This window comes from Amblyomma maculatum, chromosome 2, assembly GCF_055883805.1.
Source record: "Amblyomma maculatum isolate TAMU_Amacu chromosome 2, ASM5588380v1, whole genome shotgun sequence".
Taxonomy (NCBI): domain Eukaryota; kingdom Metazoa; phylum Arthropoda; class Arachnida; order Ixodida; family Ixodidae; genus Amblyomma; species Amblyomma maculatum.
Window position 1 is genome coordinate 204,203,501 of NC_139345.1, and position 288,358 is coordinate 204,491,858.

Sequence of the window (288,358 nt, forward strand, 5' to 3'; positions counted from 1 at the left end):
TCGAAATTACTCCGTGGCCCTCCACTACGGCTTATCCACTTCCGCTCCCATATTCCTCCTTTCCCTCAAGGCGCGGTTCAGGTGTCCACAGAAACAAGTGTGACAGATACTGCGCCTTTCCCTTCCTGTGAACCAATTATTATTAGGGGATTTGCGGCCACGAATTGGCGCCGCTAATCTGTGCCATTCCTGTTCTAGCGCTCCAAACTCGTTGACCTTTGCCTTCCTGCTAGACCAATCGCCATCGGCAGTTCATCGCAAGGAGTACATCGGGGCCTGCAATTTATCGGGCATCTACAGCGTGCTGACACACTGCGAAGCAGCCAGTGTCGGCACTCTGGGAAACAGCGCCACCGTGTCCTACTTAAAGGATCCCCCGCCACCTTAGCAAAAAAATCCAATAGAAAACTAATAGCCTATCAGATTATTGATATTGGTTTTGTAGGTCTGCCAGAGTATTGGTCGTATGGGTATCCTAGCCCATTGGTTTTACAGGTCTGCTGGAGTGTTGATTTTATAGGTCTTGTTTATTGGTTGTATAGGTTATGGTTTTATTGGTCCTATGGCATCTGGTAAAACAGATAGGTCTGTAATACCAGTACGTCCATAGCTGTCAATTATTTGATAGACCTACAAAACCAGTAAGCTTCCTACTGGTTTTGCAGGTCTTATTGAACATTGGTCTCATCGAGTACCTGCGTGTGTTTACCTCTCCGGACACCTGAAGGGAGAGGACAGCTATGTTACATTTTCTGGGGATGAGTTACGCAGCAGGTGCATGTACGCACATTTTATTCCACAATGACAGCGGCAACGCATACTGGCACATAATCCAAACATTAACTGCATCCAGGTAGCCCTCGATTCCAAGATTGCGGACTTCGGCCCGATGATGTAGTCTCTCAAATACTAAGGCACCTGAAAGAAGTAAAAAATTGCGTTACAGCTTGTAAAATAAGCAATTCTGCGCGACAGCACCACGACTTCAAGAAATCGGCGCAAATATATACCGGCAACAGCGATTGCGCGCGTATTCATGCGGAGGCAGTTAGGGGAGGCGCCGCCATTATTGAAAGCCGAGGTAACCGCTGAATCAACATTCCGTCTTGCGCCTCACCACAGGAAACACAGTGCGCACGACATTCGAAAACAGATTAACGCTAAAAAGTTCCATCAATACTTTCAAGAAATCGTGCAGACAACTTTCAAACTTGGCGCTGGGTTATATCACACCGCGCGATTCAAATTCCTTTGTTGGCGCGCAGGCAACGGCATTCTGCAACGCAAAGCCACACCATACACTGACAGAGCCCGTGCACACACACCTGATCAAAAGCTGAACGTGCGCTGGAACGTAGATATCCTCGAGAAGCACCCCGAAAAACGGCGAAAACTTACACAGTGCACCAAAGTGACCGAACTGCCGCCGGCCCGATCGGCGATCGCGCGCGCCAGCGCTAATGCCTCTACTTTATTTTTTTTTAGGAAGGGAAAGGCGCGGTAACTGTCTCACTTGTTTTCTGTGGACACCGCAACCGCGCCGTAAGGGAAGGGAGGAAGGTGGGAGTGAAAGTGGAAAGAGGAGCCGTAGTGGAGGGCTACGGAGTAATTTCGACCACCTGGGGATCTTTAACGTGCGCTGACATCGCACAGCACACGGACGCCTCTTCGTTTCGCCTCCATCGAAACGCAGCCGCCGAGGTCGGGTTCGAACCCGGGTACTCCGGCACAGTGGTCGGGCGTCTTACCACTGCACCACCCCGGCGGGGCAAGCCTCTACTGAGTTGCGCATGCGCGCCCAAGGGAGAGGTGGAAAGGAAAATGAGAGAGGCCTGCACGAAAACGCTTGAGCGGGAGTAGGAGTGAGGGAGATGGAAACCTACCTCTCCGCTGCGAAGCACCGCCGGCATCGCGCTCGGCAGCTCGAGCCGTTCTCTTCGGCAGCAGGTGCAGTTGCTTGGACTCGCGCCTCTCAATCCATTTCAACGCCCTGCTCTGCACATGTAGGTGATTGTGACTCAGCTGGGCCCCGACAGAACCGTGCTATAACCGTGATTTCCCCTCTTCATTCAGTGATTCAGTCGCAGCAGCAGCAGCGGCGCCAGCCGTACGTAGTTTGTTGAGACCGCGCGCAGAATTAAGTGAGAATATTTTCTGTGTCGCGGCCACGTGGTCGCGGCGTTCTCAATTGTTATTGCGGTTAACACTGTACGTTACGGCAACGTTCAATAAACGGGATGAATGCGCGACTTTTGGGGATGTGTCCGAAATGGAAAAGTAAGCAATATCCTAAAATCTCCAACTTACTGATGCTGCATGTAAGACCCATAAACAAAGGCATACTGATGTAACAGACACATGAACCAATATGTACTGGTCTACAAGACAAGCATGTATCAGCCTATGAGATGTATGGGCTTCTGTACTGGTCTGATACTTTTCTTATACAACCCTCAGAAAAATCTATGAAACCAATGCTATTGCCTATAGGACAAATATGTATCAGCCTATAAGATTTATGAGTTTCTACATAAGTCCTATAGAAATGCAGATACAACACATAGAATACCTACAGAACCAATACAGATTTTTATTGAACGCTCCCTATTGGTCGTTTTTGCTAGGGCACTGTGTTCTTGGGATTTGCGGCCACGAATTGCCAACGCTAAGCTGTGCCATTCCTGTTCTAGGTAGTATATATCTTATTTTTGTTTTTTTACTTCATTCACCCGTGTCTGCTTATCCCCCCGAGGTTTTATGCGACTTCCTAGAACAAGCAGTGTATCGACTTCTGCACCTACCGGTTGCGCATTGGCACATTTTTTGTATGCCGAGGGACGGGAATTAGCAAAGCCGATCATTTTGGCCCAATTCCGGGATTCATCCGGTGTCTTTTCCCTAGACTATGTCTTATATGCCTGTCGTCATGCTTTGCTCTCCTTCTGCTATGCTGAGATGATATTGAATCAAATCCTGGTGGCCCTAAGATTGATGACGTTCTCGCGCTAGTGAAGGAATGTCATGAAGAGACTTATGCCCTAGCTGACATTAAAAGGGATATCGTGGACATTAAGTCAAGACTAATTTCCTTGGAACAAAGCATTGGTAGCATGTTTGATGTGAAAAACAATGTCGGTGCTGTCAATGAATCGCTACAACAGGTGAAGTCCGGTATATCAAAAACGAATGAAGAAATCGTGGATGTTGTGGACGATATCAACAACCGAATGCGAAGAAACAATATCCTAATAAAAGGTTTCCCAGAAAAAGAAAATGAATATGAGCTAGAATCAGAAAAAATTGAGGGAATTCTTCTCCGCTCATCTTCAGATAAATGCTGGCGACATTGAGCGCGCCCATCGAGTAGGGCAGCGCCGAGACAACATTCACCGCCCTTTAAATCAAAGGCTGAGGCACTGCGTAACGCTTACAAACTTAAAGACCTCGATACTCCTAAGGTTTGGCTGGAGGAGGATTTCTCCCCCAGGGTACATTATGCCCGAAAGATGCTGCGTGACTATGCTAAAGCGAACCGTTACGAGAAGGAGCGCTTTAGTGTTCGATTCAACAAGCTTCACCTACGCGGCTGTATCTATGAGTACAATTCATCTATAGGCAGAGTAGAGCTGATCACACATATGACTCCCTCCGCTGACTGCCTCCTTCGCGTCAACCTCAAGCCACTCGTGTATCAGCAATTTTAATTCTTCTAGCTAACTTCCATAGCATTCTTTCAAAGTTTGATGTTTTAAAAACCTTTTTTGCACACATGCTCCGTTGACATAATTATCGGCACAGAAACGTGGTTGGTTACCTGACGAAGTTTCCAACAGCGAGCTTGCGCTTCCAAGTTCTTTTTTTTTTTTTTTTTCCAAGTTCTGTTCCAAGTTCTTTGGTGATCCTCCGCGAAGACAGAGATAACTACCGAGGTGGCGGAGTTATGATCGCAGGTAAAGATGATTATCAACCGTCTCTTGTGCAGATGGACACACCTCTCGAGTTGATTTGGGTGTCTGCTTGCTTTCAGCACATCAAATGCATTTTTTGGGGCTTGCTATCGTCCCCCTGATAGCAGATCTGATTTTTCTGAACTCCTGAACGACGCTCTCGAACACATTACAACAAAGTTTCCAAAGTGTATTATTGTTTTAGGTGGCGATTTCAATTATCCCTCTATCGATTGCTTGTCTTCTTCTATCTGTTCTCAGAATAATCGCTCTGAATGCGTTCGCTTTTTCCACATTGCTTCAGCTGCATCACCTTTCACAGCTGGTACAGCAAACCACGCGCGGCAGTCATATCTTACACTTGCTTTTAACTAATCATCCCGAACAAGCTACAACGCGCGTCCTAGAGGAGATTAGCGATCATAGGCTGGTTCACTGCTCCTTAATGATGCCTCGGACTAACAAAATAAAAGAAAAGAAAACAATGGGCGACTACGCTCATGAAGATATGCAGAAAATTAATCATATATTTTCTAGTTTTTCCGCCTGGTTTGCAAACACCCTTGAAATGCGATCCGCAAACGAGAATTGGCGCCTATTGCGTAATAAGCTCAAAGAAACTGAAAATACTTGTATTCCACAATTCACGATCGGAGCAGTATCGAATGACCCCTGGTTCACAGCCCAAGTGAACTGAAGCCTGAACAGAAAAAAAAAGAGAGTCACTGCTTGACTGGGAGAGATACCATAACCTTCCAAATGTAACTACAGCTGCAATCCTGGAAGCTAAGGAAAACTATTTTAGCCCTGTTATACCACACTCTACACATCAGCTCTACCAGTATTTCTTGCTTGCTATTTCCTGGTTGACATAATCTTTTTTTTTTTTTTTCATTTCTGTTGTGAATGCTACTTCACACTGCGCACATCAAATTTTTTGCTTTAAGTTTGTCACATGATACGTGGTTTGCATCTGTTTTCACGCGTTCTGTCATATCTTATCTATAAAGGTTACAACCGACTGTACATACATGATATATATGCAATTCTGGCTCGTTAATTTATATTACAGTTTACATTTTTTTCCATGTTCTACTGCACTATATATTAAAACATAATTTGCATTGAACATAAAAAAATAAAACGGAAATGACACGTTCATAAGAGAAATGCAGGGGCGGCGCTGGAGACAAATTAAAATGTCAAGAAAAAAAAAAATTTCAGTGGTGTTTCCAACGTCATGCAGTGTACTTATTTCGTTATGAACGCTTCTTTTCAGCTGTTTTTTTTTTTTTCAGTTACCATGCATCAACTGGATCAACAAGCTACGCTTTTCGCATCGTCTTCGGTTTTGCTGTCTTTACTGACTGCTAGGATGAGGTTGATAGCTTCTTTACATACTTGTCTGCAGCAGCAATAACCTTTAAGCCTCTAGCATTTATTTTTACAATAGCCTTACGGTTCAGTACCCAATCCAGTCGACAGAAAATTAATTTAGGTATAGCCATAATAATACAGTTTTTGCAAGTAACCCTTTTACGTTCCCCCTTTTTTTTATTTTGGCAGTGAGTGATTTTTTAAAGTCGATTACTCTTATTTTCGATTTAAAATTTTCAAGAAACAGCATCCATAGTTTATGACGACCTCAAATTCACCTTTTGTGTAGGTTCACATGCATACTTCATTAATCAGTAGAGATCACCTTGAATAAAATATAAGAGGAATCGCAGTCGAGCAACCAGTGCGCATGTCTATGGTGCAAGTGAACTTTGCATGCGAGCGAATACATGGACTCTCGGCGAATGGGAGCCCATGAGAAAAACGAAACGATTGAAAAACTTGCGTACCCATTTATGCTATCAACAACAGAGAAGTCTGTTTTTGCAGGCGCCAAGAAAAAAAAAAGGCGCTGTGGCAACGTTCGTATACTGAAGTTCATGCATCATTACTATATACCAGCGTCTGCCTGTAATCATGTAATTGCTCCTTGTAAGCAACGTACAGTCGAACAACTCGCATTTTCACTTTTAAAGGTAAGAAAGCAGACCGACATCAATTTCTGCAAGCACAAAAAAGAGAAACAGCCCGAGCGACGGAAGCGAATCCAACCGCAGGACGCGAGCGGCTGGCATGCGGCCGTCAACAGAGCGACGAATTAAGAAAAAAAGCCATGTGAAAAACAATAAGACAATTTCAACCACCCGCACAGTGCAGCAGAACATGCCGGTGAAAGGATATGTTAAATACTAACAGGGTTTTCCCATCCCACAGCCGCATAAGCTTGGCCACTTGAGGCCGTAAAATTAAGTCAAACAATTACTTATTCGACAATTGGATGTTAAAATGGCCATTAAGAGTGAAATTACTCGCAATGCGATACTGATGAAAATGACAAACTCAAAGCACTCTGAAGCGCCGAAATCAAGAACGGCGCAGTTACGCATGCTAGCGCAGCGGATCCCGTGTGTTTCAATATGGCGACGTCGACGAGGTTGTCTCCACCCTGAACAGCGGCGCTGCATCGAGCCACCCTAAACGGGACACAGAGGCGTCCGTATGCTGTGCGACGTCAGCGCACATTAAAGATCCCCAGGTGGTCGAAATTACATGCGAAGACCTCCACTACGACTCCTATTTCCATCTATCCATTTTCAGTCCCACCTTCCTTCTCTTACGGCACGGTTCAGGTGTCCACAAAAGCAAGTGTGACAGATACTGCGCCTTTCCCTTCCTGTGAACCAAATATTATTATTATTATTATTATTATTATTATTATTATTATTATTATTATTATTATTATTATTATTATTATTATTATTATTATTATTATTATTATTCTGCCATCTAGTGCTCAAAATCGCAATTCAAGAAAAACGCAAATTATGGGATCCGTGCTGCCATCTACAATTTATGCGATGAAGTACCGTTTGACGAGCTGAACTCTCCAAAAGCCCCTTGAAACAATGTGAAAAAACCATGGCGACCTCAGCTCGTCATAAGCAAAAAAGTTCTGATCACTTGTGACGAGCTGAGCTCGTCATAAGCCCTTGTCGGAGCTCAAACGAGAAATAATCAGCTCCAAGAGTGTTCGGGTTCGAACTGCTTCTTTATTGCGCCGCTCGCGCTGAGGCGCCTAGTGCCAACCTCTGTCCAGCACCGTGGCTTGCAATAAGAGCGCGGCACGAGGGGCGCTACAGCCCTCCCCCTCCCCTCCTGTAGAGCGGAAGCCATGGGATCTGCCCATGCAGCGGACGAGTTTGGTGGCAGAGTCGGCAGAGTCGAAGCGAGAGTGTAGGGTTCACGGTTAAAGGCAGGTTTCAGCCTGTCAGCAGATACATCTTCATGACCGTAGATGTCCAGGGTGAATGTATGCGTCGCACTCTGGAGCACACAGAGCGGTCCGTAGTAGGCCGGTGTTAGGAGAGGACGGACGGGATCACGGCGAATGAAAACCTGGCTCACAAACGCAGATTGAGGATGACAATGGGGTGACCGGGATGACCGGAGTGATGTATCGAAATGTGTTCCGGAGGTAGGACAAGCATCATTGATGACCGAAGGGGACGAAGGAGAGAATTCTCCAAGAAGTCGCAGGGGAACACTATATAGCAGCTCAGCAGAAAAGCAGCTATGGTCAGCCTTCAATGCTGAGCAGATGCCCAGAAGGACGAGGGGAATATGGTCGGACCAGCGTTTCCTCGGTTGATAAGTGGTAAGAATAGCCTTGAGTTGGCGATGAAGACGTTCCACCATGCCATTTGCCGAAAGTTGGTAGGCGGTCGTATGAGTGTGACGGACGGCCAGGTTGTTGGCAAGGGCGGTGAACAGGGCCGACTGAAACTGGTGGCCGCGGTCGGTGGTAACCAGTCATGGCAGTATCGAAAATACATGTATCTTCGATACTATCTTAAATACATTTTGTGTATCGGTATTAGGTATCATGTGCTGAAAATGAAAGTATCGGAGTATCGGTATCGAAAATACATTTTTAATGTATCGTGTATTTTAAAGATATCACATTTCCAGATTCCCTTTCTTTGAAACTGAAGGAGGCAATGGTAAGTAGGCGCTCAAAAGGTGCTTTATTTTTGAGCACTGAGTGCGTACCACGAAGCTGCTAAGCCGTTAAGACACCAAGTAGGAACAAAGCAGAAATGCGAGGCGAACACTCAGTAGAGATCACACACACTGCTGTACCCCTAGCCGCTCTTTCCACCCTTTGCCCCCTCCCCCCCCCCCCCCCCCCACACTGTCTCTGCGGTATCTGATTCTCGTCAAGCAGCGTCCTCAGTGTGCTGTCAGACGCAGTAAATTATGCACGACCCTTCCCAAATCCCCTGGGCTCCGCGTGCCAGCTCTACTTAGCGGCAAGAACACAAGCTTCTAAGGCATCAGTCCACCACGATGCAGTCGGCTAACCACCATTCTTGCCGTTATTGCGTTTGACGAAAACAAATCCATTCTTTCTAACTGCACATGGAAGAGGCTTCCACTAGACTTTTTGTTTTAAATATTACGTCTAAATTTTTATGAAATGCACGACATGAAAACTATGAATGCAATTTTCCAGCACAGTTCGAGTAACAAATTATACATTGTCAATTTTTTTGCAAAAAACATTTGAGCGAACCTTGAATAAAACTTGTAAAGATATTTCTTTCTTAAGAAAAACACAACTTTTTGAAATGTGCAAATTGATTAACACCATATTCGCCATTTTCGGTAAAAAATATGTCTATCTTTGATCTACAACCAGCCGTAGTTCTCCAGCGACGCTAGTCAACCTCGAGTTTCCTAACTACCTCCAGGATGCTTGACTCAACGCGGCTATGATTCCCTCTTACACGTTTATAAAAGGCATCATCTAATACAGCATTGCAATGTGCTCGTGTGCATATGTTGAGAGGCTTTTCTCATTTGCGTCACTTTTAGCATGCCCACATCGCGCTCTTTCTAGACTAAAAGCTTTCAGCCATTTTATATTTCTTGTTTTCGTTCTAGCTTCTGACAATCTGCAGAGCTCCAACAGTTTGTTATCGCACTAATGGCAACACAACTGCTCAATTCTCCAAATGCACGCAGGTGGCACCTTTATCAAACAAATTTACGCAGGCGTCACCGAGTAAGTAACGCATAGTATAAAATAAAAAGCAACAGAACAAACTGAAGAAAAAATTCAGATGTATTTATGCATAGCCAAGTTCTCACATGGCGGTTCGCGTGCATTAATTTAAAGAAATATTTCACTAGGTTGCTTGTGGAAGCCTTCATTGCCACCCTGGCTTCAATTCAATGTGAAGTTCTGAAAAGGACAGCTGCCCAAACAGACGAGCTTCGTGCTGGCGTATTCGTTTAAGCCCTTTCAGAAAAACTACGCTATAAGAATACTATAAAGATTCCGGAAAGCACGGTAAAATTTCCTGATGTCGCTAATCATATTTCAGTGATGTATCGAAGCATCGATGATACAGCACCGAGTATCTGTATCGAAACTCGATTTAGATTCTGTATTTTGTATCGGCATCGAAAATACAATTTCCAAGGTGTCGAGTATCGGTATCGAAAATACTTTTTTGAAGTATCTTGCCCAGCCCTGGTGGTGACGACAGACGAGAAGCCGAAACGGGACACCCAGTCGGCCATGAAGGCCGTAGCAACTGTCTCTGCCGTAGTGTCAAAAATGGGTATAACCTCGCGCCAGCGGGTGAATCGATCCACACATGTGCGCAGGTATGAGGCCCCACGTGATGGCGGAAGAGGTCCATCAATGTCTAAGTGGACGTGGAAGAACCTCGCATCAGGAGGCCGAAAAGGTGAGGCAAACGTGACGGTACGCCGTTGAACTTTCACGCACTGACATTGAAGGCAGGTTCGTGCCCAGCGACGGACATCGGCATTCATGCTCGGCCAAATTAAGTGCGATGGAACTAGCTTCTGTGTGACACGAATACCAGGGTGACTCATGTGGTGCAATTTGTCAAATATGGCGCGACGGAAAGTTAAAGGTACGTAGGGGCGTGGAACATCAGTAGATGTCTAACACGTAATCAACGTAGAGGAAAACGGCAGCGGACATAAAGCGAAGGACAGGGACGTGGACAAGGAACGAAGGCAATGCAGCTGTGGGTCGTTGCGATGTGCGGCTGCTAACTCCTCCATGCCCACTTTTGAGTCAGACGGCACCGACATGGGAATGTGCATCAGCAGCAGCATTTTACGTTTCATGGACATGATGGAGATCCACTGTAGACTCTGAGATAAAAGACAATTGGCGAATCTCGCGTTCAGTGTAGGTGCTGTGATTCCGTTGGAAGGCAAACGTCAAGGGCTTATGGTTTGTGATGACGTGAAAGTCCCGACCCTCCAGGAATGGCGGAAATGCTTGATGGCGAGGTACCCCGCGAAGAATTCTAGACCGAAGATGCTGTATTTTTTAGCCTCCGGTGGCTTCACCTTTTGTGAAAAAACCGAGAGGCTGCCAGCTAGAGACGTGCTGCTCAAGTACTGCGCCGACTGCAATCCTAGGTGCATCAGTGACAAGACGCAGGGGAGCATCAGGAACAAGATGTATTAGCAAAGTGGCGTCTGCGAGCACCTTCTTCGCAGCAGCGAATGCAGCCGCAGTGTCGTCAGTCCATTCAAGTGGCGCAGCTGGATTTTTTTTTTTTTTTTGGTAGCTAGAAGGTCGGTTAGAGGCTTCAGGAAATTTGCACATTTTAGGAGAAAACGGCGGTGAAAGTTCAGAAGGACCAATAATTCTCTGAGCTTCTTAACTGATGTAGGGGGTGGAAAATTTTGAACGGCCTTTGCTGTGAAGAGGCATTTTTCCAAATTGATAACGAAGCTGTATTCATCAAGGTATTGGGAAAGGGCGCACAGGTGAGCTACGTGCTCCTCCTCAGAGGAGCTTGCGAAGAGATCATCGATGCAGGCGAAAACGAAGTCGAGGCCTCGCGTAACATCGTTTATAGTTTGCTGAAGTCTGCAGCGTTGCGCAATCCAAAAGGCATCCTCACATACTCAGAGGCCGAATGGTGTGGTAATGACTGTCTTCGGAATATCAGCAGGCTCCACGGGGACCTGATGGTAATCCTTCACTAAGTCAATTTTAGAGAAGATCCTGCAACTAGCCAAATTTGATGAGAAGTCCTGTATGTGAGGAAGTGGATAGCGGCCTGGTACGGTGCGAGCACTGCGGGGGCGCGATAATCTCCACATGGCCTCCAGTCACCCGGATCTTTATTTGGCACCATGTGGTGTGGCGATGCCAGTTGCTAGAGGAAAGGTGCACAATGCTGAGTTCAAGCTTATGTTGAAACTCACGGCGAGCGACAGCGAGACGTTCTCCAGACATGCGGCGAGGGCGAGCAAACACAGGTGGTCCAGAGGTCACGATGTGGTGGGTGATCGAATGTTTCATCGGTGACTCTCTGGTGTGCGGCTTCGTGGTGTTGGGAAAATCGGCAAGGATTTTCCCGTACGGCGAAGCAGGGACGAAAGCTCTAAGACCTGTCGCGGAAGAGGTGGAGAGTACGCCGTTAACGGAGAGTTCATTGCCGAGATCGATGAGACGATGGACCTGCATATCAACAGCGAGGGTGAAGAAGCTGAAGAAATCAGCGCCGAGGACAGTCTGCGAGACATCAGCTATGATGAAAATCCAGCGGAACGTCCGGCGCAATCCGAGGTTAAGTGTAAGAGACCGCTGGCCGCATGTGGTTGGAGGAGCTGTTTATCACTTGGAGCGGGGAGGTAGATTCGTTGCGACGGCTGTCTGCCCAAGCTGCTTGTATTACACTGACCTGTGCTCCAGGGTCAACGAGGAATTGAGCGCCAGAGATCTTGTCCGAAACATAAAATAGGCGATATGTCCATCCACCAGTACCACTTGCCGTTGTCGGTGGCCGGTCGCAGCGTTTACCGACCAGGAGCACGGGTGGGTGCACTTGCGAACAGAGCTGCCGAAAATACGGTGACACCAGCATAAGCCGAGGAGGGTTGGAGTAGCCAGGTACAAGGGCTGTTGGGTCAAAATGGTGGCAGGTTGACTGGTTGAAATGCGGCCAACGAAGCGCCGTTTTGCCCGAGCGTCCTGGGGCGGGTCGCCGGCTGTATGAGGGGTGAAAGAGCCAGCGGAATCTATGTAGGATGCCGGGTCACTAAATATGTCGGAGCTTAGACGAAGAATAACCAGCTCTGACAGCGTTCAGGTTCGAAGAATTTTTTTTTTTTCGTTTTTTTTTTGTTTGTTACTGCGCCGCTCGCGCTGAGGCACCTAGTGCCAACCTCATCTGCCGTGGCTTGCGATATGAGCGCGGCGCGAGGAGCGCTATACCCTTAACGGGTTAAATTACTACCATCTGAACTAGAATGTGTACAAAACCAGGCATCGCGTTATATACTGAACATGTTATTACCATAACTCCAATATTACCGCCATGAAGTCCACCTTATAAATGCTACTTCTTTCGCACTCGCAAAAAATTTCTTGCCCATGCCTGTTTCACGAGATCTACCATAACAATCCATTCTTTAAAAGCTGGCTATGAACTACTAATCTCGGTCCACATCAATTATCCCTAGAGTATCCCTTCATGTCAAACTAAACATTGCCTTTCATTCATCCCCAGCACCTCTGCAGTCGATGATGATGATGATGATGGATTTTAATGGCGCAAGGGCGACTCAGGCCAAAGAGCGCCAAACTCAAGGTTAGCGGTGTACTCAAGTTTATGTAATGTGATAGTTGTGATGTTTCATGAAGGGATAAAAAACAGTGGTGTATAGGGCCTAAAAATGTATTTGCTCTGTAATATCGCTAAAAACGATGGTGTATAGGGCCTAAAATTCATTTGCGATATATAATGGATGTGCGATGTATATGTAGATGTTTTAAAAGATCTCACCCGTCTTCTCAAGGAGGAGCGGGCTGAGACCCCCGTCGATAAGAAATTCCATGTAAAAAGCCTGCATGTGATAAACATTTAAGCACCTGTTTTAAAGGAAACATTGGGTTGTCGTCAATAAAAATGGATGGGTGTGCAGGTATTTGGTGAGTGAACAAGGAGGGAAAATGACGTCTCCTTACTTGTTCCAGTTGTGCACATATAATTAAAACATGGATGACAGTGAGCCGATCACCACATCTCAAACAGTGCGGTGCAGGAGAGTTAGTTAAAAGATATGTATGCGTTGTGTATGTGTGACCAATTCTGAGTCTGCACAGAGCTACTTCTTTAAATCTGTTTTTTTGTGGTGTACCTGCCTATGCTTGGCTTTATTGTGTGCAGTTTATTTTCTGTTGCTGTGTCCCATTCCTCTTGCCATTGTTGCCGAATCATGCTTTTTATGTGTGGCTTGAGGTCATGATAAGTTATCTTATCAATGTCTGTGTCATTTCGAAGGGCAGCTGAGGCAGCAAGCCTATCAGCTGCCTCGTTACCCGGTATACAGCGATGGCCTGGCACCCAACACAGTGTAATTTTAATTTCTAGTTTATGGGCAAACATAAGGGTGTTATAAAGAGAGTTCAGGACTGGGTTCTTATTATGCCATTTCCAAAAGGATAGGGACGTTAAAACACTGAGGGAGTCTATGTAGATGATTCGACGTCTGTATTTTATTTTCTATAATGTGTCTCACAGCTAAAAGGATACCAGGGCATTCAGTGGTAAATATACTAGTATGTCTGTCCAGGGATTTTGACTGTGAAAACTGTGGTCCATGTGCTGCACAGGAGACTTGAGCAGACTTCGAAGCATCAGTGTAATATTCATCACAAGTGTACTTCTCCTGAAGTGACATGAAGTGCTGCTGTATGGCAATGGGGATGCATGTTTGCCCACTTCAAGAAACGACAGGTCACAATTAACAGTGTGCATTTCCCAAGGAGGAATTAATTTTTTTATGGTAGTTGTATGAAGACTGGTAACTGGAACGTCCAGATGTTCAATATGAGTGGCAACTCTGATTGGGTATGGTGGTGTCAGAGATGGTTTTCTTGAGAAAAGTGCAGTGCTAGTTTTGTCAAGCAGGAGCCAGCGACATGGATGATCTAGTTGGCATAGAACCCTCATAGCATAAGTAACACAAGTAAATTCTCTTCTTCATTGCAGTGACCATCGCTTCGCCTCGACATAAAGGTTAGCAATTGGGCTAGTTCGAAAAGCACCCGTGGCGAGGCGAAGGCCGAGGTGGTGCACGGGATCAAGCAATTTTAGAGCAGAGGATGATGTGGATCCATAGACCATCGAGCCATAGTCAATGCGTGATAGAACTACACTATTCAGAAGGCTCAGAAGGCAGTCGCGGTCTGTGCCCCATGAAAGGTGAGAGAGGATTTTTAGCAGATTCATTGCTTTGAGACACTTCAGTCGCAACTGTTTTATGTGGGCAATGAAGGAAAGTTTTTCATCAACAACTACGCCAAGAAATTTGTTCCTTTTTAAGGGCTAGGCTCTGACCATTCAAAGCAATGTTGGGGTCAGGTCTGACGCCACGCTGCTTAGAAAAAAGTACACAAACACTTTTTTCAGAGTTAAATTTAAACCCATTGTCATCGGCCCACCTGGACAATTTGTTAACACCTAGCTGAATCTGTCTTTCACAGATGGCCAAGTTGCAAGATTTGAAGCTTATCTGGATGTCATCAACATATACAGAGCAAGAAATGGTTTTTGGCAACACACTTTTTAAAGAGTTCATTTTGACTATGAAAAGTGTGCAACCGAGAACACCACCTTGAGGGACACCATTTTCCTGTATGTACTGCTTTGAGTATGCATTGCCAACACGAGCTTTGAAGGTTCGTTCAGACAAGTAACTTCGTATTGTATTCAACATGTTCCCTGTGATACCAAGAGAGGAGAGGTCGCGGATGATACCATAGCGCCAAGCGGTATCATATGCTTTTTCAAGATCGAAAAAGACAGATAAACAATGTTGTTTGTGTGCAAAAGCATCCCTTGCATATTATTCAAATGCAATGAGCTGATCAGCTGTTGACCGCCCAGCTCTAAAACCAGCTTGGTTTTGATGAAGAAGACCATTGTATTCAAGGAAATGTAGAAGGCGGCAATTTACCATTTTTTCAAAAAGCTTGCATAAGCAGCTGGTTAGAGCAATAGGCCGATAACTGGCAGCAAGAGTGGGTTCTTTTCCGGGTATTAATATCGGAATAATGATCGCTTCCTTCCATGCTTTACGAAAGCGTCCTGTGGCCCATATTTTATTATACAGGCAGAGTAGGGTGTCAAGCGTGTCCGTATGCAGGTGTTTGAACATTCCATATGTGATCCTGTCAGGACCTGGTGCTGTGTTCCCACATGTGCCAAGTGCAATCTTCAGCTCCTGCATGGTGAAAGGGCTATTGTACCCTCCTGTGCATGGTCTTTTATCACATATAGGCTTCCTCTCCTCAGTTACCTTGTGCCACAAAAACGAATCTGTATAGTGCGCTGAGCTGAATACATATTCGAAGTGTTGCCCTAGTGTGTCTGCTTGGTGTTCAAGAGAGTCACCACTCGTGCTGACAAGAGGTGTTGGGATTGTGCTATATCCTTTGAGTGCTCTTATTCTGTTGTATACTTTGTGAGCATCAGAATAAGAGTTCACAGAAGAAAGGAATGATGACCAGCTTTCTCGCTTGGAGATGCGTCGAACACGTTTGCCATTTGCCTTTGCACGCTTAAATCCTATTAGGTTTTCAGCCGTGGGGTATCGGCGTAACTTCGACCATGCCTTGTTTTGTGTTTCACGGGCAGTCTTACATTCTGCATTCCACCACGGCCTTCGTTTGTTTCATGGCTTACTTGATGTTTGTGGGATGTGTTTTTCTGCGGCATCTATAATGTGCAGCGTGATCAAGAGTTAAGAATCGTCAATGCCTAGGGCAGAGCTGAGTGTTCCCTGAACATCTCCCAGTTGGCCGCATATTCTTTAAATTTCCTGGGACTAGATGCATTTACATTTTTATTGCCTGTGTATTTCACAGAGATGGGAAAACGGTCACTTCCATATAGATTGTCAATAACAACCCACTCTGTAGCTGCCAAGAGCATCGGAGAGCCAATGGCTAAATCAATGGCTGTGTACGTTTTATGAGCCGAGCTGTAGTATGTTGGCTGTTTTGAGTTGAGTAAACATGATCCTGAGGACAACAAAAACTTTTCAATTAGTGCACCTCGGAAGTCCGTTCTTGTACATCCCCATAATGGGTGGTGGGCATTAAAGTCTCCGACCAGCAGCCATGGTTCTGGAAGTTGGTCAATCAGCTTTTCAAAATTTTTGTTGCATAGTCTATGATCTGGCGGAATATACAGTGAACATACCGTTGTTATTTTACCGAATATTAAGGCTTGTATTGCCACTGCCTCTAAGTCTGTGTTAAGCGAGATGTTTCGACAAGCGATTGACTTTTGTGTTACAATGGCAATGCCACCGGAGGGGTGAGTACTGCCTTGCCTATCTTTCCTGAATATGCGATACTGCTTGAGAAAACTTGTGTCTGTTGGTTTCAGATGAGTTTCTTGCAGACAAACTATGTTTGGTTGGTGTTCGGCGAGGATTTCATATACATCATCCAGATTTTTTAGAAGTCCTCGACATTTCCAATAAATGATGCTCTCGGTAGCCATTTTGGTAGGTGTGGAAAGAATATAGAGTAGGGTTAAGACTCGCCGCCCTTATCAGGGGGCTTAACTGGTGTATGTTTTTTTGATTTGAGGCGGTCTAGCAGGCCCCGCCTCTCATTGGCGGACTCCCTACGCGCCGCTGACGCTGCGGAGTCCATGCTCACCTCCATCGCCTCTGGTGAAGGCATGGAGGCAGGAGGTTTTTCAAGAGGAACCAAGTCCCTCTCAGATGTCTTTGGTGTCCCGGACGTCTGGGGGAAAGTGACCTCCGGGATTGCAAAGATTGGTGCCGCCGGTGGCTGCTTAGTGAGGAGCCGTGGTGGGAGCACGTCAGCAGCATTGCACTGCGTGCCCACCATTACTAGACGCGGCCTGGCCCCTCTGCGGGCTGCGTCAGCATAGGGAGCGGAGGAAAGCATTCTGTGCTTTTTTCGCACCTTTCCGTATGTTATCTTCTCAGTTACCTTCATATTGATTACTTCCTTTTCGGCCTGAAAGGCTGCACAGGACCGTGAGTATGCAGGGTGGGTGCCCTCACAGTTCACACATTTGTAGTCAGTTGCACTGCATTTATCGGTTGCATGGTCATGTGCGCTGCATTTTGCACATGTCAGGCGTCCTCGACATGTCTGGCTACCATGCCCGTACCGCTGACACTTGAAGCACCTGCGCGGGCTGGGTATGTACGGGCTAACTTTGCATCGTATGAATTCCACATTGATAAATTCAGGAAGTGTGCTCCGGTTGAAGGTGAGAACAATATGTTTCGTTTTTATTTCTTCATTCTTTCGCCTGATTCGTACTGCTGTTACACCTTGGTTCTGTAGGCCCTCAAGGAGATCTGATTCTGTTTCGTTTAGGAGGTCTCGCTCAGAAACCACTCCCTGGCAGCTGTTAAGACTGCGGTGGGGTGATACTTGAACGTCAAGGTGAGCAAATGTTTTTGTTGTGAGGAGGTTGTCAGACTGACTTTTGTCTGATACCTCTATTAGCAGGTCACCAGATCCTAGTTTTTTCGCTTTATAGTTTGCCCCAATGATGGCCTTCAGAGAGTTGGCAATCAGAAAGACTGACAGTTCATTTACTGGTTTAGATTCGGTTATAGAGCGCAAGACAAGAAATTTTGGAAAGTTCTCAGTTGGTGTCGCGATATTTTGCGTCACTTCGGTGCGACTCCTTTTCGGGGGTCGATCAGGTTTTTTAAAGGTAGTTTTTCCATGCAGTATGGATAGTTTAAGGGGTCCTAATATATGTCGCCTCTGGTTCACTCTTATACGCAGAGGAAGGTCCCAGAGCCCCTCCCTTGGTGGACAGGCGAGGAGCTCATCGGCCGAGACTTGACCATGGCCTCGACCGCCACCGTTCAAGGTTTCTTCCCTCCACCTCTCAACCTATCGCCATGGTACGGATTACAGCTTCGGTATGGGGGCTCAGGGTCCGTGGTGGCACCAAGCACCAACACCTAGTTTACACAAGGTGCCCCTGCGGGGGACCTCTGCAGTCGAACCACCTTCCTAGACAAATACTTTTAGGGTTGCCATACATAATTTCTTTCAAAATACTTCTCCTTGTATCTGCTTTCACTCTTCCTATTTTTAGAATCAAAACATTTGCTTGTTTTTTTGCCCCGCCGTGGTGGTGCTGTGGTTAACCGTTTTATGTTCTTCCGTGATACGAAGGACCCATTCTTACGAACTGTGTGTCAGGTTAGGTTGAACAAAGTGTTACCAAATTTAGTTGTAAGTTCGGCGAGAATGCAAGGGAGGATGTTCAGAATCCTTAAAGAAGTGTACATGTCATGTCGTGTATTACAAGCCTGTTTTTTGTTTGAATATTTATCAACTGTGACGCGAAAGAAACTTCACAAGGACTTGCGTGATGTCTTTCTCCTGATCCCATTGTACAGATCGTTGTAATGTGCAGGTCCATAGAAGACAGTCCTTAAACGAGAAAAAATATGGCTGTACCAGGGGGAGCAAAAACTTTCTTTTTCAAGCTGCATAGCAATACACTAGAAGTTAAGACTTATTTAGAAATGAAGGGTTTTTTTGTACATTGGGGAAATCAGTTTCATATGCCGCAAACCGGAAAGTATTGAACACGCTTTCATAGACTGTTGGGAAGCCTTTTTCTTCTAGGATATTCTACAATAAACAATTAAAAAAGACCTACCTGTGGATGTATTTGGAATTAGATTTTACCAATTGAAGATGATGTTGGGCTACCGCTGGGCATGATCATGTTATTGGGCCTGCACAGTATCTGTCGATCCAGAGTGGCTTTCAGGCATGCAGACATTGATGCGAAGAAAATACGGCAGTATTTTCGCGAAGCCGTTGCGAGTGTTATTGATGTTTTGAAGACACAAGACGAAGTTCCTGAGTGGCTTCCGAGAATGGAAGTGTTGCTGCAAATGCCTGATTTGTAATGGATCACGCAGCTCAAATCGCGTGGTTTTAACCCATGTTGTGTGTTTGTGGTGTAATGGTCTTTATGTGTAAAATCTGATAATAAATTTGGCAATAAAGAAAAAAAAAGTGGTGGTGCTGAGGTTAGAGCGCTTGATTACTGTGCTTAAGGATGCGGGATCGAATCCCGGCTGCGACCGCTTTTTGATGAAGGCGAAAAGCAAGGCGCCCGTATGCTGTACGAGGTCAGTGCATGTTAAATAACCTTCAAAGGTTGAAATTTCCGGAGCCCTCCACTACGGCGTCTCTCATAGCCTGAGTCACTTTGGGACATTAAACCCCATAAGCAAACAATCATTTTTTGCTGCCTCATGCCTAATTTTTTTTTTTTCTCTAGTGCTGTTATGCAATAGATTTCCTCCCATTCCTTAATGCCTTTGGGCTGTAAGGGTACATACTTAATAGATAAGTAAATGTTGAATGCCCTTTTTCTATAGGCTCAGTCTTGGAACTTAATACACAAAGGTTGTATCTAGGCTATCTCTATGCGACAGTCATGTGAGCAAAACAGCACTGAGCAGTTAGAGCCTTGAATTTCAGCACACTACACATCGAAAGAAGTGCAGTTTATGACCAGTGTGTACTCACATTAGATAACAGACTAAATTAGAATGGGAAACAACACAAAGCATTAAGGAACCAGGCTTGTAGCTGCACTCAATGTGCGGGGCTTTATGGAGCTTAGCTGAGCTTTGTCACTTGGCACAAACTGTTCACTGCATCTCCTTTTAGCTTTGTGGCACAAGGCTTTTTTTCAGCTCAGCTTTGTTGGCAAACACGTGGAGCGCAGAGACTAGGGAGGAGCCGGCACATTTTTTTGGTTCAGCAGTCCGAAGTTCTATACTTAGTCTCAGAAACTGTTTGCTGCACTATGAAACATAAGGGGCTAATCAGGATGACATGCGCCACACAACATGACTGGGTTCCTACTCTCCTGTGCTGCCATCAGCAAAAGGAATAGGGGAGAAATCCTGCACTGGGCGCCATCCATTTTGTAAAGCTACAAAAAGCTTGTGAAATAGAGTTTAAGTAGCCAAGAATGGTCGCAAGGAATAACAGAAGCTGGAGCTAATTACTGCAAGAGCTGGGTGTGCCTGATATATTAATGAGCCAGTTTCCCGGCAGCAGCACCGAAGATGAGCAGTCTGTGGGGAAGCATAGAAAAATTGTACTCACAATGAACCAAGTGGATGCTTGAAAACCTCTAGCAAGCTTAAAGAATCATGGACACCTGAACAGCGCCCTAAGGGAAGGGAGGAAGGTGGGAGTGAAAGTGGAAAGAGAAAGAGGAGCTGTAATGGAGGGCTATGAAGTAATTTCGGCCAGATGTACTGTGCGATGTCAGCGCACTTTAAAGATCCCCAGGTGGTCAAAATTACTCCTAGCCCTCCACTAGGGCTCCTCTTTCTTTCCACTTTCATTTCCACCTCCCTCCCTTCCCTTACAGCACGGTTCAGGTGTCCACAGAAGCAAGTATGACAAATACTGTGCCTTTCCCTTCCTGTGAACCAATTATTATTATTATTATTATTATTATTATTATTATTATTATTATTATTATTATTATTATTATTATTATTATTATCAATCCGAATTGAGTTCTCTGAGCAGTAACTTAATGATGTTGGAAAATGCCTGTGTGACAAGGGCAACATGCCAAAGCTACAAGCAGGCTGGCAATGAAGGACACCATAATGGTAGGCTCTAGGTTAATTTCTACCTTGTGGTGTTTTATATGCACTGGCACCGCACAATGCGCACACACACAATCTGGCTCTGGGTTAATTTCTACCTTGTGGTGTTTTATATGCACTGGCACCGCACAATGCACACATACACAATCTAAATGCAGAGGATTAAAGAACACAACCTTGGGCTACACCAAAGCCATTAAGCTGCGGCAGTGATGAGATGAAGGAAGATTGAAAATCAGCCCAGCTAAAGGGAAAGCATGGCATTGCACATGATATTTATGATGCACCTGAAGAAATAAAATGTGCGGTAACCCCCTCACACTCTAGGAACAACTGTGCAGCACCAATAGAAAAATGGCTGAGGGAAGAGAGAGAGAGAAGCGATAAACACAAAAAAATTTGGAAAATAATAAAAGTGTACTAGTCTGCACATGAAACAGAGTTGTCAAATTTTATTATTGCATAAACTGCATACATACTGTGTATCACAACAGTGAAAAGTGGGGCTTGAATTTCTGGCCTGTATGTGAGCAGGCTCATGGCAATGAGTTACAAATGTCAGCGGAAGGCCACAAAGCATGGCACTGAAGAAAAAAAAGAAACAAAAGCAATCTAAACTGCTCTAAAACAGATACAGACACCGCTGTGGTTAGCCATAAAACAATAGAATGAGCTCAATCTGCAGAATGTACAGCCTATCTTCTGTTAAAAGGTGCCTGAAGGCAGTTGGCAGTGCTACGCAAAGGTGTTAGCACTTCAGAGTAAGGTCTTTATACCAGAGACAATGTCTCATACGACCCTAACTGTGCCTTTGACGGAGATGCCAGACACTGCACCTAATTACACACAAGACACCACTGATGACAAGACAGGACATACAAAATCACAGCAGAACTTCAAAGTTTCGACAACCACTCCTTGCACCTCAGGCACAAATCTAGTACACGAACTATACATGAGTGACACCATAAAAATCATGTACACAGGGTGCATAATTTGATTGCTTCAATAGCCTACACACGCTACACAATCTATGAAAACACTAAGTAATTCCTTCTTTCGTTTTGGCTACTGAGGCTAACGATAAGAATGCTTCCGAATAATAATACCAAATAGCTGCCTATATTTTTTCTCTTTTATATTCTTTCATGCTGATCTATCACGATAAGCCATGCCAGCGATATATCCTGGCTGACTTCCCGATTGTGTGAGTTTTACACCCTCTGCGAGTTCAGCGGATACCTTTGTTGAGGGAAGGCTGGCACCAAGTTATCAAAGAGCCATATCCACAGAGAGGGCGCACTGCCAACAAAGAGCACACCTAGTTCACAAGCTGCGTTTCTGGCCTCAGTCTTCTTAAGATGCACTGGGGCACTGCTGATATTCATTGAAGAATGCAAGCCATGAAGTTAATTTCAAGCTACTGTAATCCAGTCACAACAACAATCAATAGAGCATTATAAAAATGGAAAAAAAAACTCCCTGATAAGATTAGGTGACTGGCAAGATCAGAAACAGCAGTGCCTCAGTATGCTGTGCCTTCATGCTGCATAAAACAAATGTGCTTTATGCAGGCAGAAGCTGGCCTGTCCTGACAAACTGCATTCTCTGTACCAGCACATCAAGAAAAACTGGGTTAGAAATAAATGGAACAATGAATAGACATTTAACTTCATTAGGACATCGTCATACATCACCATTTCCTGGCCCTGAATTTCACACAGCATTCACAGTCACAGTCTGGTGGAAGAACAATAATGATAGTACAGTCGATGCTCAATAATAAGAAGTCAAGGCGGACCCAAAATATTGCTTAAGCTATGTAGAAATACAAATTACTGAGAGCTTTCATAACATACTTCATATTAATGGACTCAAAACATAACTAAAAAAAACTGGCCATTCGAGTTCTGAATTTAGCAGTATACTCTATGCAGCAAAATGTCTGTGTAGAGAAAAATGAAAACTTGGGGGCCACTTAAGCTCTACCTTTAAAGCGACCATGAAATGGCTGAAAAGGCCACTGATAAACATGTTAAACGTGTACAACGAATGCTTTTGATCATTCGCCCAAAGTATATACAGCACCTTGGAATGGTGCCAGCGTATTACTAATATAGAAAACTGGGCCAGTTGGATTGGATTCATCTTAAAGCAGCGCGAAACACAGGACAAAAGAACAGCAGTCGTCTGTTCTTTTGTCCTGTTTCGCACTGCTTTAAGATGTATTACTAATCTTTAAAAGAGTGCTTCTTCAAATTCCATATGTAGTGGTGGTTTTCGGAACCATTCTCTCACAATTCATATATGACAACTACGGTGAGTGATAAGAGACTAGAGGATGCCAATCCCTGCAAACATGACATCATGGAAACACTTCCAGTAGCTGGAAAAGTCGTCAGCTCGTGTGCTGCCTCAACCCCTGAGCTTGACGACCTCGGTTCACATCATTAACGAGATTTTGGCGGCGTCTGTGGAGTGAAGGTGTGCGTCGGTACCTGAGTGCAAAAACACACAAGCTGGCCCACTTCAACATCTGCTGGAGATCACACTTCACGAGCAACACAAGATAGCAGTGTCCGATGCCGCTTTTATACAACCTTCAAGTACTAACCTACGGCACAGCAACAGCACACTAGTCCTGTCCCATCTTTGCAGCATTGATTATTGTGCCAAGTGTTGTTCATTAGATGCCAGATAAGGTCTGCCCACAGCTGCATCCCAAGAGTACACAAGTCCGCAACACTCACAGCACCGAATGCCATGAGCTTACTGCACCACTGCTGTTTGCAAATGCTGCAGGCGAAGGCCTCTGGCCATCGCTAGGCCTAGTTTTTTTGCATCGAAGCCACAAAGAACGGTGCTTTGGAACTGGCTAGCATAACAGCAGATAGGCTATCCATGGCACTGGCTCACTGTCAACCGTATTACTTGATAAAATAAAGACATAATTCAGTTCAGTGACACCGCTGCAGCAGAGTAAGCGTACAAGCTGACTGGATGAGCCAAGTCACACTGGCCACGGCTGCTGTGTGGCTGTGGGTAGAAACTTGCTTGCATCTCAGCTGTTACTTATATCAATAACTCTTATACAGCCAAGCGGTTATTATTTACACAAACAACAAATTTTAGCAAGCTTTTCTGATGCCAGCTTGCGAAAGGCCCAGCAGTGAGTGTTGCTGTTGGCTGGCACCTGCGCGCCCCATCCGCCGCACCTGTCGATGGCTTTCTAAACACTGCATTGAGAATAACTACAATATCTTCAAGTGCGGCTTGCTTTGTCGATAATCATACCAGTTCATTTACTGCAACCTAGCTGCTATTGGTTACCATAACTGAGCACTGCAGCAGCCTCTGTAACAACGGTGACCAACAATTCTCGATAACCATATTTAAGTTCAGTAAACACAGTTAAGAATCACCGCAGTTAGGTTGCCTGTGTGACTAGGGTACTGCAGCGCCCGATGCCCATTGTGGCAGTAACTGCCAGCAGCCGCTCTTCGAGCTACGGGTCCATTATAAGTGGCAACAAACATGAGAAGGTAGAAAAAGGTAATGACCAATGAATGCATCATCACCAGCAGCAGCAACAGGACTACACCCACTGCAGGGCAAAGGTCTCTCTCATATTCTTACAATTAATTCGATCCTGTGCTAGCTGCATGTACCCACCTAATTTTCTGCCATCCCCTGCTATGCTTGCCTTCCCTTAAAGTCCAATTTGTTAGCCTTAGTGACCACTGGTTATCCTCTCCTTGCCCTACATGCCCTGCCCATGCCCATTTCTTCTCATTAATTCGAGTTATTCCTCTGACCCAATCTGCAGCTTCCTATCTCTTAACATTAGACCTACCATTTCCCGTTCCATAGCTCTCTGTGTTATCCTCAACTTAAGCAGTACCCTTTTTAATAACCTCCAAGTTTCAGCCCCATGAGGGAGAAAAGTGGTGCTCTGAAAGACGGGCGCGACAACCGGAAGTCTGCAAACCGGACGTCAGCCGATGATGTCTTAAAGGAGTATAGACACCAAGTTTTGATGACATTTTTCTCTCGTTAATGATGCGTAAGACATTCCTGTATGTTGATCTCACCACAGTTTTCCCCTACAGCCGCTAAATAATTTATAATTAAATTTTCTTTTCCCGCCAGTTTCGGTTTCAGCAGCCTGGGGATGGCTGTGACGTCACAATCAAGTCTTGACGCGGCACGAAAAGCAGCGATGTAAATGTGGATTCTTCCCTTGTAGCGATTTCTGTTTCTGAGGTAGGATTGCTCTATCACTGTAGCCAAATCAAACGGCACAAGAATGATCATATCGCTGTTTTTTCATCCCTCACCTGACCAACACGACTTTGACGTCACAGCAATTGAGACTGTTGAAACCGAAACAGGTGAAAAAACGAAATTTGATTATACAGTGAAAGCTCGTTAAATCGAACCTCGATAATTCGAATTTTCGGATAATTCGAACTGCACTACTTGGTCCGGCCAAGCTCCATAGAGATCTGTGCACAAAAAAGCCCGCTAATTCAAACTCAGTCGGTTCCGCAACGGATAATTCGAACTACGCGCCGCCGCATATGGGCGGCTTGACGCACAGCACGTGGCAAAAAAAAATAAAAATAAAATAAAATCCCTCAGAGAAAGAACGGCGTGGTTAGAGGCTGTGCGCTTCCAAAACAGAGACAGATGAAACCAGATAGAACCATGGATGAGTGGGTAAAGCCTAAATGGCGCCATGACCGGCGCGGCGGCGCCGGAGGGTAGGGGTTGGCGGCCGCGGCTGCGTACTCTCTTCCGTACAACATCCGAAACTCGCAATTAAATACTCGTTAATCGAGCCCTGTTAATTCGGAAATGCGCGTAAGCACTGTCGGCGCAGTCCCAGCAAACTCCCACAAGAAGCTATGACTTCGGATGAGCGCTACGGGTTGCGCGCTTTTTTTTTTTTTTTTTTTTCGAGAGTCCTTCACTTTTTCATCGATCGGCCCTCAACGAACACAGGCGGTGGTCGGCGGCGGTCATGACGGCGGCTTTTAGCATCGTCCGCTTCAAGAGGCGTTTGCATCGTCCGCTTCAAGAGGCATTTGCTGCTATCGAATGTGGTAGTAGACAGCGTCCGCCCCGATCGCCTACAGCATGATAACGCGAACGTATTGAAAATGAGGTTTGCACAACCGGACAAGCGCTGGCACCCTGCCAAGTTCGCTCTCTTTCCCCCCTTGCTAGAGCCAACATAAAAAGAAAACATCGCTATGTTATCACTGAGCAGCATCTTGGCGCACTGCCAAGATGTGTTGTGGACCGTGACGACGCGAAACGGAGGGACGCGTTAACGGCTGGAGCCCTTTTTTTTTTCTTTCTTTTCCGTGACGGCGCGGAACAGAGGGATGCGTTAACAACTGACGGCTTTTTTTTTTTTTTTTCGAATTCTAAGGTGAAAATCGCGGGTGAGCGGGTTCATTATGCGAGTGGGTTGTTTACCCAAGTTAATACGGTAAATTTACGGTAATGCAGATGGTTCTTGTCAGTTTTTTTGAGGCCATTCGATAATTCGAACATCGGATAATTCGAACTTTTTTCCCGGTCCCGTGAAGTTCGAATTAACGAGCTTTTACTGTAGTAAATTATTTAGGAGTCATAGGCAAATATGATGTTGTAATCCGTGCACAGTAATGTCCTAGACATCACCACAAAGGATAAAGCCCGAACCCAAAAATTAGGTGTCTATAGTCCTTAAATAGGCGGGGTGCAGTCACCAAGCTGTTGTTTTTTTCCGATATCTTGGAGTGTTGAGTTGACGGGGTAGAGGAGGAGCACCATTTTTATTTGCCAATCTTCGGTGTTATTGGAGTTAGCTCAAATATTCTTGTGATGGGGTGACTAGTGAGGTCCTCTCTTCACTATGTTACTTAATTTCCACTTAGGCATTTCATGGTCCCTTTAAGAGTATGATATGAGAGCATTAGTGGCTCATGTCTGCACCTTTAGCATTAGCATTCTTCATTTCTGCTTCTACTGACCCACACACGCTCATTAGTGCACAGTCATAAATACCACATTATGTGAAAGACCAGTCGATGTGGACATAAATCACGGATTTAAGCCAGCCGTACGAATGTGCCTGCACGGCCTAGGAGCGGTGTGTCTAACCCGAGATCCAAGGGTCCTGGAAGGTGTCTGCAAATTTGGCCGCGTTGTGTGGTCCCATGACATCAACCCCCCCCCCCCCTCCCTCCCCTCCTCGATGACCAATTAGTACACCGTCGTGTCACCATCTAGCTACCATCTGCCAGAGCCATGCCCAAGATTTTTCGTTAGCAACATCGACACCGTATTTTTCGGACTAGACAAGCCAGAGGCATCAAAATCCTTGCGCCTATAGCTTGGTCTTTTTACTCAGGTAACCAGAAAAGCTTTAACAGCTGACTACTTTTTGTCAGGGAGGAATTCTGTGAGGCAGTCACTGCCCACTTGAGTTGTACCCACCTATAGTTGTCTGGCTCGAGCCAGGAGGTGATATCTCGAGGTATACAGACAGAGGCAGCAGGTACTCAGACAGCCAGGCTGCACCCTCAAATTGTTTTCTTGGCACCAGTCTTAATATCCATTGCACTTCTTTGCCGGTCTATTTCTGCACTGCTAGCTTTCGTAACAAGTTCTGTCTGACACAAGTGTCCATTAACAAATGCTGGTACATGGCTAAAACCAGAGCTCTTTAATATTACCAGTTGCAAAACTTATTAGAGGGTCTATGTATCAACAAAGAAGGTACAACTTGCTCAAAATCCGGGTTCACGGATAGTGGCAGCGCCCACAGTCCTTTAAGTGAACTGTGTCCAAGGTGCAAGCTTTGAGATTGTTGATAAATGCAAAATCAATAAACCACAAATATATAAACAAACTAGTGGGCAACAAATAAATAGACAACCAATAAAAAAAAGAATAAACAATCTGGAAAAAATATCAGTTCAGAACATGCAGTAGCAAAAATATTTAGATATATGAGTCATGGAGGTAATTTATATGTAAAAGAAAATCAAAAACTCTTTTCAGAAGGCAATGATGATAATGGCAGATAGCTTTTATTTGTCACTTCTAGATGACACCACAATCCATTTGAGCCCAAAAGGTTCACACTAAAACTAGCCGCTTTTTGAAATAGTTTCCCAACTGGCATGATCAAAGAGCTCTGGGACAAGACATCATGGCTAAGGATGCGAGCAAACCACACTAGCAGAGCGACAGCTGTTGCACATGGCGCAGTGCCTGTCTGATTGATACTACCCGACGGCATCTCCAAAAGGAGATAGAACATTGTCTGGGCTTTCCTCATGAACACATACAGCCTCTGGGTACTTTTAATTTGCCACCACCACCCCTTGTGTCCCCAGCAGAATGGAGGTCACTCCCACTGATCTCCAGTGAACTCTTTTCAAAAACTGCCCTGCTCCCTTTTTCACGGTGCACAATTGCCTCTCCCACTATTACTCAACCCCCCAGGGCTGAGGTAAAACTACTTTAATATTTTTGGGAATAGTCCATGAGCCATGTCCTTGCAGACATCTTGCAGATGTCCCAATCTCATCTGAGCCTACTGCTGCACTACATGTACCCCGAGCTACTACATTTAGTGCGCCTTCACACTGCATGCTCTACTTCTTTGTGATTTCTGCTAGAATATCATTAACTATAGCCGGATACAGGTCAAGAAAAAAGCGGCATCCAGCTATCAAAGGACCCCCCTCCAACCAACAGCTGCCGAGCTATACCATGACGTCATGGCCGACCGCCTTGCACCTACGAGTAGCGCTTGGAACGTGGTTTCTTCGAGTGAGTCAGTGCTGGCAAATAGTTCCTAAATGCTTTGCGAGTTCCAACAAAAATACATAGCTTTACTGAATTGGATCGATACTATAGTCGTTTGCTCATCATGGTGAGTACAACAGGTAAAACGAATTTCACGAAACCGCTTCGTGATTTTGCGCTTCACTGCATCTTTTTTCCGCCAAACAGCCCTACGAGGTGACACCCCTGGCTGCCATAAGAGAGTTTAAGAATAAGAGGACCCAACCTGTTAGGGGAATAGGATATTAGCAAGGCGACAATGCGCATGTTCAGAGGGTTGCGATGAATAGGTGAGGGTGCGGTAATTATACTCTGGGCATGCGCACTAGCACCCTACTATTATCTTTATGCCTATTGATCACAGCCCTCCGCGTATGCGCATTGTCGCCCCGCTATTACCCTATTCCCCTAACCGGTTGGGTCCCCTATTCTAAATCTCGCGAGACCGTGAGTGCGGAAGAACACATTTTTCTATTTGCTTTTTATTCTTTTCCCATGTGTGCCACGATGTCACACATTTGGAGCGATGCCACTGGCTGGAAGGGGGTCCTTTGAGGGCTATTTGCCGCTTTTTTCTTGACCTGTATCTAACTATAGTGCCTGTTCCCTTGCTCCATTTTTATATCCCCCTTGTACCGAACACTGTATCGATCCTTTTCCTTTCCACGGCTTGTTACGTTGTCCAAAATTAGGTTCAAGGCTTTCGCATTATGCTCAAAGTTTCAGCTACTAAATGCCTTCAGTAAATACCATGACAATACCTCGAGTATGAACTGCGCTTTGTACACGTATCAAAATGCATGACTACGAAATGGACAATGCAAGTATGCACCTACACACATGACCGTGGCACTAAAGTGACATGCAACGTCCAACGACACATTGGCATACTTATTTAAGTGGTCAGCTAGGTAGGCAGGAAACCTGTGCAACATTCTGCTCCCTACCCTGCACTACAGATGAGAATGTTTGACAACAGGATGAAGCACATTCGTACTCCAACATGAGCCCCCAAATTGCAAACCCATCAGATGCCATGATGCTACGCTATCCTGGAAGCAACACTATTGCTGAAGGGTCAGCAGCCTTCCTTTGTGAGCAGTACCGGTAGGATAGGCAAGCTAACCAGGCACTACCCAGCGGGAAAACAAAAAAAAAAAAGAATATATATATATATATATATATGGCCTACATCCTGGGCATTAAACACTTACTCCAGCAAATAAACTAAGCAGTTACTAGCTACAGAATACAAGCTAAACTGTAAAGTCTGATATTTAAAGCGGCGCTGCTCAAAGACTATGATGGCGAGAAATGGCCTGAGTTTGATTTCCAATACGAGGCATTAGCACATGGACTGAACGATGCTGATGCACCAGGGCAAATACATAACCATGTGAAATTTTGATGCCTTATTTACTGAAGAATTGTTTCGGGTGGCACTTCTAGGAAGAGAGAAATCGAGCTGAAAACAGTGCCTCTACATCTGATGTTAGAGGCTGGTCTAAAAATAGCAGCTGCTACAATCTTCACCTTCACTTGTTTGTACAGCCTTTTGCTGGTGCTAACTTATTGCGGCCAAATCTTACCAAGTGCTTTTGACACCCTTTCTTTTTTCTGTCCTACTTGCCTTTATCCCATTTCTCTGTATGTTTCATGTATTGCCCTCGTTCCCCTTAATACCTTCCGATGGGGGCCTTTGAGGGCACCGTGAATAAATAAATAAATAAATAAATTGCTTAAATCAGCTTTATAGTGCAGTAACTTCCACATAATTTTTTTGCTATCATTATTGGAGACAAGCTCCTCAAGCGACTCTCCTCCATAAGCGTGACATACTGGGACACACTACCCGTATCATCTTCATTCGCATTTTTCGCATTTTTTAATATGTACTACAAAGCGCTGATAACAAAAAGTAAGACCATATTATTTCGTTGATGGCATCTGCTTAAATTTCAATACAGCCAAGGGGAGAATTCTGGCATCACCCCAATACACAAAGCACACCCCTGGCACAAAGCATATAGTAGCAGCATAAAAATCTCGTAATGAAAAGAAAGACAATAAATGGCCAGAGATTGGATGCCCAAAATACCAAACACCGACTTATCAGTGCAGAGAGCGAGTGTTTGTTCTCGCCCGAGTCATGGGGAACAATACGGTCACTGGCAACAACCTTCTAGTCATCCGTGAAGAAAAGCTCTGGGGCCAAGGACTGCTGCATGTGTTAAATGCTTTGTCGTACACAACAAGGGCATGACACCACCCTATAGGAGTGCACAATATTCCCCCCGGGCTGAAATGAGTACACTACTTCACAGGGGCAGCTAATCTCTATTACAGGTGATGCACCAGACACAGAGGAAAAGAAATGCATTGCTCCGTAAAGTTCAAAACCGGAAGACACTGCGCACCCTTGGCAACAGGCAACCTAAGAGGCAAGCCACGTTCACCTTACGAAGATGGTAACAGTGCTCCTATAGTATGGACAGGGCTATGACACCCGCATGAATAAGTCACCATATCTCTCACTGCCAAAACAGCAACGTTGAGGATTATTCAATACCATCATCACCCCATGCTTTGCGATGTGCGACTGGCACCCTCATGCACTTTCTGGCAGTGCTCACAGCGCCACACGTTTGGAAGGTGTGATGTAACCTTTCACCGGGAACCATTGCTTTGCCTCTAAGACTTACAACATATCCAATCACCCAACCAAACATTAATTAAAAAATAGCCTTCGCAAAGTGACGATCATAAGCCTCCACTTCCTAAGTTAAATGCCTAATTACTCAGTTGAGACAGAACCAGAAGAAACCATCCCACCCTGACACGAGATTCACACCTGAGAGTAGATGCAAAGCCACACGTACCATCACCCCTTTTGAGGATGATGAGGATATGACGGACGCACAGTGTGGAGCAACACAGGCAGCAGGAAAGGGGGTCAGTGTGACCCAATGAGACGGAAGTCCCAGTGGCGGACCACCTTGGGGTCGTCACACATTTCCAGCGTCACATGCTCCCCGGACCGGGCTTCCTTAGCTCCCAAGCACAGGCCGGCGGCCAGGTTGTACAGGGCAGTGCTCTTCTGCACATGCAGGTCACATAGTCACGGTTATAACCTGCTTCACTCGAGGAAGTGCCCTGAACGTCACTTGCAGCTAGAACATCATGAACACAAAATTTGTTCCCCTATCAGTGACACTACCTGCAGAAACTGAAATGCAGAAAAAATAAAATTTGCAGAAACTCCTGCAGCACTTTGGAGAAGGAGAAGGTCGATTGAGGAGCAGTCTGGAGCAATAAAATTTCCCCTCTACACCACTTTGGAGCACTAATTTAGAAGCCTTCTGGAGCATGCAGGTTTTACTTTCAAAGTCTTGTGTATGCTGCCGAGCAATTGCAGAGAAGTGTGAGAGTGATCTAAAGAAGTGCTGTCATTCGAGGTCAGCCTCACAGGCCTTCAATCCTTAATAAAATAAAGGGGGGAAATAGTGTGTGAAATATAACACACTGCGGATCTCAATTATATTGCTAAATCATTCCTATCGCTAAATGATTGCTAGGCCTAATCAGTTGCGCAGTCTGAATCCTGCAGACAACGGGTAGATTCTAAAGACATGCAAGCTTGAGGAGCCCCCCCCCCTCTCAAAGCATGTGCTGCTTTATGAGCAAGAGAGAAATGGGCAGCAGCTTGTAAAACGTGAGCCACACGTGGCATGAAGAACACACCATGGTAGTCCATGTCCATTTTAAATGCAGTGGTAGTGCTACCCGCACCCTCAGATTTCACCAGGATGGCTGTGAAGCCAAGCCACTCTAAAGAAAACCCACCACCAGTGGGTTTAAAACTCAGACCGGGGCAAAGAGATCAGCTCTACTAGCCACTGTGATGAACCAATGCAGCAGTCTTACACGTTCGGATGTTGCCATCACCCTCTCCTTTCCCGTGAGAAAGTAACACTAAAGATCTTAATTATCCCTCCTTCATCCTAATAAAAGCCCAAAATACTCTTTAAGCACTTAACTAAACATGGCAACATGTAGTAAAGCATAGCTAAATGAAGCAATAACTTAGCTAAACAAGTGCTAAATAATGCCTTTGCATGTAATCTGTGCTCAGCAGTCTTTTCAATGCAAACTTCAGGATGTAAGGAATGAGTGCCACATGGAAGTCATACTCGTTATAAAAGAGCTTCAAAAAAGCTTGATATTTCGAAACGGTGGCGACCATTCACACTATTCTTGCTAGAAAATCCGGCTCATGGCACCAACGAATTCGATAGTGGTGAGTTCGGAACAGTTTGGCACGATGGTGCTGCTTACCTTAGTTAGCTACACAAGATTTTATGGTGAAAAAGCAACAATGGCTATCATGCGCCAAGCATAAGGTCAGGATGCTATGCAACAAACGGAACTGCCCAATACCTGTAGTTGTTTGAAATATAGGGTTCTTTGAGAAACTTAAAAACAGCAAACAACAGCTTATCTGTTCTTGTGCAGGATTGGTGTCACTGCACTAGTCATGCTGCTCTCCATCTGCCTCTTGTACATACACTGCGGTCAACAATGCACAGCATTCTTCTCGACCTGTTTCACAATCGGAAAATTTAGACTGACTGAGCCAAAAGACCTAGTCCTGGCTGCGTGAGGCAAGGTGAGGCGACCAGCTACAAAGTGAGCTGTTCGCGATTTGCAGTGGGAGCCTGAACCTGAATCATCCATTAAAATAGAAGTGCAAATTTGTAGAACGAAAGAGCATGCTCCAACTCGCCAACAGGAATGTGCCATTCATGATGCCTTTATCAGAATCCTATGCTAATCGGATATGCTCGAAGCACAGTTGATTTCCAGCTTGCCTCTCAACCTGCCAGTTTCATCTTCTTGAATGATGGCAGGATAAAGTGCTGGAAATTCTAGCAGCTTTGACCAGAAAGACGTGGCTGATCGGGGAATTCAGTACAGGAGTAACTGAGCACACAGTTCTTGACCATGAGGCAAATGCTGTGAGCCTCGCAGGTCAACATGAAAGTGAAGAAAGTTGGGCAGGACATGTGCCAAAACAGCAGCAGCAGCAGCTTTTGTCCATCAGAGATGCACCAATATCAAATCGCATTAATGCGGAGAACCTGACAATTAAAAAGGCTGCCATTGCAACCGACTGACTCCAAAATGACATAAGATAGTATATGTAGTGGAAAGGTGGGGGAAAAAAATTATTACATCTCCGCTTGTTACAGACACTGCAATGTTTTCAGGTGTAATTGGGTTTCAAGCACTGAGAAACTCAAGCCCCACTGCAGGCAAAGGTTTACAGTCAAACCCGAATATAACGAACTCGGATAGAGCGAATTATGTTTTATATCGAACACTCGAATTTCCGCTAGCATTATGCATATAAAATGTATTTTTTATAACGAACTACACATCGGATATAGCGAACTCAGCGCGCGCGATCGGTCGCTAACCGCCTTTGTGCCGGCTCCTAGTTCTCTCCGGGCAGCCCACGCTGCCGGGCCGCAATACTTCTAGCGCATGCCGTTGTCAGATGGGAGGGGGATTGGCGACGGCTCCGTTCCCCAAGGTCTCACACAGCGCATACGTCATCACGCGCCCGCTAGGGTGCTTCTGCTGCTTCTGCGCCGATGCCACGCTTCCGTAAAACGCAGGAGGGGCTCTCTACAGCAGCTTCCACGAGGGACCCTCCTGTACGCATGCGCGGCCGTCGCCCGGAGTAGCGTGAGTAGCCTTTAAAATCCGCGCCATCGGCCAGCCTCTCTTTGCAGCGCTCCTATTCGGCAGCTGCCTACCATGTGATCAAAGACGTTCGAGCAGCTCCGGACCTATTGCGCTTCGAGAAAGAAGCAACACCGGCCAGAACTGGTTTCAAGTTTGGGCGAAGGGAAGGCAGCCTCCGAACAACGAACGCGCCAGTGGCAAACTTTCCCGCATCCTCGGAGCTTTCTTTGTTCGCGTTTGCAAGTCGTGCTGCTGCTATCCTCACGATTCCGGACGTGCCTACGTTGCTGCTGGCTTGCATTCCGGCGCTACATCCTGCAAGATGACGACGAAGCAGCGGCGTGCCCTACCGCTTTCCGACAAGCTGGAGATAATTCGCCGCTTTGGCCGCGGCGAAAAAAAATCTGACGTTGCCGCGCATTTCAAGATTCCGCGGAGCACGTTAAGCACCATTTTGAAAAACCAGTCGGCCATCAGAGGCAATGCACAGGAACGACCAAATGGTGACGGCTTTCGCCACCGCAAGCCGGCTTACGACCAAGTAGAGAAAGCGCTGTACCAATGGTTCTTGGACGTTCGCGCGCGAAATCTGCCGGTCTCTGGCCCCATGCTACAACAGAAGGCAAAAGATTTTGCCTTCGTCCTGGACGTCGAGGGGTTTACAGCGGGCAGTGGTTGGCTCCAGCGATTTAAAGACCGCTACTCCATCACCGGGAAGGTGGTTGCAGGTGAAAGCCAAGCAGTGGACGCTGAGAGTGCTGAAAAGTGGGTGCAAGACGTGTGGCGTGCTGTCACAGAGAGATACGAACCGTGCAATATTTTTAACACCGACGAGACTGCCTTGTTTTGGCAACTGCTGCCGAGCAGAACCTTGGCGCTAAAGAATGAGAAGTGCCATGGCGGCAAATTGAATAAGGCCCGAGTCACCGTTCTTCTCACGACAAACATGGACGGTTCATCAAAGCTGCGGCCGCTTGTCATAGGCAAGTTCAAGTCTCCTATGTGCCTGTGAGGATGCACTTCACTCCCAGTCACATACAACTCAAATTCTAAGGCCTGGATGACCAGAACGTTGTTCGAAGCGTGGCTGCGTGGCTGGGACGAGGAACTTGCAACGAGCGGGCGAAAGATTTGCCTCCTCCTCGATAACTGTTCTGCGCACCACTGCGGCGTCACGCTCAAGAACATCGAGCTTTGTTTCCTGCCACCGAACGCAACAGCGGTTTTGCAGCCCCTCGATCAGGGGATCATCCCCGCTTTCAAGCTGGGCTACAGGAAACGCGTCGTTGAGCGGCTGTTGGTGAAATTGCGGGTTAACGACGAGCTCAAGATTAATTTGCTGGCAGCAATAGAAATGATTAACCGTGCCTGGCAAGACGTGACGCAATCCACAATCCGCAACTGCTTCCACCATGCTGGACTATGTCGAGAGGATGCAGAAGCTGCTAGTGAAGCGCGCACTGTGCAAGATGACAGCGATGTTGCCACGCTGTGGGAAGAACTCGCTGATGTTCCGGACGCTGTGCCCGAAGAAGTTGCCCTGGAGGATTTTCTCACTGTTGACAACAATGTAGCCGGGACAGCAAACCCGTTGGACTCGGAAATTGTTGCCGACATGCTGGCATCTGGTGCGAACGAGGAGACCGAGGAGCCGCCGCCGGAGGACGATCGCCCTCGCCCGACGTTGCACGAAGCCCTCGCTGCTACCGATCTGCCGCGCCGATACTGCTCCGGAATACAGGGAAGCGGACTGGAGTTTGTGGAAATGATGTCGCGTGTGGAAAGTGCGATTCTCGCTGATGGAGTTAAATGCAGTGTTCAGGCGAAGATCACTGCCTACTGCAAATAAGTGAGCATTTATCTGCAATAAATTTCTTTTGTAGATTCATGGTGAGCGGCACGGTTTTTCTTTAGTTAGTGCATTTTCGCTGCGCTGTCTGGACATTGTGTATAACGAATTTGGTACTGAAGTTCGTTACAAACGGGTTTGGTTATAGCGAAATACTTTATATAGTGAACAAATTGCGTTGAATTACGCAGTTCGTTATAACCGGGTTTGACTGTATAAACCTGCCTTGCATCCAGCACACAATTTACCAAATGAGTGGTGGTGTTATTGAAGTTTTATGTCTTTGCGCTTGAAGAAGAATGCATTCATAAACATTGTTCCAAGATCTTCAGAGAAGTTTTTGACCACCTTGTCAGCACAGCTAAATGTGAGCCCATGTGCCAGCGCAACTTCCAACTTGCATCTCTTGCTAAATTTGATTATAGTGAACACCATCCTCTCAATGCCAAACTATCTGTCAACACTGCAGCTAAACACTTAGTGATCAATAATCCTGTGCCAACTCTTGATTCTTCAGCATGGCCTGACAACAGAACCTCATGAACATATGACAGACCGTGCCCAATGTACGATGCATATGACTCATACATCCTTCTAACATCGGCAAGTGTTGTGACACCTAATGCCAAACAGCTCCTACCCAGCTAGGCTAGGCTACCCTCACTTGGCAAGGTTCTCGTTTTGAATGTTACCAGGTTGAGCATCCAATGCTGGACTGTTGATCCAGACACTATCACCAGAAACTCAAGACACTAGAAACTCAAGAATGAGAGTTAACTGGTCCGTTCACCCCGAAAATCATAGCAAATCATGCTACACCAGGTGGTAGCTGCATCTTTGTGGTTCACTCGTTGAACCTTTTCTAGCTGCACTTTTACTAACAGACCCCCAGAGGCCCCTGAAATTGTTAGCCAGGACTACACAGCAAACCACTTTGGTATGGTTTTCTTTCTGTTCTCTTAACCACTGGAAAAATGAGGCAGCTCGGTCTGAGTCACTCCAGAGCCCAAAACAATTTCCAGGCCCGTAAACAATTCAAATAGCACTCCAAGGCACAGACACATCCAGAAATAGACCAGTTTTTGGCTGTGTGATAATTCACAGCTCTCAGCGACCACCCACTGTGTCATGGCTAGTTACAGAGGCACCAAGGGAGGTGCACTCACGTTGCTCGAATGGCGCCAGTCCTGGGTTCCGCCCATCTCGTGGCACTTGGCGAGCCGTGGATACTCATCTCCCCCATCCAGGCAGAGCCGCTGGGCCAGCCGCAGATCATGCCGCACCGTCTCATACCACAACTGCGCCACCCGCCCCAACACAAGACAAGGCGAAGATCAGATGGGAAAGGAGCAGTCTATTAACAAACACCCTGAGCTGAAATGCATTCCCCTAGCAGTGACAATGAGTACAAGTTCGGTTACAACTGGTGACGACATGTTCAGAGCATACATGCAAACAGGACAGAGCAGCATCAATTTCAGAATTCGGCATACAGCAGTAACTGCATAAAGCGATAATCATTGACGATGCATCGTTCGATGATGCCATGTCTGACATTGCCACTGGTGTATAGAGCGTTAAGGACGGGACTCGGCAACACATCAGTGTGATTTCAGCATTGCTCTGTTACCAATGCCTTGTCGCTCAGTCAAGGGGACAGTTATGCTAGTATCTTGTTTCTAACACTAAATAGCATGAAGCACTGATGAAAATTCTTGAAATGCATAAAGTCTCTAAGGGACATAGAGCAGTGGTGCACTACTACACCGCGATGCAAACTTGCATTGCAAGAAGTTACTTTCTCCCACTCCTTTCGAAATTTAACAATATTGTAACAATAACTAGCCACCCTAGCCTTTCTTTACCTTTATCACCCTACCAAGCTTTTACTGAATAGTCTTGATGCACTCATATATACAGTCGAACCCGGATATATCGAACTCGACGGGGATCGCGAAATAGTTTGATATATCAATAATTCGATATACAGAAATCGGCTTGTGACGGCACTTACGATGCGAAAAAACGATACCATTTTTGTTGGGTAATCAGCCCACTCGCGTAATGAACCCACCCTCCACTTTTGCACCCGAGAATTTGAAAAAAAAAAAAATAAATGTGTAAAGGCCAGCTCGCTCACATGCTAGCGATTGAGCGATCTCAGCGACAAGCGGCAGCGACAGAGCGAAAAATTTCAAACTTGTTGGAACTGCGTCCCTCTCGCCGCTCGAGCCGCCACGGCAGTTTAAAACAAGGTTTCTGTGTCGCCGCGGCAGAAATCGGGCAGAAATCGCGAGCGTTTTCGCTTGCATGTCGATGGCGTGCGTCACTCCGTTTCGTGGTCTCATCCACAGCTCATTTCTTGGCAGCGTGCCAAGATGCTGCGCAGCGATAACGTCTGGGCGCGTTTATCTTTTGATAGCTCCTGTGGTGGCCGGGAGCAAACTTGGCAGAGTGCCCGTGATGGCTTGACTGCACACGCCGCGCCTGGGGCGGGCGTCATGATCGCAGCAGCTGAACAAAAAAAAAAAAAAAAAAAAAAAAAAAAGAAACTGGTGCCGTTTAACGTTTGAACAGCACAACACGAAAGTATGACTCTCAAAAAAAAAAAAAAAACAGCAAAGAGAGAGCTGCCGCTTCTTAACGTCCGCAGGCGCCATAGCCACGTCAGCCGCCCCGTGCAGAGGGTTCGCAACACACGCTGGAGAAAGCGTCCGACGTCTGTCTGAAAACTGGCTGAGCTGGCTTGGCGCATGCATAGCGCGTGCTGAAGAAGAGAGATAGCTCGGCAAAAGAATGGGCACACCCACGCACATGGCTTGCAAACGTCATGTGTTGGCGCGCGGGAAACGATAACTGCAGATGCGCGCGCCTTTGGGGAATGGGCGTGGCGCAGCCCAGACCAGCCGTCACCGAACTGTTCCTTCTCATTCCTTCCGCGCATGGCTTGAAAACGTCACGCGGCAAACGACCAAGGGTGATGCGATCGTTTTTGGGGAAGGCACACATTCCAGTGTGTGGTGCAGAGTTCGATATATCGAACGACCGGTGAAATTAAGTTTGATATATGACGCGGCTTTCCTATACTTTTACATGGGATTTTCAAGGGGATATTCCGTGAGTTCGATATAACCAAAATTCGATATAACCGGGTTCGATATCACCGGGTTCGATATAACCGGGTTCGACTGTATATACACGGATCAGGTGAAGTGAGCGTCTGCAGGTTCTTCGCTCAAACTGGACTAGGAAAACAAACTTTACTCACAAAAAAGCCAAAACGGAAGTTGTGTACCTTATCTGCAACTGGCTGCCTCGCGAGCTACTTCCGAGTGACAGACGAAATCTTCTAAAAGCTCAGAACCTGAGTGAGGCGACAAGCAGCCATGCTTTGGCAGCTCTCAACCCACCGCATGACCACGACCACGAATTCTCGCCTCATGCGGTTAGCGCATAATGCAGGAAACAACCAAGGGAATCCTCTCAATAGGAAGAAAAACAGACATGGCGATTGCTGACGCTGCACTGCCATATCACCGCTAATGTGCAACACAAATTACTGGAAGAAGTCATAAATGGTGCACTTCAAGCCCACTCTACTTTTGGGCTGTCACTGCGGTGCTCACCAAAGCTCATACCGATGCTCAGCAATTTAGTGACTGCTCCTAAACTAAGTCTAACATTTGTGGCAGCCGTCATAACCTGCGGCCACAACATTTCACACTAGTTTGCACCTTCTCATGTATACCCATTAGTGTGTGACATTTGTAAGCTTAAATTTGCAATCTGATTTTGTAAGAAACAAAAATGTTGCCTCCTTTCCTGCTGAACAAACATCTTCAGAGGCAGAAAGGACCATAGGATTGATTTTTCACCAAAATCAGGATTTGGGTGCCCTGAGATTGTCCTTTCTTCAATCTGTTCTGTGCACTGCACATTATGCCCAATGTGCTCTGGTGTCAGACAAGAATGCGGCCCAAGGTAAATTGGAAGCGCAGCCAGCAACACCAAGGACCCTGGGTCACAACAGCAGCAGAGCTGCTTCCAGAATAGTGTGCCCACCCACCTGGCGCTTGATGTTGGCACATTCCTTGAGGAGGAACACAGTGCCCTTGGTGGTGACTGCATCTTCAGACTCCACACACAGCTGCGTGCCCGACAGCTGCAGCTGAGAGGAGAGAGAAGAGGCCATCTGTGAGACATTACAGAAAGTTACTGGGCCAGTTGGTACATGATTTAAATGAAAAACAGCGTGCTAAAACTAGACAGGGAACAGAAGACGAGCACACATTCACAGCATTAAATGTGCATGCGTGCCTTCTGCTCTCAGTCTAGTTTTAGCGCACTGTTTGTCGCTGAAACCGTGAGACATCCTGGCATGATGTCTTGGCCGGCAGGGTGGTAGAGGCAATGAGAGTCTCCTTTGGTAAATGAGCACCAGAGGCAGAATAGTTGGAAGCAATGGGACTTAAACACAGTGGGATGGAAAGGCAACATCAGAAAGAGGAGAAACAGAGAAGGTCGAGGCATCTCGAACCGCCTCAAGAACTGACATAGAAATGAATCTTCCAGCTCAGCTCTTCACGCTTGCACTGAACTGAGTGCCAGTTATTGCAAGTGTTGTTGCGTACAAAATTGCTGAGCTAAATGAATTTTCGCATCAGTGATGACTACGAACGAGAAAAACGCTGAAGTCATGACTGCTCTCAATCACTCTAAGCATGTTTGCTTGCAGCTTCATCTTCTTGCATAAAACTATCCCTATTGTACTGATGTGACATCAGCACTGTCACCACTTCCAGTACACGAAGGTTTAGGAAAGACCAATCTGAAGAGAAGAGACAAGCATGTCCACTGACTCTTTCTTGGCATTGCACAGCTGTGAAAGGAAAAGCACAAAGTTTGCAGCAGGCAAGAAAGGTGGAAGAGTGGAAATTAAGAACTTAAACATCATACTTACACGCAAATATTAATGCAACCACAAATAAAATGCAAAAGGGGACTACGAGACCATACAAAAAAGAAAAAAGTTGTAGAGATTCAACTATCCTTGAACCACATTTCACGAGCGTAAGCGATCGAACTCAGCCATAGTTGCTGCTGCCGCTTCAACCTTGGCTCGCTTCAGCACTTGGTAAGCTTCTCGGCAATGGATTAGTGTGGCTTCTCGTTGTTTGGAGGTCTCGGCAGCCTGTCTGGCAAGGCTGCGGTCTCTTCTCTTTAGCAAGAGTGGCTTCCTCTAAGCCATGCCGCCTTTTTTTGTCACGCTGCCAGGCTGATTGGCTCAACACTAGGCTAGCAACCTCACCTGCACTAGAGCAGATGGCATGTACGTATAGTGTATTTAACTAGGTTAAATCAAGGAGCAGCACAGATGGAACCTCATGAAGACAACGAAGTTCACTGCACAGCGCGAGTATGTGTAGCAGATGCAACACGATGAAGACTGTTATGTTTGCTGCATAGCACAAGGGTTCAATGTCAAATGTTCGGAGGTCTGGCATGGATGATTACAACTCATAATGCTGTTTCTATGTCCGTAGTGCCTCTGTCAGGCCATATGGGAGGGATGTGGAGACGCACACCAGCTTCAGTGCAATGCCATTTTTTATTACTGCCACACCCGATGCTGATAACACTTGCACCAGGCTTGTGAATTCCGAAGCCAAAACATCTTGCAACACCCCCTTTTTTTTTAGGGAAGACTGTCACCACATCTCATCACCAGGCTGTTACTACACCACATAATCATTTAGACGCTGCAGCAGCACTCTTTTCCGCACCGGTCAGGGTGTGGACTGCACTGGAGGTTGTTGTGGCCCAACACTGCACTCTTCGACAACATTAGGTGAATTCTTACATTCAAACTCATGTGGTGTGACAGGTACGGTCTTCTGGACTGGTCAGAAACTCTTGTCTGGACTGGTCGGAAACTCTTGAATGTCTATAGAGTCCATCCCTGGCTCTGTGTAATTTAGTTGTGGTGCTAGTTGCAGGTTCACCTTATTTCTTCTCAGTGCGCTGCCATTGACATCGACCGTGTAGGTGGAATCCCAGGTTCCACAACTGTACCCTTTACCAATGGCAACCCTGGAGAAGGTAGTTTTACTCACACCACGTCTCCTTTGCGTAGTGTGGGGAGATTCTGTAAAGTCCTGTTGCAGTACATTTGCATCCGCCTTGTCTTCTTAGTCCACTGTGCTCGCTGGTTCAATGTCATCATCATCATCATCAGCCGGACTATACCCACTGCAGGGCGAAGGCCTCTCCCATACTTCTACAATTAACCCGACCTCTGCGAACTTAACCTCATCCACCCACCTAAAATTCTGCCGCCCCCTGCTAGCGTTCCTTCGCTTGGAATCCAGTTTGTTACCCTAAACGACCTTCGGTCATCCTCTCTTCGCACTACATGTCCTGCCCATGCCCATTTCTTCTTCTTGATTTCCACTAGAACGATTTCCACTAGAATGTCAGTAACTTGAGTTATTTCTCTGACTCACTCTGCACACTTCCTATCTTTTAACCTTACCCCTACCATTTTTTGTTCCATAGCTCTCTGCATTGTTCTCAACTTAAGTAGAACACTTTTCGTTAGCCTCCACGTTTCAGCCCCATAGGTGAGTACAGGTATGATGCAACTGTTGTACACTTTCCTCTTGAGCGATACCGGTAAGCTGCTAGCCATAATCTGCAAGTGCTTGCCAAATGCGGTCCATCCCAATCTTATTCTCCTTGTTATTTCCCTTTAATAGTCCGGATCTGCGTTTACTACCTGTCCTAAGTAGACATATCAGTCTACTACTTCCAGTGCTTCGCTAGCTAACATAAACTGCTGTTCCTTCTCGATGCTGTTGAACATTACCTTAGTCTTCTGCATATTGATTTTCAAGCCTACCTTTCTGCTTTTCCTTTCCAGGTCATCATTATTTGCAGTTCATCCCCCGAGTTGCTTAGCAAGGCAACGTCATCAGCAAATCGCAGATTACTGAGGTATTCTCCATCTACCCTTATCCCTAACTGCTCCCATTCCAAGTCTCTGAATACTTCCTCTAAACAAGCTGTGAATAGTACTGGGAAGATAGTGTCCCCTTGCCTAATACCTTTCTTTATGGGAATTTTGTTACTTTCTTTATGCAGAACTATGGTTGCTGTGCAGCCACTATATATATCTTCCAGCACTTTCATGTACGGCTCGTCTACCCCCTGATTTCGCAATGCCAGCATCACCGCCGAGGTTTCAACTGAGTCAAATGCTTTTTCGTAATCAATGAATGCTATGTATAAGGGCTGGTTATATTCTGAGCATTTTTCTATCACCTGATTGGTATGGATATGATCGATAGTAGAGTACCGTTTCCGAAAACCTGCTTGATCTTTTGCTTGATTGCAGTCTAAGGTTGTCCTGATTCTATTCGCGATTACCTTAGTAAATAGCTTATACGTGTTTCAATGTACGCGGCTTTAAGAGTTCATTTGTCGTTGGAAATGTCGTCAGAGTCCACCTACCCGTCATTAGTTGGGCTGGACTTGCCTTTCTGCTTTGGCATGGCATGTTGCGATGATCTAGGAAAGACAAGTGTAGATCATGGCTTGTTTCTAGAGCCTTCTTCAGCAGGAACTTTGCTGTCCTGACTGACCATTCTGTTTGACCCTGGACTTGATGTGTCATGAACAAACTGTCACTTAGCAGCAAACTTTGCGAATTCCCCGCACAAAAATTGAGGACCACGATCACAAGTACAGCTGGAATGCCATAGCAGGCAAAATGTGCTTTAAGCTCCTTGATAATAGCTGAAGCAGTGGTAGAAGTAAGCTCACCTACTTCCCAAACGTTGCTGTAGTAGTCACCTCGTTAATTCGAACTTCATGGGACCGGGGAAAAAGTTCGAATTATCCGATGTTCGAATTATCGAATAGCCTCAAAAAAACTGACAAGAACCAATTATATTAAAGTAAATGTACCGTATTTAGTCGCGTAACAAACTCGCTCACATAATGAATCCACCCAGCCCCGACTTGTGCCTACGAATCTGAAAAAAAAAAAAAAATAAATAAATAAATAAATAAACGAAGGCGTCAGTCGTTAGCGCGTTCTCTCGCGCCATTACGGTCCACAACACATTTCTTGGCAGTGCGCCAAGATGCTGCGCAGCGATAACGGCGTGTTTATCTGTTGACTTTAGCTCCAGCAAGGGGGGGGGGGGGGGGGTGAAGCGAACTTGGCAAGCCACCGTTCAGTATCAGAACGCGCAATAGCAGCGAGCGGCTTTTGAAGGGAACGATGCTAAAAGCCGGTATTATGATCGCGGCTGACTCGCGTGCTTAAGAATGGATGGCTATCGCAAAAAAAAAAAAAAAGGTTTAACCCATAGCGCCCGTTGAGATCATAGCCTTTCATGGGCGTTGGCTGGGACCGTGCCGACAGTACTTATATCCCTATTTGCAAATTAACAGGGTTGGAATTAACGAGTATTTAGTTGCGAGCTACGGAGGTTACGCAGAAGAGAGAGCAGGAAGCTGCCGCCATGGCCATGCACTGACCTTGCCGCGGCCGCCGTCCCCTCCCTCCAACGCTGCTGGCTGCCACGCCAGTCATGGCGCCATTTAAGTTTTACCCACTTTTCCATCGTTTTACCTGGTTCCATCTTCTGTCCCCGTTTTGGACGTGCGCAGTCTCTAATTATGCCTTCCAATCGCGGAGGTGTTTCTTTAATTTTTTTTTTCCCCCGCTTGATGTGCGCCAAGCCACCCAGACGCGGCGGCGCGCAGTTCAAATTATCCGTAGCGGAACCGACTCCCATTCGAATTAACGGGCTTTTTTATACACAGATCTCTATGGAGCTTGGCCGGACCAAGTAGTGTAGTTGGAATTATCCAAAAATTCTAATTATCGAGGTTCGAATTAACGAGCTTTTCCGGTACTAAGAAATTCCGACCTTTGTACTCCATAAGGCCTGTGCCGACTCTGTCCAACAGATACTTGGGTTCTGATGCGGTACGAAGCTTTCCTTCTGTTGTGCATGGCTGTACTTCTGACACACTTCCCATGACTGGATAAAGTCTTTAATCTCAGGGTTTATTCCAGGCCAGAAAATGCACTCTCTTGCTCTAAGCAAACAGCTTTCAATTCCTAGATGGGAAAAATGAAGAGCCTGCTTCACGTCTGCTTGCATGATCTTCGGTGTCACAACTCGTTGGCCCTTATAGACCAAGCCTTCATCGATTATCAGTTCATCACAGAAGTTGAAGTATGCATATGTTCTTTTATGAGATTTGACCTGTCTTTCGGCCATCCTTCCTGAATCAATCTCATCAGGTTGCACATCACAATGTCAGTCTGTGTGTTTTCCTCGATTACGTCAAGAGTCTGGCGCTGATGCGTTGACGACAAACAACATTGACTTCCTCTGCTGGTGGTCAAAAGCCCGTGTCCTTTAGTATGATCTGGACTTTGCGTCAGCAACAACGAGCTGTCTTCTTTGGCAGTACTCGACTGTGAAGCCATATTATGCACTTGTAGCAACACGCTCCGCAGTCGTTTGGGTACATTGTCAAGGGCTTCTTTCGTGATGCTCTGAAGTGGTTTGGGGTCAAATATGAGTGTGGTGTGCCGGCCAAAGATGTATAGGTGAAATTTGTGCTAGACAAAGCAGATAGCCAACATCTCTTTCTCTATTTGGGCATACCTTGTTACTGTTGCCATCAGAGCTCTGCTGGCATAACAGATAGGAGAACAGTCTTGCAGCATCACAGCACCCAGGCCTTTCTCATTGGCGTTACATTACACTGTGAGTTCTTTGTTTGGATCGCAGAACTTCAGGACAGGCGGTGAGGCCAGTAGTTCCTTCACTCTGTTGAATGCGCTCTGCTGTTCAGTGGTCCAGACCCATTCTCTGTTCTTGGCTGTGAGCCTTTTGATAGGCTCAATAATGTCAGATGTACCTGGTAGAAATCTTGCAAGGTAGTTTACCGTGCCACAGAACCATTAAGCTCCGCTCACATCTTTGGGTGCTTCCATGTTAATGATAGCAGCGATCTTGTCGTGGTCAACTTCCACTCCATGCGACGTGAGCTTGTGGCCCATGAAGGTTATCTGCTCAGCATTCAATTCAAGCTTGACATTGTTGATATGAATGCCCTGGTTCCGACACCTCTCCATGAGTGCGTACAGATTTCTGTCATGATCCTTCTATGCAACTTCCTTGGAGCTGCCCTTTCCATACACTATGATGTCGTATGCGACACACGACTTCTTGTAGGCCATCCAATGTAGTCTGCAATCGCTTTTGGAAGATTTCACAACATACTGATAGATCAAATGGAAGTCGAAGTAACCCGTGCCATCCAAATAATATTTAGAAGGTTGTGAGAATGCTAGAATCATACCCATGCTTGCAATGCCAGTATACATTTCGTAAATCAAGCTTGGAAAGGACTTTTGTCTCTGCTAACAAAGTTAAGACATCCTCCAGGACTGATAAAGGGTGTCGTTCTCTTTTCAGAGCTTTGTTAAGCGTTTGTGGACCAATGCATATATGTAACTCACCATCTTTCTTGGTTGTGACAACTATGCGACAGACCCATTGCGTAGGCTCGTCTACCTTTGCAATGATCTGTTTGGCTGTCAGATTCTTGAGCAGATTTTCTAACTTCAGTTTGATGCTCACGGGCACTCTGCATGCTGCCGACGTCTGAGGTTCTACTTTCGGTCAAATTTCAGTTGTACATGCCCTGGAAAGCATCCTTGCTCATTGCTGAAGAGATCTGGGCACCATGCTAGTAAGTAATCTTGAGGCACTGCTGTCTTCTCAACTGTCGAAACAAGGTCATAGTTGACACTGATTAGCTGCATCCGCTGTTAGGTTTCTCTGCCCAGGAAGGTTGCCTGCAACAACAAACCTGGGTTTATATTCACTCACCCACCTTGATAACCTTGTCGTTTCCCCTGTTCTGCAGGGTAACAAAGATGTCTTTCTGCTTGTGCTCACGCACAGTCAAAACCTCTTCCGAACTGGAGCCATCACTGACTGCTTTGCAAAGTAGTTGCCTCGACCACACTTTGAACGTGTTTTGCCCCAGGCAGCGCAAAGTGTCTTCTTGAATATGTGCACTTTTCCGCAATACCTGCAGCTTCTGTTTGCTTTGGGCGCATGCCTCTCGTTCTGTTTGGTTGCGACATTAATAGCGTCGCTGTCACTGTGTACAATGCCTTCTTGTTAGAACGCCTTCGTGTATGTGGCATACCTTTACAACCATATCAACAATAGATTCTTTTAACCTTAGTGGTTTCATATGCAATTCCTCGCTGGCCATGCCGCAAACTACCTGGTTGCAGGTCATCTTGTCACGTTGATGCGCAAAGTTGCAATCTTTCGATTTTCACTTCAGATCGGTCAGAAAAGTGTCAAACGGTTTGCCTGCTTGCTGCTTTCTAACAGTGAAAAACAGTGCACGTACAACTCGTTACGCTTTGGTGCAAAATATTATTCGAGCTTATGAAGCACTATGGCGAGGTCCTTGTCTGGTGCTGACACCGCTTCGTTTGGGCTGCTGAAGTTAAACGGGTTGTATATCTCAATAACAACTGTCCCGGCAATCGTTAGCAGTAGTGCAACTTTCTGTTCTGAGGACTTCGTGTCTTTGCCGGTTGCGATGAGTAAGAGTTCATAACGCTACTTGAAAAGCTGCTAATTCGCTCACAACTCGCCTGTCAGGCACATGCGTTCTAGCACATCAACAGGAGCTGCCAACACCATGTTGCGGTTAGCTCATCACGCTGCCATGCCCACCTTTGCTTACCGCTGTCACTTGCCCACGTGCTGCCTTCACACTGGTTGCAATCTTAGTATCCCGGCCCAATGCTTTCTGCTTCTGACGCTTCTAACACCATGCTTCAATGTCTGTTGTGCCTCTGTTAGGCCGTACGGGAGAGACGTGGAGGCACACACCGGCTTCACTGCAACGCCGTGCATGTTGGCAATAACACTTGCCCCAGGCTCATGAATTGCGAAACCAAAATATCTTGGAATAAACGCAGTCACAGGCTGTTCAAGTCAGCTATCGCCAAGACGCCCACTGCTTGCAGAAATACCACAGCAAACGATAAGTCAATATTATTTGAGATGTCATGTGTCAGAAAAGCACACGACATCATCGACTGCAGCAAAGCCTTTTACACATTAATACATACAGTCTCCACCGTCATCACCATGGCACCACTGCTATGGCGCTTCATGCTAGTCGGTCTTATGCCCCTTCGCCTTTCTTTCTGTTTCCTACTTTACTTACTTACAGTACCCACCATTTTTCAATGACATGCCCTAGCTTGCTCACATGTTCATAGCCACCCTATACTCGTGCACACTACGAGGCCCCCAAGGTGATTCTCTTAACAGCTCGCAAGCCTGATCATGAAGACCACTGTAGCGAGGTTGAGTAAGAAAAAAGGCTTGTGCTATATTCATACCTTGGTTCCAATATAAAGCGAGTTATATTCTGAAACTGATGAAATAAGACAAAGGACTTGAATTATATTGTGTAAATACAGTCGAACCCGGATATATCGAACTCGAAGGGGATCGCGAAAAAGTTCGATATATCGATAATTCGACATACAGAAATTGGCTTGTGACGGCACTTACGATGCGAAAAAACGATACCGTATTTGCCGCGTAATCAACCCACTCGCATAATGAACCCTCTCTCCACTTTTGCGCCCGAGAATTTGAAAAAAAAAAAAAAAATGCTTTAAGGCCAGCTCGCTCACATGCAAGCGATTGAGCGATCTCAGCGACAAGTGGCAGCGACAGAGCGAAAAATTTCCAACTTGTTGGAACTGCATCCCGCTCGCCGCTCGAGCCACCGCGGCAGCTCAAAACAAGGTTTCTGTGTCGCTGCGGCAGAAAATCACGAGCGTTTTCGCTTGCATGCCGATGGCGCGCGTCACTCCGTTTCGGTCGTCGCATCCACAGCTCATTTCTTGGCAGCGTGCCAAGATGTTGCGCAGCGATAACGTCAGGGCGCGTTTATCTTTTCATAGCTCCTCCGGTGGCAAGGAGTGAACTTGGCAGAGTGCCCGTGATGGCTTGATTGCACAAGTCCGGTTCGATTTATCACGCTGCGCTTGGGGGGGAGCGGGCGTCATGATCGCAGCAGCTGACGGCGTGCTTCGCTTGATTCATACATGCAAAGATAAACCGCTCCCGCCAAAATAAGAAAAAAAAAATACCTGCCGCTTCTTAACGTCCGCAGCCGCCATATCTTACGCTACGTTGCGCGTACAGCACAACGATAAGAAAGAATGAGTCTCGAAAAAAAAAAAAAAAAAAAACAGAGCTGCCGCTTCTTGACGTCCGCAGGCGCCATAGCCACGTCAGCCGCCGCGCGCAGAGGGTTCGCAACACACGCTGGAGAAAGCGTCCCACGTCTGTCTGAAAACGGGCTGAGCTGGCTTGGCGCATGCGTAGCGCATGCTGAAGGAGAGAGCTGGGCAAAAGAATGGGCACACCCACGCACATAGCTTGCAAACGTCATGTGTTGGCGCGCGGGAAACGATAATTACAGATGCGCGCGCCTTTGGCGAATGGGCGCGGCGCTGTCCAGAACTGTCCCTTCTCATTCCTTCCTCGCGTGGCTTGAAAACGTCACGCGGCAAACGGCCAAGAGTGATGCGATCGTCTTTGGGGAAGGCACACTTTCCAGTGCATAGTGCGGAGTTCGATATATCGAACGACTGGCGAAATTGAGTTCGATATATGATGCGGCTTTCCTATACTTTTACATGGGATTTTCAAGAGGATATTCCGTGAGTTCGATATAACCAAAATTCGATATATCCGGGTTCGATATAACCGGGTTCGACTGTATAGTCGAACTCGGATATATCGAACCCGGATCATTAAAATTTTGGCTATATCGAACTCACGGAATATCCCCTTGAAAATCCCATGTAAAAGCATAGGAAAGCTGCGTCGTATATTGAACTCCGATTTAACCGGTCGTTCGATATATCGAACTCCGCACCATGCACTGAAAGGTGCGCCTTCCCCAAAGACGATCGTATTACCCTCGACCCTTTCACGCGTGACGTTTTCAAGCCACGCGCGGAAGCAAAGAGGGCACAGTTCGGCGATGGCTGGTCAAGAGCAGCACCGCGCCCTTTCCCCAAAGGCGCACGCATCTGCGGTGATCGTTCGCCGTGTCGTTTGCCGCGCGCTAGCATGTGACGTTTGCAACAATGTGCGTGAAGGAACGAGAGGGAACCAATGCAGCCGTGGTGTTCCCTCGTCTGCTGAGCTTTATCTCTCCCCTTCTTCTCTCTTTCTCGGTCTTCGTTCGCAGCAGCACGCATTGCGCATGACCGGACAAGCCAGCTCAGCCGTGGAAGACGCTTTCTCCAGTGTGTTGTGAACGCTCTGCTCGCGGCGGCTGACGTGCAATACGCTTCTCGTGTCATCATGCTGAACGCGCGTAAGCTATGGCGGCTGCAGACGCTAGCCAGCGGCAGATATTTCTTTTCTTTTTTTTTTTATTTTTATTTTTTTGAGAGTGTCGTTCATCCTTGCCGTCGTGCTGAACGTGCGGCATTGCTTATGCTATGGTGACTACGAACATTAAGCAGCAATTTTTTTTTTTTTTTTTCAGTGAGCCAACCAACCTCGACGTGCTGAACATGCGGCGTAGCGTATGCTATGGCAGCCTGCGTTAAGAAGCAGCAACTTCTTTTTTTTTTTCCCGAAAGTTGACCATTTTCGTTGCGCTGAACGTGTGGCGTAGCATATGCTATGGCACCTGCGGATGTTAAGAAGCAGCAAATCTTTTTTTTTCTTTTTTGCAAGAGTCGTCCATTCTTGCATCTATGAATCAATGAAAGCATGCGGTAAGATGCGATCATGACCCTAGCTTTTAAAAGCATTGTTCGCTTCAAACAGCATATGCAGCTATCACGCTTTCTAATGATTTTGCGGCAGAGGACTATGCCCTCCCCAAGCGCAGCGTGATAAATCGAACCAGGTTTGTGCAATCAAGCCATCACTGGCACTCTGTCAAGTTCGCTCCCCGGCACCGCAGGATCTATCAAAAGTATAGTCAAACGATAAACGCGCCGTGACTTTATCGCTGCGTAGCATCTTGGTGCGCTGCCACTAAATGAACTGTGGATGCGACGGCCGAAACGAAGGAATGCGGCACCGAACGCTTTTTTTTTTTTTCCAATTACTCGGGGGCAAAAGGGGGGATTGGGTTCATTATGCAAGTGGGTTGATTATGCGACACATACAGTACAGTCAAAGCTCGTTAATTCGAACCTCGATAATTCGAATTTTCGGATAATTCGAACTGCACTACTTGGTCCGGCCAAGCTCCATAGAGATCTGTGCACAAAAAAGCCCGCTAATTCAAACTCAGTCGGTTCCGCAACGAATAATTCGAACTACGCGCCGCCGCATATAGGCGGCTTGACGCACAGCACGTGGCAAAAAAATAAAAATAAAATAAAATCCCTCAGAGAAAGAACGGCGTGGTTAGAGGCTGTGCGCTTCCAAAACAGAGACAGATGAAACCAGATAGAACCATGGATGAGTGGGTAAAGCCTAAATGGCGCCATGACCGGCGCGGCGGCGCCGGAGGGTAGGGGTTGGCGGCCGCGGCTGCCGTACAACATCCGAAACTTGCAATTAAATACTCGTTAATCGAGCCCTGTTAATTCGGAAATGCGCATAAGCACTGTCGGCGCAGTCCCAGCAAACTCCCACAAGAAGCTATGACTTCGGATGGGCGCTACGGGTTGCGCGCTTTTTTTTTTTTTTTTTTTCGAGAGTCGTTCACTTTTTCATCCATCGGCCCTCAACGAGCACAGGCGGTGGTCGGCCGCGGTCATGACGGCGGCTTTTAGCATCGTCCGCTTCAAGAGGCGTTTGCTACTATCGCATGTGGTAGTAGACAGCGCCCGCCCCGATCGCCTACGGCATGATAACGCGAACGTATTGAAAATGAGGTTTGCACAACCGGACAAGCGCTGGCCCCCTGCCAAGTTCGCTCGCTTTCCCCCCTTGCTAGAGCCAACATAAAAAGAAAACATCGCTATGTTATCACTGAGCAGCATCTTGGCGCACTGCCAAGATGTGTTGTGGACCGTGACGACGCGAAACGGAGGGACGCGTTAACGGCTGGAGCCCTTTTTTTTTTCTTTTCCGTGACGGCGCCGAACAGAGGGATGCATTAACAACTGACGGCTTTTTTTTTTTTTTTCGAATTCTAAGGTGAAAATCGCGGGTAAGCGGGTTCATTATACGAGTGGGTTGTTTACCCAAGTTAATACGGTAAATTTACGGTAATGCAGATGGTTCTTGTCAGTTTTTTTGAGGCCATTCGATAATTCGAACATCGGATAATTCGAACTTTTTTTCCCGGTCCCGTGAAGTTCGAATTAACGAGCTTTTACTGTACCATTTTTCATGATCGCAAGTGGCGTCTCAAGCCGATTTCTGTATATCGAATTATCAATACAGTCGAACCCGGACATATCGAACTCGAAGGGGATCGCGAAATAGTTCGGTATATCGATAATGCGATATACAGAAATCGGCTTGGGACGGCACTTACGATGTGAAAAAACGATACCGTATTTGTCGCATAATCAACTCACTCGCATAATGAACCCGCCCTCCAATTTTGCACTCGAGAATTTGAAAAAACAAAAATGAGCGTTAAGGCCAGCTTGCTCCAGCGACGAGCGGCAGCGACAGAGCAAAAAATTTCCAACTTGTTGGAACTGCATCCCTCTGCCGTTCGAGCCACCGCGGCAGCTCAAAACAAGGTTTCTGTGTGGCCGCAGCAGAAATCGCCAGCGTTTTCGCTTGCGTTTCGGTCGTCTCATCCACAGCTTATTTCTTGGCAGCGTGCCAAGATGCTGCGCAGCGATAACGTCGCGGCGTGTTTATCTTCTGATAGCTCCTGCGGCAGCGGGGAGCGAACTTGGCAGACTGCCCGTGATGGCTTGATTGCACAAACCTGGTACGATTTATCAGTCCATTGCCACAAAATCATTGGAAAGCGTGATACAGTAGCTGCAAATGCTGTTCGAAGCGAAAAATGCTAAAAGCCGGTGTCATGATCGCAGCTGACCGCGTGCTTTCGTTGATTCATACATGCAAGAATAAACGACTCCCGCAAAAAAAAAAAAAAAAGAATGCCGCTTCGTAACGCCATATCTTACGCTACGCCGCGCGTACAGCACAACGATAAAAATATACGAATCTCGCAAAAAAAAAAATAAAAAGAAGATCTGCCGCTCCTTAACTTCCCTAGGCGCCATGCCACGTCAGCCGCCGCGCGCAGAGGGTTCGCAACACACGCTGGAGAAAGCGTCCGATGTTCTGTCCGAAAACGGGCTGAGCTGGCTTGGCGCATGCTTAGCGCGTGCTACTGCAAACGAAGGCCGGGAAAGAGGAAGGAGAGAGATAGCTCGGCAAAAGAATGGGCACAGCCTTGCGCATCGCTCTGCCGCGTTTTTCCCCTCTCGTTCCCACCGGTTCTCTCTGGTTCATTCACGCACATGGCTTGCAAACGTCACGTGCTGGCGCGCGGGAAACGATAACCGCAGATGCGCGCGCCTTTGGGGATAGGGCACGGCGCTGCCCTAGTCGAACTGTCCCCTCTCATTACTTCCGCTCGTGGCTTGAAAACGTCACGCGGCAAACGGCCGAGGATGATGCGATCGTCTTTGGGAAAGGCACACTTTCCAGTGCGTGGTGCGGAGTTTGATATATCGAACGACCGATGAAATTGAGTTCAATATATGACGCGGCTTTCCTATACTTTTACATGGGATATTCAAGGGGATATTCTGTGAGTTCGATATAACCAGAATTCGATATTACCGGGTTCGATATATCCGGGTTCGACTGTATATCGAACTATTTCATGATCCCCTTCAAGTTCGATATATCCGGGTCCGACTGTACAGCAAAAAAATGGGGGGGATTCATGAAGGGGAGGGGGGGAAGAGTGAGAGAGGACACTGTGCTTAGTGCGGAAAGATGAAAGAGTGCTTCAGACTCTCGTGGGGAATGGAATATCACGAGAGACAAAGGGATAGCAGCAGCCTACCTGGAAGCGGCCAACAATGGCAGGCACCTTCCGACGCAGCAGGTCAAGGTTCCTGGGTGGAGGAAATTTCTTGCGCTTCTTGGGAGGTGCCAGATCCTCTGGCGTGGGTGGCCGCAACTCTGGGTACACATGGTGCATGTACCAGTCGAACGAGTGGCACCGGAGGCGCTTGCGCAGGGCCAGCCGCGCCGACACATCCCCGAACCACTGGTTGCGGGCATCCTTCCGCGTCTGTAGATAGTACGTCTGGGGTGGAAGGAGATGGGGCAGATGAGGACAGGTACTCAGGACAACACACGGGGCAGAAATAAAGGTAAGGCACAGCAGCACGCAGTCAGATCATGCGTCTTAACAGCTTGAACGATATCAAGGACACTCAGAGGCGACCGTTTGGGACGTGAACGGGGCATGTAACGCAGAGAGGAGGTAACCAATGAGTACCTTAGGATAGCAATGTGAAATCTGAGAAAATGTGCACAATGCAAGTGGCAACAGGCTGAGAAGTGCTTGAAGCATGGTGAATGTTGGTGGCATAGGGCCCGGTTAATCGCAAGAACATGGGAGATGCATTTATCAATGACAATCATGATTATCCCTGGCTTGAAACCAGCGTTGTGTTCCATACCTGGATGAAACTAGCAGGTTCTCGAATACAGTAACCTCGATGTAACGAACTTCAATTTAACGAAATCCCCGATGTAACGAAGTACAGTTGAACCTGGTTGTAACAAACCTCTATGTAACGAATTCCTGAATTTAACTAAGTTTTTAAATTCCCCAATGCCACACCCATTGAAGTCAATGTATTTTTGACCTCTATGCAACGAAGGCATTGCAGCGGTCAACCTTGATGTAACGAACTCAGGAAGCTGATCAGTCATTATCTTTCAAGCTTTTACTGAAAAGTTTGGTGAAGAAATGCATTAATTTAGTGAATATTGAAGCCAGCAGCTACGTGAACACCTGTAATCACAGAAATCAAGCAAAATTGGTGATGATGATGATAGTATTACCTTCTAGCGCCGCTCCGTGGCTAACGCAGCAGCCTCCTCAGGCGTTGGTAGCGTAGTGCAACACCAGGTGGCATTAGTGGCTGCAGTTGATTTCTTTGTAGGTACTGTGCGTGCGTGTAGCACATGCAATTTTCGCGCACGTTGTGCATTCGCCATCTTGTCTGTTGTTCTGCGTTTTGTGCACGTCTCATGTGTCTGCGGATTTGCGGTGTTGGTTCGCCCGACGTGTTTCGGAAGTGCTAGGCCAGCCTTTTTGCCTGTATTCGTGGGGCTCCACTTGTATCTGCGGCGTCAGTTCGTCGTGATAAGTTCAACGGCCAGAAAACGAAAAGTTTTGTCATTTCAAGACAAACTTGCCATTTTAAATGCAAATGTAATGTTGAAACGAGCATTTTAAATGCTCGTTTCAACATCACAGCGAGCACCCTGTCAACAATTTTAAGTGCAGAAGAGAAGATTAGAAGTGCAGTGGAGTCGGGAACAAAGGCTAAGAAAAGATTGAAACTGTCAACATATGATGATGTGGACAAGGCAGTGTTCACGTGGTTTTTGGACATGCGAGCCAGGAATGTGCCCATAAGCGGAGCGATATTACAACAGAAGGCGGAGGATTTTGCGGGCATCTTGGGCCATGATGACTTCAAGGCAAGCAACGGGTGGCTACAAGGTTTCAAGAGCCGACACAATGTCATCGGGAAAGTTATCTGCAGCGAATCGGCCTCTGCAGAGAGCGATGCTGCTGCTTCGTAAGTGGCTGACACGCTTCCTGGAATACTGAGTCACTTCGAAGCGGCTGAAATCTATAATGCCGACGAGACGGCTCTCTTTTATCAGATGCTTCCGGGCCGCACGCTAGCACTTAAAGGAGATGACTGCCACGGCGGAAAGCAGAGCAAGCAAACTCCGCGTAACAGTTCTACTGTGCACCAACCTCGACGGCACTGACAAGTGAGTCCTGCTAGTTGTGGGAAAAAGTGCCCGTCCCAGGTGCTTTAAGGGGACGAAGCGTATGCCTGTGAAATGCACGGCGAACACTAAAGCGTGGATGACTCGGGTAATATTTTCTGAATGGCTGAAAGACTTCAACCAGGACGTCAAGCGGCAAGGTCGTCAAGTTTGCCTACTTCTGGATAATTGCGCTGCGCACCATGTTGAAGGCCTGCAGCTGTCTCACATCGAGCTGCACTACTTCCCGGCTAATTGCACATCACTAATGCAGCCGCTGGACAAAGGAATAATCAACAGTTTTAAATGCTGTTACCGGCGCCAACTGATACAGAAGCTTCTTCTGAACATTCATCTGGAACGGAAGCTGAAGATCGATATTTATCAGTCGGTTGAAATGCTTGCTGCCTCTTGACAAGAAGTCAGGGCAGAAGTTATTAAGAAATGCTTTATGAAGGCAGGGATTACAAAAAACGCACAGGCTGGTGCCGATGACGAGGAAGAAGAGACTTCAGCTTCATCCGATGTGGCCGAAGCGTGGGATGAGCTACGCAGCAAAGATGGTGTCCCCGACGATGTCGACCTGAGCAACTTTTTGTTTGCCGACAACGCCGCCGTAGCTACGGAAGAAATGAATGATGAGGCACTTGACCAAAGCGTGCAAAATCCCAATGTATGTGATGATGGTTCCTGTGAGCCAGATCTGTGTGACGTGCCCACCGCAAAGGAGGTGATGAACGCAATCAAGGTATTGCGCCGTTTTGTCCGCTCGCGCGACGACGAAGGAGCATTACATAATTTAGCTTCATTGGAGCGCCGTGTTGTGCCTTTGCTCGCGCGGAAACAAGTAGAGATTACGCAGTTTTTTACTGTAAAATAAATGCCTGAAGGGTGAGTTCACCTTCACTGATATCTGAAGCCTTTCGGTATCGTTTCTACATCATTCGTGCGAGCCTTCTTACAAAACCTGCATGTAACGAAAACATGTAACGAAAAATTGCGAACTTTTGTCAACTTCGTTACATCCAGGTTCAACTGCAGTTCAGTTTCTGTAACTTCGGGCGCATAGAACACAATGTATTTTTAGCCCCCCTATAACGAAGTAAATTTCGATGAACTTTCAATGTAACGAAATTTAGTTGAAGGCTCAATGCCTGAACAAAGGTGTACCATGAACCTGAGCAGTTGAGAGCAGTGCCCATCAAAACGCACGCAGCTTGAAAACAAGCGTAGCATGGCCAAGGTAGGTCGACCTTGGCGCAGCGACGCAGCAGAGCCGAGCACGCTCAAAAATGTGAAGATGATGACGATACGACGTAGCATACGCTGCGCCATCTGATGTACTAGTGCATGGGAGACGGAAACATGGTGTTGAGCAACTCCACTAGGCGGTATGAGCATCAGCCCAGTTTAGGTGCCGCGGCGCAGCATGCAGGCTCCCTACCCAGTTTATGCCTATTTTTTGCGTAGCGCACGTGGGCGTGCAGCGTGTGTGCATTTGTTGTCGCATTGTCGCGTGACTGATGACCTGTCCCTCGTCGTCGTCATAGTCGACCCACCAACTGCACATCCCTCATCTAGCCGCTCGATCAGGGCATAATTAACAGTTTGAAATGTGCCTATCACCGAAGATTAATTGACAAGCTGCTTCTCGACATTCGGCTGGAACAGTCATGTTTCAAGCGCTCGAGATGCTGTCCGTATCATGGAAAGTAACGCCGAAGACAATCATAAAAAACTGTTTTCGAAAAGCAGGCCTTGGAACAGACGCGTTCGCAGCAGCTCGACCTGAAGGTGGTTAGTCCACGCTTGAAACAATAGAAGCGCAGGCACTTCAGAAGTCTTGGGAGCGCCTTCGCAGCGGTGGTGCTGTGCTAGAGGATGTCGAGATCGACGATTTCGTTCTTGGTGATTCTTGTGTCCTCGCAGCAGAAGAGGTGACCCCGGAATCCATCCTGAACGATGTGGTTCAGGAATTGCAAGGTGAGAGTAACGGCGAAACGGAAAATCAGGACGAATGTGACGATGTCCCCACCTGCCGCGAAGTAGTCGATGCGATTGACGTACTGAGGCGTTTCGCGGGCTCTATAGGGGGTATTCACGTGACGTCACAGCTGACGTCAGTATGCAGTCGATGCCATATTTGTGTCCTGTTCGGACTAGTACTAGTACGGGGCGGCGGTTAGCTTAGCTGTTCGTGCGCGTCCGTTTGCTCTGTCACTCTGCCTCATACCAGCACCGTTATGAAAACTCAATCGGTATTATGAGTAACAGTTTGATTTATCAGCAAAGTGTGCGCGATGCGGACAGAGACCTGTACGAAACAAAACTTTGGTACCTACCCGTGTGCAGTCGATATGCGCAACTGCACGGTAAGTGTCGGCCTGTGCCCACGCATAGATATGTGCGACATTCATGAATTCCTTGTCCTACGGACGAGCTTCATCACAAGAAAACAATCGCAAGCCTACTGACCACTTGAAGAATGCAACTACGTTACAAGCGGCTGGGTTAAGAGCCGCGGTTGAAGCAGACGAACTCGCTCTTTGTGTAATTACGTGCGTGCCGTCCAACGTTTATACCAACTAAACCGCTGAGTTTTTGTAGCTGATATTCTGCATAGAAATGGCATTTGGTAGTCAGTATCTTTTATACAAAGCTTGTTTGGTGTACTTGCCTCAATCGATCAGAAGAAGTCGGATGTTTGCATCGTCTGTGGCGGTAAGGAAGCAATAGAAACCGCTGCCACAGGCCACAGCGATGACACCGGTGGCGCCACCTCGTTGCCTAGCGGGCTCGAAATAACTTTTTGCAACAAAACTCTTGAAATACAGCGCAGTTTTGGCCAAGCTAAACTTGATTTGTTATTAGAGATAAATAAGTTTGTAAAGTTCTCCAAACCTTCTGCAAAACAACTCTGCCCGCCTAGGCTCCTTCGCCGAATCTGCATGCGGTCTGCTTTGATTAGCAGGCGACACAGACGATGCGAACTTCTGATCGAATGAGGCAAGTACGACAAACACAAAGTTTAGCGAGCCCTCTTTGAAGGATTTTATTGCAGCGAAACACGGCGATGAGGTGTTGGCGGCGCGCTGCATGCATGCGCATGACTGGAAGCGATACCGCGCTGCTCTTTTACCGGGAATGAATGTGTCTTCCGAGTGCGTGAAGAACAGTCGTGCACAGATAGTGACAAGAGCTGGCTGCTGGGGCACATCCGGAAGATTCCAGTCCAGCCCATTTTGACATACATTTCTCATATTCCACGATACTTGTGCGGTTGAGCCGTGAGCCATACGTGACGTCGCATCTCGGTGAGGTATCTCGTTCGAGTGGAGTTGTTCGTGTGTACTTCCGGAACCTTAAAATGCCGAGGTTGTTCGAGCAGCTCTTCAGCTTCCTTTGTTTACACTGTGCACGCGTCTATTACAGTCTACGATAGCTCAATAAACAACATATTGCTGCGGATGCCACTGATTGTAGAACCGCACTACAGCACTTGATACGTACGTTCGCCCTGTTCGTTCCGTGGACACAAAAATGGCCGACTGCGCCTCAATTACCCACAATGCACCGCGCACAGCGCGTCAGTGAATACCCCCTATAGGAAAGGAAGAGGCTATGCGGTCGTTTTGGGCCTATGAACGATGCATAATGCCGTTGTTGACTGCAAAGAAGACTGAAAAGAAAGTGACGAACTACTTTACCCACAAATAAAAGCTCTTCCGTGTGTGCTTCACACCAGCAATGCCATTTGAGGATTTTATTTGCATGTTAATAGCCTAATTTCGACGTAAAAAAATTTCAATGTAACAAATTCAAGCGCCGATTTTACCGACTTCATTATATTGAGGTTTAACTGCAGCTGATTCCCACCAAATGACTGCAGCACTACTGCCATCAGCAATGCACATGCATAGACTGTTTGCAGAAGAATCAAAGAGAGATCAACGACGGTCATGACGAGGCTGGAAGTTATGCTATGTACCCTTACCTCTATCACTGTTTAAACACCACTGCCTGCTCATGCAGTCACTAACAATGCACTTTCGGGTGATTCCACGTAAATCGAACAAAGGATGGTCGATCGACCTTCTATATTTATTTCGAAGTTTTATATATATTGTTGCCTGATGACTGGAAAGAAGATATCTGCAACTGGTTTTGCTGCCAAAATTTTTTCGAGGCACAGGGAATTAAGAATGACCAAGAGGTGGAGTGCCACGCTTATCTTGTCTGCTGTTTTGGCCAAATTTGGTTAATAATTACATAAAATATATTAAAGTTAGCTGAAAATTGTATCACTAGATATATGCATGTATTTATTTTTATGCAGTTTATTGTTCACTTTTCTGGGTAGTGTAGATGTTTTTATAAAATTTTTGAAATCAGCCCAGGAAACGAAATTTTACCTACTGCAGGCCTTTATATCAAAAAAGGTTTATGGCAGAGCAGCAATAGTTCCACACTATGTTCTCAGTATAGTTATCTATTAAGCAGCTAAAGCTTATATTTATATAACGTTTCAAAACAGAGATACGATTGTGCTAATTTTCAAGAAAACAGAGAACAATAAAAATTTCTAATGACATTGTGAAAAAAAAAAGCCCATTTTTGATATTCTTTACACTTTGTCCACCTATTCTCCTCTACTTCAGCTTTCAAAATCATTAAAAACAGGCGTTTCAAACATAACGTTTCGCTTCATCGCGCTTTAGTAGTCAAAAGTGCTCCCCAGAATATTTTTTTCTCTATTCTTGCACACTATTACAACTTGGACACAATTTCATGTTTTATTGGGACTGTTTGCGACACTACTTTCACAGCAATTTTGGAACAGCATTCAACTGATTCAATTGGAAGTCATTTCGCCCTTAATAAGGTTAAAAGAGGCAGCACACAAGCTAACTTAGAAGAGCATGAACACACAAGGAGGAAGCTGTGTAAGCAGTGTCTTTCAATGTGGAAAAAACACCAACTTCCAAGGCCAGTCCCCATGCAAGGGTGGCAACAGCAGCCACCTGCTGACTGCTGGCACACATTGGCATTACAGCCTGATGCAGGTGGTCACAAGAGAGAGGGCGCCCACCTTATACTCGTCCATCCACACATGTGCCACCCGCAGTGAGTTCTTGGTGAGCGTGTCCTCCCCACTGGGTGAGCCGTAGGGCCGCCTCCGACGAAACACATGCCCCACCCGGGAACAGGGCAGGATCTCCAGCCGCCCACCGCACATCCAGATCTGAGTGAAGGAGAACAGGCCACTGTCAGCAACCCCCTGAAAGAAAACTCTGCCAGCATGACTGTTTTTTGGGCTAGTTGGTGGAGCTAAGCGCAAAAAAGACTCAACATGAGAGAAACACGGGACAAAGCGCTGAAGCCTGAAGCACAAAAAAGACGCGGTCGTGAGAGAGCGCAAGGGAGACTCGGATGTAATATAGACACAGGACAAGGCGCTCACTCTTACGCCCACATCTCTTTTGCATCATCATGTCTGCCTAAGCGCAGCACACATGTTCGTGATTGTAGCATCACGAACAAGAAGTGGCCTGCTATATTTACTGCCATCACCACCAGCCAAAGTCTACTGGGGACAGAGCCCTCTCCCATACCCAAACAAATGACCTCGTTCTTCCTAACCTCATTCTCTCTCACCTCAACCTTTCAACCCTGCTGTGTTTGCATGTCTTAAAATGCAGTCCATAACCTTTGACCAGTCATTTTACTTTTGCATTAAATGCCCTACCCATTCCTGTTTCTTTTTGAATTTGACTAGGTTGTCATTAACTTGCATTTGTTCCCTGACCCACTGCCTTCTTTAAATCATCACTTATTGCCACAGGCTGCTAGTTAAGACAAACTCAGTTAAAACGAATTCTTGCATAAGATTAATAATGGTTAGACCACTTATTTGGCTTGCCATGGGATTCAGTGTAAAAAAGTTCCCCTGAGACAAACTGTCTCTTGGGCCCTTCAGTTAAGACAAACCATGGCAACCATATGCAGCACCCTTAATGGGACATCCGTGCAGCACTGCTAAAGGGCCTCAGAAACGGTACCTGCTCTAATATTCTAGTGGAAGAAATCGAAAGAGGTGGTCTTTTTGAGTAATCAAGCCAAATTTAAAAGCTTGGCGTGAAGCCGATAATTTACAAATAACTTTTAAAAAGTGCTCCTGGCGACAGCTCGCAACCGATTAGGGTGAAACGTTCTCCAGCACAAACCTCCCATATGATGTAAAGCTACCATGTGACGCCATCGGGGCTTGGTGGGTACGCCCACTCATTGGACGCTCCCAAGCGATGCCGACGGAACGGAGCGGGGTGGGGTGTCACGTTTTCTATTTTTTCTTCTGCACCGTCATGCATTGAGTTGAAGGGGGAAGAGGAGAGTCATTTTTGATCCCCGATATTTTTTATGTTAGTGATGCTAACTTAAACATTTTTGTACTGCAGAAAGGACTGATAGGATAACTATTACTCATGCGTGTTTTCTAGTTTTAATAAAGAACTTTTCATGATCCCTTTAGAGAAATAAATATAATATGCTTGCCATTTATTTATGTTAGTATGTTAAGTATGCTAACTTTAACAACATGACTCTCAGTTGCTAAATGTAACGTCGGGAGTGCCCCAGAGCTCTGTTTTGAGCCCTTCATTTTCATCAACGATCTGCCAGTGTCTCATCTCACAAACACTTGTATGCCGACAAATGCACTGTCTATCATGAGATTAACAATTCCGGTGGCAGGCTGGCCCATCGAATGGACCTAAATAATATCCTTCTATGGTGCAGGAAGTAGTCAATGAAATTAAAAACTAAAAAATGTAAACTAATCAATGTATGAAGACATGCCGGATGCAGGTCCAATTGCGCATCACACAATATCGAACTTGAGTCTGTTTCATTATAACGATACTTAGGTGTACTAGCATCACCCACTTTAAGTCAGAAGCCTCATATTAACCACACAATATGCTAAAACTTCACATTAGGTTACTTGCAATAAAACTTCAGTAAAGCTCCAATTTCACAAAAATTACTGCTTTTCTAGATTACTCAGCATATTAGGCATTCCAAAGATGCCTCATAATGCTCTTGGATTGGTTTAGAATAATGCTGTTCATTTCATTCCATCAAACTATAACCTCAACGTCAGCATTACTAAAATGAAGCCCAGCCTGTCTCTGCCATGTCTATCACTTCGAAGGAAACTGTTTCATCTTTGTCTCTCTTATAAGGTTTATCATCATCACTACTTGCACAGCCCCTTCATATCAGCGTCAACGTATCATATCGTTCTTGACGAGTTAGTCGTCAACACAAAGTTCACGTGAGTCACTGCTACATGGACACTTTTTATTATTTGTTCATGCCACGCATATCAAATGACTGGAACCACTCTCCAGCAGATATTCTGTCAATAACTGATTTTGTTCTTTTTTGCCAGTGAATGTCTGCATTTTAGATTCATGATTTATTTTTGTTCTCAAAGGTTTTCAAATAGCCCATTTTATCTCTTTTTTTTTTTTTTTTTTTGCCGAGAATAGTTTTGCTCATGTTTGTATGGTGTCCTAGTAATTACTCCTCAAATTTCTGTATTGCTTCTATTATGCTATGAACAGTTTTGCTAATGGTTCGTATTGAGTTCTCACTCACTTCTCTCAAATTTTGTATTGTATTCATTTGTTTTGGAAAGTAAAAGTAAAAAGTAAAAAAAATGTTTTGGAAAGTTGGAAAGTAAAAGCACCAAAAAAAAAAAAACTCTAGTATGACGTACCACAGCTATGCCGGTTTCGCTCATAATATTGAAGTTCAAGTAAACATGACGGTTACTGTTACAAAGACAGTATATCCCCCATAACGTTAAGGTCATCGCAGATCGGCCATGTCCAGCAGGAAACTCCTAGCATTCACCACTATCTGATCACCGCATTCCAGACAGCAGTCACTCACTACCGCAAACACCTACACTAATGCTAATCACTGTGCAGGTTACAGTAAGGGGCGATCGCAGCACTCATCAAAACGCATCGGATGGCAATTTACATGCCTTAGAAAACAATTTACGTCTATGGCCCAACAGTGCCACTGATTATGAAATAACGGTTGTTTACGATTGCACATCGAACTCTTTGCAAATGGCCCATATCGGAGATTACAAACACTCTTCGGCTGCAGCGGGTGATGGGTACAATGTGCAGTCATGTCTTCAAACACAAAATTAACACAATCGCAAGGGCTACAGAAGCCTATAGAATCCTTACACCGCACTCTACAGTGCCACACAGCTTCCACTCCTGTGCTTACGCAAGCACTCAAATGCTGGAATCCACTCACAAGGCTCATTTGTCGGCGCAATAACACTTGGGTCACATACTGAGAGATGCCTGGAACCGGGCTTGAATAGCTAAAGCTGCCACAGAGACTCACTATAAGAACACACATGGTTATTAAAAGCAACACACGTCAACCCAGCATTGCAGCCACTTTCGCACTTGCTCTCTGCCCGTGCTTTGTCCTCGACATGAAGTGGTGGCGCCATATCCTGTGCTCACACGCAACTAGAATGATGAGAATGACATTGCGTGCCATATAAATGACCTCATGTGAATAAGCTTTATAGAGCATTTATTGCACTCTGCACGAAGTGAGCTGAAAACAGAGGATGGAACAAGTTTCTACACGAGAGTAACACAGCTCATTTTTTTCTTTCTCTCTCTCGTTTTTCCCACTGCATCACACAGTGGCTGATATTCATGTGCTTTTTCCAACTTCAGAGGTGGCCAGCAAGGTCCCTATGCAGTTGTTATCCTTCTCCTTCTGCACCATAACTGTTACCCTCTTCATGAGCAAGCATACTACATGCTTTTCCATACATTTACCTAAGAATCTGTCTAACAGAGTTCACATTAGCTGGAGTCTAGTACATTTCTATGCAAGCCATGTTTTTATAGTATAATGCTGAAATAGCCTATTTGTATTCATTGTGGTTGATATTTTGAAAAGAAAGAAAAAACCTCAACATTCCCCTATTATGTTCTGAAATTTTTTTTCGTTCTGAACAGATATTAAATTTGCTTTTCAAATACATTTTTTTCTACTTTCGCATTCGAATGGAACGAAAAAATTCCAAATATTCACACACCTTAACCTCGTTTACAATACCAAATGAACATTACATGCCACTTAAGAATACCGCTTTTCCCACAGCTGCATGGGGCTAGGTGTGTTCTTAAGGCACACGTGAAGCAAAAGACACTGCACAAAAGTCGCGTGTAAGTATGGTCAGTTTACAGAGGTCTTCAGCCATAACACGCCTTCATTCCCAAATGCTGTGTCATCCTCAACTGCGGACAAGAACATCCTCAAGAATTCGTGCCCATACCCACTGTTTAGCCCTCATCAGGCAGGTACATGAAGCCGGACTTGCTTCCACTCTCGTGAAGGAGAAAAGAGCTCACCCGAAAGGAGATCTCCAGGTTTTCACCACCCCAGATGTCCATGCCATCATCATACTCGCCCAGTTCATGGAAGTATCGTCGATCCATGGCAAACAGGCCACCTGCCATAGTGGGGGACCTGCACCATGACAGATCAATAGTGGCACCCCCAAGACAGGTGTAATTAATACTTTTGTTTCAGCAAGTTGGTGTATTTCTAACAAGGCAGATACTTGTGTGAAGAGGACAGGACACAATGAGGAAACACATAGGACATGATGTATAGAGCGCAACTCCCAACTGGGTTATACCTATTATAGAAGGCAGCTGCATTTACACCACTGAAGGAAAACACAAGAGTCAATCACATGCACAGTTTATATTTGGTTATACCTATTATAGAAGGCAGCTGCATTTACACCACTGAAGGAAAACACAAGAGTCAATCACATGCACAGTTTATATTTGCCCTCACTGGTATAAGTGCAGCGCCTTCTACAAAATAAACCAGTTGGAAGTTGCGCTCTGTACGTCATGTCATATGTGCTTCCTCATTGTGTCCTGCCTTCTTCGTGCACGTATGTAACAATTTATTAAAGACAGTTTTACAGGCACTGACTGCGAGGAACAAGCAGCGGAATCTGAGCCAGGTTCAGATGAGTACTTTGTGTTTACAATGTCCAAACAACAGACAAGTTGCGCAGTTTGTTCAAACGTCAGAAAATTTTGCACCAGATTAAACCTTGTGTTTAATCATGATATATACTAGTAATGCCAAACAGGGCACTAGGTATGGCTAGCGCAGCAATAAAACAATAAAATAAGTGGGGCAATGCTCAGAATAACTGTCCATGAAAAGCGAATGTCGGAGGACTACACCCTTGCTCATTGTGAAGCCGCTTTCTTGAAGCCGCCTTCAAGTCTTGAAAGCAGTGCTCCCGACCTGTGCATCTCAGTGTCTTAGCAAGTGTCACGGCCCCGTGTGGAGTTGTTAATTATCACCATCCAAAAGCACAAGCAGCAGAAGAATCTCAATCAAATCCTATGGAAGGAGTTGGCTCAGAAGAGAAAAGGATACATTTCCTGTTCTGATGAGCATACAAGTGCACTCCCTTTGAGGTGAACTTGAAAAAGAAAATTTGTTTGCCTTAAAAAGAAGTCTCCATAGAAAAAGATTTGGGAAAATGCAAGGTGTGTCTTACATATATGTTGCATGAAAAAATACCCTTCAAGAGTTAAAATAATTGAAAATGAAAAATGTTTTTTACTATGCACAAAATCAGCAGAAATTTACTTACTTTTATGGAAGTTGCATCATGATCAGTCTTCTTATGGCTACTGTTTTAAGAATATCTCTCTATTAACAACCCACTGTTTGAAGAACATGCACGTAAGTGTTGTTAATGGTCTTAGTTTTTTGATGACACACTTTTGCCGTGTATTGATCTGCTTTGCGCAATGTGCTGTGTACGCACTGCAGCCAAGGGGCCTTGTCAGGCACAACTCTGCCTTCTGTTGCGTCCCCCAAGGCATTTCTGTAAAAAAATGTCCTGAATAAAAGAAAGAAACTGTCATTACACTAATTTTGTTATGCCTAGCCACAGCCCTTTGCAGTCATAGCTCGACTGTCAAGCAGCAGGAAGAGCCTACTGCCCCACAAATGTGCCCCACAGGGAGCTGCTCACGGAATAGGGTCGACAGCGTGCCCTGGTCCTCGCAGCCTGGGCGGTGACTCCCACTTGAAGTGCAGTCCCCAGTTGAAGCCACCACGAACGATGGGTGACGCGCTGTATTCAAAGGTGTCCGCATTGATGATGTCAATGACGGGGCAAGTGACAGTGGTGCGATTAGTCCCGATCCGTGCCAGCAAGGGCTCCAGCCAGCCCACGTTCACCTCGCAGTGGCTGTCCAGGAAGACCAATACCTGCCACAATACAGCAGAGATACTCAAGTCCTTTGAGAGGGGCCACATTGCTGCCTCTACTACCCTCTAGTACATACCGCATTCACTCGCGTAATGAAGCCACATTTTTTTTTCAAGAAAAGCTCACACCAATTCGAGGAAAATGCCCATTAGGCGGAAAAATAAGGCTTCAACAAATTTTAAGGCGAATACCTTTCTTGGTTAATGAGGGGCGTCTGGAGGAATGCGTCAAATGAGACAGGTCCATAGCCAATCCAGCAGTAGCTACATAACAAGCCAACGCTGGCTAAGTTGGCTAAAGCATCTCTAAACGTTGGGTAATCAATAGCCAGGAGTCATTTTAAAAAAAAATGAAAAAATACAATAAAATATAAAAAAAAAAAATAATGTGGGGAATAAAGAATTATTTTCTTTTAAGTAAGAAAAATAAAAAGATACAGAAAAAGGATTTTGCCTTACTGCACCTAAGCTGTTTTAAGTGCCTCCTGGAATTGTTTGCTGCAAGAGGCAAAATTTCATATCGCACGTCTGTCCATTCATCATCAGCAAAAGCAAATGGTCAGCTGCAATCATGTCGCTGATTTTTAGTAATGTTCACTTCAAAAGATTGAGATCCAACGATTTTGTTAGTAGTGGGCCATGCCAGCCAATGTGGTGAGATCAAGCGAACAAGCTGAATGTGTGAATACACTGAAGCATATACTGGCAAGATCACACGTGCAACAATGTACTGAGCAAGCCACTGCTGCTAGTGCTACTGTCAAAGGCACGCAGCATCTTGGCACTCTGGCAAGTTTGCCCAGTGCATCACCCCTATGTGAGCTCTGGTTAAGAAATAAATCCACCAAGATGTTATCAGCATGCCACACTGCCAAGGTCTGCACTGTGATGACGACAGCGCCAAACTGAGGAACATGCTAAGAAAGGCTAACACTACCCTTTTTCTTTTAAAGTACACTCTCAACGACACTCTCAACTGTGCCCTCCGACTGCTTCAACCAGCTACAAGGTAGAGGTGATTGGACTCGGCTTTTTAAGAGGAATGCCAGGAGAAGCAACAACTCACGCGCTGCAGAACAACTACGGCGCAATCACGGAGCCCAGAATACACCTTGATGGCTTGAAGTGTTGGAACTCCCGAGTGCAGAAGCTAACTGCCAAGACCAGTTTGACACAACCCTGAATGAAATGCAGGGACTTGGAAGTGTTTCCATGTTTAGAACTACAATCAGTAAAGAAAATGGTGAAACTTGTCTCGGATTTCAAAACAGCCCCATCTCCTGCTTCATACCACTAAAGGGGGTTATTAAGATGCTTCTTCTTCTCTATCTGGTGACACCAAGGCCGCTCGCAGCTCCACATGGTTGCCCCCAACCCGTGATAGTAGCACTAAAGCAGTGAGTGAAAAAGACAAATGATGCCGGCAATGGCCCGACATGCTGTGTGGGCCACTGCCAGTAGAGCCTGAATAGCTGATCTCACCTGGCCCGAGGCATTCCGTGCACCATGCATGCGAGCACGGATGAGCCCCTCGCGTGCTGGAGTGCGGATGAGTCGCACATGTGCGGGAAGCTCAGATGCCACGTACTGCACTAGTGGCAAGCCCAACTCAGCTGCAAACATTGGCAAGAGGAATTCAAACTGAAATTAGAAGGGAAAAAGTGCAGTATCTGTCTCACTTTTAGGCTAAGCGTAGACAGCTGGGATAGTTGGCTCTAGATAACGTCATGAAATATCATTCTAGCGTAGAAAAAACACACGGATAAAGGAAGGATGGACACCACGGACATCCGGACTTCAGCTGAATTCTGTTCCACAAAAACGGACTTTTTAAGTACAAAGGGGGCACTGCGAATGATCCCACCTGAGGGCTGAGAAGTATTTTGGGGACCAGCTAACAACTGTTTATGGAGGCAAAATCAAATGAATGAACATATTTCGTGATGCTCACAGCCATTCTTACACATCTGTACACCTACACATTGTCTATCTGGCAGGCGTAAAGCGACTGTTAACCTTTAGATGACCTATTTGCTTTTTCCCAAGTGCAATAGAAGGGGCACTAACAAGATAATCTTTTTCAATGGAGGCACAGAAGGCTTCAAAATCTTTCTAGTCCCCAACTAATGCAACTGGAGAAGGCAGATTTCCCACGACAAATTGACCTGAGCGATAGACAGACAGATTCATAAGATAAAATCTCTTGGGTAGTGCAGGTGGGTGGCACAGGCTGGAAGAATACACATGTTCACAGCAGCGACCAGTCGCATCACCCTACTGGCATCAGGTGTCACACCGCCTCTAGAAGGTCGAAAACAAGCCCAATGTACATGCTACATTCTCCAGAAAAGCTGGGATGCATGTGCTCTCTGGTAAATGACATCAAGGCGAGACCTGCCAGCTAAATAAAAAGCACCAAACCCCTCAATGAATGTTAGTTTGGTGTAGCATATAGCATTCCCTTCACCTGTGGCAAACCTTATGCTGGCCACATGAGGCACTGCATCAACAAACACTTGGTTGAGCATAGCCGGACAGCTGATTCACTAAGTGGTGGAGGTCATTTAGCTGACCATAATCGCCACTGCTTGCATAAGTCAGCATGCAAGGCGTTTTTGAAACAAATACATGTAGTGTGGAAGTTCAGCACCCAGAAGAATCGGGAAACTTTTGAAGCTTCTTGTATCACCAATTGGAAAAAAATTTACTGCTCCAGTGCCCCTTCTGCTATGCTCTGGAAAAAGGAAATAGGCTATGTAAACGCCAACGTGTCTGCTACGTCAGCCAGGTAGTCTATGTGCAGTTGCACAGATTTGTAAGAGCGACTGTGAGTGGCACGAAACATATGCCTTCATTTGGTTTCGCCACCATGAATAATTGCTGTCTTGTGCCCAAGATACTTTTCAGCTCTTGAGTGTGGTCAATACCAGTGCACCCTCTGCACTTTTGTGGAATGAAATTCCGTTAAGTCCGGCATCCATGCTCTCCATCCTTCCTTTGTTCGTGTGCTGCTTTTTGTGCACTGGAATGATGTTTCATAATGCTTCTCGGCAGAGGTCTCAACTGCACCATAGGGGAAGGGATAAAGGAAGAAGTTAAAGAATAGAAAGAGAATAGGACACCATTGTGAAGGGCTCGAAATTGATTTTGACCACCTTTTTTAGCAAGCCCTAAAATCTCACAGCACATTGCATTCCGTGTCAAAACGCAGATACAGGTTTAATGAATGAGAGGGTACATTCTTGGGCTCAGCACCGAACACAATAACCAGTGAGCCAGCCACCCCACCTGTGCGTATAAGTATGTAGCAGTGTGTGTTTGTGTATTGCACTAAGCGCTTTAAGCGTGCAGTTGGCACAGAGCAATCGCAGGAACAGATTCCGCTAGACAGAGAAAAGAATGGCAAGGACAATGCACCTACATTCAGAAGGGCCTAGATGTGTTACAATTCCATGTTTACCGTGAATCTGTAACCACGCTAGTCAAATTAGCTTGCAGGGCTGGAACTCAGTTTCCCAAGATTATCTAGAGGGAAGTGTGGCAATACATTAGTTCATCCCCCGTGGAGAGGTGCCTGGATGCTCGGAAGATGTGGTTTCACAATTAACTTGGCTAGTGTTTGGCATAAAACAGAAGCCATCAGTGGCCATGTGGTAGAGAATCCACCTCACATTCGGGAGGTACCAGGTTCGATTACAGGTGCCACCAGGTACCCACTGGTTTTTCAATAGGTACAAGATCCCCCCCCCCTGCCTCGGTGCTCGGCTCTTCTGGGGCCAAATGCTCAGGAAAGGGGTCATAAACCAAATGTTAATATCTTTATACATTAACTTTGTCTATGTTATCTTTTTTAACCTTTTCACCCACCCTACTTGAACCTGTACAAGGTTTGCAGTATTGAATAATTTTTTTTTAAATGTGGATTTTGGTGCAACAATACAGTAGAATCTCGATGATACGAATTTCAAGGGAGCACGCAAAATATTCGTATCATCCCGAATTCGTATGATCCAAAACAAGTCAACTTCCACATGGGAATGAACTGAAAATGAACCAAACTTTATTATGGCAAACTACTTGCAGCCGAAAAAGTCCGTAATGCTTGTCAGCACTTTTTTGCCGTTGATGTCGCGGACAAGCCCCGCCTGAAAAGCATAAAACCGTGCAGCGGTTTCATTTCTCACGCTGCCGGCACTTACGGTGCGGCGCAGAACGTCCAAAGCATGAAGAGTATCTGCCGTTGACAGCGGCTGATCACACTCGTCGTCAGCGTCACCATCGCTGTCAAGCTCATTTTCGCAATCATCTGCTTCGTTGACCAAGCCTTCAATACACCTCAGCCCACAGGTCGCGACGTTGTCGTCCGCAGTAACGAAGTCCCGAGCCGAAGCTTCAGTTTCCAGATTGTCCCAGCCATCAATCGTGAGGTCTTATCTGGCTCTTGACAATCTCCTGCCGAAGCCGCATCAAGTCCGATGGCAAATCTGCACTTTCTAAAACAGTTCGAGATTGTGTCTGAAGTTACACTATCCCACGACATGGCTAGAAAGTGCAAAGCATCTAAGAGACTGATCCGCAAGTTTGCTTCTTTACGGTCAATTTTCGCCCACAGACGCCTCACTAGAAGTCCTTTGAAATCATGTTTTACATTTCTAATTATCCCAGCGTCCATTGGCTGAAGATGGCTGGCAGTGTTCGCCGGCAGGAACCTGACTTTCACGTTATTGAATGTCATTTCCTTTGGGTGGGCAGCGCACTGGTCCACGAAAAGCAAAATTTTCCGGTTTCTTGACGCCATTTTCGATCAAGGCTTGTCAAGAACTCGTGGAAAAAATCTCGTCATCCACGCCTTTCGGTTACCTTTGTAAAAGACAGGCAAACGCTCCGCTGATTGGAAACACCTCTGTTTCTTCGACTTACTGATGACGGTAAGCTGGAGTTTCTTGGATCCATCCGAGTTGCAGCAAAAGAGTACTGTTACTCTCTCCTTGCTTTTCTGGCCGCCTTGGCATGCCTGGCCTTTTACGCACAAACTTCGTTCCGGTTCATATTTAATGCCTCGTCGGCATTAAATATGTCGCGTGGCGCGTACTCCGAAATCAGCACCAGCAGCGTGTTCAGCCACTCATCTACAGCTGACTGGTCCACTTTCTTGCCTTCACCTGAGACGACCCGGTAGACAAGTCCGTGCCGCTCCTTAAACCAGTGCAGCCATCCCCCAGACGCTTGGAAATTTTCAATTCCAAGCGAAAGCGCGACGGTGTCGGCTTTTTCACGCAGCACTTTGCTGTCCACGTTGACGCCGGCCGCTGTCACTTCGCGGAACCAAGTCAGCAGAACCTCTTCCAGCTTGACATGGGTCACTGTTTTAGCCTGCTTCACGTTCGCACCGAAGTGCTGCACATTCTTCAGGATGACATCTGGCTGCCCAACAATGGTGCAGAGCGTCAACGGTGCCAACCCTAGCTGTGTTGCTAAGTCGACATGAGCCCTGTATACATGGACTCGACAGAGTCGGGTCGAGTAAGCCTGTCGAGTAAAAAACCAGTTGTCGGGTTCATGTATACGCAGTCGAGTAAAACAGCCGCGAAGCGGATCACGTTAACTCGCTTGCAGGGGGTAGGTTAACTCGCTTGACCCGCTTGTCTAAAAGCATGTAGATGCTGTCGAGTCAGGAAGTCGAGTTATGGTGAACTCTGGGATTAAAAAGCAACCGGAGCGGCGAGGAGCGTCAGCAAGTTGAATGCTTTTTAGCCCTCATCAACGATAAAAAATAATAATCGAAGCTCTCGATAGCAAAAGGCAACGGAATCAAATACAAGTAAGAAACTTGCACAATAACTTCAAACCTCGACGCTACGCGCCGCTGCGATACTTACTCGCTAGAAAGCGAATTCATGTAGACACCAATCGGGTCGACTAATGGCGACCTCGCTTACTCGATGCTTACCCGACCCAGTGCTGTCGAGTCCATGTATACAGGGCTACGCTTCTTCTTAGGGTTTTCGTCAAACCTCTTCAGCACATCAAGCTTTTCCTTAAAAGAAAGGGCTTTACGCTTCCGCAGCATTTCGGCAACAGCGAATGCTTGCGCATTTCTAACGTTTGGGCAGTTCACGTCCCAGCGAAGGACAGAAAGAAGCGGCGACGGAGAACTACTGCAGCGGCAGCCAGCGTCACAGGCCTTGTGGGAACAGCCGGCGAGACAACTTTTCGATAGACCAATGAGCTGACAGCGAGTGAGTGACGTACACAACTGGGCACATGCTCGTCGGTTTGCTACGAAAGGGAGGTGAGGGTAGGGTGGCTAGTGGGGTGAGGGGGGTTGGAGAGGAGAGGCAGCGGCCGCGAAGGGTACCCTCTTCCCCTGTGAGCTCTTGCGCTGAGCTGCTCGGTGGCTTCGTGCGTTTGTACAACGTTTGTTCGTATCATTCACGGCGGGGGGGTGGAGAGGAGTTAGCGGCGGCCGCGTCGGGTATGTTACCCTAATGAGGCCAGCCGCGCCGGCCCGCTCGCATGCGCGACTGGTTTGCACGTTCGTATCAACCGCGGCGGGTTCAGAAACTCTTCGTATCACCCCGAATCTTATTGTACAGTCGAACCCGGATATATCGAACTCGAAGGGGATCGCGAAAAAATTCGATATACAGAAATTGGCTTGTGACGGCACTTACGATGCGAAAAAACGATACCGTATTTGCTGCGTAATCAACCCACTCTCCACTTTTGCACCCGAGAATTTGAAAAAAAAAAAAAAATGCGTTAAGGCCAGCTCGCTCACATGCAAGCGATTGAGCGATCTCAGCGACGAGCGGCAGCGACAGAGCGAAAAATTTCACTTGTTGGAACTTCGTCCCTCTCACCGCTCGAGCCACCGCCACCGCGACAGTTCAATACAAGGTTTCTGTGTCGCTGCGGCAGAAAATCGCGAGCGTTTTATGTCGATGGTGCGCGTCACTCCGTTTCAGTCGTCGCATCCACAGCTCATTTCTTGGCAGCGTGCCAAGATGTTGGGCAGCGATAACGTCAGGGCGCGTTTATCTTTTTATAGCTCCTCCGGTGGGGGGGAGCGAACATGGCAGACTGCCCCTGATGGCTTGATTGCACAAGCCTGGTTCGATTTATCACGCCGCGCTTGGGGCGGGCGACATGATCGCAGCAGCTGACGGCGTGCTTCCGTTGATTCATACTGCAAAGACAAACGGCTCCCGCCAAAAAAAAAGAAAAAAGCCTGCCGCTACTTCACGTCCTCAGCCGCCATATCTTACGCTGCGTCGCGCGTACAGCACAACGATAAGAAAGAATGACTCTCGCAAAAAAAAAAAAAAAAAAAAACAGAGAGAGCTGCCGCTTCTTAACTTCCGCAGGCGCCATAGCCACGTCAGCCGCCGCGCGCAGAGGGTTCGCAACACACGCTGGAGAAAGCGTCCCACGTCTGTCTGAAAACGGGCTGAGCTGGCTTGGCGCATGCGTAGCGCATGCTGAAGGAGAGAGCTGGGCAAAAGAATGGGCACACCCACGCACATAGCTTGCAAACGTCATGTGTTGGCGCGCGGGAAACGATAATTACAGATGCGCGCGCCTTTGGCGAATGGGCGCGGCGCTGTCCAGAACTGTCCCTTCTCATTCCTTCCTCGCGTGGCTTGAAAACGTCACGCGGCAAACGGCCAAGAGTGATGCGATCGTCTTTGGGGAAGGCACACTTTCCAGTGCATAGTGCGGAGTTCGATATATCGAACGACCGGCGAAATTGAGTTCGATATATGACGCGGCTTTCCTATACTTTTACATGGGATTTTCAAGGGGATATTCCATGAGTTCGATATAACCTAAATTCGATATATCCGGGTTCGATATAACCGGGTTCGACTGTATCCTATACAATAGAGTCCGTTCAAAGCATTCTTAAAATTCGTATCATCCTGAAATTCATATCAGATGTAATCATAACATTGAGATTGTACTGTACAATTATTCTCAAGAAAAATCTGCAAAGATTGCTCCCATACTAACCGAATACCGAACATTCACTACGAACATCGCTAATGATGGGACTGTAAAACAAGTAAAAAATGCTTCCTTATTTCAATGCTTAAACAAGTAAAAAGTAAAAAAGTAAAAAAAATAATAATAATTCATTCTGCACAAAGCATTGTGACTGCAGTGGCTAGATATAGGCACTGTATTGTGGTGCAGCCTCAAGATCCCACTGCAGAATCTATGTTTTCGGTACAATACTAGCCAAGCCAAACATGAAACGTCATCTTTCCGGCACTGAAGCACTTGGTGAGAAACTTGCATAGACAGCAACCCTTCCTTGCCTTCTAGCTAGCCCCGAAAAACCTCGATTGCACGAACAATTAAATTTGGCGCATAGTTTCTGTTTAGTTGTGCAGCGTGCAACACAGTGATGTCCCAAAATCTCATCAGAGTGGCGAAATCACGATCTTTTTATTTCAATACTCAACAGCAGGCTGCAACTCCTTACATTCAATGTGAAAAGTGGCAAAACTGAGTCTCAAAATGCCACTCAGAAGGCACAGTGATGCAAGCAACCTCCCTTGCGCACTTCATGGTTTTCTGGCCCCTTCATACTGTTGGTCAGCATAAATTAGCTGTGAGTATCCTGCAGTACAGCAAGCTCACTCGAAGAAGGGTATTGGTAGCCTCAAACATAAAAGAAGGCCACTCTGGGGAGCCGGGAACTACGACTTCAGTCAACTGTGTAACTAACTCTAGGAGAAGCAAATATTTGTGGAGCAGGGCTGAGCAGGCATCATTGTAGAAGCACGCCACCACACTGGCCGTGGGCAGTGACCGCAAGGTCTGCTCCGTCCTTAAGGGTATGATGCGACAGCCTTATCGGCTCCATCTGTAGACCTTCGTATGTGTATGTGCAGTTTGCTGCTGGCTTAATTAGCAACCCTAAATTTTTGTCTCCATTACCTTATACAGTAAAATCTCATTACAAGAAACATGGTTACAAGAGACACTCGGTTATAAGAGACACTTGAAAACGATTCGGTTGGTTTTCCTATGTTTGCCATGTTAACAACATTGCATACAAGAGACATGGTTACAAGAGTCACTCTGTTACTAAAGACAACTTTTGCAGGTCCCTAAAGTAAATTCTTCACTATTTATAACAGACACAATTAACCCAGGTACACTCACGCAATGCAGCTGACTCGTACTAACTCATATGTGCAGCAGTTTAGATTCCCTTAACTAAATTCTGTTCTATATTAGTGTCCAGTTTTGTTGCAATATGTCAGGAACCGAGAAGAAGTGTCTCCTCTTGACTGGGAAGTGGAAATGTCCCCGTTGTTTCAGTCACACAGGAATGTGATGACAGTGGCTGAAACAACCGGGACATTTTGACTTCCCAGTCAAGAAGAGGCACTCCTTCTTGGTTCCTGGCATATTGCAACAAAACAGGACACTGATACAGAACATAATTTAATTAAGGGAATCTAAATTACTGCACATACGAGTTGGTAAGAATTTTTGGTTACAAGAGACCTTGGTTACAAGAGATATCTTTTCCGGGTCCCTTGAGTGTCTCTTGTAACGAGGTTTTACAGTACATATTCATTAGAATATGGTTGTAAGCTGCCACATTATGCGAAGGACCACAAAAAATTATGGGAGACACGACGCGATAGTGTAGGCTACCATCCGACATATAAAGCCCCCTTTAACTATGTTAATTATTAGCTGTACCTTTTTATAAAGCCCCCTTTAGCTGTGTTGTTAGCTTTACCTCTGTTACCCCTTTTCTGTTCCCATTGCGCAAATTTTTTTTTTGTTTTCCTGCGACTATGTCTTTTATTCACCGTGCTTGATTTGTGTGTTTTTATGATTTTGGTTATATGTTCCTGGATCAGTTTATGGAAATTCCTTCGTCTAATTACTCCACTGTTCGACGTGTTGCGGCTTAAAAAATGGCTTGTCTACTTTGTTCTCCCCTGGTTCAGGTTTGTTCCTTCCAATACTACATTTCGGTTCTTGTTTGTCATGTTACATTTTGTTGCCACGAGTGCCAAAAATTGCCACTAGTCAGTGCCTTTGTAGGCATATAAGCAGAGTATCGGTGGTTCCAGAACAAAGTTGCAGTTCAGTGCTTGCGTTGTCGCTTTTTATGTGTTCTTTACTATGTCCGTGTAGTTAAGCGCTGTCAACCATAGACCAACACCAACTAGACTGACAGCTTGTCCTATTTTATCTTTTAACCAAGCTGTATGAACATGCCTGCATGGGGTAATGTGAATGCAAGCTTCCTGGCAGGCTGATTCTGGTATCACCCTCCCATGTGAAAGGAGAGGCCGTGAGGTTGGCAGCGCGTGCCAAACGTAACATCAGGCAATCCTACAGTGCGTGGCCACATCAGCTGCCAGCTACCACCTTCCAGTGCCATGCTCGTGATTTTTTTGTTCACATGCTGACGCCAAATTATCTAGTGAATGGGGCCTTTACAATACTACGTTACAACATAGCTATAAGGCCCCACTTTAACCAAGCCGTGTGAATGTGTCTGCATGGCTCAAAGTAATGCGTCTGACTCAGGGGTACTGAAGGGTTCAATTCCCAGTGCACCCTCAAAGGAGCTGCCTGAGTAGGTAGTTCCTGCAAACTTGGCCATGTCATGCACTCTTGTAATGTCATACAATCAGATGACCAGTCACATCATGGCCATTTTACCTGCCATCTGCCAGAGACATGCCCATTAATTTTTCACTCACGGCACCAATGGCAACCCCAAATTTTCTGTAGAACACCGCCCTTAACGCTATCCCGTTAAAAGTCCCCCTCCATGATCCCACTGAGACTCACGCAGAGTGCTGTTGTCATCCACAAGGATCAGCTCATGCAGAAGTGTGGGCGGGGTGCGCTCGAGCACACTGTGGACGGTGCGCACCAGGGCTGACCAGGCCTCGTTGTAGAAGCACACCACCACACTGGCCGTGGGCAGCGACCGCTCATCAAAGGTCTGCTGCCGGCAGCTGCGGTGAGAGCCACGTCAGAAATTTTGTGGAAGAATGGCAGGCTTAGATTTGGTCATTAGCTTGTGACAAATCCCAATTAGTCATGTGGAGCAAATTTTTTTCTTCCAGCTTAAAGAAATACAGGTTCTGAGTTGTGATTGGACAACGACAGTACAGTCCATAGGCGCCCTAGACATGTTCCTCCCTTGCAGATTTAGAGAGAGCTACAGACTGCGAGTTGGAATTCGTGACAAACGTAATCAGCAAAGCAAAAACTTTGCATAAACGCTACCTGAGGGAAGAGCGAAGAGTGGTAATGGAGAAGGCAGACAGGATCCACTGGTAAGTGCAAATATAGCACACCACTCATCTAGAGTAGACCAGAACATGTACTGAGACACAGTAGCGTAAACTTAGCAGACTTTCAAAATGTCCCAGAATGCAGAAAAACAAAAAAGCGAGAGCAAAACTACATTGAATAACACGCCATCTCTATTTGTGAGTCACATGGTTGTACTAAATGGTGCAGGACTTTTCAATTTTGTAGTTCAGGCCACCCACTACTGTTTTGTGTTATAAGCTCGCCAATGTACTCAACAAGCTGCACTTGATGGTCACTGACTCTTAAGAACATTCTAGCCCACAGTCAATGTACTGCACGTGTGTACAGTACAGAGACTCCAGAGTCACATTTTTGAGTAGGGCGGTGAGGGGGGTCATGACTTCATTTGATAATCCCTTTATTTAGGTGCTTGTAAATTTTTTTGTTTGTGTTTTCTTTATTTCGAACTGTTAAGGGGTGCATTTGTTATTGACACATATAAACCTTAATTTAAATGAGCAGCTTCTCTTACAAATCTTCGTTCACAAACATGCCCTTTGCTATTTGGCTTCACTATGAATCCTTTAATTTGTGCCTCTATGATCTCACACATAATCATTAGCACACAATGGTAGGCTACCACATTATGCAAAAGACCACCTGACATACACATATAAAGCCCAAACCATACAAATGGGCCTGAATCGTCTGGGAATAGCATGTCTGACTCGAACATGATCCAAGGGCCTCAGGTTCGATTCCAACCCTTGCCAGTTCGGCTGTGGCATTTGGTCCCATACCACACAACCCACACACCAATCCTGAGCGTGTCAAGCGCCAACTTCCGCCTGCCAGAGGCACACTCCTGATTTTTTGCTCACGACGGCAAATTTTCTGAAGAATAGGCCTTTTAATGCTGTTGTGTTAAAAACAGCAATATGGATGTGTACGCCTCCATGTTTTTTTTCCTGTACACCAATGACTGAGAGGGTAATGATCCAGTTGAGCTTGTTAAGAGTTCACTGCGAAAGCACTTGACACGAAGGCCTATGGAAGGTATGTGGGATGTAAGTGCTCAATCAGTGACAAGCCGAATTAGGTTTGATTAGGTTTATGAGGTTTAGCATCCCAAAGCGAAACGGGCTATGAGAGACACCGCAGTGAAGGGCTAAGGAAACCTCAACTACCTGGGGTTCTTTGACATGCACTGTCATCACATGGCACACTGTCACCTTACTTTTTGCCTGCATTGAAAAGTGGCCGTCATGGCCAGGATTCGATCCTGCATCCTTAGGTGCAGCGGTCGAGCGCCCTAACTTGTGTACCACTGCGGCGTGAAGAGCTGAATTAAAGGGGTAAAGGTACGAAATTTATGCGCCACATGTTTTTGCTTTGGAGTGACATGCAAGACACAAGCAGTAACTGTAGAATTTTTTTGCACTGAATAAGCTATTTGCAAATGAATTCCTTTTAACATATAAGGGTAGTTTTGGTTTTAACTTTACTGGTCAAGCGGTGGTTGCAATGCCACCAATAGGTGCGTAATCACATGGTCCACACTAAAGCTGAAATACGATTGCTCCTTTGCCGTTTTAATTTGCTCCAACCCTTAGGCTGGCTGACTCCCGAAGCCAGAATGACACAAAGTGATCAAACAGCTGTTATACTGCAGTTTTATGCCTGAGGCAAACTCTTACTAGTGATGTCAAAGTCATTGTCTGACTCCTCAAACAGAAAGAACTCAATCATAAATTGTATTTACCGAGCATACATGAGTCCTGCGTGGCGATCCATGTTTACTAGTGTCGCATAGATCTTTCCAAAGCAAAATTGCAGAACGACAAACACAGTGTCTATAATTCTTCACCACTCATCAATCACGCATGTCAGCAGTGGGGGACTCACAGGGGATTGCGTGTGTCCGGCAGAGTCCGCACCTTGCCCAAGCGGTTGCTGATGAGCACGTTGAAAGCATGCTGGTGGTAGCCTTCCACCTGCACGCAGACACTCCATCATTGCAGCACTGGGCAGCTGAATGCATAGTAAGGAGGCAGCAGATTCCTACACCTTTTTTACTGGTCACCAAGCATCAACAAAAGTGATACAGAAACTACCGATTGGGATGCAGTGGCAAACCAGGAGGCACCACAGCAGTGCCTGCTTTGCAGTTCTATGGCTCAAGCTAGTGAGAGATGCTTGTAGGCAATGATACCACATTTTCCACCAAGAAGCTTTAAACGACAACTCCAGTGGGTTCTTTTTTTTTTCTCTCTCCTCCTCAAATTTTACTGAAACTTCCACGAAACATTCTCCTAGGTTTGCTTGTCATTTGCATCAAATTGCGCATCAGTTCTTTGTTTTGTAGCAGCTCACATGAATTTTAATTTTTGAAACTTTGGGTCCTCAATCGAGGAAATTTCTGTGGGTAACTTTGGGCACGTGACGTCACTGGATTCACAGCCATCAATATCTGTTCTGCATTTACTGCAGAACCAAATTTAGGACTTGCTTTTGGCTATTTCAAGCAAATAGTGGCCCCGGCTATCATTTGCAGTCACCAGTTCAGCCAATAAATGTGCATAGGACGAGTTTTGCAGCTGCATATGTGACATTGGTTGGCCAAAACTTTTCAGTTTAAATTTCCTAGTTTTTTATCTTTTAAAATATTTAACGTTTTGAAAGATTTTCTTTTTTATCTTACAGAGAGGACTACAAGGAATACGATATGATTACAAAATCAAAATGTTCCAAAAATCCCCGGAGTTACTCTTTACGTTGTCGCGCTTTTTCATTGTGCCTCTTGCGGAATAAAATAGTCCAGAAATAGAGTTGTACTGTCAGTTAACAGCATAACCTCCTAGCGATGCTATGCGATGGCTGGAGAAATCTTTTCCAGCTTGGTCATGGCATAATGGCATAACCATGGCGTAACGTGTCTCGCACCAGTTAAGCCACATCCAGGTGCGATTGTCATGGTAAGCAATGATCAAAACAGCATTCTCTAAGCCTGAACTGCATGCTGCAAGGTTGACCATGCACCTCTGACATGTGTACAACGGCAGCTGTGACAAAAACCAGACGACTTTCTCTCTGAAAATAGGCTGACTACTTAGTTCCTTTTGCACTCTGCCCTTCTTGGCCGCCAGCTACTGCAGGTGCTCTGCCTTTGAGAATACCCTTCGATTAATGATGATTAATAATAACTAATGTAAAATTAATACAGCCACTAAAAGCTCAATAAACTGTACAAACAACCCCATGCAGTGACATTTTTGACACTTCGCCTCCATCAGGGTGCAGTGACCATGACCGAAGGTCCCCTGATTTCCCTCTCGCTCATTCCAAACCACAGCCACGCACACCTCCAGACAGCATCCACTCATTGCATCAGCCACCTCACCTTGACCCGCTGATCCTCTGCATTGTGGATGACCCCAAGCCGTGATGCATCAGGAACAGCGGCTGGTCCCAAGGGCACTGGCTGCAAAATGGGAAGTCAGTGTTGTGTCACCCAATGTGCTGGTCACCTGACAATCCAGGTTACCCTCAACATGCACAGTGGTGAGGGCAAGCATGCTGTCCAGTAGCAAGCAGAAGATGGGGGCCACCATTGCTAATATAAATCTCCCGATAGTCTGAGACATCAGGCCCAGCACTGGGACAACATATCTGCATCACATTCTGCCTCAAGGGTCTCAAACACATGGCCTCCAGAGATGTGTGATGCGGCTTGCTAGCTCCAAAAATTTCAACATTTGTTCCAGAAGCATTTACTTAGCATTAGTTTTGGTCCCCAAACAAGATCAACTAAAACACCCTGTCCCCAGATGCTAAATGTTCTAGGTGGAAATTAAAAGAGGCAATCGCCCCTTAATCTTCATCAACACCGGACAGATGTGAGAGCAAGGTGCCCGGACAACTAACCCTCTCTTTCAACAATCTTTTTTTTTCTTTTTGGTATAAGTGACTGTGTTATTAATTCACAGTTGTACCCATTTGGTAGCTCTCCCTCTCTCTCTCTTTCTCTCTCTCTCTCTCTGAGCCTTCTTAAAGTGGCACCCATCCAGCGTTTAGGGAGTATCAAGTACACATTGATATTTTTTTTCACAGATTGAGAGGGTGTATTCCAGAAGATTATCTGCTTTTTTATTTATTTACTGTTCATACCTTTTTTTTTTTATTTTCTGACTCCTGCAGCTACAAAGAATCATATTTTCTCAATGCAACTCACATAATGATGCGAGTTAAAGACCCTTGTTCAATTGCAACTCTTCCCCCCTAATTATACTCAACATTTTTGGCACGACAAATAGCATACATAACACTGATCAGAAAGAGAGCACACCAGAAGCACAAAAGTAATAAATATTTCATGCCTGTCCCAGTGTGTGCAAGACAGCTGTTCAAGGACCCATCTCATGCTTTCTAATCATATTAAAGATGCATGAGCCAGGCATTTCATGACAGACTGACATCTTTTTCTCCCATGCATTTTTTTTTCCCTTGGACCACAAAGCTCAAGCACACAATCAATGGGCAACTTCCTCCAGTACCATATGCCCAATTTGGAAATCAATTGTCGAATCACGTTTGGTATTTTTTATCCTTTTTACACACACTGATGGCTGCAACTTGATTGCTGGTACATGCACTCCCACCTGCAATGTCTTGCAATATGTATGCAGAAATAAACAGTAAAAATAAAATGGAACTTGATTCTCACGACGCAACAGATAGGACGTGCAGCTTTGGGGACTGTTTCTAAATAGCACTTCCTTCTAGCATGCCTCCCTCAGGCTTCCTTGCTAACATAAATCACGTACACTGGCCGGAAAACAAATGCCCCACATCCTTGTAGGTACCTTGCAAAACATGAAGCACAGCATGCAACAGCTACTGGAAGTGGCACCAGCGGGCCACTTCCCGCTGTTAAAGAAACTGCAATGTAAAACTAATTAGCCGAACAGCTTGCTCCAGTTTCCAGCAAGTCCACAGAGCACACATCAGAATACAAGCAGCTGCGTGCACACCACAAAAGACTGCATGCAATGAAGCCTCACAGTGGTCGATGGCCGCGTGGCAGCGCGAAGGTGCAGCCGCGAGGCACCACCCTGACGCGACCGCAGCCGGGGGTGGTGCCCAGGTGACTCGAGCAGGGGCAACAACACCAGCACAGACACACCACTGATCGCCACAATTACCACCAGACAGCACCACAACCTGCGTCCACAGAGAGACAAAGGGTCAGGGCATGCACACAGAACATACACGCTGGTGGCACCAAGTGCCAACTGCCAATTAAGGGTCTTCGTGGCTGCACACGTGATGACAAAAGAAACAGCTTGATCCCCAATGAGGAACAGAATCAAAAATACTACAGAAGGTTGACTAATGTAACTTGTTGCTCACCAAAAACTTGATTTGAAAGCTTTTTTTTTTTTTTCTTTTTTAGAAAGCAGCTCTTAAAGGGCCACTGTCCAGGGAAGGACCTTTTAAGCAAAGGAGCCCAGTGTTTCGATCAGGTACTGGAGATAGTCTGTGCAAAATGCTACAGTGACACGCGCGCCGCAAAGCAACGAAAGTACAAATCAAAGCTCTCTCATGCTCTCTTTCGGGAAGCCAGCTTCCCCGTTTCCTGCGCTGGCCCGTCGAGCCACAGTTATGACGTACTTGCCGCGAACGACGTCCATTGGTACGTCTCGCTGACTGACGGAAGAAGCTAGGATGGCCGTACACCACTAATTGTGTCCACCGCCCTCTGCTGTACGCTTTTCCCTCACCCGTTTCGTTTTCGCGCACGCAGAGAGTACCAGCATCACCACCCCCCTGACCCGAGTTCGTTCTGTGTGCTGCGCCATTTCTACAGCCTTCCCTTCTTTCGCGCAACCTGAAGCTTTCACTCCGACATGACCTCTCGTTTCCTCTCCCTTTTAGGAGAGAGGTTCGGCGACTCGGCCCAACGTCAACGAGACAGCAAAAGTGAAGAAAAAGAAAAGTCTCAAAGGCGGGGCCATGACGTACGCGAGTGACGTTCTCCGCAAGTCACCCCACCTCCCGCCAAACGCGGAGGAGGAAGAGGAATTTGGCTTACGGAGGCTAGACGACCGAGCAGGAGAGTGAAAAACCTCTGAGAGGGGACGGAAGGAGAGGGAAGCGCAAAATCGGTTGATTGCGATGGCTGTAACTCCGTTATTAATTACTCTTTTCAAAAACTTCTTGCGGCCTTGCGTTGTGGGGATGAAGCTTCAAAGCCACCGCGAAAAAATAAAAATTGGACCGGAGGGTGGACAGTGGGCCTTTAAGCACCTATTCGTGGGTTGGGCAACACCATTAGCTTGATACCCAGCAACACAAATGAGAACAACTGCAGCGAATGAAAGACAGCAAACATAGAGCTTCCTACTGCGAAATACTGCGAAATGACACTGCTCTAGTATACACAGACAACTCACAACAAAGCACCTCAAGTACGACCACAGTGAAGAATTAAACACAGCAAACACTGCTCTAGCACGCACGAAGAAGATGAAGTTCTCTAGCAGTTCTCTGCCTCTGCAATTGATCTGCCTCACATAAACCAGGGTGGATCACAAACAGCCCCTCAAAATCAAAGCAGCATGCAGCATGACTGTGCTCACAGAGACCACGATGGGAGCAGCCATCTACTTGCATGTGGGTCTGCCTGAAGTATCCATTGAACTCTTTGGTACGCTGGACAAAGTTGGTGAACTATGTACTCTTTATTTTTGTTAAGAGCAAAAGAGAAATTCTCAAAAGAAGAGCAATGAACGAGCACTGACTCTTTCTATTCTTCTTAGAAATTCTCTTTGCCTCATGACTTGCTCATGGCCCTCATTCGCTTGGTTATACCGGCGATGGCACCGACGGCAGCATGGTTTGACCGCTGAATGAGCGCATAAAAACCACACTCTAAAACGTATGAACGCCCACATTCACATGTCAGATGAAAACCCAGACTACAAAAAGTAAAAAAAAATATAAAATCATGAGGCACAATTTTTAATAAAACAGCATTCTTTCTCATGACCTCATAATAAGGACTAGTTCACACAATTGTCCCTGGCTTTGAGATGTTGTTTCTGGACTGCATGACTGTTTTCAGGTAGCTTGTACCATCAACTGGTCTTGCAAGAAGAGTTAGAAGACAAGGTCAGTTTGCCACCTGAGTATTGGAGGATTTATGCAGGAATTGCCTCAGAGTAACATGTTGCCTGGCTTTTATAAGCCAAGCTACAAGCAGTGAACTGTGACATCAGTGTGGTTGTATTTATAAGTACTGAAAGACCAGCAACTCACCTGCCATGTTCACCTGGCATAAAGTAACATCAAACACTGAGAGGCGAGCTGCCTTTCAAACTAGCATATTTAATGCTACACTTAAATAAGCCATGTTACCGAAAACTGCAGAAGCCATCAGAAAGCTATATTGTTTCAGGAAAGTCATCAACTAGCCTAAACCTACAGTTTAGTTTATTATACTTTTTTCGATCAAACACCCACTGGAAGTAAGAAACATACTCTACCTGTAAAATGCAAAATCCATCAGTTTGAAAAAAAAAGGAAGATGAACAAAAGACAAATATTGATGATACGAATTTCACAAGGTCACAGGAAATAATGGCATCTAAAAAGCTGTGTCCAACAAAATGAAAAATGTCTATATGCAGAAGTACGCAATATGTTTACTGCTCGTAGAATACACTTAAAGCTGCATGCCATCGCTCAGAGTGCACAGTGTGTACCCTGTGACTAGTCCCTCAAGGTGCCAAGAGACTCCTCAAAGCAAGAGTGCTCAGCCTTTTCAGTTCCCTCAGGAGTTCCCCTAACATTCCATGCGTGACAAAGGGACTTTTTTAAAAAGACCTCATGCCACTCTACACATCACACAGCACACACATACACAGCACACTACACAGCATTCACATGGGTTCTACTCGTACGCCTGCGTGGATGCATACAACGGGCTTGATATCGTCTCCACTGTGTTCCACATATGGTGCGTGTGGGGATATAAGAGGCATTATATTAGTATGTGCTGTCGAGTCTACACCACAGAAAGGCATGTGTTGTTCGCTTCCATTAAAAAGACAGCAGGAACCTCTCACAGTTCCCTTCAAGACATTTTCTACCTGTGCAGAAACTTGTCCTGTAGGAAGGAGGTTTAACGCCTTCTTTTAATGTTCCTCCAGGACTTGGATCTGGACTCCAGGTGCTGATAGCAGCAGTGGCTATGAACTATTATGTGTGATTGTGTGCACAGCAATGTAAATGAGTCAGGTCTCAGGTAGGTGCCTGACTTGTGGACACTATTCAAAATTTAAATGTCACAATGGTGGAGCAATTGCCGCTAGAACCTGCACAGTTAATCCCACCTGTAGCTAGCAACAACCTCAACCTCTTATATTTGGCAACAGCCTTTCCTAGCAACGAAGGCAAGGCTACAAGGGCAGAGCACCGGTAACTGGGTCATTCCACCAGCCAGTTTTTCCGCACATCCATTCCACCTAGTATGTTACTCGTTCTTCAGTGGCTTTGCTGGTACAGCGTGTGCGACCTATGGAAGCTTCTTGTAACTAGATGAGCTTAGCAAATGCATTGCAGTCAGCAAAAGAGCTTTTTCATCGACTTTCAATGCCGAAAGCAGTTTAGACCTACACCTTAAATAACGAGTATACTGACAACACCCTATGTTTTAACTGAAAACAAATACCTTTAAATGGGGATTACATATCAGTGTATAATAGGAGGAGGCATGTTCCAACTCTGTACCTTCTGCTCCATTGCCAAATAAAGCCATGAAGTATAGCAATTGCAAGTCGGTGATGCGTGGGCAACACTTGGTAGTTTTTGAAGCCTCTTTCGGAGAGAATTTTAATCTCTCTATTAACCATGATTGTATCATCAAGGTTCTGCTGCTGTCAATGTAGCAAAAATGAATAGCACACTTCAGACTGTTTGTCCGCAGAAATAATGGTGAATGTGCTCTCAAAGGAAGAAGCAGATTGCAGGGGCCATGCTTCCTCAGCTTGCCAGTGTAGCAGTGTCAATTTAAGATGCAGTGAATATGCACTCTGTGGAGCCTCCCCTTTTCCACTCTTAGATGCATTGTAAAATTGATCGTTAGCTACCTTTAGAGTACTTGGTGTCAGATCAATCGATTTTCAAAACCATTTCTCACTCATCATCCTTGCTAGAAAGATACTACAACAGAAGTTCTGATGTTAAAACACTACAATTAGTCAGAAGGGTAACTGTACTTTATCATAAAAATTGTTAAAGACACTAGCACTTTTTGCAGCAGCAGTAGATAGAGAATTTCAATCTGTTTAACAGCTTTCCAAGCACAGCAACACAGTTCTGGGGGTGCCACAGAGACGAACTGTCCCCTCTAGGTGACAAACATGGAATCAAGTGGACTTTCCCAGCAACTGTAAGTAAGTCCCTCTCTTCAGTTAGTCGGTGCTCTAAAAACACCTGGTCCAAAAGGAAACAAACCACAGAGTTGCCTCCTTTTGCCTTTCCTAGGGCAAGTTTTGGGCCAGTTAGTCCAACATGTAGTAGAAAAAAAAGGAACTGCGAATTCAGACAGGGCATAAGACACAAGCAGTCGATAGAACGTGGAACCACTCATTCAGTCTTAGTCTTATGTCCCGTCTGTGTGGTGGTTCTTTTTTCCTTCCCAATGACAAGTTCTTTTACAGTCAGTCTTCATTACAGGGTTATGCACAATGCAAGTGTGACGATACATGCACACGCAATGCATTACTCTCGTAATTCTCCCTTGTTTTTGCTTAAAACACCTGCCTTTACAAATGAGATACAAGATCACAACCTACACAACCTAGTACACTCAACCATACATATATATATATATATATATACATAGCCCACCCTCATCTGTACTACAGCCTTGGCACATTTGTCAAACCAGAAAATAAGCTGATATGAAAAACAAAATTTGACTGATCTGGTTTGGTTGATAGAGTTTAACATCCCAAAGCGATTCAGGCTATGAGAGAAGCCGTAGTGAAGGGCTCTGGAAATTGCAACCACCTAGAGTTCTTTAACATGCACTGACATCGCACAGCGGCCTTGCTTTTCGCCTTCATCGAAAAGCGGTTTAACATGGCCAGGATTTGATTTTGCATCCTTGAGCACAGCAGTCAAGCACCCTAACCGCTGCATCACTGCAGCAGGGGTCAAAAAAAGACTGTGCTGCCACTTTGTCTGTAATGTAATTGTTTCGCATCCTTCCAACATGGCCCAAACAAAAAAAGAAACATCGCAGACAGGCCACCGTACTCCTATTTCATCTTCATGAACTCAGCTGCTCAGTTATCAACAGGAAACAAATTTTATCCCTTCAGTCTCCTTTTCTCCGACGTTGAAGCACAATGCCTCGCAAAGAGAAGCAGTGCTGGCCAGAAAGCGCCATTCCAAAACGCCCCTAGCCACAAATGAGATTACCATCACCTGCGTCTCTGCACTCGACTAAGATTTCAAAAGGAAACACAATGTTCCTATGGCAAAGTCAGTTTGTGACCTGCTGCATACATTTAATACCAAATCTGTACAGGCAGCAAGAAGGTATGGAAAGTTTGTGAACAGGCATGTGTGAATGCGCTTGATCCAAACAGTGCTGCAGCCATGTGGTAATCAGCCTGCCTCTCCTGGGCATATCAAAATAAAGTCACTTTGCAAGCGCCTGGTGTACTCTCATAAGATAGAAGAAATGATGATTACCCAAGAACCTGAATGTTATCAATTACTAACTGCCTCAAAGCATCTCCTTGATATGGGACAAAAGAGTGGCGAAGATGTGAAGAATAGAGAGACTGATGACACCTCAGTGAACTATGAAGCAGTAAACGATAGGCATAATGCCAAAATGCAGGAAGAGGGGTGAGTGCACAAGAGAAATTTGAACAAACAATAACCTAGCACAAATAAAGAAGATAAAGTTAATTCTCGCAGCATATACAATGCACAGAACACTGCTCAGGTAGCAAAATTAATTCTGAGAAGAAGAAAACCTGCCAGGGCTAATCATGAGCCAAGTGGTGGGAGTGCAGTCAGTCTGAGATAAGAAAATTTGTGAGGGATAGGGCAGTTAAGGCAGCTGCAGCTCACAGCTAACTGGGAACCAAGGGAGGAGTCCTTTGGCAGTTAATGCAACTGAATGGCAATAAAAGGAAACTGCAGGCTTTTACAAATGTGCCTTGCTATTGCCTCAACCATTGTCCACAATTACCAGCACAAAAAGATGCAAACAGGATGTCTCACCTCATAGTTTCCTGACAGCAACCTTCAGGACATTAGAGGTCCGGGTCTTGTGATCCACTGAACCAAGAGGAACATGTCTGAAAGGCAACGGCTTTGTCTGTACATCTGGCACAAACAAGGCTACTTCCCAGCGTGGGATGCGGTCTGCACTGGACACAATGCTACATCCCCTTCCCTTATCTCCCAATGAGGTTTTTCAGTCAGCCACAGCTAAAGAGGGTGTGACTGCAGAAGAGAGAAGAGGAGGAGATATGCAGCACAACATGCTAAATTCACTTAGTTGGATTGGTTTCGACATGCTCTGAGCTCAAGTGTCTGCATTCTCAGCACCCACAAAAAACTGTCATTTGACCCTACAAAAGGTGAAGGATGGCTCCGGAAACTGTACCTACTGAAAAGTCTCATTCATACAAGCTGCCAGACTAATGATATTCAGAAATCTTGGCCTCCACTTTACGGCACATGTCCTCAAAAGATGCTTCAATAGGCCCACTTTAAACCAGGCTGAGCGAGGGGGGTCAAATTTAACTGATTGCCAACTGCATCTAAACAACTTGAACAAAAACTTGTGCATCATACATAGCAATAATTTCTTTTCACATATCTTTTAGTTTGTTTTTCCTTTGTGAAGATGTTAACGTATCATGTTCGAAGTTCCTTGTTTTTATATTTTTCAGTCCTCACTTTACTGCACTTGCAATTCCGTCACTTCCACTACTTTGCCCTGACATCACATGGGCTGTGTATTCATGTCCAGAGATGTTCCAGTCAGCATAGACAAACTCAGCTCTCTATCATTGGTATAACATACCATGCAAACAAATTACCGAATAGAAAGGCTGTCTTGGGCAAGTTGGTGGAGTTTGCTCATTTTTACGAACCATGAAGTGCAAAGAAGACAGGGACGTGAGAGATACACAGGACAAAGCGCTTTGCCCTGTATCTCTCTCATGTCCCTGTGTCTTTCGTGCATCAGGCTTCGCGAAAATGAGCATACCAAACAGACCTCATTTATATATCAAATGTATTTCTCAAAGTTTGTATTCATTATTAAATATTTCAGCCTTATCATTCCTTGAAAATGTAATTTACCTATTCCAGGTATTTGTGCGAACTTCGTTTCTTGGTTGCTCATTTATTAATGTTGACAGACTCAGTTGTTTTCTATATGTCTGAGTGGGCTCTGTGCCATTTACCGCTCTAGCTATCCTCAATCATTCCTGCACAGTCAGTATAATGGTAATTTTACAGGTTCGGGCACTGTTTGCAGCTGTTGATTATGAGTTTGTCAGCAGCCATCTCAAGTTACTCTCTATATAATCAAATAGTCTTTGGCCAGCCCCTAAACTTTTCCTACCTGTTCATGTTCATTATGTTGCAAACTAAAAGTGTTCAAAAACATCTGCAATTCTACTCTATACACTATCAACCCGGCATTCATCCCCATCACAATGCTCTGTTTATCAATGCAATAGCCCTGTTTGTATGAAAGGCACATCGCATGCGTCACTTTCTTCTGCTATCAACATTCTAATATGTTCCGTAGCAATATATTCACTAATTATCAGTATTTTGTGGCAAGGGGGTAATGTTGACAGACTAGCCATCATGCCGGGTGCCAGTAGTGACGCCACTACAGCTACAAACCACGACCGGCTTTCAACACACTAGTACCCACAGCCCAGCGTCTTTTGGCGACAGCCCACCAAAGAATGGGCGCAATGTTTTCATGGATGGGCATATGTGACCAAGACAAAGCCAGGTAGGCAAGTCTACAAAAACAGAATCAGCTGAGTAAATTGTTCCCACATTTGTTCCCACATTTTCCTCCAGCCAGTGGTGCATGTGTGGATTCGCGCGCTGCATGGTCGCACGCCTCCTTGACATACTCACTCCAACTTTAGCGATTACCAAAAACGACTCCACAGCTCTAGAAGGAACATTACAGCGCAACATCAGTCAACGTAGCACGTAACACAAACCAGCGAACTTGCAACTCATTTTTTCCTGAAGCCGCGGATTTCCTACTGTACGCACAAGGATCGACACCTCCGCGTACACCGCAATCGCACGATGCACCTGAAAAATAAACCAAATAATATTCGCACTTCAAGCATTTACCAGCGATTACTTCATGCCATGGACAGAATTGCCGGCGCACTCTGTTTACCACGCGGTGAATTCCTGGAGACGTTTTCACGCTTGTTGCTGGCAGTTTCCGGAAGGCCGCGCGCGCTGCTTGGGAACCTTCGCTTATCTCGTTGCGAGGGGTTCAAAGCATGAAAACCTCCTTCTAGCACACGGGCACCTCACGGTAGCACACGGTCACTCGGGCAGCACACATAAGTAAGTTGCTCGGAGCCCACCACCAGCATCACCGGGCTCGCACCTGCGCCTGCACCAACGGACAGCCCGCAGTGCGCACCACGCACCTGCACGCATACGTTGCCGGACGCAGCCAGACTTGACAGACAACACAATGACGCCTAGTACCACCACAGTTTCGAGTTTCCCCGTTCGCAACCTCCGGTTCAGGCAAGCACGCAGTCACCGGTCCTACGGTGTCTTCCGCATAGGGCCATGTCATGCACAGGGCACAGAGCCGAGTGGTTATTTCGACAGTTGACGTGAAAGTATGCAACACGAAGTAATGCGCGTGATTTGAATTTGCTACCGGAAACAATTTCCATCGTTCTGTCCCGGCCCGCCGTCCTCACGTCTAGACCTCGGTTACGGGGTCTAGATCCTAGTCTTGGACTCTTGATCACTATTCCTAGTCCTAGTGATCAAGAACTCCTTGATCAGGGTCTAGAATGGTCTAGGCATTGTGTGAATGCTCTTTCCTCCCGCGGGCGCAAGCGACGGAGCGCTGTCCACATTTCTTCTTGGTCTTCGGGAACGTGAACAGCCCCAGAGAGTGGAGATTATATTTATCAGCCCTGATTCTGAACCTAACCTTGCACGTGACGTCACCTTCGCGGGTCGTCTGCTGCTGCTGCCATGCTTGCGAACCGTTTGCCGGTTGTCTGAAGCGCGCGCGGCCTGAATCCACGAAGCAGTCGTTTTCTCCGCGTTGCGGCTGGCTCCTTTTCGCCTTCTGCTTCGAAATGCCGCATTTTCGAGTGCACAGTCATTTCAAAAGGGCTACTTCTCGCAGTTGTATGGCTTTCGTCAGCGTCCATCTCTTCGACCGGGTGCGGCGATAAGGGCTCATCGGCATACGGCTCAATCTCTGTCATCGCCGCGTCAGCTTCTGCAAGACTTTTTTTGGGCTTCGGCTTTCCATTTTTCGGCGTCGGCTTGCCGCTTCTCGGCGCGTCGTTTCTCGTTGCGCTGATGTCCTGCCGAATCTGTATGTTTCGCACTGTACCCCAGGAGAAGCGACGGTGCCCAGTCGGGGTCAGTCTCACCGAACAACTTGGCCGGTTTCCCTAAGAATGCAAAAACTAAATGGAGTTACAAAGCAGGCATATCACTGTTTCGCAATTATGGAGCTGCCAACACTCGAAAGTTATTATTTACCTCTAATGAAGTGCGCGCCGCTGACTTGCCGATCGCTTTTCTCACTGTCGAAGTTAAAGCAGGGGACACATGTGAGAAAGCTTGACCGGCGTAGCAGCGAACGTATACCTTGCTAATTGCCGCTGCAGTGCCAGCAGCGACACATGGAGCACCGTGCGTCCGGCGAGCGAACTCCCTCAAGCTTCGCCCACAGCCGGCGGTGTCACTGCTCAGCGGAGTCGGAAGACTGCCTGGCTTGATGAACTTCACATGACTTCACGCTTGCACAAAAGACAAAACAGCGATGTTATCAAAAGGATTGCCTGCCATAATTGTGCAACAGCAACAGCATGCCGTCACACGTACGAGGCTTTCGGCCACGGTGCCACCGGCGGCGCGCCGGGCGACGAAATGCATTGATCCGTACCTGCTCTAGTCGTCGCTAGGAGCAGGTTTCGCATCGCAGAGGCAGCGGACCGCGCTTCAGAACTGGACAACGCTGTAATAAAGGATCGAATTTCATCACCGACGTACGGAGAAAGCCATCAATTACAATAAAATAAACCTAAGCGCGCTTTGCGCGGCGCATTCAGCAGAGGAGCGAGCAGATGTTTGGCGATCGACTGGGCAGCAGCAGTGGTTGTGTGAAAAAACTCGATTGTGTCGCAGTTACCACTCGTAACAGCACTTCAGTGTTGGCCAGTGATCTTCACAATTTACTCGTCGTTGACAGTCCTGTATCCAGTGACGTTTTATTTGCACGAAGAAACAATACTAAATCATTTTTCAGATGCCAATGGCCTGCGCGCCAAAACGCGCGTCGCTTCGTGCTCGGCTCCTTCGTGCGCTTGCACTGATGCTCCACGACCTTAAGTACTGAAAAGAAGTGTTTATTCGTTGGTTGTTTCCGCCCACGGGTATCACTGCGGTTAGAGGAACCAAATATCGCACACATGACATGCATGGTGACAACACCAACTACAGCGCAAGAGCGGGCGATGGCGTGAGGTTCATAAGCATGGCAGACGCATATCCCATAACCCTCTTAAACTGACGTCAGTGCAAGCTATCTATAAGCATTTAATGTTTGGAGCTCCAGTTTTCGGCAGAGTAGAGGCGAACATCATCCGGGAGCCGCGCAGAATCGGATCGGCAGATGACGCGAATTTAAACTTCGTGAATCATTCCTGGAGGAATTAAATGGCGCTTTAGCCGTACCGGCCCCAATGAGAGCGAGCCTATATACTTTTTCGTTTATCTTCTCCGCTCAGCCTGGGCGATATCTCATTGCATGACGCATATTCATGGCGACCAGGGAAAAGTACAGTGTCTGTCAAAATTTTAGAGCTATAGGGGGTTTAGCTCTGAACCATGCAGTGGGGCTCATTTAGCGTTCGTGATGTTCTGTGCATCCGAGGATGCAGAAAAAAAAAAAAATCTTGCCTTCATAGTGATTTAGAACATTGGGAATGCGCGTTGCGAGCGCTCTGAAGCAAACCCCTTGGGCTCTAAACGTTTCACAAAGACATATGCGTGCAAGCATGGAGCTAAACAACTAACATACGCGGCGCGTGCAGTGCAGCTAAACCGAGCTTCTGAAATTACACGCGGCCCGCGAGCAAATAAAATTCGAGAGTCCTGGAGAAATGCGAAAGCCTGAGCGTTGCTGCTGCGCACGGTGCATCTCCAGCCCCTTGTCGAACACAGCCGCTGAACGCATCAAAGTTCATCGGCGTTCTGTAAGTGCTTTACAGGAAAGGAAAGGGTGTGTGTTGTTGTGTTGTGTTAGGTTTTTTGGCACATAGGCAACTAAGCTTGCCATCAAAGGAAAGGCGCAGTAATCTGTCACTCGCGGAATCCCACCTCTGCACCTGGCGCCTAGCCGAGTGTCCTTCAGGACCCCTGCTGTGGGAAATAAAGTTTTACCAAACCAATCTCGCAGACAACGCAGCAACGATCAGGCTTACGCGTTTCTTCAGTACAGATTGTGCAGTTTTCTCGGAAATTTTTATCTTTCTGATGGCGTCGTCAGGATGACTGACAAGTGACACATCAGAGAGCAGGTTCGAAGCACAGATGTCGCGCACATCTCGCGCACAACTCTCGCGCACGGGATTTCGTTCCATGAGCCTAGACAGGCTTTCATCTTAAATTTCAATCTTTTGTTCTGAAGCACATATGCGAGCTCGGGTCAAATTCTTCACCAAACTGCACTCGTAGCCAGTTTTCTGCGGTTTTGCAGCTAAATTCTAGGCAGGAATGAAACGGATATGTGGTCCTGAAAAAGGCGAATGGGTGCACAGTACAAGCCTATATGTAGTGTTCAAGTTGAAAAATATAGTCCTGAAGACGGCTAGAATGAGGCCGACAAGTTCACACCAAATCTTCCTCTCTCAGCGTTTACCAATGCACAACCCCGCCAGTCACTCGCAATTATAAGATTAGGCGGCTGGAGAGAAAGCGGTGGTCAAATAACGGCGTGTGCTAGCAAACAAGTATTGTGCCCTGGGCTAGTTGGTTCAGCGTCACGTTAGTTAGGTAAAACACCGCTACTTTTTACACGGCGCACACATCTTCTCAATTAAAATGACGAACTAGACCTCAGAGATACAAGGCTTACGTAGAACACTGAAGGTAAACAGCGCAATGGATCACCCTCAATGGATTTCCAACTTGCCCAAGTGTCTGTTTTAGTCGCGTAGAAGATTTAGGTTCAGCGCAGAATTCAACAACGCTGGAGATCTTTTTATGAAACACTTGATTCTCCCAAGCCTTTGTCACGCGTTTGGAATTCGTAGCCCTCGCACGTCTCCTCAATAGCATCTCCAGTTCAAATATCTCGCGCTCCACCAAAGACGCAGCGAGATAGAGCTTGGTAACCGGAGATTTCTGCGCAAGAAAAACAGTCCCACAGAATTCATCCGCATTGCCGCGACGTTCCACCTTCGCGGGATATATGGATGGATATCTCATTACCGATGCTGGGCTGGCATGATCTAGAAAGTCATCATCGCCAGGACCCAATGGTGTGACATACTCCTCGCTTGCTAACCTTGGCCAGGAGGCGCGACGGTATCTTTTGAATGCTTTTGTGCAATTAATCAAAATCTTATGTCCAGGTTTCGCCGTGATCGTTCCTCTACCGATAATGTGGCTGACCTCGTGACGCCTGTGCAACACCAAAAGATTTTCGCAAGATTGACTGTGACATTGTTCTTGGACATCAAGGGCGCCTACTAAAATGTAACCCATCAGGGCATTTTGGGCGCCCTGGTAGCTGCTGAGATCGGAGGCTGCATGTTCAGCTGGATACGCAGCTGCCTGTAAGAGAGGTCCCTTTTCGTCCAGGCTGAAGGCGGTCCTTAACATTGTAGTTTGCTCGGAGTTCCACAGGGTGGAATGCTGAGCCCAACTCTCTTCAGCCTTACTCTCGTCAGCCTCGTAGACAATTACTTTAATCTCCTCAAAGCTCCATCTATGCATATGATATATATGTTTGGGCATTCAGTGTGACTCGTCCACAAGCGCGTCCGAGGCTCAACGAAAGCGTCAACGATATTGAAATCTTACCATCGTCTTCAGAGCATACATATTTCGGCCGAGAAGTGTTCCCCTGTGGCATTCACATATAAAACAATGTCGCGTCACCCCATACTCATCAATGACAATTTATTTATTTATTTATTACAGAGTCCTGCAGCGCCCGAAGGTATTATTGCAGGGGGGAGATGGCAAATAATATTGCTAGAAACGCCAGTAGTAGAATAAAAATACATAAATAACACGACACAAGTGATAATGTAGAATGAGAAACATGCATCTAAAGGGGGCAACTGCTCGACGAATAAAGTGATGAAGAAAACACACGCAAGAGAACTGGGCGCCAGGTCACACATGTGATAAAAAAAGCCCGAAATAAATTTTCCGCGCAGCACTCAGTGATGCCAGCTGGCAGTTGGTTCCACTCATTGATCGTCAGTGGAAAGAACGAGGTTTTATATACATCTGTCCGGCATTTTATTTATTGGATCTTCCACTGATGATCAAGTCGTCTAGATAAAAAGTGAGGTTGAAGCAGGTACCGGTCTTTATCAATGCTGAGCTTTCCAAAATAATTGCGGTACATGACCTGCAATCTGAAAAGTTTTCTGCGGTGAGCTAAAGATTCCCAACCAAGATGATGTTTAATAGACGTGACACTAGATGAAAAGTTGTAATTGCTAGACACAAATCTGGCAGCATTATTTTGGACGCGTTCGAGCATATCAGATAAGTAAGTAAACTGGGGATCCCATACGGCATGCATATTCTAGAATTGGCCTTATGTAAGTGAAATAATGGAGCTGCTTGACATTTGGCTGCGCTTTGTTGAAATTACGCTTTAAAAAATTAAACATTCTGCAGGCTTTCGACGTAATATATACTCAACTTGTCTCGTCCACGTAAGGTTAGGCGTGAAATATACGCCGAGATACTTATATTAAGAAACGTTTTGTTGGGGAACATTATTGAATGAGTAACAGGTCTGTAAAGGGGAACGCTTACGAGTGAACGAGACAACTTTGCATTTTGAAGTTTTCAAAGACATTTGCCATTTTGAGCGTCATTTAAGTCTCTCTGAGGTTTTAATGCGTCAGAGGAACTTTCCACAACATGGTAAAGCACACAGTCGTCAGCATATAGCCGAACTTGGCAGGTGAGGTCAAGAACAATATCATTATTAAAAATGAGAAAAAGAAAGGGTCCAAGGAAAGACCCCTGGGGCACACCTGAAGAGACGTTTAGGAATCGGAGTGACAACCATTAATTACAACACGCTGCATGCGGTCCTGGAGACATGAATGAAGCCACTCTATGATATTGGGATGCAGACCAAGACAACGTAACTTATGTAATAATAGCACATGAGGTACAGAATCAAAGGCTTTTTTAAAATCCAGAAATACATAATCAATTTGATATCCGTGGTCAAAAGAGCCATTTCCTATTAGAGAAGCCGTCGCTTCCTTGGGGTCGTCGTTGATAGGAATCTGTCGTGGAGTCCCCATCTCAGCGAAATGAAAAAAACACTTGCAGCGATTGTCCAAGTTCTCTCCTTCCTCGGGGGCAAGTACTGGAGCGCACCATGCAGTGCACTCGATGCTTCAACTGTACCGGTTACTATATTTGGCCTATTTGCGATAGAGATTCTCCATATTTAGTAACATTAGGAAAACGAACCTCAAGACTAGTCTGCAAGTTCAAGCTCTTCGTATATGCCTTGGACCCCCCAAATGTTCTTCGGCAGTAGCGAATGTTCTTGTTACCCGGGAACATCCTGTTACTACCCATATTGCTGTTGACACAATGAGAACACATATTCGGCGCCTAACAAGGGTCCGCAGTCATCACCTAGCAACCCTTCCAGTAATTAGGCCAAGCACTGCATTCGCTAAAGTTATAGAAGCTTATCGCACCTATATCCCTTCACAGTTCACTCCTGCTGTAAGACGTACATACCCCCCATATTGTCACGTGGCAGTGACAAGGCCGCAGGCACAGAAGAGAAGACAGGCGTAATAATCGAACAGGGCCTTCATCATGCACCAGTTATCCGTTTGGTTCGCCCTGGCACCTAGAGTATTTTCCTCAGAGAGAGGGCGGCTGTTCAACTGCTTGAGAGTATTTCCCAAGGCCCTCCTCGCGTCACTATAGGTAGGGCACTCACAAATAATTTTCTCTGGAAAAATTGTCTCTGGATGTTGCAGTTCACGCAACTCGATTTTTTAAGTGAAACGGGCCTAGATTCTCGCCTGTGACATTTACGTGTGCAGTGAAGTGAGCGAGTATCACACGTGCATACGCGCTTGTGTTGGAACATGTGTCAGTGCACTTAGAGCTGTTTCTGCTGAAGTGTCTTGTGTGCATGCTTTCACGTTTGTGCCGGCATGTGTGTTCAGTGACAAGTGGTGCGTGTCCAAGACTAATGCGGCATGTTACGTTCTACAAGTGTGCATGGTCGCCTCAAGTGCGCGAGTACCACATGTGTATGTGGTACTTTGAGGTTTTCTGGTGAAGTGCATCGTACGCGTATTTCTGCGTTTGTGCTGGCATGTGAGAGTGCAGAGTTCTTTGTAATCGTGGTGGTGTTTGTTCAGTGACAATTAAGTGGTGTGTGTCCAAGACATGTGTGGCATGTTGCGTTTCACGAGTGTCGTTAAGTGTGTGCATGGTCTCCTCAATAACTCGGACCACAAGTGAAACCTCACTGTAATATGACATTCTCACCCTTCATTCACACCCTAACTCTATTTTACTTCCTCTTCCTCCCTTCCCCAGTGTGTAGTATTCATCATCATCATCAGCCTGACCATACCCACTGCAGGGCGAAGGCCTCTCCCATATTTCTCCACTTAACCCGGTTCTGTGCTAGCTGCATCCACTTGACCCCTGCGAACTTCTTAATCTCATCCGCCCACCTAACTTTCTGCCGCCCCCTGCTGCGCTTTCTTTCCCTTGGAATCCAGTTTGTTACCCTAAGCGACCATCGGTTATCCTCTCTTCGCACTACATGTCCTGCCCATGTCCATTTCTTCTTCTTAATTTCCACTAGAATGTCGGTAACTTGAGTTATTTCTCTGACCCACTCTGCACGCTTCCTATCTCTTAATGTTACCCCTACCATTTTTCGTTCCATAGCCCTCTGGGTTGTCCTCAACTTAAGTAGAACTCTCTTGGTTAGCATCCACGTTTCAGCGCCATAGGTGAGTACAGGTAAGATGCAACTGTTATATACTTTCCTCTTTAGCGATACCGGTAAGCTGCTAGACATAATCTGCGAGTGCCTGCCAAATGCGCTCCATCCCAATCTTATTCTTCTTGTTATTTCCTTTTCATGGTCCGGATCTGCGGTTACTACCTGTCCTAAGTAGACATATTCGCTTACTACTTCCAGTGCTTCGCTACCTAATGTAAACTGCTGTTCCTTCCCTAGGCTGTTGAACATTACCTTAGTCTTCTGCATATTGATTTTCAAGCCTACCTTTCTACTTTTCCTGTCTAGGTCATCAATCATTATTTGTAGTTCATCTCCCGAGTTGCTTAGCAAGGCAATGTCATCAGCAAATCGCAGATTACTGAGGTATTCTCCATCTACCCTTATCCCTAACTGCTCCCATTCCAAGTCTCTGAATACTTCCTCTAAGCAAGCTGTGAATAGTACTGGGGAGATTGTGTCTCCTTGCCTAGCACCCCCGATTCAATTGTTTGTAAAAGAAAGTGACCTATCTGAACTTATTCCTCAATCACTCACCGACACACGTACTTCACTGGTTGACCGGCCTGACTTTTAAATGTGTTCGCAAACTTCATAGAGGAACGACGGGTAACCGTAAAGAGGATCACGCGCCTCTATTTGACCTTAAAGGCATGGGTTTGAGACAGAAGTGTTGGAAATGGAGTGCTCAAGGCCCTACCTACGGTTGTGGAACGCTATTTTTGATAGTGTCCTAACTTGTAATGAAGAGATCATGTCGCCGAATACATCACGCTATGCAGAAATTAGTTCATGACTAAATTTCTTTGGGATCAATTTGTATCACAATGTGGTGAAAAATGTTTGGTAATTCGTAAAAACTGCAAAATAATTGTTTCATTGCGTGCAAGATTTGTCAGTAAGAAATAAACTGGAAAAAAAGAAATGTATTTTTCTTCGCCACTGTAGGTGCATTAGCACATCGGTTTCACTGGGGTTTCTGTGTTCGGATCAATTACGCATGGGGAGAGTTGATGAAGCCTACGTATCTAAGGCGCAGTAAAAGAGTCTGGAACTTATAGTGTATTCTGTTATTTTCAATCTTTGATGGATTAGTTTATTGTGTTTCGTACGTGTTCAATACAAAAGAAAACGTAATGCTTTTCTATTTTTTCCAATAATTTGGCAGTCACTTTACGGTACACTAGTTTCGATTAAAACCCGTTTAATGAACTCCATACCGGTTTAACCCAAGAACTAATGGGCGAACCCGACTTAAATGAGGAGTTCCGATCGGAAGTTTAACATACAAGAACTGGTGGTAGCATATACTTGAGATAGGACGTCATGAAAATCTGCAGTTCCCATGGGCTGGAGTGTTGGAGGGGCATCGCCGACCATCAAGACTTCTACGAATTTCGGTGCTTGCCGCTTCGTTAACCCTGTCATGAATGGAGCTGTTCAGCTTATCTGACAGCGGTGTGCGTTTCGTATGCAGAGCCCGAACTCCATGGTAGCGTTTCTTCGGCGTGACATCAGCGTCTACCACGTCGTCGCTCGGCGCGCTTAGGAGAGGGTGACGAAACACATGATGGCATACTAACTGGCGTCTGCAAGCCAAGGCATGGAAAGATCCTGGAAAGTCGAACAATTACCTCGGTTCATAGCTGAAATCGTCTTATTCAGCGGTGACGGGAACCTACTGGGGAGAAGGAGGGGAGGCAAGGGGAATAAAGGAGCGGGCATGAGCGGGGACAAAAGAGGAGCTCTTGCCTTCCTGGAAGCTAGTTGCGCCTACTTGGCTCCTGGGTAGTCATTTGACTGTGCAAGCTCCTTTCCCTGGGCCTCCAAAGCCTAAATGACTCAGAAGATATCTGCAGCACTGCGAAAGGCAGAGGAGCCCTTGCAGTGTTCTGAAGTGCCTCTCGCCCTGCGCAATATAATAGAGAATTATGCACCTACTGTCACCCCTGCCAATTTGGGGGCCGAAAGGAGCGTAGGAGCACAATTGCCCGTTGTAGTGCGCGTGATCCTGATTGGACCGGAGTGCCTCTGCCTTTCGTAGTGCTGCAAACATTTTGTGAGACGAAGTATAGAAGCTGCTTACGAGGAGCTCCTTTACGCAGTGTAGAAAAAAAAATTGCCAATAGACACTGGTCCAGCGGAATCGTCAAGGTGGACTTAGACCTGGATGTCTTTCGACGGATTTTCAACAAGGGAGAACGCTTCGAAAAGGTTTGGATTCTTTGCGATGAAGCAGACTTTTCGAAGCTGAATTTTCCGTTCGCATGGCATAATCATGAAACAAAGCTTGGCAGTGTTGTCGAGATTGAGTTTCCAGTGCGGGTGAAGGCTACTGTGACATGGTAGGATGCTTGCAATCGTTCATCATGCGCCTATCCCGTGGAAAGCCTCCAAATGTTCTTTGTTTCGAAAGCGTCTGTTCATCGTAAGTTCAAGGCGCAAAAACATACACGGACACAAGAAACGTAACGGTACCGAGCGTCACTCACAACTGCTATGTTGAGGAAACAAACACGCACATATATAGTAGTCGTACACACAAGGAGCATCATCGTGATTCAAGGTTAATATCATATCGCGCGGGTGAAGCAGTTCTTTCCGGCCTTGTACAAAGATATCGACGTATCACTGACACACACGCTTGCTTTCTTATCGATAAAATATGTCTCAATTAACTCTCTAGATTTTGTGTCTTTACTTCTTGACATAGCCCTAACAAAACGTTCTTTCGAAAGTGATTGCATGCAGAACTGAACTCGTAGGGCCTGTTTTGTTTCCATAAGTACTCAGCCGTTCGCTCAAATTGCTGGCATGCGTTTTGTCGTTTGTGTTTTATGAAATAATATTCGTCCTGGCATTTTAAAGTGTCGTAATCGACAGTTTCTTCAAAATGAGTTAGAACGCTTTGCGCGTAGATGTTTCTGATTGCAACATTGCGTATAAACTCACAAATGAAACAATTTTGAAAATCTTCAGTGATAAAATGCTTCTAGAGAAATCATATTTCGATACAGTAATCTCTTACATTCCCCATGGCGTACCTGTACCAGAAGGTTTAGAGGCTTGAGTCGAAACAAGATTTAGGAGGCTTTGTACCGCAGTAGATTGCCATTACAGAAAAAGGAAGGGATTCGAAGAGTGAGAGAAGGGTTCGTGCGCCATGTAAATGTTGCCAGTCAAGGACATCGTCCTTCAAGCTTTACAAGAAGTAACTAGAAGGGAAGGCGTTGCATAAAAGTCTCTTTCTGAATTGAATAACTGCATTCGCGAATTTGAGTGCCTTCAACTGGAAGAGGAAAACAGAAACCTGTCATCCCGGGAAGAAAACGTTCGCTTGCTTAGCAACTGCGGTAAAAGTGGCGGTAAAAGCAACTGCGCTCTGTCTGTCTCCTTGGCTTTTTCCTGTGGCTGTCTTTTTATAGCGCATCTTGGTTCCTTTAAAGCAATGCACCAACTCGCCCAACAAGAAGTTCTTCTAAACTACCTGAAGGGTAAAAAAGCACGGATTAAAAAAAAAAAAGCTGCATTTTGCAGGTGGCGCGATGGTCCAAGCGCTAGAGAAAATTTTGGAAAGCTTTGAGTTGAGTTTACGCCAATGGGTTGTAGAAGATCTTCGAGGGCTTCTACACAAAATTATTTTCTCTGATAGTGACGGCTTGAGTGGGACGCGAGGTATCAAAAATAATACCTCAGTAATGGTAAAACCGACTACCGGGCTTTTTCTTCCCCCGACAAAAAAAAAAAAAAAAAAGTGTCCATGCAATCGCAGCATTCTTAGACAACCACTTTGTGAGCAACATTTTTTGGGAGAATATTTCGTCAACTGTTCCTAATTTACCCTTGTTCCGTGTCATCAGTCTGTACAGGCAAAACCCAGACGAAAGCGCTTCTGCCTTCATAACACCAGGAGAAGCAGCTGGCACTGAGGTGTTCTTTTTTTCTTACACGAGCTTGAAAATATCATAGCAGAGTTTGCAGTCAGTAGAGGTATGACAGGGGAAGAGCTCAAGTCGAAGCCAATGTTAATTAAAATAGAAGGAGATGGCTGGGTTGTAATGCGAATAAACGAACTAACTAGACAACAGTGTCTTTTCTTCTCAACCTCAGGTGTCAGCGCCTTTTCGTAGTCATCAAGGTTCCCGAAAACCATTTTCATATTAGAGAGAGCTGGCGGATTTGACTGAGGAAATTAACATAGTTCTGGAAAGGGTCTGTGCCAGTGTGGAGGGCCAGGAAGTTGCTGTCGTTGTCTATCTGGTCTCATATTTAAAATTCTTGCTTATGGTTCGAGGAATGCAGTCGGGGTCATCAAACATCCATATCCTTTATGTCGTTAGAATTTGAAGCAAAGAAACAAAGCTGTATCGAACATAGACAACTTTAATGAGCCGCCTGTTCTGCGCACCCTAAAAATATGAGAGAGGACGGCCTTGCTGAAGAACACGGAAGGAAGGCCGTGCCACTATTCAACATTGAACTGGCCTTTGTGGTTCCGGACATTTTACACATGCGCATTAGAATCGCAAATCGCCTAATTGATGGCTTGATTGTTGAAGCTATGGAATAAGGCAACCGCGATAAAGTTGCCAGCTTAAATAGTATGTACACTCACGTGAATGAAATTGTGCGGACAAATAATAGTTGCGGTGTAAAATTTGAAGTGGGGCAGGACGAAAGGAAAGGTAAGCAATTCACTTGCGTGCAAGGGAATGCTTGTGAGCACATGCTCAAAATGTTGCCAGAGAGGCTTAATGGTAAACTCAACCTGAAAATAGAAAACAAAATAATCTTACTTTAAAAAAGGCTGCATTCTATTTCTGATTATTTTGAACATAATACGACCGATGAAAGCATCGAGCAAAAGACAACAAAATTTCGTGAAACTTTCTTAGGACTTGGAGAACTGGGACAGAGAGGCTACGGGGCTGAGCGAGTGACACATTATATGCATATTCTTTCCTGCCACACCCCAAAGAAAGACGAAGAATTCAAATGTTGGGCTGGTTTTCAAGGGAAGGGATTGAGAAAAAAAAACGACGTTCTAAGACATCTGCATCATCCAAAATCCAATAAATGAAATGGTGCCGCCGATGCTATAAAGCTAGCAAAGCGCCTTGAGAATAGCGGATATGTAACAAGTCGTCCGTACAGAAAACTCGATTTTTCATGTTGGGATGAGGGTATTAAATCTTTAGCACCGCTCTTCTTTCCGCGCCAACGAGGAGGAAGAAGATACCGAGCCAGTGGGAGGAAGAAGACGAAGAGGAAGCGAGCTCGTGAGAGAGGATGTGGTCAGGTCACCATCTTAAGCGAACGCAATAAATATAGTCTTTATAGACACCGTCCCAGACCTCCGTCTTTGGGTGCGTGCTCGTGGCCCATTTTTAAACATTTTGGTGCCAAAACCCGGGAGTATTGATTGGACCTTACGAGGAGCTGCGAGTGCTGCATCCCCATGGATAGGCTGAGATCTAAGCAGACGGCTCGACGGGCTCAGAACACCCGACTTATCAATGAGGCAAGTGCTCTTTTGTCATCCGCTGCGACGACGCTTGCTTAGCGAGCTGAAGAAAGGCGCAAGGCCAATAATGACGAGCTGAAGAAGGTTAACGATGAGCTCGAAGAGCACATCGGTGATGACGCATGCTTCAAAGCAGAATACGCGATGGTCATAGAGTATGAAGACAGCACGACGCGCACGCTGACAGACCTTCTGAGTCGTCGCAGTAATTTGGTGTCCATGATGACTTCGCCTTCGGACGCAGCTGATTGAGTCATAGCTCCCTCTTCCGAAAGATCCGGTGTCAAGCTGCCTAAGCTCACTTAACACCTTTCTCTAGGGACCTGAGCCGCTGGACTGAGTTTTGGGAGCAGTTTGACCACCTTATTCACTGCAACGATGGTCTCACTGTCACAGACAAATTTGCCTATTTGCGACTCTTCTTGAGAGGTGACGCGGCTTCAGCCATCGCAGGCCTTCCGACAACCGAGGTGTGCTACATGGACGCCATTTGTATGTTAAAGAAACGGTTCGGCGATAAAACACGCTTGGAGCAAGAACATGTCTTCAGGCTGTTATGGTTTGGTCGTCCCACCGCTGCCTACCAATTGTTAGGTTTGCGGGTCGCGAGTGCCCGAGTAGCGTACCGCTGCCAGCGGTTATTACGTGCGGGGAGCGGCCTCTCGGTAGCGTTGGCCTGGCGGCTCCGTGGACGGCGGACGGCATCAACGGTCCCAGCAAAGACGAGGCGTCTTCTAACGAAACAACCTTTTCTAAAACATCATGAAGGAACGGGCAATGAAGCTGACCCGGAGAGAATACAGGCACTCTCACACAGCTGGTGTCTTGCGTCGTGCCAACGGCGCGTCAATGTAGTCTCTGTCTCAGCGGAGTCTGCCGCTGCTTTATATAGGCATGCCAGTTCACAGGGAAAGGGAGAGAGCCCTTCAAGTTCAGACAAGGCGATGACTCAATCGCAGGTGGTCCGAACGCATCTCCTCCACCTCCTGCAGACAGGAGAGGGCGACGCACTCTCCCTCGAGCTCCAGGCTTGGCCAGCTTTTTCACACACACGCACACACACACAATTGGCGCGTGGCAGGATCACGTTGAGACATGCCGGCGGGAGGAAGCGTTGTGCGGCCGATGAAGGCGTCGAAATGGCCGATCCGCTCGCGATTGTGCCTGTTGCTATGCGGTGGCCGCGTCAGCTGTCCCACTTGTCGGTGGAGAAACGTAACAAGGCTTAGGACGCTACCAACCATACGTTCTCCAGCCGACACCGCGGCTCTCCGAGAGCTCTACGAGCAAGTACTGAGTAACATTAGAGAGTTGGAGTTCTTGGGCGTGAGCAGGACATCATTTTCTGCGATGCTTTGCGACATTCTCCTAAGAACGCTCCCGCGTGCTCTCGCCATTCAATATCACCGTTCACTAGCAAATGGTGCGGCAGCCTAAGTCCACTGTCCCGCAGCAAGTGAATCGGAGCTAGATCGCTTGCTGGCGTTTCTCGCGATTGAAGTCGAGAGCTTGGAGAAGACCGACTACAAATCTAGTGGGGACCCGGTAATACAGTCAGAGACGCGGACACAATACCATGATAAGCAATGTAAGACAGCGCCTGCGCAACGACGGACGTCGTCAGTTCTTCATGCTCACTCTTCAAAGATCGCCGAGGCCTGTGTTTTTGCCGATCAAGAGACCATTTGACTTCATCATGCCGTGATGACCTGCTGCTTCAAAAGGAGAAGCTCCTGTCACAGAGCATGCAATGGTTTCGTTGCACGACCAAAGGACACCTTGCGCGAGACTGCCATCGCAAGATTACATGCTCCAATTGTAGGGGTCGCCACGCCACTAGCATATGCAACGCAGATCGCGAACCCACCAAGGAGATGGTAGAATGACCACCGACGCAACCGTATGTACCTCCCTTGGATCGTTCTCGCGTACTTTGCTGCAAACATTCCGTGCCTGGGCAGTGGGTGCCGCCACCTGCTGCTACGTTCGAGGCATCTTCGATGGAGGCAGTCAGCGCACGTTTATTATGTAGTAATCCCGATCGCCATCAGCTCGCGCGCCAACCCGAAGATGTAGACGAAGTGGAACCGGAGCCTTGTTGGCACTGCACTGTTGATTCGAACGCTACCCCCGTCGCTTTGGTTTGCGGACGTTGCTTGCGGTCTTGGTGCTCCAATAAACACCTTACACTTGGTGGAGGTTCGGTCGTCGCCCTAGTCCTCCTCGCAAATTTCACCCTGGAACTTCGGAACCGCACGCTACCGCCTTCGGTCACAACCATGCAGGACGCTCCCAGCCAACCATCGGCGCCCATCCCTGCCACTCCTGCCACCATCTTCTGTTCCGGGGCACAACGCCCCCGTGACCCACCTTTCTTCAGTGGTACCGACGACCACGACGTTGACGACTGGCTGGCCTCTTTCGAGCGTGTCAGCACTTACAACCGCTGGGACGATTCCATAAAACTGAGCAACGTCCTCTTCTACCTCACGGACGTGGCAAATCTGTGGTTTCGAAATCACGAAGCCGATCTTCCGACGTGGTCTGTCTTCAAGAAGAACTTCGCGGATGTCTTCGGCCGTCCTGCGGTACGTAAACTCCGCGCTGAACAACGCCTCCATGCACGGCTTCAACGTCCCGAAGAAACGTTTACTAGCTACATTGAGGACGTGGTTGACCTCTGCAAGCGCGTCAATCCGTCCATGCCCGAACCCGAAAGAGTCACACATGTTCTAAAAGGTCTCACTGATGATGCGTACTATATGACGTCGGCCAGGGACCCTACTTCCGTATCCGACATTATAACACTGTGCCAGAGGTTTGACGAGCTACGAAAGCAACGCGCTTCTACGCGACAGGCTGCCACACCTGCCGGCATTGCTGGCTTGGCACTGGCTACGCCGTCTGCGGAACAGTCTCAATTTATGCAGAATATCCAAGACTTCATCCGCGGAGAAGTTGCACGCCAGCTGTCCCTCCTCCATCCAGTTCAGCCGACCGTCTGCACTTCGCAATTAGCGCCGGCCAACGCGCCATCCATCTCGTCGGCTATCCGCCAAGTTATCGAAAAGAAAGTCGCCGAAGCGCTGCCTTCTAGTGTTCCCATCGCTCCTGTGCAAGCCCCACTCACTTACGCACAAGTAACTGCTGGAACGCGCGGTCCGCTTCCAACATCGTCTTACCAGAACGGCCCTACATTTTATGCTCCACCTCGTTTCATGGCCCCTCAGTCTCCGATCCCTCGACCGCGACGCCGCATTACGAACCCATGGCGAACCGCCGACAATCGCCCAATTTGCTATGCTTGCGGGCTACCGGGTCACGTCGCTCGCCTTTGCCGTCAGCGCCCGCTTCATCCTGAGAACACAGTCCGTCAGTACCACTACGATCCCGAGCCGCCCTTGAGCAACGTCTCTTCTGGATCGTCTCCACCTCGGGCTCAGTACTCGACACGCCGTTCGCCTTCGCCTCGCCGACGTTCCATTTCGCCAATGCTCCGGCGACAGGGCTCTACGCAAGGGGAAAACTAAATGCCGCCGTTCCGGAGGCAAGAACTGCGCGTTTGACGAACTCGTTAAGTCCTCCGTCTTCTCCCGCCAACGTCATTGAAGTGTTCGTAGAAGGTTTTCCCGTTCTTGCGCTGGTGGATACAGGTGCTGCCGTTTCCGTAATTAGTGATGCCCTTCGCCGCAAAATTCGCAAGGTCACGACGCCACTTTCTGCCTTTTCGCTTCGTACGGCCAGTTCAGAGCGCATCACCCCTGTGGCAGCGTGCACGGTACGAGTTTTCATCAAAGACATTTCGTATCTCGCCGAGATGGTGGTGCTTTATGCGTGCTCCCACGACATCATCCTCGGCTACGACTTTCTGTCGACTCACAGTGCTGCGATTGATTGTGCCCGTGCTGAAGTTGAGCTTTCCCCTGTGTGTAATGTTTCCCTGTGTGACCCGCCTGTGCGCCCTGCTAAACTTCTTGTGGCTGCAGACACCGACATTCCTCCCTTTTCTTCTGTTCTCGTTCCCCTTATTTCGACATCTGCCCTCCCTAGTCCTGTTCTCTTTACGCCCAAACTCGCCTCTGCCCACCATAACCGCCTCCTTCTTCCTTTCGCCGTTCTAACAATTTCTGGTGGCAGTTGTGTCATCTATGCTTCCAACCCTTTTCCCTGCCCAACGGCTGTTCTTCGCGGGGAGTGCCTCGGCTACATTGAAGAGGTGGACCCTGATCGCACTTACATGTTCTCCGAACCTGGAGTTTTTCCTCACGTCGCTGCCCTGACGTCTTGTGCTGCTACGAGTGATGAGCTTCCTGTCGACGCCCTTCATCGAGCTATCGCGACCGACCTTCCGTCCGCCCAACGGGACCAAATAGTCGCTCTCCTTCAGCGTTTCAGTGCATCTTTTGACGTGTCCCAGTCTTCCTTGGGTCGCGCCTTGACCGTTTCTCATGCAATCGACACTGGTCCTCATGCTCCCCTGCGGCAGCGACCGTATCGCTTGTCGCCCACTGAGCGCCGCGTCATTCGTGGCAATGTCGCCGATATGCTTCAACGTGTCATCATACGACCATCTCATAGCCCTTGGGCCTCCCCCGTCGTGTTGGTGACGAAGAAAGATGGCACGATCCGCTTCTGTGCGGACTACCGGGGTGTGAATAAGATAACCCGCAGAGATGTTTACCCACTACCACGAATTGACAACGCGCTAGATTGTTTGCAAAGAGCGGAGTTCTTTTCGTCGCTAGATTTGCGCTCTGGCCATTGGCAAATACCGATGGCTTCCGCTGACCGCCCGAAAACAGCCTTCATCACTCCCGATGGCTTGTATGAATTCAATGTGATGGCGTTCGGACTGTGCAACGCCCCCGCCACCTTCGAGAGAATGATGGATAACATTCCCAGTGGGCTCAAATGGGAAACGTGTCTTTGTTATCTAGATGACATTGTCGTTTTCTCGAAAGATTTTCCTTCCCACCTTCTGCGCCTTCAGCGTGTCCTTACGTGCCTTACTGAAGCCGGCCTACAGCTCAACTTGAAGAAATGTCATTTTGCCGCTACCAAGCTCACAATACTTGGTCATGTCATATCCAAGGATGGCAGTTCTACCGGATCCTACCAAACTTCGTGCCGTCGCAGACTTCCCCAAGCCCACAACCTTGAAAGAACTTCAAAGTTTTATCGGTATATGTTCATATTTCCGCCGTTTTATCCGCAACTTCGCCAGTATCATCGCCCCTTTAACGCAACTTCTCGCCGGAGGCCCGAACCTCTCCTCTTGGTCACCAGCCTGTGATGCTGCGTTCAGTACACTACGCCGTCTACTGGTCTCTCCCCCTATACTCCGCCATTTTGACCCGGCCTGCTCGACCGAAATACACAGTGATGCAAGCGGCGTAGGCCTGGGCGCTGTTCTTGCTCAACGGAAACCTGGATATTCCGAGTATGTCGTCGCGTACGCTAGTCGTACCCTCACGAAAGCAGAATCGAACTATTCTGTGACCGAAAAGGAGTGTCTGGCCATCATATGGGCCATTACCAAGTTTCGTCCTTATATTTACGGTCGCCCATTCTACGTTGTTACCGACCACCACGCGCTCTGTTGGCTATCCTCCCTCAAATACCCCTCCGGCCGCCTCGCCCGCTGGGCGTTACGTCTTCAGGAGTATGATATCCACGTCATCTATCGATCTGGACGCGAGCACACCGACGCTGATGCCCTTTCCCGTTCACCGCTTCCTAACGACTCGACGGCTGGCTTCGTTTGTGCCTACGATATGTCGCCGCTCAACATTACCAACATGAAATCTGAGCAGCAGAAGGATCCTTGGATATCCTCCCTCTGAATATTCCTGTCTACGCCCGCAGAGCTGTCTCCTTCACGTGCACTTCGTCGTCAGGCCCACCACTTCGCCACTCGTGATGGACGTTTATACCGCCGCAATTACCATCCTACAGGGCGAAAGTGGCTTCTCGTGATTCCGCGACATCTCCGTGCTGAAATCTGCGCCTCTTTCCACGCCGATCCCCAATGCGGCCATGCAGGTGTCATGAAAACCTATTCTCGACTGCGTATGAGATATTACTGGCGCGGCATGTACCGCTTCATTCGTCAGTACATCCGATCCTGTACCGCCTGCCAACGTCGCAAGAATCCATCCCCTCAGCCAGCCGCTCCGTTGCAGCCATTGCCTTGCCCCAGCCGCCCTTTTGACCGTGTCGGTATCGATCTGTATGGCCCGCTTCCGACCACGGTGGCTAACAACCACTGGGTCATCGTAGCCGTTGACCACCTAACCCGTTACGTGGAAACATCGGTCTTGCAGTCTGCCACCGCACGGGATGTTGCTTCGTTCATTCTGCATCGCCTCGTTCTTCGTCACGGCGCACCGAAAGAATTGATCAGTGACCGCGGACGTGCGTTTCTTTCCGACACTGTCGAAGCCCTCCTCAAACAGTGCCAGATCATTCACCGGAGCACCACAGCGTATCACCCCCAAACGAACGGCATGACTGAGCGATTTAATCGCACTCTTAGTGACATGCTAGCCATGTACGTTGATAGCGCTCACTCTAATTGGGACCAAGTGCTGCCTTTCGTAACGTACGCCTACAATATGGCAACGCAGACTACGACTGGGTTCTCCCCCTTCTTTCTTTTATATGGTCGTGAACCCACGTCCACCATGGATACTATCCTGCCCTACCACTCCGACGCTTCAGAGACAACTCTACTGTCTGAAGCGCACACATTTGCCGAAGAATGCCGACAATTGGCGCGCTCCTTCACAACGGAGAACCAGGCTCAACAAAAGCATAACCGGGACCCTACAAATCCAGCGCCTTCATATCCCTCAGGTGCCCTCGTTTGGCTCTGGGTGCCTTCCTCTGCACCCGGCCTCTCATCCAAACTCCTATCGCGCTATCATGGACCTTACCGCATTCTCGAACAATCTTCTCCCGTCAATTACGTAGTGGAGCCCTTGAACCCATCTCCAGATCATCGCCGCCGCGGCCGAGAAACTGTACATGTCGACCGCCTCAAGCCGTATTATGATCCCCCACCCTTTCCTCACCATGAGTCGCCAGGATGGCTCCTTTTCCGCCGGGGGGTATTGTAGTAATCCCGATCGCCATCAGCTCGCGCGCCAACCCGAAGAGGTAGACGAAGTGGAGCCGGAGCCTTGTTGGCACTGCACTGTTGATTCGAACGCTACCCCCGTCGCTTTGGTTTGCGGACTTTGCTCGCGGTCTTGGTGCTCCAATAAACACCTTACAATTACAGAATCGTTGACAAGACAGCTGCAAGCGAAGTCCGTGGGATCGATGAAGATTCTCCTTAATACCTTTGCAAATGTATCTGACCAAGCCGCCAAGGAATGGCGCATTGTAGAGCTGCACTCACTTGAAGTGCCAGTTTTTCGATAACGAGATCACTTTGCACGCTACTGTGATTCCTCACATATGCAAGGACATCGAGGAGATGCCCATGGATTCTTCATTTGTGGCGTCATTAAGCAGCGTGGCCGACATATTGCAGACGAATTGCTGTCATAACGCTGGCGACTGCAGTGGGATCAGCATCATAATTGGGTCGGACCCGATGTGGACTGTCTTGACGGGGCAGGTCCGCAGATGCGACACGATGGCGTCACTCATCGCTTTGGAGTCCAAGCTGGGATGGACCTTTCAAGGTGTGACAACTTGTTTGAGAACGGAGAAATCGACATCAGGAACGATGGTTTGCGTGCTCAGAAGGAATACAATAGAGAGCGACGAATGGCTTCGCTCCTTTTGGGAACTTGAAAATCTTAACAATGTCCGCAAACTGACCTGTGCCACACAAGCAGATAAGCAGCCAGAGCACTTACAAAAGCCTTCTTCAGGACCTGTTTCATTTCAACGACATTCTCGGAGTACGTTCTGGCAGAGTGAATGAGGCGGCCACAGAAGATCCTTTAAGTAGGCACTCGGACTGCCGCCGGCTGGTACTATACATAGAAAAACGTGAGCAGAACTACGTGAATCTCTGTGCCGACTTGTATGACCACGCATGTGGACACCAATGGAGCGGATGTGAGTATACATTTGACAGGCGGTCTTACCCCCCCCCCCCTCGTTGTGGCCACCACGGTAGTCAACCTACACCAATACTTCAATCATACCTCAAGGCCGCAGTTCGACGACAAGACGAAGGAACGATTTCTCTACCAGGTGTCGAACCTGTGCATGGACTGCATCATCGAATACAAAGGAAAGAACGATCGAGAGAACTTGCAGGGTGCCATGCGCGACATCTGTCTGCCGCAGACCAGCAACGAGGGGAACCTGACTAGCCTATTGGGTTACCTAGACAGGGAACGGCGAATCTTTCCCTTAACCAGAAGCACTCTGGCGCCCAAAAAGCCACGAGTGCAGGTCATGACAGCAGCTACGCTGCTGGAAGGGTGCTACTTGTCGTGGGAGTGGCATTCCGTACACAGTGGTCGTGGCTCGAGCTCTGGGACTCCAAAAGTTCGACGCCGACGTGCACAGGCACGCTCAGAACGTGCACTACTTCGACCGCAAGCCGGAGAAATCCTTCGTGTGTCTAGGGCGGGCCACGGTGCGGGCTTACAAACAGCAGACAGAGGCCATACCTCTTCTGAATACCTGGGAAGAATACCACTCTTTCTGGAACGGAACCAGTACTTTGCTGTTCTTCTGCAGGATCGATTAAACTTTCGCATCTGCAAGATGATTGTCACGCCCTCCGAGATGCTTGAACGGCTTCCACTGTGATAGGGGAGACTGACACACGCACTATCTTCGACTACATCTGCTACCGCTTCCTGACTTTCGTGGCGAAGTTCTTCTCTGAGAAGGTTCAGTTCCTTCTTCCCTTGGGCCGTATCCACCACCAAGGTAATGTACCGGCCAAGTCACTTGCCTGCCTACACTCGACTGAGAACATCTACCCTTACGGAATGAGGTTCTTTGATTCTGTTGCCAACCAGGAGAGCGTTGGTACCAAACTCAGGAACGAACTACAAAATATATTACGTGCCTTGACCTTAAATAGCAAGACATTTGTCATAAATCACCTGATAACAGAAGACCGGATGTTGCCGGCTGAACTTGTACACATGACCGCGGAGCTCTACAACGCCGGAGTCCGCACTTTGTACCAGCTGGAAGCTGAGATAGAACTCATTCGCTACTTCACACGGATGGCCATGCCACTGGGGGAGTCAGTCAACGTTTCAAGCATTTCTAATGATGCAGCAGCCTAGCAGCGAGCTGTATTGGATGTCCAGCAAGGAGCAGCCCGATCTGGACGCGAGAGTGAGTGTGAGCAGCCTGGTGCCGGGATACATGTCCCAGGAGTTATCCAAACAACGAAAGCGTTTGGATAAATCCTACTAACCAAGGACTATTCAGCGCCAACATGACACCAACATATCTGATACCATCTTTGCTTCCTTGCGTTCTCTTGGGCTTGATGGTGCCCATCTATTCGCCTTCGACAACTGGAGGCTACATGATGCACCACGAAACAAGTACAAAGTTTATGACAACACGGCTTCTGCAAGGTCAAGTTCGGCGGTGGATTTGTCACTACGCAAACAATGCAGAAGCCTATGCCCTTGGTAATCAACACCTGATATTTCACTGCCGGGAGTATATTAAATCTTTAGCACCGCTCTTCTTTCCGCGCCAACGAGGAGGAAGAAGATACCGAGCTAGCAGGAGAAAGAAGATGGTTGGTTGGTTTGAGGGGTTTAACGTCCCAAAGCAACTCAGGCTATGAGAGACGTCGTAGTGGAGGACTCCGGTAATTGGAAGCGAACTCGTGTTAGAGGATGTGGTCAGGTCGCCATCTTAAGCGAACGAATTAAATGCAGTCTTTCTAGACACCGTCCCAGACCCCACTCCTTACACCACGAAATGTTTAAAAATGGGCCACGAGCGCGCACCCAAAGACAGAACTGGGATGGTGTCTAGAAAGACTGCATTTAATGCGTTCTTAAGATGGCAACCTGACCACATCCTCTCTCACGAGCTCGCTTCCTCTTCGTCTTGTTCCTCCCGCTTGCTCGGTATCTTCTTCCTCCTCATTGGCGCGGAAAGAAAAACGGTGCTAAACGTTTTTAAAGAGGGAATGATAGAAGCGAGCTGATCGAAGAGGGCTCGAAGTGGCCCTGATGTGGAGCGCGAGGATACACTGCCAATTCGCACCGAGGATATGGACGCGGTTGAACTGCGAACCGAATTGAAAGTCACAGGCATTTCAACCAGGGTAAAATCTCTAACGAAACTGCATGAAATGCTTCGCAAAGAAAGAGAAAAGTGGGTTGTTCGGCAGCCTACATGAGTGCTTATGGAAAAAGGTCTCTTGTCTGTTGGCGACGTTCCACCGTTCCACAAGACTGCATGCTTCAGTCGTCTTTATTTCTTTGGTCTTTTTTGTTTTTTTTCTATCGTGAGGAAATCTTAAAGAGAATTTTTGTTCTCAGTATATGCTCATTTACTTGTAGCCTGTCAGAGTTCAATATGTGTCGTCACTGAGCGTGCTCAACTTCGCAGTCAATTTTACTCCTAAGCGACAACTAAATGTTTTATGATTTGAATTACTTATTTATTTATTTATTCATTTATTTATTTATTTATTTATTTCAGTACCCTCAGGGCCCGAGAGCATTACAGAGGGGAGTGGGGTACAATAAAAGAAAAAAAAAGAAAAAGAACAGCAATCAGTATTAAAACAAGTTTGAACAGTAGTATGGTTGAAACACATAAGCAAGTTACAGCAAAATAAGAATACAAATTATTAGCTATTGACATATACGTATGAGCGAATTGTATAAGCACACAAAATATACCACGTGAGCAAAACAAACAGTTTTACTAGCAGGCAGGAAACAAAGTTGCTGAAATATATCATCATACACGTAATCAGCAGCACAATTCGGGAGGAAAAAGAGAAAAAAGTTTATAAAAGCAGCAGATGAACTAAAAACAATAAACAAATGGCAGTGTGGGAGAATTCAATGTTCCATGTTAACATCAGATTAGCTAAAGCAGATTTAAACGCAGAATGGTCACTCACTTCAACAACCGATGGGAGAAGGCGATTCCATTGTGCCGATGTGCTGGGGATGAACGAGTTGTAGAAGTGATTTGTTTGGCACGAAGGAATACCAACCTTATGACGGTGATCGATCCGAGCAGACATGTAGCAAGGAGGCGTAATGAATGTTCTCTTAAGGATGGGGTTATTATAGTAGATCTTATGAAATAGACAAAGCCGGAATATATTTCTACGTTGAGACAGTAGTGGCAGTGATAAGCTTGATTTCATAGCAGTGACACTAGAATTACGATCATAGTTAGAGAGAATGAAACGGGCCGCATGGTTCGGAATAGATTCGAGTTCATAGATTAGTGTCTCTTGATAAGGGTCCCAGATGGATGAAGCATACTCCAGTTTACTACGAACCAACGATTTGTAAAGGAGCAATTTCACGGAACTGGCGGAAAGACTAAAGTTACGACGTATGTAGCCTAGCATGCGGTTAGCGTTGTTGGTTATGTGATCTATATGAGCCTTCCAGTTAAGATTATGGGAAATAAATACACCTAAATATTTATAACAAGGCACAGACTCAAGGCTACTATTATTAAGAAGGTATGAGGGTAATAAAGTGTTACGACGAGAGACACGCATATACTTGCATCTGTTAATATTTAGCTCCATGCTCCACCTGTTAGTCCATTCAAGGGCATGATTAATATCGGATTGAAGGAGAGCAACGTCAGAATCGCTGTTACTTTCACAGTATATGACGCAGTCATCCGCGAAAAGATTTATTGTTGAGCATAAGTTATCAGGTAAGTCATTGATATATATAAGAAAAAGAAGAGGCCCTAGCACAGAGCCTTGTGGCACGCCTGACCCAACTGGAGAAGGGAAGGATGATGTGTTATTAGCAGTGACAAACTGTGAACGATCTGTAAGAAAAGAATGCAGCCACATGAGAACGTTAGGGTCAAGGTTAAGTTTACTTAGTTTCAGAAAAAGCAGTTGATGAGAGACCTTGTCAAAAGCCTTTGAAAAATCAAGAAATATGCAGTCGACAACGGAACCCCTGTCAAGGAATGAAATTAGATCATGCGTGAAGGTTAAAAGCTGCGTTTCACAAGAAAACAACTTTCGAAACCCATGTTGACTGTCAGTAAAAAAATTATTAGAATCAAGGAATGATGCAAGGTGAGAGTAAATAACTTGCTCCATGATTTTACACGGAATTCTTCTTAGTGAGATTGGTCGATAATTATGTGGGGAATGTTTATCTCCGGACTTATGCAACGGAATCATCTTCCCGACCTTCCAGTCCCCCGGTATGCAGGCTGTTTGAAGCGATTGCTGAAATAGGTTAGATAGTATTATTGCGCTGTACACTTTGGTTTTAATCAGGAACTTGGAATTAATATTATCAACACCACATGATGAAGAAATGTTTTGTTTTTCGATTATTTTTTCCACACCAACAGAATCAAAGACAGTAGAACCCATTCGCAAAAAGTCAGCACTGGTATATGCAGGGGTTTCAGAACGCACATATTTAGAAAACGCTGAAACGAATACACTGTTAAGAACATTTGCACACTCATTTGGGTGGATTAGCTCGTCACTAGAGTCTTTAAGGCTGATGGATGAAGTGTCGTTTTTGTTAACTAAGCTCCAAAATTGTCTAGGGTTATTGATTAAGAGGGAAGGTAATGTGTCATTGAAAAATACATCCTTGGTGTGCTTAAGTGCAGTTTTATATTCAAGGGCCGCGGCCGTATAAGCAGTCCAACGTTCTTGGGAACCGGTTAGTTTTGCAGAGCGGAAAATGCGTTTTTTCTTATTGCAAAGCAGTTTTAACGATTGAGTGAACCATGGTGATTGTCGATTACAGGTGATGACTAAACGTGGAATATATTTTTCAGTGAGCGCAGCAACTTTTTCTTTAAACAAGCTCCAGTTTGTATTCACGCAACGATCGTGAAAGCTTGGTAAGTAATCATCTAGAAAAGCAGAGAGTTCATGGTTAATGGCATCAAAATTAGCATTTTTATAGTCGCGGATACATTTTTTGTGGTTACTCTGATGAGGTACGGTGCAAGATAAAGAAAAATGAAGCAGTAAGTGATCACTTAGCCCTGGTAGGAACGATAAAGGCTGAAAAAGATCGGGCGACGTAGTAAGAATTAAATCAAGGATGTTAGAAGTAGTCGACATGATCAGAGTTGGCTGCACCACAAGTTGGGACAAGTTGAAATCACTGCACAAACTCAAAAATCTATCGCCTTCACTGGAAAAAGGATTACAATAAGAATTTACATCACACCACACAATGTTAGGTAAATTGAAGTCGCCTAGTAAAATGAAGGGACTGTTTGGATACCGCACAGTAATCATATGGATGGCATCATGAAGGTCGTCGGCAAAGGTTGGTGAACTGGAAGGCGGACGATAGCAAGTACCCAATATCAATTTCTTGGAGCACGTGCGAATTTCAACCAAGACTAGTTCTAAATCGGTTGTGCAATGGACAGGAAAAGACAAAATAGCATCACAGACGGCGATAAGCACGCCTCCACCACACCGAGCACCCCTGTCACATCGATAAATGTTGTAGCGCTTTTGACAGTCAGAGTTCACTGCTATCAACCTTCGCAGACAGCCAGGTTTCAGTAAGGCATACTATGTCGGCATCACAAGCATTGATAACAGAGCAAAGATCGTCGCGTTTTGGAAGTATGCTCTGTATATTTGTGAATAAAAATGAAAGTTGGTTACTGACGGGTAACTTTATTCCACTGCCCCTCGCGTAGTGCTAATCAGTGATGGGCTGAGCGGATGAGGTGGAAGGGATAGTGCATGCATGTCATCAGAAGATTCGACCAGTGGCGTAGAGACACTGGAAAGTACATGCACGCAATCATCAAAGGGATTGTAGGTGTAACACGTTTTGTTTATGTACAATTTATTGAAGCGAAGTTTGAAGGTTAATGGTTGGGTTTTGCCAAATTCAACCAGTTTCTTCCTAGCAAGACGAGTAGCGACGGAATAGTCTTCACTAACTCCAATTTTTTCTTCCTTCAGCTTAGAACTAGCGACGAGTATTTCTGTTTAAGCTTGTAAGACGAAAATTTAGCAATAAGTGGCCTGCATTTATTCGGAGTATACACGCCGAGCCTGTGTGCTCTTTCAACCAGAATTTTGGTGGGTGGAATTTTCAAACAGGACGAAAGCATTCTAACCAGTTTTTCCTCTGACTGAGCCCAGGATTCGGATTGTGTGTCTGATAGGCCGTAGAAAAGAAGGTTGTCTCGCCGCTGCCTGTCTTCAAACTCAGCCTGCTTAGAGTGCAGTTGAGAGTTTTCAGTTGAAAGACGATCAATCGACTGGCGAAGACGCTGTAGCTCCTCCTCAACTGCCTCAAGGGTGACGGTTTTGCGTTCAACCCCTGTTAGCCTTCTTTCTATATCTGCCAGATTTTCTTGAAATTTAGCCTGTGTTTTTTTAAGATCGTCAACAGACTTGATTAAATCATTCTGATCCCTTTCCATTTTTTCAGTCCGCGTGTTCACAGTTTGCAATATTGCAAGTATATCGTCCATTTGCGTAGAACCAGAATCTGACGGAGAGCCCTGCGCCCTCGATCTCGTGTTCGGCGGAGGCCCAGGGTTGAGCTCAACATCACCGGACAACATAAGCAGATGGGTTGTAACATCAAAGCATTCACTGAACACGGAAAGCAAAACTTCCGGGCGTGGGAACAGCAGTAGACAAACGTTATTCGATTTCTTAGCGTATAGAGGTGTAACAGGACTAACCTGGACGAGGAAGCAGAGCGGGTTAGAAAACCGCATCGTCGTGCTGTTCACACGCCCACTAAAGGCGCCGTGATCCTGCCAGCTCTTCATATAGGCAGCAGAGGGTGATGTTGCCGTCGATCCGGATCTTTGAAATGATGGAGGGATGACCGTGAAAATCCGGGTGTTGTGAGGCCAGGCGGATCCAATTCCGTTGTTGAAATGACAGGACTTGCTGGCGTCAGTGGTGGGTGAAGATAGCGGTACGGCGCTGAAGTGAGCCCATGCGGTAACCTGGACGAGGAAGCAGAGCGGGTTAGAAAACCGCATCGTCGTGCTGTTCACACGCCCACTTGTATGTACATTAAATATTTTTCGTACTCCGCGACACTTGACACATGTATAAATTGTATTAATATGCATTGCATGAACATTGAAGTTTATACGAGATGCCTATACTCATTTTATTCTGTTATATTGTATTGTTTTGCACTTCATCAATGTTTACCCTTGTGTGCTTTATTAAATACCCCTTTGCATGTGTGAAATGCAATCACCAGATTTTATGCAAAAGATATGCACACACATGCTCCCAGTATACGCCATGTAAGTTTTTACGTGCACATTTCGCGGCTAAGGTTCATTCACTTCCACTTCCGTCTTTTCTTAAATGGCGCGATTCACGTGGATGCTCTCTTTGTATCGCGGACTTATTGCGCCTCTTTCTTGCTGAGAACCAGCCTCGTGGTATGTGGCTGATGAAATGGTGAAAGTAAATATAAAAAGTGTAAAGCTGTGCCATGCTAATATTTTCTGCTGACACTTTCACAACCTGATTTGTAGGATAAGCGAGATTGTGTATTTCTACGAATCTGTCGAAATGTTTCATTTACTCTTTCTCCACCGTGATGCAAAGCGATGTTAAATACATTTTGTGACGTCAAATAAACTCCTCCTGTGTACGTTTTCGCGAGTTGCTTTTTCCTTGCAGAATTCCGAGCTTGTAGAAAAAGGGCTTCAGTAATAGAGTTGAGGAAAGCACCAATCTTTCAAGATTGAGTGAGGAGCCCTTTTCACTATCGGATAAAGGTTAAAAATTTGCTTCCTTGTAGCGAGATCAGCACAACTAGAAGTAATCGCAAAGAACAGAAGCCACAACTTGTTTCTCATGAGCGCTCATTTTCTTTACCACTGCAAGTGAGTGAGTTAGTAAACTTTATTAAATGCTTGATCCTTTATCTTCGCCTCTTCAGCCGAGGCTGACGAGCGGTTGGCGCCCCCAGTCCAGGGTACCACTGGCTTTCACCAGCTTGCGAGCTCTTGTGATCAGGTAGAGCTGAGCCTCCGAGTCAGAGCTGGCCAGCAAAGCCTCGCACTGCCTTTCATTTGGATTTGGAACTGTTTGTATTTGATGTGCGCTGCATTCCCATGTTATGTGGTAGAGGTCCTCGTGCACTATTGGCATTTGTCTCAGAATGCAGTGGGATGCATCACGTGTAATATGTGTAAATTAATGAAGGTGCCTGTCTGTAGCAGCATCAAAACTATGGCCTCCTCGTTGCTGAGCTTTTTATGTTGTTCCGGGTGTACTTTCTGCAAGCGTCTGTAGTACTATTATTGTACAGTCGGGCTCAAGAGGAATCAGGTCCTCCTCCGTGAGACTGTTGGGCGCCCGGTAGGTTGTACGCATGTCCTCGGGCTACCCTGTCTGCGTGAAAATTCCCCGTGATCCCTGCGTGCCCCGGAATCCACACTAGTGTTTGAGTGTATGATTTTGTTGGCTCGCTTGTGGAAGTCAGGATTTGGTGTGCTTTCATAAATATCTCGCCCCGCTGAAAATGTCTTTATGCGGATTGAGAATCCGACAGTGTCGTCAGACTCTCCCCCGTTTCTCTTCCCTGCCTGCTGGCCAGTGCGATAGCCACTCCTTCTGCCTCGGTGACTGTACAGTTTTGGATCGAGGCGCTAACTACCTCGCAGCCCTCAGTCCGTGACCGTGGTAACCGCCCTCTTTGCGTTGGTTTCGTATAAAGCTGCGTCGGTGAACGTTGACGTGACTTGTCGGCCCAATGTTTTCTCATAATATTCTGCCCTTGCCTGACTCCTTCCCGGGTGTAGGCGGGGGTCTATGTTTCTTGGTATGGGCTGAACTCTGTACCAATTTCTGACTTCCCGCGGTACCTCTGTTGTCCTGTTATAAGCCTGTAGGCGTGTGTTGTACCCCAGCCTTTCCAGCACCCGTCTTCCTGTCCTCGTTTGCAGAAGTCTGTTCAGCTGCAACTTGATCTGGGGTTCTGTCAATTCTTGTATGGTATTATGTAGACCGAGAGCTGCCAGCTTGTGGTTTGGCGTGGTCTTGGGGAGCATGAGTGCGGTCTTGATCTGCTAACCACGAGGCTCCGGACCGTTTTGAGAGTGTCTGGCTCCTTCATCCCCATCTTTTTGCTGGTCACCCGTGCTATCATTCGGTCGACCTGCTGGGTCGAGGGCTTAAGCAAATTAAGTGTGTGTTGGCACCTTTGATTCGATTGGAGCCACATCCCCAGGATCCTCACGGGTGCCTTTTCGGGCATGGTCTCGCCTTGTAACAGGATCTCGAGCTTGTGACCTTGGTCTGTGGGAACAGAGCAGTTGTCCTTCCCTCGCCAGAATCTGATCAGTTCTGATTTCCCTGATGAGCGCTCTAAGCCCCTCTGTATTAGATATTCTAATATGACAGATGCTGCTTCATGCAAGTTTGCTTCCTTCTCCCCGAGTGATCCTGTGGTCGTCCGGATGGTGACGTCATCCACGTACATTGCATGCTGTATGCCCTCCACCTTCTCGAGGCGCCTCGCCAGGCCAATCATTGCCACGTTGAAGAGCGTGGGCGAAATTACTGCCCCTTGAGACGTCCCTTTGTTGGGCGGCGAGGTCTCTGTCTCTATGCTACTAATCTTGATTTCGGCCGTTCGGTTACTAAGAAAGCTCCAAACATACTCGTAGACTCAAGTTCCACAATTCGTGCGTGCCAGATCATTCAAGATCCCCTTGTGAATAATATTATCAAATGCACCTTTAATGTCCACTGCCAAAACCGCGTGTTCTGCCGAACGCGGGATACCCGTCAGGACTTTTTCTTTGATATGCAGCAAAACTTTTCCCTGAAGCCAAACGTGGTGTCCGGCATCTGAGCGCTCTCGTCCAAGTAATTTTGTAGCCTACTGTTGACAACCCTGTCGAAAATCTTCCTCAGGCACGAAGTTAAAGAAATGGGCCTGAAATTCTCTATTGCCAATTTTTTTCCACGGTTTCGTGATCATGATCACGGAGTATTTCCACTGCGCTGGTACCATTCCTGCTTCCCAATGCAAGAATCGCGTTCTACAACTGCCTTACACTGTCACGTGTAGGATACTCTACACTAAAAGAAAGCAATTCAAATAACCCTTGTGTAGAAAACATATAGGTGCCATACGCATTTCTACACTTAATTTTTGCTATTTGTAGATTCTGCTCCCCGAGGTTATCGCCTTGGGAGCGTATCAAATGAGCCATGCACATTCACTAAGAGTTTGGACCCATACAAAGGGCTAGTGTCGGGTCCATACACAGTACAATACAATACAAATATACTGTAGCACGTGAAGACGAACACATTCCATTCATGAAGTAAGTCAGTAAATCACAGCACATCTAGAGAAAACAAGAAAAGCGAACACAATACACTTATCTTGAAAAACTAATTCACACCATAGCTTCACATGTATGATCACGAACGTTTTCAGATATTGCAAAAAAAATTGTTCTCATTTTAATGTCATTAGGAATGCCATTCCAAATCAAAGCTCCACTGAACTATATAAGTCGCTGCCCAAAACTATTGCAACACACTGGTAAATTGAAGTGAATTTTTACGTTCGCCACTGCCGCAGCGGTAGAGAAAATTGTCTCTGCTGGAGAAGAGAATGTGAAGGAACACCGTTGTCTGGTCATCGACTCTGCCAACCAGCTCGTTCGCCGGAAGCTGCAGTTTTTGTTGCACAATGTGCCCGACTAGGACGTGAGGGTAGCCTTTGCTCCGAACGGCAAGGTGAACGAAGTTTCAAGGGAACGGTGGCACATTCAAGGGGTAGCCAACAGAGGTTCAACGACCAGTTTGGTGCCGTTGAAAGTGAAACTAGGTGTGAACTTGAGGACCTGTCTCACGAAATCAGGGAGGGCGGTGAGCTTGCTCTTGTTGTACCGGGCAGGGCACCTCTCTGCCTAAGCGCTTCCAGGGTAAGAAATTCATCCGCCGTGAGTACAAGGTCACATGGTGTAGCTACTGTCGCCACTACGCGTCATGAAGAGAGCAAGTGCGTATGAACGTTTGCGAGTACAGCTGTTCCAGTGAGCACTGGCGTTCGAACTTATTATGACGAGGCGGACGCGGAGGAGGCTGCAGCGGCGGCAACTGATGGAGCAGTCAAGGGGAAATCACCTGCCATGCCTCTCCTCACTTCAGATACTGAGGAGTCTCACACTGGATGCCTAGGACCAGCAACCAGCTGAAGATGAGACAGCAAAGGATGACAGCTCCGTAAGCAGCCAGAGCCAGCCACCAGTGTTTCCAGACGTGCGGACGATGCGGACGTGACAGATGAGTCCGCCAGCAACCAAACAAGGAAGCGACCGTACGAGAACACTGTGGATTAAAGGCATGAATCAAGCGGGGGCAGCGACCCACCGCAGAAGACTGCTGGAGGGAGGCGAGCGACGTTGAGACCGAGGCCGAACACATCGGCTGATTCCCGAGCGGCGGTAGCCGCCGCAAGGATGGGTGTACGTTCCGAAGGCTTTCGTTAGACGTAAGATTGCCCCCTTTGATGACAGAGTGTGTCAGCTGGACTTCCCGACCGGAAACGCAGGATTGTGGTGCAAAAGACGTGGAAGAAAAGGTGCTGTGACTTTTCACCACTGTGGATTAGGCATCTCATCCTCTCCCGTCGTGTGCTGGCCGGAGGCATTCACTGACGGGTTCACTATTCAAACTAGGTAGAGGGCTTCCACATATGTAGCAGCGTTGCGTGTTGCAACTATTAATGTCAGGGTACTTGCTTCCAAGAAATGCCAATACCAATTAATAAGACTGCGCCTCGAAAATGAGCTAGACATAGGCCGTACAGAAGACGAAAGGAAGAGACTGATCGTATGGTGTAGACCTTTACAGTACGTTATAGGGAGTATTCACTGGCGCGCTGTGCACGTTGCATTGTGGGTAACTGAGGCGCAGTCAGCCATGTTTGTATCCACCGAACGAACAGGGCGACCGTACGTATCAAGTACTGCCATGCGGTTCCACGAGTGGTGGCATCCGCAACTATGGTTTATTCAGCTATCGTAAACAGTATAGTAGCCGTGCACAGTGCAAGCAACGGAATCTGAAGAGCTGCGCGAATTACCTCTGCATTTTAAGGTTCCGAAAGTATAGATGAGCGAATCCGCCTGAACGAAATAACTCTCCGAGATGCGACGTGACGTATGGCTGGCACGGCTCGACTGCGCAAGTAGTACCACGAAAAATGCAAAATATATGTCGAAAATCGGCTGGAACCTTTCGCATGTTCCCTGGCAGCGAGCTGTTGCAACGATCCGGGTATGGCTGCTCTTCCCGTACTCGCTAGCCATATTCCAGGTAAAAGAGCAGCACACCAACATGACAACATACATCACCGTGTCGACCCAGGCGCATGCAGTGCGCCGCCAACACCACCTCGTCGTGTTTTGCGACAATCCAAGCCTTCGGAGGACTCGAAAAACTCTGTGTTTGGCGTACTCGACTCATTTGACCAGAAGTCGGACGGTCGCATCGTCTGTATAGTGCTCCAGAGCACTATATTGACTATATCGTCTGTGTCGTCTGCGAAGCAATATTCGCTGAAGGAACGTAGGCGGGCAGAGTTGATTTGCGGAAGGTTTAAAGAGCTTTATAAAATTATTTAGGAATAATAACAAGCGAAATTTAGTTTGGCAAAACCTAGCACGGTATTCGAAGAGTTTTGCAGCAAAAAAATTATTTTGAGTCTGCAACGCAACGAGGTGGCGCCACCGGGGCCATCGCTGTGGTAGCGGTTTCGTTTGCTTCATTACCGCCACAGACGATGCAAACATCCGATTTCTTCTAATGGCATGAAGCAAGTACACCAAAAAAAGTTCCGTACAAAAATACTGACTACAAAATGCTATTTCTGTGCTAAATTTGAGCTAGAAGGAGTCAGCGGTTTAGCTGGGATAAGCATTGTACGGCACGCATGCAATTGCGCAAAGCGCGAGTTCGTCTGCTTAAACTGCGGCTCTTTAACCAGCCGCTTGTAACGTAGTTTTGTTCTTCGAGTAGTGTGTAGCCTTTCAGTTGGTTTCTTGTGACGAATCTCGTCCGTATAGCGCAAGGAACTCATGAATGCCAACATTATTTATGCGTGGCCGCCGGTCGACGCTTACCGTGCAGTTGCGAACATCGACTGCAAACGGGTCGGTGCTGAAGTTTTCTTTTTGTACAGGTCTCTGTCCGCATCGCGCAGACTACAGATAATTCGAACTGTCACTCATGATGCTGAGTGAGGTTTGATTACAGTGGTGCTGGCATAAGGTAGAGCGGCACAGCAAACGGATGCACACCAGCTAGCCTAAGCCGCCGACTATAGGGGGTATTCACTGACGCGCTGTGCGCGGTGCATTGTGGGTAATTGAGGCACAGTCGGCCATTTTTGTGTCCACGAAACGAACAGAGCGAACGTACTTATCAAGTGCGGTCGTACGGTTTTACAAGCAGTGGCATCCGCAGCTATATGTTGTTTATTGAGCTATCGTAGACTGTAATAGACGCGTGCACAGTGTAAACAACGGAAGCTGAAAAGCTGCGCGAACGACCTCGGCATTTTAAGGTTCCGGAAGTAACTCGAACAACTCCACTCGAACTAGATACCTCACCGAGATGCGACGTCACGTTTGGCTGGCACGGCTCAACCGCACAAGTATCATGGAATATGAGAAATTTATGTCAAAATGGGCTGGACTGGAATCTTCCGGATATGCCCTAGCAGCCAGCTCTTGTCACTATCCGCGCACGACTGTCCTTCACGCACTCGGAAGACACATTCCCGGTAAAAGAGCAGCGCGGTATCGCTTCCAGTCATGCGCATGCATGCAGCGCGCCGCCAAGACCTCCTCGTCGTGTTTTGCTGCAATAAAATCCTTCATAGAGGGCTCGCTAAACTTTGTGTTTGTCGTACTTGCCTCATTCGATCAGAAGAAGTCGGATGTTCCCATCGTCTGTGGCGGCTGCTAATCAAAGCAGACCGCATGCAGATTCGGCGAAGGAACGTAGGCGAGCAGAGTTGTTTTGCAGAAGGTTTGAAGAACTTTACAAACTTATTTATCTCTAATAACAAATCAAGTTTAGCTTGGCCAAAACTGCGCCGTATTTCAAGAGTTTTGTTGCAAAAAGCTATTTCGAGCCCGCAAGGCAACGAGGTGGCGCCACCGGTGTCATCGCTGTGGCCTGTGGCAGCGGTTTCTTTTGCTTCCTTACCGCCACAGACGATGCAAACATCCGACTTCTTCTGATCGATTGAGGCAAGTACACCAAACAAGTTTTGTATAAAAGATACTGACTACCCAACGGCATTTCTACGCAGAATATCAGCTACAAACACTCAGCGGTTTAGTTGGTATAAACGTTGGACGGCACGCACGTAATTGCACAAAGAGCGAGTTCGTCTGCTTCAACTGCGGCTCTTTACCCGGCCGCTTGTAACGTAGTTGCATTTTTCGAGTGGTCAGTAGGCTTGCGATTGGTTTCTTGTGACGAAGCTCGTCCGTAGGACAAGGAATTCATGAATGTCGCACATATCTATGCGTGGGCACAGGCCGACGCTTACCGTGCAGTTGCGCATATCGACTGCACACGGGTCGGTACAAAAGTTTTGTTTCGTACAGGTCTCTGTCCGCATCGCGCACACTTTGCCGATAAATCAAACTGTCACTCATAATACCGATTGAGTTCTCATAACAACGGTGCTGGCATGAACCAGAGTGGCAGAGCAAACGGACGCGCACGAACAGCTAAGCTAACCGCCGCCCCGTACTAGCACCAGTCAGAACAGGACGCAAATATGGCGTCGACTGCATGCTGACGTCAGCTGTGACGTCACGTGTATACTCCCTATAGTCCGAACAGGACGCAAAGATAGCGTCGGCTGCATACTGACGTCAGCTGTGACGTCACGTGAATACCCCCTATACAACATTTTCGTATACCATTCTTCTAGCACGCCCGGTGGGTGTGCTGTGTTTATCAGGAATTCATTGGGGATTGTGGTGCAAAGTGTAAGTTTGTCAAAGTGGCCGTTTACTTGTAGTTGGCTATTCATATTGTTCTGTGTGTATTTCCCAAACAAGGAGAGCGAGTGCATAGAGATTCTGAACGACTTGAGCTGTATGTAGAGTGTTCCATGAGCGTTTAATTTTGGTTTCGGGTGATTTTAATTGTGCATATGTAAAGCAGATGGCAATGTTACAAAAACACCCGTTCGTGACAAAAGTGCGTATCTGTTGAATTCCCTCATTCAAGAAAATGGTTTAGATGATGTCGCGGAAATCATTTCAGTAATGCCTCGTTTTACTTTAAGGGTGAAAATCACGCCAGGTTGGTTAGAATGTATGCGTCGCCAGAACTTGTTGCATTGTGCAATAGCTATGAAGTAAAATATATGTCGTTTACAGACCCTAGCTTAGTAATGTTCTGCTTGGGGCAAATGATCCACCTGCGGCGGAATTATTACCGCTCCCTTCTCCCTAGCGGTGGAAAGCCGTGCTAGCCTCCTAGGAGCCGAATATTCAACTACGGGCCATCGAGCGGGCTATAATAAGGTCACCACCAGCCATGGTCTAGCGTCCATCTTGATCATCTCTCATTAGACCTGCTTGAGCGACGAAATTAAAATTTTTCAGCCCAAATTGGCAATAAATGTTTTCACCACCACCATCCCAGGTGGTTGAAATTATTCCAGAGCCCTCCAGTACGCCATGTCTCTAATTTTGGACACCCACCTTCCTCGCTTTCCTAATGGCGCGGTTCAGGTTTGGTTTGGTTTGTAGGGTTTATTGTCCCAACGCGACTAAAATTATGAGATGCTGTAGTGGAGGACTGCAGAAATTTCAACCATTTGGGGTTCTTTAACGCCCACTGACATCGGTTCAACGAGAAGTATGATATACACATGTGCCTTTCTTTCCCTTTAAACGAATTTAACAAATTATCGCCACGGCCTTCGGAAGCTATAGCCCCGTTGCGGTTGGCAGAGCTGGTTGCGAGGCCGACCAACACCACTAGGTGGTGTTGGGCCGACGCGGTCGACGCCGACGACGACGATGATCAACACCGCCTAGTTGCGATGACGTGAAACCCAGGGGGTGGTGGTAACAACTTTTATTGCCACGAAATGAAATGAATTATTTCAGGCTGGGGCGAGTCGGGAGCGACCTCTTGAGCTCGCGTGACGAGGGCCAGTTGCGTAGTTTTTCTTGGGCTGGCCAACAGCTTGTCCCATTCCTCCGCTGAGGGAGCTGGCAAGTCTCTTTGGAGGAGGATTGCTGGCGCATTCCCACAGTATATGGTCTTGAGTAGCCTGCGTCCCGTCACCGCAGTGCCGGCATGCAGGGTTCAATTCTCCGTTCGTAATTAACGATAGTCGGTAGGGGCTAAGAATGGCCTTTGTTTGTAGGCGTCTGAGTGTCGTGGCTTGCGCCCGGTCGAGGTCGGGGTGAGGGGCGGGGTACGTGCAACTTAACTCGCGATAAAAGTTTGTTACCTCCGCGTATGTGCGCGGTGCCTCGACAGGCGCGTCCGTTCCCGATAGATCTCCCGTCTCCCGGTTGGTTAAGCCTCGGGCTAGACGGTCGACCCCTTCGTTTTCGGAGTTACCCGCGTGAGCCGGAACCCATACGAGATTGATGTTGTGATTGAGAGATCGGTTGCGCAGAATTCACGCCGCGAGTTGCTTACAGAATTTTTGGCAAAATTTTGAACGGCGCTTTTTGAGTCGCTTAGAATAGTTTTGGTGCGCGGATCCGCGATGACCAGTGCGATAGCTACTTCCTCTGCCTCGCATATGGAGCTAGCATGAAATGTTATGGCGTTAATGAAGGTTGACTTTGGAGTGGCCATACATGCCACGTATGCTCCGTTTTTGATGTGTTGAGCTGCATCCACGTACACTGCTTGTGGATCGTCCTCGTACTGTTTCTCAAGGGTCTATGCCCTTGTCTTCATGCGGGCATCATGTCTACCTGGTAGCATGTTTTTGGCTATTGGTTTAACAACTAGTCTACTAGTTATGTCAGCCGATAAATGGGATATTGCGCACACCTCCTCAGTGGGGTGTATGTTTAGCTTGTCGAGAATTACGCGTCCCGCAAGGCTGCGTGACAAGCGGGTCACTTGTGCTGTCTTATGGGCTTCAATTAGTTCAGATAGCGTGTTAAAAATTCCTAACTGCAGTAGTCGATCTGAGTTAGCGTATACTGGTAAGCTAAGGGCCGCTTTGTATGCTGTTCTAATTATGCTATTAAGTGCATGTTCGTCCCTACGACGCAGATGATAGTACGGGCAAGCGTACATGATTCTGCTTATCATAAAGGCTTGAATGATCCTGTACAGGTCGGCTTCTCTCATACCCCTGCGACGTGTGGCAATGCGTCTCACCAGGAACGGGATTGATCGATTTATAAGAAGGGAAAGGCGCGGTAACTGTCTCACTTGTTTTCTGTGGACACCTCAACCGCGCCGTAAGGGAAGGGAGGAAGGTGGGAGTGAAGGTGGAAAGAGAGAAAGAGGAGCCGCAATGGAGGGCTATGGAGTAATTTCGACCACCTGGGGATTGCTGATTGCTGTATAGGAAGGGAAAGGCGCGGTAACGGTCTCATTTGTTTTCTGTGGACACCTCGACCGTGCCGTAAGGGAAGGGAGGAAGGTGGGAGTGAAAGTGAAAAGAGAGAAAGAGGAGCCGTAGTAGAGAGCTAGGAAGTAATTTCGACCACCTGGGGATCTTTAACGTGCGCTGACAGTGGCATCAGACTTGCGACCGCCTAGGCAACAAGAACTCGTGGTTTTTACTTAGACATTTACTGGATCCTACGAGAACTAAGGCCGAATCTCACAGAAACCTACATAGAATCTCGCAATCTTTTCAAGGCACCGACGAAGAGCTCATGACCACCTTGAAAGATAAATACATGAACACCCCCCAGGAAATACCCACGCCGGATGGGTACTAAGGATTGGATAATCCTCACATGGATAGCGTCTTTACCGTAGCAGAGATCAGAGCTGCTCTTAATCAAATTAACACCACCTCGGCACCGGGGGAAGCTTGTATCACCAATAAGATGTTGCGCAATTTAGAGGACCAGTCAGTAGAGGCTCTTACGGACCTCTTCAACAGATACTGGACAAAGGGCAGCGTCCCTAAGGAATGGAAGCACGCTAAAATTAGTTTCACACCTAAACCGAGCAAAAGACTCGAGATGTTGAACCTCCGCCCAATCTCGCTAACGTCATGTCTCGGGAAGGTAATGGAACACGTTGTCATAAACAGGCTGCTTATGCACACCGATGCGGAAGGCACATTTCCCCCGTTCATAATTGGGTTTCGAGCAAGTCTTTCGACTCAGGACATCATGTGGCCAATTCAACAAGACATTCTAGATCCAAATCACATAAGAGCCTCGCGAACCATCCTGGGACTCGATCCTCACTCAACTCTGACAGATAAACGTAGGCAAACGGACATACGACTAGTCCAGCCCACTTATAACAGCCGCAGATATAACGAACGCTCGCTTAGTACGAACGAGGGCGGTGCTACCGTCAAAACATATATTGGGGCAATGGCACAGTGTCTCACATAGAACGAACTGTTGTGGCCTCAATACTCGGTTAGAGCGAACGCGAAGCTGTCGGGCCCCCGTAGTTGACCGAGCCGGCGGTGTTTGGCGCGGTTTCGCTCGACTGCGAACCCGCGGCAGGCGAATTTCGCGCACTTTGGGTTCCCTTGACACGACGCGAACACAGAGCGCACAAAGCGTCCCCCGGCACTCCTTTGAGGGTAAAATAAAGTAAAAAAAGAAAAAGCGCGCGTTGAAAAATGAAAACGAAAAAGCGCGCGCGCGCGGTGACGAAAGAGAAAGTGGCGCCGACCGCGTCGCTGTGAGGCATCCACGTGATCTGCGTCGGCCAATCCGGAAAGTCAGGCGCCTGTTCTAGCGGCTCAAACCGGTTTTCCATTTGTTGCTCCGTTGCCACCCCGCGCTGAGGGCATTGCGCCGTCGATTCTTTCTGTGCGATGGCACTGCGTTGACATCGTTGCCGCATCCGTGCCTTTCCCAGATCGGGAAGTTGAAGGCTGCCTCAACGCGCGAGCCCAAGGGCTTAACTTGCGCCTGGTGCGATGGAGGACTGTACGCCGACCTCTTCAGGTGCTAAAAGGAAAGCTGTTGACATCGCAACGACTAGGGTCATTGTTAATGAACTTGCTCAAGGTGCAAAAAACTGCGAACTGGTCAAGAAGTACGGACTGTCGAAATCGACAATTTCAACCATTGCTAAGGGCAAGGAAAAGATTCTTGGTGCTACCGTGAATGCCGACCCGGCGTCTAGAAAGCGCCTTCGGAAGGCGGCCTACGCGTACGTTGAGGACGCACTGCTGAAGTGGTTCGCTGACGCCCAATCTCGCAGCGTTCCGATCAGTGGACCGCTGATGCTCTCCAAGGCTAAAGACTTCGTCTTCCTTTTGGACTTTCCGATTTCAGCCCAGGCAATGGATGGCTCCACCGGTTTAAGGCTCGCCACGGAATTGTTTTCAAGGCGGTCGTCGGCGAGGCCGCGTCTGTGAACAACGAGGACGTCGATGCATGGCTTTCCAACAACCTCCCAACAATCTCGAGCTATGCTCCACAGGACGTTTACAATGCCGATGAAACTGCGTTGTTTTATCAGATGTTGCCATCTAAAACGCATGCCTTGAAGGCGACAAGTGCGCAGGAGGGAAGAACAGCAAGTTGCGCATAATCGTTCTTCTGTGTGTCAATATGGACGGCAGCGATCGGCGGCTGCCTTTTGTCATTGGCAAGTCACGTCAGCCGCGATCCTATGGAAGCTACGTGCCCGTACGCTACAGGAACAATACAAAAGCCTGGATGAGTCGTGACTTATTTACCGAGTGGCTTGTCGAGTTCGACCGCGACATGACACGAAAAACAGGAAGGTCCTGCTCGTGCTGGATAACTGTGCGGTGCACCATGTGCAGCCTTCCTTGAGTGCGGTGACAGTGCTCTTCTTGCTTCCCAATGCAACCTGCAAAATTCAGCCGCTGGATATGGGCATCATTCTTGCGTTCAAGGTGGGCTACCGGCGGACTGTCATCCAACGCTTGTTGATCGCGATTGATGCTGCCATGCCAGTTCGCATCAACTTGCTTGCCGCCGTGGAGATGTTGAAAGCGGCGTGGATGGAACTCACCGCGCAGTGCATAGGAAATTGCTTCCGCAAGGCGGGGTTTATGGGTCCAGGCACCGAGGAAGCCATAGATCACCCACTGGAAGGCCGGTCGCACGAGCAGTTGTGGTAACGCGTCGTTGACACGCAGCTGGCCGGACCTGACGTTGCCTGGGACGATTTCGTTTCTGCTGATGACGACGTCGACATTGCGGAGCCATGCACTGACGGAGCTATTGTGCGTGAAGTTCGAGCCCTTCCTGACTGCCCAGAGACCGACGAGGATGATGACGAGGATGCTGCTCTACCGCCGGTTGCTGTGAACGCTTCAACCGCGATCGGTTACATTGCGTCGCTCAAGGAACTCGTGTGCAGCAGAGGTCTTGGCGATGAACATATTATCGCGCTGGAAAAATTAGAAACGGCAGTGATGCGATCAGCTTTGAAGAAGCAGACATGCATCACGGACTTTTTCCAAAAATAAAGTTAACTTTCGTCTCGCTTGCTCTTTTTGCCCGTATTATAGGTGGTCCACTTACTACGAACTTTGGATACAACGAACAAATGCCGCGTGACGATCAAGTTCGTTATAAGTGAGCTGGACTGTACATCGCTACCTTTCTGAATGCGCGTACGGCTACGCTCCATTTCGTTGACAAAACTAGCGACAAAATTACACTATGGACGAGAGGAACACCGCAAGGCGCCGTACTTACACATTTTTTCTTCAGCATCGCTATGAGCGGTAAGTTAGATGATATCCCACTTATACATCATTCCATATACGACGACGACATCCCCATATGGACCAATTCTGGCTCCGATGGAGAGATTACAGAGTCAATACAGCGACCTATCGACAAGGTACAGTCTTACGTGCAGGAAAACGGCCTTGCCTGTTCACCGGCTAAATCAGAACTATTAGTTATAAGGAACAAACAAGCTTCACAGGCAGAACCAGATTCTCGAGAACCTATTCAGTTACACATTGACAACCATCCGATATCCCCGGTAGCCCCGATCAGAGTTCTCAGAATGTTGATTCAGAATAATACGCAGAACACAGAAGGCCGGCTACGCGTCACGGCGCACCAGATAGGTGGGCTGGTGAGGCGCATTGCCACACGCCGCAAGAGTATGCGAGAAGCCAACCTGTGCAGGATCATTCAAGCCTTCATGATAAGCAGAATCATGTACGCTTGGCCGTACTATCATCTGCGTCGTAGGGACGAACATGCACTTAATAGCATAATTAGAACAGCATACAAAGCGACCCTTAGCTTACCAGTATACGCTAACTCAGATCGACTACTGCAGTTTGGGAATTTTTAACACGCTACCTGTAATAATTGAAGCCCATAAGACAGCTGAAGTCACCCGCTTGTCACGCAGCATTGCGGGACGCGTAATTCTCGACAAGCTCCACATACACCCCACTTAGGAGGTGTGCGCAATATCCCATTTATCGGCTGACATCACTAGTAGGCTAGTTGTTAAACCAATAGCCAAAAACATACTACCAGGCAGACATGATGCCCGCAGGAAGACAAGGGCATAGACCCTTGAGAAGCAGTACGAGGACGATCTACAAGCAGTGTACGCGGATGCAGCTCAACACATCAAAAACGGAGCATACGTGGCATGTATGGCCACTCCAAAGTCAACCTTCATTAACGCCATAACATTTCATGCTAGCTCCATATGCGAGGCAGAGGAAGTAGCTATCGCACTGGCCATCGCGGATCCGCGCACCAAAACTATTCTAAGCGACTCAAAAAGCGCCGTTCAAAATTTCGCCAAAAAATCTGTAAGCGCTCTCGCGGTGCGAATTCTGTGCAACCGATCTCTCAATCACAACATCAATCTCGTATGGGTTCCGGTTCACGCGGGTAACTCTGGAAACGAAGGGGTCGACCGTCTAGCCCGAGGCTTAACCAACCGGGAGACGGGAGATCTATCGAGAACGGACGCGCCTGTCGAGGCGCCGCGCACATACGCGAAGATAAACTTTTATCGCGAGCTAAGATGCACGTACACCGCCACTCACCCCGATCTCGACCGGGCGCAAGCCACGACACTCAGACGCCTACAAACAAAGGCCATCCTTAGCCCCCACAGATTATCGTTAATTACGAACGGAGAATTGAACCCTGCATGCCGGCACTGCGGTGACGGGACGAAGGCCACTCAAGACCATACACTGTAATGCGCCAGTGATTCCCCTTCAAAGACATTCTTGCCAGCTCCCTCAGCGGAGGAATGGGACAAGCTGTTGCCCAGCCCAAGAGAAACTACTCAACTGGCCCTCGTCACGCGAGCTCAAGAGGTCGCCTCCGACTGGAGGCCCCCCTAGACTCGCCCCAGCCCGAAATAATTCCTTTCATTTTGTGGCAATAAATGTTGTTACCACCACCACCTGACATCGCACAGCACACGGACGCCTCTTCGTTTCGCCTCCATTGAAACGCAGCCGCCGAGGTCGGCTTCGAACCCGGGTACTCCAGCACAGTAGTCGGACGTCATACCACTGCACCACCCCGGCGGGGCACCACTGTCGCCGCCATGCAGAAAGAGGAGGAGGGGTTCCCCCCTCTTCTTGCGTGATGGCGAGGGTGCTCTCCGGTTGCCGAAACGCCGGCTGGCTATCAGCGGATCACGGTGAGTGCTTCCCGTTCTCACTCGCTAGCTGCGTCAGCGGCATCAGGCAGTCGCTGCTATCGGTTCGCGCGCAACGTTCCTATGGGCCCACGCGCTGCTTCCCGCAACCTTCCGATAATTCAATTGCTCTCTTCATTTCTCCAACCACAAAGCTAATTTTATGACAGCCAAGAACTTTTAGTGGAGTGTTTCTTGAACGAATATGTGTGAAAAATTTAAAAAAGTCTGTAATTGTACATACAGGTCTTGCTCGAAATCTCTGCCTCAATCTATCGAAAAAGGTGAAACAGGTAATGAGCTGCGCTCAAATTTCGCATTAGGAAGTAATGTAATCGTGAGTAATTTTTTGGTAAAGAACATGATAAAGATCCTGGGCATGTGGTTGCAAGGAAGCCGGAAATGCAGCCACACCATCAGCCTGCTGAGTAAGGCGGCAGAGCAGGTGGGCCGTATGATCAACAGTCTCCCAAAAGAGATATGGAATGAGAGAAGAAGACAGTCTCAAGCTAGTTAACAGCCTAATTGTCAGCCGAGTCACGTACGCCGTACCACGCGACGACCAAGGCGAAAATAGAGCAAGCCGACATCATTCTCAGGAAGGCGTACAGGACTGCTCTGCACCTACCCAAGCACACGTCGAATGAAAAGTTGCTCCAGCTAGGCATCAGCAACACCTTCAGCGAGCTCGCCGAAGCTCTGCTGGGAACGCAAATCACGAGACTCAGAGGCACCCCCACGGGACGAGCGCTCCTAAGAAGGTTGGGTCGGGACACGAGCGGACTGGTAGACAGATACGCGGACGTACCGGACCACCTTAGGAAAACCATTAACGTGGGACCATTGCCGAAAAACATGGACCCCAATCTTCACGAAAACAGACGAAAAGCGAGGGCCGAGTACGTTGAAAGAACGCTAGCCCAGTTAGACAACACCGTGTACACGGACGCTGCCGTATATCCGTGCGAGAGAGAACGCGTAGCCGCGACGGTAGTGGTAAACAAAGAAGGAAACATGATCACGTGTGCCACGGCAAAGGTCGCCGGCACAGCGGAGGCCGAAGAAATTGCCGTCGCGCTGGCGGCAGCAGAAGGCTACAGAACGGGCCGATCTCTCAACATACTGACGGACTCGAAGGAGACGTGCAGGAACTACACGAGGGGCAGGATCAGCAGAACAGCCCTTAAAATACTCAGCGGGGCAACCTCCGCCGAGGAGAAACCCAGGCATAACCTAATCTGGATCCCGGGCCACACGGGCATAGGGGGGAACGAAAGAGCAGACAGCCTAGCTCGAGGTTACTCATTCCGAGCAGGGCAGTCAAATGCTCCGGAGCTCCGCCTACAGGCTTGCGAGGGAGGATACGCAGAGATCTTGCACTTGCATAGGGGAGCTAGAATTAGATATCCACCACCACACAAAGCCCTAACAAAGGAGGAAGCGACCGGCTGGCGCAGATTACAGACCGACTCTGCAGGAAACGCGAGGTGTATGGAAGCTTTCGGGGTACAAAAGCTACGATAGCGGGAAGGGAAGTAAAACACAGGTCGTGACGTACGTCAAAAACAACGTCGCCGTCGTCCAGCACGAAGTAGGTAACAGGGAGACCGAAACGGTCTTTGTGGAAATCCTGACCGGTAAAAAGAACAGAGGCAGCATATTTCTACTCAATGTGTACAGCTCCCCGAAGTGCACGAAGGCGAGGTTTGGCCCGATATTTAAGAGAGCGATTAGCCTGGCAGGTAAGAACCCACTAATAATAGCCGGCGATTTTAATGCCAGACATCGAGAATGGGGTTACACGACCAGCAGCCCGAAGGGTCAAACGCTGTTGGAAGATATCACTGAGTCAAACCTCTACATCGCTAACGACATTAGATGCCCGACGAGGGTGGGCAACAGTGTGTCAGCGGACACAAACCCGGACTTGACTCTCTGCCATAGAACTGGCATAGTCAAGTGGACGAATAAGCATCAGGATCTAGGTAGCGACCACTACGTGCTAGAGGTAGAACTAAGTAGGAAAGTGAGCGTTAAGCGCGCTGTGTGTCGGACGGAAACCCAAGTGGATTGGGATAAATTCAGACAGATCAGAGAACGGGAAGAAATTGGAGATATAGAGTGCATTCAAAATTGGGCCGCCCAATTAATTACCCATGTCAACGAGGCCACCGAAGAAATTAAAGGCGAAGCTCTGCCTGAGGCGATGGATAGCAGGTTATTCGGCATGTTCAAAAAGAAAGAAGAGCTAACGAAGAAGCTCAAAAAGCAAAAGTGGAACCGCAATCTCAGGAGAGAGATAGCCAGACACAACGTCGAAATAGAAAAATACGCCCGGAAACTCGAGTCGCAACGTTGGGATAACAAATGCGACGAGATGGAGGGCACCATGAATGGGGCCAAGACGTGGCAACTGCTCAGGTTCCTGATAGACCCGACTAAGTCCAAAACGGTCGCCAATATAGAACAGGTCAAGGCGAGGTATAACTTTAAGGGTACGGACAAACAGCTCATTGACAAGCTCAAGTCCATGTACGTAGCTCCCCCCGCCACAGCGCATTACAGAGATTACAACGGACCGGCGAACAGCGAGCTTGACGCGTCCATAACAGTGGCAGAAGTCAGAGCGGAGCTGCACGGCCTAAAAAGACGCTCGGCCCCCGGGCCGGACCTCGTTAATAACAAGATGCTCGCAAATCTGGACGACGAATCGATCAATGCCCTAACCAAATATTTAAATCAGGTGTGGGAGAGTGGTCAAGTACCCCAAGAGTGGAAGAGGGCTAAGATCACCCTAATCCACAAGCAGGGAAAACCACCGGGCTTGGAGAATCTCCGCCCAATATCGCTAACATCCTGCGTAGGCAAAGTACTTGAGAAAGTTATTCAGAGGAGGCTAACCAAATACACCGAAGAGAATGATGCGTGGCCGGCTGAATTGGTCGGATTCAGGCCCGGCCTTTGTACGCAAGATACCATGCTCAGACTACATAACGATGTTGTCAGAGACTTCAGGAAAAAAAATACGAAAGCTATTCTAGGCTTAGACCTTAAGAAAGCTTTTGACAACGTCAGTCACGACGCCATTCTCGACGGGCTCGCTGAGCTTAGAGTAGGCGAAAGAACCTACAACTATATTAGATCATTCCTGCGAGACAGGACGGCGATCATCAGCTTTCAGGGCTTATGTTCGGAGGAGTTCCCGCTGGGTAACAGAGGCACTCCGCAGGGAGCTGTGCTCTCACCTTTCCTTTTTAACATCGTAATGAGGAAGCTCCCCAGTAAGCTTGGCCATCTCGATGACTTAAAACTAAGCATCTACGCGGACGATGTGACCGTCTGGATGTGCGAAGGGAACGACTCGTACATCACATCCAGGCTCCAAGAGGCAGCAAATATAATCAGCTATCACGCAGAGGACGTAGGTCTATGCTGTTCGCCAGAAAAATCGGAGCTTCTGGTAATGACCAGCAGTAGTGGGAAGATAACTCCAGATATCAAAATTAAAGTCAACGGAAACGAAGTCCGGAAAGTAGATGAAATTAGAATATTAGGTATGATTATCAACCGCAGGGGTAGTAACAAAAGCCTGATGAAGAAATTAAAAGATCAGGCGGAGCTCGTAGTCAGAGTATTTAAGAAGACGTCCAACAGAAGGAGTGGTCTCACGGAGGCTAGTAGACTCAGACTCGTACAAGCTTTTGTCACGAGCAGAATGTGCTACGCGACTCCATTCCTAAATATCAACAAGACCGAAGAACACAAATTAAACACCATAATTAGGAGATGCACGAAGTGCGCTCTAGGACTCCCCATAACTACTTCTAACGACATTCTAGAGAAAATGGGGTTGCATAATGAGTGGAAAGAGCTGGCTGCGGCGGTCAGGCTGTCCCAGAGAGAGCGACTCGCAGGAACGGCGGCGGGTAGGCAAATCCTCGATTGGGTAAACCTACTAGCGCCCGGGGAAGGCGAAAGTGTCAGAGAAAGCATAGATCGAGAAATCAGAAAGCATCTATACGTCTCGCCCATACCGAAGAACATGCACCCCGTACACGACGAGGGGAGGAGAAAAAGCAGAGCTAAGCACCTCGCTAACAAATTGGACAAACTCCCGCCGGGATCAGTCGCCTACACCGATGCAGCGATCGGGAAAGAAGGCGACGTAACCTCGGTCGCCCTATTGGACACTGGGATCACCATAGGAATAGAAAGAAATCGAGATCTACCGCCGGTAGAGGCGGAGGAGATTGCAATAGCCATTGCCATTGCACGACCAGGCGTGAAACACGTCATCAGCGATAGCAAAGCGGCGGTTAGAAATTTTAGCAAGGGTAGAGTCAGCAATCGTGCTGCAAAACTTCTGAACGAGTCGTCTCTCGCCGAAAGCGTGACCATAATCTGGACCCCAGCACACGCCGGTCTCGCCGGCAACGAGGCTGCCCACATGCTCGCCCGCTCCTCGCTACCTCGGGGTGCTGCGGACGCCTCCACAACATCTAAAACCAAAGAATGTATAGGTACCTTTAGGGATGTAACGGACAACTTGAAGAAAGACCGGAGGATATATCCGCCACCGGTTAGATCCCTGAGTAAAAAGGAATCGTATGACTGGAGAAGACTCCAAGCTCGAAATTTCTTTTCGCCCCTGTGGAGGAGTTGGACGGGCGCCAGAGGGCGGAAGAGGGACGGTGCAGAAACCGAAATTTGTAAATTTTGCGGCCACGTGGCAACATTAGATCATATAATATGGAGATGCGTTCGTGCCCCAGGGCGCAACGCGATTAAAACTAGCGATGAATGGGAGACCACGCTAAGAAGCTCCGACGAAAAAACACAGCGATTCGCCGTCCGCCTGGCGGCCGAGGCTGAAGACCTCTTCTCCTAGACGAGGCCGGGTGTCCTCTGGCCGCGGTGTGACAGACTGCCTCCCCGGACGCCTGCGTGCGGACTCGTAGGTGGCTGCTGCACCATATTCGGCGGAAATAAATGTTCTTCCTCCTCCTCCCGACACAATACAGAGCCACCTGCCCTTGGTGCGATGCCACACCTACACTTTATCATATCACGTGGGAATGCGAACGCAACAAAGCATTCCACCAACACGAAGACCCGAGTGCGGAGCAATGGGAGAGTCGACTCACCAGCGGCGAGCTCGCGACCCAAAGGGCCTTAGTGCAGCACGCGACTGATGCAGCACGACTCAGTGGAGCCTTGGAATAGGGGCCCACCCTTGCTGACGAGAAGTCTCAAGTCGCCAGCGCCAGAGAAGACGACGGAGACTTCACAACCACGAAACCCTTGAAATATTCAATAAAGTTTTCACTCACTCTATCTATGCTCTGTGGTGCGGCGTTCGAGGAAGCGGCAAATGAAAGGCGCCGCACGTACGCCGGGATGGAACGCCCGGCGGGGTCAGCTTCGTATAGACCCTATTCATTATCAGGTTTAGCAGGCGGCCGTTGTGGCAACCCAGTTTGGCAGAGACGCTAAAACGTTCGAAACTAAAAAGCGTCTACCAGCGTCTTCCCTGCTGCGCGCCGCTCATTTGTCGGATGCTTGAGACGCCGTTTGGAACGCTGCCCAACCAGAGCTCGGATTTCACCGATGCCGTGTCATGGTTCAACGTAGGCCATCTCTCTCTCGTTTTTTTATCCCTCTCCGATGTTCCGTTGTGTGTGCCATGTTTGCCAGTAAAGCAGCAATGACATCACGCGAATCTCCGGTGACGTCATGACCGGATGTGACGTAATTATCACTTCCGGCTATTAGACATGATCATGGGGGAAGACATGATCTGATGTGGTCATAATGATGTCACTTGTGGCCATTACGTCACGGCTGATGCCGTCACCATGTGACGCCTATGGACGTCTCAAAACGTCTAACCATTCCTATTGGTTAGTGATAGTTAACCATGACGCACTTTTCGAGTACTAGTTAATGCCTCGTTAGTGTTAGTTAAACACCCCCTTAACTAGTAATTGGTGGTTAAGGGGGTGTTTAACTAACACTAACGAGACATTAACTAGTAATTGGTGGTTAGCGATAGCTACAATGACTTCGAAATGCATGGGTTCCTATGGGCATCTGCTTAATTATTTTATTATTAGTCGTAAATTATCCGATGAGACTTATGGTTGAACGCTTCGAATTTAACAGCTGGTGACGTCACTTCTCTGTCAACCAATCAAATGCGCCGTTCGCGCGGACAGCTTTTGTTGGTTACCGCCGTTTGCGGCGGGGGCTAGACTGCCACCGAATTTTTATCTGTTGTAGGCCGTCATTGCACCCGCCACCTCTTCGGTGGTGGACGACGGCTATTGTTGCGGCGCGTCTTTCTTTCCCTCTTCCTTTTCTTTCTTCTCTATTTTTTCTTCAGTATGTGCGATGTCAGCGCACGTTAAAGATCCCCAGGTGGCCGAAATTACTCCGTAGCCCTCCACTATGGCTCCTCTTTCTCTTTTTCCACTTTCACTCCCACCTTCCTCCCATCCCTTAAGGCGCGGTTGCGGTGTCCACAAGAAAACAAGTCAGACAGTTACTACTCCTTTCCCCTCCTATAAATCAATCAGTCAGTCTATAAATCAATCAGTCTCTTCAGTATGCGCGAGGAGGCTGTGCCGGAGTACGCACCCGGGTTCGAACCCGACCTCGGCGGCTGCGTTTCGATGGAGGCGAAACGAAGAGGCGTCCGTGTGCTGTGCGATGTCAGCGCACGTTAAAGATCCCCAGGTGGTCGAAATCACTCCTTAGCCCTTCACTACGGCACCCCTTTCTCTCTTTTCGCTTGCGCTCCCACCTTCCCTCCTTCCCTTAAGGCGCGGGTAAGGTGTCCACAGAACATTTGTGACAGATACTGCACCTTTCCTTTCCTGTGAACCAATTAATTTACTTTCAGAAATATAAAAACAGGCCAGGTGTTCCTTACAAATTTGGTGGAAAGGAGTAGCCCGAACCGTTATGAGGCACAAACTTCTGCTTTATTGTTCATGTAAATAAAAAAAACCTACACTTTCCAAAAAGCCAAAATAATTGAATACAAACGAAAACATGTATTTTTTTGTGAGACCATTTTCAGCTGCCTAACTTTATTATACTTTCTGTAATCAATAACCAAAGTTCTCAAAAGCAGCAGAGAACATAAAACCGCGGCACTCCATTCTTTTGTTAATAATTTCCTGTGCCCCCCCCCCCCCCCCCCAAAAAAAAGGTAGAAAAACCAATTGCAGATATCTTCTTTCCAGTCATCGGTCAACAATATATCAGATTTTAAAATCAATTTATGAGCCTGGCCGACCATCCTTTGTTTGATCTTACATGGAATCGCCCTATAGCACCGTACCTTCAAATTGCGCTGTAATGCACGACACGCACATGTTCATGCACATGTGCATAGTAATAAAAAGGAATGCGAGCAAAGGCGCTCTTGCGGGCTCCGCTGTTTAAATTTCTGGCGTCATGTTTACATTTGGGTTGCGGCAAAAGCCTTCTGCAATTGTCCGTAATGCAATAAATCAGGACATTAGCGTTTTTTATTATCAACCGGAAAAAAGAACGGCGGTAAGAAATTCGAACATCGCAGTGCACGAACGTAACTTTTTCGTTTTTTTTTTCGACGCAACACTACCTGAAACATTGCACATTTTGGCAGTTGTGAAGGCTCGCACGGTCATCTTGCACTCCTTTAGATGCTTTTTACACGCCGCTCACAGGAGTGCTTTCAGGAAATATTCTATTACTCGTGTTTGTCGTAAATCGCAAATCTGCATATCCCTTAGGAAATCATTCATGCGAACTCGATCGAATTATAACCCAGAAAATTGGCAGACATATAAAGGTGCATACCTTCAACCAAAAAAAAATATTTCTAGCCGCGAACGCCTGTAGGTGTTGTCAAAATCAAGCGCCCGTCCCAGTCGCGTCCATATAAACGCAAGCGAAACGAGCGGCGAGATAGGCCTCTAGTACCGGTGCTGCCCCTGGCAACCGCGTAAAAGTCACACTAAGCGGCCACCCCTCGCTGCGCCGTCGGAGCACCTCTCCTTCTTCCACCGTGCCCTGTGTAGTTACGTGCAGGTTAGCAGGCGACCTCTACGTTTCAACGAGTCGTTAATCCCTAAGAACACTGGCTATGGCACGTCAATCAGTGAGGTACGCAGAACGTGCTGCTTAGAATGGAAAAATTAGATGGTCAGGTGTCTCTTAAAAGGAGAATGGCGAAAGTCTACCCTTCCTCTCCTATGATTTGCCTCTCATCCTTTGCCCCTTATCGGCGTTGGTTGCCGTGCTACATACAGGAAAGGAAAGGCATAGTATCTGTCACATTTTCGTTTTTTTTTTTCGACGCAACACTACCGGAAACATTGCACATTTTGGCAGTTGTGAAGGCTCGCACGGTCATCTTGCACTCCTTTAGATGCTTTTTACACGCCGCTCACAGGAGTGCTTTCAGGAAATATTCTATTACTCGTGTTTGTCGTAAATCGCAAATCTGCATATCCCTTAGGAAATCATTCATGCGAACTCGATCGAATTATAACCCAGAAAATTGGCAGAAATATAAAGGTGCATACCTTCAACCAAAAAAAAATATTTCTAGCCGGCGAACGCCTGTAGGTGTTGTCAAAATCAAGAGCCCACACAAACCTCACAAAAGAGCGTGTGCAATATTACGTTCCATCTCCCAGACGCACACAATTACATGGACACCTGGACACGAAGGCCTAGAAGGAAATGAGGTAGCGATTGATCTAGCCCGAGCTCTTACAAACCGGGCGGATCCCCGTCCCTACCTCACCCCTCTCCTAGGACCCTACGGCGACAGGCTGGAACACCTACGGTTAGAAAGAATTTTCTAACCACCACACAAACACCTTCCTTCCTCGGACGCTATAGACTGGAGAAAAATACAAACAAACACATTCCCTAATCTTCAAATTTTAAATAAGATAAGCCCAACAAAATACACGAGTTACTGTCCTTGGTGCGGTGCAAGCCCCACACTCTTTCACATCTCTTGGGAATGCCAGGACAAACCTGACCCAACGTTAATAGTGCCATGCCCGACACACGAGCAGTGGGAGGCGGCCCTGACCAGCGACAACCTGGACCAGCAAGCCTGGATTATCCAGCTAGTCCGCAAGTCAGCTGCTGCCAGCGGAGCCCTGGACTAGGGGCACCGACCACCCAGCTCCTGCGAATATTTACTGATTATATGCCCATTAAAAGTTTTCTCTCTCTCTCTCTCTCTCTGGCAAGTGTGAGTGCGGAAGAGAAAGACGCGCGCAGCAACAGCCGTTGTCCACCACCTAAACGGTGGCGGGTGCAATGACAGCCTCAACACACGCGGCACGCCTCAGGGTGCTGTTTATCACCCTTACTTTTCAATATATATTGCTTTCATCCAACTCCCAGCCCAGCTAAATCATGTATCGCACCTGCAGTACGTCTTCTACGCGAATGGCATCACTATTTGGACCACGGCCTATTCTACCGCGGAAATCGAAGACCGCCTTCAAGAGGCCGTAACCATCGTGCAAGCCTACGCCGCTAACTCCGGCCTTACTTGCTCCCTCGAAACGTCGGGGTTGCTGGTACTACACAGCTCCCACCAACGCAGACCCATTGTTGAAGTCAACCTCAATGGAGAACCAATACCACAGAAGGACACCATCAGGGTTCCAGGCCTTTACATCAACGACAAGGACAGAAATGTGTACGCCCTCCCTCGACCCAAAACACGTCTGCAGGTTGCGCGTATGATAGCCAGGGTCACTACCAACAACAGGGGTATGCTCTAACAAGACACCCTGCGCCTGGTTCAAGCATTCATCGTTAACAGAGTTGAGTATTCGACACCGTATTTGCACCTCAAAACAGGAGACCATAAAAAAATTGACATCATTATATGAAATACAGTTAAAAAGGCGCTGGGCATGCCCCAAAACACTTTCATAGAACGCCTTTCGCAATTAGGGCTCACAATATAGCCGAAGAACTCCTTGCCGCCCAACGCGCCACCTAGAGTTACAGACTAGCAGCAATCCGCACTTACCAGACCGTTCTTATGGATCTTAACCTGACTAGCCCGCAAGGTCTCGTACAAAAACAGGCTATACCGCCCGGATGGTCAAACTCGTTCATAGCCAATCCCCTACCCCGCAATAGGAATCCTCTGTTCCACCAAAGGCACCGGAACGCGCGGGCCAAATACATCCAGGAAAAGTACGGGACGGACACTGAATCCTACTACGTAGACACAACAAAGTCAGAAGCGGGGTACACGGTAGCGGTTGTGATTCACCAACAACTGGTTGATGCCCTCACCGTCTGCGATAACAATATAGAAATGGCGGAGGAGGTGGCCATTGCTTTAGCCGCCACGCATACCACCTGCGCCTATATAATAACGGACTCTATGGCTACCTACCGCAACTACATCAAAGGACGAATATATCTCCAGGCTGCCAGAATATTGAAAAATCATGGACACCCCGAACATGGTAAATGCCTTGTATGGACACCGGGACATCAAGGCGCTGAAGGGAACGACTGCGCCCATGCCGCTGCCCGAGCTCTCCTCCCCCGGGGCTCGACACCCTCATCCCGGCCCTCTGATGACGTGCGCGAATAGGTAGCACTGCAGCCTCTCTCGCAGAAAATATCCACCCCCAGCCAAGGGGCTCTCCAAAGCGGAGGACGTTAGATGGTGACGCCTAAAGACAGGTACATATAACACATCAGTCCATTTAAACCAACGTTCTTAGATAGGTTTAAACACAATAAACTCCGGGTTCTGCAACCCCAAAAGCAAATATTGCGGGGAGAAGGCAGGCCTGCCTCACATGGCTGGGACCTGCCCACACAATTCTCCAGATGGCCCGAATGCAGTGCCAACAATTGAGGGGTGGGAGGCTGCCCTATCCAGCTCTGCACTATAGGCCCAACGGGCCCTCGTGACACGCGCGTGGATAGCAGCGGCAGCCGCTGGAGTCCCGGACTAGGGACCCACCTACACATCCCCCTCCCTTATCTCTACTCATTAAAGTTTTTCAGTCACATAAAAATTCCGTGGCAGGCTAGACCCGCTGCAATTTCTCTCTCTCTTCTTTTTCTTTCTTCTCTACATTCTCTCTTCTGTCCACACGAGGCAGCAGAGGTGGCTCAGCTACAGAGCCAGTAGCAGGCCCGTGCATTTTCTTTTCCTTCTTCCTACAGCCACAAATGTGAGTGTGGACGGTACACCATCGCTCTTGTCGTTTGCGTTCTTTGGAGCGCGTTCAAGTGTGGGATTACAGATGGCAGAAACTCTAGACAAGGCTTCTCGCAGAATCTTGCGCACAGATATCGTTTACAACTCTCGCCCACGGGATTTCGTTCCATGAGCCCAGAAAGGCTTTCGCTTTATTACATCCAAAACTAGAGCGAAAGCGACGGCCGCGCTCCCATGTACTCCACTCCTTTGCCTACCATGTTCACAGCCATGACGATACTTCGCGCATGGTAGCCAGCACTTTCCACACGACTTCTGGGACAGATCTATCGCAAATTACGGCGTACCAACCTGGTAACATTGGCAAACGGAGGCCATGAAGACCGCTTGCGCCGCAAATCGCAGTGTGGTGCGGTTCGTGGAACAATGCTGTGACGCAATTCAATAATTTTTTAGTTCGTTTGAGAAGTGCAGGCGACTGTGGGAGAAGGTTGGCCAATGTGTTGACGAGCCCTGACGAGCGAGACGTGAAAATCTGTAGTACAGCCGGTAAAGAAACGTAGGTGGAAAGATATGCCCATTTGAAGTGGGAAAAAAGCAGTATTCACACAAACGACATGCCTGACGCCTTTCGGCATCATGTTTTTGCCCACGGTGGTGGAATTGCGCTGAAACTCGGTGCCTAGAACAGCGGTAGATCGCATGACGCGGATCGAGCTCCGGCGCGCGCTGCGTACACACTGCACCTACTAATCAAAACAACTGATGGGATGTCATGTAAAAGTAGGCGGTTGCGTTAGTTGTGTCCTTTAGCTTTCGATCAAAGGTGAGCCCTCTCTTGCACGGCCCACTGACTATTAGCGGGAGCTTTGGCTATGTGATGTTATGTGATGTTAGGAAGATAGTGAGAGACAGGAAAGCGTGGCGTGACATGGTCCAGGGTCACGAAGAGTCGGACACGACTGAACGACTGAACTGAACTGAACTGACTTGGCTTCTCTGGCGGCGTCCGCTTGGGCGCCGAGAGCGGGCAGCTAAACTGCCGACGGCTCTGAGAATCAAGTTATTCGCGAGCAATCGATCGAAGCGCGCACTATAAATGCTATCAATCATAATGGGTACAGAAAGCGAGTAGTGCAGTAGATGCTGCGTGTAGTATGAAACAAAGTGCGCGTACAACTGCGTGCGGCAGACGAAATGATACGAAACTATATGAACATTTATCAGCCTTTGTATCACTCAAATTTTTGCAATTGTAAAAAAAATGAAGTCTTAAAACATTTTTTCCGATCTTTATTGTTGTATAGGTTCACTTTTGTTCGAGTAAAGAAGAAGAATTAATGCGAGCACCATCATGGCGCTGTTCGAGTGTAGGACAACCTCCGCGCCGCGCTTTACCCCCCTGGCTCATTGCTTGCCGCCATTTTGTGTGGTACCCCGTGACATAGGGTGGACGCCGTCTTGGTTTCCTAGGGTGGCAAACCACCATGGTCTACACTGCTTCGGACTTAAAGAAATTTATAGCTCAAGCCCTTGATGGTAACGTTATGCATCCGCCATCTTGAACTTGGAGCCGCCGACAGACTGGCAGAAATAGCTGAACATGAAAAGAGCTTACGTTCTAAAATTCATTAAAGGCACTTAGATAAGGTGGTAAGATGAGAGCCCTCATTTGCTCTCATTTGCTTGCTTTATTTGAGTTGTTGCTGTTGTTTACCAAATAACAACAACGTGTGTTCTTTTGTGCTCAGTTTTGTTTCGTGACCATTTCCCTCTTTGTTTTCGCTCACGTTAATTTCCTTTTTCCTCTCTCAACGCTTTCTTACGCTTTTTTTTCGAAGCTGTAATTGAACGACGCCACACGGTCATTAAAGGTTCGAAGCTATTCAATTACCATGTCTGACCCTTCAAAGAAGTTTTGTTCATATTCAGCGATCATTTCCGGAGGCTAGGACCAGCATTCTGACATCTGTTGCTATGCATGCATATATAATTGCTTATCAATTTGGTGTCCTCAAACCTGATAAAACAGGCAGCTGAACAGACTGCAATGCACAGAACCGACACAGAGAGAGAGAGACAATGACATGCTCCACTGACAAATAATTATTTGTACCCGCACACCTTCTTTCTCAACCAACTACCTCAACGTTATTGTCATCTAATCAGTGACTAATTAGGCCTCTTATGTATTTGACTCATTGTTATAAGATCTCACTATCCTTCGACGTGTTTTTGTTGGATGTGACGGTGATCACCATTAAAGTCTTCGTTTTTGACCCAGATTGACCCCTATTATAGGCCTTTCGGTGATCTTAAGTATTATTTACGCCTAATTAGACGTTTGTATTGTAAGGTGTTTATTGGAGCACCAAGACCGCAAGCAACGTCCGCAAACCAAAGCGACGGGAGTAGCGTTCGAATCAACAGTGCAGTGCCAACAAGGCTCCGGCTCCACTTCGTCTACCTCTTCGGGTTGGCGCGCGAGCTGATGGCGATCGGGATTACTACAATAACCCCCGGCGGAAAAGGAGCCATCCTGGCGACTCATGGTGACGAAAGGGTAGGGGGATCATAATACGGCTTGAGGCGGCCGACATGTACAGTTTCTCGGCCGCGGCGGCGATGATCTGGAGATGGGTTCAAGGGCTCTACTACGTAATTGACGGGAGAAGATTGTTCGAGAATGCGGTAAGGTCCATGATAGCGCAATAGGAGTTTGGATGAGAGGCCGGGTGCAGAGGAAGGTACACAGAGCCAAACGAGGGCACCTGAGGGATATGAAGGCGCTGGATTTGTAGGGTCCCGGTTATGCTTTTGTTGAGCCTGGTTCTCCGTTGTGAAGGAGCGCGCCAATTGTCGGCATTCTTCGGCAAATGTGTGCGCTTCAGACAGTAGAGTGGTCTCTGAAGCGTCGGGTTGATAGGGCAGGATAGTATCCATGGTGGACGTGGGTTCACGACCATATAAAAGAAAGAAGGGGAGAATCCAGTCGTAGTCTGCGTAGCCGTATTGTAGGCGTACGTTACGAAAGGCAGCACTTGGTCCCAATTAGAGTGAGCGCTATCAACGTACATGGCTAGCATGTCACTAAGAGTGCGATTAAATCGCTCAGTCATGCCGTTCGTTTGGGGGTGATACGCTGTGGTGCTCCGGTGAATGATCTGGCACTGTTTGAGGAGGGCTTCGACAGTGTCGGAAAGAAACGCACGTCCGCGGTCACTGATCAATTCTTTCGGTGCGCCGTGACGAAGAACGAGGCGATGCAGAATGAACGAAGCAACATCCCGTGCGGTGGCAGACTAAGGCCGATGTTTCCACGTAACGGGTTAGGTGGTCAACGGCTGCGATGACCCAGCGGTTTTTTAGCCGACGTGGTCGGAAGCGGGCCATACAGATCGATACCGACACTGTCAAAAGGGCGGCTGGGGCAAGGCAATGGCTGCAACGGAGCGGCTGGCTGAGGGGATGGATTCTTGCGACGTTGGCAGGCGGTACACGATCGGATGTACTGACGAATGAAGCGGTACATGCCGCGCCAGTAATATCTCATACGCAGTCGAGAATAGGTTTTCATGACACCTGCATGGCCGCATTGGGGATCGGCGAGGAAAGAGGCGCAGATTTCAGCACGGAGATGTCGCGGAATCACGAGAAGCCACTTTCGCCCTGTAGGATGGTAATTGCGGCGGTATAAAAGTCCATCACGAGTGGCGAAGTGGTGGACCTGACGACGAAGTGCACGTGACGGAGACAGCTCTGCGGGCGTAGACAGGAATGTTAAGAGGGAGGATATCCATGGATCCTTTTGCTGCTCAGATTTCATGTTGGTAATGTTGAGCGGCGACATATCGTAGGCACAAACGATTCCAGCTGTCGAGTCGTTAGGAAGCGGTGAACGGGAAAGGGCATCAGCGTCGGTGTGCTTGCGTCCAGATCGATAGATGACGTGGATATCGTACTCCCGAAGACGTAACGCCCAGCGGGCGAGGCGGCCGGAGGGGTCTTTGAGGGAGGATAGCCAACAGAGCGCGTGGTAGTCGGTAACAACGTAGAATGGGCGACCGTAAATATAACGAAACTTGGTAATGGCCCATATGATGGCCAGACACTCCTTTTCGGTCACAGAATAGTTCGATTCCGCTTTCGTGAGGGTACGACTAGCGTACGCGACGACATACTCGGAATATCCAGGTTTCCGTTGAGCAAGAACAGCGCCCAGACCTACGCCGCTTGCATCAGTGTGTATTTCGGTCGAGCAGGCAGGGTCAAAATGGCGGAGTATAGGGGGAGAGACCAGTAGACGGCGTAGTGTACTGAACGCAGCATCACAGGCTGGTGACCAAGAGGAGAGGTTCGGGCCTCCGGCGAGAAGTTGCGTTAAAGGGGCGATGATACTGGCGAAGTTGCGGATAAAACGGCGAAAATACGAACATAGACCGATAAAACTTCGAAGTTCTTTCAAGGTTGTGGGCTTGGGGAAGTCTGCGACGGCACGAATTTTGGTAGGATTCGGTAGAACGCCATCCTTGGATATGACATGACCAAGTATTGTGGGCTTGGTAGCGGCAAAGTGACATTTCTTCAAGTTGAGCTGTAGGCCGGCTTCAGTAAGGCACGTAAGGACACGCTGAAGGCGCAGAAGGTGGGAAAGGAAATCTTTCGAGAAAATGACAGTGTCATCTAGATAACAAAGACACGTTTCCCATTTGAGCCCACTGAGAATGTTATCCATCATTCTCTCGAAGGTGGCGGGGGAGTTGCACAGTCCGAACGGCATCACATTGAATTCATAGAAGCCATCGGGAGTGATGAAGGCTGTTTTCGGGCGGTCAGCGGAAGCCATCGGTACTTGCCAATGGCCAGAGCGCAAATCTAGCGACGAAAAGAACTCCGCTCTTTGCAAACAATCTAGCGCGTTGTCAATTCGTGGTAGTGGGTAAACATCTCTGCGGGTTATCTTATTCACACCCCGGTAGTCCGCACAGAAGCGGATCGTGCCATCTTTCTTCGTCACCAACACGACGGGGGAGGCCCAAGGGCTATGAGATGGTCGTATGATGCCCCGTTGAAGCATATCGGCGACATTGTCACGAATGACGCGGCGCTCAGTTGGCGGCACGCGATATGGTCGCTGCCGCAGGGGAGCATGAGGACCAGTGTCGATTGCATGAGAAACGATCAAGGCGCGGCCCAAGGAAGGCTGGGACACGTCAAAAAATGCACTGAAGCGCTGAAGGAGGGCGACTATTTGGTCCCGTTGGGCGGACGGAAGGTCGGTCGCGATAGCTCGATGAAGGGCGTCGACAGGAAGCTAATCACTCCTAGCAGCACAAGACGTCAGGGCAGCGGCGTGAGGAAAAACTTCAGGATCTGAGAACATGTAAGTGCGATCAGGGTCCACCTCTTCAATGTAGCCGAGGCACTCCCCGCGAAGAATAGCTGTTGGGCAGGGAAAAGGGTTGGAAGCTAGATGACACAGCTGCCATCAGAAATTGTTAGAACGGCGAAAGGAAGAAGGAGGCGGTTATGGTGGGCGGAGGCGAGTTTGGGCGTAAAGAGAACAGGACTAGGGAGGGAAGATGTCGAAATAAGGGGAACGAGAACAGAAGAAAAGGGAGAAATGTCGGTGTCTGTAGCTACAAGGAGTTTAGCAGGGCGCACAGGCGGGTCACACAGAGAAACATTACACACAGAGGAAAGCTCAACTTCAGCACGGGCACAATCAATCACAGCACTGTGAGTTGACAGAAAGTCGTTGCCGAGGATGATGTCGTGGGAGCAGTCGTAAAGCACCACCATCTCGACGAGATACGTAATGTCTTTGATGCAAACTCGTACCGTGCACGCTGCCACAGGGGTGATGCGCTCTGAACTGGCCGTACGAAGCGAAAAGGCAGAAAGCGGCGTCGTGACCTTGCGAATTTTGCAGCGAAGGGCATCACTAATTACGGAAACGGCAGCACCTGTATCCACCAGCGCAAGAACGGGAAAACCTTCTACGAAAACTTCAATGACGTTGGTGGGAGAAGGCGGAGGACTTAACGAGTTCGTCAAACGCGCAGTTCTTGCCTCCGGAACTGCGGCATTTAGTTTTCCCCTTGCGTAGGGCCCTGTCGCCGGAGCATTGGCGAAATGGAACGTCGGCGAGGCGAAGGCGAACGGCGTGTCGAGTACTGAGCCCGAGGTGGAGACGATCCAGAAGAGACGTTGCTCAAGGGCGGCTCGGGATCGTAGTGGTACTGACGGACTGTGTTCTCAGGATGAAGCGGGCGCTGACGGCAAAGGCGAGCGACGTGACCCGGTAGCCCGCAAGCATAGCAAATTGGGCGATTGTCGGCGGTTCGCCGTGGGTTCGTAATGCGGCGTCGCGGTCGAGGGGTCGGAGACTGAGGGGCCATGAAACGAGGTGGAGCATAAAATGTAGGGCCGTTCTGGTAGGACGATGTTGGAAGTGGACCGCGCTTTCCAGCGGTTACTTGTGCGTAAGTGAGTGGGGCTTGCACAGGAGCGATGGGAACACTAGAAGGCAGCGCTTCGGCGACTTTCTCCTCGATAACTTGGCGGATAGCCGGCGAGATGGATGGCGCGTTGGCCGGCGCTAATTGCGAAGTGCAGACGGTCGGCTGAACTGGATGGAGGAGGGACAGCTGGCGTGCAATTTCTTCGCGGATGAAGTCTTGGATATTCTGCATAAATTGAGACTGTTCCGCAGACGGCGTAGCCAGTGCCAAGCCAGCAATGCCGGCAGGTGTGGCAGCCCGCCGCGTAGAAGCGCGTTGCTTTCATAGCTCGTCAAACCTCTGGCACAGTGTTATAATGTCGGATACGGAAGTAGGGTGCCTGGCCGACATCATATAGTACGCATCATCAGTGAGACCTTTTAGAATATGTGTGACTCTTTCGGGCTCGCGCATGGACGGATTGACCCGCTTGCAGAGGTCAACCACGTCCTCAATGTAGCTAGTAAACGTTTCTTCGGGACGTTGAAGCCGTGCATGGAGGCGTTGTTCAGCGCGGAGTTTACGTACCGCAGGACGGCCGAAGACATCCGCGAAGTTCTTCTTGATGACAGACCACGTCGGAAGACCGGCTTCGTGGTTTCGAAACCACAGATTCGCCACGTCCGTGAGGTAGAAGAGGACGTTGCTCAGTTTTATGGAATCGTCCCAGCGGTTGTAAGTGCTGACGCGCTCGAAAGAGGCCAGCCAGTCGTCAACGTCGTGGTCGTCGGTACCACTGAAGAAAGGTGTGTCACGGGGGCGTTGTGCCCCGGGACAGAAGATGGTGGCAGGAGTGGCAGGGATGGGCGTCGATGGTTGGCTGGGAGCGTCCTGCATGGTTGTGACCGAAGGCGGTAGCGTGCGGTTCCGAAGTTCCAGGGTGAAATGTGCGAGGAGGACTGGGGCGACGACCGAACCTCCACCAAGTGTAAGGTGTTTATTGGAGCACCAAGACCGCAAGCAACGTCCGCAAACCAAAGCGACGGGGGTAGCGTTCGAATCAACAGTGCAGTGCCAACAAGGCTCCGGCTCCACTTCGTCTACCTCTTCGGGTTGGCGCGCGAGCTGGTGGCGATCGGGATTACTACAGTATTTAATTCTGCACACATCTGGGGCTTTTTACTCATTTTGTGAGATCTCACGCTGCCTCGACATCTTTCCGCCAGGTATGACGTCATCATCCACGCTTCCTATTTTTCTTTTTACCCAAATAATCGGTCATTCTTTGATCATAAGTATGCATTCTTAATAACACGTTCCTAACCTAATTCAACACAAAACCGGCGTTCTAACCCAATGTTGACGTTTTTGTACTATTTCAACGTTCGAGCTGTCTTTACTGCCCCTATAATAATGCCGCGAAACCTTCAAAACTGTATTTGTTGTTTTTTAACAGCCGCCGGCATGCGACCTTATCACTGTGATTCTGGCACGCGTATCAATTCTGTATTCTTTGTTAAGTCTCGATGTTGCGATACTCTACAGATCTCTACAGTAGCCAAAGTAGTCAGGACCGTAATGAGATTGGCGGCAGGGAAAAACAGTCAGACGTTCCACCAGTGACGAAGGACGAGGTCAAGAAAGCACTAGAAACTATGAAAATGGGGAAATCAGCTGGAGAGGATCAGTTAACTACAGATTTGCTGAAGGAAGGGGGGGATATCGTGCTAGAAAAACTACAGTGAGTGAAAAACTACAGGGAGTGCCTGGTGTCATCGACGGTACCGGAACCATGGAAGAATGCAAACATTATCCTCATTCACAAGAAAGGGGACTCTAAGGACCTTAAAAATTACAGACCAATCAGCTTACTGTCCGTTACGTATAAGGTATTTACTAAGGTAATCGCTAATAGAATCAGGACAACCTTAGACTGCAATCAAGCAAAGAATCAAGCAGGGTTTCGGAAACGGTACTCTACTATCGATCATATCCATACCATCAATCAGGTGATAGAAAAATGCTCGAAATATAACCAGCCCTTATACATAGCATTCATTGATTACGAAAAAGCATTTGACTCAGTTGAAACCTCGGTGGTGATGCAGGCATTGCGAAATCAGGGGGTAGACGAGCCGTGCGTGAAAGTGCTGGAAGATATATATAGTGGCTGCACAGCAACCATAGTTCTGCATAAAAAAGTAACAAAATTCCCATAAGGAAAGGTGTTAGGCAAGCAGACACAATCTCCCCAGTACTATACACAGCTTGTTTAGAGGAAGTATTCAGAGACCTGGAATGGGAGCAGTTAGAGATAAGGGTAAATTGAGAATACCTCAGTAATCTGCGATTTGCTGATGACATTGCCAATTGCTAAGCAACTCGGGGGATGAACTGCAAATAATGATTGATGAGCTAGACAGAAAAAGTAGAAAGGTAGGCTTGAAAATCAATAAGCAGAAGGCTAAGGTAATGTTCAACAGCCTCGGGAAGGAACAACAGTTTACATTATTTAGCGAAATACTGGAAGTAGTAGGCGAATATGTCTACTTAGGACAGGTAGTAACCGCAGATCCGGACCATGAAAAGGATATAACAAGACGAATAAGATTGGGATGGAGCACATTTGGCAAGCACTCGCAGATTATGACTAGCAGCTTACCGGTATCGCTCAAGAGGAAAGTATACAACAGTTGCATCTTGCCTGTACTCACCTATGGGGCTGAAACGTGGAGGCTAACCGACAGAGTTCTACTTAAGTTGAGGACAACCCAGAGGGCTATGGAACGAAAAATGGAAGGGGTAACATTAAGAGATAGAAAGCGTGCAGAGTGGGTGAGAGAAATAACTCAAGTTACCGACATTCTAGTGGAAATTAAGAAGAAACGGACATGGGCAGGACATGTAGTGCGAAGAGAGGATAACCGATGGTCGCTGAGGGTAACAAACTGGATTCCAAGGGAAGGAAAGCGTAGCAAGGGGCGGCAGAAAGTTAGGTGGGCGGATGAGATTAAGAAGTTCGCAGGGGTCAAGTGGATGCAGTTAGCACAGAACCGGGTTAAGTGGAAAAATATGGGAGAGGCCTGCGCCCTGCAGTGGGTATAATCAGGCTGATGATGATGATGTCGCGAGACGTACCTTTATCAGTTTCGTTGTCGCGCAAGATGCGCCGAGATCTGTCTCGAAGATTTGGATCACTCGCGTATGTTTCTATAATGTTACAGGTTGTGCTAATAGCAGTTTGCGACGTTGTCTAGATTACTCTGAGCAGCCTTTAAATTGAGCGTTGACGAATGCGACGGGCATTCATAGTTCGACGATCGACGAGCTCGATTTTGGCTATCGCTGCCGCCGTCGCCCGTGCTTCCCCGGAGGTCCCGCTGCCCGTTCATGTGCCCCGGCGCCGCGGCTGCTGTCGTGGTGTCCAGGGCCATAGCAATGGACCAACCACCGCCGGTCACTCGGCCTACGAAGGCCCAGTGCTTCCAATTCACCGTGCCGGAGCCTGCTCCGGCGGAAGACCTTATCGACGCCATCGAGACAGTTGTCGGTGTCGGGGGCTGCAATATTTGCAGCACCTCGGTGGGACCAAGTTCCTTGCAGCAGTCAGTTCGATGGCTCAAGCCACGAAGATGGTTGCGGCGGGCAGTCTGCTCGTCGCAGGAAAGGAAGTACCGTTGGTACAAATGGCTGCACCAGTAATCTGTGTGTCCGTTTGCCGGTTGCCCCCGTGCGTAGGTGACGACGTTCTCGCCGCTGCACTCAGTTCCTACGGAAACGTTCGAGCCATCACAGAGTCGATGTTCAAAGGAAAGAGCCACGTCCTGAACGGATGCCGGCTGGTGAAGTTAGACATGCTGCGTGCACCGCCCAACTTTCTCTCCGTCACGGGCCACCGCGTAATGCTCGAGCACCGTGGCATGAAGCTGGTCTGCCCGCAGTGCGGAGAGGAGGGCCACGTCGGTGCTGCGTATAGGGCGGTCAAGTGCAGACGCTGCTCCGCCTTCGGCCACGACACCTACGCTTGCAGAGCGGCGTGCAAACGCTGCGGAGGCCAGCATGCAACGTCTGTCTGCGTGTTGCCCAGGTCATATGTTACCGCGACAGCCGCGTCCGGGAAACCTGCAGGCCTCACTTTTCGGTAGACGCGGAGCGAGCTAGAGCCTCCAGTTCAGGTTAACGTGGCCTCCACCATCGAGGCAAAGGACGCCCTCAGTGTGCCCCCCGAGCCCCATGAAAGCGGAAACGAGGACACGGCGTCTACTGCCACAACGGCGGCTGGCGTGAACGAGACCTCGGGCCTGTCTTCCGAAGACGAGGTGTCCAGCGCATCGCCGTCTTCTGGCAGCGACAGCGAGTCACCTGCCACTTCCTCCGCTCACTCTACGGAATCAGAGGAGGTGCATAATTCACTGCATTTTTTCTCACCATCCCCAGTTTGTATGTACAAACTGAAATAAAGATTGATTGATTGATTGATTGAAGCCGCCGCGTTCCAGTCGCAGCACATGCAGGGAGAGGCTGGGGCAGCCACAGCGTCACCTGTGGGGCAACACTCTAGTGCGGAGGCCGCGCCCCTTACGAGCAGCGCTGTTGCAGAGCTGATAGAGACGGGACGCCCAGGACCCGCGCGTATCATCCGTGTAGGTCTGTGTGGTGCTTGGTAGGCGCGTTCCACAGAAGACGCCAAGCGTCAACTTTCGGCATCAGAGAGCAGCATGTCGCCGTCCGCGGCAACCGCTGCCCCCATGAAACGAGTCAGAAAGTGCGATGACGGCACATTAATGGATGTCTCGTATAATGACACGTAGCCACGATGGCTCTAACATCAAGCGTCGCCGGCCCCTGCGGTCGCTCTTTTCCTTTTTCCCCGCGCCTAGCGGCAGCGCGGCCTCTCCCTGGCCGCGCTGGCCTCTGCGGGGATTTCAGCGTTTTAGCTTCGCCAACGTGCGCAGTGAACGATAGACTTCGCAGACCCTGCTGTGCGTGTGTTTCTGTGCGGGACTGTGTTTCCGCAGTCACCTGCAGGGCACGGATCTTGCGGCAACCCACAAGTGCTGCGTGTCGTCACTTCTCCGGCGTCGACCAGCCCTCAGCTCGAACAGCGGGCGCCTAAACCTGCTCCCCATGCACCTGCCCGACGCTGGCGTGCGGCATCAGCCGCGAACTATGCCTGCAGAACAATGCTGTGAGTTCGTAGAGTTCCTCCTTGACTATTGTTATATTGCGTTACTTTGCTGTGCTTGTTTTCCTTTTTAGTTTCATGATGGCCCAGTTTCGCTTTGCTTCTTATAACGTTCAAGGGTTTAGAAACCTCGAAAAGCAACGGGGAGTATTGGACCTAGCGCGTTTGCACAACCATGATGTTTTATTTATACAAGAGTGTAATTTCCGCTCTGCTGCTGACGTTACTTTTTTTCGTTCGCGTTTCAATGCGGATGCTTCCTTTTCGTTCGCGAACTCGCGGTTTTGCGGCGTTGGAGTCATCTTTCTCACGCCGGCATGTCGGGCGGGAGCGCATTGCACCTTTGGGGTTGATGGCAGCGTCCTCGTCATAGACGTTTTTCTTAACAGGCGGAAGGTCAGGTTCGTGAATGTGTACACTCCAGTTACGCGCGCTTCAACGAATCAATTCTTCCGTTCAGTTGCGTCGCAGGTTTTGGAGCCTATGCTTCACGTGCTCCCAAGTGATTTTAATTGCGCACTGGACATCCCCGGACCAAGGCAGGATACGTCCTGCTATAATGCAAAGGAGTTGGGGAAGCTTGTACGACAGCTCCAGCTATCCGACTCGTGCGTCGCTCTACACCGCGACGCCTTCGTCGCGACAAGGGCACGAGGCTAGAGCGGGAGTCGCATTGACCGCGTGCATCTGCCTCCCACGCTTGCTGATGTCTTAGTATCCTGCGAAGTGGTTACTCCACCTGTTAGTGTCGGGCACCACCTCAGCGACCACCTCGTTATGTCGTTGAGGAGTGCGTCGGGTCGTCCGGACTCGTCTGGAACTTGGCTCATGGATGTTTCTGTCTTCCACGATCTCGTCAGTTTCTGTGACACCCGCCGAGACTTGATCATCTCAGTCGGTAAGATTGCAGATTTTAGTCCTGAGGTGTGCGATTCGTTGAAGCTTGAATGGCGCGATATTTCGGTCCGCGCAGGTAAGCAAAGGTGGGCGCGCAACACTGCAGCATTGAACTACGTGCTATGCCGCATGAGAATCGTTGGAAACGCTGATGAGTTGACCGTCGCGATGCGTGAGGTTCTGGAAAGTCTTCGCATGCGGTATCATCAGATTCTAGAAGAGGGATCGTGAGCCTCGCGCCTCGCTGCGGACCTGCGTCTGTCTGCTTACGATACGGACGACTTAATGTACGCGTGCAGCTGTCGGCACAAAAATGACAGACCTACCCGCATCGAGGAAGTGCGCATGCAAGCCTGCAGATATTGAACGCGTTTTTCGAGGCTACTTCAAAGTGATCTTCGCGTCGGAAGGGCTCTGCGAGCGCGAAGGTTTTGAGAGAGTGTCTGCAGACTTCTGTGGAACATTACCTCCTCCACCGGATGACATCATTAAGATGCTATGTGCCACACTAACGGGTGCGGAAATTGTAAGCGTGTTGCGAAGCATGCACCAAGCTTCGGCACCCGGACCAGATGGATAGGTTACGGGGTTTTATTGCACTTTGTTTGATGTCACTGGAAGGTATCTGACGCGCCTTCTGAACATTTTCCTCGGAGAGGGTAAAAAGCCAGCATCCTTTTCTTCAAGCCGGATCGTGCTAGTGCCGAAGCATGATGCGACGTTATTGGAGCCGGAGGCGTGCGCTCGATTACTCTAGTTAACACAGATTACAAGTTGGACGCCTCCCTTTTGGTCAAACGCCTGCGCCCCGTCCTACAATTTCTTGTCCCCGAGTATCAATCATGTGCAATTCCGGGTCGTCCCGTCTTTGCGTCACTGACGCTGACAAGAGACGTGTTCGTTTATGCAAAAGAGAAGGCAGTAGACGGGGTCTTTCTGTCCTTAGATCAGTCGAAGGCACTTGACAGAATCGAGTACGGCTACTTGTTTGCTGTCCTCCGCTGCTTCGGTCTGCCTCCGGTATTTATCGACAGGATACGAGTTTTGTACAGCAACCTAAGTTGTGCACTTGTTCTGAACGGATCAGTAGCCCCCCCTTTCGCCGTAACAAGGGGAGTTCGCCAGGGTTGCCCTTTGTCGCCTGCACGTTTTGTCCAGTCATCGGATCCGTTCTTAAGGAGCGTTGCCTGCGATCGGCACATCCGAGGTTTTTTTTTTGACGGGGAAAGAAACGGTCGTGTTATCAGCTTACGCTGACGATCTGTCTCTTTTCATACACGATTGCCGCAGCTTCGGCGCCTTTCTTGCTGTTTTTGACACATGCTCCAGTTTGTCCGGAGCGCAGTTGAAGGCCAGTAAAAGCCACAAGCTGCGCTTTGGCTATTTCGCGGACCCTTTCCCAGTTTGTGTTCCATGTGTCGACGCGGTCCGTGTGCTGGGCGTCATTTTCGAAGCGAGCTGCGTTTCACCGCGGACGTGACAGGATGTGGTCGCGCGTGCCACAAGTGCGATGTCGGAGGCCGCCCACTTTGCACTTTCCGTGCAGACAAAAGTCGCGGTCGTAAAGACTAAGACGTACGCCTACGCGCTTTACGTTTCGCGCGTTGCGGTAATTCCGCGTCTAATGGCAAATCGCCTCACCTCCCTGACTGGGGCCTCCGTCTGGGACGGCGGGACAGCTCTTGGCGCGCGCCGTTTCCTTCACCTACCGCAAGAAAGGGGAGGTATCGGGCTGCCATGCGTCAACACGGTGAGCCGAGCACTCGCGTCGAAACTGGCCACCACGCTGCTCAATGATCCGCTGTACCCGGGTTGTTTCCCAGACGGCCACTGACGTCCGACGGACAACCGAACTCGGCCGCAACTCGGCGGCCGATTTCGGACGTCCGCCGGAATTCCGGCGTACGTACGAAAGCGGATGATCGAATCCGTTCGCCCAGCGGACAGCCGCCGTACGTCCGCCACTGGATTTGCTTTTACACAGCTATGATATAGTTTGTAGTCGTCGTGCTCGTCTGAACTGCGTATAAATCAGTAATGCCGTCAAGTCTGCATTATATGATGCCAGAGCGAATCGATGCGATAGAAAGCGTTTCCATTAAACAGTTTTTTTTATTTTCCGCATGTTTCATCGTTGAATTCTTCCATCAAAAATTTTTGATTAAAAGTTAAATGACCATTAAACATGTTTCTATCATGATGCTTCGGTGAAATTTTAATCAGTGGCTGAATAGACGCAGCAAGCAGCAAGCTCAAAAAGAACGAAACCGAACCTATCCTCAAAAAAATCTGAAATGAGCCAATCCAATCCACCTGACAAGTTGAAGTTTAGTCATGGAAGATGGCTTCACGTTTCCGTGTTCTGCTTTCTGCGCAGTTACAAATGCCTACGGCTGTAATGCACTGCTAGCATTGTTTTTGCTGTGGCTTGGTGCGGCTGGCACACTTTGTTCACCCGCCGATTCCAAAGTAAGTATTTCACCGAACTTTTGTTTCTTTAGTGGAACTTTTCGATGCACCGATAGTGGTGAGCTTTTGGGTAAGGAAACAGCTCTGTACAGCAGCCGAACGGTCGATTGTTTTAGGCGAGACTGACAGGATGGCTCCGCGCCGACTAACTAAAGTGCAGCCTCAAGTCTGAGGGCCATCTTTTCGGCATTACTGGACGCTGCGCCAGTAAGCCGCGCAATTTCTGTGTCTCTGATAAAGGAGTGCCTGCCCGAGCTTTAAAGGAGTTAATTTGTTAACCATGCGCAACGTGCTGAGTTGTAAAAACTATACGAGAAAACTTTTGCACTCCTCGAGCCTATCGTGCGACATGCCTACACTTGTGAAAACGTCGCGAGTTTTTTTTTTTTTTTTTCTTCTTTTTCTTTCTTTCTCTCTCGAGCTCTACGGCAACTAAAGTTTCTAGAAGGAACGGCTGTAGCTACTAAATAACTAAAGGTTTAGTACTTTCCTTCAGCTTTGACAAACCAGGACAGCACCTTGCGCATGTTGGTTATGCATGTGGGACCGAACCGCGCAGAACAACCGGACAAGGAGATGAGAGAAAAAAAAAAGTCAGCACTTGTCTTTTTCTTGACCCGTTGTTCTGCGCTGTTCTGGCACGAATTTAACATACCGCCGCCGCGATACAGTTGGGCTGTGAGCTCTGGTGCCTGCAACGCCTTCTTTTATGCAAAACAGGCATACTGGGAGGCCATCCAAGCCGCGGGCTCAAAAAAAAAAAAAAAAAAAAAAAAAAAAAAAAAAAAAAAAGGAGTTCAGCAAAAGTGAGATGAAAACAAAATTGTTGTTGCTTTGTCCTTACAGATATTCAAAGGCTCCTCAGAACTTCGCTGCATTATTGACAGCGAGATAATGCCAAAGCTACACTAGAGCCATGCAGCACCTTATAGTGCATGATACTGAGCTTATGTCTCGCACTGAAAGTTCTTACCATGTTCTTAGATTATCATATTAAAGTAGCTTTAAACCCATGCTTTTTAATACAGTGATAGCCATAAATTGAATCTAGGGCATCATGCTCACATACAAGGCTTCTGATAACCGCTGGTCACATGATGTGGGCTATAGCAGAAACCTGTACCTGGTCATCTTACAAGCATTTGTGCAATTGATGCTTTTAATGTGTTGTAAAAGTTTTTGTGTTCTGTTTCTGTATGGGAATGCTTTCCTTATTGAAGGCTAACATTTGGCTTGCTACAGCAAAACCTCTACCTAGTCATCCTAAAAACAGCACCGCAGTTGGTGCTTTTAGTGTGTTGTAAAAGTATTTGTGTTCTGCTTCTGTATGGCAATGCTTTTCTCGTTGAAGACTAGCACGAGGCTTCCAAAAATTTTTCAGATGCCATTTGCTGTAGCCGATTTCGTAGGCCAACAGGAAGCAGCACTTTGAACATGGAAAACTGTCATCCACGGGGGAAAAACAGCAACATCCCTTTGCATTCTCATTTCTTTGGTATGGCTAAAAGTGAGTATTGTATCATTATCTATATTATTAATATTGAATCATGATTGTCAGTGTTGAAGTTGTTTGAGTGTGATGATTTTAAACACACAGGACATCCCTTCGACATTAAGGTTTTGGCTTGTTTACATGTAGGATGTAGAACTGGTTTCAACAAACTTTATGCAGCAAATTCTTTTTACATTGTCCACCATGTTACTTTTTGTCATTGGACACAGTCGTCCACTCTTAGCTTGAATGGGAATGTGTGGCATGCAGTTTGCAAAATAGCAATGCATCCGTCACAGCCATGCATCAAGGCTAAGTGGCTTGTGCGTAGAGGGACCAGCCGCTCCAGCTTCACGTCATCTGCCTCTTTGCTCCGGTGTGCAGACGTGCATTGAGGCAAAGTGGTTTATGTGTAGAGAAACCAGGAGCTTCTTTGTCACATCTGGCTGTTTGTTACGGTGTGCAGATGCGCATCGAGGCAAAATGGCTGATGTGTAGAGGGACCAGGAGCTGCTGCTTAACGTCCTTCGCCTCTTTACTACAGTGCACAGCCGTGCATTGATGCTAAGTGGCTTGTGCATGGAGGGCCCAGGAGCTGCAGCTTCACGTCTGCCTCTTCGCTCAGGTACGCAGGTGCGTATTGAGGCAAAATGGCTTATGCATAGAGGGACCAGGAGCAGCTGTGTGGCGTAGTGTGTATATTTACTATGGTGCGTATCGAAGTACAATGGGGGGCTCATGTGTAAAGGTACCATGAGCTGCTGCGTCATGTCGTCTGCCTCTTTACTATGGAGGCATGCATCAAGGCAAAGTGGCTTATGCATAGAAGGACCAGGAGCTGTTGCTTCACATCTACTATGATGCGCAGCTGCGTATTGTGGGTGGTGGTGGAAAACATTGCCATCAGATACAAATACAGGAGGTTACTCACTAGCTGACCCTGAGGGGGCCTGTCCTGACAAAAACAAGGGGTCCCTAGTTTGGGACCCCAGTAGTGGTAGAGGGACTAGAGGCTGGTACTTCACGCTGTCTGCCTCTTCGCTACGGTGTGCAGCTGCGATGGATGCAGTGGCATCTCAAAAAGTGCATGCCACGCACTCGCATGTTCAGCCTGAGTGGACGACTGTGTACCTGCTATAGCTTTGTTATTCATAGAATAAACCTAGGCCAAGTTGGATAAATTATAGCTCACCTCATATGCGGTCAGCAAAGAAAAGCCACTCCAGAAAATCTGATGCATTTACTGTCATAGGATTCTTATTCATATACATGCTACTGACAAGTCAGATTCTTCACCCTCAGAAATGCCAGAAAAATAACTAAGGGTGCGTCTGCAATAGTCTAGCTTTCTCTTTCTCTCCAGACTTGAGTCAGATGTGTGTTCCATTGCTGTGGGTGGGACAGGTGTGAATCTTTGATTTTAAGCTTGCAACAAGTATGTTATTGTAGTTTAAAGGCAAAACGGTACTAATAATCGTAGCCCCCCGTGGCCTTTATCCCCTTTTAATAGTGTTGCTAGACACTGAATTATTAGTTTACTCTGCACTGTTTGTCTAGTTAATGTGCGGAGATGTACATATATTTATATGACTTGGAATTGTCGACTTTGCACTTACAAACATTGTAGCGTTATCTGATGTGTTGCTTTCATTTCTTTAATGATTTCTGTAAGGGATCGGTGGGTATGCTAGGCACCATTATTAGTCTGCTCTTTTTGGGTCACCTGTTCAATGCCCAGCTGCGGCCGTCTCCCACTTGCCCTCGGACAGGAGGCGGAGAGACGCGCACAGATAGGCAGCTACAGCAGCTACAGTGCTTAACGGAAACGTAGGCAGAGAGGGAAAGAAGTCCCCTCTTCCGAGGACTTTGCTGTCGCACTCGAAGACTCGGGGACAGGCACTTTGTTCTCGTTGTGTGTCATGTAGGGGGCTCATTTTTATTTAAGGAGCTTTACGAACAGTATACAACTAAGGGGTCCTTAGTACGCTGACTGGACCCATCACCCGGAGGCAGCACAGCTTTGAAACGAGCACCTCTTTTGGAAGAACTGCTTATCGTTCACAGAAAAAACACTGTCAGGTTGAAGGGTGTAAGGCCCTCTTCCTTGTTGGGGAGCCCATAAAAGTGACAATTATTCAGTGCAGGCGCGCTGAGTGGGGTCTCGTTGAGGATTCCAACCCTGGATGTCAACAATGGTGGGAGATAGCGGCGTTGAAAAAGGGCAAGTGTGTAACAGTGACGGTATGATGCGGAGCGGGAGGATGTGGGTTGACTCTTCTGATGTGGTCCGCAATGGTGCTGACTCGGACGCCAATAATTGCAATAATTGCCCTGTAAAAGGAGCCGCCAAGGATGCAAGCTTTGGGCAATGGTTGCGCACGTGGGACACCGTTTTGATGGGTTCTAATTTTTTTTCTTTTTTTTTCCTAGGGGAGAGAGTTTGGCATGTGACCTAGTGAGCCAATCATTTCGAGGTCCATTCTCTAAATTCCGTTTGTTGTGAAACGAATTTGTTGTCCCTTTTGCATTGCTTGTATTAGGGAGAGGGTGAAGAACTTATGAAAGTGGAAAGACATGCCAAAATGTTTGTTAGCCAGTCATGTGTGAGTTCGTCGTCATCGGGGAGAAGAAATGTGGGCGGAGTCCCGAAGTTAATGAAACGGCCCCGCGGCCTGGAGAACTCGTTCTGAGCTAGATTTTGATCTCTTTACTCTTCGGCATAGATCATGGTCATTGTTTCACCTGTTGTAAATACGTACATTCATGTATAAAATTTTCAGTTCATCTTCCTCTCCGTGTGCAAGTTGTTGTGGCCAGATGCAGTAAATTCACTATTTTCATTTCTATATAACGTGCCTTTCTGAAGATGGTGAGCTCTTTTGTCCAATCCTGTAAGAAAGCTGCAAAGCGCTCCCAAATCTTCCACAAAACTGTGTGATACCTTTAATACTAACTGCGGCTTGGTGTCACTCAAAACATGTAATTGAGGTAGATTTCTTCCCCTCCCCCCCTCTTTTTGTTCGTTCAAATGAGGACCAGCGGACACTAACTCTTGCTTTTGTAATGCCCTAGGCCCCGCCTTAAGGTAGTACTCCAATGTCAATACCATTTTTATAGCTATGGCTGTCCAACAGCACTAATGTCTTTTATACACTTCTTTTACTAATCTCTTACCCAAGTGGTGGCTTATACTGCGGGGGCGAAAGTCTGTACAGTATGTCTGTAGATTTTGGACTAGAATCGCGATGTAAACGAATTGTGACCTTATTTCTCTTGCACACATGAAAGAACTAACGTTCAACTTTCACATCTACAAGTATGGTTCGAGTTTCCTGGTCGATGTGAAAGTTATGTGCTTTGATTGCAGTTTGTGTAGTCCACACACTTGTCCCCGATATTACATAGGGGCCAATTAGGTGCCTTTACAGGGGCAGTTTCTTTGGCGCCCACTACAGTGTTTCTTGTGAACAGCTGGCTGCATTTATAAATACCATTATTTTTTTTGTAATTTGTTGTGCGTAGTTGAGAAATCCATGACATACATGCACAGCTGGTTGCCAGAATTATGCAACCATATTTCAGTAACTAACATCCATGCTGCATGCTGCCGGTAATACATCAGGAGCTTGTGGTTGTCAGCTTTTTGTGTAACTATAAGCCTTGCTATTGTAATGTCACATATAGCGCTGTGGGTAAACAAATAACTTTACTTTTAACTCTTGTAGAAGCATGAACACTGCGCAATCACTGCGGCGGGCTATGCTTCCACATTGGGCTTTAGCCACATGTCAAATGTCTATCTTTATTCTGCTGCAGCAGCTTGCATGTTATCAGATAAGTTACTTAGTCGCAGCTGCTCTAAGGAGACGCTTTCTAGACGCTTGTAGCCTAGATGTTGATGTCGATATACCCCCGACACGCCCAGGGAATGTCTTCAGTAGAGGGTACATGGAAACCAGCGAAATGTGCAGTTTACAGAACAAAAAGGTAACAATTTTAAATGATGTTATTATTGATCACTTCTTTTTAGAGCAGGAACAATGACTTTGGAAATCTGCCTGTTAAACCGCTCAAAATGCAGGTTTCTGCCGCCAATGCGTACCTGTGTAATACTGCAATGCTCTGGTTGTGCTTTATGTTCATATACAGCATCCTTTATGCTTAGTTTCTCTGCATGTGCACTCCATGACTTGGGCATTGCTGAGGGCGCATAGCAGCAAGCATAACATGCCATGTTTGGTCAGAGTGGCATGTTCAAAGAGTCAACATAAAAACATTAAAATACTGAATGCCAGGTTCTGGTCAAACTACGTTTGTGTCTTTTGTTATTCTGCATGAGTTTTGCTGCAGTTATATGACCTTTCTATATAGTACGTGACAGTTCTGAATGGAGATGCATGCGTACAGTGCCATCTGGAAAAAGCAATTGAGAGAAACTGGCAGTTGCCCTTGGAGATGTGTAATCAAAGTTCAGCACAGATAACGTGAATTTCATTTTCCCTTCTATTGCAGGAGGAGCCCAACCTGCTCTTTCCATCTTAGGCCTGAAAGACCTGCAACAGCTGATCGAGCAAATGCACAGGATAGTAACTGCTCCTGGAATCCCGGCCTGCGGAGGCCGCCCACAGAGAACTCGATCATCTCCTCGCTAATTCCGAAATATTAGGTTTCAATAAATACCTTTTCCTCCACCACCTCCCCAAGGGAAGAGCTGTCACGGCCAAGGATAATTAAAAAAAATTATTCAAGTAGATTCTTAATACTCCAGTTGGCCTGCATTTTACCATGCCATTCCTTAAAATCGATATTTTTTTAGTGTAGACTATTTATGCATGCAGTTTTTGCAATAAAGGCAAAAAAAAAATGCTTTACAACCTCGCATGCTGGTATGCCTATGCACTTAGCATGTTTTCAGGAATGGTGCATTTGTGTAAAGCTCAGCTAGCATATGTGCCTCTTTGATGGAAGTTTTAATTGCACACTACTGTTCAGTGCTTTGTGTGTGAAAGTAAAGCAGACAACAGGAAACTTGAACCTGTTGCATATTCTATTGTCTGCTTTACTTTCACGACAAAGGCATTGAGCACTAGTATGTGACTGAAATTTCCATGGCACATGCTTGCTGAGCTTTACACGAATGTTATTGGCAAGTTTTTACACGAATAGCGGGCCCTGCAAGCATGTTCCGGGAAACGTCCGAATGTCCGCCTCCGGCTGCCCGTCGGACGTCCGTGGGACGCGATCCGGATCCACGAACGATAGTCCGACGGACGTCCGCTGTACGTATATCGAACATAACCGGACTTCCGTCGGATGTCCGAAGGTCCGAAAACGGACGTCCGTCGGTCGACCGTCGGACGTCTATGGCCGTCTGGGTTCCTGTTACAGTACTGCCTGAGCACAGCTCGCCGGGCCTTTACTGCAGACCGGTACCTGGGCCCACAGGCCGAAAGGCCTCAAAGGTTCTACCGAAAGGTAGCAGGCTTAAGACAGCGGTCGACAGAGATCTGCCTGACCTCAGTAATGTAGCGTGTGCAACAGCAGCCGCTAGGCGGCTGCTCATCGAGAGTCTCTTGCACGGACTTGAAGAAGTGGCCCCGTGGCGCTCGATAAGAGGTTGAAGTTGGCTGCTGTCTCTCGGTGCTCTGGACCTGCGGTCCTGTGCCTGCTAGATCAACCCCCCATTAAAGACCAACCTTCTGGTTACATACCTAAACGGCTACGTGACACTGGTAGAGGTGAGGCCTTGAACTCCATGTCTCGGGCCTCTCGCAGCCGCTCATCGAGTCCCAACCGGCTTCCGCTCGTGTCTATACCCGTGTCTATACCCCCTCCCCCCCACCAGTTTCCATGGCGGTACTGGAGATTCGAGCGAGTGGCGCAATTCATTCAGTGGAGCCCTGCTCAGAAGCTGCGCAATGTATATTTCGCGCTTGAGGACTGCGCTAAAACGTGGTATGAGAACAGGGAGGCCAGTCGTCAAAGCTGGGATTCCTTTCGCCAGCAGCTGCGGGATTCTTTTGCCAGCCACGACCGCCGTGATCGCGCACGCCGTCTCCTAGAAGCTCGTGTGCAACTACCTAACGAGAGCGGGGCCATGTTCGCTGAGGACGTTGTGCTCCTCAGTCGGTTCTCCTTGGTGTTTGTTACAGGCCCCGCATAACAACCCGAACTTCTCAAAGAAGCTTAATAACGTGCTGTGTGAACTTACTGCTAAATATAGAAAGTCGCATATACTTCTCTTTGGCGATTTCAACTTTCCGGAAATTAACAGGACTACTAACACTGTTACAGCATCAGGCACATTGGAAGCAAAGAATTTCATAGAAGTCTGTCTGAACCTTGGTCTTACACAAGTTATTTCGACCCCAACCAGAATAACACAAACGAGCGCAAACATCTTAGACCTATTACTTGTCAGCCTCCCCGAAAGTGTTAAACCAGTTATGATCCTTCCTGGAATTAGTGATCACGAAGTACTGCATGCCAATATAGCTTCGAACCCAAAGCTTAAAAAAGAAAAACATCCGTTTGTACGACAAGGGCAACTATACAGAGATTAGCCTTGAACTGAACGCTTTCTTTGCATCTTTCGAATCTAATTTTGATATGCTGTATATTGAAGAAAATTGGACTATGTTCAAAAATAGAATGACCGAAGTCACTAATCAGTTTATCCTCAAGTTAACCTTCCGAGACAATTCGCGAAAACCATGGTTCACTAAAACACGAAAATGTTTGGAAAATCGAAAGAAACGTCTTTTTCGCGAAGCCAAAGCACAAACTAACCAAACAGCCTGGGATAAATACTATGCTGCCGAAAAGGAGTGTAAGCCAACCGCTCGGAAGGCTAAGCATTCTTTTTTTTTAACAAGGACTTGCCCAGAATACTTACTACCAATCCTTGAAAATTCTGAGACATCATCACCCTAAACACAAAAATGATGTCACTATCACAAATGAAGCGGGAGAAGTTCTTAGGCAGATTGTGCTCACATGTTTAATATTGCATTTCAATCAGTGTTCACTAACGAATCCGATGTGCCATTTCCTGTGCTAGACAACTTTTTTGATAATATTATGTCAACTGTTGAATTTAGCACCTCTGGGATTCTGTCGCTGATTGATAAAATGAAACTTTCATCCTGAGCCGGCATTGATAAAATCACCGCTAAATTCCTTAAGAGTACTAAACCCATCGGTGCCACATATTTATGGTTGCTATTCCAGCAACCACTTTCTACAGGGCAACTTCCTCTTGACTGGAAAGTTGGGAAGGTCATTTCAGTCTTCAAATCCGGTAACACCAATTCTCCATTAAATGATCGGCCCATTTCTTTAACAAGTGTTCCTTGAAAGATCATGGAACACGTCATATTCTCCCATATCATTGCTTTCCTGGATTCGAATAATTTTTTTCATTCTGCGCAGCACGGGTTCCGGAAAGGTTTTTCTTGTGACACTCAACCAGCACTTTTTATACATGACCTGCTTGCCAACCTAGATCTTAATCTACAAACTGACGCTATACTTCTTGATTTTAAGAAAAGCTTTCCATAAAGTTCCTCACAAACGTCTGTTACACAAGTTATCTCACATCAACCTCGATCCAAATGTGGTTATATGGATTACAGAATTTCTAACTAACCGAACTCAACCCGTTTTCGTAAATGAATATAATTCCAACTCCCTTCCTGTAACATCTGGCGTCCCTCAAGGTTCCGTACTAGGTCCCCTTCTGTTTTTAATATACATAAATGATTGACCCTTTCAATTGTCCTGTAAAATCCGCATGTTTGCTGATGATTGTGTTCTTTATCAAACAGTTAATAACACCTCTGATCAATTATACCTCCAAAACGACCTTAACAAGATTCAGGATTGGTGCGAAACTTGGCAAATGGAACTAAACCCTCACAAATGCAATGTACCGTCTTTTCATCGCCGCCGCAACCCACTCGTATCCCTTTATCAAATTGCCTCCGTTCCCGTACTACCAGTGCTATCATACAAATATTTAGGCGTAACTCTGTGTGCTGATTTGTCCTGGAAAACTCATATAACTAACATCATTTCTTCAGCTAACAAATCCCTTGGTTTCCTAAGACGCTATCTTCGCGATGCTCCCGTGCACGCCAAGTTACTAGCTTACGAATCACTTGTGAAATCAAAATCAATATGCTGCACCCATTTGGCACCCACACCAAGCTTACCTCAGCAATGCACTAGAACTTTTGCAGAACCGCGCCGCCAGGTTTATTCATTCGTCATACCATTATAGCACCAGTGTATCACATCTGAAATTCCTTTCAGGCTTACAGCCACTCGAGATACGCCGCCGCATAGTCAGTCTTTTACTATTTCACAAGTTTTTACAGCCATCTACAAACTGCACCCTATATGGTCCCACCGGCACGCATATCTAACCGCACTCTCCATAATCTTCAGATCAACCGTCAACGTGCACGAACCGTCACCTTCGCAAACTCATTTTTTTCACGCGCTGCTGCGGACTGGAATGGCCTTCTCGAAGAGATTGTAACAACAACCTGTCCAATAATCTTCGCACGAAACGGCTACAGCTAATTATCATCATAACACATGACTTTGTGCCATCTCATCCAAAACTTGTATCCACCCCTTGTGTAATGCCCCTCAAAAGGGGTCTTTAAGTAAATAAAAATGAAATGAAATGACCCGTCGTTGTCGACGGTCTGATCCCGGCATGGCTGAATCAGCGAAGTTGCGTCATTGATGCAGGGCGTAAAAGAACCCCTTTTCGCTGGTCTGGTTAGCAGTCCACCGAAACCGTTGCGGATTTCATCAATGAAGCTACCCTCATTGAGCGAGTCCTGCAGCAACGATGCCGGCACACGGAGCCTGCCTGTGGTCAGTCCTTAAGCAGTGTGGCCGCATTGAACGGGTCCACTGAATATCACTCTGCGTGAGCTGATCCGCGAGGTAGTTCGCGAGGAGCGCCTTAAGTTTAATCTTGGATTGCCTAATTCGACTGCCGCTGCTGTCACCAAAGCCGTGCGTGAAGAAATCCGTCAAGCATTTTCACCGCCTGAGTCGCTGTCGGAGCCACGTTCTATGAACTACGCAGCGGCTCTTCGTCGGCCTGCAATGCCTTCTGCGCAACAGCTTCATTTCGAATCACAGCCGCCGCCCACTCTGCAGCCACCATTCTACCAACCTTCCTGCCAGCCGCCATCCCAGCAGAGCCTCGTCATGCAGTAGCCCGCTCCTCAGCCACTATTCTATCAGCCTTCCTACCAGCCGCCATCCCAGCAGAGCCCCGTTATGCAGCAACCGGTTCGAAAGGCAGACGTCTGGCGCACTCCTCGCCAACGGCCGCTGTGCTACCACTGCGGAGACCCCGGCCACTGGTATCGTCATTGTCCATACAGCGAACTCGGTCTTTGGGGTTTTTCGCGTGATTCCCCGCGTACCCGGGTCGGCGAACGCCCTCCAGAAATCGAAGAATACCTAGAAACCCGTGCAACCTCTTTGAGTGACCATACACAGTCTTCTGTAGCGCGCTACTCGTCACCCAGCCGCCTTGATTTTAATGATGTGCCGAGGCGCCGGTCGGCATGCCCATGCGGGGGAAACTGAAGGCGGCGACCTCAGGGGGGCAGGTTGCTGGCTAACGGAATCAATGTCCCGAAGACCCCCCCGTGACGACTCGGCCCGATGCAGTGACTACGATGCCGCCGCCGCAGCATGAACTCGAAACTCCTAATCAACCTCAAGCAGATCACGTTGTTACCGCCGACCTCTCCGTTCTCGTCGGCGGATACCTAGTGACCGCTTTGTTAGACACCGGAGCAGACTTCTCAATAATAAGCAATAATTTCGCAGATCAGCTCTCCAAGGTGAAAACTGAATAGCTGGGGCCGCAAATTCGTACTGCTGGCGGTCACCTTATGACACCGATCGGACGATGCACTTCCCGAGTAACCATCGCCGATTCAGCGTTTGTAGCCGTTTTTGTTATCCGGCCGCACTGCTGCAACGACCTCATACCTCATGAGCATGGGGTCATTATTAATGTTCATCGCCGTACTATCACGTTTTCGACGCCTGCAACGATGACCGCTGACTCCGAACGCCGCCACGCACCTTTACGCATCGTTGACGCGGATGTATCCATGCCGCCACGTTCTTCTGCTCTCGTCACAGTCAGGTGCGACGACCAGTCCTGGGCTGCCGGCGTTGCCGAACAGAACACAGAGCTTCTGTTACATCATAGAGCCTGTGTTGCACGCGGTGTAGTTCATCTGACTAATGGTCTAGCACACGTGCTGATTACGAACTTCGGGAACGAACGCCAACGCATCGCTAAAGGCACCACAGTAGCCTACTTTGAAGGTGTCGCAGAAGCAGCCCACGACTGCTTTGTTCTTGAGACCAACACGTATGCCAGCCCGACGCCCAACTTCGACCCTGATGTGAATCCCGCTTTATCACCGGCAGAGGACAGACTCGCCGGGCTACTCTTTCAGTTTCAAGACTGCTTCTCGTCCGCCTCCGCGATTAAACAGACGCTCCTGACCAAGCACCGCATAATAACCGACGACCGCACCCGACCAGTCCGACAGAATCCCTACCGAGTGTCACCGCGGGAACGCGAAGTCATTGCTCAACAGGTAGAAGAGATGTTATATGACGGTGTCATACAGCCATCGAGGAGTCCCTGGGCTTCACCTGTTGTCCTCGTTAAGAAAGACGGAAGTTTGGGGTTTTGTGTGGACTACCGTAAGCTCAATCAAGTCACAAAAAAAGACGTCTACCCGCTGCCACGTATTGATGACTCATTAGACCGGCTGCGCCATGCGCGCTACTTCTCATCGCTTGATCTGAAGAGCAGTAACTGGCAGATCGAAGTCGATGAACGTGATCGCGAGAAGACAGCGTTTGTAACGCCCAATGGTCTTTATGAATTCAAAGTCCTACCTTTCGGATTGTGCTCCGCTCGAGCGACATTTCAGCGAATGATGGACGCAGTTCTATCTGGTCTTAAATGGCAGATATATGTCTAGTCTACCTGGACGACGTTGCTGTGTTTTCGCCAACGTTCGAAGAACACCTCCAACGTCTCTCCGCTGTGCTACGGGCTATCAGATCTGCCGGCCTCACGTTAAAACCCCAAAAGGGTCACTTTGGTTATGAAGAGCTCCTGTTCTTGGGCCACGTCGTCAGCCATCGAGGAGTTCGTCCCGATCCCGCTAAAACATCAGCGGTCACCAAATTCCGTACTCCATGTAACAAGAAGACAGTTTGCCGTTTCTTGGGCCTCTGCGCCTATATTACCGCAGGTTTATCGAAAACTTTTCGCGCATTGCCGCTCCGTTGACACGTCTCACCCGGCATGATGTCACTTTCACCAGGACGGATGAACAACAAAAATGTTGGAGGTGCCCGCAATGCAAGTCAGCGAGATGGTTGCCTCCTCCCGTTTAAACAGCGACGACCAGCTTCGCACTGCCGTGAACAAGTGACGTCGGTGGGCGGTGAGCCGTGTGCCCTCCGAGGCCCGCGATTTCGAGTGGCGCCGGCGATGGGGCATGTTACCCACGCTAGAACGCCTCGCCACGCGGCATGATGTGCCGAATGATCAATGCCCCAAACTGTGGCCGCACGGAAACCATTAGGCACGCGTTCTTTGAATGCCCAGTCGCGCTGGTCATGTGGCGCTTAAGTGAGAAGGATGTTCTCGTGCACGATGGCCCTGGCGCCAGGCCACCACGCGGATGTTTTGCGCGGCTAGTAGTCGCCTGCGTATATTTTGTGCTGTGGAAGAGGCGTTGCCGTGCTGAAGTCCGCTGCAGAGACTGCGTCTTCTATTGTGGAAGTATCTCTCTGATCAACTGGATAGAGATTGAGAGGCGCGGTTTGTGCAGCGCTGGCACACCCGTTTCTTCTTCGTTCGGGGCGACAGGCTTGTTATGCCAGCTTTGCCATACTAACCCCTCCCTCCTTTCTTACGTACCTCGAATGATGAGGAAGTATATTGCCATATAAGATTTAATCATCAGTCATTAAGTTTTTTATTGTATTTTTTTTGAGCTAGTATTCTGTGAGTATTGATGAACACAGAATAACTGTATGTGATTGTTGCTAGTATCGCACCTTTCGTTGTCGTCCCATGTATGTACTACAGTGCGTGTGTGTGTATATACAAGTACCTATGTGAGTGGAAGACAATAAATTCCCTCTACTATCGCCACTGCTGAATCGCTTAGTTCTTTTGCGGGCGCAACTCAGCCCAATAAAGAGTTTCTTCAGTGTAATCACAGACTCTTCATTGGTGTCATCGACCTTGTCACCACCACGTGGCAATATCGACGGCCAGCAATATTTCTAACGCAGATTTAACATTTGTGGCTCTAAATAGAATACTTACTCGACAGTGACCAAACTTGTCGTCTAGGTTCATTTCAATTCCTCCTCTATCTTATGGAATCATTCGTTCTCTCCTCTCTTTCTTCGGACAAGCGCTAGCAGGGCTGGATACCTCGCGCGGACGCACACTTTCTGTGCACGCTCATGTGCCTATAGAAAGGCTTTCGCCGTAAAACAATCACTGCAAAGCGCTGTAAAACACGCTCAGTATTGTAGTATAGGAGGAGTTTTCGCTTCACTTCATCCGCAAGAGGCGATAGCGGCTGCGTGCGTAGTCACATGTGCGGGCCCAGCAACCCACCGCAGTATTCAACTCGATGTGAATAGTGGTGTGCGTCTTTCGCGTCTTGTCACAATTTCTACGTGAAACACAGAAAACCGTGAGAGTGAGTCGATACGCCAGTAGATTGCATTCAACAAGAAAAACAATGGACCCGATAAAAGGCGCGACTTTATGAAAACATATCCTCTTGTACGACTGCGGAAACTTCGTCGTGGTGTACGGCGTACTACAAAACCACTGCATTGCCTTGAATTTACTGATATAGGGGCTTACGTTGGGAAGTGTACGGTTTAAGTGTGGCGGCAGGCGAAGAAATTAAAACGTGCAAATCTATGAAAACGTTTTATTTTTGGCAAGCGAGCGAGGCCAATAGCCGCACGTACCGGTGCGGACAAAAGTAAACCGAGCATGCGATTTGCTTCTAAAGCTTTCCCGCGTTGCATATTTGAAACTGGCATTCGTGCTATGTGCGAGCCGGTAGTAGACGCCAGTGCCCTTTCATTCGGACAAATATTGGTTTCTTATGTCCAGTGCAGAAGGCGTTATTTTAATGTGAACGGAAGAACGTGCTCTATTTACTTACGCCCGCACCTGTACGTGAAGGTGACGACGGCCGGCGCGCCGTTTTTCGAGGTGAGTAAATTATGACATGTCTATTCGCTTAGCTAGCGCAAACTGTCATCTCTGTTACTTGCAAGTGACGTGTTACAATTGCATCTAGGCTAATCGCTGCCCATCGCGTTGCTGCAAACCCATATTTCGTGTTCTCAGAAAAGTAGCGCAAAAAAGACGCGGACCAGGACGAGAAGACAAGGATGGGCGCTTGTCCTTGTCTTCTCGTCATTGCCAGCGTCTTTCTTGCGCTGCTTTTCTGAGAACTATGTACCACACGCCCATCTTGTCACATTAACCATGTAGTGTGCATAACGTTGCCTATAAAGCGCTATAAGGTGCCGCAACTAAGTTTGCAAAATATATTCTCGCTCGTTGGGCCGTTTATGTTGTGAGCGCACTAAAATATTTTATCGGCCGTACTGTCGCCGAATTGAAGAAGCTCAGGTGCCTCTCTCTTTACTGCTGCAATAGCGCCTGTGAAATATTCGGCAGTTTGCCGACTACTGCCACTGAAAAAGTTTGTTTGGCCGATGCCAATTTTGGAATCGGGGCAGTTAATAATGAGCCGTCTCTTCAAGATGTATCGTGCGTCAGAATCAGTTGGTAGTTAATGGATTTGAAGATATGCAAGTCGTGTTGAATGCAATATAATAAGCCACCGGCCACTTTTTCTTAGGGCTGCGGCAGCGGTGAAGGCCTAACTGCAAAACCGAACAGACAGTGTTATGTCCCGGAGCAGTAAAATACCTCTGCAAACTCCATGTGCACAAAGGGCTTCACAGCGAGCATGTCGATGCGGAGGAGGAAGATAAACTTTATTCTCGTCTACAGTAAGTAGTAAAATATTGTGGGGTTATACCCCATCAAGTGGCCATGAGCTAGTGGCGCTCGGCGACTTCGAGGGCTCTTGTCACGATCCGGATTTGTGTAACCGAGTTGGAGCTGTGCATCGCGGCCTCCCACTGGTCTTGATTTGAGAGCTTCAAACCTGCGAGAGGGGGTCCCTAGGGCGAGCCCGGAGTATGTGTGAGAGAGTGGCATTTTGGCCACATAGCATACATGATGAGAAGTGTACCCCAGGATATATGCGAACATATTGTTACGTGCAAGATCTGCAGTCCGAAAGCTCTCCGCACAGCTAACGTTGATGAGGGCACCGATTTCACAACACTCAGCGTCGTCGTCTTCTCGGAGTCTGTTGCACTTCTTCATCCTCATCACGAACAGCGAATACAGTTAAGTAACACTACCCCCCCCCCCCCCCCCCCCCCGCGGGAAAAGCACAGTCCCGGTGTGGTCTATGTTAGCGAAATAGAACGTTGATAATAGGGCTTTAGATGGGAGACATGCACTATTTCGGAGGTTGGAGCTGTGGACGGGGACTTCGGAAAAACAGATTCAACTTCGTAGGTGACGTCGGTCGCGGGCAGCAAAGCACGGTAAGGGCCAGTGTAACGGGGCAAAAAGTTTCACACAAGCCAACTCGACGGCACGGGAGCCACAGCAAAGCGAGAGATCCAGGAGTGTAGTGGGCATCACGGTGGCGGCTGTCGTACCGTAACTTTTGGGAGTCTTGGGATGCAGAGAGCCTGGCATGAGCTATCCGGCGGGCATCATGAGCGCGGGCGACGGCATCACTGGCGTAAGTACTGGTGGCGTCTGCCGCGGGTAGGGAGGTGTCGAAGGGTAGTAACGGGTGTCGGCCAAATAATAAATAAAATGGGGAGTATGCACCGGTAGAATGGACAGATGAATTGTAGGCGAATGTCACAAAGGGGAGATGAACGTCCCAATCTCGATGGTCGTCAGACACATACATGGCCAGCATGTCTGTGAGGGTACAGTTTAGACGTTCCGTGAGGCCGTTGGTCTGGGGGTGATAGGCGGTGGCGAATTTTTGGCGGACGGAGCACGAACGGAGAATTTCGTCAACCATTCGCGACAGGAAATAGCGGCCACAGTCACGCGTAGTTCACGAGGAGCACCATGATGAAGAATCACGTTTTCTAGAAGGAAGTCAGCGACGTCTGTGGCGCAGCTGGTCGGGATGGTTCCGGTAATAGCGTATCGAGTAGCGTAATCGGTGGCGACGGCGATCCATTTGTTCCCTGAGGCGGAAACTAGAAAGGGGCCAAGGAGGTCAATGCCTATACGGGAAAACGGGTCAGTCGGTAGGGGTATCGGCTGCATATGACTTGAAGGCAAAATTCTGGGTTTCTTCCGACGCTGACACAGTTCACATGCTGCAATGTACTGCTGGACAGAGCGGTAGAGCCCCGGCCAGTAGAAACGTCCGCGCAGGCTGTCGTATGTGCGGGAGACACCCAGGTGGCCAGCCGTGTGAGCATCATGGAAATGTTCAAGGATGGTGGAACGCAGGTGTTGGGGAACGACGAGCAAAAGGTCTGTGCCATCTGGTCGCATGTTACGTCGGTATAGGGTGTTCTCGTGGAGCACAAATATGGCGAGAGATGGGTCAGGGCGGTCGGAGGTAAGACGGAGGTTAATGTAATGCAGAGAAGGATCTAAGTGCTGTTCCTTGGCAATGTTAGCAAATGCCGAGACAGGCAAGAAACATGCATCATTGTCAGAGTCTGTAGGACTAGGAGAGTCGACGGGATGACGTGACAAACAGTATGCATCTTGGCGAAGCCGGCCGGACTTGTAGACGACGGAAAAGGTGTATTCTTGTAATCGTAGCGCCCAGCGCCCTAAACGGCCAGTAGGATCTTTGAGAGAGGAAAGCCAGCACAAGACATGATGGTCTGTTATCACACTAAAAGGGCGGCCAAATAAATAAGGGCGGAATTTCGTAATATCCCAGACAAGCGTCAGGCACTCTCGCTCCGTGGTATAATAATTTTGTTCGGGTGTTGAGAGAAGGCGGCTGGCATAAGCAATCACCCTTGTACGGCCGTATTGTCGCTGAGCGAGTATAGCTCATATTCCATGGCCACTTGCGGCGGTACGGAGTTCAGTATTGGCGGAAGGGTTGAAGTGGGCCAAGACTGGTGGAGTAGTTAGAGCAGCAATAAGCTCTGAGAAAGCTGCGACTTGTTCAGGCCCCCAATAGAATGAAACGTCTTTCTTGAGGAGTTGGGTGAGCGGACGAGCAAGGACTGCGAAGTTCGGGACGAATCGTCGGAAATAGAAACATAGGCCAATAAAGCTTCGGAAATCGCTGGATGAACGCGGAGTAGGAAACTCTCTGACAGAACGTATCTTGTCAGGGTCAGGCTGAACACCGGAAGCATTAACCAAGTGCCCAAGGACTTTGATTTCCCGATGGCTGAAACTGCATTTCTTTGAGCTGAGTTGAAGGCCGACGCCGCGGAATAGCTCGAGAATGGTAGAAAGACGAGAGAGGTGGCTGTCAAAAGTGGACGAGAAAACAATGATGTCGTCTAAGTAACAAAGACAAGTCGTCCACTCGAAGCCATGCAGCAACGAGTCCATCATCCGTCCGAAAGTTGCAGAGGCGTTACATAGGCCAAAAGGCATGACTTTAAATTGATAGAGGCCGTCAGGGGTGATGAACGCTGTTTTTTTCACCGTCTCTCTAGTCGACAGAAATCTGCCAGTAGCCGGAACGAAGGTCGATGGATGAAAAGTAGCTGGCTCCGTGCAAACTATCAAGCGCGTCGTCGATGCGCGGAAGAGGATATGCATCTTTTTTGGTTATCATATTCAAATGACGGTAGTCAACGCAGAATCTCTGTTATCATTCTTCTTGACCAACATGACAGGGGATGCCCAGGGGCTACTGGTCGCTAACATATTTTCGACCTCCGTTTGAATGACGCGTTGCTCGGCAAGCGAAACACGATAGGGCCGCCTGTAAATAGGACTGGCGTCCCCGGTGTCAATGCGGTGGGTGACAACTGTTGTTTGACCCAATGGGCGGGTACCGAAGCCAAAAAGGTCACTGTAGGTAAACAAAAGCTTGCGTAATTCAGCGGCGAATTCAGGTTGCAGATCAGCTGCAATCATGCTGTTAAGCGGATCAAGGCGCGATGTGGACGATGAGGGGGTGTTGCCAGGGACGGCAGTTGTATGATCTGTGGACAGAGCTGAAATGGCACAATCGGTCATCGGGGACAGCGCAGGTAATGAAATTCCCTCGGGCAGAACTTGAGTTAAAAGGCTGAAGTTAAGGACACGGAGAGTGCTGCGATTCTGGGAGATGTGCACAATTAGATGAGGAAGGGTGAGGTGCCGCTGCAGCATGACATCAGTAATGGGACAAGCGAGATAGGCACTATCTGGGACGGGTTTAAATGGCGACATAGGGATGTAAACGGCAGTTTCAGGAGGAAGGCGGCTAAACTGTGCTGATCGAAGGCGGGGTGAGCAGGAGGGGTCTTTAGAGCAGATCGGAAGGTCCAAGCGAAGTAGGCCGCTAGAGCAGTCAATAAGGGCAGAGTGGGCTGTTAAGAATTCAATGCCAAGGATAACGTCGTGGGGGCATTGATGTAGGACGGTGAACAACACTGGGGCATGACGGTCAGCAATTGTAACTCGCGCCGTACACATGCCAACCACGGCAGCAGGGCTGCCATTGGCGACGTGAACTGTGGACGAGACGGTGGGCGTAGGGACTTTCTTGAGGTGACGGCGAAATGAGGAGCTGAGAACGGACAGTTGGGCGCCTGTATCAATTAGAGCAGAAACGGGAACTCCATCCACAAGGACGTCGATACGGTTATTTTGCAGGGCAGGGGTCAACAGAGGTTTTTCGGTCCGGGTCATAAATGCAGCATCACCTCCGGGAACTGCATTGGCTAGTTTTCCCGTAAGTGGCCAGAATAGGACGGTGGCGAACTGCGGCGAGGACGAGGAGAACGCGAACGTCGTGATTGCGGGGATGGTGAACGGTTGGCAGCACGGGCAGTGAAACCGGGGTCAGCACGGGTCTGGTTGTGGCGAGGTGAGGAATAGCGAGGGGCATAGTTTCCGCGGCGGTCGATGTAGGTGAACTGACGAGATGGCGTATACTAGCGGCTACGGCAGTGACGGGAAATGTGGCCTACGCGGGAACAAGTAAAACAGATGGGGCGATTGCCATGGGTACGCCATTCATTTGGGTTGCGGTACCAATATCGGGGCGAGAAACCGGCGCTGGATGAAGCAGCAGCAATCACAGGAGGGGCAGGCTCTGAATCCACGGTGTCGGTGGCGCTGGCAGAAGGGAGGCCCATATTCGCAACTTCTTGGCGAACAACATCCTTAATAAGTAATACTGTATCCACGGTGTTGTCGGGTGTATGCGACAGTGAGGCCGCGGGAGTCATTGCCTCAAGCTCTTGGCAGACAATTCGTGTCAAAGTGGTGTCGTTAGCAGGCGGTCGAGGAGTCGGGAGATCGATACAGGAGGAGCTAGCAGCCATCTTCGGCAGCCGGTCGGAACGGTGAGATATGCTCCTCTGCTTCGCCTGCTCGAAACGTCGGCACAACTGCAGCAGAGTCCACAGTGGAGCAATCCCTGCACAACAGGAGGTTGAAGGCATCGTCGGCAATGCCTTTTACTATATGGCCGACTTTATCCTACTCAGGCATGCCTTGGTCGACTTTGCGGCATAGAGACAGGACGTCATCAATGTAAGTGAGATAAGACTCCGTAGACTGGGCGCGAGAGGCGAGCGCTTTCTTGGCGACGATGTGGCGGCCAATAGGTTTTCCGAACAGATCGTGTAGCTTCTGTTTGCAGATATCCCAAGATGTTAGGTCGTCTTCGTGGATTTCAACTACACCCGCGCGCTCCCAACCAAGTAGAAGATTACATTAGCGAGCATGAGTGTGGGATCCCACCGGTTGTGCTTACTCACGCGCTCGTATAGGTAGGCTCAGTCGTCTACGTCGACGTCGTCGGTCTCGCAGAAGGTTCCGAGGTCACGGAGGTGGGCCATGACAACAGCAGGTGCGGCGGCTGTAGAGGTAGAGGCGTCTGTAGTCATTGTAGTGGTTCTGATGTGGCGGCTGCTGCGGAGATCCAGCTTGTGACAGGGGATCGAATAGATTCACCTCCACCAGGAGATGTTACGTGGAATATCTACAGTTCGAAAGCTCTCTGCACAGCTAACGTTGATGAGGGCACCGATTGCACAACACTCAGCGTCGTCGTCTTCTCGGAGTCTGTTGCACTGCTTTATCCTCATCACGAACAGCGAATACAGTTAAGTAACAATATTGTTACGGACGAGGAAGGAGGAAAGAATCGAGCAGTGGCGCGGGCAGGAGCGCTCGCGCTAGGCCAGGCAACATTTCATTAAACATCCGCTCCTGGTCATTGAACATCTCTCTGTTCTCCTGTTTTCATCGGCTTGCCGCTCCGTAACATTTGGTTGGAAGCGCCGGGTATACCGTCATCACCCCTCACCTTGGCCCGGAGTTTCGGTGCCCTGTGACGTCTTTCACTGTCGGCAAAAGGTTAGCAGGCATCGCATGGCTGGTCCCCAGCCTGCCGGACCAAGCAAGACCTTGCCGTTCCTCCTGCCTATCCCCCCGCCCCGACCAAAATACATGACAAAGGAGAGACTGACCCGAGACGCCACACATGATCACAAGACACAAGAGAACCGAGCGACCATATGCGACTCAGCTGACCAGATATGTCGACCAAAGACCCCACGACCCAAGAAGCCGCTACACTTGAATACATCCTCCCCTGCCCTTGCCATGGAGTGCGTGCCTTGTCTTCTGCCATCTGGGCGTGGCTACCTGTGGCCCAAAAGCGTCCCAGGCCTGATATGAACTCAACATCGGCAAACTTCCTTGTCCACGATCGGGACGATCACTTGGTGACCCGGGTAATCTTACGGACGAGGAAAGAGGAAGAAGCGGGCAGTGGCGCGGGCAGGAGCGCTCGCCCTAGTCCAGCCAACATTTCAATAAACGTCATTTCACGGTCATCGAACATCTCTATGTTCTCTGCTCTCCTGTGTTCATCGGCTTGCCGCTGTGTAACAATATATCGCAGGGTTCGGGAAAGTGTTAATTTTGAGTTACCTGCGCTCAAACTCTCGATGTTTTATAAGGGAAATATGCGTGGGGAGATAGATAGACAGACAGACAGACAGACAGACAGACAGACAGACAGACAGACAGACAGACAGATAGATAGATAGATAGATAGATAGATAGATAGATAGATAGATAGATAGATAGATAGATAGATAGATAGATAGATAGATAGATAGATAGATAGATAGATAGATAGATAGATAGATAGATAGATAGATAGATAGAAAGGAAAGGGCAGATAGGTTGACCGTAGTAATTCAAATCTGACCTGCTACTCTGCACTGGGGAAGGGGAAGGAGAGACGAAAGGAGATCATGATGGGTGACGATTTGGGAGAAGGCATATGAAATACATATACAGGCACAGTAGCTTGCTTTAAAAGCGCGAATCAAGTCCGCTGGCGCACAAACAACGGCAAAAAGCACGCACTGCGGTGACACCCTTCCCCTTGTCTTGCCAAGCGCCCAACAGCAGTTCCTCGGACAGAAGCCTCTTGTCCAAACGCTTCAAAGAAGCCGCTAGCACACTTCTTTCGCACGATACGCTGGGCACATCAATAATATATGGTTCACAGTCTCTGGGATGCCACAAGTTGAGCATTCCGGCGAGTCTACCTGTCCAATTAAACGTAAGTACTTGCGAGTGAAAGCAACGTTTAAACGAAGTCTATGTAGCAAGCATGCCTGATGACGCGGAATATCACGCGGAACATAAAATTTCAATGTTCGATCGAGCCTTCTTAGACTAACGTGTCGGGCGTCTGGCTGGGCCCAGTAAACTGCTGCACCATTCTTGATACAACTCGTAAGAAGGCACGTCATATCCGCTCTTGAAAAAGACACAGCTGTTTGGAGGCCATTGATGAGTACGTTTTTCGCTTCAACAGCGGCTTGTTCATTCCCATGGAGCCCGCAGTGGGCAGTGATCTATTGAAACATTATCCTGTGGCCTTGCAGCTGGGCAGGTGTGAGGAGCTCCATAATGTTCAGTGCCAGGGACTGGTAGGCAGTGTGGCATAAGATGGTTTCCAAGATTTGCAATGCAGTGTTTGAGTACGTGAATATACACCATTTTTGAGGTGATTCCCCACATATGTAGCAAATAGATTCCTGAATGGTTACAAGTTCAGCAGCGGTTAATGTAGAGGTATTCCCAAATGGAAATGTAGAGCCGTTTTCTGAGCTGGTATGACCACAGCTGCAGTTGATGCCTGTGCTGACACAGATCCGTCGGTGTATACGTGAATATAATTAGGATAGTCTGATCAGATGTGCTCCAGAGTAAGTTCTTTGAGACCACTAAGTGGCACCATTGATTTCTTTAGTATTCCCAGAGCATGAAGGTGCACCAAAGGTTTATCCATCACCCATGGTGGTTCGGCGGGACGATAGAGAAGGGCATATTTGTTGGTACTTGCGACTGATGGCAGCGGAGTGCGCTTGTAAAACTCCATTCCGGCCGCTCATCCAGAATCTTGTTCAGTGGGTGAAAACGGTATCTTCTAAGTGCTCGTAAATATACACGAAGTGGTACGTGTAACAAGTATATGACAATTGGGCGAGTATGTTCCTCTTCAATTGCGCCTTTGTTAGAGGTGCATCTGGGCAGTTCAAGGCCTATTTTAAGTGCCTGCGCTTGCACGCTCTCTAAATTCCACGAACAGGAAATGATAATATTAGAGAGTACTGCGAGACTTTACCGGATGTAGGCAACAAACAGTCTCGTAAAGCCGTATTAAGTAGCGCTCAGTTGGACCCCATTTGATGCCAGCTATGAAACGAAGTACGTGGAAAAAATTAGCCTTATTTTCAGCATAGTAATATGCTTCGACCAAGATAGTCGGTGGTCAATAATTACTCCCAAAAATCTGCCTGGAGACGTACGGTATTACGACTCCATGAAGAGTAATCGGGTAGTGGCTGACACATTTTCCCGTAAATGCATCACTTCACACTTTTCTGTGCTAAAAATAAACCTTGACGCCGTAAGTACATTGATGTCGATGATACAGCTCGTTGTAATCTCGTACGTAGTTGTGGACGCGTCGAACCAGAGGTCCAGATGCAGATGTCGTCAGCATATGCATTATGTGAACGTTATTTGGCAGCTCACTCACCAGGCCAATTAGCTCACCGTTAAATAAAGTTGGGCTGAGGACTCCTCCCTGTGGAACTCCACGACCGACCTGAAAGCGGGTAGTATCTCCTTCAGGCGTAGTCATGTAAGCAGAGCGGCCACTGAGATAGCTCACAATCCACAAGTACAGCTCGCCACCAACTCCCACGTCGTCAAGTCCATCAAGAATAGCATCAGGGAGGACGTTGTCGTAAGCTCATTTTATATCTAAAAAGAGAGCAGCTACTAGTCGACTGTGACGCTTTTCGTGTTCTACTGTCGCCACAAGCTCGCTGACCTTGTGGCGACAGTAGAATTTCGCTGAGCGTCCTCGGCGAAATCTAGACATCATATTCGAATAAAGATCATTATACTCTCTAGAGGTCACTCGTCTTGCCAGCACCATTCGCTCCATAACGTTTCCAACACAGCTTGCTAGGGCAACTGGCCGGTATGGGGTAAGTTCGAGAGGGGGCTTTCCAGACTTCAAAAGAGCAACCAGGTGGCTAATCTTCCAGTGTTAAGGAACACTGCTAGAAGCCCATATATCATTGAAATAATTAAGTAGTGCAGTTCTACCAACCTTGCCTACGTTTGATAAGGTTGAATAAGTAATCCCGTCAGGACCAGGTGCAGATGAATGCCGACAAGAAGCAAGAGCAGCGTCTAATTCAGCTATTGTAAAGGGCACGTCCTATTGATCGTTCGGCGAAGAGGGCGCAAAAACCTCTGAAATTGGTAACTGCTCCATGGTTTGTGCCCACAACCATTTTACAAAAATCTTCAGCTACGTCAACTTCATTGCGGCGAAAAGGGTGCCTTTCTTGCGGAGGTGTGCGCAAGCTTCTCGCAACACGCCAGATACGCGACAGACGCTTACGGGGATCCAGTGATGAGCAGAACTGCCTCCAACGTTGTCGTCCTAACCTCTCCAGGTGTCGCAAAACTTGTCCTTTAGCTCGGCGAAAACGTGCGAGATCTTGCGCGGATTTTGTTCTTCTGTACTTCCTGCAACCACGCCGACGCATCAAGCGAAGCCGCTAGAATTCTACGTCGATGCTGGACCCTGACGCCGGCACACAAGCATAGCGAGTGTTCTCACTGAGAGAGGAAGTATTGAGGCCCTCTATTTGAGATGGTGATTGGAGGTCCACGCTGGAAGTCTCCACCGATGCCCTAAAGACCTGTGTAAGTCTTTGTATCGCACACAAGGCGTGGGGAGGATAGATAAGTCTACCTAATTAAGCGGTAGTGCATGGTGATGCCATGAAAAGTAACTTTACGATCTCTGGCCTTGTTCCGAACTGGTGACGTCCCAGCCCGGTCGACGAATCCTCGGGCGTAATTGTGGGCCGCCTCGTTCCCTGGATGGGATGAGTGCGCTGGGACCCAAATCAATTGGATCTGGCGGAGTCGGAAATTGGTGGAATGGAGGAGGAATAGGGCGACGAGGGAGGCCCGTCCTGTAGATAAGTTACGAATTGAAGATTTTTGAATCACTGTAGATGGTCTCTGCAGAAGTGAAGGCTATCGCCAAGGCTATGGCCGCCTCATTGGCTTCTTCAGACGATCTGACAGGGATGGAGCATGCAACGAACCGCCGTCTACAGTGACAGTGATTTACTACCGCGAGCGAGAAAGCGTCGTGGTCGGAGCATTCGGCTGCGTCCGATCTGTCGAATATATTTTTTGTGCAGGGACTTTGCCCTGTCTTTGCGGCGAGCGATATGATGCACTGGGTTCATGTTTTTAGGGAGAGGGATAGTGATCAGGTGGCTGTGGATGCGAGGAGGAAACTGGGTCTTGTCAGCGACGATAGCTTCGAAGCCTATTCCCACCTTGCAAAGTATGATTTGGCGATATGTTGATGATTTCTCCCCCTCCCCCTCCCATGTGATACCCACTTGGGCATTTAGGTAATAAAATGAAATGAAATGTGAGGTCCTGTGGGGGTGTGAATGAGGCGCTCGTACTGAGAGACGACATGTGCTTTACGAGCTTCGCTATAGTGTTAGACATCGAATGCCACAAGTTTGTAGGCGGGGGTCCGGCGGGGAGGTGAAGAGAGAAGGGAAGCGGAGAGGGAGGGAAGAGATGGGCATACAAATGCCTGTCTAATAAGACAGTCAACGCAGTACCGTTCCTGGCAGCTAAGATAGAAGCAAGGGAGGGTATATGTTAGGCGCCTGTTAAAAAACGACATGACCAGGCGTCGCAAGTCAGCCTCCCGCATACCTCTATGTTTGTTACCAATGCGCCGAATGAGACGAATGGTGTGCAAGACAGTGACTGTGAGTTTAGCTAGAGAGTCGGTATTTTTCTGATCGTTCTGAATAAGAAGTTCCAATACCCTAATGGTGGATACTTCTCGTATTAGCTGGCATCGGCTAGTTTGTTTCTGTTTTGAGCGACGTTTTACCTTCCACGGTACTGTATTGTACGTTCGCGATACATGAAGGCGCCCGGCACCTGCTCAGTCTATTTACAGGATCGGCACTCCATTTTTTTTTTACCTGCACGGGCAATTTATTCCGCCGAGCCCAGCGCCAGCCTCGCTAAGCCTATCCAAATTGGCAACAGGCGTCACTTCGTCGCCGGACCCAATGCTATGCCAAGCATGGACATCATCCTCGCGGAGGGGGAGGTTCTAACCCCTGACGAGTATGCACCCACTGACTGGACCTACGTAGCCCGCTGCTATAAAAGCGGCTCCGCCGCTTCATCGTCTTCGAAACGCCAACGCAAGCCGCCGCTTGTAGAGTCGCGTTCCTTGTCCAAACAGCATAGCACGTCTCAGCATTTGTCTCCCTCTACGTTATGCAAGCTGCCTCGCCACGCCCCGCCGCTGCCACGTCTCCCTTTTGAACACTTCAAAGTCATCATTCGGTCTTGCGGAGGCCTCAATCTACGTGCTTGGGGCGGGAACGCTCTACGCAGAGCCATCGTCTCAAGCTTCGGTTTGACTTACTCCAACACCGAAGCCGACCGCTTTCGGGTGAACTACGTTACGTTCGCAACACCGTGACCCCGAACCGTGACAATGCTATCACGTATAAGAAGATCCAGGCAGTCGCACTGGGTCCAACAAGCTACCCAGCTGCCACCTATTTGGCCTTACCATGTGAATCATCATCATCATCATCATCACCAGCCAAACTATACGCACTGCAGGGCAAAGGCCTTTCCCACATATCTCCAATTTACCCTGTTTTGTGCTAGTTGAATCCACTTGACCCCTGCGAACTTCTTAACCTCATCCGCCCACCTAACGTTCAGCCGCCACCTGCTACGCTTTCCTTCTCTTGGAATCCAGTCTGTTACCCTAAGCGACTATCGGTTATCCTCTCTTCGCACTACATGTCCTGCCCATGCCCATTTCTTCCTCTTAACTTCAGCTAGAATGTCAGTAACATGAGTTACTTCTCTGACCCACTCTGCACGCTTCCTATCTCTTATTGTTACCCTTGCCATTTTTTCTTTTCATAGCCCTCTGAGTTGTCCTCACCTTAAGTAGAACCTTCTTGGTTAGCCTCCACGTTTCAGTCCTTTAGGTGAGTAGAGGTAAGATGAAACTTTCTCTTGAGCGATACCGGTAAGCTGCTAGTCATAATCCGAAAATTCGCTCCATCTCAATCTAATTCTTCTTGTTATTTCCTTTTCATGGTCCGGATCTGCGGTTACTACCTGTCCTAAGTAGACATATTCGCTTGCTACTTCCAGTGCTTCGCTACCTAACGTAAACTGCTGTTCCTTCCCGAGGCTGTTGAGAATTACCTTAGTCTTTTACATATTGATTTTTAAGCCAACGTTTCTACTTTTCGTGTCTAGTTCATCAATCATTATTTGCAGTTCATCCCCCGAGTTACTTAGCAAGGCGATGTCATCAGCAAATCGCAGATTACTGAGGTATTGCCCATCTACCCTTATCCCTAACTGCTCCTATTCCAAGTCGCTGAATACTTCCCCTAAGCAAGCTGTGAATACTACTGCAGAGATTGTGTCCCCTTGCCTAACACCTTTCTTTATGGGAATTTTGTTACTTTCTTCATGCAGAACTATGATTGCTGTGCAGCCACTATATATATATCTTCCAGCACCAGGTGAATAAGTATGAGGTATCATTCACAATCAATGCGTAGATGAGACCCTGGAGAAAATCATGGAGTATTTGATACCTCATAGTCCACAACACCACATTCGCTACGCCCGCCGTTTAGGTTGCACCCAAACCATCGTTATCACTTTCGCAGGGATCAAGGTACCCCGCCAAGTGTTCTACGCCGGTGCTGTGCGCTGCTACATCTTCAAGAACAATGTCCTCGCGACCCTAACGAAGACCATAAATTTTCCCCTACTTGTGTCGTTAGTTCTGGTCCTTACCAGGCTGATTCCCCCAAATGCAAATGCCGTAACATGGTGCCCTCCGCTGCACTGCAACACAAGCTCCAGGCGACGAATTCAAAGTCCGCCTACTTCCCATCGTCCTCGGTCTCGGACCCACCACCAAGGGGCTGACATCACCTAGGCGAATAATCGCCGGTCAGGAAGCTCATGACCCAGTGAAACTACCTGGCTATAAACAGTACTCCCCCTGCATGTCGCCGCCCCGACACTGCTATCTTTATTCAACGCGCTTATCTGCCGGCTGTCCAACACTTCTTAGACGACGTTTGCATGGACTGCGTCTTGCTGGGACTCCTTCCTCGCAAAATGGGAGATCACAGCCTTTTCCTTCTAAATATTTATAGCACCCCACAAGACAGAAGACGCGTCTTCATCCCTCTACTTTCCCGTACTAACAAGCTGGCGCACCACTTCGGTCTCCTCATTCTAGGAGATTTCAATGCCCACCACCCAGCTGAGGGGTACCGCACTCCTAACTCAAAGGGTAGCAATCTGTGGCTACGAGCACAAGAACTGGGCCTAACTCCTATTACTCACCCTCACACTCCCGCCCGCGTAGGAAACAGCGTTTCTGCTAACACTTCACCTCCACGCAAGCATGATTACAAAGAAAAATAAGCTTTATTATGATTTTGTTCGCACGCGCTCGAATGCCGATCTAGACAGTTTTAAAGCTGCCAGAAATAGACTGAACGGCGAATTGAGATTCGGCGTTCAGTCTATTGTATTACTGAACTGAAATTGTATTATCAGGAATTATTTAGTGATACCGTTATGGACGAAGGAGGAAGAAGAGGGCAGTGGCGCGGGCAGGAGCGCACGCGCTAGGCCGCACACAGATTCATTAAACGTCATTTGACGACCACCGAGCATCCTCTTTCTGTCAACTGTTCTCCTGTTGTCATCGCTTGCCGCCACGTAATATTTAGTTGGAGTTGCGGCGTACGTCATCCCCATCCTCGCCTTGGAGCGTCGACGTTGGGACGTCGGGAGCATCGACGTAAGCCGGGACCATCTACTGAGGGCCCAGGGACATCGCCGAGCAGCTTCGCCCAGCCCTTCAAGCCCTGACCTGACCAACTACCACCGCCCAGCCCCCAGCCCGGACCTGAAGACAAGGAGAGCAGGCAGACCAATGAAAATCGAGACGAAAGACCCGAATGACCTAAAGGAACCAATGGACATGAACACGAAGCCCCTGCCCAAGCTGCCCGACGTGATCTTGAGCCATCGGTCTCATGGACTCTGGTGACGGATGGTTAACAGCTCCAGGAGAGGCGGATCACCCCCGCATCAGACATCATACCGGCAAGCCGTTCTATTCTTACTTCTTCCTCTTCTTCAAGCATCCAGACACGCCCATCATGCTATGGAATCATCATCGGTTTTCGATGGCGGCGAAAAGCAAGGCGCCCGTGTGCTGGGCGATTTCAGTGCACGTTAAAGAACCCCAGGTGGTCGAAATTTCCGGAGTCCTCCTCTACGGCGTCTCTCATAGCCTGAGTCGCTTTGGGACGTTAAACCCCACAAACCAACCAACCAACCAAACTTCCTCGTCTACGATCGGGACAATCGCTCGGTGACCCCAGGTCGTGTTACGGACGAAGGAGGAAGAAGAGGGCAGTGGCGCGGGCAGGAGCGCGCGCACTAGGCCCGCACACAGATTCATTAAACGTCATCTCACTGCCATCGGGCATCTTCTTTCTGTCCTCTGTTCTCCTGTTGTCATCGCTTGCCGCCACGTAATAATATCAAGCAAAAGGGCCCAGATACTGCTTGGAAAGTAGTAGATAAGGTGTTATGTCGCAGAAAGAAAGGCACCGAGCCAAGCAGAATTTCATTTAACAACTCCACGTTGACAGGAAGGGCACTCGAGGAACATTTTATTGAATATTTTGTTCAATCTATACCACGGGACAATAACCTTGTAAGCTTTTACATATAATATATATATATATATATATATATATATATATATATATATATATATATATATATATATATATATATATATATATATATATATATATATATATATATATATATATATATATATATATATATATATATATGCATAGGGTTCCTGAACGTGTATTTCTGCAGCCAACCAGAGAATCAGAAATCTACACATTTATTTAGTTGAACAATAGTACTACACTAGATGTGGACAATGTACAAATAAAACCTGCTAAATATGTCTTGGAGCTTATTCTTCCTGTTCTAACTCATATATATAACTTGGTACTCGAGACGGGTGTATTTCCAGATGCCATGAAGAAAGCTATAGGTTACCTGCGGTGTATAAAGGTAGTGATAAAAATTCAAATTACAGACCAATATCTGTTCTCCTTGCATTTTCTAAGGGGCTACAAAAACTAATTTATAGTCGAGTAATGCCTTTCTTAGATAAGCATAGAGTGCTAACCGATGGCCAACATGGATTTCGGAAAAACCGATCAACAGAGACAGCCTTAGTGACATGCTGCTCGCACTGGACGAAATTAAAGCCGGGCATGAAACGCTTTTAAATGAAATGAAAGCTATCCGTGCTAAATTGGCTGAACATGACAAAACCTTAGACGAAATTAAAATAAGGCTGACAAAAATTGAAGACGACTGCGTTTCATTGAGCACGTTCAAAGCCCAGCTTGATAATGTCCAGTGTCTGGCTGAAAACAATTCGCAAAAAATAGAATATATGATGCATAGAGTAGATGATGCTGAAGACCGTGCCCGTCGATCTAACCTTGTGTTATTTGGCCTTAAAGACACCGACTGTGAAAGGTGGGTGGAGTCAGAAAAACTGATAATTGATCTCTGCTGCACTAACCTCAATGTTTCAATCGCGCCGATTGACATAGAAAGGGCACACAGGCTTGGACGGTACGACGGGAACAAAGATAGACCAATAATAGTAAAATTCGCACATTTTAAGGTAAAGGAACAAGTCCTCATTAATGCAAAGAAACTGAAAGGAACCGACTACAGCCTTTCTGAAGACTATTCCCCAAATACCCGCCTAGTCCGTAAGAAACTCGTCCGATTTGCAAAAACCCAGCCAGGAAAATTCACTCTCCGACACAAGACGATGAAAATAGGAAATACTACATATATATTCGATCACGAGTCACAACAGGTAGTACCTATTAACACGCGTGATCGCACAGGCAACTCCCTGTAGCATTCAGCCAGTTCCCATCCTTGTTCGCTACCTCATCCAATCTCGTTTCTGTACACTAACATCCGAAGCCTTCTGCCAAAACGCGATGCAATCGCAAGTCTCATTGACACCACTGGATGCAACATTGTCGTACTAACTGAAACCTGGTTAAATAAATCGATAAACAATAACGAAGTACATCCCATATTTCCAAATTTTGATGTTGTCCGCTGCGACCGTGTTGGCAAACGAGGCAGGGGTGTCTTAGTAGCCACACACCGCAACCGTCAGTGCTGCAACTTAAATGTAGAGTCCTCTCTCGAAATATTATTTATGTGCTCAAATGCGATCGTTTCCGCCAACAGTAATCTGCGCTTGCTACCGCCCCCCCCCCCCCCCCCCCCGATAGTGACATTTCGTTCGTTCCCCAATTCCACAGTGCCCTTCACATAGCAACTTCGAAACTTTCACATGCTTCTATTTTCATAATAGGTGATTTTAACTTGCCCGCAATAGACTGGTCTACTCCAACTCAGTCGTCTCCAAATTCTTCAGAGTGTGATTTTATCAACACGTGCCAGACATTTGCTTTAACTCAACTGATCACCACCCCTACAAGACAAACTACACAATCGTCTAACATTCTAGATCTGATTCTAACTTCTCACCCAGAATCCCTATCGATGCTATCATATCTTCCGGGATTTAGTGATCATTCAGTAATCTACGCCACGTTTCTTAGTCAACTGCCCAAACCAAAAAAGCTACCAAAATAATAACACTTTATGATAAAGGCGATTACAAAAGCATTAACAATGAACTCGAAACATTCTGTACCAGTTTTTTAATCGACTTTGAACAACGCACACTCGAAACTAACTGGTCACTTTTTAAGGACAAAATGTGCGAACTGATTTCAATATACATTCCCACAATCACAATAACTGAGCGCATTACTTCACCATGGTTTACTAACACTCTCAAGCGTCTCAACAACAAGAAAAAAAAGGCTTTTTCGATCCGCCAGAAGAACAAACAATCCCAACACATGGCAAAAATACCACGATGCCGAAAAATCTTACACCTCGAAAGTTTTCCAAGCCAAGCATTCATTTTACTCATCTACACTGCCTAATATGCTTCGCACAAACCCTCGTCAATTCTGGAAACACATCAATGCCGACTCCAACAATACCCTTACACTTTGCGACGAAGACAGTAACCTTATCGCAGAACAAAACGTAGCGGAAGTTCTGAACTCAACCTTCAGTTCTGTCTTCACCCACGAACCAGAGGGTGATCTCCCTAATTTCTCTTTCTTTGATTTCCCGCTAATGCCTGCTATCAGTTTTGAACACAATGGTATTCTGAAACTTATAGACTCATTAAAACTAACGTCATCAGCAGGCACTGACGGCATCAATGCAAAGATATTGAAAACACGAAGCATACTACTAGTATCATACTGTCTCATATCTTTCAACAATCTTTGTCATCAGGTGTTGTACCACCTGACTGGAAAGTGGGCAAAGTCATTCCAGTTCCAAAAAAGGGTTCTTCATCTTCACGTAATAATTACCGACCCATATCTATCACTAGCATTCCTTCAAAGTTGATGGAACATCCTCTTATCTCATATTATGAATTTCCTAGTATCGGTCAACTTTTGCACCCCAGTCAACACGGCTTTCTCAAAGGTTTATCCTACGACACTCAGCATTGTTCATTAACGACCTAAGCTCTAACATTGATCTTAACATTCCTGTTGACGCCCTGTTCCTAGACATTGAAAAGGCATTCGACAAAGTTCCTCATAAACGGCTTTTATTAAAACTTACCCGCCTGAACCTTAATTCCTTTGTTTTAGAATAGATTCGCCACTTCCTCACTAAACGGCAATTTGTTCTAGCTAATAAATATTCATCTTCACGTACATCTGTTATGTCCGGCGTTCCCCAGGGCACCGTCCTGGGGCCCCTGCTTTTTCTTATTTATATAAATGACTTACCATCTAACATCCGGATGTTTGCAGATGACTGCGTTATTTACCGTCCTATAATTAATAGTAATGACCCCCAAACGCTTCAACTGGACATCGAAAACGTAACAACCTGGTGCAATAATTGGTTAATGTCATTAAACATGAAGAAAACATCATTACTATATCTTACCATCGTCGTCGCTCCCTGCCATCATCAAAATACTTTATCTCCAAAACCGACATCGTCGCTGTATCAACGTATAAATACCTAGGCATTTATTTACCCGTGATCTAAATTGGTCCCATCATATAACGCAGGTAACAAACGATGCTAATCGCGTGCTCGGCGAACACTGCGCGCAACTCCCCCATCAGTTAAGTTACTAGCTTATCTAACATTTATTCGTCCCAAACTAGAGTATGCATGCGCTGTCTGGGATCCTTACCAAAATAACCTTTCTAGCATACTAGAAGCAACACAAAATCGCGCGGCAAGATTCATATACTCGGCTTATTCCTATCATGTAAGTGTCACTGAACTAAAACAAAATGCTCACCTTACTAACTTAGCGCACAGGCGCAAAATTGGTAGACTTTGCCTTTTTCACAAGTTTTACCACCACCCCCTGCTCAAGTCTGTCATCAGCCCCGCCCATCATACATCCAGCCGCACGCACCATGAAAAGACCGTTTACCCTCCACCTGCCCGGACATTTGCGCATCTGTCATCTTTTTTTGTTCGCACCCCACGGGACTGGAATGACTTGGCAAACACCGTCGTACTTTATTCCGACCCATCAACTTTCAGATCATCCATCGAATGATTCATGTACTCGTCAACCACTGCCTCATTTAATACCCCTTAAATGGGGCCTTTGAGGTATCAATAAATAAATAAAAATAAATAAGTAAATAAAGAAAATATATTGCAAAATATAGACAACAATGATTATACCTTAGGTTCATTCATAGACTTCACGAAGGCGTTTGATTGTCTTAATCACGGAATACTACTGCATAAACTTTCACTTTAACGAATTCGCGGCATCCCACTAGAACTGTTTCGTTCGTATATGTGTGGCAGAGTTCAGAGCGTATGCGTCAACAGAGAAGAGTCACATTTTTAATAATTACACATGGCGTACCACAAGGGAGTATTTCGGAGCCTTTATTATTTACCTTATATATAAATGACTTCGTAACACTAGACCAGACAGCGAAGTTCATAATTTATGCAGATGACAGTACACTATTATTTTCTGGTCCAAATGCATCCGAATTTGTAATAAAATGTAATGGCATGCTTGAAAGGCTCTTGCTCTGGTCAAAACGCAACACGATAAATATGAATGCAGCTAAAACAAAAGCAATTTCTTTCGGAGCAAAAAATAAACCATTTGAAAAGAAAAGCGCTATTAGGTACGCCGATAGTGAAACTGAAGTTGCGCATAAGCATAAAATTCTGAGGGTTGTTTACTCGGCTAATCGTAACTGGGATGTGAAAGTGAATAACATCTGTAAAAAGCTCGCTGCAACAACGGAAGCATTGTCAAGATGCCGAACACTATTGCCTGCAAAGGTTAAACGTCAAGTTTATCATGCACTATTTAACTCTCACATAATTATTGTAGATGAAGGAAAGAAGCCAACAGTCGGCGAGGCCAAGGAAAGCGTTGGGGATGGCACTTTATGCCTTTTTTTTTGGCCTCGCCGACTGTTGGCTTCTTTCCTTCATGTACTATAACGAGCACCCTCATTTCTCCATAATTATTGTAGTTTAATTTGGGCAACCACTACCAAAACAAATATCGCGAAGTTTCTCCGCCTCCAGTAGAAATACCTACAGCATATAGCAAATGTACATTACTTATCTCCAACAAAGCTTTTGTTTCAAATGTATCAAATTACCAGAATTAACCGCATGTACGACTTCCGCAGGCTACGTTTGTTTTCTTTCTCTAACTGTTCTTACAAGGCTTTTATTAGCGAAACGGCGTCGTTAATAAGTAAACATACTTCTGCTAATACTCGCAGCGCCAATAATTGGTTTGTCCTTCATTTCAGAACTAATTATAAACTCCAAACACTAAAACGCAACCTTTCTCACATACTCAACAAATATAAGCACACTGGAAATTTCAAATTCAAATTGCGGAAGCATATTGTTAAGCTGTGAGATATTTGTGTTTTTGTTGCTCCTGATCTTATAGGTGCACACTGATGTACGGAGCAAAGTTTATTCATTTCTTAATAAAGTTTTGATTGTGTCTACTATTTGATGTGTCCATTTTGCTTGTTATGAATGTGCAGGGTGATCCACTTCTAGCTGTGGCGCGGGGGCTGTTTTGAGGGCATCATTGTGCCCGACCCGGTCATTCCATAAAGCTAGGCGGCAGGCCATGCGAAGCATCATCTCCGAGTCCCACAGTGCACATATCGCTTTTCTTCGATAAATCCGGCTCAATGCTGCTTTGGGGGCGGTGGCCGTGTTGTGGCTGGGGATGGATCACCCTGTACATCTGTTTAATCTGTACACTAGTGAACAGTCCGCATGTCTGCGTGAATTTGCGACATGTCCTTACGCATACCTCTAATTTTTTGTAGAAGGTGACCCTAAAACCGGCATATATTTAGACCAAATAATTGAATTTATCGAGTGTGTTAATTTTATGTATCCTGTAGTGTGTATTTTCCTCTCTTTTTTACATGCATCATTCTCCTGTAGTAATTCTGTTACGTGTCGATGCCACTTCTTTGTGTAACACTTTGTAAGGGTTCTCCGGGCCCCGTCAAGCTGCAAAAGCAGCTTTTTGCCAGGAGATCCCTCCAGTTGTACGGGTGAAATCAATAAATATATCTAGCATTCTGCAAAAATATGCCGGTTGATCTGTGGCTCAACACCGGTGATAATCTCGGACGCGACCACTATATATCCTCGCGACCACCCTTAGCACGTCCCACTAGCGTAGAAAAAGGCGCCCGATCCTCATCATATATTGGGATAAGTTCCGTGAGCTACGTGCCCCCTACCCGGATTGATAACCTGGACGAATGAGTATCCACCCTTCAGGCAGAAGTCTCTGCTACTACGGAATCCCCTAGCATGGCTGAACAAACTAATACAGACAGCCATCTGCTTCATTTATGGCAGGCCCGCGAAATCATGTAAAACCGCTGGAAGACGCAAAGCCACAATAGAACGCTTCGGCGACGAATAACTCACATGAATAAGCAAATCGAGGCTCACACTCTTGCCTTGGTTACCGCACAATGGGGCGAAGTTTGCGACAACATGCGCGGCCAGCTCAAGCTCACCAACACCTGGGCCGGCTTGCACGATAAAGTCCGAGCTAAGTCCAGACTTAAATGGTGTCTTTAGAAAGACCAAGCTTATTTAAGACGGCTCGTGTTCCGAACGTCGAACGCTTCGGGTTCATGTTCACCAGAGTGGCTTCCCAGAACGGCCTCAGCAACCACTTGGGGCATTTTCCCTCGTAACACAATCTTAAGCCGCAAAAAGCAATGGCACAGATTTTACACAACGCAAAATTGACGGAATGTGTACATCTTACAGCAAGGACAGTGCTAGCGCATCCCTGTATTTCCCTAATTTCTCTACTTAGACACCTGGCGTCCTTGTGTCTTAAACAAGACAGAACTAGAGTCGTAATCATACAAGCGACTTATTCAAGTCAGGACTGAAGCCCAGTCTTGACTCCAGTCTTAAGCGGCCATGCTAGTGGCCTATTCTTTAGACTCCAGTTAAGTCTGGACTTAGCTAAGACAGTCTTAAGATTGTTTTGTGCAAGCGGGCCCTGGAAACTTCTCTGCTACCTTTTAGACCCGAACGGTTGCAATACATCCCAACAAGACAGCATTTCCCGCATAGTTTATAAACAACCCGTCTCCGCCCAAGAGCTCCTTGATGAACTGACTTCGTGTACGGTGTCTCAACGCCGCACCCTCAAACCCTAGCTCTCTCCCATATATATGGGCGATGTCAACCCCGCTCTCAATGCAGAGATTTCGGAGGCTGAGGTAAGATTCGCTCTAACTCAATTCCGCCCTAACCTTGCTCCGGGACCGGACGGCATTTCCAATAAAACTCTCCGTAATTTGGATGACCCATCCATTGAAGCCCTCACCTCCTTTATGCTTGATTGCTGGCACAGGGTGAAATCCCCGCAGCATGGGAACATGAACGGATGACTTTCATACCAAAGCCCGGCAAACGCCTAGCTCTCGAGCATCTTCGCCCCATCTCCCTCACTTCCTGTGCTGGTAAACTGATGAAACAATGTCATTCGCAACCGGCTTAACCATTCTCTTGAATAGAATCGCCTCATACTATGATTGGCTTCCGTTCAAATCTCTCCACTCATGGCATTATGCTGCAGCTGTCAAAAGAAATATTGTGCCCCTCTAACAGAGCGGGCAAAAAGGCTATCCTAGGGCTTGACGTAACCAAAGCCTTCGACAATGTCTCCCTCGCAGCTATTCTCACTAACCTCTCCCTACTAACAAAATCCCGGCTACCATACCTACGAGTACATACGCGCGTTTCTCTCCGGCCATACAGCTGAAGTAAGCTTTGGCTCTTTACTCTCAGGTCCTATTGCCTTCGGCAGCAATGGAACGCCTCAAGGATCGGTCATCTCCCCTTTCCTTTTTGATCTCGCCTTGCTCACGCGACCTCCTAAATGTGATGCTATCTCCTGCCTATCCGAAATCTTTTATCATTGCACACAACAAAGATGTGCAAAAAGGTGACAAAGGACATATCGCAGACCATATCAAAAACTGCAGCGAATGTCTACCACATTTTCAACAATGCAGAGTCATAGAACATCACGCTGATCAATTGACTAGGGAAGTGATTGAGGCTTTTAACATAAAAACTAATAAATACACCTGTGTCAGTGCTCCGTCTGTGCTTTTGTCCGACAAGGAAATAAGGTTTCTATCTGCAGAACATTGATCGCCATCGTTTAACTCGCTGTTAAAGTTTAAGCAGTTTTTAGCAGTAACCTGTCAATTTTATGCATTCCACTCCTTTTGTATATTTTATCAATTTTATCATGTTTAGATGCTTCGCTTTTATCATTTTTATGGCTCTTTACACCTTGTCACATTAACTGCTTCCCATCTTTCGAATGTATCTGTTCACTTCAATCTTCTCTTTTTAGACTATATCGTCTTTTACCCTCATCAACCTACCACGCTCTTATCGCTTTTACGGCCCCCTACACCATGTTTGACGTCGACTACTTCTGGTTTTATCACCCAGTTTTCTTCTTATATTTTGCTCACTTGTGTTCAATAAATCAGTTGTAAGTCAGGGCTCGTGTTGTACGTTTCGTTCTCTCGTCCCTGTTCTTTTGCGCTGTTTTAGAATGTTCCCCTGTTCCCCCAGATCCGCTCCTGTCCCATGTTTCCGAGAAAGAATCTTTGCGCCAACGAACACGCGCTCTAATTCCTCCGTGTTCGTACCCTCTCCCCCGTAATCTCACTCGGGAGGAGGAGGTATCTGTGCGCCGGATTCGGGCAGGAGCGGCTCTCAACCCTTCTGTGCGTCGTCGGTGGCGTGACCAACGCTTTCAAGTGACCGACAAGTGCCCGCATTGTGGTGCTTCCCCGGAACTGTGCGATGTGAGGCAGCTATTGTGGACCTGCCCAGCTACGGCATCAGTGAGACAGTGCTACCTACGGTGGGACCTTGAGTGTGACTACGGGAAGTGGACGCCAAAAAATCAGCTTATCGGCAACCTATGCGATTATTTAAGGGAGACCTGTTTACACTCCTTCGTCTAGCTTCCTCCTACTCCCCGCTCCCTTTACCCTGTGCCTGATGGCAAACTTCTCGAATAAAAAAAAAACGTTCAGCGTTTAAAAAGATTTCAGTGCCGTGAACATGCGCAGTGAGCCATGTTTTTGTTGAAGCGATGATTTTAGCGGAACACGCATCGATAGCTGATGTTAGAGAATTATACTTGTTAAACCCTTCTGATATTAGTAAAAAGGACCAATAATAAAGCTGCGGGTGCATGACCACTACCCCTCCCGCGTACCTAGGATGTGTCATTCGAGATAGGTACAGGGGTTGAACTAGCTTGTGCGCTGCGTGTATCGATGTTAATGACAGTGTCAGTGTTAGTGCCGTACATGTTACATGACTTGTTCATAAGTAACTTGTAGCGGAGCTTGTGGGTCCAGGTTGGCTTTTATCAAAATCAATAGGCTTTTTGCGTGCCAGACGTGTTGCGACCGGATATCTTCAGTAAGGGAGACCTTGCTATCCTTCAGGCTGTTACACTTGAGAGGATTGTCTTTGATTTTAGGTTCAAAAAAAAAAAAATTGCCCACAATTACGCTACTTCCTAATGCAAAATTTCAGCGCAGCTCATCAGCTGTTTCAGCTTTTCGATAGATTGAGGCAAAGAATTCGAGCAAGATATGTATGTACAATTACAGACTTTTTATTACACATATTCTATACCACCTAGTTCCACTTCCGCGAGGGACAGATGTACCATCACGATTGGGCATGACGTCACCAGGCGATTTGTGCACATACGAACCTTACCCCACCTAGCGTCCGATACAGGCATCCATGCGGCGCCTTTCATTTGGCGCTTCTGCGAACGCCGCACCACACAGCAAATAGAAGCAGACCCAGATGTCTAGGAGTCGTTAGTACAAAAGGCATCAGCGGCATTTCAAATTGATTTACAGGATGGAAAAGGCGCAGTACAATGCCACAATTCTCCGCGGACACATATACCACGCCGTAAAAGATGGTAGGAAGGTGGGAGTGAAAGAAAAGAGGGAGATAGAGGTGCCGTAGTGAAGGGCTACGATCCATCGTGCTATAATGGCTTTCGCCTCATCGCACTTTAGTGGTTCAAAGTGCCCTCTAGAAATTTTTGTATGGACCGAAGTATCTGCACATAAATTTTTTCGATAGTGCCGGGCGTCTCACGGGGGTCAAAACCCAAACATTTTCCCCGCTGATGTGCCGGTGCCGAAGGTTGTACCGGCGCGCATCCACAGGCTGCTGATCTTGAATTTTTAGGCGTGCAAGTTGGCGCGGTTGCTCGGGGCACCGGGAGAATAGCTCGTGTTCCAGCGCCAACGGCTTGTCGTCAGAAGTGCACGGTATCACGACGTAACATCGTCTGGATGTCCCTTCCGTAGATAAGACTAAACGCAGTGGACCGAGTAGTTTCTTGCATGGCGGTGTTATGAGCGTATGTCACACGAGGAAGGATCTCATTCCAGTTCTTATGCTGCGCATCCACATACATCGAGATCATATAAGCGATGGTCCTATTTATTATTTCTGTCAGCCCATTACTTTGAGAGCGATAAGCCATAGTCTAGCGGAGGCTTGTGTAGCTGAGTTGGAACACATCTCAAACAAGCTGTGTCGTGAAAGCTGTGCCTCTATCAATAATCACATACGATGGGGCTCCATGCCTCCAGACGATTTGATGCATGAAAAAACTGGCGTTATCGGAAGTGCCCCGTTCCACCGGCTTCGTTTCCGCATACCACGTTAAGTAGTCGGTTGCAACTACACATCACCCACTTGTTACGGCTGCAGACCTAGGGGAAAGGCCCAGAGGATCGAGACTGACTTGGTAGAATGGAGTAGCAGGTGATGGTAAATTGGCTGCAGCAAACCTACAGGCTTAAGCGTTGGTTACTTGTGACATTGGCACTGGTGGCAGCCACTGAGTTCTGGCGAACAGTGGCGTCAAGCAAGTGTGGGGACCAAATCTAAATGTCCAGTGGATGGTTTACCGCGAGAAGCAAGGAGGATGTCACGCGGATATGAAGGAACAACGAGAAGGTAGGGTTGAGTTCCTGTACTTTATTTCCTTTTGAACAAAACATCGTTGCGCAAATAGAACGAATAAAGTGATCTGGAAAGATGATGGAGTACGTCAGCAGCACAACCCTCCAGGTGGTCAATAACAGGCCAATAACGACTTTCATCTGTCCCATCATCCATTCCGTCATCCCCTTGCCCTATGGGGGCAAGTGACAACGTGTCGGCGTCTTCATGTTTTCTCCCATATTTGTAGACCGTTTTATCATGGCCGCTGTCGATGGATGGATGGATGGAATATAGGAGCGTTCCCTTTGAATCGGGGTGGTAGCAGTAGCTATCATGCTCATTTTTCTCCCTATATCTTAATTATTGATTTATATTGGTTAACTAAACCATCATTCTATTTCTTAAATTTTTTGTTTCTACATTACTAACATTATGTCACCTCTGCTTTTAAGTAACCAATCTTCCAGTCGTTTTTTGCTAGTTTCCACCGCCGGTTTATGAACTCGGCCACTGGTATCTCTAAACCCCAGAGCTTCAGGAACAGGGACTGCGCCTGCATCAACTTCCGGGCGGATACCATTACATTCAAGTATAATATGGTCAATTGTTTCACCGGAGTTACCACATACAGCACATGCGTCATCTTCATTGTTAAATTTCTTTTTATAGCTGCGTGTTCTAAGGCACCCTGATCTAGCTTTAAAAAGATAGGGCACTGCCTCTTGAGTTATCAAAGAAAGCTTCCTTCCTGATCTGCCTTTTCCACTTTCGGTAGAATTCCACACTCTGTTTCTTCTCCATCGAATTTATCCAATTTTTACCTTCTGTGTTTTTCACCTGTTGCTTAATGCTCTTTATTTCTCCGTCCTTGTGACAAGCATACTTACTAGTTAGTTTCCTAGTTCTTTTCCTCCATTGTGAGTCAACGCTTTTTATGTGCATGTATTTAAATACTTTAGATGCCCATCTCTTACTGTCCAATTTCCTCAGGCGTTCCTCAATAATGTACTCTTAGCTTCGCGTACTTCGAAAGATGCCCAGCCCATATCTCCCTGTACCGCCTCATTTGGGGTTTTGCCGTGGGCACCTAGTGCTAATCGTCCAACGGCTCTCCGATTTCTTTCTAATGTCGACTGTACCTCTGATTTTAGGCACAAAACCGCATTTCCGAAAGTAAGACCGGGCACCATAATTCCTTTCCAAATACCCCTCGAAACCTCATACCTGCTGTATCCCCACAATGCCCTATGCTTCATTATCCCGGCATTCCTTCGCCCTTTGACCTTAAGTGATTGCTCATGCTTTCCAATGTATGCCAATCCTTCGTTTACCCATACCCCCAGATATTTGTATTCTGCTACTCTGGGTATTTCATGGCCTTGTATTTTAAGCCCCTTAACAGTTGAGCCGTTGAAAATCACCAGACCCGACTTAACTGCGCTACAACTGAAGCCTAGAGCGTCCCCTCCGTCTCCGCAATACTTAACTAGAGTTTGCAATTCTTCCAGACTCTCAGCTAGCAGCACACTATCGTCTGCATACATCAAACCGGGGAGGTGCTGCTCTACCGCCCTTCCACCTAACCTATATGACAGGTTAAAACCTAGGTTACTGTCTTGTATCCTTCGTTCCAGGTTTATCATATAAAGCATGAACAGCAGCGGTGATAGAGGACAGCCTTGTCTTAATCCTTTGCATACTTTGACATCTTCCGTACTTCTTATCCCTTCCTATGTAATTTCTACTGTGTTATCCCGGTATATTTCCTGTAGGAACTCTATTATCTCATAACCGATACCTTCTTTTAATATGTTCCACAGGAGTTCCCTGTGCACGTTATCGTACGCCCCGTTTATGTCCAGGAAGGCCAAATACAAAGGTCTATTTTCCACTCTAGATATTTTGATGTATTGGGTAAGCACGAACAGGCTATCATCAAAGCGCCTACCATTTCTAAAGCCGTTCTGAAGTTCTCCGAGTATCTTGTTACTTTCTACCCATCATTGCACCTTTAATTTCACCGCCTGCATGGCCAACCTGTACATAACAGATGTTATGGTAATCGGCCTGTAGGATTTTATGCGCATCCTTTCTCCTTTCCCTTTATAAATCAAATTCATTTTACTCTGCCACCAGCTGTCCGGAATTTGCTTATTCGTTATGACTGTTTACAGAGCTTTTAACAACGTTTCCTTACTTTGTGGACCAAGTTCATTAATCAGCTTTATCGGAATTCCATCTATTCCTGTAGATGTGTTTTTAGGAATATTTTTTTCTGCCTTTTTTCAGTTTAGATTGGTCAGTTCTAAGCTGCTGTGTATTCTCCTACCTTGTGTTGCTTCCTGATTGGCGGAGATTACCCTATCGTCGCTTTTAAATGACTCGGCTATAACTGATGTAATGTAGTTCATTGCGTTGTCTCCCTTTAAACAATTTCCCTCGTTATCTTGAATCCGATCTTGCTTCCTTTGATTCTTTTTCCCTAGCCAGCTTATATGGTTCCAGAATTTTCTTGCTCCGCCTCTAGAGGCATCGTGTATGTCAGCCATCTAGCGATCAGTTAACTGTTTTATTTTACTTTGGGCAAGGGCCTGTACCTCAAGTTTCTTTTGTCGATAGGATTCCCATTTTTGGTCGATATTCTCCTGAGATACCTGTGCTTTCTTTGCCACTCGATGTTCCCTTGAAGCAACCCGTCGTTGTTCAATAGCTTCCCTGATTTTCTTATTCTACCAGCTCCGTGGCTTCCTCTTTCCATTCCAGCAGTTTGCTACTTTAACCTCCTTAATTTTCCTCCTTATGAGTAGTTCTACCTGTTCATAATCCCAGTCTTCCATGGGGCTTTTCTCTATTGCTTCCTCTATGTCTGCTGCTATCTGCTCTATTCGATCGTCGTTGAATTTTGCGTTTACTTTTTGTCTAAGTTCCATTTCTCTTTTCATCAAGGGTCCCATCTGCAGACTAATATATTTATGATCACTTCCCAGACTACACTCCTCTTCTTCGTCTATTTCCATTTTTGTGACCTTGCTATAAATTTCCTGCGACATTAGACAGTAGTCAATGGTCGTCTGCCTGTTGCAGAATTCCCACGTGATTTGGCCTTCACATTTTGTTTCTCTATTTACTATAACTAGATCGTGTCGCTCACAGAAATCTAGCATTAGCTTCCTGTTACAATCCGTGTATCCATCCAGATTGTCGATGTGGCCGTTCATGTCCCCCAGCAGAATAATATTGGCCCCGTCTCCAAACTGGCTTATATCGTCACTGAGACATTCAACAAGATCCTTGTTTTCTTGCCTGCATTGGTGTCCTGTTCCTAAATAAACTACCCCTAGCCATGTCCTTATGCCGGCAATTGTTCCTGATACCCAGATATGTTCTTTACAAGATGATTTAATTATTTTCCAATTTTTTTCCCTGGTGTATCAACATACCTACCCCTTCACGCATTTTTTCCGTTCTCGTTCTGTTGCACCCTTCCCAGACGTAGCCTTCTATAAACGGCGGATCTTCTAGATCCCTGAGATGAGTCTCGCAAAGAGCGTACACACCTATTTTGTCATCATTCAACTGCTGTTCTATCTCTAGCCATTTCGCCCTTTTTCTACCTCCTTGCATGTTTATGTAGCTGATCCTAGTTTAATTTTCTTTTTTGTACTTTTCTTTCTCGACCTCCTCCTTGCCACTTTTGGGGGCTCAGCCTCCGTTATTACACTTTCTTCTGCTTCACGTCTAACTACCTTAGTGCACGGAGTCCTCACGGACCCCTTAAAAAAGCTACAGCCCTGCCTGCCAGGCGCCAGCCGATCTCTGCTCCCACCCTTCTGTTAAAATGAATGCCCTCTCGCTGAAAAGCCCTACCAAACCTGCTTTATGCACCGCCCTATTACCTCAACCACTTCGAAACGCCTCTCCAGGCTTAACTTTCTTACGTCCTGAATAACTGTCACCACGTCCTTTTCCAGCTTTCCGTTCAATCCTAACACCTCCGGTACTGTGCTTGCTGTGCGCTTGCTGTGCTATCTCCCTGAAATCGTCAACTCCCTTAGCTAAACTTTCCACCACTCCTGCAGCGTCACCATTTAGGACATCGTTTAGCCCCGCGGCTACTATCACCATACTGCGCCCTGCGAAATTTTTCAACAGCCTATTTTTACTTTCTTTCAGCACTGCCCTCATTGTGCTCCCTGGGAAGGCTCCACCTAGCACTCTCTTATCACCCTTTACGCGTTCCAAGATATCTTGCTTGCACCTGCTCATGTTAGAATCTCCGGCGATAAGCACCTGGGCCTTCTCTCTCCCTCTCCCAACTGTTGGCTCCTGTTTTCGGTTATCTGTGTCCTTCTCTCTGGGATTTTCATTCTTCCTTACTTCTTTCTTTTTTTTCCGGCTTCTTAGTAGCTGCTTCTGAATAGCTCTGTCGGTTCGGATCGGCCTGACCTACTTTTCTGATGCCTTCCATGCCAGTACTGGCCCCAGCCACGTTGCCCGCACTGGAATGTCCATCCTCGTTGTTTCCAAGGGCAAAATCAGCCTAAACTAATTTGCTTACGCGTTCCATGCCAGCGCTGGTCCCAGCAGAAATTTTCAGTAGCAGCGAAGCCATTCGGTCAGAAATGACAAAACATTATGCTCCTGGTCAAAATGGCTGAACGCTACAAGCCTGATTACAATTAGTGTGTAACTTTTATGTGGAACAGACAGGCGGCAGCGCACCACTGGCCGCAAGGGCAGCTTTCGATCTACGTTTTATTCTTAAATGAAAGGCAGTTGGCGGCACGTCCAGAGCCGGCCCTAAACGACTTGTTCTGTTACTGCAGGTACGCAACTACGTCACAACAGTTTCAAGTGGTCCATCGGACGTCGGATGCTCTTTTGCACGGGTGGCTTCGTCGGCGTGGCAGCTCTGCTGAAAGTACGTGGAACTTTTCCAGTTCTTCTTGACTTCGGTTCGCGTCACAAGATGGTGCTCTGATCAACAAGCGCCGTCATCGTCCCCGTAAAAGCGCATCGCTTGCAAGCAGCAAGCGCAGTTGGCGGCACGTCCAGAGCCGGCCATAAACGATTTGTTCTGTTACTGCAGGTGCGCAACTACGTCACAACAGCTTCAAGTGGTCCATCGGACGTCGGATGCTCTTTTGCACGGATGGCTTCGTCGGCGTGGCAGCTCTGCTGAAAATACGTGGAACTTTTCCAGTTCTTCTTGACTTCGGTTCGCGTCACAAGATGGTGCTCTGATCAACAAGCGCCGTCATCGTCCCCATAAAAGCGCGTCGCTTGCAAGCAGCAAGCGCAGTTGGCGACACGTCCAGAGCCGACCCTAAACGATTTTTTCTGTTACTGCAGGTGAGCTGGTCTCGCTGTAGCGACTTTTCTGTACATTCCATGCCGCCAACTGCAAAACTGCCATCTGCTTGATCTACCGCGTGTGTTCTCTTGTACGCATGTGTGATGGATGGAAAAAATTGTGCTCAATGTGGGGATGATTTTACTGACGAAGACCGGTGCATGGAATGCTCCAACTGTGCATCATTGTATCACCTCGGTCATGAGTGCTCAGGCGTGGCTGAAGGCACATTCTCGTCGATGGGCCCGAAAAAGAGAGAAAAGTGGCGGTGCAAAACATGCAGATCAGCGGATTCTTCCCAAGGCAGTTCTAGCCAGTTAACAGCTATTTCTGAAAAGCTATCGTTGCTGGATTCTATTCGCGAGAAAGTTGAATCTCTTTCCCTGGTTCCGTCGAAAATAGACGAACTGTTGTGCCTCAAGTCCGAGATCGAAGTAGTGAAAACAAAAATGCAGGAAATACACGACTCGGCTGACTTTCTTACAAATAAATATGATTCCTTGCTGAAAGAATCAGCAACGCGAGAGAAACAGGTCACTGAATTGTCTACTAGAGTGATGGTACTTGAGGATCAGGTCGCTTCTCAGGCAGCTGTCATTCAAAATCTTAGCGGCGAAATAAATGCCTCTGAACAGTATAGTAGGTCCTCAAACCTCGAAATTCATATCCTACCCCAACTTCCTAGTGAAAACTTGACTACTACCGTTGCTGAACTGGCCGCTCAACTGGGCATTGATTCATTCCTGCCAGGTCATGTAGTAGTTGTGCACCGGTTGCCCAGGAAGAGCAAAACAGCTCCAGTTTTAGTGCGCTTCCATTCGGCGGGCATACGTGACAGCTGGCTGGCAAAGTGAAAGAAACTGGAATATCTGGCGATGGAAAATGAGCCCTCGGTTTTCTTTGTCGAAAACTTGACGAAATACAACAGAGAACTGTTCTGGGAGACAGAGACTAACGCCAAGCAGGCCGAATTCAACTTCGTATGGGTGAAACATGGCAAAATTTATGCCCGTAAGAAGGAGGGTGACCCAGTTGTGCGCATAATGAGCCCTTGTGACTTGTCTCGGCTAGTCTGACCTCTTCTATTCTCCGCTTTGTCTGTTGCAATCTTTTTCCTTGATTCATGGCTTCGTGCGAACAATTTCGAGACTCCTTCTTTTTCTGTTCTTTTAAAACAAGGTGAAGGCACATTCACTGTTTTTCATAGAAACGTGCGTAGTATTCGCAAGCACTGGAATGAATTTTGTGTCCACGCTGGTGCAGTACGTGATACAGCTGATGTTTTCGTCTTAACTGAAATTAATATTGGGCAGGAACATACTGGTCTCTTTCAACTCCAAGGTTATCACAATCATTTTTTGACGCGCAAGGACGGCCGTGGCGGTGGAATTGCCATTTTCATTAAATATGGTTGGATTTCAAGTCTTCTGATCATAATTTTCACAAGTGCTGAATCGCTAGCCCTTCGTATTCACACACAATCTTTTGCCATCACATTGCTCGCTATTTATAGGCCGACAAATCAAAGTGTCAGAAAGTTTGTGGACGAATTGCGTCTACTTGCTTTTCCATCTGGTCACGTGTGGATGATAGGCGATGTTAACATTGGCATGCTGAAGAAAGAACGACACATTGTAGCTGATTACTTGAACACGCTTGCTGACGTTGGAATAGAATCTATTATCAACCTTCCCACTCGTCGAAATTTTGGGTACATCACTTGTGTCTTCATGCATAGATCACGTCAACGTTCGCACTGAGAACGACCAGGTATTTCCGTTTATTATTGAGCAAAAGCTATCCGATCACTTCTATGTTGGGTGTAGCTTTCTATCCTCTCAGCATGCTGCGGCTAACAACCCAGTATCACAGATAGAGGTTGTTGATAAAAGAAAGCTGGACTCGTTGTTGCAACGCTACGACTGGAAATCTTTCCTAGCAGAAGTTCCTGCCAGTCACCTCTATAAATCTTTTATTACCGTTTATACGCAGAAAGTGCACTCTTGCAAAAACGTAGTCGTCTTAAAGCAACGAAAGCCGGGATGCCCGTGGATAAATAGAAATGCTCTAACCGCGATAGCTGAAAAAGAACTAGCCTGGGCGCGTTGTCGTCACTCACCTAATAATCAGTATCTTCGTGAAGCTTATAAGATGGCTCGTAATAAAGTCACTGCTGTGCTTAGGGGTGCCAAGCGAAAGCACTTCCAAGGTAAATTTTCTGAATTTAGAAATAACCCGTCCTAGGCTTGGTCCGTGGTTAACGAATTAAGGGGTCGTCCCCGGAAAGGTGCATACCAAACTATTGCCAAGAATTTCGGTCCACCATCTATAACGTTAGCAGACCAATTTAATTCTTTTTTTCTCGTCTACTGCAGCACGTTTGTCCGGTAATCCGGCTAGTTATTATGTGCCACAATCGGTAGTTGAGTCTGCCTTCCCGCCTGAGTGTACCGAGGATGATATTCGCTATATTTTATTTAACTTAAAACAGCACAAGTCGGTTGGATTAGACGGTGTGTCTGTGGACGTCCTTCGCAGAAATTTCGAGGCCCTGAAGAATGTTCTTTTAGCAATTATAAATAACATTATAACCACGCAAGAAATTACACCTGGCCTCCAGGAAGCGCTTGTAGTTCTTCTCTTCAAAAGTGGACAGGTCAATGTTGCCACAAACTACAGGCCAATTTCGATACTTTCGTGCATTGCTCTTATACTTGAAAAGCATATTTTTCACGTAATGCAGAGCTTCATTGATGCGCACAACATACTGTCGCCTAATCAGTACGGATTTACTTGTGGGCGTGGCACTAGATTAGCATTAGATGAATTAACCGATTACCTTAATAGTACTCTTGAAATTAGTGCATTCGCTTGTGCACTATTTCTAGATGTCTCAAAAGCTTTTGACTCCGTAAACCATAAAAGTTTACTTCGTAAACTTCATAGCTATGGCTTCCGAGGGCCTTTCCTAACTTTCCTTGAGAATTATTTGCACGGTCGAATCCAAGTAGTAGTTCTCGGAAATATTAAAAGCAAACCTCCTCAGTGGCGCGCTGGAGTTCCCCAGGGGTCGATTTTAGCTCCCCTTTTATTCAAATTGTAAGTTAATGATCTCAGTCAAGCAATTTTTCACTGTCGGGTGTTTCAATACGCAGATGACACGCTTTTAGTATCTCGTCATACTAATTACCATCAAGCCGCGGCTGAATTACAAACTGACACTACAAATGTTATCACTTGGTACCGTAATAACTTAATTGCTATTAACCAAAATTAAACTAAATTGGTATGTTTTCACGATCCGTTGAAATCTATTCCTGTCATCACTCCAGTGTTTCTTCATTCTCCTCTGTGTAACAATTGCTCTTGCTCTCCTATTCCATACCTCTCAAGTGTCAATTATCTCGGTGTTCATTTCGATTCTAACATGTCCTGGAACACTCACTTGGCTAACGTTTGTGAAAGGCTGCGCAAAATAGCCTGCCTGCTGTATTTATTAAAGCGCTATGCCCAATTTACGTAAGGAAAACAATAGCACATGCATTGGCGTACAGTGTGTTGAGATATGGAATCTGTTCTTTTTATTTTTGTTCAGTGTTTTGGCGCAATAAAGTTGATTCGTTACTGAAATCCATAATTCGGGCGGTGATGTATGGTGTGCACATTACTAACAATTCCGGTATTTTTTCATGCTCGCACATGCCCTCGTTCAGGCTGTTATTCAAAGAAACGGTAATCCTTTCGTATATATGGAACAATGAGTTCTGCCTCCCGTATGTCCCCGCCAGAACATTAAGTCCACGCGACCGCTTTACCTTACCAAGAGTACGGACAAGATATAGCAAACGTGTCCGTGCCTTCTATGTACCTGATGTGTTGAACGACCTGCCAGATAATGTGTTATCTTCCAGCGCACGGAAAGAAGTTAAATCTTATATCTTTGATTTGTATGTGTAATTTTGTTTCTTTTCTTTCTTTCTTTTTTATTTTTTCCTCCGTCATTTCTTCATGCCTTTATTTAGTTTTATTTTGAGTCTTGTGCAATATTGACTTACTGTGCCGCTCCCTGGCTTGCTCCATTCTGCCGACCGCTGCCCCACAAGCCCATTGTTGGCTTGGGCAGGCTCGTATTTGTATGTCATTTTTGTAATAAATAAATAATTTATATATTATATATATTAGAGACGGCTTACCGTAACAATTTGAGGACAGAAAGAAAGCGAATGTAGCCGTTCCATGTCACGTTTAGGAGCAATGCTAATCGCGCTATATTTGTTGGGTCGACCGATCATTCATATACTCTTTACTGCTTGAGCGGCTACTGCGGTAGTTCCCACACCTCCACTGGGGTTCTATTCTTAAGTATCCATTATCCAATTCGGATCCATTTACTCTACCCTGGCTACTTTTGTTGGGTGACAATCAGGCAGGGTGTTCAAGCGTCCACTACCAGGCAATCGGATTTCAGCAATGCCTACATGACTCAACCACCTGTTTGCCGATATGTGCGGGAAGTGGCGATGACTTGTCCACTGCGGGAGCTGCTACCCTGCAATTTCTCTGACTGGGCGTTAGTTGCGTTTCCCTGACGCTGCTGTCATGCTGACATCCAAATACAAGATAAAATGGACAATTGATACCTATGGAATAGTGACCTTAAATTATGTCCCATAATGACCTCATCGAAAGTTGCTTTTGTCAACAATTATATAGTTGATCGTTCGTCGCAAGGTTTGCTTACTGCAAGCGATCTCTGCTATTCCTATGATCATATTCCCATTTATTAGTGGCAGCAAAATCTTACGAGATGCGTGTTTAAAAAAAAAATTTCAGCGCTGTTTCACTAAATAAGTTGACAACCAATTTATTGGTATATCGTTGGCTTCAAGTGGGACTGGTTCTTTCATACTTGCATTAACCTCAGGTGACTGAATCGAAATAGTTATTTCCTGGCGGCATCTCGTAAATATTTGCCGCAAGGAATATCATCCGCTTGTTGCCCAAAGACTGCCATTGTTGCACAGGTATTCAGTTTTTCCGGTCCCTACTCTACAAACACAGTGTTTGGAACTCGCACGAAAGGCTGCCAAAGCGAAACATTTTCGGTTGGGGCTTGAAATTTTGAAGCTGCTCGTCTTCGCCCAATTGAGTAAGTTGCAAGTGGAACTGTGTAGAGCGACACACGCGCATATCACCGCTGTTAATCTTTTATCTTCTGTTAATCATCTCCTTTTTGTTGTTACTTTTTTTAATGCAAACAACTGAGTAAAAAAAAGATTGTGCTAACCGCGGCAGCTCTTAGCAGCTAAACTGCGGCTGGCGGAAATGAGACGATCAGCGAAATTAAGGAATGAAAGGGGCGAAAGAAGAATGAACAGGGAAAGAAAGCACGTCGCTCACATCAGCTAGTCGGCTTATATACTTTGCGGCTATTCAAGACACTCTGTGTGCAAAAGACTGCAACGTGTGCCCTTTCTCCGTAGGATGCCTGCCGCTCCCGCTGCTATCCCCGCGTCCCCACATACCAGATAGGAGGAGCCGCGAAGCGCGTTCCGGTTCGAGGCTATTTTCCTCCTCACCGCGAAAACGGTCTATACACAATGGTGTAATCGAATTCATATAACCGCAGACCACCGGGCCAGGCGCCCAGATGGGTCTCGAAGACTCACCAGGCAGCACAGGGAATGGTGATTGGTTATCACCCCGAAAGGTCGACCATAGAGTTACGACCGGAACTTCATAGTGGACCACACAACAACCAGACACGCTTTTTTCGAAGTGGAATACTTCCGCTCAGCACGAGAACGAGTGCGGCTCGCGTACGCTACCTCGTTTCTATGCCAGCCTTGTTTGACGAGTACAGCACCGAGTCCAATGCCGCTGGCATCAGTGTGTATCATGTTGCCAGCTGCCTCGTCAAAGTGAACAAATACAGGAGGTGTTTGCAGCCGCCTGCGCAACTCGTCAAAAGCTTCTTGCTGCTCGGCGGACCAGAAAAATGGTGCATCGCCACGTGTCGGACGTGCCAGCGGATAGGCAATCTTGGAGAATTTAGGTATGTAGCGGTGGTAGTAGGTCCAGTAACCCAGGAAACGTTTTACACTTTTCGTGTTCATGGGATTAGGGAATTTCGCTATGGCGGCAATTTTATCGGGATTGGGCTTGACGCCGTCTGCACCAATCACATGGCCAAGGAACATCAGCTCAGTGTAACCGAAGTGCATTTTTCAGGCTTGATCGTCAAATTATTCAATCAAAAGTATCCAGAACATTCGCAAGCGTCAAAGGGGTTGTTAAAATGGTTCGCTGAATAAGGCGTCGTCCAAGTAAACAAAGCAAATTTGCCCCCTAAGGCCAACGAGTACAGAGTGCATTCGCTCCTGAAAAGTCGCCGGTGCTAAACATAGGTCAACAGGCAGTACTTTAAACTCGTAAAGGCCACCAGGGGTAACAAATACCGTCTTCTCACGGGTCCGTTCGTCAACTTCTATCTCCAGTACTCGCTTTTCCAGTCGATGAAGGAGAATTAACGAGCCCGGCAAAGTCTGTCGAGGGAGTCGTCGATACGGAGGGAGCAGTGGGTAGAAGTATTTTTTTGGCGCCATTCAAATTACGATAATCAACACAAAACCGCAGTTTCGTCTTTTTTCTTCACTAGGATAACACCATCCTTAAGCATCTACTTGGCTTGTGTTTGGATGGCCTCGCGTTCGGGAGCGCTAGGATAGGTTTGCTGCCGGATGGGTCAGACATCGTCGGACGTAACAATACTGTGCTTGGCAAAGGTCGATTGACGCACCTTTGATGAGGATGCAAAGTAGGCTCCATAATCTTGCAGCAGAGCCCTTAAGTCACGATACTGATCTCCGGAGAGTTCCGAACTAATATCGATGCATCGAGGGGGCCGGGTGGAGGGCTTACCGTTTAAAATGCAGAGCAGGCTTTAAATGGTTTGGCGAAGGTATATCTGTGGTTATTCCAAACGTTAGTGACCTGGACCTCTGACTGTTCTTGACGAGAGTGGATGAGGCTTCGCACTGCACAGATAACATGAATAAGCAAAAGTGAATGATTTTTCTCGGCGAGCACTGTCCCATCACATGGACGTTTGCAGGCGACACGCGCAAAAAAACTGGGCCGGGGAAATTCCAACATTGTCCGCAGAAATTCTAAACGCCGAACAAGACTGTGGAATGACTGAGTCACGATCCGCTTTCTCTGTAAAAATGTGACTTTGCGCTGCCTAAGATCACTAATAACTGCCCCAGTTTCCCGCAGAAAATCCACATCAGTATCAAATCACATGAACACTCCCGGGGCACAACGCATCTAACAACAAATGTGTAGTCGCCAATTTCCACTCGAAGTGCACACTGTCCTATAGGGGCGACTACGTGTCCACCATCGGTGTGAATTGGTGTGCCGGACAATGGAGTCGTAACCTTTCGAAGAAACGTTGCCAGTTTGCCGCTCAAAATACAAGTCTGCTCCGATGTCCCCCAATGCACTTAACTTGTGTCCTTCCTAAACTACATGTATGTCAAATGACAGGCGGGTATGCATTTCCGGTGTCGTCATGGTCTTCATGGGGCCTGTGGCAGTTGACGTCCAAGTTGTCGGGGGGACTTCATAGCGATTACTTCCAGCGACCTCACCCACGGAGGTCGCCGTCTTTATTTTCCCCAGCGGGGGCTAGGGAATCGTCCAGGTGACCCAAGTGAGAAAGTCTGGGATGATGCGGAAAGGCGGTGAGGCGAAGGAGATCGTGACCGCCGCCACTGAGAAGAAAGCATGCGCTGTTCAGGGACATACTGTTCAATTTCCCTGGGTTGTTCTCCGTATGGGTGATCGTCGCACATTGGGGGGAAAAGCCTGCAGGTCTTGTTCACGATAGGGGTGCTGTCGAAAGAGATGGTCGGGCTCGCCACAGTGAAAACAGGGGATCTTCAAAGGGAGCACTCCAGATGTCTGATCTGCGCCGAGGGGCTCGTTGGCTTCGTCGTGTATTGGGCCGGCTGCGCGCACCGCAGAGGATCATGACACAGGCAAAATTCGCGCTGGAGCTGGTACTGTAGACAAAGGCGACGTTATAGCTTGACATATCGATGGAAATGGTGCTGATGGTGGAGCAGAACATCCCAAAACATCAGAGTATCTTGGGAGCCTGCACTCAGCTTAGTAAGGCTGTAGGTCATCATCCAGGGACTGAGGCCTCTTGGCTTAATGTACCTAGTCGCGAATGATATCGGCAATAAAGGCGACCTGCGGTTGAGGCACATCGCAAAGTTTTTGTAGTTCGTGTCGCAACACAGAGTGAATGAGTTCGCGGAACGATTCATTTCCTCCATAAGCCGGAATCGATTCCATCAGGGATACAGCGAAATAAGGTCTATTGTAAGTGTTGGCCGGCTGCAGAAGGAGCTTCTCCATTGTCGATGCTTCTGACAGAAATTCGACCACTATAGCCGGAATACTGTGCAGCAAACAGCTGTTCTTTTATGCTGCTTATTATTTTGCGCAGTTTCTTGTCCTCCAACATGGCGGGATCAGCGCGGTGGAACAGCCGCGTCATGTCTTCTACACACATTGTTACAGTCTCATTGGGCACCTAGAAACAAGACAGGAGTGCCCGCTCAGCTCGTTCTCTCCGGTCTAGACTAATGTAGTCCTAGAATGCGACGGCGAAACTTACACCAGGAATTCAAAAGGGCCTCGCGGTTCCCGTACCACGCACGAGCGCCGTCTCTTCTACCAGTTTACCATAGAATGACTTCGAGGCTCGCGGAGTGTGCAGGGTGTAATGAACAGTACCTTGCGCTGTGTGTTGAGAGGCAACTGCAACGGCCGATTCTGGTTGCTGCTGCGCCGCACCTTGCAGGGTTGCTCGGAGGGCAGACCCTGAGATCGTCTGCAAAGGTCCATGTTTGGGTGGCAGGCTTCGGCTGACATGGTGGATCAGATAGATAGATAGATGGATTTATTGAAAGGAAAAGGCAGAGAGGTTGGCCCGAATAATTCAAATCTGGCCTGCTACTCTGCACTGGGGAAGGGGAAGGAGAGAAGAAAGAAGGTCATGATGGGTGACGATGTGGGAGAAGGCATATGAAATATGTATACAGACACAGCAGCTTGCTTTACAAGCGCAAATCAAGTCCGCTGGCGCTCAAATAACGGCAAAGAACACGCACTGCCTGGACGCCCTTCCCTTGTCCTGCCAAGCGCCCAGCAGCAATTCCTCCGACAGAGGCCTCTTGTCTAAACGCTTCAAGGAAGCAGCTAGCACATTTCTTTCGTTCGCATACTCTGGGCACACCAATAATACATGGTCCACAGTCTCTTGGATGCCACAAGTTGAACATTCCGGTGTGTCCATCTGTCCAATTAAATGTAAGTACTTGCGCGTGAAAGCCACGTTTAAACGAAGTCTATGTATCAAGCATGCCTAATGACGCGGAATATCACGCGGAACATTAAATTTAAATGTTCAATCGAGCCTTCTTAGACGGATGTGTCGGGCGTCTGGTTGAGCCCAGTAAGCTGCTGTAGCAATATTCATACAACTCTTTAGAAGACACGTCGTATCCGCTCTTGAAAAAGGCACAGCTGTTTGGAAGCAATTGATGAGTGCCCTTTTCGCTTCAACATCGGCCAGCTCATTCCCATGGAGGCCGCAGTGGGCAGGGATCCATTGAAACATTATCATGCGGCCTTGCAGCTGGGCAGATGTGATGAGCTCCATAATGTTTAGTGCCAGGGACTGATAGGCAGTGTGGCGTAAGAAGTTTTCCAAAATTTGTAATGCAGTCTTCGAGTCCGTGAATGTACACCATTTTTGAGGTGGTTCGCCACATATATAGCGAATAGATTCGCGAATGGCTACAAGTTCGGCAGCGGTTGATGTAGAGGTATGTCCCAAAAGGAAATGCAGAGTCATTTTCTGAGCTGGTATGACCACAGCTGCAGCAGATGCCTGTGCTGACACAGATCCATCGGTGTACACGTGAATATAATTGGGATATTCTGACCAGATGTGTGCCAGAGTAAGTTGTTTGAGTCCACTAATTGGTACCATTGATTTCTTTAGTATTCCGGGAACACGAAGGTGCACCAAAGGTTTATCCATCGTCCATGGTGGTTGGGTGGGACGATATGGGAGGGCATATCCTCTCGGTACTTGCGACTGATGGCAGCGGAGTGCACTTGTAAAACTGCAGTCCGGCCTCTCATCCAGAATCTTGCTGAGTGGATGAAAACGGTGTCTTGTAAGTGCTCGTAAATATACACGAAGTGGTTCGTGTGACAAGTATATGGACATTGGTCGAGCGTGTGCCTCTTCAATTGTGCCTTTGTTAGAGGTGCATCTGGGCAGTCCAAGGCATATTTTCAGTGCCTGCGCTTGCACGCTCTCTAAAGTCCGCAAGCAGGAAATGCTCATACTAGAGAGTACTGGGAGACTGTACCGGATGTAGCCAACAAACAGAGCCTCGTAAAGCCGTATTAAGGAGCGCTCAGTTGGACCCCATTTGATGCCAGCTATATAACGAAGTACATGGCAAAAATTATTAGCCTTTTCTTCACCATAGCAATATGTTTCGACCAAGATAGTCGGTGGTCAATAATTACTCCCAAGAATCTGTGCCTGGAGACGTATGATATTACGACTCCATGAAGGGTAATCGGGTAGCGGCTGACACATTTTCCCGTAAACGCGATCACTGCACGCTTTTCTGCCGCTAAAAATAAACATTGACGCCGTAAGTACATCGATGTGGATGACACAGCTCGTTGCAGTCTCGCACGTAGTTGTGGGCGCGTCGAACCAGAGGCCCAGATGCAGATGTCGTCAGCATATGCACTTATGTGGATGTTAGTTGGCAGTTCACTCACCAGGCCAATTAGTGCAACGTTAAATAAAGTTGGGCTGAGAACTCCTCCCTGTGGAACTCCACGACCGACCTAAAAGCGGGTAGTATCTCCTTCAGGCGTAGTCAAGTAAACAGAGCGGCCGCTGAGATAGCTTACAATCCACAAGTACAGCCGGGCACCAACTCCCACGTCGTCAAGTCCATCAAGAATAGCTTTATGGAGGACGTTGTCGCAAGCTCCCTTTATATCTAAACATGCATCAGCTACTAGTCGACGGTGACGCTTTTCGTGTTCTACTGTCGCCACAAGGTCAATGACGCTGTCAATGGAAGAGCGTCCGCGGCGAAATCCAGTCATCATATTCGGATAAAGATCATTACTCTCTAGATACCACTCAAGTCTTGCCAGCACCATGCGCTCCATAACTTTTCCAACACAGCTTGCTTGGGCAACTGGCCGGTATGAGGTAAAGTCGAGAGGAGGCTTTCCAGGCTTCAAAAGATCAACCAAGCGGCTAATTTTCCAGTGTTCAGGAACAGTACTAGAAGCCCATATATCATTGAAATAATTAAGTAGTGCAGTTCTACCATCCTTGCCTAGGTTTGATACGGTTGAATAAGTAATCCCGTCAGGACCAGGTGCAGATGAATGCCGACAAGAAGCAAGAGCGGTGTCTAATTCAGCTATTGTAAAGGGCACGTCGTATTGATCATTCGGCGTGGGTGGTGCAAAAACCTCTGAAATTGGTAACTGTGCCTGGTTTGTGCCCACAACCATTTTACAAAAATCTTCAGCTACGTCAACTTCATTGCGGCGTTGGTAAATGGCCAGGGCTCGAAAAGGGTGCCTTTCTCGCGGAGGTGTGCGCAAGCTTCTCGCAACATGCCAGATACGCGACAGGGGCTTACGGGGATCCAGTGATGAGCAGAACTGTCTCCAACGTTGTCGTCCTAACCTCTCCAGGTGGCGCAAAACTTGTCGTTTAGCTCGGCGAGATCTTGCGCGGATTTCGTTCTTCTGTACTTCCTCTCAGCCCGCCGACGGATCGCGCGAAGGAGCAAAGGTAGAGCACAGGTCGAGAGGAGGAGTATGGAATATAGCTATATAGCCATTACAGATATCCAAAAATGTAGCTCAGCTGAGACCCTGCTGCCACCACTGGTTGTTGTTGTTCTCTACATTGATGGCACACACCCACACAGGGAGATAAGCCAAGAATTGGGGTGGAGAGATATTTGTTTTTGAGATGTATAATTACATCGTAAAAAAGGAAATGAGTAAAATACAAAACCCCTTCATGGATCACTGCCTTGTCGTGGCGGAGGGGCTTGCGGAACTCGATGAAGTCGTGAGCTCTGCTGTGTAGGGCCACCCAAGATAGACAGGTGACGGCAGAGAGTTCTGACAAAATGTGATTCACTGGAGAAGGTAATGGTAACCCACTTCAGTAATTCCTGACAAGAAAACCCTATGGCCAGTCACAATAGCATTAATGATATGTCGCCGGAAGATGAGCCACCCAGGTTGGAAGGCGTCCAACATGTTACTGGGGATGAAGAAAGGGTGATTCCTAGTAGCTCCAAGACGAATGAAGCGGCTGGGCTAAAGCCAAAAGGACGCTCAGTTGGGGATGTGTCGGGAAGCGACCGGAAAGTCCGACGTTGCAAGGAGATATATCACATAGCAACCTGGAATGTAAGATCTATGACGCAAGGTAAACTGGATGTCGTCAAGCGAGAAATGAACAGATTGAACATTGATATCTTGGGTATCAGCGAGCTCAAGCGGACGGGAATGGGATAATTTAATTGCGGAGACCATTATGTCTTTTATGGTGGGCACGAATCCAGGAGAAGGTATGGTGTCGCTCTCATAGTAAAGAGAAGAATGGGCAAAGCAGTGCTAGGGTACAACCCCAAAAACGACCGAATGGTTTCACTTCGGATCCAAGGTCATCCTTTCAACATAACAGTTGTCCAAGTCTATGCACCAACCACTACTGCTGAAGAAGCTGATGTTAAGAGATTTTATGCTGACCTGCAATGCCTTTTAGACCGCACTCCGTCACCAGACGTTCTTTTCCTCATAGGAGACTGGAATTCTAAGGTGGGGATTGAAGAAATACCCAGAATTACAGACAAGTTCGGCCTTGGTGAGCCAAATGAAGCTGGGCAGAGGCTAGTAGAGTTTTGTCAAGAAAACAACCTCACCATAGCGAATACTCATTTTCAACAGCACATGAGGCGCCTGTACACATGGACTTCACCGGATGGTCTGTACAGGAATCAGTCGATTATATTCTTTGCCGACAGAGATGGAGAAGCGCTATACAAGCAGTAAAACAAGGCCTGGGGCCGATTGTGGCACCGATCATCAGCTTCTTGTTGCCAAATTTAAGCTTCGATTGAGAAAAACGCAGAAAACTAGAAGGCCTTTCAGGTATGATCTGGATCAAATTCCATCAGAATATTTTGTGGAAGTGAGGAATCAATTTTAAGAATTAGATCTAGAATACAGAGAGCCTGAAGAGATATGGACTGATGTTTGCGATATAATACAAGAAGTTGATACTAAGGTAGTTCCAAAGCAAAAGAAATCCAAGAAAGCAAACTGGTTATCTGAAGAGGCTTTGCAAATAGCTGAGGAAAGGAGGTTGGCAAAAGCTATGGGGGAAAATGAAAGATACAAGGTTCTGAATGCGGATTTTCAGAAAATAGCAAAGAGAGATAAGAATGCCTTCCTGAACATACAGTGCCAAGCAGTTGAGGACAACAGCCAATTAAGGAACGAAAGAACTCTGTATAAGAAAATCAAAGATATCAAAGGAAGCTTCTGTGCTAAGCTGGGCGTGATAAAGGACAAACGAGGCAAGGAGCTCACTGAAGCCTCAGAGATAAAGAAGAGGTGGCAGGAATACACAGAACTGTACAAGAAGGACCCGGATGTGCAAACCCAACATAAGACGCTTGTGATTACTGATCTCGAGCCGGGCATCCTGAAGAGTGAAGTTGAATGGGCCTTAGCCAGCCTTGCTAAGAACAAAGCTAGCGGAATAGATGGCATTCCAGCTGAGTTGCTTCAAAACCTCAACTATGACGTTGTTAGCATTCTGTATACATTATGTCAGAAGATTTAGACAACCCTTCAGTGGCCACAGGATTGGAGGAGGTCAGTTTACACCCCCATTACAAAGAAAGGCAGTGCCAAATATTGTTCCAACTACCGCACGATCGCGCTTATTTCGCATGCTAGCAAGGTGATGTTGAAAATCCTCCAAGGTAGGCTGCAGCAGTATGTGGATCGGGAGCTTCCGGACGTGCAAGCTGGGTTTCGCAAGGGCAGAGGAACTAGAGACCAAGTTGCCAACCTTCGCTGGATCATGGAAAAAGCAATAGAGTTCCAGAAACCCATCTACTTCTGCTTTATTGATTATGCGAAAGCGTTTGACTGCGTAGATCACAGCAGATTGTGGCAAGCTCTCCAAGAGATGAAAGTTTTAATTCACCTCATCTGTCTCCTCAGGAACCTGTATGAAGGGCAAGAGGCCACAGTCAGAACTGGGCATGGTCTTACTGACTGGTTTCCGATTGAGAAAGGAGTGAGACAAGGCTGCATACTGTCGCCCTACCTATTTAACCTATATGCAGAGTGCATCATGAGGAAGGCCGGTCTGGACGAGTCTTCAGCTGGACTGAGGATTGCTGGAAAACGTATGGACAACCTTAGATATGCGGATGATACCACTTTAATGGCAGAAAGTGAAGTGGAACTCAAGAGACTTCTGATGCGCGTACAAGAAGGGAGTGAGAAGTTTGGGCTTAAACTGAACACTAAAAAGACAAAGATCATGGCGTCTTGCCCTATCAAGTCCTGGAGCATCAAGGGACAAGAAGTGGAAGCTGTGACAGATTTTCTCTTCTTGGGCTCCAAGATTACCTCGGAAGGAGACTGCAGCCATGAAATTAGGAGGCGCCTGCTTCTGGGAAAGAGAGCAATGGTTAGCCTTGACCGCCTAGTAAAGAGCAGAGACATTAATCTGCCAACCAAGATCCGTATAACTCGTGCTATGGTCTTTCCAGTTGTGATGCATGGATGCGAGAGTTGGACTGTGAAGAAGGCTGATCGCTGAAGAATTGACGCGTTTGAATTGTGGGGCTGGCGAAGACTCTTGAGAGTGCCTTGGACTGCCAGAAGATCAAATCAGTCGATATTGTCGACCATAAACCCTGACTGCTCATTGGAGGGTCAAATTCTAAAGTTAAAGCTCAGCTACTTTGGTCATCTGATGAGAAGAGAGGAGTCGCTGGAGAAAGATTTGATTTTGGGAAAGGTTGAGGGTCGCCGTAGAAGGGGTAGGCAGCGAACGCGATGGTTAGATGGCATCCTCGAGGCGCTGCAGATGAAGTTATGTGATGTTAGGAAGATAGTGAGAGACCGGAAAGCGTGGCGTGATATGGTCCATAGGGTCACGAAGAGTCGGAATCGACTGAATGACTGAACTGATACTGAAAATATAAAAAAATATGAAAACCCAAATGAAAAAGGGGAATTCATTACGCACGCAGGAGCAGAACACTGATATTTGTATTTGCAAATTCAAAACTTGAAATCATATTAGCAATGCAGACTTTTAGACTCTAAAATAGTTTTGAATGACATTTAAAACAGACCTGTGGCTGTACCCAAGCATGGTGGCACCGAACGATACTAAGGTTTAGCTGCTCCAGTCCCAGCTATTGCAACAATTTCTCCAAATACTGTCTTCTCATCATGGAGAAAAAGCGGCAAAACAGCGATAAATGTTATATTCTTTCCGGTTCCCAGCAGAATGCGCAGACAGTAGTAAGCGTCAAACCAGACCGGTCAATATAGAAATTTAGAGGCGGGATACGGCAGCGCAGTCTGGTTAAAGAGACTTCAGACTGCCGTGATTGACATGGTTTCCTACTGCAGGAATACTTAAGATGCAAGTTAAAATCTGATGTTAAAATAGATCCATCTGCGTGCTTAGTAAGGAGCGCCTACGAAATTGCGCTGCTGTTATGTACGCTGCAGTCGGGAAGATAGGTAACACGGGGCCACTGAGAGATTCTTTAGCTAGTCTATCAGCAACCTCATTGACGGTCACATTGCTGCGATCTACATGGTACCCCACTATATTGTAAGAGGTATTGCGCCGAAAGTCCAGGAAACGCACTGAGCCTATAGAAGACTGCCGAAGTCCGAGCAGTCCGAGCGCGATTACAGGCAACCAACTTCGTCGTCTACGCCAACTAGCCACTGACTGTCCCCGCTTCGTCGTCGACTATAGTTTGTATCACTGTCCTCTTCCTCTGTAGCATCGATTCGATGCGACGCGGTGCTACTAGGAAGAAGTTAGCGAAAGGGTACACAAATGTTTCACAAGGACCCAGCGGAGTTGGCGAAAAGTTCAGTCATGCACGATCATGATAGAGCTTCAGCCGAACCACGTGCCCAAATTCAGGATGCTGTGACCTTCGTGATGGAGCTGGGGCTACGGGAACAATGGCGTAGGTTGCGTCCGGTGTACAACCTCGTAAGGGCCGAAGTATCGGCGTAGTAACTTTTCAGATAGGTCGCGATGACAAACAGGTCTTCACACCTACACGAACTCGCCTGGCTCGTAAGTGACGATTCTTCGATCGAGGTTATACCGAACAGCGTCATTCGCCTGTTGACGGTGGATTCTGAGGCGTGCCAGTTGCCGCGCTTCCTTAGCACGCTTAACAAAGGTGTTGGCGTCAAGTTCGGCGTCAGAGCCGCAAGAAGGACCAACTAGAATCATGACGTCCAACGGCGTGCTCACTTGGCGACCGAAGACAAGCTAGAACGGGGTAAATCGCACCGTCTCTCGAGTGGCGGTATTGTACGCGTAAGTAAAACATGGCAAAATCGGATCCCAGGTGCGATGTCCCAACAGGCAATTCGTAACTTCGATGCAGGTCGTATATCCCGACAGGCACAGGTGTAGATAATAAGAGGAGAGATCCTCTGATCTCTCCTCTTATTATCTACACCTCGTCTACTCATATGGACCCCAGCTCATGAGGCGCTCAGCGGGAACGCACAGGCGCATGCTCTAGCCCGAGAACTCAGTTACCGGGCGGAGCACCCTCCTCAGCCTGCCGCTTCCTCTGACATTCCCCAAGGCATTCATTCAAGCCTTGTTACATACACGGACATCCTCCAGCATTATCGGCTCGAACGGTGCCTATACCCCTCGGAACACCGGGAACTATCCCGGCGCGAGGCCGTCCATTGGCGCAAAATACAAACAGGAAGGAACCTTTCCCAACCCATGGCTATATAGCAAAATTTTCCCAAATCTTATTGCACCTAGCTGCAAACACTGCTCACAACCGGCCCCATTCATTCACATGGTGTGGACATGTATACGACACAATGCAGACAATACAGCTACAGTGAATGCGTGGGAGTCCCTCCTGCGTACCACCGAGCTCGCCCAACAGCGCCAGCTCATTTTGCGCGCATTGGAGGCCGCAGAGTCCCAAGGAATCCCTGCTGACCTTCTCTAAGCAGTACAACCAGTCTTTCGGGTGGTTCCCCTTCTTTGGGAGTAAATAAAGAGTTTATCATCATCATCATCATCATCATCAGGTGCGATGCTCTGCATCCCCGTACATAGAAATCATGTCGGTGAGGGTGCGATTAAGGAGCTCCTCCAGTCCGTTGGTCTGAGGGTGATACGTCGTCGTACGTGTGAGTCAAGGCGCGAATATAGTCCGATGCAACGCACGCGCGCGGGCGCGCTCGCACACGCTGCGTTACGTTAGCGAAAATACTCCGACCTAAAGTGAGCTAGAATAGGGTAGTGGGCTCACGGGGGCTCCTTCCCTGATGCATCCCGAGCTGGACACCTCACTCACGAAAGAAGAAATCAAAGCAGAAATCGCGGCCATGAGAAAAAATGCAGCTCCAGGTCCAGATCAGATAACAGCGAAGCTCTTATTTAACCTCAGCGATGACACCATCACCTCGCTGGTGGAATGCTTCAACGAGCAGCATTGGGCTACAGGAACGTTATCAATATCCTGGAAGACAGCCGAGGTTCGGTTCATTCCGAAGCCGAACAAACCCCTTAAACTGGATAATCTAAGACCGATATCGCTGACTTCGTGTTTGGGGAAACTCATAGAGAGGGTCATCAACACGAGACTGAGTAGATACTTAGAAGATAATAACCTCCTACCTAACACTCAATTCGGCTTTCGCCCACACCTATCAACACAGGACGCCCTGTTGTACTTGTACAAAGACCTCCTTGAGACACCTCCCAAGTCACAGACAAGGGCCATCCTGGCATTTGATTTGAAAGGAGCGTTCGATAACGTTCTACATAAAAATATCCTGCAAAGCCTCGCCGATACCAACTGTGGCGCAAGAACCTACAACTATATCAAAAACTTCTTATCAGCCAGGCAAGCCACTATAAACTTCGGTGGAATAAAATCAGATCTCATCACTCTAGGCCCGAGGGGAACTCCGCAAGGGGCGGTACTGTCACCCCTCTTGTTCAACTTAGCTATGAAAGATCTACCAGGCCTTCTTTCCCAAATTCCCGGCATCAAACACATATTGTATGCGGATGATATTACTGTCTGGTGCAACTCGGGGAGTGACGCCGAGATCGAGGAGCGTCTTCAAGCAGCAGCGGACACGGTGGCCCGGTACGCCAGGGAGAGGGGCCTCCAGTGTGCGCCGGAAAAGTCCGAGTTGCTAATTCTGAAGAACCCGAGGACACCCCTAGCACAGAACATCTCGGTGTATATAGAGAGCCACCCAGTACAGAAACCCACGGAGATCAAGATCCTAGGGCAGTATATCCCGCAGGGGCGACAGAACACCACCACTATGAAGAAGCTTACAACATCCACCGAGCAAATCCTCCGGATGATACATCGTATCCGAAATAAACACCATGGCATGAAGGAAAGGGATACCATCCGCTTAGTGCAAGCTTTCGTGATCTCGCGGATAATGTACGGGACGGCATTCCTTAACCTCTCCAGGTCGGAAATTGAAAAGTTGGAGACACTCATCAGGAAAGCCTACGATACGGCCCTGGGGCTACCGAACTCCACGCCAACGGCCAAGCTCATGGCTCTAGGAGTACATAATACCCTCGAAGAGATGTGGGAAGCACAATGGCTCTCACAACTCAATAGGCTTGCACTTACAACACCCGGCAGAGAACTGCTCGAGAAGATCCATGTTAATCAGCCCTATACAATTGACCAAAGGTAAGAGGTCCCACGCGATGTGAGAAGACGCATCAACGTGTACCCCATTCCGCGGAATATGCATCCCGCATATACCATCGAGAGGAGGATAGCAAGAGGGGAAGCCCTGCAGAAGAAATGGGACAAGCAGACTAACACCCTTTACGTGGACGCAGCAGGACCACAGAATGGAGTCATGACTATTGTAGTCTCAACGCCTGAGGGGTCGATGGTGAACTGCGCCTCGGTGAAAACATCTAACCCTACTCACGCAGAGGAGGCAGCTATTGCATTAGCTGTAGCATCTAACCCCAACGCCGTTGTGCTCACTGATTCCCAGAACACCTGTCACAACTTCAATTACGGATTAATTCATAAGTCAGGGTTGTCATTTCTAACTAAGCACCCACCCAACCAAGCATCAATAATCTGCTTTCCCGGTCACCTGGAACTACCAGGAGGAAACGGAGCCGCTCACAGGCATGCCCGAGCTCTTCTATACCGGGCGTCTCCCCCTGATGACCATGAAGGGTGCCGTGACCTGATCGGTTTAGCAGTGTATGCTGACAATCTCGCGCCATACAGAACAGCCAGAAAGGAGTACCCAACACCACACAAATCCCTCAATAAATTAGAAGAGAACATCCTTAGGAGACTACAAACCAACACATACCCAACACCAGCTAAATTACACCTGTGGTACCCTACACTATACTCTCCGCAGTGCCCACACTGTGGAGAGGTAGCTAACCTCTACCATATGGTGTGAGCATGCCAATTTAATCCCTTAGTTGACCCCATTCCCAACCCCTCGGAGGAGCAGTGGGAGGCTATTCTGCTCAGCGATGATCCTGACCGTCAGCACTGGCTGGTGGGGAGGGCCAGCGCAGCGGTGCGGCCTGAAAATACCACGCTTTACAGTAAACGGATCACACACACACACACACACACACACACACACACACACACACACACACACACACACACACACACACACACACACACACACACACACACACACACACACACACACACACACACACACACACACACACACACACACACACACACACACACACACACACACACACACACACACACACACACACACACACACACACACACACACACACACACACACACACACACACACACACACACACACACACACACACACACACACACACACACACACACACACACACACACACACACACACACACACACACACACACACACACACACACACACACACACCACTATGCCCGATACAATGCACGATAGAGGACAACCAGAAGCTAGACGCCAAAATAAAACACACGAGGTACATGCTGCGGCCAGATCTTTGTCAATAATACAGCCCCAGGCAAAGATTACATTACCAACGTGATAATTAGAAACCTAAATGACAAGCAAATCTAGATACCTATGAATTTTATCAACAGGTACTGGGACCGAGCTAAAGTTCCCGAGGAATGGAGACACGCGGAGATCATAATGATCCCCAAACCAGGCAAACCACCTAGCCTGGATAATCTGCGACCTATTTCGCTGACCTCTTGCATGGGGAAGCGTTATGAAAAAGTTATTAAGACAAGACTGAGTAACTATCTGGAAGACAATGACCTGTTTCCGGACGCGATGTTCGGCCTCAGGCCCAGGCTCTCTACCCAGGACGTCCTAATGCATCTAAAGGAGACTGTCATAAACAGAACAACGGCAAGAAATGAGACCATCATACTGGCAATCGATTTGAAGGGCGCATTTCACAATTATAGCCACGAGCGATACTCAGGGAAGTCTCGGCAACAAATTGTGGAAGGAAGACCTTCGAGCATTTCAGTGCGTTCCTAACGAAGAGAACCGCCACCATTGGGAATAATAACGTAAGGTCAGAAACGAGAGAACCCCCCAAATCGGGCACACCACAAGGATCAGTTATATCTCCAATACTGTTTAACATTGCCATGATAGAGATACCGAGAAGACTGAGGAGCATACAACACATAGAACATGAAATTTACGCAGACGATGCAACAGTATGGACCCAGAATTGCTCCACCGGGGGAAGAAAAGAACTGGTTACAACTCGCTGCGCAAGACCTTGAGGATTTCGCCCGTTCTAGCGGAATGCAGTGCTCACCGGAGAAAGCACAACGCATAAGATTACACTATAGCAGGTACATATCTATGGACATCGACATAATCATGAACGGACACCCGACGGACAAAATGAGAGTATTAGGGCTGTGGTTACTAGAAGGAGGCAAGCATAATCATACGACTGTGACCAACCAAATCTCTAGAATGATAAGCAGGATAACAAACACAAGAAGGAGGATCAAAGAACAAGACGCCATACGGATAGTGACAGCCCTCGTCATCCCATGCCTCACCTGCAGTCTCCCATATCTTAAAACAACCAATACGGAAAGTAACAAGATAAACGTGCTAATTAGGAAGGTATACAAACTGGCTCTGGGATTGCCACCATACGCCTCTAACAGCAAGCTTGACGATATGGGCTTGCACTGTACCTTCGAAGAACATAGCGAAGCTACGCTCGACTCCCAGATCAGAAGACTTAAACAGACCGAGACGGGCCGTGCTTTCCTTACGAAACTCGGATATGCCCTTAAAAACCATAATAGCGCATAAACCACAAATATCGCACCATATATCAGGGACCTTTTCACGGTCAGACCACTGCCCAGAAATATGGACCCTCTCAATCATAATGGTAGAGCCAAAATCCTTGACAAACACCTGAACACAAAACATTTTGTAATGTACGTCGACGCAGCGAGGTACAAAGGCCGAAAGGCAACAGCAGCCGCCGTCACTGACTCACGAGGCAAGCTCACCGAAGACAACAGTCACTGGATAGTCTCGGACTCGCAAGCCACCTGTCAAGCCTTCTAGAACCACAGGATTCATCGCATAGCAAATAAGTTCCTAGCCGGCCAGCTAAAAGGAACAGATCCAAGTAGGCAACACACGACCGTTTAGATCCCCGACGCTGGTATAGAGTGGTAACATGGTGGGGTGGAGGGTAACATGAGAGTAGATGCCGTCGTCCGAGGTTTTACTAGCCGGGTGGCGGTGCCATCGGTAGAGCCTTTCACAACACCAGAAACATACGCGGAAACAATACGAGCGTGTACGGAGAGGCGTAGAAAGTACGCACTTCCACATGGCACACTAAGCCGAGAACAATCCACTACACTTAGGCGCCTACTAACAAACGCATATGCAAACAGAGCCCTGTACCACAAGATATGACCTACACACTACAAAAGCGAATGTGTCTGGTGCGGAGACACTGCTGCACTATACCACACAACACGGGGATGTAGGATCAGCCCCCCCACAATGCCTAAAATAGATAGCTGTAGTCCTGAGAAGTGGTAGGACCTTCTAGCCGATGCGGACGCACAGCATCAGCTCATGCTTGTGGAGCGGGCCAGAGCCGCGGCTGAGGCCAACGGACTCCTAGACAGAGGACTGCCGACTACTGCCATTTCCTAACCCACTACCCGTAACCCCAAATTTTCCCAATAACGTTTATCAATCAACCTGCCGAAGCGAGTTTCCCCATTTGCTGCACGCACCGTAACTTTTCTCTTTTTGTCTCCCGTTTCCATCTGTAGTTGAAGAATGCTACAAGCTGTAGAAGAAGCTCTGAGATCACTTTAGCCGCGAACGATGGATGCTGCGAACGGGATGCAGACGGCCCGCGGGTTGGCAATCTTTCTGCGGATGCTCCGGAGAGAGCCGCTGACAGCACGCAGCGCCCAAGTATAAAGGGGATGCGTTTCGTCTGGCGTATCGAACCCAGCGTAGCGTGACTGACCGCCAGCGAGGCTTGAACGTGCGCAGAACTCGCCGGACTATATACGCGCCTTAGTCATGACCAACCGTGTTAGGCGAGCAGTAGCTGTTCCACGGTCAGTGATTACCACTAGAGGGGGGGGGGCATGCCGTAGGACGATGTTGTGAACTAAAAACTGCACCACTTCGGCTAAAGTACCTTTAACAAGGGACGCGGTCTCTGCGCAGTGTGTTAGGTAGTCGGTCGCGACGAATACCCAACGGTTGCCAGACGAGGACTTCTGAAAAAGACCGAGAAGGTCATTGCCCACTTGATGGATAGGGGTCTTCGGCGGAGCAACAGGCTGTAGAAATCCAGCGGGTTTCAATGGCGGAGACTTCCGACATAGGCAGACACAATATGAGTGTACATAGGCCCGCACCGATGGGAGTAACTTGGGCCAATAATACTTTTGCCGAATTCGTGCAAGTGTACCGCCAACCCCCAGGTGGCGGGTGGTGGGTTCATCATGACAGGCACTCAACATATCTGGGCGCAACTCGGAGGGCACAACAAGCAGAAACATCTCTTCATTGTTAGCGTAACTTTCGCTTGTATAGCACGTTACCACGCAGATTGAACGTTTGAAGCTCACGATGAAAAACACGGGGGATACGGGTGTCAGCGCCCTGCAGGTAGTCGACGAGTGGCGCTAACTCTGGGTCCACCCTCTTAAACTGCGCCATTTGGGTTGTACTAATAGCCCCCAGAAAGGAAAATCGTTGGCGGTTTCTCCTGGATAAATGGCGATGGGCGAGCGCGACAGACAGTTGATTCCGTCCTGATTTGAATAGGACTGTTACGTCATATTCTTGTAATCCAAGGCTCCATCTAGGCAATCGTCCTGAGAGGTCTTTGAGGCTCGCCACCCGCCATAATGAATGGTGGTCGCTTGTAACGCGTAAAGGTCAGCCATAGAGTTATGTTTGAACCTTGGTGAGGACCCATATTACCTCTAGACACTTGTTCTCAGTTGCTGAATAGTTGGTTTTGGAGCGGGTAAGTGTTCGGCTCGCGTAAGCGGTGACCCGTTCTGCACTGTCTTGCCACTGAATTAGTACTGCACCAACTCCAACGTTGCTGGCATGAGTGTGGAGAGAGAAAGAAAAAAACTTTGTATAATGCAAAAAAAAATATAGTAATGTACAGCTTCCGTGGTTGGGTCCTCGTTTCAGGACTCCCGAGGCATTTGCTGCCCGGCTGGCCCGCTCAATCAGCCAAAGCTGGTCTTTCGACTCCAAACTGGACAGCGCAGCCTCCCACTGCTCCGGCGTGGCGTTGTGAATTATAGGCATGGACGTCTGTTGCGGCGTTTTTATCAAAATGGCCGAGTATCGGGGGATTCTGTAGGCAGCTACAAAACTCATGGAAGCGGCCTTTTGTTCACTTCCACACAGAACGGCCTGTCATCTCGAGTCAGTGGGGTTAACGGTTCCGCAATGTGCGAGAAGTCTCGTATAAAGCGTCTGAAATATGAACAAGAACCTAAGAGCGCCCCGCCGGGGCGGCACAGTGGTTACGGCGCTCGACTACTGTTCCTAAGGACGCGGGATCGAATCCCGGCCTCGGCGGCCGCTTTTCGGTGGAGGCGAACAGCAAGACGCCCGTGTGCTGTGCGATGTCAGTGCCCGTTAAAGAACCCCAGGTGGTCGAAATTTCCGGAGTCCTCCACTGCGGCGTCTCTCATAGCCTGAGTCGCTTTGGAACGTTAACCCTCACAAACACACAACACACCAAAAACCTAAGAACCGTCGGAAAGCTTTCTTGTCAGTCGGTCGCGGAAAACCAGAAACGGCCGCGGTCTTTTCAGGGTCCGAGCGAACACCTTTTGTGCTGATCAGTTCCTCAAAGCCGAAGTAACATTTCTGTGGTTTTATTGCCAGGTTGGCGTCTCGGAGATCTTTTAACATAAGGCGTAACCGTTCTAGGTGTTAGTCGAATGTAGTGGAAAATATGACGACATCGTCCAGGTAAACCAGACACGACTGCCACTTCAAACCGGACGGAACGGTGTCCATCATTCGTTGGAACGTGGCCGATGCCGAGCATAGGCCGAACGGCAGCACCTTAAAATCATACATGTCACTGGGTGTTACGAAAGCTGTCTTCTTCCGGTCTCTCTAATGCACCTATATTTGCAGTACCCACTTTTTAGGTCCAGCGACGAGAAGTATCGGGCATCTTGCAGTCGATTGAGTGCGTCATCTATGCGGGGAAGCGGGTAAAAGTCGTTTTTAGTGACGAGATTAAGTTGTCCGTAATCGACACAGCACCACAGAGTGCTGTCCTTCTTTCTGACAAGGTCAACCGGCGAAGCCCACGGGCTTGTAGACGGCTGAATGACATCGTCGGCAAGCATTTCGGTGACCTGTTTCTGAATTGCTGCTTGTTTTGTCGGAGAAACACGGTATGGGGGGGGGGGGGGGCGTTGGCATACGAGGCGCGGGGTCTCGTTTGTTTTTATATGGTGCTTGGCGACCAGAGTTCAGCCCACTTTGGAAGACGTGGCGAAGCAGTCTGCATAATCTGCCAAGACAGCCGAAAGCAGTGCCTTCTGAGCCGGCGATAACGCGGTGTTTATGTCGACAGGTGGCAGAACGTGACACGGTCCAGTATCGTCTTGAAGGGCTGCTTCCACGGCACACAAATGTGGGCACTCCTCGACGTCTTGGAGGAAGGAGATCACCGTGCCTCTGACGAGGGGCTGAAATTCGTTCGCAAAGTTGGTGAGCAGAACTGCAGAGCAGCCATCGCGTAGGTGGACGAAATCTCCGGCAACGATGAGACCCCTTTCAAATAGCAGCGGAATATGGCCCTCTGCCATGCCCTCAAAGTCATGAAATAGGTCATTTTGCACACGCACCAGGACGCTGCACCGTGGTGGCACCGTGATATCATCCTCCACGATACGCAGGGCATGGCTGCGGGGATCTCAGGTGTCGAAGCGCGCAACTGCCCGTTTAGTCTAGAATGTAACTCGTGCCTCGTGCATGTTAATCACAGCACCGTGTTCCTGCAGAAAGTCGAGCCCCAGGATGAAATCTCTCGAACAGTCGCGCAAGACGACGAATTCACCGACGTAGACGAAACCGCGGATGCCAATTCGGGCTGCGCACCTTCCGGCCGGGCTAATGAGGTGACCTCCAGCCTTGGGAATTCTAGGGCCCAACCAGGGTGTCAAAACTTTGCTCAGTTTCTGGGCCAGGGCGTGGCTTATCACTGAATAGTCTGCACCAGTATCAAGTAAAGCGATCGTGTCAGTTCCGTTAACTGTCACACACAAATCAGAAGTAGCGCGTAGGATGCTGTCTCTACCCTGCCCCAGTCAGAAATCATCGTATCTGTGTATCGGCGACAGAGGGTCTTCAGTTTTCCCGACAACAGCGGCCTTGTCTTCGGACACCACTGGGTGGACTGGGAGAACGCCGCTCAGTATAGCTGGCGTCTCGGTGAGAGCTTGGGGAACAGTACCACAGCGGAGACGACGATCTATAGTCATAGCGGCCGTATCTCCCAGGCCTCTGACGGGAAAACTAATTCCATCGTCCGACGCAATTTCGTCGGAAGTTCGTCGGATAAGGTTCAATTTCGAGTGGCCGTTCGCAGTTCCGTGGACAGAGCGCATGGGGTTCGAATCCGCGAAGTCTCACTGGGCGATACGGACATGCGGGGTAGAGGTGACCGGCCTCCCCGCAGTGGTAGCAGATTGGCCTGCAGTTCCGCGTACGCCACACGTCCGACTTCCGAGGGCGTGAAACAGGCGCCACTGCTTCAGCCGATGCGTCATGCGTCCTGACGTGGCTAAACACAGGGATCGGGTAAATAGGACCACAGGCAGCTGCTTGACGTGCAACGGATACTACTTTCGTTTGTCATCGACCCGTGGATGCATGGTAGCCACAGGATCGTAGACAGCTGCCTGACTAACAACCGATGTGTGCGGGCATCTCATCGAAGCACTGTATTACGTTGGTGACCGGGAAATTATGCGCAGCCTGGCATACTTGATCTCCGATGACTTCGGTCAGTAATGTCATGGGCACAATCTGAGGCAGACGGAAACGTTGGAGTTCCCTCCGAATAACCGACTGAATGAGGTCACCTAAGGCGTCCGTACTGCCTCCATGGCACGACGAAAAAACATATGGGGCCAGGCTGCTGACATCTCTGTTGTACTACTGGGCCCGTTGTTGGAGCGTCGTTTCCATGGTCGTTGCCTCCGCGAGGAATTCAGCAACGGTACGCGGTGGGCTGCGAACGAGGCCCGCAAACAGCTCCTGCTTAACTCTATGCATCAGGTGGCGAATCTTCTTCGCCTCTGCCATATTGGGGTCTGCGCGCTGGAAAAGACGGGCCATGCCTTCGCAGTACATGCACACGCTTTCATTTAGCCGCTGGTTTCTGGACTGAAATGCAGTTGCAGCTTTCTAGTGGCGGTCGGCGTGGGGGAGGGTGGTCAGACGTTCACGGCAAAACGCTTGCCAGATGACAAGGGCGCACTCCTGGTTTTCGAACAACGTATGGGCAGACTCTTCAAGGCCAAAGTAAACATTATTGAGCTTACAACGAGCCACTCGCTCGAAGGTCGCCAGCCATTCCTCAGCGTCTGCGAAGACGTCGCCGTGAAAAGAAGGTGGTGTACGCGGCGGGTGGCAGAGGATCGGAGCCGAGAGCCTGGATCAGTGGCCATGTCGAGATGGCTTGAGAGTTGCGGCTGCGACATCCTTGTGGGGGTGGAAAGGGGTCCATACTCACGCGACTGTCCGCGGAGGCAGCGACTGAGTCGCTGGTGGACCGGAGTCAGATCCGTCGTGAAACGTGTCAACGTGGGAAAGCGTACCCAGCTCACTCCACCAGACTGTAACAGATATTGCGCCAAAAATACATGAAACGCACTGAGCCTAAATGACTGCCGAAGTCCGAGAGCGGTCCGAGCGCGATTACAGGCAACCAACTTCGTCGGCTACGCCAACTAGCCACTGACTGTCTCCGTTTTGTCGTCGACTATAGTTTGTATCAATATGTATGAGGTTCAAATGTGAAGGAAGCAAAGAAAGAAAGGTGTTTAAGATTGGCGAATCCATTTTTGAAGAAAGCGACAAGCGCAAGAAATAAGAGTCTATAATTACAGCCACTGCTGAGTACGGTGGCTCTAGTCGGAGCAGAGCAAGCACCACCGCCAGAAACGCCGCCTGAAAAATTGGGGTGAAATCCGGAGGTCGAACAGAAAAAGCCCAGTCTAGAAGCCGATAGTATATTCCAACGCCTGCCTTTTCATGACATTGAGAGGCACTAGTTGCTATTATTATGTTAATGGGAAGACTTTGTAAATCATTCTTTAATAATCTATTTAAAATGCGAAGTGATAAGCGTTTTGCGTTATCGGGAAAAATGTCATCATAGACAATTTGAACTGAAAATCCACTGCTTTTGTTGGAAGGATGGTAGGGAGGACTACGTTTAGGGATGTAGCAAATTTTACACTAGTATTACCTGCGGGGTATGAGAGGCCAGTTGACTCCAAAAAAAGGAGGCCATCTCACAACAAAAAGCAGGGAGCGATGGCAATGTCATTCGTATATTTTTAGATAAGTATGGACAGTCAAACAAAAATTACGAGACACTTTGGCGAATAAAGTGGTGAAAGGCGAAAGCCTGAGTGCCGCATTCTGCTACGCATTTGTTGCGAATGTGGCGGTAAATGATGCTTCGAGTAAAGAGGGATCGGATGTCCGGTATGGTCAGCTTCGTATATGCATGAATGGATGGATGGGTGAATGGATATAAGTTTTATAGTCTACTCTAAATGAAGGCCCCTGACTTCCCACCCCGGCACGCAGGCCTAGGGGGTGGGGGCTGGAGCCTCCGCGACTAAAGGCTAACAAAGAGTTGTTTCCTCGCGTTCTCGGCCCCCAGGCGAACGGCTTGTTGCTGGCGAGCGGGGTCTTCTCTCCGCAGCAGGGCTTACCAGCTCTCTCTGCTATTGATATTTTCCTCGACTCCAGGGGAGTCGACTGATTCTCATATAATGTGGTCGAGAGTAACCCTCTCCCCACATGCTTTGCAAAGATGATTTTCCTGTTCCCCTGGTAGTATGTGAAAGGCCAATACTGGGTTAACGAAATTTTCAGCTTCCAGTCGCCACCGTGCGGTCGCCTCTATTACTTAATGTCTTAGTGTCTCGACGATTTCACAATATGTTGGCGCGGGTTCATCCAGGTTCTGGCAATCCGGCGGTTCTACGATTACCCGGAAGTAGATAGCTCGGGCTAACTCGTGTGCCGCTTCATTGTCGGGAACCGACGCGTGCGCTGGGGTCTACATTAGGCTGAATTTGCTGGTCAACTCTCTGCCGGCCAGGATACCTGCCGCTTCCGTGCGATATTCTGCCTTTCGTGAAATTTGAGATAGCAGTTTTACTATCGCTGACTACAAATTTCGCGTCCGCTACAACGCAAGCGAGCGCTATAGCAACTTCTTCAGCCGTCTCTATGTAGCGGCTGCGAATAGTGGCTGCCGAGTTGGGCGCTCCTAATCCGTTAACTACTGAGGCAACCGCCACGCCAGACTACCCACTAGCCGCGTCCACGTAGGCGACCTCTTCGGGATCCATTTTTCCGAAGCGTTTTGTTAGCGCTTCGGCTCTCTTATTCCTATATGCATGTGATGTGATGTGATAACTTTATTTTTCCACCAGATAAGGAGACCTCCAATCCCCGCCCTCGGCACGGAAGCCTAAGGGACGGGAGCCGAGACCTTCGCGATCAGAAGCAGGCAAAGAGGTCTTGGATCTTCGCGGCTTCTTCCGCTAGGCGGATGGCTTGTTGTTGTGGAGCAGGGACCTCGCTCCGCAGCAGGGCTCTCCAGGCTTCTCTACAATTTATATTTGTTTTTGCCCCTGAAGAGCTGATGGATTGATTGATTGATTAAAACTTTAATTTCCACCGATTTAGGAGGCCCGCTACTCCCCGCTCCTGGCACGCTGGCCTGAGGAACGGGGGCTGGAACCTCCGTGACTAAGGACTGGCGAATATACATTGGATATTCGCGGCCTGAGCTCCCAGGCGGACGGCTTTTTGCTGGTTAGCGGGGACGTCGCTTCACAGCAGGGTTACCCAGGCTTCTTTACTTTTAGTGTTGTCCCTAGCGCCGGGAAACTTAGGGCATTCTCAAATTATATGGTCGAGGGTCCCCATCGCTTCGCAGGCTTTACATTTATTATTTTTTCTCTCATCTATATGGGTGTGAAACAACCAGACAGGGTTCGGGAAATTTCCGGCTTGTGATCGCCGCCAGGCTATGGCCTCTTTATTATTTAAGCTAGGATCCGGTGGCGGCATCAGACGTCTTCCTAATCTATAATTTTCGATTATTTCTTTATAGGTTTGCAAACGTTCGTCCATCGCCTGGCAGTCGGCCGGCTCCGTGTTTGCCCGGAAGTAAAGATCTCGGGCTAAATTATGGGTCGCCTCGTTGCCGGGGACGGACGTGTGTGCTGGGACCCAAATTAGGGTGATTTTGCGATCCATTTTAGCTACAGCTGTTAGAATTCGGGCGGCTTCTTGCGAGACCCTGCCTTTTCCGATGTTCCAGAGAGCAGTTTTACTGTCGCTAAAGATCAATCTAGTCTTCGTTCCGATGCAAGCGAGCGCTTTTGCGACCTCTTCAGCCGTGTCTATGTTTCTGCTTCGGATGACGGCGGAGACGACTGGTGCGCCGCTACCATCGACTACCGCGGCGACTGCCGCCCCTGATCGGCCGCTTGCAGCCTCTACGTAGGCAACTTCTTTTACTCTGAATTCTTTTGCACTTTTAACCAGTGCTTCTGCTCTCTTCTCTCGTCTCTCCTTGTGGTATTCTGGGTGCATGTTGCGGGGGAGAGGACGGACAATGATGTTCCCACGACATTGTGGCGGTAGCGCAACCTTGTCGGCTGTGCCCCTATCTATTTTTCGACCAACCCATTCTAAGATGGTTCGACCCGTGCTCGACCTACTTAATCGCTCATGTTGGGCGATTCTCACCGCTTCAGCAAGTTCCACCCACCTATTATGCACTCCCGTTTCTATCTCGCGTTCCGTAGCAGAGGAGATGGGTAGACCCAGCGCCCTCTTGACGCAACGCCTGATGAATGCGTCTATCTTATTTTTTTCATTGGTCCTGATGTTGAGGAACGGTGTGGAATAGCATATTCGACTTATTGTGTACGCCTGCATCAGTCTTAAGAGGCTTCTCTCTTTGAGGCCTCTGCCTTTGAGTGCAATCCTCCTAAATATCCCTGTTACTTGCGTCGCGTAGGGAGTGAGTTTTTTCATCGTTCCGTCGTTATACCCGTCCTTTTGAATAAAAAGTTCGAGAATTCTGACTTGCTGGACTTTTGGCATGATTTTGCCGTCGACCTTAATTTCTACGTTAAAGTTGCCCTTGCACCTGATTGATTTTGAATTATATATGGAAAGTTCGGATTTTTGCGGAGAGCACTCAAGACCCCTTTCGGCCGCGTAGGACACAATGGTGTCCACCGCCGCCTGTAGGCGTTCCTCTATGCTGACATCGCTGCCATTGTTCATCCAGAGATGCTGAACTTTAGGTCTTTTATGACTTTAAGAGCGGCGGGAAGGCCTCTCATCACCATGTTAAAAAGGAAGGGGGAGAGCACCGAGCCTTGCGGCGTTCCTTTACTTCCCAGGTGGACAGTGGGGGATTCTAGGTCCTGAAACTTTAGTTTCAACATCCTGTTTGTCAGGAAATCCGTAACGTAATTATATGTCCTCTCGCCGATCCCTAATTCCTGCAGTCCCGCGAGAATTGCCTAGTTTTTTACGTTGTCAAATGCTTTTGTTAGATCCAGTGCTAGAATTACCTTCGCGTCTCTGGATTTCAAGTCAATTATGTTATGTTGTAATCGGAGCATTACGTCCTGTGTGCACAGGCCCGGTCGGAACCCGACCATCTCGTGCGGCCACAGGTTGTTTTTCTTCATGAAATTAGTTAGTCTTGTTTGGATTACGCGTTCCATAAGCTTTTCAATGCATGAGGTTATAGAAATAGGTCTGAGGTTTTCCAATTTCGGGGGCTTGCCAGGTTTTGGAATTCGCACAACGTTTGCAGTTTTTCACTGCTGGGGAAGACGACCGCTACTCCATACTTCTTGCATGTAGCTGGTGAGTGCCGTTATGTTAGCGTTGTCTAGTTTTTGTAGCATTTTATTTGTTATTCCATCGGGGCCGGGAGCTGAACGCGTCTTTAAGCTCAGGATTTCGGCTCTAACTTCCGCTTCTGAGATGGGCGCGTCGAGGGCCTCGTTCGGAGGGCCCACGTATTGCGTAAGAGGGAGGCATGTTGTATCGCCGACATATGTGTCTACAAGTTTAGTTATTAGTTCCGCGTCAGTCCCCTCGAACGCGTGTCTTGCCTTTGCTATTGTTGTGTTTGATTGTGTTTTCGAGCTGTTGGAATCAAGAAGATATAGCAGGCTCCACGTCTTTGAAAGGCTCATGTTGCCCTCCTGTTCATCGCACCTGGTACACCAGTTTTGCTCGCAGAGTTTAATTGCATAATCCTCAATTTCCTTACTGTGCCTGGCTATTTTTCGCCTTAGGTTTCGGTTCCATCTCTGACACCGGAGGCGTCTTTCCATACCTTTTTTTTTTTTGCTTCCCACATGTGTAGGAGTTTCCTGCCGACTGTTTTCGGTGCATCGTCCCCCTAAACGCCTTGTGACGTCATGACCTGTCGTGACGGTACATCGCGCGCCCCCTGTCGAACACAACCAGTATTTCATTGAACATATCATAGTTCACCTACGTTCTATAATTCGTCTACAGGAAAGGAAAGGTGCAGTATCTGTCACTCGCGGAATCCCGCTATCACTCTCACTGTAGAGAAGGGGAGTATGATGAACGTTTCACGATCCGATCCGTGGCGTGGCGCAGTGGGAGAGTGCTGGGCTGGGGATCTATGGATTTATAGAGGATGGGGGCTGGCTGGCTGTGGCTGAAGAAAAAAAAATGCACGGGCCTGCTACTAGCTCTGTAGCTGAGTTAGGGCACTGTAGCTGAGTCACCTGCGCTGCCTCGTGCAGACAGAAGAGAAAATAGACAAGAAAGAAAAGAAGAGGGAGAGAAAGACGCGCGCCGCAACAACAGCCGTCGTCCACCAGCACCGAAGCGGTGGCGGGTGCAATGACGGCCTACAACAGATAAAATCAGTGGCTGGCTAGCCCCCGCCGCAAGCGGCGTTGACCTACCGTCCCAGCCCCGTAGGGCCAGGAACTGCCACCTTTCACCTCTTCTCCCTTGGGATGGGGGCTCGATTTCCCGGTGGAAGTGGTCTAACGAGCGGATGAATTTTGTTGGCTGGAGAACCAAACAACAACACAGATAAAATATATAATCGGTTCACAGGAATGGAAAGTCGCAGTATCAGTCACACTTGCTCTGTGGGCACCTGTGGACAAGGAAGGAAGGTGGGAATGAAAGTGCAAAGAGAGGTAGAGGAGCCGTAGTGGAGGGCTGCAGAGTAATTTCGACCACTTAGGGATCTTTAACGTGCGCTGAAATCGCACAGCACATGGACGCCACTTCGTTTCGCCTCCATCGAAACGCAGCCGCCGTGGTCGGGTTCGAAAGCGGGAACTCCGCTACAGTAGTCGGGCGTCTTACTACTGCACCGTACAATTTGTAATACTGGACGAATGACACAGCGAGTACTTTATGTCGATATCTTTAGGCAGCCTAAATTGACTTTAGGTAGTTTTTTTGTTCCGAAAAGTATATTTTGAGGTTTTTTTTCGGTCAAAACGGTGCAGCGGACATTCTGCTTTTTCTTGCACAAAACTCACAACTAACATGCAGTACTTTCACAAGGGTGTTAAAGCTAAATTAACAAAACTTCGACCCAGATACTAAACATTTCATGCCTTTCATGTTTGCTGTACGGGCGCACTCACAAGATGACTGATCTATCAGCTGGTCGGAAAAGCCACATTATAATTATAACTACTGTTTCTGACACGAGCGCACAGGGCGTAGTTGTGATCACTATCATCATCACCATTGTCCTTGCAAATCGCACGCTCCCCATTGGAACGCCCGTCGACGAGGAAGAAGAACGACGCAGCGCCTGGCCGGCAACAACAGCGGCCACGACAGTTCCGTGCCAGTACCGACGCAACGCCCCCCAAGCCTCCCCCACGGCCGCCTGCGCTGGCGGGCACGCGCCGCCGGCTCAGCGTGTGCCAACCCATGGAGTCCGTCATTCTGCTGAATGAGGCCAGAGGCTCGGGTTCGCCTGGCTCGCCCGCGGGCTGCAGCTCAGCCGAAGAGACACTGCGCCTGGAAGGCTGCTTATCCGCCGAGAGACAGCTCATGAGCTTTGCACGCGGCTATCCGTGCGAGGGTCGCACCATGCTCCTATACGGGGCATCAGGCTCGGCCTTCATCTACCTAGCCAAGCTGGTGGACAAGGAGAACCCTCACTGGGAGGTGCACTACGTTCGGATGAAGCAGTTCCTTGGCCGCTCCACTGGACGCGACTGCCAGAAGGAACTGCAGTCCCTCTTCACTGCGTGTAAAGACAAAGGAAAAGTGAAGATGGTGTTCTTCTACCTGCTGGACACCGTTTACGGTGACACGCTGGGGCCGGAGGAAATGGAGTACGCACAGCGGTTCCGGCGAGTTCTGCCCGACTACCTGAAGCGAACCGTTTCAACAGAGAACAAAGAATTGGCCGTGGTGGCGTCTGCGAAGAGACCCTGGTTCATCCGTGGTGATCTGGAGCCTCTCTTCGAGCGGTGGGTGCACGTGGGCTTACCGGGATCGGCCGAGAGAATCCGACTTCTTAAGGCGCACATCGGTCAGGTGCCGTGCTTGCTGAGCGACACCAACTTCCTCCAGCTCTCGCGTATGACTGAAGGTTATACCTACTCTGAAATCGGAAACGTGGTTGAAGAGGCCCACCTGGGTCCCTTCAAGCGGATCGAAATGGCGACACACTTCCGACAAGTGGAGCGCCACTGGGAAGTGTGCGCACCATCAGATCGCGGCGCTGTCGAGCTATCGTGGCACACGATGAAGCCAACAGACGTCAAAGAACCGATCGTGTATGACGACCTCCTGGAGGGCTTCGTCAAGGTGGAGCTCCGTCGAACTGACAAGGAGCTGGCGCTAATGGAGGAGACTCAGAAGGCTCACCCTGAACCCAAGAAGCAAGACTGAATCCCCATCGTGCGCTCAGCGTCTATCTTTATTTGCGCGTACCTGGATTGTGCACATCACTACGTCATATAAATGTGACTGGCAGCAGACGTAGAGGCCTCGCGTGGCTTATTTCCTGCTTTTACGAATACGAGGAGCAACTTGAACCTCAAGTAGCGAAAGTACGTGCACTTGAGAATAAATTTGGGCCAACTCCAGGGTGCAAACATTTCGAGGGCACTGAAGTCTGCTTTAGTGGAGAAATTGGGGTTTCTTGATTCTAGCGATCCTGAGTCAGGTTCCACGTTTTTATCGCGAGGATTAGGTGTGACGTCATCACTTTTAGAGCGTTAGCTTTACTGCGTTGATTTGCCAGTTTTTCGTTATTCCTGCAACCAGTAGCGAGATCAGTGTAACCGCACGCTAGCACTGGCGCGCCAACAGCCGGGGACTGCGCGCGCCAAGGTGCTCAAGATCGCCGCCATCTATAGCGAGAAAGCCTAGCGCACGAGTGTGCACGGGCGGCCGCTAGACAGGACCTTTCATGTCAGAGAAAATTGCCTCTTGCAGTTGCTTTAAAGCGATAGCGTTACAAGCCCTGTTCATTGAAAATACGGAGTCGGAGTCCGAAATCTGGCGTCCGGTGCCAGCGTTGGCGTTGTGAGCGAAAAATCATGCCCATGGCCGCACGATGGCTGGCTGTAGTGTCACTTGATGTTACGTTTGACAGGAGCTGCCAATTGGGGGCTCTCCTTTAATATTCGAGTGTGAAAGGAGAATCAGAATCAGACGCTTCATACGGCTGTTAAAGCGGTGTGGTACATGTGGCGTGGTAGCCTACGCTACCGCGTCATGCCCTTAAAGGTATAGCTTACTTGTCCCCCTATAGTTGAGGATTCGACGGAAACCCGTCCGGCGAGGGAAATTCAGCATATTGAAGAAAACTGCACTCGCTGAAATCACAGAGGGAAAAGAAAAACAAAACATAAACACATTGACGTTTCGGCACCGCTACGGGTGCCTTGTTCACAATGGAAATAAAACCAGATGGGCTATTGCTTATGAAGTTAAAGTGCTGCGTACAAAGCGCATGTACCCTGCGGGCAAAAGTAAACGGAGCATGCTTTTTCCTTTTAAAATTTTTCCCGCGTTGCATAAATGAAATTGGCAATCGCGGTATGTGTGATCCGGTACTAGACGCCAGTGCCTTTTCACTAGGACAAATATTGTTTTCTTACCTCCAGTGCAGAAGGCGTGATTTTAATTTGAACAAAAAAGCGTGCTCCGTTTACTTATGTCCGCACCTGTACATCTCGGGTAGATTTCCCCGCGTCCTGTTTAACGCTTCGGTTGCCATTTGGATCTGTAATGATTCCTTAAGTAGGCGGGTAGATAACAGTTTTTCCTCTTCAAGTATCCTTGCGGAATCCCAGTCAGTCTGATGGCCCGTGCCTTGATTGTGCTCTGCTAGAGCGTTAGAAGTCACTTTTTTGTTCTTTACGTCACGTTGGTGTTCCTTCAGTCATCTTCTGAAATCGCCAGTTTCACCTATGTAGGAAGCGCTGCAATATTTGCAAGGGATTGTAGACGACGCCAGGGTAGCTTGTCTTCTCCAAAGGGTCTTTGACCAGTACCAGATGGTTTCGGAGCTTGCTGGATGGTACATGGGACACTTGGACGTCGTAGGGCATAAGGTTTTGCTGACACCCTGGGCATAAGGAATGACAGCACGCTTTTTCTTTTCTCTTCTTTCTCTGGTTGGAAAGGCTGGGATTCAGCAAGGATACTTGAAAGAGAAAAGCTGTTATCTACCCGCCTACTCAAGAAATCATTACACATCCAAATGACAAGCGAAGCGATAAACAGGACGCGGGGAAATCTACCCGAGATGTGTACATGCGCTTTGTATGCAACACTTTAACTTCGTAAGCAACGGCCCATCTCGTTTCATTTCTATTGTGAACAAGGCACCCGTAGCGGTGCCGAAACGTCATTGTGTTTATGTTTTCGTTTTCGTTTTCCTCTGTGACATCGGCAGGGCAGTTTTCTTCAATATGTTACTTGTGAATGTCACGCAACCTGAATTTGAACCAAAAAAGGGCATATGAAAGGATTGGTGCGCAATTTGAAAGTACCAAGGACTGAAGTTCATTTTGGATGGGAAAACAGCCCATAAGGATGAAGGACAGAGTAACGAGAGCACACAGACGAGCGCTTACTTGCAACTACATTTTTGTTCAGAAAACAAAAACATGTATATATAGCATCACATGACCTTTCCTTCACAGCGCACATGTCCAGAGCATACCTCTGAAAGCCACATTATAGGAAAAAAGCAAAACCCCAACAAACCAATATCAGGAAAAAAAGCGCTACAAAAGACACAAAATACAGAAAAACGCCAAAAGAACAACTGTAAAATCTTCAAAAACACAATCACTTCAAGTGTTGTCAAGAAAGGCGATTTCTTTATGAACTATCATTAACGATGGCTGGCTAACACAGTCATCTTGTCTTTTGCGAATGTGGTATGCTTTTATTACTCCATTGATGCCTTATCTTTATGACGGAATAAAATACGCGTTTGCGCGACTGGTGGTCTGCACACTTTGTCATTAGCTTTGGCGCAATCTTGGCAGTGCTTTTTAGATGGGAATACGCTGATTCGGAGAGCGATCTGATGTGTTCCCTGAGGATCTGAGGACCAAAGTAGTTAAGGCATTCAATTAGCGTGACGTCAAGGATTTGACGTCATGCAACTGGAAGTTAAGCTGAAAAATTGCATAAGAGATTGGCGCGCAATTTCAAAATACCGAACACTAAAATGAGTAAAAACAAAGTGAAATAATGTGACGTCAAAGATGTACCGTCACGAAACCGGAAGTAGAGCCGAAAAAGGACATAGGAAGAGACTGGCGCGCAATTTGAAAGTACCAAAGACTAAAATGGGTAAACAAGAAGTGAATTAGGCAACTAGAAACAACCAACAGCAGCATCCGTGCTTTCGCATTACTCCAATGTAGATTCTGCAATGCTCTTTCATTTTTTATAGAGGTTACTGTAACCATTTCTCGCTTGCCATTGACTACGACTGCATTCATTTTTTCTTTGCTGGAGTATGCAGCGTCTACATATGCAATTCTACCTGTATATTCTGCCTCGAATCTCCGTGTGTGGGGTTCTGCCCGTTTCTCTCGTCTTTGCTTATTATATTCAGGGTGCATGTTCTTTGGTAATGGCGGGATATGGATCCGTTTCCGGTTCTCCCTTCTCATTTCCTCTGTCTTGTCCCAGTATTCCTTCGGTTTTATACCTATTTCCCTCAATATGTTCCTCCCCTCTTAGTTTTCTCTAGCCTTGTTTGTTGCGTAGCTAGCGTTGCCTCAATTATTTCATCTAATATGTCGTGTATTCCCAGTATGATGGATAATTGGGCGAGTTGGCACAATTGCATAGTGGGTGGAACAGCGCGAAAAGACGAAACACAAGAAGAGACGCACAACAGACGAGCGCTGACTCGCAACTGACTCGCGGTGTGCGTATGCAGAGCACGAGTGCTTGCCTGGCATTTCAAGAAAGGCCTTTGCCCTGTGGATCTTCAGCTCCTCTGTGGGCCGTCTGCTGCGCTCTGAGCTTTGACGACAAGCTCGTTACTTTAAGGAGTGCTTATGGGTGGCATGTGGAAAGTTTGGCAGCGAACATCAGCGAGACAGGACGTACAAGGAGTGGGTCGCCACTTCGCAACAGACGATAGAATTTTTGTGGGCATCCGCCCTTCCTCATCTTCCTAAAACGAAGGCTGATGGGCCTACCGAAAAAGTAGAGCTGCTGGGTGATGCGCATTTGCCTCCGCAACATCGAAAAACGCTTGAGCGGGGACCAAAGTACGCTAACGAGCCTGTCCTTTCACCTGTGGAAAGACTGACCCTATCGAGGAACATCTCGAAAAAGGTCGCCGAGGGAGTACGCCCGAGGTTCCTGGAAGAGAGCGTCAACGCCCTGGTTACATCCCCGGCGGCACCACGACGATGTAAGGACTTACGTTCTCTTGTGGACTACTTTGAGTGCAATAGATTGCGACTAGTTTTCTCGGATAAAGAAGGCCATTTTGTTGTAACACCGGAAGACTTGTTTGCCGAAAAGGCGATACAGGCTGTCAAAAAGTGTTTTAAACGTGTAAGTGTGAATTGTGGAAGTGTAAAGGAGCAGGCCGTATTGTTACTGAACCAGTGTAATCTTGATTCGTTGTCGGCGGCAGTTCTGAACACAGAAGGTGATCAGTTGGAATTATTTTTCTCCGCAAAGACTCATAAGGTTAACATTCCTTTTAGAGCCATCATATCGGAAGCTAGAACTTGGCAGTACTCAGTGTGTAGCTATCTGCAGAAGCATCTTTCATAATTGGTTCATTCATTTCAGAAGCATCTTTCATAAACCACGGGCCGAAAACAAAAGTTGTCGCCCCTTGGTTTCAAAAACAAAGATTTTGTTTCGTTATAGGGACAAAACGACGAGAGACATTACTGAGGCATATTACATCAGCAAGAAGTAGTCGCAGTGTGTCAGCCAGCCTTCATTGGTGCTTATCGAAAAAGAGGTTTCTTTTCTGGATAATGTTTGGTGATAATTTATAATTTGTAAAACGGGCCGTTGGGGAGAAGGGGGAGGGGGGCTTGTATGTTTGGTCTTGCTTGATAGGGTTTTCCACGTGGTTGTTGAAGAAGATATCCCTTGAATTTTGCCTGGTCAAGGGTTTCGTTCTTTGTAACACCATGTGACATATTTTTTGTATAAGAATCCGCTTTCTTCCTAATAAAAAATTAGTTGCGAGTCAGCGCTGGTCTGTTGTGCGTCTCTTCTTGAGTTTCGCCTTTTCGCGCTGTTCCACCCACTATTCCCAGTATCATTAGCCTGTCCGTGGAGGTACTTGCCGGGTAGTGTAGTGCTCTTTTCATGTATTTTCTGATCATGCTATCGATCCCATCTTTTTCGGCCTTCTTCAGGTCTAAGTATGGCATGGCATACCCAACCCTGCTAATTAGGAAAGATTGTATTAGCCTTAATAGGTTACTTTTCTTAAGGCCTCCTTTTTTATTGGCTATTCTCCTTATAAGGTTTGTTGTCTGTATGACCTGTCCTTCCAGTTTCTTTCGTTTCTCCTTTATATCCGTTTGTTTGGAGGACCATTCCTAGCACCCTCATTTGTTCGACTTTCGGTACCGCTTTTCCTTCCACTTCTATATATACGTCCACTTTTTTGTTTTGCCTTAGGTGCTTCGATTGTATACAAACAACTCCGATTTCTCTTAAGAACATTTCATGCGCCCCTCTGTTGTTTGCCGCCTCTTGCAATTTGTGCTCGATTTCAGCATCGCTAACTGTGTTTGTCCAAATGGTTATGTCATCCGCATATAGGCTGAATTTTATGTCTTATATTTTCCATAACTTTTCTGGGAGTCCGCGCATGGCAATGTTGAAAAGTGTGAGCGATAGCACCGCTCTTTGTGGTGTGCCCCTGCTCCCCACTTCGAATATCTGAGATTCTAATCCTTGGTATCTTATTTTTACTGTTCTGTCCGTTAGAATATTTCTTACGTATTCATACATGCTTTCCCCTACATTTAGTTCCGTGAGCCCCTGTATAATAGCATCGTGTTTTACACTGTCAAATGCCTTCTTCAGGTCCAATCCTAAGATAACTTTATCATGTTTTGATCTTGATTTTACTATTTCATGGTGTAGCCTGAGCCTAATATCTTGTGTACTAAGATGTTGCCTGAACCAATGACCTCCCGGGACCATAGCTCATTCTCCTCCATATATCTGGTCAGTCTTCTCTACATTACATGTTCTAATAGTTTACCGACGCATGATGTGAGTGATATCGGTCTCAAATTATCGACCATCGGAGGTTTTCCAGGTTTGGGTATTAGCACTATCTCAGCAAATTTCCATTGCTCTGAGATTTCCCCTGTTTCCCAGTCTCTCTGAAAGAAATTAGCTCCACTATCGAGTCGTTATTCAAGTTCCTTAGCATCGTGTTAGTTATCCCTGCCGGCCCTGGGGCCGGTTTCGTCTATAGTCTACGGATTTCTCCACTACTTCAACTACCGTTATGGGGGCATCTAGTCTCTGGCATAGGTGTCCTTTGTAGTTTTATAATCTTTCTTAACTTCTCCGATAAATTTGTCTTTAAGTTCTTTAAGGAAGTCATCATCGCTGCCTCCATGATGGTGCCTAGCCTTTATCAACTTATTGGAAGTTTGCGTTTCGGTTTTCTCTGGGTCTAGCAAGCATCGAATTATGCTTCTTAGCCATATTCATTTCGTTTTCCATTTGATTTCATCTTTCTCCCCAGTTTTGCTCGCATAGGTTTTGTTCGTGGTCTTCAATTTCTTTGTTAAGCTTCGCTACCCTACTTCTAAGAGATCGGTTCCATTTTTGTTTCTTAAGTCTGTTTTCGAAGCTGTGTTTGGCTTCCCACATGTGCAATAGCCGGCTGTCTACCACCTCTGGAGCATCCTCCCCCTGTACAACTTTGGTGTGCTTTTCGACGTCTCGTTTAAGCCTGTTACACCATTCCTCGATGCTGTTTATGGGCGGAATTTCCTCGGCGGTTCTCCAGTCTCTAAACTTTTCCCACTCAGTGATTTGGCTTTTCTTGATTTTTCGCGCTGTCGGCCCTCCTTCTATAATAATTACTATGATATAATGGTCGCTGCCTAGGTTTAATTCCAGGTTGTACCACTCTAGACCTTCTAAGTTCTTTGAAAGTGTGAGGTCTGGAGACGTGTCCTTGCTGACACTAATTCCTATCCTCGTCGGGCTGTCTGGGTTGTTTTTCATTGTCAAGCCTTGCTCCTGAAAATCTTCCCACAGTTGCCTGCCTTTAGGGCACTGTCTGCTGTAGCCCCATGCTTGATGTTGTGCATTGAAGTCACCTACTATTAGTAGCTGTTGCCCTCAGCATATATTTTCAGCCTTTTTTATTAATGCTCTGAATCTGGTCTTTTCTGCTTTCGCGAGCTGTAGACGTTGAGTATGAAAATATTCGGTTCTGTGATGCTCCCGGCTAATACATCCACAAAAACGTGTTCTATGTCCCTGGATCCTATCTCGTGCTCCAGAGCTGCCATATTTCTTTTTACTAGCATTGTCACCCCTATAGTTTTGTCTCCTTTGTTACTAGGATTGTAATTAGGATTGTAGACTCGTCAAGCTGCCCAAGGGTAGCTTTTTTCTACGATTCCTCCATCTGTAGTTTTAGATGGGAAATAAACTTTGACTTTGACTACTATGGAAAGCTTGGTATCCTGCGAATTTCGCAGGCCCCTTGTTTCCTGCAGCGCTATTTGGAAAGGTTGGTTTTGTAATTGTTTAAGATGCTGCTTTAGCACTGGCCTCATTCTCCTAAAACCTCTGCAATTCCACTGCCAGATTTGATTGTTAATATTCTTCGTCTGTCCATCTTGAAGCTGAAGTATCGCTTCCTCTGCTTTTTGCTGCCGCCCTTTGTTGGCTGCCGATTCCACCTGTATTAGGCTGATATTCTCTGCCTGATTTTGCATTCCTTCATTTTGCTTCTGAATCTATGCATTTATTTGTGCATTCATTTGTTTCATAAAATCTGTGAAGTTTGTGACAACACTCTCTAGCTTCGTGAAGCCATTTCCCAATCTTGTGACCCTAGTGGCCAGGTCTCGCGAAGACCCCGTGAAATTGTTTTTGCGTTTTGCCGGTGCCGGTTGTATAGGTCTCATGCCCTTTTCACTATAAGCTCCCGCCTCGTTTCTTGCTAATTCTCCCGCTACTGCTGATGGTTGCTGCGCCTTTGTTCGTGTCTGCGTTGCATTCTGCTGTTTTTCAGGTCTACGTATGGTTTCGTTTTGCCTTTCTATTATCTTTTGCATTTCGTCGATTTCCCTCATTAACCTATCTAATTTCTCATCCCTTCTGCGAGGCTGATGCTTTTCTCTCCTGGCGTCTTGTCCCTCCTCAATGGGTTGTTTGTTTGCTAGGGGTTGGCTCCGTACTCGGTCTTTTATTTGTTGTTGACAATTGGAGCTGCTTAGCCCCTGGGTTGACTCTTGTCTCTTGACCTGCTTCTTCCTCTGGCTCGATCTCCTCCCCTTGCGGCTCCTTTCGAGTTGTGTTCTCCACTTCCCTTCCCGAGTCTTGGGAAAGAATCCTCTCTGAATCTGTATTCGGATCCGTCTTTGTGGATCGGCTCTTGGCTCCATCCTTGTTCTTGCCTCCATCGTTCTTCCATCTCATTGATTTTCTCTCAGCGCCAATTCTTGACGATGTATGGCGTACGGTGGATGGATTTGCGTTTGCTGTCCCCTAGGATGTGTCCCTTGCCGCACACCTGGCCTACTTGTTCGCACCGGTGGTCACCAGGTGAGTTTTCTTTCCGCATCCCCTGCATTTGATTTTCTTCGGATACGGGCATACGTCCGCTCAGTGTCCCATTCTTCTGAATGCGTAACATACCTCGTACTTCTTGTACAGCCAGCATTTTACTGGAACTCCCCCGAAAATGATCCATCTTGGAGCCCCTTCCTGCGCGAACATTATCATCACAACCTTGGATTCTTTCCCTAGTCTTCTGCTTCCGTAGATTTCGTTAATTTCCGTAGATTTACGTAGGTTGCATTAAACTAGTAAAAAAGACTTCAACTTGTGGTTCCATCCCGAGGATTTCGAAAATTACTTTAGTCTCACACATATTGATATTAAGCCTGCCGTTTTATTTTGTCTGCCTAGGTCATTAATTATCCTTGGCAATTCATCCCATTAGTTACTTAGCAAAATTTCCGCAAGCATCCAATCACAGGTCATTGAGTTACAGTTAAAACTCGATTTAACGAAGCTGAGGGGAGCCGCAAAATATTTCTTTAAAGCGAGGACTTCGTTAAATCGAGGGAGGTATTTCTCGATCATTTAATCCGATACAATCAATTATTATATGGTATCGCCGCATCATGGAAGTACCGCAGCATTATATTTGGGAAGCGTAAATGCGTCGAAAATGAAATCGTGTTTTGAAGGAACGTAACAGCGCAACTTAAAAAAAGGCCCGGGGAACCGGTACTGTTACTTTATCTTTAAATACAATACCAACTTTTCCACTGTGCTGTGTTACTACAATGAAACTGCGGCTCGAGCAATCACCCACACCGATAGCGCATATGAAAAGCAACGAAAATCTAACCTCGGCAAGAAGGGTGCGGCCAGGGGACTAAATGTTTTTCCCAGCAAGGACGTCGCTGATCTTTGCTTGGTTCCGGTTTGTAAGCAAAATCTCCCCGGATTTTTCGCGCATTCTTCCCTCATGTATTCCGGCAAACTGTAGCAGCAGATTAAGGGACACCATAATTGGTCCCGGTGTTGGCATGCGGCACCGTTGTCGACACCGGGTTGACCGGTCGGCTTTTTACCGCTGGCAAAATCTCGTGAATTCAAATCACTATAACTCGCGTTTCGCACCGCGAAGTATGGAAAAAGCGGGACGTAGTTGCTGCACGATGTTACCGTTGTCTCTGAGTCAATACATTCTTGAGCGTTTTGTACAAAATAGACAAAAATAGACATTTTCATCTTGATTTTCAGCAAAAGAGTTCGTTAAATCGGGACGGATAGCGAAATTAGCTTGTTATTTCGAATTACTGAAAGAATTTATCCATATGGTCGTCTGGGGGGGGAATCGGGATATCCTCGTTAAATCGGGACTTTCGTTAAATCGGGCTTCGGTAAATCGAGTGTTGAGTGTTATTCTTCATCAACTCTTGTCTGTACCTGTTCCCAATCCACAGTGTCTGAATACCTTCTCTAACCCCCGAATGCAGAAATGTAACTTGAATCGCGCTTGGATTTGACCTGGAGAAGTCGGCTTGAAGTAGCCAAGCTGACTTCAAAACGCTGATGTCGTCCGCGTTTCCTAGACGCTCACGCTGACTTACTTCGTCGGGTCAAGCACGTGCTTGAACCCCAGAGCACATCGATCGTCTGTGAACGAGATTAGTCATACAATTACTATCTTAATGAACGTTACATGGCAAGAAACGTATATATTTTGCTAATTGCCCGTTAACGCGTGAATACTACGAGCAAAAGATGCTATTGATGGCACTGCAAATTAGCATTCGACACCACTTTTGCACGAATTCCGTTTTCAGCTGCCAACATGCGTAGTAGCCACGACAGCCACGGTGACGCTAGTGGCGCGGCGATCACAAACTTGACAACAGTCGCGGCACGGCCGCTCAATGGAGGCGCACTTGGTGCGGCCCGTCGCGTCGAGCCTCAATGGCTGGGGAAGCGCGTATTGGGAGAAGTTACAGTTTCCGCCGTCATTCTCGGCGGGGGCGCCACCACTCCAGGACAAGGCGCCGCCGGCACGGACGAGCAGACGACGCGGAAGGAGCGCGCTGGCTGGGTTGGCGTCTGTTATCGTTTTGACTACTCAGCATAGCCGCGTGGTTCTGATAGTTCTGCATGCGTGTCATCGGTGTCTGTGTCAACAGCGTCCTAAGCGTATGCAGCACCATGCCAGGCAACTGCTGTGTGCCGCTGTGCACCACGAAAGCAAGGAAAGATCGGTTACCATGAGTTCCCGTGCGATTCACAACGTCGAGCAGCATGGCTGGAAAACATATCTCGGGAGGGTTAGGATGGAAAAGGAAGCCGGTGGGAGCCGAGTGACAAGTCACTGGTATACTCACTGCACTTCACAGATGACGATTACAGGAAGAACATAAAACTGAAGATCCTGCTCCCTTCAGCTGTCCCCTCCGTGTTCCCAAACTGCCCACATTACAAGTTAAGTTACTCACGCGGGCTCATGTTGAGCCAAACAGCCTTGAAAATATTAATGTGCGCAGGTCAATTGCTTTCTTTTCCCCACTTGTTATAGCTACGCTTCATTTCCTCGTGGACAACCCCCCGTGTCATCCTGAAGCAAGTGTGTTTCAAAATAGCTCCGCCACGATCACTTTTATGGCGATGATATCAAAATGGTGTGCCTTGCCCATAATCGCATAAGTGAAGCCATGGAGACACCAAGAGGAGCCGCTCTATTTGTCAGATGACGAAGGAGTCTCTTGGTTAGAGTTGGACTTTGCCATATCGAATACATTCAGGTCCAAAGAGGCACGTCGAAGCAAAGGCTAACCAAACAAACGTACGAAGCAACAATCATGACAACCACATCCACAGTAGCGCAAATTAAGTACCTTCTTGATCACATCAAGTATCTTACAACAATGCCTTCTGTGTGCTTTACTAGTGCATTGCATTTAACCGAATCTTATTTTCAGCTCCCGATGCGCCCCTAAGCAGGCTCTGAAAGCGGGTCTATAGTATCGCTTTTTAGCAGCCTAAAGCAATTCAAAGGCGGGAACGACAAAGTTGACGCAAGGACTGCCGTTTTCACCTCGGAGAAAATACTGAAGGTACCACTAGCGAAAAAAAAACATATCGACTGAGATTATACACATTTTGCCATGCTTTGTGCAGGTTGGCATCTTGCAAGCATCAGTCTGCAAATGCACCTATTAACAATAGACAGCTATAAAACTTGGCATTCGTGATTATGAAAGTCGTACCTTGCCAACTGCCATATCACGTCTGCTGCGAGAGAGTTTTCGAGTCAGCTTGGATTCATTCATGTGTGGTGTGAACCAGCAGCTGACATAGAGTTAGCACCGATTGCATTCTTGGCTGGTTACCTTGCACGTCGACTTGAAGAGAAAGTATGAATAGTTTTACAGAAAGTCATGAAACATTTTTATTTATTGTTTTCAGTGCCTGCCCGTGTTTTCATTATTTATATATTACCAAAGCTTAAATAACTTCTAGTGCTTACTTTAGAGTGTCAATAATTTTATTTTATTAGTCCCCATCCATTTATTAACTTTGTGCCTTGTGATTCCTGCAAAACCCTGGACTTATCAAAATTCTTGATGATGGACGCCTAAGGTATCTGAAAATCACCATGCACATTTGTTAGCAAGGTGATGAAGTGCCCGCAGGTCATAAGAAGCAGCAAGCTATGCAACATGTTATTTCATCCCGTCTTCCCTATTTTGTGCAATTTCCGGAGTTGATTTGCGAGAGAGAAGAGCGAAGTCACACTAAGGACCTAACCAAACGAATGCGACCACTGCTGACCAACTGGACAGGCAACATCAATCAGACAGTGGAAAAAATCACGCTTGCACATAAACCTTTTCGACAAAAATTCTTCGCATGTAAAATAAGCTTGTGTGTCTTTTGTGCATCACGCGGCTTCATAATCAAACGAGAAAAAAATTGCCTGAGCCTGCGGGCATGTCGTTGAACTGGCTGTCTTGTGTTGTTTCTTTTGCAACAGTTTGTGTTAGCTAGTATGTTTTGGTGGTGGTACCCACTTGAATATTATTTCCAGTGAAAATGGAGGAACAGGCTGAACAATAATGTTGAACGCTACGTCCTGAATTGTATGTTTCCAGAAAAGTGTACGCAGAACAATGGCCCCAAACCATGTCCCGATTTCAAGATTGCAATATCTAATACGTTATTACAGTGGTTGAAACGCAACTAAATGGGTGCGCACTCAGCGAAGCACACGACTGCCTCGTTCTCGCTGTAAACGGAAGACCACGAATGACTTGGAAAAGCCTTGTGATGATGACTTGCCGCTATCACCTTATCAATAGCAAACTTGCACATAGCATCACATACTGTGTGAAACGCCGCTCATAATCCGAAATTGAGCAAGCGCCGACCACGCGGGCGCCGAAACGAAAGCACAGCCACGGCCGCTGCGCTCAGCTCTCCGCCCGGACTCGTCCCGGAGCGGTGGCGCCGCAGCGGTGGCGATGAGAACTAGGCGCAATACGGCTTTTCTGGGCGACGCGACGGGCCGCACCCAAGTGCGCCTCCATTGAGCGGCCGTGGTCGCGGACTCCATGCACGTGTTTTTCTGTACGACGGAACAAGGCAAGATGTCGCAGACTCCCCTGCATTCTCAGGAGAACGCTCCCCAGCGGAGGGCGGCAGGCCGTTTCACAACAGAAGAGAAAGAGCTCCTCGCCTCGCTTGTGAAGAAGTACACACATATTTTGGAGTGTAAAAAAACTGACGTCGCGTCGTTGACGAAGAAGACCGAGACATGGAAAGAGGTGACTATGATCTGCAACTCTAACCACGGGGTCACACGGCGCGACCACGTCCAACTAAAGAAATGTTGGATGAACTTGAAGCAGAAGTGGAAAGAAGAAAAAGCGAAAGAAAAGACGGAGGGGCACAATACCGGTAAGCGCAATTGAAAGTTTTGCATGAGTGCCTCATTTGAAGCATGTTTACATTTTGCTTGTCTACATGATTTTTTTAAAGATATGAGTGTGCAACGTTTCGGCGCAGTGAGCGTATATACGATCGTAAGCGCGAAGTGGCTAGAACTCTTCAGATGTTGCAAGGTCTAGGCAGTTGTAAACGTCTGGCTGAAAGGCCTCGCGGATCAGCAGAAACTGCACTGTTCCGTAGATGCGACGGGTGCGGTGCCGCGATGACGGCCGCTACGTCTTTGAGAACAGTAGGGAAAGAAAATGATCCGGAAATTGTGCTTTGCACAACGTATGTTATCTTATGTTTTAACGACTACATATAGTTTGGTCGCAATGAAACATGACACTCAGCAAACAATATATTCCTGTAAAAAAAAATAAAGCATGTCTTTGGGAACAGTAGCAAAAGCAAATGATCTGAAAATTGTGCTTTCCACGTCGTATGTTATCTTATTTTTTAACGATTACATGTAGTTTGGTCGCAATTAAATGTGAGACCTTGCAAATAATAATTCATACTTTCTGCTGCTGTATGCAAGTAGCCCAAAGTATGTTCTTGGCTACAGCCTTTACTAAAGTACAGTATGGATTCATATGTCGTAAAGTTACAGTACGCTGCAAAGCAGAAAAACTAGGCATCTGCATGTCTGTGTTTCATTCCGACATGGATTAAAGGTAGTGAACACATGCAAGCTGCTTTATTAGACTAAGCAGTTCTGGAGCAGTGTCATGTGCAGAAAGAAACTAGCCTTTAGCAGGTGTGGCTATGATTCTGAGCTGGTAAGAAGAGCAGTTTTATGGAAGCAACAACAGGACGGGTTGGTGTGTTCTGCACATAGATTTTTTAACATTGCTTTAGGAAAACTGGTTTGTGCTACACATACCGTGGAATTGTGAAATTGTTTGAGAACGGTTTCATTGTGTGCTAAAGCCACCTTTTGTTTAGGAGGAGGATCGGAACCGGGTACATTGGCCCCCATCAGCCAGCTAGTTGGAGCAATAGCTTGTCACATGGCAACCAGAATAGAAAATGAATTTGATTCTGATGCGACGCTCTACCAGCCTACCGTTGAGAGCCTGCCAGTTGTCAGGCTACTGAAGCCCATGATAGATGGGCCAAATGATGTGGACTTCGACTATACAGGTAACGTTTTTCGCATCTCTAATGTGCCAGAGTTAAGACATCATTTTCTTTGGAGCAAATTCCTTCGAGCTCACCGACAGCATGCAATCCTGAAATATATTTTCTGTTCCTTCGAGAAACCGTGACCTGCCATGTAGCACTAATTATTTGGTACCGATACGTTCACACCATGCAGCACCTATCTCGTAGTAATTCTCAATCTTTTTACCCTTGCTGAACCTATAACAGCTTTCGAAAGCTGTTGAGGAGCCCTGTGTGTCTTGATTTTTACCCCCTTCCCGCCTCACATGTATGCATAAAAAGCCATGTGTGTAATCAGATGAAATAATGCCCAAATTCAAATTATAATGACTAGCTTTATAGTTAATAAGTAATTCGATTAGCCAAAAAATAAGCTGTGCAAAAGAAACGTAAAAAGGTGGCGGAGAAGGCATGCATGGACAGTGGTGCGGCCGGTACCTTGGATTCCACAGAACTCAAAACACCCCTTGAGTGTATAATGTCTCTGCATCTTTGCAAAGCATGAAAACATGAATTCTGAATTTAGTGCGCATATTCCCTGAATTTCACCCACTCATAAATTACCACCTGGTGTAGGTATCCATGTGTCATTTTCATCACAGTAAAAAAAAAAATCAGTATGTCTGGTCACTGCAAATGTACATCTGTACCCCACAAACAGCGGGGCATTTTAATATGTGAAGTGTTGTGCGAAATAACTGTTGCAGTGTCTCTGCATTGCACCCACTGATGCAACCAGTGGCACATATCCTTAATTTTTATGTTAAGGTTTCTTTGTGGTAACATTTATGCAACACTGCGCCCTTTCGGTTTTACCAATTTTCCAACTGTACTTTGTCGCTACATACTTTAGATGTTAAGGGTGAGCTCAGAAAATTGAGGGTGTCGATGACAGCATCAGTGATGGTAGGATTTAGCGGACTGCAATGTCTTCCAGTAAGACGGCAGGAGCATGAAAATTGGAAGTGAGGGGAGGAGAGTGAAGTGAAAGCTTCAGAGGGTGCCTTTATTGTATCTATTTTGTTGCAATGTAATAATGTGACAATACCAGGCAGTTTCGCATGCCTTGTTTCTTGACAATTCATGTCTCACAAAAAATGTTCATGTACAAGCAGTCGCAGCACTCATTAAAGGAATTGCATCGTCCGTGGTGACCGTACACAAAAACATCGGGGCAATGTCTGACTTTTTTGTTCTGCAGGACTTCAGTATTTCAATACATGTTAACCTCTTGTGCCACTAGTACTAGCATATTGCATTTATCTTATTCTATATGCCTCCTTTCATTTAATACAGATGACAATTGGGACACGAGCCCTGGTGATGAACAGCAGCCTCCAGCATCTACAGCCAGTGAGGACGGCCAAACACAAGGAGCTCCAGAAAGAAGTGCCAGCATCTCCTCTTCAGTCATGCAGCCCAATGCCGCCTCCAACACAGATGCAGCAGCCCTAAATAGTGGTGTTGCTTCGTTAGGAGGTGCCAATTCCTCGACTGCGGCGGCTTTCCCCACAGGGGACATCTCCTGTTCCAGGGCTCCGAGGGGGCGAATGGCCATTTTGGAAAAGGTACTCGCATGTGAAAATGAGGACCGTGCAAGACTTCTTAGGGAGGAGCATGTGGTTCGCATACGGCTCCTACAAGAGGACCACGCACACATAATCAAGGACCGAGAGGCCAAAAGAGCTTACAAAAATCAACTTCAGGAGCTCGAGCTCATGAAGCAAAAGAACGAGCTCGAAAAACAAAAACACGAGCTTGAACAGCAACAACTGCGGACTACGATCCTGAAAATTGAAAAAAAAAATTAAAGAGGAGCAGCTTTGCAAGCTACAGGCAAAAGCAAATGCTTAAGCCTTAATAAACAGACTGAACAAAAATGTGATGACGTGACTTCAAGCTACAGTGTTTGCATGATTGCGCTGTTCAAAGCTCTTGCATGCTCGACAGCAGTGCAGGCATCACAGCTACTAACACTGACGTTTCGCAGGCAAGGAAATTGTGCAGCACGCTTTCAGACAACTGGGGCAAGGAAAGGAATTTATAGAGCCGGCTTTTCATCAGAACTGCATTGCTCACCCTCTTCCTGCCAAGAGTTGACAAAATGTGTTTGCTAGAGATGCAATGGTTCTCAAGCGATAAATGTAGTTTTTGGAGTGTCATTTGTCATACCATTACAGCCTGCTGAAAGAGAGCACTACCAAAACAGTACACGAGAAAGAGTTTTGCAAAATATCACCGAACGTCTTGTAGCTTTTTAGTTAGAGAGGAAGACGTGCAAAATTATTGTGATCTTAAGCAACAGGATTTCTACAGCCACTTTGAAAGTTGACAGAAGGACAACAATAAGAGTCAACTAGGTATTAGCCTATTATGTTTTTGGCTCAGTGACAACACTGGTCATTCGAGAAAAAGCTGCAGTTGTCAGCTACTTAATGAATTCTTACATGTAGCATATACTCTGCTTGTTCTTGGAGCCAGACAAACGAATGCTGTTCTAAGAGTAAACAGTGAAGTGCCCTGTACTGCCATCAGAAAAAAAACCTCTTCTACCGTAGCGCCTTCGGCGCAAAAAAGTGGAATAAACGTGTTTTCAATCAATCAATCCATCAGAAAACAAAGCACTATTTTACTTATTAAGAGATTTATAAGCACTTGTAACCTAGAAGAGGGACTGCACTGCATTCTTGAACCTCTTTTAAGCCCACAGATGCTGAGCACTGGTGCAATTACATTGCCTCACCTATTTTTAATGTACTGGAGAAAAGTTTGCAGTTCACCGAAGCACACTGAGGATCAGACTGCCTTCCCAGGATTTTGAACAGCTCAGAAGGTACTGCTTCCAGTGTGTGAAAATGTAAATACTGCACCCAACATGCTAGCCAAACAGTGCACATTCAAGCCAACACAGTCTTCACAATGGGTCTTCACAAACTTTGTCAAGCTATCAAGCATTGCCAAGATGCAAAATGCCACTATAGCAATGAACAGTAAGGTGAAGCTCCCACGGTGCAGATTGGCCTTCTGGAGACATTACTCTTGTGCAGAAGCAGCATGCTGGTATTCACTTCATGCGAGATCAATACAACAGTCTTGAAGACTGGCAGCAAAATAACACACAACAAATACAGAGCTCGAACAAGGAACGGCAGCTTTGTAAGATGTTACACACAATTCAACAGCCTCCTAGGCTGAAACAATTTGAACGCTTTCTGAATAAGACATGGGTAGTAGATGTAGCTGCACATTAGTAAAATGGAGAGTTGAGATCACAGTAGTGGTACGGAATTTTTTCAATAAAAAAACATCACTATATGACACTGGAAACATGCCCATTCTATCCATTTGCTTGTCTTTTAGCTCTTTTTCTTTACAAATAATGTTATACTTTGCAAATACGCAAGACTTGTTATGCATGGCACAGTGTAAAAAAATTTTATTTTTTACCTAAGTGAAGCTCTTTTCAATGATCACCTTCCGTGCCTGCATGCCCGATGCGCTGTCAATGAGGTCATCGACAGGCGGCAGGTGTGGTGGTCGCCTCACAGTAGCCGTGGAGGTGGGGTTTGGTGAAGCTGTCTGAACAGGAGGCTGTGGCTCCTTCATTAGGCAGCCAAAGTTATGGAGCGCTGCACAGGCTGTTAAAATGCAGGGTGCTTGCTTTGGCTTGTGTTGAAGCCCCATGTCAAGGCAAGGGAATCGGCGCTTCCAAATGCCAAACGCCCTTTTGACACTGTTTCGTGTCTTTATGTGGGCCTTCTGGTATCTGTATGAATAAAAAAATATCACATGTTTACCTACATAAAAGTTACAATTCAATGTCTCACCTTCCTTGCGGCGTGTTTGCTGGGCCAGGGTCTGATAACGGTGTCATAAGATATGGCTGGCATCCATACCCAGCGTCTCCGAGCAGCACACCAGGTACCCGGCTCTCCTCATATAGCACCCGCAAGCGAGAATTGTCAAAAATTTGGCTGTCATGCACCGAGCCTGGCCAGCTGGCAACAATGTCGAAGAATTGCAGCTGTGGCCCAGTGACAGCCTGCATCAAACCAGAAATATACTAGTTAGAAAAACTATAGGGCTGTGTACCGTGCAATTTATTTCCGGCTCCAGAAACACAACCCATGTATTGGGAACCCTTTATACTGCAAACAGCTACTGCTCACACGGTAGATTCGTTAACAAAACGCCAATTGAAAACATCCAATAGATCCGCCCTTAAGATCTACAAGAAAAAAAAACGTATTATTGTGGCGAACGAGCAGTGGGACGCATGGGAGAAGTTTCTGACCCACCCTCGTGCGCTACGAGCACAAAACAAAGTATTATACATATATCGTTCCAATTACGCACTGCATAGGAAATAAAGTTACATTCTAAAGCAATTACTGGGATAAAAGAAAAAAAGGTGGACATTGAGTGCAGCGATTTGAGTACACAGAGCAACACGTCTCGTTTTATTTTTATTTTTTTTTTTAAATTCCGATAACGCTAGACTCAAGGTAGTTTACAGCGCCGTGAAAAAAAAATCAGCACGCGCGCAGCACTATAAAACAGCTCAGAGCTCTTTCATTTCTTACCTGCACATTGATAGAAAAGTACCCCTTGCGGTTGCGGAAGACTTCCGCGTCGTCACCGCCGGGGCTTCTGATGCGCACATGAGTGCAGTCGATGCACCCCGTCACTCCAGGGAACTCAGCCAGTTCGTAGACCTCCCGCATCACACCAGAAAACTGGGACACGGGTGGAAAATGCACCAGCATTGGACGCAGGTGCTGCGCTATCAGCACTGTCACCCTACCGACTGCGCGGCACACCGTTGATTGCGGAATCCTCACAAAATTTCCGGTTACCGTCTGAAAAGTGCCGGCACCATAAAATCTCAAGGCCATGAGTAGCTGTAGCATTGGAGGCACGGGTTGTCCCCTGTTGTCGGCACTTTCTCGCAGCGGTAGCATGGCATGCAGCCTTTTCACAGCGCTCTTTGAAAATCTATAACGAGAGAGGAACTGCTCGTCGTCGTATTCTTCCAAAGAGTTACCCCGATCACGTAGGGCTCGTCGAGGAATCTTAGGGAGAGAATGCGCTTCTGAAAACATCACATCCATCGCGTAGCACGCAAACTCGAAAGACGCAATCCTGCGCGCAACGTCGCTCCGGCGGGCAGCCATGTTGAAAAACTCAAGTCCGTTCCAAGCTTGCCCTGGAGCTGACTTGAAACTAGGCCCGACTTCGAGCGAGCCAAGTCGAGCGCAAGCTGCCTTTGAAGTCAAGTACGATTTATGACACGCGTTGCGGCTGACTTGAGGCCACTGGAAGTCAAGTCCGAGTCAAGTCACATCTCAGCATTCGGGGGCTAGGAAGCGGTGAATAGCACTAGAGAGTTCTTGTTTCGAGGGACCGGTGGACAGTACTGGACAGGTCATGTTTGATTTGAGCGACAGCATTGACTGTTTCGTCTTCTCTTATCTTGGGTCTTTTGTTGCTTGTATCCTAGCCTTGATAGTGTTAAAACGACAACACCGCGCTCATACATAGTAGCAGAAGTAGTACCAGAGTCATTAAATACTTTCAATGGTCATGATGCTTCGCCGAAAGTTTCATACAGGGACAGAATCCGCCGCTAGGAACGCCCTTGCCAGTCCTGGAGCGGCGTGACCGCTGGCGCTCCATGGCACATATCGGGGCTGAGAAATATGTCCAAATATACCCGAGAATGTTGATCGTCTCTTTCGAATGGTGTACTTTGAAGTAACGTCGGGGAAGCGTTAAACAAGGAAATTTTTTTGTCGAATCAGACCTTGGAGCGAGAATTTTGATGCCAAAAATGCCGTCATAAAAAAATCTCTCTTCTGTGTTCTTGTAGCATCATGTGATGAAATATGCAGACGATTCAGTATCATTCAAGGATGCTACCTGATATTGATGTGCCGCATGACTGCAGTAATTACACATCTCGATTGCGCATGTCGCATATTTCGTGTTTGTGGCACATATACTGAGGGCTATTAATACCCCCTAATCATCGGACCAGCGGTCAGTTTATTTGATTGTGTGCTTCGAATTCAGCAAGTAGGAAATATTCAGCGCCTAGATTTACTGGATGTGGCTTTCCTATGTTTTTTTTTTTGTGCTTTGCATATGTTTTTGTTTCTTCCTATGGTGTCGTGCTGGCTATAGGCTTCAATTTGTCTTGAATTATTTTCCAGTTTTCAGAGTACTTTTGATTCATTTTATTCCATTCACAAGTTGTGACTAGAGTTAAATAATCTTTCTTTGCTTCCTAATTTATCATCTGCCCTCGTAAATGCGTTTCGGTCTTTATTAGTGCTAATCACATCTCTATTCAAAGAGTCATATTTATGCTTATTTCAGGTGTGGGTTTTATCGCTTCTTCGAAAGAAACCTTAATACAGTGAAGCGTGCTGATGGCACCTAAAGAAAGCTCTGACCTTCAGTCGCAAGGAAAAAAATTTGGTTTAAATCAGAGTGTTCCTCATGATAAATGTATACGTACCCTAATATGCCTACTTGGCGTATCACACGGGTCATTCTCCTAGATAACTGAGGCCAAATGCAAATAAGAAAAATTAATGCCGACCGAAGGTGGTGCTGTAGGGGGGATTTGTTTTCATTCATGAATGCTCACAATTTTTTTTCATCAATAACAAAAATATGTCACAGAAGTCTTATTTTACAGGTGTGGCATGACAATTGACAGCCGTTAGGCTCCTTGGCGTAATTTTTCTCCCCTACAAGACGAATATGTGCGCACACATGCTTTACTTTTTTATTTATCGAATACCTTCATCTTCTTCGTGGCCATAAAACGCTCCTAGATAGCATGACACACCAAAACATATATACAGACATAACGAAATAAAGTACGGGGGGCATCATAAAATTCTTCGTCTGATTAGAGTGAAACGAATTCCCGCGATATCTCATTCTACTGTGGCGAATTGTTCGCACAAAAAAATGGATGCCGAAAAGTACCAGCCCTAAATGCATACTTTTTAACCTTGAGGATGTGGTCTTTTGCCTTTGATAAATACTCAACTCGTCAGATTGTCACGGTGTGAAGTCTCTGATCAGAAGTCACCGCGGGACACAGGAGTAACAGAAGTCACAGTGCGGCAGGAAACTAGCAGGCCCGCTTCGGCAGAAGAACTTCAGTTTCTTCGCCTCGAGAGGACGAACGTCGGTTTCTTCGCCTCGAGGAGGCACACGCTCGCGATCAGCACAGAGGGAAGATAAAGATGGCAGCGTGTCATTGCCCCCCGGATACAAGAAGCATCGCCCCATGCTAGAAGTGTGGGTAGAGATAAAAAAAAAAACATTGCACGAAGGGCAGTTGCTCACGCACAGAAAGAGTCAACACTATCGGTCGTAATACGGTTTCAGGCGGACCACGTGGACCACGTCCGGGAGCGTGGAGCGTCGGGACTTTTTAAATCCATCAGGAACAAACTCATAGTTTAGGTCCCCAACTTGGCTTACCACTTTGTATGGGCCAAAGTAACGACACAGCAGTTTCTCGCTGAGGCCTCGTCGACGTACAGGAAACCAAACCCAGACACGGTCTCCAGCTGTGTACCGGGCGTCACGGTGTCGGAGGTTGTATCGTTGGGCATCGCGGCGTTGCTGATTCTGAATTCGCAGCCTGGCCAGCTGACGGGCCTCTTCGGCGAGGTGCAGAAAGGTGTGAACATCTGGTTGTTGGTTGCCGTCGTCTAGATGTGGTAACATGGCATCAAGCATTGTGGTCACTTCGCGGCCATGGACCAGACGGAAAGGTGTCATGTTCGTTGTTTCCTGGACCGCTGTATTGTATGCAAAGGTAACGTACGGGAGCACTTCATCCCACGTTTTGTGCTCTACGTCGACGTACATTGAGAGCATGTCAGCGAGTGTTTTGTTCAAGCGTTCGGTCAAGCCGTTCGTTTGAGGATGGTAAGGTGTTGCCTTCCTGTGTTCAGTATGACTGTGAATTAAAATCTGCTGCAGCAATTCGGCTGTAAATGCGGCTCCTCTGTCAGTAATCAAAATCTCCGGTGCGCCATGGCGCAGGACAACGCAATTGATGAAAAACTTTGCAACCTCTAAGGCAGTACCGTTCAGTAGAGCGGAGGTTTCCGCGTATCGTGTAAGGTAATCCGTGGCAATAATGACCCACCGGTTACCGGAGTGTGAAAGGGGAAATGGTCCCAGCATGTCCATGCCAATCTGCTGGAAAGGCCTCGACGGTGGGTCTATTGGCTTCAAGAGTCCGGTGGGCTTAGTCGGCGGCACCTTACGACGCTGACAGTTGCGACACGTTTTCACATAGTGTGAAACGTCTGAGTGAAGTCGAGGCCAGTAGTACTTTTCCTTGAGCCTTGCAAGCGTGCGGGTGACTCCCAAATGTCCAGAGGTTGGCTCATCGTGGCAAGCTTGTAAGATTTCATCACGTAGACACATAGGTACAACAATCAGGTACGGCGTTTGGCTGGCGGAAAAGTTTTTCTTCATGAGGACACCATTGCGCACACATAACGATGACAGAGAACGCTTGAAAGCTCTCGGAGCGGTTGTACATGCACCGTTTAGATAGTCCATGGTGTGACGAAGTTCAGGATCTGCAGATTGTCTTTCAGCGAGGCACTCTGTGCTGATGGCATTTAGCAGTATGGCCTCATCAGGAATTTCATCTGCGGGGGGATCTACAGGGGCCCGTGAGAGGCAGTCTACGTCCGAATGCTGACGGCCAGATTTGTACGTGACAGTTATGTCGAATTCCTGTAATCGTAGACTCCATCTTACAAGACGGGTTGAAGGGTCCTTCAGGGTTGCAAGCCAGCATAGGGCATGGTGGTCAGTTACTAACTTGAATGGCTTCCCGTAAAGGTATGGCCGGAATTTCGACGTCGCCCACACAATGGCTAGACATTCTTTCTCTGTTGCGGAATAGTTCGATTCCGCTTTAGATAGACAGCGACTGGCGTAAGCGATTACACGTTCTTGGCCGCCCTGGATTTGAACTAGAACGGCGCCCAGGCCTATGTTGCTTGCATCGGTGTGAAGCTCCGTGTCGGCGTTTTCGTCGAAGTGAGCCAATATGGGAGGTGTTTGTAGGCGGCGTTGAAGCTCTTTGAATGCTTGTTCCTGTGGTGCGTCCCAAGTGAAAGGCGTGTCTGTCTTTGTCAGACGTGTTAGGGGCTCAGCGAGTCGAGCGAAATCTTTGACGTAGCGCCGGTAGTAGGCACATAAGCCAAGAAATCGTCGAACAGCTTTCTGGTCTTTGGGCGGAGGGAAGTTGGCAGTAGCTGTCGTTTTCTCTGGATCCGGCAGGACACCAGCGTGGCTTACGACGTGCCCCAAGAACTTGAGCTCCGTATAAGCAAAATGACATTTCTCGTTCTTTAACGTAAGGCCAGAGGATGTTATGGCTTGCAAAACAGTTTCAAGGCGCCGAAGGTGCTCCTCGAACGTTGGAGCGAAGACCACAACGTCGTCAAGGTAAACGAGACATGTCTGCCACTTGAGATCTGCAAGTACGGTGTCCATAAACCGTTGGAAAGTAGCCGGAGCAGAGCAGAGACCAAAGGGCATAGCCTTGAACTCGTAGAGCCTATCCGGAGTAATAAACGCCGTTTTCTCGCGGTCCCTCTCATCTACCTCTATTTGCCAGTATCCGGATTTCAAGTCCATTGAAGAGAAATATTTCGCGGAGCAGAGACGATCCAAAGCATCGTCGATGCGTGGCAGGGGATAGACGTCTTTCTTTGTAACTTTGTTTAGCCGGCGGTAATCCACACAAAACCTCAGCGTACCATCCTTTTTCTTCACAAGAACGACAGGTGCAGCCCATGGACTCCGCGAGGGCTGGATGACATCGTCGCGAAGCATCTCTTTCACTTGGCGGGTGATAGCGGCGTGTTCAGTCGGAGACACTCGGTAAGGTGACTGTCTGAGAGGTGGCACGGTATCATCCGTAATAATGCGATGCTTGGCGAGATCGGTTCTGCCAACACGTGAAGAGTTGGAGAAGGTCGCCCGATAGCGCTGGAGGAGCTGGTTCACTTGGCGATGCTGCAGTTGAGAAAGCGCAGGGTTAATATCGAAGTGTAAATCGGTGGTAGGCCTCTCCATTTCGGTCAATGACAGCGTCGCAAGTCCAGAGGCTTTTCGAACATGCGTGATAACGCAAATATGGGCCACTACAGTCCCAGTGCTTAAATGCTGGTGCTCACCGCCAAAATTTGTGAGTAGGACGTCTGCTTTGCCGTCTTCGAGGCGAACGACTCCTCTGGCTACAGCAAGACTGCGTTCGAAAAGTAAGATCTGTTTACTCTCCACGACACCTTCAAAGTTTCGCAGTGTATTCGCAGCCACAGACGTCATCACGCTGGAACGGGGCGGAATAGTGACGTGATCATCAAGGATGTGCAGTGCTGTCGGTCGCTCTGAAGCACTGTGTATTGCGTTCTCAGTCGATAAGGTCACTGACTTAGTCTGCAGGTCGATAACGGCTCCATTCTCTGCTAAGAAATCCATGCCAAGGATGACGTCGCGGGAACACTGGACAAGTACGACGAAGGTTGCTAAGTACGTTTCTTCTTGCACAGTTACCACAGAAGTGCAGGTACCGGTCGGCGTTATCAAGTGGCCTCCGGCGGTACGAATTTGTGGGCCTGTCCAGGGTGTAGTCACCTTTTTCAGAGTGGCGGCGAAAGGCCCACTCATCACAGAATAATCGGCGCCGGTATCCACAAGCGCTGTCACGTCGGTTCCGTCCACTGAAATGTTCAGGTCGGCGGTTACGGCTGTAGTGTTGCCGGAACGTCGCGGGGTCCGGTCACGGCTGCGGTGTGGTACTAGCTGATTTCGTGTCGTCGGAGAACTGGAGCGCCGAGGCAGCGGATCATTGTGGGGCGCGTCGTGTCGTCGTGAAACGGAGTGGCCATCCGGTTGCAGCGGTGGAGGAGCTTGAGAATTTCGTCGATGAGCAACCTTCCCTCCAAAGGTTGCCGCGTCTAGTTTTCCCGATGGGGGCTAGGGGAGCGGACCCGCGTCAGGCCGGCATTACCACGTGTCTGCGAGGAGTATTGGCGCGGTGAAGGCGACCGCGAGTAGTCATAGGGCGTTCCGGATGATTCAGCCAAGTACGCATCAATGGCAGGGGGTCGTTCACCACGCTGCGGCTTTCGCGCGTCGGCGCTAAATCCCGGCAGACCCATTCGTCGGTAACAGCAATCGCGGAACAGGTGACCAGCTTCGCCACAGTGGAAGCACAGCGGCCGATTATCGCGAGTGTGCCAGACGTCGCTTTTGCGTGGACGCACCTGAGAAATTCGAGCGGGAGGTGCTTGACGAGTGTATACAGGGGCTGCTTGGTGCTGACTGGGAGGTGGACGCTGACTGGGAGGTGGACAGGCACGACGAGTGACTGCGGCGTAGGTCATGCTGTGGTGGCATTGTCGGGAGTGGCTCGGGTGGGTTGAGTGCCTGGTTGACCTCTTCCCGAACCATCTGAGAAAGGCTGGGTACTTGAGGGGGTGCTGCCGTCGAAAATAGTTTTTGCAGCTCCTCGCGTACGATGGCCCGTATGGTCTCACGGAGCACGTCAGTGCTACCAGTGTCCGCGATGGCGGCAGCAATAAGGATGGATGGCCGCTCGTAGTGCTTAGATCGCATCTCTAGAGCCCTCTCAATGGTAGTAGCCTCGGATACAAATTCCCCGATGGTCTTGGGGGGACATCGCACTAATCCAACGAAGATCTGTTCCCTAATACCCTTCATGAGATAGCGAAGTTTTTTTCTTCGGACATGTTTGGATCAGCGCGACGGAATAGCCTCGTCATGTCCTCGAAGTAAACGAGGACGCTCTCGTTAGGGAGCTGAACTCTCGTCTGTAGGAGCAGCTCGGCGCGTTCTTTCCGAAAAACGGTGGTGAAAGCTTGCAGGAACTGGTCCTTGAAGGAACTCCACGTTGTGATAGTAGTCTCATGATTTTCAAACCATGTACGAGCTGAACCGTCGAGCGAAAAAAATACATGCTGCAGTTTCTGGTCGTCGCCCCAGCGATTGTACTGGGCTACTCGCTCAAATTTATCTAGCCAGTCTTCCGGGTCGTCGCCGGGAAAGGCTTGGAAGATGGGTATCTCCCGCGGCTGCTGCAACACGAAGGAGGGGGCAGTGGTGTCTACCTGCGTCATTACGGGTGGTTGTGTTGTCTCCGAAGGTGGTACTGGAGAAGATGGTGGCGGCCTCGCAGTACGAGAAAATTGTAGAGGCGCGAATTCAGGATCAAGCCCTCGAAGCCGTCGGCTACTCTGATGGGTAGGCGTAATCTCGATGGTAGGAGATCCTTGAGGGCTGGAGTCTCGGCTGGTTGGAGGTGTTCGGAGCATGGGTTGCGTTACCCAGCAGCTCCACCAGATGTCACGGTGTGAAGTCTCTGATCAGAAGTCACCGCGGGACACAGGAGTAACAGAAGTCACAGTGCGGCAGGAAACTAGCAGGCCCGCTTCGACAGAACTTCAGTTTCTTCGCCTCGAGAGGACGAACGTTGGTTTCTTCGCCTCGAGGAGGCACACGCTCGCGATCAGCACAGAGGGAAGATAAAGATGGCAGCGTGTCAATATATTAGTATGGCAAGGAATGGTATGAAAAAACTTGAGACGGAGATGTGTTGAGATGTGGAGATGCTGCGGCGAGGGGGGCGGACGTGTCTCCGCAACGTGCTAGGTTTCACTGATGCCTGCTGTTGACTTTGGCATCAGAGTTTGCCATCTTCAATTGGCATCTTTAGCGAAGCTCGGATACCGTCACTGGCGACATCGGTAAGTTATTTCACGCATTGTTTCGGTGACTTTAGGTGATATTTCGGCTCACAGCCGTGAGGTGAGTTCAGTCTTGGCGAGGCCTTGCCTGGGCTGCGTTCCGAAGCTCCCAGCCTCTGCTTTCGTGGCCATGGCAATGTAAGTTACTGTAAAGGGGACTTCTATCACCCTGGAAGAGGTTTCGTGGCAGTATAAATGGTTCACAGTTGGTGAATTTCGTCGCACTAAAGATGGCCAAAAGAGCGGCAGCCCCGCGGTACAAAATGGAGAACCCAGAGACCCTGATGAACTGCGCAGCGATGTGGAGGCCGCTCACAATAGCGTAAGGTGACAGCCAGCAATGAGGTCTGTGGCGTCTAATCTGCCGAGTCTACCGAAGAACTTGATGAAAGTGAATCTCCGTCTCACGGGAGGACTTCGTCCTTTGGAAGGCTGCGAAGAGATTGGAATTTTTGGGCTCATCAGAGCAGTCGCCGGTGTTACCTTGGCGGAAATCAATGAGGACTTGGTACAGTTGAATCTCAAGTAAAATACGATCTTTGTGGTCACTCATTCGACAGAACGGGCAGACAGGTTGGCTGTCTTGGCGTCCTCAGTATCATCATCCACCCGCAGCCACAATCCCGGCCTCGGCGGGAGCTTTTCGATGGAGGCGAAAAGCAAGATGCCCGTGTGCTGTGCGATGTCAGTGCACGTTAAAGAACCCCAGGTGGTCGAAATTTCCGGAGTCCTCCACTACGGCGTCTCTCATAGCCTGAGTCGCTTTGGGACGTTAAACCTCACAAAACCAAACCAAACCAAACAAGGTACGCGCCGTCCTCGACATGGATGTCGAAAAGCCTTATGATATCATCAGTCATGCTGACATTCTGGATTCCATTGACATGCTCCATTTACCACATAGAGTATGCAACTTTGTAAAATCTTTCCATGAAGGCAGACAATTTGCAATACGCCTCAGTGGCGATGCCATAGGATCATTTGTCCCTCTTCGCAGAGTACCCCAGTGATCTGTGTTGTCACTGAAATTATTTAATATTGCATTTATCTCCCTTGCATCGTGGTTACATGAAATTTCTGATGTTAAATTCTTAATATACGCTGATGACATCACGGTGTGGAGCCCGACATCTCCCAGACCTACGCACAGGGTGTCTAGTATCCATATAAGATACTTAGCAGAGAACCTGGCCATCAGCAGGGGTGGTAGGCAAGTCAAAAAGGCCCTGACCCTACACAATGGATGCTGGCAGTGGACAACTGCGACGCACAAGAGAGCATCTCAGAACTAGAAAAGCAGAAATGCAAAACCCTCTTCCCCAAACGGAACCGAGAGGCGATAATGCGACTCAGCAGGCAATGCCTGAAGCCGGGATTCATAGAAGCACTCGACAGCGCCGGGAGTCACAACGGTTCCCTATGCCGGAAAGCTGAATATAACGTTTTTTGTTTCGGTGAAGGGAAGTTCTGGCAGTGTACACCGGCAGCAAGACGTGCGCACGAGACGCGCATGCCTCAGCCCAAGAGTTGCCGGTATAAATACTGGCGCATTTAGCAATAAAGCGCCTTTCATCTTTTCCACATGCTTGCGTGTTACAAAGCTAACGCGGATCCGACACCTGGTGGAAGCTGGCCTCTGTCCCCATAATCCGCAGTCATATGCCGCTTGGACGCAGGGACCACATCATCGTTCACTCCTCGGCTTCATTGCATCAGCCAACGTTTTTTTATTCCTTTGACCACACCCTTCATCCTTCATAGCATTTTTTTATGCCTTGGGGTAATAAACATCGCAAAAAAAAACAAGTATTTCCGCATCGATGAACTTGTTCTTGGCAGCGAGCAAATCAAGATGATCTCTTACGTTGCAACGACGGACGATAGCGGTAGGGGGGCCCTAGAAGTCGCTCCAACCCATTTTAGGGATGCGAATATTATAGCTAATCTCCGGCACTCTAGAAATTTTCCCCAAAGTGTAAGACATTTGGGAAGTCAATCACGGAGTGCGCTGGTATTATTCGAGAGAGAGCGCGTCCTCTACTGGGTCAGTTTTGGCGGCTGCATAACGTGCTGCTTTCTATACAATAAGTATGAGGTCTGCCATACATGCGGCCAAATGGGACACCGTATGGATGTTTGCCTGTATCTGGTTAATGTGAAGTACCACGGTTCTGACATAAAAAGTCCACCAGCTGGATATACGAGCGAACCCAAATGTGCACTGTGCTGGAAAAGACGCGAACTCGGTAGCAGTAAGTGCAAGGAAATGTACCGAACGCCCTATGTCATAACGAAGAGACGCTGTGACAAAATACATGTTCAGCATTCTTAAACACCAACCAAGCAGGAACACCCGTCGGAAACTGCACGTCACAGTCGCTCCAAGAGCAGGATCAGGACGGAATTTCGTCATCGATCTGGATCGCTCCCGAGACCAGGGGAACACGACCACTCGGCCTTCGGCCAGAGGGCGGCATCCAAGCAGAGGGCCAACTTCACGCCACGGAGAGAAGGAAATAGTGAAAAGGTGGGCTGGGTACACTGAAAAATATCTCTCAAATAACACAACAAAAACGTAAATTTTCTGTTTTGGGCACTGAATTATTCTTGAAATAAAGATAACAGAATGTTCTTTATAAAACGGGGTTTTCAGTTGGTACTATGTATGTACTTTTCCTTGAAATTAACAGAAATATTTTATACTAGGAACATGGTTGTTTTTGAATTAACAGAATTGGCCTGCGTGAATTTTCTCGAACATCTCTATCGCTAAAGTATTTCGATACTGGGCTATGAAGGCTATATATATATATATATTTATATATATATATGCTCGATCCGTTTCACAAGTTGCTTGCAGCACTACGAAAGTTACTGTGTTATTGCAAGAATGCTTACGCTCCCATCGCCGAGCGTGGCACAGTAGAGCACGAGCTCAATCTAGTAGTACGTACGATCCTGATTATTTCTCAGGTCGCCCTTACCTTTTGTAGTGCTGCACACAGACAGCTGGTTCCCGTCGCGGTGGCGCAGTGGTTAGGGCGCTCGACTACTGTGCCCAAGTATGCGGAATCTAATATTTTGTGCAGCGATCAGTGTGGTGTCATATCGTCTTGCTCCCCATTTTACAACCTTTTTCTAGTCCAGATGGAGGATAGTTTGCGATTACGATTCAAACCGAGAACATACGCACATCTGACAACTAGAGGTGTCCACTAAGAATGGAGACACTGCGCCATTTTTCCCAACCACCAATTAAAACAAAATATACAAAAGCATTCACAGAATAAAAAGGCGGTGTGTTAAAGACGCTATGCGTCTGCTTTTATTTCTGTGTCATGTTTACGGTCCGTGTGGCACTATGCTTAGCGCTTGACCCGGGCTACACCAAAATACTACAGCACTACAGAGGCTTGGAAAAGTATATGCGGAGCCACATAAGAAGCTCAGTAACGAGGAGGCCATAGATATGAGGCGGCTACAGACGAGCACTTTCATAAAGTATCTCACGACATTCAGAGACGAATGCCCAATGGTGCGGGAGGATCCCTACCCTGTACAACATAACGTGGGAATAATAATAGTAGCAATAAGTTTATTCGGACATGAATCATGTACACAGAACATGTCCACGAGAAAAGGCAAAAGGAAGAAGCTGGTGGCATACTTCTGGACGAGGCCTCACCCCGGGTCACATCCAATACAAACAATACCAGATCCAAATGAAAGGCGGCGGGTGGCATTGCTGGCCAGCTCTGACCTGGACGCTCTGCTCTACCTTGTCACAAGAGCTCGCAAGCTGGCGAAAGCCAGTGGTGCCCTGGCTCACTCACTCACTCGTACCTAAAAACTGTGGATACTTAATTACTTTGCTGCAGACCTTAGCCGTTACATCTACTTCCACGTGATTTAATTGAAACAATATCGATGAGCATTAGGTTTATGCAGGACCTATTACGAATTATTGTTACAGCCGAAGAAAGCAAGTTATGAAGTCTCCCCTCTCCCCACCACCAAGAAAACAAAAAGTCTTCTTTGGCACAGGACACCGCGAAAATTCCTTGCCACAAACTGCGTGTCATTCGCCTTCAATTTTAGAGTATTTTGTGGAAGAAGGGCCAGGCCAAGACGGCAAGGAAAGGGATGCCGTGTCTAGCGTTTATTCTGATGGCGAACCAAGGCGCCTGCCACAGGCGGCGCCTCGGGATGGTGACGATGGTATGTACAAGTGAAAGGAGACGATCCATGGAAGGCTCACACAACCTGACCGGGGATCGCAAGCGGCCAGCCTGGCCGCTCCTAGGCAACCTATGCACCGAGGAGCACAAATGGCTTGAAATGAGACACATTAACACTTCCAGTACTGCGGTGACGTTGATCGACTGGGAGTTCAACAGGTGTGACTTTGTAGTTCACTGGGGACGTTTGGCTGATGACCTTGTATGGAGCAAGGTAGCGGTGGTGAAATTTGTCACTAAGGTCAGGCGTGCGCAGTGGTGTGTAAAGTAGAACTTCGTCACCAGGACTGAAAGAGACCACAAGATGAGTAGAATCGTAGCGACTCTTGCGGTCTTCCGGCAGGCTTCTGTGTTGAGTCCTGCAAGGTGACGGCATCTGGCCGCACGGGATACCGCCCGGGCAGGTACTGATGGGGAGGAGTAGTCGGGAAGAGAAGAAGGAACTGTCGAGAATTGATGTGGAAGGACGGCAGAAACGAGGAAAAATGGAGAGTAACCGGCAGTCCGCTCTACTGCTCTATTATAGGCGAATGTGACGAACGGTAGAATAGTGTCCCGAATTTGATAATCGGGTTGGATGTACATGGATATCATATCCGATAGGGTGCGATGAAATCGTTCAGTCAGACTCTTAGTCTAAGAATGGTAGCTTGAGATTATCTTGTGGAGGGTGCATGATGCGTGAAGGAATTCGGTCATGACTGTCGATAAGGTCGTTCCGCGGTCACTTAGGAGCACCCGGGTAGCGCCTTGCCGCAACCCAATAGATCGCAAAAAACAATTAGCAACCTCTTGAGCCGAGCCAGTGGGTACGGGTGCTGTCTCGGCGTAGCGCGTAAGGTAGTCGACAGCTGTTTTGATTCAATGTTTGACTTGATCGGAGAAAGGCAAGGGACCATATAGGTTGATGCCGACTACTTCGAATGGCGTGGCGGGACAGAGAATGGGTTGTAGAAGACCAGCGGGTGGAGAAGTCCGTCGTTTGCAGCTCTGGCACAGGGGGCAGGAAGTGAAGTATATATCTACGCTGGAGGATAGGCCAGACCAAAAGAATCATCTCTTCATGCGGTCGTAGGTTTTGTGAAAACCTAGGTGACCTGCAGTAACGTCATTGCGGACAGCCGCTAAGATACGTGGGCGAAGCATTCGCGGCACGACTGTGATTCAACGGGTTCCATCAGGGCGATACACGTAGCGGCGTAGGAAGCCATCTTCGAGCTTGAAGTTGCGTAGCTGTCGGAGGAGCCTAGCATTGGGTAGGTTCGCAGCGCCGATAAGGTGGCCGATGATGGGACTGCAGTAGGTGTCGGCTAGTTGCTGCGTGCGGAGAGCGTTTTTGTTGTCAGACTCGTCAGAAGAAACGGCTGTAATATGCGTCAGAGGGAGGGAGAGTCGACTCTGCTCAGAGGAGGAAATGCATTGCGTAGAAAAACAGTAGGTTGATGCCGAAAGTGGGCAGAGAGAAAGCGCGTCGGCATCTTGGTGGTAGCGATCCGATTTATAAATGACGTTGAAATGGTACTCTTGCAGGCGTAGAATCCAAAAGCCAAGTCGGTCTCGCAAACTGTTCAGCGAAGGCAATCAGAAACCCGCATGGTGATCGGTCGCAACAGTGAAGTGGCGACCTTCAAGGTAAAGACGAAGTTTCTGGTCCGGTCGGACGACGACAAGACATTACTGCTCAGTAATGGTATAATTGTTCTCAGCTGAACTAATGGTCCAGCTGCGAGGGCGACTCTCACAGGAAGTTGCGTTGTGCTGTAGAAGTACAGCGCCGCGATCGCGACCACTGGCATGAGTGTGCAGGATGGTTGAGCGGTGTAGCTGAAGTGGCCAAGAACAAGATTCGATGTAAGGGCATGCTTGAGGCTGTCAAAAGAAGTGTCGCACTGTGCAGTCCACACGAAAGAGCTGCACGCTTTAAGTAGTTCATGAAGTGGAGCAGCAATGGCTGCAAAATGCCTTTTAAAACGCCGGATATAGAATCATCATCATCATCATCAGCCTGACTATACCCACTGCAGGGCGAAGGCCTCCGCCATATTTCTCCACTTAACCCGGTTCTGTGCTAGCTGCATCCACTTGACCCCTGCGAACTTCTTAACTTCATCCGCCCACCTAACTTTCTGCCGCCCCCTGCTACGCTTTCCTTCCCTTGGAATCCAGTTTGTTACCCTAAGCGACCATCGGTTATCCTCTCTTCGCACTACATGTCCTGCCCATGCCCATTTCTTCTTAATTTCCAACAGAATGTCGATAACCTGGGTTATTTCTCTTACCCACTCTCATGATAAGCTCCATAAAACCCCGGAAATAGAATGCCAGGCCCAGAAAATTCCGCAAATCGGCATCCGTTGAGGATGAGAATAGTTCCGGACCGCAGTAGTTTTTTCTGGGTCTGGACGAATGCCGTCATGGCTAACTAGGTGTCCCGTTATTTTAATTTCCTTCTGTGTGAAGTAGAACTTGGTGCTGAGCTGAAGGTCCGCTGAAGCGAGAGATGTGAGAACTTCATTCAGGCACGTAAGATGGTCGTTAAAAGTTGACGAAAAGGTAACAATGTCGTCCAGGTAACATAAGCAGGTTCTGCATTTTAGGCCACGAAGCTCAGTATCGATCATTGTTTCAAATGTGGCTGGTGCGTTTTAAAGGCCGAAGGGCATAACATAAAATTCGTAAAGTCCATCGGGAGTTGCAAAAGCGGTTTTTTCTTTGTCGGCCTCGTGCATATGTATTTGCCAATAACCAGAACGGAGGTCCAGGGCCGAGAAATATTGGGCGCCTTGGAGAGAGTCAAGGGCATCGCCAATTCGCGGCATCGGGCAGATATCTTTGCGGGTAATTTTGTTGAATGCGCGGTAATCAACACAAAATTGTACCGATCCACTTTCTTTTAACTAACACTACTGGAGAGGACCTTGGGCTTGTTGAGGGACGAATATTATCGCGACAGAGCATGTCATTTACTATTTATTTAATTACTTTTTGTTTAGAAAGAGAAATCTGATAAGAACATCGGCGCACGATAGAGTTATCTTCAGTAAGGATGCGGTGGTGTGCAACAAAGTTCGTCCCAGTGGTGGGGAAGGGCCATAAAATATGGCTTGGCGGTTTTAAAACAATGTCAGTAGTTCTTATCGTTGGTTCGGTGTGGGGTTCGGATTAGTAGTCTTCGGCAGCAACGCGTTTCGTCTGACGAAACGCGTTGCTGAGGCAGAGGGGCTGCGAGCACTATCAGCAACAATGGTTGAACACCCACTATGCAAGGGAGAGATGTTCCTTTTGGCAGCACGAAGGATGCTCGTGAAGTATTAGTGGCCGTTACTATTAGTATCGTGAAGTATTAGTGGCCGTTACTAGTGGCCGTTGCGGAACCGGACAAGACTTGGCGGGAAGGTGGTGCCACGTGCAAAGTGACGATGACATGGTGCGATGACTACGTCCCCGTCAGTGATGTGGACAGAAAAAACGGTATTTTTCGCACTTTGAAGACAAAACAGTATCAGCTGTGGCAATGAGGGGATGTCGTTCAGAAAATTTGGATGAAAAATCGCTGTCTATCATATGGAGGACACGGTCGCCACAAGAAAATAACACTGAAGCGGGCGACTAAAACATCCCATCCAAAAATCATCAGATCAGCACAAGGTGACAGCACTGCAAACTGCACTGGTGGCGAACGCCGTCGGTAACAACTCGCACAGTTCACTTCGCTGAAGGGCGCAGATGGACGTCATTAGCTCCACAGAGCTCAGGCCTATCATATGGTGTCGTCACTTTCCCCAAACGTAGCACAAATCAGCGTGAATGACAAAATTGCAGCCCCTGTGTCAATCAAAGCTTCGACCGGTAGTCCTTCAGCGAAAACAGAAATCATATTGTACGCGCATTGAGGAGAGTTCGCAGAGTGCAGTTTCACCTCCGGAAACTACATCGCTTAGTTGTCCGAGTGGCGGACAGGGAGAGTTGTTACAGGATGGAGAGGGGAAACTGAGCGGTGGTATGGGGACGGGGACCGGCGTCGGGATACTTGGGCCCCACTAGGTTCAGACGAGGCGGGCTGGGAATTGACTGGCGTTGATAATAGGAAGTAGAAGGTTGGTCACTTTCGAAGGCGTTGTAACCATGGCGCTCGTTCTGAAGGCGTCGACGACAGAAGCGGGATATATGTTCTCTAATGGCACAGTAGTAGCACACTGGGTGGGAGGGGCGCAGGGCGCAAAGGTGCGTAATAGGGTGGTGCAGGTTGAGCAGTCACCAAGGCGTTGATGTGACTTTAGGGCGGTGCTGGTTGGTGGGGGGGGGGGGGCAAAAGAATGAGGGGATGCAGAGACGTTAGCAGAAGTCGGCGGTGGGCGAGGTGCAGGAGGGTCGGATACGACAGGGTGGGGGATTGTTGCCAACTCTTCTTTAATGATGTTGAGGAGACTGGCGTCATTAGAAGGTGCGGAAGAATGATCGAACCCGTGTCGCTTTACAAGATTAAGAGCTTGGAGCTCCTCGCGAATGATCACTCGAATCAGTGCCCGTAGATCGAGATCAGCAGATGTCGGGCCAGGAGCGAAGCCGGGCTGCAATCGGGAGAACTGCAGCTGCTCGAGGCGTTGGCAGGTCGTAATAATGGAATCAGCACTTGAAGGATACTGAGCGACTAGGGTGTTAAAGGCCACAGAACTGATTTCTTTCAGGACGTGGTGCACGCGTTCATTTTCCGGCATGGTGGGACTAAAATACGTCCTCTATGTAAGACGCATATGACTCATCGGGATCTTGAATGCGGGAAGCGAGCTTTTTTTTCGCGACCTTAGTCCGGAAAGCCGGGTCGGCGAAGTGCTGTCGAAGCTGCTGTTTGAAGGTGGGCCAGTTAGTGATGTGGTGTTCGCGATTAATGAGCCAGTTTCTGGCGACCTAAGGGATGTAGAAAGAAACGTTGAAAAACTTTAGAACATCGTCCTACTGGTTGCAGGCACTGCAGGATTTATAGGTGTCGAGCCAGTCATCTACGTCTTCGTCGAAGAGGGGGTGGCTGCAGCCGAGGTAGATGGTCCAGCCGATTTGTGGGTACTCTCGGTTGACATGATGATTGTGGCAAACGCCAAGCAGCGACCTGAACGTAGCTCCAGCGAAAGGCAGTACATAAGGCAGCAGAGGGAACAAATTTCACCTCCACCACTTGTGAAAGTAGGCCAGATCGAGACGGCAAGGCAAAGGATGTCATGTCTGGCGTTTATTCTGATGGCGAACTCAGGCGCGTGCCACAGGCGGCGCCTCGGGATGAAGACGATGGTATATACAAGTGAAAGAAAAAGATCCATGGAAGTCCCACAATATGCAGCATGCACGGGGCTTCTACTGCACCGTTACTCGGCATACTCCGTGGCACCCTTCCTCTAACTTGTCCCCGCCACGTAGCCAGTATTTGCTTATGCGCAATATGCTGAGGCTGCACCTTGCAATACGTACGCAAGGACTGAGCGGCATTGCATGGTAAAGCGCAGCTATGAGGGGCCCCACCTACGAAGATTTTGATACTGCTTGAGCGCAGTAAACCTTCTCGATACACCGTCGTGCGAGAAATACGCTGGCGTTCGAGCTGCTGTTCACACTTCATGCCGACACGCATAGGCAGGACTGCGTGGAAGAAACTGTGTTTACAGAAAGGAAAATATTGTGTGCTGTCTAATCATTCAAATAAATTAATGTAGCCCAGAAATACTGCGTTTTAATGAGGCAAATCTATATGCCCCTCACAATGCTAGTATTTCACTAAAATTATTTGCATACGTTGCGTCCTCATTACACTTTAGCGTCTTTTTGTGTAATCTGTGAATAGTGAAGATGATTGCGTAAAACATCTGTGTGCTGCCCGATGCCACAGGGCATCAGGAACACTGCACGTACAAAATGGTTTCGAATTATTCATTGATTTGTCTGTCACAGCTAATTTGCAACGTCGAGACAAAAATGAGTACATGCAATATTTTTACGGGTGGAGAATTATGAGGACGAAGTGGCGCGTTCCTTTGTGGAAGGTGAACGGAAGTGGTCGAACGCTAGGCCCTCATTGCCTGGTTCCGTGGCTCTTACTCGATGTACATATCTTTAGTCCCCTGTTGTCTCCCTGTTACAATATTATGCCAAAATTTGAAAGTCGTGGGTGATTCACAAATGCCATAGGATCTTCATACCTGCGTGGTGCTCTATGTCTTGCACAAGGGATTACGTTGGCCGTAATTACTAGTGAAGCAAAATTATGGAACATGCTTTTGGTGATTTTAAAAGCTGATGTAGAGGAGAAAAGGTGGGCAAAGTTTAAGAAATATTAAAAATTGTGTTTCCTTAATTGCCCTCATAAATTTTCTTTGTTCGCTGTTTTCTTGAAATTAGCGCAATCAGAATCTTTGACAAGAACTGTATATAGTCAGTTCATGGGCTTTTTTCTAAGCGCACCAGAGATGGGGAAAATACGCTGTGACGTAAATGTAATGTTACGGAGAATTTGTTTTAGCCAAAAGAATGATTATTTGACATGGAAATAAATTTTTTCAAGGTACTACACCGTGTCATGGACATTTCTTGTCTCCTGTATTAATTCATTTTTATTCTCGATTGATAGCTTTGAACACTGAAAGATGAAATTCTATGATCCCTCGAGTCCTCATTGCTTTTCTTAAGCAGACATTCTATCTTTTGCTTAAGGCATGCATACCTTGGGCAGATAATGTAATAATAATGGCAAGTGGCATCTGAGATTAATAAGGTTCAGCCGATATGTTTCTGGCTGGTTGGTTTGTGATGTTTATCGTCCCAAAGCGACTCAGATTATGAGAGATGCCGTAGTGGAGGACTCCGGAAATTTCGACCACCTGGGGTTCTTTAACGTGCAATGACATTGCACAACACGTCCGTGTGCTGCCCGGTATATGTCTGTTTCAGTGGCATGATAATTTCATTGTGTTCTGTGCTGAAATTATCATTGTTAGGCATGGCTGCTGTAGCTGCATATGGCGTATTGGTAATAGTATTGTTGCGAAAGATTAGGAAATTAATGAAATATTTTAACTTTCCACACTTCTAACATCTAACTTGAAGTTACGTGATATCATCCAAATAGCATCCTGGTATACTAATCTAGGATCTTGTACCTTTTTCCTTGGGGCAGTTTATGCAATGAACCCTGAAAGAAGCAAGGAAACGCAACAAATGCCAAGGCATGTTCTTTGTCTCCAAAAGTGTATGACTGTCTTGACAAATGCCCTGCAAAATATAAATTAAGAATTTTTAATAAAATACAAAACTTGGAAGCTGACACCATTGCCTTGAACTCTCTGTGTTAACTTGAAAATAGGTAAATTTCCCTTTTCGTGTTCCCTCCCAAGCTCAATGTACTCTTGCTTTGCTGCTATTTTACAGAAATATAGTTTGCACTAAACTTATGGGAGTATTAATTGGTTCCGTTTCCACCTAAATCATTGCTGGGTTTAGCAGGGAATGAAACTAATTAGAAGGTTAGCGCAAAGTATTTCTATAAATTGCAGGAAACAAATTAGTGAAAAATTGCGTATAATTACACAATACACTGTAAAAAATGTGTGTGAAATTACAGGCATTTTTAAAGAAACTTTTTGTCCCGGTACAGAAAATATCTGTTCTAGTTCATGGCGTCTTGCCCTATCAAGTCCTGGAGCATCAATGGACAAGAAGTGGAAGCTGTGACAGATTTTCTGTTCTTGGGCGCCAAGATTACCTCGGAAGGAGACTGCAGCCATGAAATTAGGAGACGCCTGCTTCTGGGAAAGAGAACAATGGTTAGCCTTGATCGCCTAGTAAAGAGCAGAGACATTAGTCTGCCAACCAAGATCCGTATAACCTGTGCTATGGTCTTTCCAGTTGTGATGTATGGATGCGAGAGTTGGACTGTGAAAAAGGCTGACCGCCGAAGAATTGACGCGTTTGAATTGTGGTCCTGGCGAAGACTCTTAAGAGTTGCTTGGACTGCCAGAAGATCAAATCAGTCGATATTGTCGACCATAAACCCTGACTGCTCATTGGAGGGTCAAATTCTAAAGTTAAAGCTCAGCTACTTTGGTCATCTGATGAGAAGAGAGGAGTCGCTGGAGAAAGATTTGATGTTGGGAAAGGTTGAGGGTCGCCGGAGAAGGGGTAGGCAGCGAACGCGATGGTTAGATGGCATTCTCGAGGCATTGCAGATGAAGCTATGTGATGTTAAGAAGATAGTGAGAGACCGAAAAGCGTGGCGTGACATGGTCCCTAGGGTCACGAAGAGTCGGACACGACTGAACGCCTGAACTGAGTTCACGGACCGAAATACGTTCACAAAAAACCCATCAATTTTCTGTTTTCCAGCCGAAACCTTGATTGGATGGCAAACAATTAGATATATAGAAAATAGAACACAGGACAAATTATTTTTTCGTCTGTTCTATATTCTACCGCAAACTGATTTTTACTTGAATAGCAGCTCAATACTGAATAGAAAGCGAAATGGTACCAAAACCCCGAAGGCGCTGTCCGACGATCGGCTGCGTAATAATTTCGACTCGAAAGAAGATAGCTAGTGGCGCCAAATTGAGGTTCATTGTTGCTAACTATGAGCATATTGTCACATGGTGGTGACAAGGTCGATGACGCAAATGAAGAGCCGGTGATTGCACTGAAGAAACTCTTTATTGGGCTGACTTGCTCCCGCAAAAGAAGTAAGCAACTCGGCGGCGGCGATAGCAACAATTGTGCTCGTCGATCGTCGAACAAAGAATGCCCGCCACACTCGTCAACGCTCAATTTAAAGGCTGCTCAGAACAATCTAGATAACGTCGCAAACTGCTAGTAGCACAACCTGGAACATTGTAGAAACATACTCGAGTGATAGGAATCTTCGAGGCAGATTTCGGTGCATCGTTCGCGACAAATAAAATGATTACGCGTCGTATCTTGACAACGAGCATGAACAAACAAGGGATACAGAATTGATAAGTGCGCCAGAATAACAATGATAAGGCCGCATGCCAGCTGCTGTCGAACAGTAACAAATAAAGATTTAAACTGTTCGCGGCAATATATTAGGCCAAACGAAAAGGGAGGTTAGCTCCAACGTACAGCGGTATCTGGTATACATTTTTTCCACTTGCCTTTTCGGTGGCCAAACAACGGCTGTGGCGCGGCCAACTTTATGGAAGCAGATAAGATGAACGGTGGTGCAACAACGACACTAACAAGGAGACACCACACGCGAACCATCGAGTAGCCAGCGCGAGAGATATTCGTGAGATGAAGTTAGCAATGCTTTCGCCTTAAAAATGGTGTTCATTGAACAAATTGGCTTAACGCTGTTTTCTTATTGTTAAAGATAGAGAAACATGCGAAATGAAAGCGAACAAAAAAAGATATATTTGCATCATTCTTTTAACTGCGACAGAAAAAGAAACAAAAAACGCCGTATAACCAAAAATATTTGTGAATTTACAAAAATTTTTGTAAATTGACTGTGAAATTTGTAAAATAACAAAACTGTAAAATCACAAAAATTATAAACAGAAAACTTAGCAGAACAAGAAATTTCTGCATTTTCAACCATTTGTTTTGCAGTGAACTTGTTATTTAACAAGATGCCAGTATCAGAATATATCTGTAGACCTAGAAAGAGCATTGACAGCAGAATTATGTGAAATCGAAAGCTAGCCTGGTTTTTAACAAAATGCTAAAAAAAATTCCGTTAAATTACAGGGAAGAAAAAGAGAGCAAAGAGACTTGACTACTTTGTTGGTTCTCAGACGTAAATACAGGGTACTCAGCGCAACACAGACACACGAGAAAGCGGACGCTATGGGCGCTTAATCCAACGGTTTAATCAAGGGAAAGTAACTCACATATGTAGCCTTCTCGGCTAATGCGCTCGCGTACAAGGTATCAAGGAAAAGGCATCAATCTTATCAAATGAGGCGTAACAGAAATGTTTGCTCATCGTGATAAAGGAAACACGACGTGTCACTGATTCAATTCGAACCTGCTTGATTTATATTGAAGGCTTTTAGAGTTCCACGAGCCGTCTGATTCATGCCCAGAATCCTCACGTCGCGAAACCGTGGTACACAATTGATGCAAGCTCTACAGTGCAAAACAAGCCGCTCACCCTTATTGTTTTTAATGTCGTTTGCAAGTTCTCATTGTTTTCAATGTCTTTGCCTTGCTCTCATCGGCCTGGTCGATTTGCTGCCGCAGTCTGCTCAGATGTCCATCTATGCCGATTATATCTGCATTTGGGCATCAAGTGTGACTCATCCCCAAGTCCGTGCGAGACTTCAAATGGCAGCATCAATCGTGACCTCTTGCCTACATTTGCAGCGCTTTAACATTTCAAGTGAGCAATGCTATCTTGTGGCTTTCACACGAAAACCAATGTCACACTACACTATATCTATAAACGGGAAAGCCATTTTATATGAAAAAAGCTATCGCTTCTTGGGCGTTTTCATCGACAGGAATCTCTCGTGGAGCCCACATCTGAATGACATGAAAAAGAGACTACTTGCCATTGTGCATGTTCTCTCCTTCCTCGAGGAAAAGTCATGGGGCGCATCAGTGCACTCGATGCTACAACTTTATTTATCATTATTTATTGGGTAAATGCGGTACAACCTTCCGATATTCAACAACATCGAGAAGACGGACATTCGGACTCTCCAAAGGGGGCAAGCGCAAGCTCACCACATCTGCCTCGGTTTGCCTAAATGCCCCTCAACGGCAGCAACTGTTCTTCTAGCCGGGGAACATCCTATCACTTCCTATGTTGCTATCGAGACCCTGAGAGCCCACATTAGACACCTCGCACGAGTTCTCCCAGCAACTAGACCATGTACTGCCTTACCAAAACCATTGAAGTTCACCGCACTTATCTTCCCTTGCAGTTCACCCCTGCTTCAAGACATATAATACGCTGAGGCATGCAAAAGGAAAGCAAAATAAAGAGCCCCTGCCCACGCCACAAAGTATAACGGGCTTAATCGAATTAAAATAAAAATGAATAAGGATTACTCCAATGAACAGTTTTGCATTGAAGGAATTAAAAAAAATATGTAAAAAAAAACTCTACTGTCCAGCCCAACCGCTGCCACGGAACGGGCCAGCCAATAGCGGATTTATTTGCTTTGCTTTTTCTGATTGGTTTTGGTTGAGATGCTGAGTTACTATTTACATGCTTCTTGATGTTAACATTTTTTATTTAGTTGGATGAGTCTGGGCTTGCTTGGGATTTTCGCGATCCGGACTTGCTTTGGAGATGGGTTTTCATTACTTGAAGGTTGTATGATGCCGCTCAGTTGGGTTCTGAAATGCTATGAAGAGATTTAGAGTCCCCCCACACCGCATTTATATTCAGCCCTACCCCTCCCGTCCCCCTGGATATCTCCCCTCCCCCGATGTCACTAAAGTTTTACTCCATATATCTACTGACTATGTTATTCGGGAATGCTCCCTGGGTTATACTTGAGGAGGACTGGTTGGTGGAAGGAGCCCGTCCCGGAGGCGAGCTGCGCGCGGTGTTGGTGGCGAAATTAGTGAGAAATGGTATTGCGTTCCTTCCCCTCCCCCCTTTCCCCTTCCTCCCCCTTTTGCCCTTTTCTTTAGAAGAAAGGTTGTGGAAAGATGAGACATGACAGAGAAGAGGGAGGTTAATTAAAAT

General features: G+C 47.5%; 3 protein-coding genes, 1 long non-coding RNA gene and 1 pseudogene across 8 annotated transcripts; 3 read left to right on the plus strand and 2 right to left on the minus strand.

Moving 5' to 3' along the window:
* Nucleotides 1-21,178: 21,178 nt before the first annotated feature.
* On the minus strand, nt 21,179-126,711 carry LOC146201093 (polypeptide N-acetylgalactosaminyltransferase 11-like). 5 transcript variants are annotated; one of them, XR_014705290.1, is made up of 15 exons: nt 92,355-93,656; nt 90,234-90,310; nt 83,990-84,149; nt 82,330-82,410; nt 80,835-80,923; nt 78,456-78,625; nt 69,105-69,235; nt 67,384-67,622; nt 65,720-65,837; nt 61,345-61,497; nt 54,298-54,543; nt 40,253-40,354; nt 37,353-37,484; nt 31,469-31,686; nt 21,179-23,239 (listed from the first exon to the last, which is right to left on the minus strand). XR_014705290.1 is itself a non-coding variant. In XM_084595634.1 (15 exons), the coding sequence occupies exons 3-15, from the start codon at nt 90,236-90,238 to the stop codon at nt 31,543-31,545; spliced, it is 1,770 nt and encodes a 589-aa protein (XP_084451760.1). In that variant the 5' UTR covers nt 90,239-90,310; nt 120,878-121,150; nt 126,546-126,711; the 3' UTR covers nt 21,179-31,542. The 5 variants fall into 5 exon arrangements, 4 of the variants coding, with proteins under 4 accessions (XP_084451760.1, XP_084451761.1, XP_084451759.1 ...); XM_084595634.1 differs by lacking the exon at nt 92,355-93,656 and adding exons at nt 120,878-121,150; nt 126,546-126,711 and having other exon boundaries at nt 21,179-31,686; XM_084595635.1 differs by lacking the exon at nt 92,355-93,656 and adding an exon at nt 120,878-121,199 and having other exon boundaries at nt 21,179-31,686.
* Nucleotides 119,843-120,837, minus strand: LOC146201094 (uncharacterized; annotated as a pseudogene).
* A 36,392-nt stretch (nt 126,712-163,103) lies between the features above and the next one.
* On the plus strand, nt 163,104-169,224 carry LOC146201095 (uncharacterized). The gene is made up of 3 exons (XR_014705291.1): nt 163,104-163,236; nt 164,618-164,743; nt 165,195-169,224. It is a non-coding gene; the product is annotated as an uncharacterized LOC146201095 (long non-coding RNA).
* Nucleotides 169,225-244,151: 74,927 nt separating this feature from the next.
* LOC146201096 (uncharacterized) lies at nt 244,152-245,123 on the plus strand. The gene has a single exon (XM_084592488.1). The coding sequence runs from the start codon at nt 244,152-244,154 to the stop codon at nt 245,121-245,123; it is 972 nt and encodes a 323-aa protein (XP_084448614.1).
* Nucleotides 245,124-258,088: 12,965 nt separating this feature from the next.
* Nucleotides 258,089-261,406, plus strand: LOC146201097 (uncharacterized). Its single transcript, XM_084592489.1, has 3 exons — nt 258,089-258,398; nt 259,377-259,574; nt 260,892-261,406. The coding sequence occupies exons 1-3, from the start codon at nt 258,089-258,091 to the stop codon at nt 261,404-261,406; spliced, it is 1,023 nt and encodes a 340-aa protein (XP_084448615.1).
* Nucleotides 261,407-288,358: the final 26,952 nt, after the last annotated feature.

Excerpts from the sequence above, each read along its gene's own strand:
- LOC146201093 (XM_084595634.1), bottom strand. Across the intron at positions 78,626-80,834 it reads CCGGACACACGCAATCCCCT|CTGCCGGCAGCAGACCTTTG; the intron begins GTGAGTCCCCCA and ends CTCTCACCGCAG. Across the intron at positions 31,687-37,352 it reads ACTGGCGCCATTCGAGCAAC|AAGAGCACTGCCCTGTACAA; the intron begins GTGAGTGCACCT and ends CTGCATGTGCAG.
- LOC146201096 (XM_084592488.1), top strand. The coding sequence starts at position 244,152 with ATGGAGTCCGTCATTCTGCTGAATGAGGCCAGAGGCTCGGGTTCGCCT.
- LOC146201097 (XM_084592489.1), top strand. The coding sequence starts at position 258,089 with ATGTCGCAGACTCCCCTGCATTCTCAGGAGAACGCTCCCCAGCGGAGG. Across the intron at positions 258,399-259,376 it reads GACGGAGGGGCACAATACCG|GAGGAGGATCGGAACCGGGT; the intron begins GTAAGCGCAATT and ends CCTTTTGTTTAG. Across the intron at positions 259,575-260,891 it reads TGTGGACTTCGACTATACAG|ATGACAATTGGGACACGAGC; the intron begins GTAACGTTTTTC and ends CATTTAATACAG.